Consider the following 287,989-nt stretch of genomic DNA (forward strand, 5'->3'; position numbering starts at 1 on the left):
TAAATCATTCTTTAAAATAGCAAGAATTGTGTTGTGAAGTTGAGCAGTATGGATGAACGTCTCGTGACATTTTGCTCAAGTACGTTTTCAAGAATAGTTAAAATGAGAAACTGTTCATGAGTGTATAACTGGTCGTATTCCCCCACCCTCCACTCCTTTCTTAATCCATTTGGAAATATTGTTCTATTAAGTAACAAATGGCAGGAAACTTTGGAAAGAGACAAACAGACATACGTACAGACCGACCTAGGCAGGCTTCACCGTGAATACGTAAAGTAACATTAATAGTTTCAAAGACATTTACAAGAAAGAGGATAAAATATAGCCAATATAAAATTGTAATAGAAAAGGACAAAACTGAACTATTTATAGTAAATATACGTACCAATTACTAGTGCCAACAGAGAGGCAAAACAAAGCACTACCGCATGCATGGCTATGTTGACTGCAGTATAAAACAACTGTCACATACATCGTGAGACATGTGATCAATTATAAATGCCTTGTCTCCATGTATGTAAGATATATGACTCAGATCTACCAAACAATTGTAAAATGCCATCATTTATACTTGTCAAGAGGTGTATCCCAAACATGTTGAGGAACATTTCAGTATGTACTGCTGCCGCTTAGAAATACTAAAATGCTCGGTGGACTTTGGAGATTATTGGCTATTGCTTAATTAATTAATTAATTAAGTAAGTAAGTAAGTAAGTAAGTAAGTTAGTAAGTAAGTAAGTAAGTAAGAAGGAAGAATTCCAAGAACAATAATTACAGCTACTACTACTACTACTACTACTACTATTGTTATTACTATTATTATTATCATTATTATTGTGGTTGTTGTTATAGTTTTTACTTTTGTTGTTCTTTTTTAGCAATCACTTCAAAAGTATATAATAATGCCGATACAACTTGTACCATTTCCCGTGCTTTGGATACTGCTAACAATAAATTCATGTAATAGTAATTCTACTGCTGTTACCAATGCAACCACTGTTGATTCTTCTGTCACTACTACTGCCACTACTGCTAACAGTACTATTTTTTGTCATGTATTTAATTATCTATACGAATCTATCCACAATGATATAACCACATTGACGTTATGTCGACCAGAACTCGTTGACGGTTTTGTCCAATTTGAAAACAATTCTCTCTCTCTCTCTCTCTCTCTCTCTTTCTCTCTCTCATATCAGTAAATATATTTCGTGCAGTAGATATTAGGTTCATTGAATTTTAATTCATACATCTGATTAGCCAAACTTATCTATTTCTTTTTCTCTTTTCTACTTACAGCTGTGACAACAAAAGTTGATTTATCGCAATCAAGTACTGCACTGCGTAATTGTAATATAACAACACTGACAGCGGGGCTAACAGTGGTACCCACAGCGTACAAGTGATGTTGTTTGTTGTGAAATGTACTCGCAACTCGGGTCGAGTCAAATTAAGTAATCTTTATTCAAATTCGGTACATATGCTTTACACTTAAAACACAAGCTCTTTGAACTTTTACTACCGAACATTTAAAACAATTAATAATTTAAATAACATTTGGTACTAACCTGTAAAACAGAATATGCAACAGAGGTAAGGAATACTTTGTTACAATGTCACTTGTCTAATTTTGGACCCAATTTTTCATTTGATTCTTATTTCGATTGTTTTAGAAAAATTACCTAAAGCGGTGTTTAAAATTATTTTTCGACTAAAATTGTACTATTTTTTTTACCCCGAAAATCGCCAACGTTTAATTCTATTTACCAAAATACCGAGTAGGAATTTTTTTATTTTCAAACTCACTAATTTTATATGCATACCATTAAACATATTTGATAATGTCACAACCCCTCGACAGTATATGAACTAATACGACAGAAAGGTGGGCATTTAAATTTTGAATGACTCAAAAGCCTCCAGGCAGCAACGCCGACAGCTTAAATACATAAACAACTCAAGGTAAAATATATAACAATTTAATCAATATTAACAATAAATAAAACCATTCAAGCAATTTCTGGATAGAAATCGTACACTTGCACTCCACTCATAAATTAATACATTAATTGACATGGTAACAAATGTTTCTGTTTATTCCGTCACTTGAGAATTAACGTACTAATGTGAGAGAGTCTCCTTTCAATGAGTAGCCGCTTGTACTCATCTGTATTCGTTCTTAATCTAGTCTCCCTTCTTTTCCCTCCTGCTCTCTTTCTATGCCTCTCCTTGTACTATTCTTCTTCTCCTACACCCTTCCTGTGCTATTCCTTGTACTCCTTCCTTGCGAATCCCTTCTGTACTATTCTCTTCTTCTTCATTCCCTCCATTGAGAGTTAAGCGGTCCTACTAAACACCACAAAGTCAGACAAAGTGATGCAAAGTTGGAAAAAGTCAGACAAATTCATACAAAGTCCGACAAAGTTTATTTCCATATAATGAAACTGCATTCTGATTGATCAGTACCATTACGATATGATCCAGCATTTAATCCTACAAAGCAACAACAAAGACAAACAACAATAATATAACGTAATTTTAATATCCTAGACATATCTAAAAGTGAAGAACTGAGATGTTGCTAATGGACCTAGAATCTATTATAAAATTTAGGGGCATGACAGAAGATGGTATACGAAGACAGGATATATCTGAATCAGACCGACGCAATAGAGGATGGTGGAAACAACATAGTCATGATCAATATAACCAGTTAACAATATCAGGCGAAGAAATAGGATAAACTAGTTTTCTTTCCACGAGTTAGCAGCAGACTGTTAGCCAGAAGAATATAGCGATTAAATGAAATTATTAGGTCATATATAATTTAGGTGGCAATTATTAGAGACCTTGATATAGAAAAACACAGTGGAAATGTTTCAATATTTAATTTTAGGAGAACAAGGTACTCAAGCAGAAGAAAACATTAAAATTTCAACAATATATTTCAGATTCAGTAGTTATACTAAACGACGCAGTTGGTGGAGATGGTTTATTTTTTATGTAGATTATGGGGATGAAAATGGACAGCATGAGGTTATGAAAATAATTTCTTAAAGTCGTCAGATTCATTAATTGGGGTAAAATCCTGATGTATATACGTATATGGTAGATGTTGACTGACCACTTGTAATAATTCTACAACAGATAGACGTCAAGACTAATAGTAATTAAATCGACAAACCAACAACAAATATGACTGATGAATATACATCATGAAACCAATCAACACTTCGATTCACATATTTAAAGATTAAATAGCTAGTTAATGTATTTGCTAAAACAAATTACTCTCTAATTCTTTTTGTGACCTAGAGCTTAATTGCTGGTCTGCTCTTTCTTTCACATTACTAGCCACAGCCAGGGCGGATACCTACAATAAAAGTTTACAAATTTTCTAATGCCGATAATATCCTATTAAAATGAAATGCAGTGGATGTGTAAATTTAAGAGAACTTTGAGGGAACCTTTCTTGTGGCTGAGATTTATTGAGGGAACCTTTCTTGTGGCTGGGATTTATCTTTTGGATTCTGCCGCAGATGAACAAAGATGGTTACTGTGTCATGTGAAAGGATCAGGCAGTGTATTTTAGGATGGTATGGCGAAGGGTGCCAGCTCATCACTGCAATTCCCTTTGGGCCCTATTATTTTCTTGCTACAAAGCGAGTATCGACGTTAAAAGGATGAAAGTCTATATCAAATTGGACCCCGTTCGTCAGCCCAACCTGCCAGCGTAAACAACGTGGAACAAATGTCATAATCACGTATTTATTTAACCTGCAATAACAGCTGGAGTCATTTCCGACTTTCCCCACCGTAGGATATCGTATTCCATCAGTTTAGCTTTATATTTACTGGAAGCTCCTGCACTGATGAAAGGCAGAATGACCCGCTTTCATTCGTATGGCTCAAATAACAGCCTTGCCGTTTCCAAAAAGTAAATCAGCGGATGGTACATTATCAAATGTACACAAAATGGACGAATCGAAGATTTTGTAGAATAAATAATTTAATGATGAGAAAACGATAATACACCTTACACCCATTCTTTCATCGTTTGATGTTATAACTAATTTGGTGGGATGTGATAACAAGAGAACCAAGATAGCCTCATGGCGCTTGCTTACATAACGTGAAAGTTGATACCACCCAAAGATAAGTTGTATGGTGTAGCATATTTTCTGTTCGTTGTTATGTACAAATAGAATATCTATTACGCATTCTTCCATATTCCTCTATTAAATAGTGTGCCCCACCCACCCCGTGCTCGCTTTCTTACTCGTGTCGAACCGGGAATGATCTTCGGATACAACTGGTCCGAATAATTACATCACAAGACCACAAGACGGTCGCCTTCACGATCAATCAATGACCAAAGAGATCTATATTACTGGCCAGAACGTCGCAAAGTCTTGTCCATGTTTGGATATCTCTAATTTGATTGATTCCATCCATGTCGAGAATTCCAAAATGTACAAAAGTTATATCTATAGAGGTTCGTTAATCCATTCTCTTGCGTTTGCATAACTGAGGGCCTAAACAAAGATATCGCATGACCACAAGCAAGGCGCCAAAAGGCCATTCATTGTTTATGGTCACTGCATCGCCAGATTTACCTCAGTTTGCTCCATATATATCCGCCTCACAATAGCCTCACAATAGAAGTAGTCGGATTATCTCATTTTGCTTTTAAAAATAACATGCTAATTTTGTTTACTTTTTTACTTTCCAACATGTACAGAATAGATCTTTTAATGCCTCAGAAAACCGTTTACTTAACGGGACATAAATGATAAAATTTACAGCCGAGTTTAACAATTCAAAGAATGTCACAACATCGCTCAATGCCAGGTTATTTTCCATAGTATTTGTAATTTGGGGCAATGCGCATGGCGATAATATGAATTGTTCCTGGCAGAAGAATGATGAAATACGCCATACATACGACAATGACGAGGTAGAAAATCTTCACCTCTAAAACACTTATTCTCGTTTCATTCTCATGCAAGACGTGACTCACTGAGAGTGATCTTTATCCCCAGAGTTGCTTCTTTAGCCGACATATATTGCTATATCCGACGCTGGTAAGATTGCCATCGTTAAATACCGAAATAAAACAGGTAATATCCACGCAAAGTACACACTGTCGAGGAAATGTCTGTTTTCGATATTAAAGTCCGAAAATACCAATACGGTCATGTTTGTCCCTGTTCTTATATCTTGCAGGTAATTTACCTCGAATAGCCATGGGTGCGTTAAAGACATAAGTTGCTACTGTAATGTCGATCAAAGTACTTATCATTATTCGATTTGTGTCCCAAGTCTTGACTTTTAGAAGAAACGTTACAGCTCAATGTATCTCCAATGTGATAATAAACGTAAAACAACTTGACAGCAAATTTCATGCAGTAAATTGTATCGAACGATACAGTTCCAAACTAATACCCTATTCTGTAGTCAAATGGTATGAAGATACGCTCTGATTTCTGTACAAATGTAGTCCCAATAAAAGACCAGAGCTAGGGCAACGAGGCAAAGGATGGTCGTCGTCTTGATTTAGGACCTATAAACAACAAGAAGACTCGTTATATTTCAAGTGGTTACGGACAAAACTATGATTGGAATTGCAACACTTTAAATGAAGTATTCCATTTTTGTGATGTTTCTGCTGAAATAATGTTTTCTGGATTATCCCATGGCAGGAAAAGTGGTTTTGTGGACAGAACTGTTTCTTTACTCTCAACCCTGTTGGGGTTGTTACTTTCCATGTTTACAGAATAGAAATTTCCCTCCAACTGTAAAAGAATAAATGAGTACGTACCATTTCGTCCACATTAACCTGATTCGGAATCCCTCTTCTGATGGCAAAATATTTGCTTTGTAGGAAGAGGCCAATTTAAAGACAGGTGATTTTCTAATTGATACCCAAAACTGCAAACATGTTCACTAAAAATATTGATGATGTCACCGCCCAGTATATCCACTTAGCAGCCAGAAGGCTAAAGCGTATTAGCATCCACCTTGTAATACGATAAATAAAATGAAAAGAAGACAATTTCTAGTGAAAATCAATGAACCTACCACCCATCTGTGCAAGTATAGGCTCTGTCTATGCTCTGTCATCATATCGTGTGTGCGCTGTACACGCTATAAGTTCAATGATGCCGACATGTAGTCTTGGAAAGTTGAGCTATATGGGATGGGCGTGCCTCTGGTCTCAACCCTTCGTTGGTCCCATCAGGAGTTTGGACATAGGTTCGGTACCCTGATCCACAGTAGAATCGCCATTAAGATCAGATAACCCATCAACACTAAACAGTGAGCAATAGTTTTTTTTCCCCATCCCCTGGCTAATTACTATCTTTCGTTATTCTTTGTTTGTTTTTCTGTTAATCAATTTCCTTTTTTTTTTGGTTTGGTTTTGCTATTTATCAACAGAGCAAAAATTACTTCAGTCGGAACGTAATCGGAATTTTCTGTGGCATGCTAGAATCATATATCGGATATAAACAATAACCCCTTGAACTGCACTCAGTATTTTTACTGACGTCACCGGGGCTCGCATCTGAACGCCATCGGTCTTATCGGTTGGGTGCTATAAAACACATCGGTGTAAATGATCGCCATTTTGAAATATTCTTAATAATGTGTGTGTGTGTGTGTGTGTGTGTGTGTGTGTGTGTTATTAACGTAGCTTTAACAATGTTTCAGTCATAGCACTATGATGTCTGCATTGTGGCAGTTCATTGTGATGACTAGCACAGGGGCATCATGCCACAAAAATGTAGCATCATGTCCCACCCAGTCACATTATCCTGACACCAAACCGACCAGTCATAATACCCACCTCATAATGTTGAGCGCCAAGCGAGGCAGCTGCAAATACAGTTTTGTATAAGTCTGGGATTCGTCCGCGACCTCCCGAATTTGGGCGGACGCTCTAACCACCAAGGTCATCGGAGAGGTCTTTCTCTTAATAATAATAATAATAATAATAATAATGATGTGGACATACCGGTAGTGCTGTGTCTAATCTTTAGAAGCTCTAAACGCTTTACAAATTTAGATAACATGTGCAAGACATATACAAGCCAAACATTACAAAAGAAAAACACCATTAAATTATAAAAAAAGCAAAATGAAGATGTTAGGTTTGCTTGGGTGTGATGCATTAGTTGGGTTCTGTTTATCATATGGATGTTTCTCCTGAATGTATTTGATAACTCTCAGTCTGTGAAAATTGCCCTGAAATTTGCATAGGACTAGAGTTTCTATTCAGTAAATGGAATATAAGAAAAAGGAGCAACTTACTGGTCCAAAACCTATGTTTTATTTAAGTTCTTGTCATACCACATATGTTCTAACTTGTTAAAAGCTTTATCTTATTTGTTTCAAAATGAATTCAGTAATTAATAATGGTTAGTGTACATCAGTTGCTTATGATAGATGTTAAATTGGTATGTTTAATTTGATATTTTCTTATTTGTTTCAAAATGAATTCAGTAATTAATAATGGCAAGTGTACATCAGTTGCTTATGATAGATGTTAAATTGGTATGTTAAACTTGATATTTTCTTTCTGTTCATGCATGTGTAATTTGTTATAATTCTACGGTCTTGAACTAAGTAACAGAAAGAAGAAAAACATGTTTAGTCGGTAAATTCAGCAAATAATTTGTTTCTCATGAATATATTCCGAAAATTAGAATGAACTTACAATGTCCGGAATCAATTCCCATAAATCCCAAAAGTTCTATCACAAGTCAAAAAGAATGGAATGTTCCGAAAGAATTCAAGTTGTGTTCAGAATGACTTCCAGTCTTGAATGTTCTATTGTGACAATAGCCTTGAATGAGCTGATATGCCAACAGTCACAATGATATCCTCCAGAATATCCTTGAATGAATTTCCAAGAATCCAAAAACAGTGATTTAGTCCAAAATGTCAATTAGCACTTTGTAATACCAATTAATAATTTTTAAATAATGATTCCTGTCAAAATATATCTGAACACAGCTACCAATGATTCTAGAAACTGCATTTCAAGTAGGAATGAATAATATTGTTTACTTCATAACCTTATACAGTAGGAAAAAATTGCCATTAAATTAGTAACGAGGTCTCTTTACTTAAACTTTAACAAACACTTTGACAAAAACGAGGTAGCCCATATCATTTCCAAGGAGACAAACCGTTGTCAAGAACTTAAATCCAAGTACCGGTAAATATGTTATTTACAAATGTTCATTGAATACCTATAAGTATAATCTACATTGATTAACAAAGGTTACCTATGTAAAATGTTCTTTACGAACAACCTTTACAATCTACAACCATGGACAAAAACAAAAATTATACACATGCTATAGGTAGAAATAACAATTATAATTTATACTTGAAATACTGATATCTAAGAGAGAGAGAGAGAGAGAGAGAGAGTATCTAACACTCAAGACATTTATAACTGGGCCTTTACTGGGTATAGCATATGAACCCCTGTGTAAAGGAAGCTTACGCCACGCCTATACGAATAAACTCATCGAGTTAAATATTTATTATGCATGCAAATGTATGTTTGTGATATAAAAAGAGTACACCTTTAACAATCATACCCTTGATTGATCAATATATTTGGACTAATAATACCTACATTAAATACTGATTATATGTATCTCTTTCGTCACATCCTTAGTGTTGTTTCGTTGAGAAAGGAGACCGACTACTTTCACCTAATCTATTGTTTTTATTCTTGAATATGTAACGCAGCAACGCCCTAGATGATTTATATCGGAGGTATGCATGTCTTTCATTTTATCAAATTTCATGAGACTTATTACGTAAGATGAGGAAAAAAAATCTGATTTGATATCACGGAACATCCAGGCTGAGTAATCTCAGTGTGTTGTATAACAACCGTAAGTCAGGGCTCCAAACTATTCTCTCTCTCTCTCTCTCTCTCTCTCTCTCTCTCTCTCTCTCTCTCTCTTTATATATATATATATATATATATATATATATATATATATATATATATATATATATATATATATATATATATATGTATGTATGTATGTATGTGTGTGTGTGTGTGTGTGTGTGTGTGTGTGTGTGTGTGTAAACAGTACAATATGTCAATCTGTCTACGCATCTACATTTGCGGGACGAACGAGACAAATATATTCAATCGTATGTCTATATATTTTTCTGTCTGCCTATTTATGTATTTCTACCTGTACATATGTATGCTTGTAAATCTAGTTGACTTTGGAAGCAAATCTGTATGTAAGCGAAATATGTGTATGCATGTAGATAGATAAGTTGGTTGATAGGCAAATAGGTCTCTTTTCTAATCAAACAACGATGCATTTTCAAAAGAGAATCAACTAATTTGAAGAGCTCTTGTCTAAATATAATGCAATATATTTTTACAGTACGTAAGAGAATTGTATTATGTCAATAGACAATTATGTCAATAGACAATTTGGATGATATTCAGAGAGGAAAATCATACGATAATATTGTAAACATAAATAAGGACAAAATTAAAAGAGTCTGTTACTAAGACTTTCTATCATAGTTCCCAATCCTGGGAGCCGATGTATACCACTAAATTAGCTTTTAATGAGAAGCAATTTTTTTTTTGTTGTTGAGTTTAATTATAGTAGCGTTGGCACAATTGTGCATGTGCCACTCTTTTCTGACTGCACCGCAGCCTGCTAGTTGTTCCTGGGGAAGGGGATGGTGCCACCTCCCCCAGGCTTTGATGGATTCAAGGAACCCTGATAGTTTGGCCTCAAACTGTGGGTCCATAAAGGTCCCTACAGTTGAATGGTTGGCTGTCATTAGTGGGAAGGAGAGCTCGGGAACGGTCATGCTTGCTTTTACATCGCTGGTTTCTTGTTGCATTTGCCTGGTGGTTTTTTTTTTTTTTTTTTCGAGATTTTTTTTTCTTCATCAAAATGTTCTAAAAGTAGGGGGGATGTTCTATGCTGTTTATAGAGGTTCTTAGTAGATATCATGTACGAAGAGAGATTTTCAAGGTTATTTTGGGATTACTAGTCGAGGTGTTTAGGGTGTGTTTCCTACGTCATGTTATTTATAAGTTTTTAGATATTACCTCTTTAAGTTATTTATTAATTGATATTTTTAGAGATTGAATGTTATTTATACTTTATTTAGCAAGAGACCGGAGTCCTAGCCGATTACACGGTTCGTTAAGGACATCTAGGACCGGAATCCTAGCTGATTACTCGGTTCGTTAAGGACATCTAGGACATCCGATTTTGAGGTTTCCTTAGTTTTTTATAGGTGCTTCGTAAGTGAATTATTTATTAATACTTTTATAAAATTGAATGATATGTTATGGTTTTTTATGTGGTGGCTTCTAAATTTATTTAGCTAGTTACTGGGTCTTTTGGTTTTGTGGGGATAGTAATTATATTTTGTTCCTAAGTCCTGCTCAGTCTATGAATTGATTTATATTTTTATATGCTGATTGTTTATTTTTATTAGAGTCCATAAGTAACTCTGGGTATGTGTGTGGTGATCCAATCTCTTTTTGGTTTTTGATAAATATTTTCCGAGCGGGTTGATATTTTGGGCATATATTGAATACGTGGTGTAGGTCTTCGGTGGTTTGGCAGTTAAAGAAGTTAATGGTTGCTGGTTTGGGTCTTATAAACCTTCCAAAACTGCTTGCTAGTTTAGTTTTTCCAGTTATTATCCTGTTTATGGTTTTCTGTTCTAAATAGGTACCCTTAGGTAGCTGTATGTTCCTATCTACGTTTTTTGGGGGGTTTCATGGTGCTTTTTACCTTTTGTGGAGGAGTTCCAAAAATCTTGCCATGTTTGGTCTATATATGTTTGTGCGAAGCTTATTGCTTCTGTAGAGCTATAGTTAAGCTTGATAGAGTTTTGATCTCCTAGTTTGGTTTTTGCAACTTTGTCTGCTGTTTCGTTGCCAGAAATTCCAATGTGCGACGGTATCCACATGAGCTCGACTAATTGATGTGCTGTGGTGATATCGTCGATTAATTGGCATGCTCTGTCGAGGAATTGTTCCCTAGAGTGTGTATTGCGATTTTGGATCGATTTGATAACGCTTAGGGAATCGCTTATAATGACTGCTTTAGGTATTTGGTTGTCTTTGATCCATTGTAGTGATTCAAGTATGGCCCAGAATTCAGTGGTGTAAATGGAGCAATAGTCAGGTAATCTGGATCCCGTTTGTATATTGAATTCATGGATGACTATTGCTGCTGCTGTTCTTGGTGGGTTGTTTGTTTTTGATCCATCGGTATATATTTTAACATAGTCCGGGTATTTTTGGTTGATTTCGTTTACCAGTACAGGTTTTAGTAAGTTTTCTTGTCCTTCTTTATTGCCTAATTTGGTAGCTTCAATGTTAATCCTTGGTGGTTTTTGTAACCATGGTGATTTGTTCTGGTCTGTATCGTTTGTTACCTGTTTTTTTAGTAGAGGTATCTTTTCTCTTAGTTCAATGATTACTTTGCCACTTGGTGTGATAGGTATGAGTTTGGGTTTGAAGACAACTTTACACTTATTTATAGCTATTTTGGTGGGATGGTTGTCTGGGTGGGTATCTAATCGAATGGAGTATCGGAGGAGCAGTTCTTGCCTACGTAATTTTAAGGGTAGTTCTCCTGTTATTGTTTGTAGTTCTTCTAATGATGTTGAGGGGAGTGTTCTTGTGCATAATATCAAGGCTTTTCTCTGGATAGTGTCAAGTTTTTGTAGTACAGGCTGCTTAGCCGAGTTATATGCTTGGCAACCGTAATCCAGTTTTGATCTAATTAGGCTTTTATATATGGTGAGGAGGGTTTCCTGGCTGGATCCCCAGTCAGTCCCTGTGATGTTCCTGAGTAAACTGAGATCTTTGTTCAATTCTGGGTGAGTTGTTCAATGTGCTGTTTCCATGTGAGGTGGTTGTCAAAGAACATTCCTAGGAATTTTACTATTGTTACGTATTTGATTAATTGATTTTGTATAGTGAAGTTTGGATAGACTAGGTTGTTATTTCGTTTGGGGGTGAATATGATTGCCACAGTTTTTTCATGAGATATTTTGAAACCCCATTTGTCCGCCCATCTCCCTATGTTGTCTAGGCTCTGATGGATTTCTTTAACTACTGTGTTATTGGCAGGATTTCCATTCCTCCATATGCCACTATCATCTGCAAATTGTGACAAGTTTATTTTTGTGGAGGCTACACTGAGGTCAAGGTCGTTTACCATTAGGTTAAATAGTAACGGACTTATTACACTGCCTTGCGGTGTTCCATTTTCAAGTGAAAATTCTTCCGAATGGGTGTTGCATACTCTTGTGGTAATTTTCCGGCCTGTGAGGAAATCGCCAATCCAGTTGAACAAGCGTCCAGTTATTCCAAATTGGTTTAATTTGGCCATTAGTCCATTGGTCCATACTAGGTCGAACGCTTTTTCTAGGTCTAAAAAAACCGCTATGAGGTTGCGATCGGTTTTCATATGTGCGTTAAAAGCGAGTTTGATGTCTGTTTCCAATCTGAGAAGTTGGTCAGTGGTGGACCGTTTGTTCCGAAAGCCACATTGATTTATAGAGAGTAGGTTATTGGTTTCTAGGTGGTGTTTTAACCTATTTGCGATTATTGTCTCCATTATTTTGCAAATATTGTTTGTAAGGGAGATGGGTCGGTACGAATTTATGTTGTTGGGATCTTTACCTAGCTTGGGGATTGGTATTACTATGGCCTGTTTCCATTTGGTGGGTAGTTGGACTTTATCCCATATCCTATTAAAGAGTTTGGTTATGGCTATTGTTATATTGATAGGTAGTTTTTTGTAGATAATGTAACCTAACTGATCCTTACCAGGGGATGTTTCGTTTTTGGATCGTAGGGCTATCTTCCATTCATGTACTGTGATGTCGCTATTTAGGTGAGATTCTTTTGTTCCTTGGTCTTGAAACATTTGAGGTTGGGTTCCCTCCATTAGTTTTTTGTGTTCTTGAAAGTTTTTGGTGTGATTATTGTTGCTACTCATGTTCGAAAAATGCCTCGCTAGGAGGTCTGCCTTATCTTTATTTGTTATGGCATTTTTAATTTTTGGGGCTGAGGTAGTTGCTTTCCCTTTTATGGCTTTTATCTTGTCCCATATTTGTTTTGAGTTTGATTTTAGACTCAGTTTAGAGCAAAAGGTTTGCCATAGATTAATTTTAGCAGTTTTTATAGTTTGTTTTAGTGCTTTTTCTTGATAGGCGTTAAGTGACGAATAGTCCTTTCTTGAACATGTCATTAGCTGAATTTGTTGAACAAAATAATCTGCGTATATATTTATGAATTCTATACAATTGCTCATATCACAAGGAATAAGTGGAAGTCGTCGTAAAGAATTTTAATGTTTTCTTTGATTGGCACAAGTCATAATATATTTAACAAATGTCATAGATTCCTTTTCATAAATTAGCACTAATATAAGATTAGATTCTCATTCCAGGTAAATGATATGCTTGTTTGCCGCAAAGTTCGTTTTCATGTAGGGCGCCCATCTATCTCGCACAAACCTGTATTCGCTGTGATATGTGCTTCGTTGTGGAATGAATTAGCAATATACCTTGTGTGTATGCCGTCCCTCAGTCGCGGGCGCAAAAGAAAGGCAGAGAGAGAGAGAGAGAGAGAGACAGACAGAGAGAGAGACAGAGAGAGAGAGAGAGAGAGAGAGAGAGAGGATGGGAGGGACAGATGTTGGTAAGAATGATATATTTTGTATGAAACCGGATACATTTGTATCCTATTCCCAGAATAATTAATCATTAATTTCCTTGGCCATCCATTAGCCTAAAAAGTAATGCAGATTTGATTGACGCAAACTGCAATAAAACTGTTTTCATATGCTGTGTCATTGTTATAAAATTTGAACAAGTTACATGTATTAATATTAACAGCTGCAGTAACAAGAACGCAAGCATATGAAAAAAATGGCTGTTTGAGAGACAGCTGCTAGAAGAATCCAAAATGAATGAGGACAGTAGAAAGAAAACAAATTAGCTGACGGACTGGAGGTGAATAATAATAATAATAATAATAATAATAACCTGCGTATGGCTTCTGAAAATAGCCCGCTGTGTAGTTTATTTCTTACAACTTTGCAATTACCATTATTTGCTTCATCGAACATATACGTTTTGTACTCATCTGCAGCATGGAAATCGTACACACTAAATTGATAGATAAAATCGATATTTAAGTTTATGGAATTTCACGTTAAGCACATGGTCGATGTCAACGACCATATGCTCAGGGCCAGGGCGTGCCACATTGTAACAAGACAACCGGGTGGTATTTCGGATTTACAAGAGAACACGTTTGATGGTGATACAGATACCTTGTTTAATGATAAATGACTTGAATGAGAAAATAATTATGATTAATGCGTGCGTCTATAATATCAAATATTGGATCAATTAACATTATCTGTACGAACTAAGTAATTAAAATACAAATAAACGACTTTACACAGTACAAGGACAAAGGGTGATTGATTCACAGTGATTTCACAACAAATGAACGACGTGTTTTACTCAAATCGTAAAAACTGGTATTCTACTCGTATAGAAAAATGTATTTACTCAAATAGTGAAAATAATCAAAACAAAGGGACAGATGTACAAAATATATATACAGTCCCAAAAACACACTGGGTATCACAAATCCTAAAGATTAGCCCACGGCTAAAAGATTACATGTATGGAGTTAGACACTCCGTCACCAGCACACTTGGCTACCAGTCACACTGACCAATCAAGCCGTTAATATTCCAGGTTGGTCAATCAAGTAATCAGCGCCCACCAATCTCGGTCAGCAACGCCCGATCACCTGTTGCTCGACCAGTAACACTTTCCTCACCTCTACGGCTTCTATGGTTCAGCTTCACGGCTGCTACGGTCAATTCCTATGGTTAGCTCTACAGCTTGTACCACGAATACTCCAATCACTCCGATCATTCTGGTCACTCTGATCAGTCCGACCTCTCCGGTTACTTTAGTCATTCTAACCACTCCGACCACTCCGATCACTCTGGTCAGCTCTACAGCTGAAGATGTGCAAGTCCTTAAAGCAGAGCGCTCACTGACAAGACGTTCCGTAATGTAAAGATTTTGTCTTACGGTGAGGCATTGATACACAGACGATGTTGCAATACATGTCTGTGCGCTGGAAGTATTCTGTTCTTCCCATCGAAAGTACTTCGCATGTGCGGCATAAGATAAATCGTACTCCCTATTTCTAAATTTGTATAGAGTACTCATAAATTACCCTCGGGTATCGTTATACACAAAAATCGAAACCCGAGTACATTATTTAATAACTAAAAGGATAGATACAATTCCGTGACACACAATATATCAGTGGGTTTCGGCTGTGGGCATCCAGTCTGGAGAAGGATGGGCTCCGCCAGGCTGTATCTTGCACTTAACACACCACATGAAGACAACTAATAATTCTTCCATACCGGATCGGTTGCAGCCATGGTCAACAATGACCACGCCTTCCGCTGCACACCAGGACGGAGGTGACAAGTATGCTACCGATGCCACCACTACCAAGATCAGTGGGAGAGACAACATCATCATCGGTATATGAAACATTAGAACACTGAAGGCAGCAGGAAAGTTGAAAAAAAAACTATGAGTTGGAGGGGTACAACTGGAACATTATTGGTCTATGCGAAGTGTGCTAAAAAAAATTGGCGAAATAACGACAGATGAAGGGCATAAGCTCTACTTCAGCGGAAGAGGGGGAAACAAAATCATGGCGTTGGACATCTTGTCCACAAGGGCATTGTAAACAGCATTATGGGTTGCTGCACAGTCTCAAGCAGGTTCATTACCAGCTGCATGAGGGCGACTCCCTTCAACATCACAATCATACAGGCATATGCATCCACATCTAACTATGATGACAACAAACTTGAGATTTTTTACAACCAACTGCAATATGTCATCGACATTGCACCCAAGAAAGACATTCTTTGTACAAATAGACTGGAATGCAAAGGTGGAAGTTGATTCACAGACAAACTGGTAAAGTACACGTGGACCCTTTTGCAATGCAGAAACAAATGAAAGAGGACTCAGGCTCTTGGGGTTTATTGCCTACAACAATCTTGTGCTAGCCAACACATTCGGCCCTCACAAAGCGTCTAGAAGATGGACCTGGCACAGTCCAGATGGACAACATCACAACCAGATTGACTACATCTTGGTGAAAAAACGATTCTGCACAGGACTGAATATCGCCAGAACACGAAGTTTTCAAGGAGCAAATATTGGAAGTGACCATGATTTATTAATGACAACTTTACGCCTTCACCTTAAAATGATCAAAAAACCTAACCAACCAAGAATCATATTTGACCTTGAGAAATTGAAAGATTCAAAAGTCGCCTAGCCTTCCAAGCAATGATAGGTGGTAAATTTGCACCTTTCATAACCCTGGACAGCCAAGACACCGACCTCGAGTCCTTAACAACGACATTCAACACAGCTGTGACTAGCACAGCTAGCGAGATCATTGGCAAATATCGTCGAACAAAGAAACCTTTGGTTCACAACATATGTCATTAAACAATGCGACAAAATAAGAGAACTGAAAAAGGGAAAAAGATATCAGAAAGGAGCTAGAAAACACAGAGAGACAAACATCATGATCAGGATAAGCATGAAAAAGGCAAAAGAATCCTAGATAGTAAGACTATGATGATAATTCGAAGATAGTCTGTGTTGAAATGATAGCAAAATGTCATATCAACTGGTTAAAGATTTCACAACCCATACACAAGAGAAAACTACCACCATCCAAGACAAATCAGGAAAATGCCTCACAAAAGATCAAGAGATCCTCAAGCGATGGACAGAATACTGCTCAGAATTGTACAAATATACCACCTATGGATATCCATCAATAATAAATGGCCCCAGGCAGAAGAAATTGATGATAATCGAATTCATCGTAAAGAAGTAGAAATTGCAGCTAGGTCACTAAATAAAAATAAATCAGCTGGCGTTGACAACATACCAGCAGAGCTCATTCAAGCAGGAGGAGAAACGATAGTCACAGTCCTGACAACAATCTTCAACAAGATATGGCAGGCAGGAGAATGGCTCACACATGGAGTCAATCCTTGGTCATCGTGCTCCCCAAGAAAGGAAACCTATATCTATGTAAAACCTACAGAACCATCAGTCTGATCTGACACTTGAGCAAAGGCATGCTGAAGATAGATCTCAACAGACTAAAGCCTCAAGCTTAAAAAATTATTGATGAAGAGCAGGCAGGCTTCCGAGCACCACAGAACAAATCTTAAAGTTCACACTCCTTTGCGAGAAATACCTTCAGCATCAGCAGAATCTATACCATGTCTTTATAGATTTAAAAAAAGGCCTTGGATAGGGTATGGCATACAGCCTTATGGGCAACTATGAGGAAGTAAAACATCAGCTCAGATCTGGTGCAGGTTGTTGAGCACCTCTATGATAAAGCCACCAGTGCTGTCCTCATCAATGTCAGCAGAGGAAATTGGTTTCGAACAACAGTTGGAGTCAGACAGGGATATATACTGTCACCTACACTCTTCAACATTTACCGGGAAAGGGTCATGGATGATGCCTTGCATGACCACAATGGCACTGTCAGCATCGGAAGAAGAACAATCACCAATATTCGCTTCGCAGATGATATTGATGGTTTAGCAGGGGAGCAAAAAGAACGGACATACTTGGTTGAGCGCATCGACACAACCTCTACAGCATACGGTATGTAGATTAGCGTCGGAACAATCAAACTAAAGAGAAACACACCAACAGCATCGGTGCAGAAATAAAGGTCAGTGGACAAAAGCTGAATATATTCACAAGCTTCAAGTACTTGGGATCAGTTATCACAGATGAGGGCTCCAAACCAGAACTACTTTGCAGGATTTCCCAGACAACATGGAAATATACCAACATTGCTTTTGGTTCAAAATCAGGCTGATGCGCTCGATTGTCTTATCCATCTTTCTGTGTGATTCTGAAACATGGACGCTCACACCATATCAACAAAGAAGGATTCTAACCATCGAAATGAGATGCTACTGCAAGATCTTGGGCATCTCATATATTGACCATGTAACCAACGAAGAAGTCCACAACAGGATCCAAAGATCCATCGGATCATATAAAGACCTCTTGATCACTGTTAAAAAAAAGCGTAAACTGAACTGGTACGATCGTGTCTCATGATCATATGGACTACCAAAAACAATCTTGCAAGGTACAGTGTGAGGGTGAATAAGAAGAATCAGACAGAAAAAGAGGTGGGAAGACAATATTAAGGAGTGGACAGGCATGCGATTTGTATATTCGCAAAAGGGCAGTAGAGAACGGAAAGATGGAGAGAATAGGATTTAAAGTCAACTGTGGTGCCCCAACAACCTCTATGGTTAAGGATTTGATGATGATGATGAATTTCACTTTCATTAATTTTCCATAAACTACTTCTAGTCGGAAAACTTGCGTCCCGTATATTATATATCTATGCAATTGGACTACTCCTTCACTGAACTAATACATAAAGTAATCAAATCATACTGTCACTCAAGTAATATATCAAGTAATCGAATTACTCCGTCACTCAAGTAATATATCAAATAATCTAATCACACTGTCACTCAAGTAATATATCAAGTAATCGAATCACACTGTCACTCAAGTAATATATCAAGTAATCGAATCACACTGTCACTCAAATAATATATCAAATAATCTAATCACACTGTCACTCAAGTAATATATCAAGTAATCGGACCATACCATCACCCAAGTAATATGTCAAGTAACCGGCTCACTCTGTCACTTAAGCCATATAGCAAGAAATAGGATCACTCCTTCACTTACGTCATGTATCAAGTAATTGGATCACACTGTCACTCAAGTAATATATCGAGCAATCGGACCAAACTATCATTTCAGTAATATATTAAGTAATAATCGAATCACATCATCGCTCAAGTAATATATCAAGTAATCGAATCACACTGTCACTCAATTAATATATCAAGCAATCGGACCAAACTATCACTTCAGAAATATATTAAGTAATCGAATAACATCATCGCTCAAGTAATATATCAAGCAACCAAATCACACTGTCACTCAAGTAATGTATCAAGTAATCGGATCACATCATTACTCAAGTAAAATGTATCAGGTAAATGAATCACACTGTCACTCAGGTAATATATAAAGTAACAAAATGACTCTGTCACTCAAATTGTTGTTATTGTTGTTGGGTTTAACGCCATTTTCAGCACACGATTGGCTATACATGGCGGCCAGTATTAATGGTGGAGGAAGAACCCGGAAAACCCCCAGAAAGAACAAAGGACCATTGGGGAGAAGCTACTGGCAAGCTTTCTCACCCACCCATATTGGCTGAATCCGAGACTCGAACCGGCACAGCAGTGATCAGTAACGGAGAGCGCTTAAAACCATTCAGCCACTCTGGGCTCCTTGTCGCTCAAGTAATATATCAAGTAATCGAATCACACTGTCACTCAAGCATTGTATTCCTGTTTATCTTTATACAGCTCTTTACCTTACAGTCTTGGCGTCCGTGGTTCTTAATTATGTCTTCTGTCTGTCTGTATATAAGTTAGTCAATTTGTTTTCTGCATGTCTGTCCACGCAAGCGTCAACATGACGATATTAATTTCCCGTCATTGTGCTTTCTTCTTCCTGTCGGCCTATTCGCCTATTCGAATATTTATCTGCCTCAGGGCCGCGGAGAGGATTTGTGTGCCCTAAGAAAAATTCTCCAGCTGCTCCCTTTCAATTACAACAGAAAATCATCTCTTTTGCGGTGGGCTCCCTGAATGTTGTTGGCCCCAGAATTAATCCTAGTTGCCCTACCCTGTCTGCGGACCTGGTCTACCTTCATACTACTATTAGCTACTAGCACGTGCTTAGCTACTAGCACGTGCGAAACATTTTTTGTTGTTGTTGTTTGTTTTGTTTTCTGTTTTATTTTTCCTGTTTAGCATATTTGATAAAGCGATGTACTGAACGTGGCCATTTACCGCAACTTTATTATATCAATACATCATAACTTTAACTTCTCGAAACACTTCGTCTCCTTCTAACGTTTTGTTACATTAAAAGCTAATTTTACTTGTACCATGTTCTCTTTTTTATATTAATTAATCATTATTGTTTACAAAAGGCTGGAAACACACATCATAAACAGCTTTCCAAAACGCACGGGACAGAAACGGTGACCTTTGGCAGTGAAAGTCTACTTCGGTATGAAAATAAAAGACGGCATCTTGAAATACCGAAGATACCAGGGCCGGATCAGAGGAGGGGTTCCCCCTGCCCTCCCCCCCCCCCCCCCGGCAAAAAAACCAAAAACAAATAAACGTACACACACCAACGTACAGTCACTTTTCACTTGAGATTTGAACATCTTATTCTTGGGCACGTTTATTTGGTACGTGTTTTATGTTTGTTAATTTTTTATTTATTTATTTATTTTATTTTTTTTGGGGGGGGGGAATGTAGTTTTAATAACCTGAGTCATATCTTTACGATGTATGCAGTGTGGCAGTTTATAGTGATGTCTAGTACTGGGGCAAGTACAATTTATATACGTTTTTATTATGACCTGGCGCGACCTCCTGATTCCGAGGGGGTAGCTCTAACCACCTAGGCCACAGGAGCGATCTTTCTTGGGTATTACGAGCACTTTGAGTAAATAAACAGTCGGGTTTTTTTTTTTTTTTTGGTGCCCTTTCTAGGAAAGTCAAGGCCCTTTCGAAAGTTTGGTAAAAAAACCCACCACCCGCCAACACTTGTCCTGGTCCAGACCTGGATTGATTTCGATGTAAAGGCGATCCGAATAACGTAAAAAAATGATGATGTGGTGGGATGGGATAGATTTTTTTCATCAAACGACGGAGAATAATATGTTTATTGGTTATAAGTCGAAATTTAGATACTATGGTTACACCCAGTCATATTAAAGTGTAGATCGACTTTATTTGTTCGTGTCGTCTGCTCAGCTAGTTTGCTAGAACAGACAGTTACCTTTTGTTGTGCTCCTCTTGTGTATATCGTGCTCTTCAAAGTTGGAGATGCATCAAACTGAGCAACCGCAACCTTTTTTGTCAAGCCATAAAAAAAAAAAGAATCGTTCTCCGTGAGTGAGATACTATCCTTGGAAATGATAACTTCATCTACAACGACCTAAATGTAGAATGGGAAAATTTATGTGCAACATTATCGTTACTGTTCATTTTCAAACTGACTCCTTGCTGAATATGATTTACTCTGCGAGACCTTTCTCAATTCTCTTGCACATATTAGCAAAACTCGTTTACACTGTGTAAAACCAGGAACATAAGCAGGTCTTTTGTCTTCTTAAAAGGACGGGAGACACGTCACCTGAAAATATTTGTGGGTTCATGTACCTTTATAAGCAATATACCACAGAATACATGTGTTGCAGCCATTCAACTGAATATATTGTCATAGATTTTCCAACAATTATTACCTAATATTGGTTTATCATAACTCTTGAATTCGTGTGTTTTCTTTTGTTTCCAGCCACCCACCCCAATATATTCTACAATGAATTAATAATATGATCTTTAAAATCACGCGAAACTGAGGTTATCATTTCAATGTCGATATTTTGTGTTCGTTGTATTGCTCTAATACAAATGTGGCTAAGGATTCTTGATTTGTTCCTGTCCCTGCTTACGAAGATTATCCATCTGTCCGTCTGACTATTAACTCATCTGTCTGCCACATACTAGCTCTTCAGCGCGATTACATTGAAACAAACACCTGACTTTGATAAATTTCGTTTGCACGCTTCTGCATAGGCAAATATTTTTATTTCTTTAAGGCGGTCATTACGTTTTTATAAGTTGTCTGCATTTGGATTTCTTTGCTGGACATAGACGTCTTCGGTGACAATCTTGTTAGCCCAATTACGCAACATTACCTAACGTAGAAACTGAAATTTAGGAGAAATATATTTATTCAATGGCGATGACCCAGCCGACTTTTCACATTGAGGTATTTTTTAAATTGTTAAAAGTATTTATTAAAGACTGGTTGTAAGGGTATGCTTGTTATGGACATATATTGTTTTGTGCACATATATTTTACAATCACAAAGCCAAGGTTGTTAATTTTCTGTTTTGTTTTGTTGTATTTTTGTGTGGGGTTGTTATTGCTATTGTTTTAAAAACTGATATTGGAGGATTTCTTGCTGGGTATGTCGAAACGTCATAAGCTCCCAGTGAGTTCTCTTGCAAGTCGATTCTTCCCAGGTGTTGCCTTTGTTAAATTATCTTTTTCATCTTAGAACTATAGTCTTGTTTTACGATTTTGTATTAATTAATAAATGTTTAATAGTAGATTATGATTATGTTGCATTTGCGTTATCGGTATTAGATATTCTTTGCAAATTTGACACATTAAAGAGTCTGTTTTCCTGTATAGTACAATACTAAGATGGAATGTGCTTCGTACCGCTTTACAGGTTTGTGATACCATCTGTGTAAGAATGATTACAAAACGTAAAAACGATTCAAAACCTTTTTCTTAGGGAGATTATCCAGTTACCCTCGAATCGTTCTTCCGTTTTATATGCATACCAACAATGAAAAAAAAATCATTTAATATCATTCAAATGAACTATCTCAAAAACACTCCAGAAATCTCAACTGTCTGTGTAAAAGACCTACTTCAAATTCGAAAAGGATAGTCAACCACTTAATTTCTATTAGTCACCAACACAATAGCAACATAAACTAAAGATAATCTAAACAAAATTACAAGATCATTTCCGACTATAGTTTTTATGGAGTTAATGCCGATTCAATCTACTAAATAACCAGAATCAATACATTCCAAACGACGTCATCAGCAGCCATATTTGTGATGTGCAGACTGACTGACCGTTGAGATTATATGGTGTTTAAAAGCTGGAATAAATTCATTGAATCTTAATATACTGTTACAAAAGATACATACATCAACAGAACGCAAACCAGCTTTCTCCTAGTATCTATAATTATAATTTGTAAGTTGACTTTGCCTCAGTGTGTCTTGTTCACAATGGTCAGTTTTGATGGCCGCATATAAGAGAAACTTCCAGGTTGCCCATCGTTGATGCAAAACGGACAGAACATCGTTTGCTAGTGACCTTATCGGGAAGCATCAATTCTTTGTTATCAATTTCAAGTCTCTGCAGTATGATGCTGAACAGGCAGGCAGATTGCTATAGCCACGAGGTACATTAATTTGTTTGCATGGTGTTTGCACGCCAACCCCTTGAAGTATATCCTTAGACAGCTCCATTCCATTACATTCTCAACGTAAACCCAGGCTGTCCGGCTTGGTAGTTCGTGGTTGTTTTACCCTTGCAGTTGACCGACTTTGTGTTTTTTGTCTACTCCACTATAGCAAGACTGAACTGGGGGTATTGTTTGCTGCACTGTCTTTCATTAGCAGACAATTATTCCATGCCGGGCTATCGTGGTGGCTATGCTCTATATTTGTTCTTTCTATGCTCTATACATGTTCTTTCTATGCTCTATACATGATCATTCTATGCTCTATATATGTTCTTTCTATGCTCTATATATGTTCTTTCTATGCTAAATCTATGCTCTGTCTACGCTAAATCTATATATATATACTCTATCTGTGCTATATATATGCTCTATGCTAAATCAGACAAAAGTCGAACAACTAAGGTTTCTCGTGTCTTATTTTTTTCAGCAGTAACAAATACTGGCTCCTTGAAAAAGATGAGAAAAGTTTGTCTAATAGATATATCTGATTTCTATATTTCTCATTCTGTCTTCCTCGTATGCCACTTCTGACTAAATATCAAGGTTATATCAACCCTGACAATAAAAATTAAATTAACAGCATAATAAAAGTAAATATTGAAAGTCTGAAATGTGAAATTAAATGTAATTTGACTAGACCTACCTGCCTCCGGATCGTACACCCCGAACTGTATGAAACATATACCTCCTTTTCTTCAAGAGACAATGTCGATTCATTTGCATTTATAGAACATGTATGTCTTATTCTCGTTCGCACTTACAATACTGTACCATTTATAGATAATCGATGTTTCTCATACACGGATATGGTAACCGTTTCCTCTTTTCAAGTCTCTGAGTGTGTTCAGAGAAGAGATCCAATGTGATGTCAAAACGATCTGATAACTCGAAAAGAAGAAGGATATTTAGATGGCCATGAAATAGCCACAAGTTAATTTCTGATATTAGTAGCAGCATTTGTAGGTAGAAGAAGTTTTAAAGCAAGTCGCAAAATCCTTATTTGTTTACGTTTCAAGCAGCCCTTTATCAGATAAGACTAGTGGATAAATGCAAAGACATACCAACCGTACCGTGGCCCCTGCAATGCTGGGGAGGGGGAAGGGGATTCAAGAAGGGTAGCCCCAAATCTCAAGTTTTATTACACTGGAGGGTCCATTTCTGAATTTATCCAAGAGGAGCTGGGAGGATGCCTAAATGTCAAGTCACGCCATTGGGTTAGTGAGTTGATTTTTGTGACTGAAGAATTCATTCAGAGTGCCATTTCATAGTTTATTTACCTGCCAAACCATTATATTATGATGAAAGTAATTTCATATGAAACTCATAACTGCTTCTCAGAAGATTACTTTTATTTTTGGACTTAAGTCAGTAAATAGGGAAAAGTACCGTTAAGTCCATCAGTTATAAACAAATACTTTTAATGGTTTTTAACTCACGTCTTAGTCCAGTTGAAACAGCATGTTTATAAGGTCTTGGTTCAATGTATTTTTTGCCTCCAAAATAATCAAATTTCGAATGTTCCCTGAACACATATATACCAATTTCTTTAATTGTACCAACTGCTTAGACATGTCTAATGAACCGTATTTAAACTTCTGGAATCTCTCGAGAATCTGACCAATGGCAATGATAAAAACAACAAGACACTATTTCGGATTAACAAAGTTGGTGCCCCTTTCATTAATTATACACAGACTGATGTATTCCTTGATACGAGTTGGATTGTATCGCTGTTATGTACAGGAAACCTATTAGCATAGATCATTTGGTCAAGGGTTAATAATAATCATAATAATAATAATCACAACAACAATAACAATAATAATGCTGATGCTAATAATAATAATAATAGTAATTATTATTACTATTATTATTATTATTATCATTATTGTTATTATTATTATTATTTCAATTTTGCATTTTCTGAGTTGTAATGGATATTTCTAACATGTGAAAAGGGTCTGGGATATGCTGATTGAATGTTTTCAAAAACAAAAATAGAACCAATACTATAAGCTCACTTTTGTGATACGCACGAGTAAAGTGCACATTATATATTGCTGTTGTACTAATTTACACAAAAGTAGGTTTACTGCCATATCCACAAATACAATAGTTGTAATACTGTCCAATAATTGTCACATTGTTTAGCGATAGGCGTTAATTAAAATCCCCATTTGTAATCCTAAACATCAATGGTCTACGTGTCACTGAAAAAGCACACAGAACTCACCCTTCTTACCATTTTAGGAGAGGTGAAAATGGTTTTGTGACAGATACCTAGTCCAGAGTTCGTGAATTGCCTGCTAGCATGACTGCCAAACATGTCTGACCAGCTTGCATATATGAAAGAAGAAACTTGTTGATTTTCAAGTCGTGTGATTCAAAATCAAGGTCACATCAACAAGGCATTACATACAGTTAAACAGGTTCTGCGTAACGATAAACAGAATGCAAATCAGACTTTCTGTTAGAATTTATATTTGTAATTAAAAGATTGATTCTGCTTGAGAGAGCCTTGTTCAAAATGGTCAATTTTGGTGGTCGCATATAAGAAAAATAGCAAGGTTGCCCATTGTCCAGGTAAAATGAACAGAATATCATCTGTTAGTTACCTAATCTGGAAGAATATACACTATTAAGTTTGCAGCTGTGCTTCAGTGTTGCTATAGATACAGTAAAAGCAAAAGGCAAAGGTGGGCCTAAGACCGCTCATCTGGCTGAAATCTGCCTAATAGCCAAATGCAAAATCAGCTGGCCAAGAAATCTGCCTGATAGCCAAATGCAAAATCTGCTGGCCAAGAAATCTGGCTAACAGCCAAATGCAAAATCAACTGGCAAAGAAATCTGCTTGATAGCCAAATGCAAAATCAGCTGACAAAGAAATCTGCCTAACAGCCAAATACAAAATCATCCGGCAAAGATATCTGGGTCAGTAGGATACTTTGTGTTTAAATTTCTTATATCCTGTTTATTTAAGATGCTATGGAAACAACTCTTATAAGGTTCCTCTAATATCTACACCTTCCTTCATATTTATCGGCATTTTTTGTTAAAATGTTTTAAGCCATATAATAAATGTTTTTGTATTTTCAGTAACAATAGCAACATTATTATTTAACATATTGATCTAAAAGGTGTTTAAGAAAATTTGGTTATATTCTGTCAAATAATTTGCAAGAAGTTATTCAAGAATTTGCTATTTTTTTTAATAGCAACCAAAATTGTATGGCAGGTTGGCATAATTTGTGGAAACTTAAAAGCTCTCAATGCAACAGTGTCTTCTGTACAACCTGGTCAAATTGTACCAAGTTAATTGTTAAAGTAATCATCATATTCTATTTGCATTTTAAAATCATTCCAAGTATTCTTCAATAATAAAATATAAAATCCCAATCTTTGAAATAGAACAAGAAATCACATTTTCATAGTCTTTAATAAATTATCCTGAAAATATATTTCATGTACTTGCTGCTTGCAGCAAGAGCATTTGAATTTGGTCTGTTCATTCACATGTATGTATGTCCGTCCTGGTAAAGTCTATTAGCATATGGATAACCCGATTAATTATTTTTATACCTTAACATAATTTATCCATATTGTAAAAAAGAAATATTGGAACTTTTGCACTTCGACTTTATTGTAGAAAACCTGATTAGATCTTCATGCCATCAGATTTTGCCATTTTTGTTTTTGTTTCACAAAAAAATCCAGAATTTTCAGATGTCAACTTTCTTTTATCTGCAGTGGGGTAAAAGTGTTTTACAAATACAAATATATCGTAAACATTCATTTTATATGAATAACAGGTGATGCTTTTCTAAAAGCTGCAGAAGTGTTTTGTACAATCTCACACAATGTAAGGTGTTAAATCATCGCCAACAAAATGAAAATAAACTGTACCTTATAAGAAATAAAAATGAGGCGGTCCATTTTGAGAAAAAAGGTCTAAAAGAGTTATATTTGACAACAATGCGTGTACTGATAAATAACAAACATTTTTAAAGTAAATAATTAAATTGTGCTTGTCCTAGAATATTCACATGATAATATTAACATTAAGAATTTGCTCTGCTACCTATTGGATCCAGTAATCAAGAAAAGATGAAAAATAATCGTCTTTCCAGTTTATATTCAATATTGTTATGTATATTTGATTTAATTATATCTGATTTAATATATATATTTATTTCAATTTAATTGTTTGTCAGTTTTTAAAAAAAATTATTTTTCATTACATGATATTATAATGCAAATTTATTCACTGGAGATGATAATTTTTTCAGAAAATAGTTTGACCTTGACTGTCAGTTTATAAACACCAGGTGTTGATCTAAATCCTGACCTTGTTTCAGAATTTGTAGCAACCTTTATAAACATAGTTCTATTTTATTTTAAAATGATTCATTGTTTCCAAGGTCATGATGGGACTTTGTCTTTAATATATAAACAATTTTTTATTTTTTTATTTCTAAGAGTAAAAATGATTGGTTTTCGTCAGGGTCACGCTGGATAAACGTGATCTGTTACAAGTACTTGCTTCTATAAACGTCTAGAAGATGATCATGTGACCCTTGTTTATGTTTTAGAAAGCCCATATAACCCATGTTTTGGAGAATTAATCTCAGCAGAAGCTGAGCTGTTAAACTGTTAGTTATATGTTGTGCTGTTTGGAGTTATTTCAAATTGCTTGGTTTGGAGTTATTTCAAATTACATGTACTTGGATTCAAAAAGATTAATTCCATTATGTTTTTTGAAAATACATGTGCTCATGTAATATTGTGGAACAAGGAGTTTTTTTAAAATAAAATTTTATTTATCGAGCAGACCATTCAGTCAGGGTTTGTCCCACCTGAAAATGCCTATCATAATCACTTTGCATTTCGGCCCCTACTTTTTGAATTATTTTTTATACAAGGAAAATAAGTGACAGCGCATCTATGGCCCATGCTTCATTCTCCAGTACTGGTGAGATGAAGGCTGGCAGTTATTCTATCTCATTGAAAACAGATTTATCATCAGGCAGCCTCCAGGTGCACAAATATGCAGAAAAACTGTTGGTGGCTGGATGGTTTTGTGTGAAGGGTCTGACCCATTCTTAACAATGAAATGATTATGACATTTAGTCTGACTAAACTAGTATGCATAGATCTGGTGATTTTATTTGAGGAGATAGGCAACCACTACAAAAATGTCTGACTTCGAGAGGACTACCTTTCCATATATTTGGTTCTTCCCTAAATGAAATGCATTTACTATGGCCCTCATCTCTAGGATGTTAGTATAGAGAGGTAACTCTTGTGATTCCATCCATAACGACCTTGGCAATGTGGAGCACATGAACCTAAAGAAAAGTGGTTAAATTAAATAAGATTCCAAAGAAAAATAAAAACAGTTTTTTTTGTCCAAAGTATGCCACAGAACAAAAGCAACATACTTCATTATTTACAGACTTTATTGTATATTTACAATGTATTTACAACAGCATGTATAAAGGCCTGATGCCTGGGCCTAAGAAAGAACATCAGAATCAGAAACTTATGAAAGTTTCAACTGATGATCACCAACCCTAATTTTTCATAATTCCCTCTGCCGACATCTAAACCAAAAAACTGATTAAGTTTCCCCTGTTAAGAATGAACATTTCTTTGCACCTAATATGTGTTTCTTCTATATTTATTCAAATTAACCAAAGGTCCAAATTATCAATAAGCTGCATTTTTGGTACCACTAAATTTATTTTGCTAAAAACACATACCTTCAAGGAAAGTGTAAAAAGACTTTAACAATGGCCTCAATTCATGGTATGCAATGACATAATGACAGATGTTTGGATGAACATATGCACAGACAATTGTCAAATGGAGCTTCCACAAAGACAGACTCAATCAAAAATGAATTATTTTCCAGGAAATTTGTTCTGAACATATCCTTCTTTGCAGCTGATGAGTGTTCATAGACTTCAGGTTAATCCATTTCATGTTTAAACCTTGCACAATTTTTTCTCACTTTTTAGCCTCCATTTTCTTCCTAACCATTTCCTTCAATTGTGTCAAGATTTTCATCTCTCTCTTTGTCCTCTCCTCGTGGTTAAAATTTGCCAATGCTCTCTTCTCATCGGCACTGTATATCTGGTTTTCTTTACGCAGACGCACAGCTTCCATTCGTCGATGTCTACAGACAAAGGAAAAAAATGACAATTATAAACACACATATTTCTACTCTATATGATTTGGGCATGTCAATTAACACATGCATACCCATGCAGGAAAATATATTTTCAATAACTATAAAACTGACAATAAATCAATGGTGTGACAGTTAACATGCATTACTTAATATGTATCTATGCAGAAAAATACATTTTATATAGTAAACAGAAACACATAATGCATAATATCTATAGTGTGACTGTAAATTTTTGCATCAGTCAAAAAATACATTAAACTAATATTAAACAGAACATTCTCTTAACTAAGTTTCAACTTAATTTTGGTATAAAAAAACCAATGGTATTATGTATAATTCTTCAGAATATGTAACATTTATTAATAAGGTTTTACACATTATAACCTCAAATATCTGCTTAAAATATGGGCTGTTTACTTGTCTCTGATTGTATAATTCTCTAAAGTTTAGAACACTTTTTATTTATAAATTTTTCGTATTTGCAAAATAACTTTATCTTCAAAGTTTTTTTTCTCTAAAAGTTTGAACTGTTGGGTGCAAAACCTAGATTCTGAATGGAGCACAGCTCAAATAACTTGAGTAAGAACATTTTTATCATAAATTGTTTCTTTGGCAATATCATATCACATTAACAATAGGAATTATTTTCAGCTACCTCTTGAATCCAACACTCCAGATGGGAAGTAACCAAGACACCATACACCAACAAGGATGCTTGGCAAGTATGTGTGGAATGACTTAATCATAAAGCAGTCTGGTCAATTTTCTTGGAGAAACATAATTATCCTTTCTCAATTAAAGCTCTACCTGAACAAATTAATGTCATTAGAATGGGTAAGATCAGAACAAATAGCATAAACATCCTACCCTAAACCATGGTTATCCTTCAGAGGCCCTGTGTAAAGGATAACACCACTCTCTTTAAAACAAGAGATAAGCTAGTATAAGAAATTGTGAGGCCTCAAAGGATAAAACCACTCTCTTTAAAACAAGAGATAAGCTAGTTTAAGAAATTGTGAGGCCTCAAAGGATAACACCACTCTCTTTAAAACAAGAGATAAGCTAGTATAAGAAATTGTAAGGCCTCAAAGGATAACACCACCCTCTTTAAAACTAGAGATAAGCTAGTATTAAGAAATTGTGAGGCCTCAAAGAAAAAGTAATGAGAAGCAAGTGGAGTTTTCTTATACTCTCCCCCCCCAAAAAAAAAATATCCAGGCAAATTCAGAGACAGCTATGAATACCCATAATATGGTTATGCTGCTTTTAACTGATTCCAGTAAGATCATTTGGGCAGCTGCCAGCAGATACACCAGAACCAGTTTAATTTCTTGTGATTCTAGATCAATGAAGATAGAAGAGTAGCATGACTGTACATGTCAGCTGAAGGCCAAAACAGTTTTCAATCAAAATGCTGTGCTCAAAAGCAAGTCTTGCTAATCTTATGAGAAGAAGTTTCCAAAGGGCATATCAGCGACATGTGAGAGTATGTTGAATGAATCATCCACGTAAACCAAAAGGCCCTGACTTTGGGAGTTATGCCTCGCCTTCAGATCTTCAGAGAGAGGAAGAGGACTGTATAGCATCACAAAAGTCTTCTGTTGATTTTATGCAGCTTTATGAGAGCATGAACTGGGTCTTAGTGTGTCAACTCTCTCAAAGGGTCTAAAGAAGAGATAGTGGATGAGCAGTATAGTGGATGAGCAGTTTTTGATTACATGAGGAAAGCAGTCTGTTTGCCATAAAATCTGAAGCAGTTTGTGACACAACTGATGGATTTCTTGACAGCCCGTGAGCTGACATAAAGTCCAAACAATAATGTGTAAAACTTGTACATGGTTCCTTATAATGCAAAAGGAAGGAACCTGCAAGAAGCCAGATGTATAGGAATATGAAAGTAGGCATGCCTGGTCATGCCTGTATTGATTGCAAATTTGTTCTTCTTCACATAAAGCCAGACCAACCATGCTGTCCCAATTCTGAACACTGGTGTGACTACTCAGCTGCTGATCCAACTCAAGTTGATAACTGCTTGGTGCTTTGAGATGTCAGTCATGGAACGAGACAATGAAAGTGATGGGGGCTGAATTAATGAAATGAATGAAAACAGTCAGATGGCCTTTAAAACCACTTGGCTCAGACATTAATTTTCAGGAACTATTTTGATTCAATCCTGATAAATGTGAACAAGCCTCATGCCTACAGGCAGATTGTTGGCAGGTTAGTGGAATAGAGTCTATTACCATGATTTGACAGGCTAAGGACAAGAAAAAACAAGGTTTCTTCTTATTTCAGGATAAATTTCTACTAATGCAACTCTTAAGCTAATTTCTGTTCCCTCACTTGTAGCATTGGATCTCACTTGTAGCATTGTACTTAATAAGCTGATCAAGGTTTTTGCCTGCATTCAATATGGGGGAATGTCTTCTTCTGGCATACGTTTCATACTGGTTTATGATATCATGTAGTATGGAAGAAGTGGTATTGTCTATGGTCATATCCTGGCTCCTGTACTAAAGGATAAGCCATGATAATTGGACCTCTGAAGACTGAATTAGTGGAATGGCAACCAATACAGTTTGCGAAGACAGGCTGGCCAGCTAGAATAATGGCTGGGCAGAAATGTCGAAGGGTTCACTGAATGGGCCTTAGCACTGTAGCTGAGGTAGGGCATACATTTAGCATACCTGGAAGTTTCAGATTTACTTTCATGAAGATTTCAGCCCATGAAATTAAAGTAATCTTTCTGAGACTCACTTTCACATGCAATGTTGCAATATACAAGAAATAATAGAAGCATCTGCAATGGCACAAATAGTCAACCTTCTCGAGCTTGTCACAAAAAGATTGATTACTGGTCACCCCCAAAAGTGTGCAAATCCAAAAAAGACCCATTAGTGAAGGGATTTAGTATAAATGGTCTGACCCTTTCTTGACAGGACACTGAGTCTACAAGGAATATGTCCGATTTGTACAGCAATGTTGAGCTGGAAGCACCAACACAGGAATTGCCAAACCAGCAAGCAAAGGTTGGGTGATTTGATTTCCCCTTGCTTTAAGTGACCACCACCAAGTAGTTTGATATGATTTGGACAACTGTCCCTCAGAGTTAATTTTGCCAGAAATGAAACCATTAATTATAGCTTTCATTTCTAAATGGTTGATTTCCATAGACATATCTTCTGGTCCCCTTATGCTGTTGGCAGTCTTGAAGACCTGCAAGAGGTAGACTGCCCAGCAATATATATTGGTGTTCAAACATACAGTAACTTCTGGATGGAGCTTTTCCAGAGGAATTCCTATCATGAGCCAACCATCGTTTCACTGATGACTCAGGAATGACATCTTACCTGCGATTCTGATCTTTTGATCAAGTGGACTGGAAAGGGATTCAACTGAGCTAGCAATTTCATTTGTAAAGGGTGCATGAAAGAGGAGGTAATGGGCAAGGGTTATTACCCTTTGTCATTATGATCTAGTTGGAAAAGAGGTATTTTATATTCTTTTGTTGGGCTGGATTCAAGAGGTAGCCAGCTTATATTCTGAACATTAATGTAATTAGGGAACAGGTTATAAAGAGAAAAGCAAACAAAAATACCAGTGAGAAGAAAAAAACTGAAGTCACCAATGCTTAAAGGTACAACAGCATTACAATATTACACTGTAAAGCAAAATCTGACATTTCAAGATGTAATCAATACACTGTTGACAGTATCACAGTGAAAGATTAAACTGAAGGACATGCAGTATATGGGTAGCCACCTATATTGACATGGAGAAAATAATAATAGCATACTACTATTAAAGTGTGTACACACACACACACACACATACATATATATATATATATATATATAGAGAGAGAGAGAGAGAGAGAGAGAGAGAGAGAGAGAGAGATTTATACAGAAAGTTTGTTTTTATCTTTCCAGATGGTCTGGGTTCAAGCAGCAGCCGAAGTTAATTGCTAATGTTAATCTGATTGCATAATATTGGACTGACAATATGCCCCCAGTTATTAGGAATATACATCAACTGACTGGACTTACAATATACCCACTGTTATTATGAATAAACATCAGCTGACTGGACTGACAATATGCCCACTGTTATTATGAATAAACATCAACTGACTGGACTGACAATATGCCCACTGTTATTATGAATAAACATCAACTGACTGGACTGACAATATGCCCACTGTTATTATGAATAAACATCAACTGACTGGACTTACAATATACCCACTGTTATTATGAATAAACATCAGCTGACTGGACTGACAATATGCCCACTGTTATTATGAATAAACATCAACTGACTGGACTGACAATATGCCCACTGTTATTATGAATAAACAGCAACTGACTGGACTGGCAATATGCCTACTGTTATTATGAATAAACATCAACTGACTAACAGCTGGTGGTATTTAACTGGATTATGGGAATTCTTTAATTAAAGTGAACTCAAAAAGCATCATGGCAGGGATTTTCCAAAACTTTGTCATGGAATATGGGAAAACTGTGTCCAAGCTGCATATGGAGTGTTAAATGAAGGAGAATAAAAAGACTACTTTTGGTCTTTTGTTTGCATTTTAATTTGCACAAATAATAATTTTAATTTTAAAAGACAAGTGTATCCTTTGAACTGGAAATAGTGAAGTTAACATTTTGAAAATCAGATGCAATTTGGATTCAAAATGGGATCCATATTTTGGCCCCCCAAATGGTCCAAGAAAATCCTTGATATATACAGGTTAATGAAATTTTCATACTGTTTCCATGTTGGAAATCTGTATTAAATCAACATACCTGCTACCACTCATGACATATCCAGTTGATTCGTAGTCTGCAATCTCAGATGATGTTAGACCGATCTCACCTCTTCTGGGGATTCTTTTGCCTTCTGCAATATATGCTGCCATAGCAGCACCTTCTCCTGGCAGCAAGGCCTTTCCATAACTGCAAAATACACAAAATCTGTGATAAGCAAAACGACAAGATGGATCAACCAGAGAAAGCAAAGACTGTGTGAAACATATTACTTACCGCCGATTATGACTTCGGAAAGTACCAAATGGAAATCTTAACTATTAGTCAGCCTAGTGCAGAGAGATGATATGTTTAACTTGTATATTGCCTATGTTTTGCAGGAAAGACAAAATAAATTAGCTTTCCTATATATAACAAAATTTCCATGAATAACACATAACATGCCCACCCTCTAGGTAAGCAATGGCAGTGCATTACTGGTCTCAATGACCTTTTTATTTGGTCAAGATGTGCAGTTTTGAACTAAAATGACTATGCAGAAACCAATATTGTTTATTTGCTTGTAATCTTGCTGCTCAATAGTTTCTTATGTGCATATTTCTGGAACTAGTTATATCTGCTGATTCTATACAAAAATATAGTTGTGCTATTCAGAAAACCTAGTGATATGTATGTTTAATTTGTTTTGTGTAATTGACCTTTGTCCTTAATTGAGGTTGGAGTTGGGCCGACCTACTAATGTCATTTTTTTTGTAAACAACATATTTCAATGTTAATTTTTGTCTATGACTGTAGATTATATTTTAAGATAATTATTACTTGTAGATAAACATGTTTACTTGAATTTGAGTTCAGGACATTGGTTCTCCCCTCAGAATTTCCTGGTCTGCTTGATGTTTGCCATGTTCTCTATTAAAATACATGTAACATACCTGACCTTGTTGAGAACTGAAATATTTTTGGAAATGAACTTTTTACCCTCATCCTAGTCATTGTATTGTGTCTTAGGTTTTTATAGTAAGGTTGTTTACATCAGTTATTTGTCCCTACCTTAATATCTGAGGTGGAATCTGTCATTTAGCTGTGTTTAGTTTTAATATTAGAGGATTTATTTATATAAATTTTTCTTTTGAATTACAAAGTGCTCATTAATACTTTCAGACTAAATCACTATTCTGGGATTATTGTGAATTCATTTAAAGACATTATGATACATCAAGACTGTTAGCACATAAACACTATTCTATGGCTACTGGTACATCAGCACATTCAAGATTGGAACTGATTAAAACACAACTGGAATTCATCTGGAATAATGAATTAATTTTGGACTTGTGACAGAACATTTAGAACTATTAGGGATTTAATTCACAATACTATAAGTTATTTTTAAATTATTAATTTTGTCATTTTTATTCTGGGGAGATAAATTATTTTGTTGAATTTTTAAAAAGTTTTGGTTTTTGCACACCAAATTCTAAAATGTTTCTAGGATTTCCTGTTTATCTGAGATTAAAATTCTGAGGTATAGACAATACCTAATTCATAAAAGCACAGAGACAATATTTCCAAGTTACAACTTGCTGCCACCCCCTTTCTATGGAATGATCCTCTACTTACAATCCCCTTAAAAATGTTATCACATAGCATGTAAGACCCAATCACAACTTATCTGCTAAAAGGTAGATCACAAACAGTGTAATTAATGGCAGATAGAAAGCCAATCAAAATGAAAACCCTTAAATAATATTGTCATTAAAGATTTTGGGTTCAAAATGCTAACAAACACATTAGATCACATTAGAATAAACCTGAGATTTTGAACAAAAAAAGTAGCATTGGAGGGGGGCGCTACTTTTTATTGTATATGCTTGTCAGTCATTATTGTGCTGCTATATCTTTTCCTGCCATGACATTTTAATAGTAATACATTACCTGCTGTTATTACACTGCTCTGTGGGAGGCTGATGGCCTAAGAGAAGCTGTCAAGTGAATTGGCCACTGTTGCCAGTAGGATGTTCTGTTGCCGACTGGAGAATAGCTTGATACAAATGGGCGTAAGCATAAATATCCTCATTTTAAAATAATACTGATCAAAGGTAAAATGATGTGGAGTGAGATCACTCTTGATTTTCATGACATCATCAAAAGAGGAATGGTTATAAAAGACAGCAGTAACCCTGACAACAAGGGCTTTGATTTTCATGAAAGAGAGATCAATCTCAAAGAGAGACTGATAAGATCTTAAACAGTCAGAAAAATGAACCTTGTGATGGTGACTTCTGATTGATTGGGAGTATCTTTTAGAGTGAGAAAAACACAGTTACGACTTTCTTTTTCATTGTGATTTAGACAGAATGCTATGGCTCTAACTGACCTTGATCATCCCAAGTATAAATATAACTCAGACTGGGGATTTTAATATAAACAGAGGGCATAAATATGATCCAGACAAGGGATTTTAATATAAATAGGAGGGCATAACTATGATCCACACAAGGGATTTTAATATAAATAGGAGGGCATAAATATGATCCAGACAAGGGATTTTAATATAAATAGGAGGGCATAAATATGATCCAGACAAGGGATTTTAATATAAATAGGAGGGCATAAATATGATCCAGACAAGGGATTTTAATATAAATAGGAGGGCATAAATATGACACAGACTGGGGATTTTAATATAGATAGGAGGGCATAAATATGCATGGCTCCCATGCTTTTCTAAAGATAAATTTCCAGGTCATTTCCAGGGTTTTTCTAGGATGAAATTAACAGCGGGCACAGAAAATTTAAACTTATATTATATCGACTTACACCTGGTAAGTATTGTAATCGTTATGTCTTTAATCCTCTGACTAGACGAAACTACCGCATAGATGAAACCTCACCTGGTACTTGCCATTTGCATTACTAGTCACATAACTTCAAAAATCTCAAATGACAATAACGAAAGTGCAATAGTCACATGATATCAACAAAAACTCTTTAATGTTATTGTACATTTATATTAAATGAAAGTCAGATAGTTTTTGTAAAAACCAGCAATCACGCCAGTCTGATTTATCAAGCAGAGAGCACAAGTCAACGTGACGGTCACATGATAAAACAAAACTCCAGAAGTTGTTCTTGGAATATATAAATATGGAAAATTTTGTATTCTTCATTTTTGTTCTTTTATTACAACCAGTATACAATTATCATTTAAATTTTTAATTTTTTTTTTTCTCTACAACATTTGAAAATGTCGGTAGTTAGATTTGTGTACTCATGCGATTGGCAAAGCAAATAGCAAGTACCCGGTCACAGTTCATCAATGCCGTAGTGTTATCTCATCTTTCAGCAGATTAAAGAAATAATGATTTTAATACTCACAATTTCTGAGAAAATAGTAATTTTCATATCGTTTAAAGTTTGGTAGGCCATCCAGGAAGCAGTTATGCTTTGCCACTACAATATTGGCCTTTTGTGATGCTAGGCTGGTTTTCATACCTTCCATAAAAGGCGTAGATATTGAGCTGACTTTGAAAATAAAAGTCTACTAGACGAATCTAATCCAATGAGCGTTTAGATTGACTCAGCATATATGTTTATTGCAAGCACCCAAATGATCCATACTCCACCTGGATGACAGCTTCTGTGTGGAGAAAAAGATATGAGTCGCTGCATTTTCTGGACCTACATGCGTCTGAAACATGTACTTTCAATTCTGCACCAAAGAGTAGGTGCTAACACAGTAATGAGTGTTCCAAGCTCAAGACTGTTAAAGGACTGAAACTAAATAAAGAAAACAATGTCTCAATTTTTTCCATTTACAAATAGGCTAAGCTCTCAAAGATTCTTTTTCCTACAAAATAACTTTCATTACCAACCAATCCTGACCAGCCAAACCCACATATACTCTATTTTATGTTCACCCATTTCCAGGTTAGTTCCCATTTTCCCATAAAATTAGTACCATGTGTCTTTAAGAGGGCTGCTCTATAACTGATCCTGAGCAGTCTTTATCACCAAAACGGAAAAGTGATGAAAAAACAACAAAAATTATGACTGTAGCTAAAGGGGAACAGATAATGGGATCAATGTATTTCCTAATGCACCAATCACAGAAAAGTCTACACTTGACATCATAAACCTCAGTCAAAAGAGGGTCCTGGCAGACAGATCATCTGACATGAGTCCCTAGTGAAGGTCTAGATTTGGAGGAGTGCTGTGTATAATGGACCCTTTGAGATATGACAGCAGATTCCTCCTCAGCAGTAATTTTCTGGGATCACTGATCAACAGGTTGAGGAGATTCTCGAACCACGATCAATGGGGCCACATGGGAGCTATCTGGATGAGCCATGGCTTTTGAAGTCCTTACTCTGCAAAGAATCTGAGGGATTATTATGAAAGGTGGGAAGGGATAAGTGTACAGTTTGTCCCACTGCAAACTGACATTGCTGACTCCACACACATTCTGGTCAGGCACTGATGAGACAAAGATATATGACTTTCTTCCTGGCCCAATACACAATGTGCTTGCTAAACAGGTGGTATGTGTGTCCCATGCTGCCTTCTTAGGCCAACATTTATCAACACCTAGATACATTATGAAAGACTGAAATGAATATAAGATTTAAAACATTAAACCTGAACAATGTATTAGTTATTATTACCATGACACCTACTAGTGATGTAATCAAAAACCTAAAAATCGATAAAAAGGGTTAAAGATACACAACAATAAAGCAAGGGCTATAGAGAAAATAACACACAAGACAAAGAAAAGAACATGATGGCATCAGAAATGCCAAGATGACTTCAATGATGAAGTGTTCAGCACTCAAGAGATGTGTAGAAATGCATAGTCCAAGAAAATGAGGGATGATATACCAACTGTCAGAAGTGGACTTAAGTATCTGACTGAGATCATGTTGCTTTTTATTTTGAACCTCCATTTACTAATAGCAGGAGGGAATAATAGACAGGTGACTGGCACAAGTAAAATATATAATAACGCAAAAAGTGCATGCAATGTACCTCTACTATCAAAATGGAGAATTCTCTGAATAATCTATTAATGTAACAATGGTCTCCAGAAGTGGGTATAAAGTTAACCTGGTTACACATTATAAGAAAACCAAAATATTCCATTAGGCAGCATGATTGAGATGTTTCGCTGAAGCCCTCCCATTTTAAGTCAAAGAGTTAAGAAATTACCATTAAGTATTTGAAATACTATCTCACAAGACATTGCTACAACAACAAAAATGCTCTTCCTTGCAGCAGTATTGGAGAAAGGCTAAAAATAGTTAAACGAATTCTGCAGACTTCAGCAAATCTGGAAATATTACATGTCTGTGCCAAAAGCGGAATTCATATTTCTTTACCACAATACAGCAAGGGCAGACATGAGTCGGAAAATATTACTGGTCAACAAGGTCGATAAATCTAGAAGCTACTGACCCTATTCACTGACCAGCATAAACATGGCTTTCAGTGGCCTCCCATTAGAGCATCAGGAAAGTGTGTATAAATATGACAGATTAAATATAACATGCAAAATTAAATCTCCATCTTGACTTATGCTGTCATACTGTACTAGTAGACAATGAGTGCAAATCATTCTGTGACAGGAAAAAATATCAAGCTTTTATGCTGACTGGTCAATCCCCTAAATGTACTGGATCACTGACAAATAAAACTGCAACCTCCTCAACTACCAGATAAGCATTCAGTAAGGTAAACAAGGACCTGCAGACTCTCGTAACTGGCATCAATTTATTCTGTGTGGATACTATCGGAATTAAAACATATCTAAGAATGTTCAGATTAGTTCTGGTGTTAAAATTTCTTAAAAATTCTGTTAAGTACTACTGAAAATAATAGACTGGTCTGCCACACTTTCTACTTGAAATGTCAGCTACCTTGGTGATAAAACTGCTGGTGACTGGCTTTCAGACCTGTGACTATATTAACTTCCATACAGAAAAACCCTGAAATTCACCTAGGGCTGGAAAACTACAACTGCAGAGGCAGTCAAGATCACATACACCCTGTGATGCTACATTATGTGTACGTAATGTTAATGATATTCACCAACAATAAACAAGACTTGCATGTTGACAATGGTACTCATTATGTGTACCCAATGTTATTGATATTCATGAACAATAGACATGACTTGCATGATGACTCATTATGTGCTAGATGTACTAAGACCTTCAAATTCTTTAATGCCGTGTTTTAGAAAAATATGTAACAGACAATAAAAAAATCTTTCTTTAATATTTGCTGGCAGGATATAAATACTTAACCATTCTGGATATCAGCTCAACCCCAGCACAGATTTTATCATCTACTGTTTACTCTCTCTCATACAACACACAAAAAGAAAGCATATAAATACTCACTCCAGTTGACTGCTGGTGTTAGCTTTAGGTTCATTCAGCAGTGGTCCCACAATGTCTTCCTCCTCTTTCTCAAGAGGTTCTGAAACAACAAAAGATGTGTTAAGCTCAAAATAAATTAAAATTATAATTATTAATGTGGCAACCATGCCAACTGCTTAGTTCAATGCATGTTAACATTTACAAAATTTGTAAATTGTGTGAATGAACATGAACACAGTACATCTGGTGTTGGTAAATGCACATGTCCATACAGCATATCTGAATCCATTATCAAGTTTTTTCAAAATATTTATATGTAACAGATGAAAAAATATTACAATTTTAAGGATGTTTTAATTAAATGTTCAAATATTGTCAGGAAATGAAATGATATGAACTGAATCCTGTCATAATAATAAGTAGATGACATACAGCAAGTGAAACTGATTTGATAGATGGCACTGCTCACATATTATAGCATGCAGATACATACTGCCTGTCATTAGGTCAGAAGAAGAATATTTTTGCCCATCTGTCATTTGCTAAAATGATAAAATTACACACCTGCCCAAACTTCAAGTTGCCAAAATATTGAGATTTACAGTATTTATTATTACAATATATGTGTCATTTTGAAAAGGCCAAGACTACTTTAACCACGATGCAATACAATCACTGGATTTTTTAAGAACCAGCAAACTTCATACTGATTAACACAAATAATTGGGGGTTTTACATAATACTAATGAGGACTTTGTATAGCGCCTAATCTTTAGAAGCTCTAAACGCTTTACAACATTAGACAACACCTTTAAGATAAAAAACATATAATAATATTATTACAAAAACAAACACCATGCAATTAGAAAAACATTAAAAAATAAAAAACATGCTGAGAATATTTAAGGTAGGAAACATTATTAGGTCTTTAAGTTTGTTCTTGCAGTCAAAATAAGTGAGTTTTGAGAGCCCTCTTGAATGTGATCACTGTGTCTTTGTGTCTAAGTTCAGTGGACAATTCATTCCATGTTGCTGAGCCTTGGCATGCAAAAGAACGCTGTCCATATGACTTTGTTTTCATAGTGGGAATAATGAGTATACGATTGTCAGAAAAGGAGCGTAAGTATCTTACTGGTGTGTACAAATGGGTGAGATCGGATAGGTATGTTGGACTAGAGTCCGACAGTGAAACGTAGCACAGAGAACAAATTTTGTGTTTGATTCTGGATCGAATGGATAGTCAGTGTAGGGTACAGAGCAGTGGGGAGGTGTGTTCTGATCGTGGTACTCTAAGTATGATCCGAGCAGTTGTGTTTTGAACTTTTTGAAGTTTCTGGAGTAGATATTGAGATGAACCATACAGAATTGAGTTACAATAGTCCAGTCTGAAAGTACTAATGAACACACAAGTGTTTTAGTGGCATCAACTGAAAGATATTTGTGAATTGAGCTGATACGTCTCAGCTCAAGATATGCAGCCTTGCATATGTTCATGACATGTTGGTGCAATGTGAGAGTACTGTCCAGAGTAACACCTAGGTTTCGTACTGATTGTGTGAATATAATGTTGGCGCTGCTGATATTTATTGTTTGAGGTAAAGGATATGAATGAGAAAGTTTTGTGTTGTGATCATAAAAGTCTCAGTTTTATCATCATTCATCTGCAGCTTGTTACATGTCATCCATGATTTCACATCAGAAATGCACCTCTCTACACCTTGGATGGTAGCATCAACTTCAGTTGGGTGGCTAGATTTGTATATTTGGGTGTCATCAGTGTACAATTGGTGAGACACTGGATGATGATCTATGATACTTGAGAGCGGCTGAGTGTACAGAATGAAGAGAACAGGTCCAAGAACAGACCCCTGTGGAACACCACAACACAGATCAACTGGGGTGGAGTGTATTCCATTTGCAGATACAATTTGTGTCCACACAACAAAAAGCCATTTCAGTTAATTCAAATACACAATGACATCATGATGGTACAGAATTTTAATTACTTGCAAATCTCATGACATCATGTCAGCCAAAGAAAACTGACCTCACAAGGAAATCATATATATATATATATATATTCTGTTGTGAAATAATGCAATGTGCAATCGCAAATCAGACCTCACAATATGTCCAAAATTGTACAAAGTGTAAACAGCGCAGACCAAGATCAACCAGCAGCATGGATAGCCATTCTACATAAGTGAATACACATTCCATTCCCTTGGCTGATCAGTTAAGAGAGGCTGCCATGCCTGTATGAGAAATCTGCCAGACAAGCTTCAATATTGAGATTAATATAGTATGTGGGCAAAATTGATGACTATATCAAGCTTCACGGGGGGATGGGGGCTCAACAGTTAAGTGAACAAATTTTGCAACGTAAGACAGACACTAAAACTATGTATTTCTAGTAAAATGTTTCTTCAATAATACTTCCCCAATCATAACACCATAGGAAAACTACTACTACCTCGCATATCCAGCCCACCCAGATAACACTTTTAGCTAAAAAGGCTAAAAGTTATCTGCCCACAGGAGGCAGTCAGTCAGAGCGATCTTCCCTTGGCACAGGGATTGGTGGCAAATCGCATGAATATCTCAGTTACCACTGGAGCATACAATATGCTTTCTATGTGATGTAACTGTGGGGAGGCTGGGAGGGTGTATGTGTATTATGACTGGGTAAGTATTATCAAAAAAACATTTAACTAGAAAAAGTTGGTTTCTTCTTTAGATAAGTTTTTTGATCATAATATAGTAGGAAAATAGATAACAGCTGGAGGGAGATACATCTCCTTACCTTGGAGAGGCCATCTCTGATCCACAAAGGTATGCGAGACAGCTTCTAGATAACCTGACTGGAAAAGACTCCATCTGTCTGAGAGCAGTTTGAATAGGGAAAATTTCCTCTCCTGCAATTCCAGTAGAAATCGTGCCACTAGACCAAGGTGAGCCCTTTGGAATGAAAAATCTTTTTCATAAAAGCTGGAGAATGTGGATTCCAATCTCTATCCCATAGCATGGATAATGTCAGAGAACAGTTCCACTTAAGTGTTATGCTTGGAGCAACTGCTGTAACCTCATGAGCCAAAATGTGTAACAAATTCAACTGAGCTGGGGTTGTTTTTCAATATGCAGAGTGAAGGATAACCCACATTATCCAAGAAAATAAGTGTCTATGCTGATATATCTTCCTGTTCTTTTTTGAGAGGAGAGGTGTGATCTCCCTCTGTCCTATTTAGGTACCAGCTTGCATTGGAGCCTGTAGGTAGCCTTGAGCAGTAGTGTCCAGAGTAGACACTGATTTCATAATAAAGGTCTGGTTACCCATGGATGGGAGCCAGTTCTTGGCAATGAAAGTGGGTATTGTCATGAGTGAAACTGACCAAGATTGTCAGAACTGCATGTAGTTCATGTCCAATGATTGGGCATTATTTTGCTGATTGTGCCTGCCATCGCTAATGCAGTGAGGAAGCAGGTCTAATATGAAAGGTTGAGTCAATGATGCCCTTGAAAGCAGTTAAAATGGTGTCTTGTTCAGTCAGGTTAGTACCAACATATGTTCCACTTTAGGCACTGAGCCAACATTTTTGGCCATGCATAATCAAACTTGGAGGGAAGGTCAGATAAGTCTTTGTTTTGTCCTATATTCTCTCTTCCATGATAACAAAAGGTGTCAGCGATCAGTGATCGATACTGTTGGTGCTAACTTTTTCTTTTTGAAGAGCTTGAGGAGAAAGTTGGCTATTTGTGGTATCGAGGCCTGCAGAGTTATAATGTATTCTTGTGTGGAAAATTTGCCATTTGCCTTCATATGCTTTCAGAGTGGAGGGCCTTCTTACTTGAGTAATTCTCTCCATGACTGGTTGTGAGAACTCTTTATTTCAAAGGGCCATTTTTTTATATAATCCAGACATGCTGCTCTCGGTTGGGATGAAACAAGTGCCATCATAGTTGTTTGAGCAGATAAGGGAAAATCTCACATTTCTGGGGAATTTCAGTTGCAAAATTGAGATCATTGATCCACAAATTCTCCCATTTGAGTGGTCCAATCAGGATGAGGTGACATTCTGATTCCCTTGCTTTCTATATCACCTTTGGAATTAGAGATGTTGGAGGACAAGCATATGCATTCAGGTCATTCCAATATATGGATAGTGCATCAACTGCTCAGGCTTTTGGATCCTGGACTGGTGAGACAAAAAGGTTGGGAGTCTGGTATTCCACCTTGTTGCAAATAGGCTTTTCAGAGGTTTGTGTCCAAGGCAAGTTCCAGCCATCTTTATGTTGTTTTCCCTGTATGTCCCTGTGCTGATGCTGTGGTTGCGGGGGAAGGAAATTAGTCTCCCTGATGGTTTGTTTGCAAACAAACTCAATCTGGCCATTAAAAAGGAGATGAGAAGATAAAGGCTGTGATCGCAGCTTTGTCATATTGTGATCTTTAAGGAAGGAAGAGGTAGAGAACACTGCACTGACATGTGAACCTCCTCAAAATTCTTTTCAGTATTTTCATGGACATTTTCAGTATTTCATGTCAGCTTTCAGTATTGACAAGTGTACATCATTAGTATCTAACAAAGATATCAATGCATCTTAATTCTATCATGTAAATTGTCAAGGTGAGGAATGATCCATACAGCAAAAATGATGCAAAATATTTCATATTTACAATATATGAAACAAACATTTATTAATGAACATTGGTAATGAACTTAGTTGCAAAGGTCTTAGAAAACTGTGAAGCGAAATCTGTCATGTCATAATGGAAATAGACCAACTTGGTGGGAAGGATATTGTCCAGTTCATCATATTGGGATGGGGTCGATGTATCTGATGTGTGAGATTTAACTTTTGCTTGTTCTTTCTCTTGCTGTTCAGCAATAGATATCAAGTCAAAGCCTGAAGTGGCAATCAATATCACCAATAACGATGAGTCCTGTGGCAGTGAATGGGGTGCTGGAATTGTCTCTAAATGTTTAGATTTTCAGAGTTTTGTTGCTGATGCACCATTTATTGATTTATATCCCTTATCCACACAAAAATCTGCACTGAGGATACATAAGCATGTATAACCTTATCATGCCTTCATCATTAGCTGTGCACTGCTGCACTTTCCACTTAGGTGCCCCAATCATAGTATTCCACTGATATTCAGTCCATGCTGAACAAAATTCACATGTGTTGATAGCTTCACAGCTGGAACACAGCATACAAGTGGGGTGAATAACAAAAGCATTCTTCAAGCACTTGCAAAGTTTGCATCTCACATTGCGCATGGTCTAATCTGTCTGGCAAATGGAGCAGAACGTATAAATGTGTAGTGCTGCACAACGCAATGTCAGTGCAGAACTACACCTTATAATGTTTACCTGGAAATTATTGCTAGCAGATGGTCTAATGAAAGCTATTGAATCTTCTGTACATTATATCAATTTATAATACGACCAGTAGGAAGGAACAGTTATTGTCTGTACAGGTAAATTCAGTGAGGTTTGGTGCACGGATTCTAAGACTGCATTGGCAAAGAAAACTTACCTGTATGTACCCAGTCATATTAGAGTAGAATTATACAAATGTTAAAGAGTTTTCTATAGCCACTATAGTTGTGCATGCACATACAAATTATAACACTAGTCATAACTATTGTGAAGTTGCATAGGCTACCCATGTAAGTACATTTATACTATAAAGTGTGTGATAATGGTATAGTGTTATAAAGAAGTAAAGACTCCTCCAACTTGTAATTGTAGAACTTCCTACTTCTAAAAATTTTCGATTTTGCGAGATCACTCTTGATGCGAGTGTGCATATCGGCACGAGAAGAAGTAGTAACTGGGATATTCAAGGCATTTGCCATCAATCCCTGTGCCAAGGGAAGATCACTCTGACTGAATGCCACCTAGGTGGGCAGATAATGTTTAGCTTTGTTTTTAAGGATAAAGGATTATCTAGGAGGTCTGAATCTGCGAGATAGTCTTAGTTTTCCTAAGGTATGATTGGGTAACGTATTTAAAGAAGAAAAAGCTTACTTTTCTTTTCAACCCACAATAATTCTTCATCATCATTTTCTTCTGAATCTGATGATTCTTCTGTCTTCTTGGACTTCTTTTGCTTATCTTTCTTTAACTTCTTGCTGGAATTAATAGAACATTAAATCAGAACCCAATGATAAGATGCAAATCTGTGTATCTTTTTCCTGCCATAAATAAAGTAAATGCTTTTTGATGGCCCATTATATTAACAATCAGTTTAACTTCCTGACATTTGTGCGAATCTGAATTAGGTGAATGTAGATATCTAATCGAGCATACTCTGTGTTGCTTTTGCCACCAAAGCCATTTGGCGACTTTTCTAAGGCATGATATCCATCATGAAGACTCATTCTGGTAGTATAAGACTGTGTTGGTTAACAAAATACTAAAATGTTGAAAAAATGTTTATATACAACTCATGTTATATGCTTCAAATGATAAGCACATTTCTGTCTCAATATGAGATTTAAAAAAGTGTGTATATTATGCTAATGATTTTACAATTTTACAGTTTTCATGAAAACTATAAATCCTGTACACTAAAACCTGCCAAGGAAGACTAATCATTATGGAAGGCCACATTTTAATTGCACAGATTAATCAATGTATAAAGTGTTTTGACCTGTAATGAGACCACCTTGCTTGAGAGAGCACCTTTATTGACAGAAATGGTGGTCACTAAAGACAGGTTTTACTATAACATCTTTCCAAGATACATGATAGACTAAGCTTGGCAAATACATAACAAGCTAACTTTAAAAAAAATGTGGACTAATCATGTGTCTGTATGAGATGGATGCCCCTACCAAAGTGATGCAATGACAAGCAAAGTTCTGTGTCACACATGGGCCATAATTCCTAAATTTTGCTTGAAAAGTGTGAAAATCAAACTTGGCCTTGGTCTTCTTCAACAGAAACAGAAAACAATTTTACTCTCAATTCATTCATTTTAAAAATTGTTAAAAATCACACCTGACTTTCTTAATGAAAGCCATATACTAAAACTGATTTCAATCCCTGCTATCTGTTTTAAATTATTAAACAGAAGAAAATGTTAATAAAATCTAATGTGATGTAAAGGGATGGGATGGGGAGGGCTTGGGAACACTATATCCACCATCCACATAAATGATGCAGGTACACAAATAATAACAAGCTTTGCAAATTATTTACAGAAAGGTCTAATCTGTCCTTGTACTATCAGGAGTTATAAGTTATTTGATATCAAATAAAACTCTATAACCATCAATATACATACATTTCAAAGTCAACAGAGCTTGGAGAAACCAAATCAGTATAAAGATTGGCATAACAATGCTGATCCTTCTCTGATTATCTCCCTTTAGAGTAACACCGATTCACAATTTTCAATCCTGCAACAAGTGTGCCTTAAAGGAACTGATGCTCTACTGTCCCAAAAAATTTCCAAGAATTCAAGACAATTCCATTTCTTCTTAACTGCTGAGTGTTAAAGACTGTCTCTGATATTCTTTTAAAATTTGCCACTGACAGTTGCAGCCATATACTGGACATAAGATTAGCACCATTTTCATTCAGGACAAACAAAAACCATTAGAAACGTTTGGTGAAAATCACGTGTTATAATCATCCATTCTGAAGAATTAGTGACAAGATTTTCAAAAAAAATGTAATCGGGTCATATATATGTCAATATAAATGTGCATACAAAATTTCATTTCTCTACTGCATGTGCTTTTTTCTGGAACTGTGCTAGAGAGGATTTTGGCATGATTTTCTAATCAAGTCATCTATAACTGAAAACTAATACAGTCATACAATTTCACTGGTCTACTTAACCTGGCTTTTGCTTTATCATGCTAACAAACAATTCTAACAAGATTATCTACATATGTATACAAATAAGCTAGCCAAATTTCATTTGTCTCCCTTGAATTATTTTTGTGTTGTTGTTGTTGTTGTCGTGGGGCTTAACGCCATTTTTCAGCACACGATAGGCTATACATGGCGGCCAGTATTAATGGTGGAGGAAGAACCTGGGAAAACCCCGGAAAGAACCACCGACCCTCGAGAAGCTACTGGCAAGCTTTCTCACATACCCACATTGGCTGAATCTTAGACTTGAACTGCCGCAGACAGAGATGAGATGGCAGTGATCCATAACGAAGAGCGCTTTAGACCACTCGGCCACTCAGGGCCCCTATTTTTGTGTAATCTTGCTGACAAACTTCCCAGAATGAACTTATATTCATGTATGGATGCAATGGTCAGAGAAGATGCACATGTTACAATAAAGAGGGGTAGCATAAGAGAAACTGGCAATAGCACACAAAGAATAAAGAGGGGTTGCATAAGAGAAACTGGCAATAGCACACAAAGAATAAAGAGGGGTAGCATAAGAGAAACTGGCAATAGCACACAAAGAATAAAGAGGGGTAGCATAAGAGAAACTGGCAATAGCACACAAAGAATAAAGAGGGGTAGCATAAGAGAAACTGGCAACAAGAAAATTTAACATGTAAGAGACGATAAAATGAGAGAGAACTAGGAAACATTTTGAAAACAAAAATATCAAAGCCACAAGGAATCAATGCTCAAAAAACATTTAAAAAGAGATACATAAATATGTAAGTCTAAATACACTAGCAAAAATCTCATACAAAAGACAAGGAAACACAAAACTTCTCTAAATCAATAAACAGGGCAAAGAAAACCAAATAAGAATTGCGTCACTACTCACCTCTTTTTGTGCTTTTTATGCTTCTTTTTTCTTTTCTTGCTCTTCTTTCTCTCCTCTGCATTAAAGAAAATAAAATTCACTATTATAATCTAAAAACCTGACCTAATGAGAGTACCGAATACTTAGTGGTTTGAACTGGTAACAAGTTTTCAGATGGAAACGTGTAACTCCAGAGTTTTCAGATGGAAACATGTAACTCCAGAGTTTTCCGATGGAAACATGTAACTCCAGAGTTTTCAGATGGAAACACGTAACTCCAGAGTTGTTCACAGTCCTTTTTACTATGTAAACACACTTTTCTAAATAATCTTGATAACCTTTTTTCTAAATTTTCTGTTTTTATGTTACTAAAGAATTTATAATAACATTTGATGCATTTATTTGAAACTTTTATTGTGATTTCATTTAAAAGCATCTGCAACTATTGTTCCAAGTATTACCATCAGGGGAAAATATCCCTTAGCGATAATACTATCAAACAATAACTTACTTGTGAGTTGCCTCCCTTTACATTAAATAATCAAAACGAATGGTTAGTGGATCATACATTGTTACTAACTTTAGTAAGGCCAAAATGTTTTCTTTTAACACAATTATTAGTAACACAATCGGTATTTGCTATTTTAAAAAATGAACATAATGCAATGAGCTTGGAGGAATTAAAATTTATCCAAGTCTATAAGCATCAAGAACACTAAAATCAAACATTTAACACAACAAAAAGGAAAGATTATAAACCCCACAGTAAGATTGATATTTTAAATTCCTTTCAGTTGTGTTCCCATCAATACATGGATTCTGCAAACTAAGTGAGATTATTATTCTCAAAGGAAATGTGATTAATTACCAAAAAAATTAGGAGAATGGAAATGAGTTACCAAATAATTTAGTGCAATGTTGATCAAGTTTCAAATAAATTAGGGGAATGGTGATGAATAACCAAACAAAGAAAATTATAATCAAATACCAAATACATCAGTCATTAAAAATATATAATTAAATTCTCAATTGGGTTTCACAGATAACAAAGGAAGATTTGTCCTATAACAATTATAGCTGAGCACCAATGACCAAATAATATCACATCTTAAGACCTGAAACTGCCTTAATTATGTCTAGTGCAAAGTTGCCACATGCTTTTGTTAGACATGTTAAATATAGTGAATGTTGTCCACATATGTAAAACATAATTCATACATATGCAAATCATGCACTACACATGTGCCAACTATCAATGGTGAAAACTTTGCTTTTTACAATATTCAATTTCTTTGGACTTGACATTTTATCTAGGCAATATTTAACATTCAGTATGTGTGACATCTCATGTTTATTATTTGTGGGAATTAATTAAACATATTTTACATTCATTTCCTTGAAAACAAAAAACATAGGGAATATAGCAAGAGGATATCTTTACTTACTTAAATACAAATGTCTAAACATGACAGGAAATGTACAACATGAATGACCCTGATGATGTAATTAATAAAGGGTAAAGTTCAAAATTAAACTGGGACACAGTGCTGTCAATTTGATATACACATTCTAAATATCGGACTTGACCTTTGTCTTCTAAGGCAAAGCTTCAAACCTAACTTGGTTTCAAAGCATGAAGTCTTTCAAAAGTTACTGAGCAGAAATTAAATTGGCAAAGACCTTGATAGGACAAGACATGGTGGGATATAGAGACACTCTGTGCACACTTCACAGATATGGCCGGGATATAGAAACTGGAAGAGAATGATTTTTCTCACCTTCTGATGAGTCTGAATTAGTATCGGAATCAGAGTTGTTGGTATTAATTTCTGACGATGCATCTTCATCTGACCTTCAAAATACAAACAATTACTGATTTGAAAAAATTTTGTTCCATTATTTGTATGTCTTATAAGTGTACATATATTTCCATGATTTGGACTGCTGTTTACATGATATAAATATTCCGACTCATAAACATTTATTTTTAACTTTTAAAAAATCAACTCATTACTTTGCATTCTCAGATATAATAGAACACCATACATCTTTATAAGCCAATCTGATATTGTTTTAACTAACTAAATTAAAATCTCTCATTCCAATCATGCCAAAACAAAGACCACTCTCAAAAAGCAGCCACATTTATGTATTCCCCTTACTATGTCAATGAGTATCCTCTGAAATGACACCACCTCCCAATAAAGGCCAATTTTCCCCCGTTTGATTAATGGTGTAAATTGTGACATAGTACTCTATTTGAATGGACCTACTGCCAGTTGACACTGCAAGAGAACTTTAAAAAATTACATCAATGCAATCTTAATTTAAACAGACCTAATCCCAATTCCAATTTCTGCTTATGAAAATACAGGTATCTTACAGCTAAACAAAGAGACCAATGCCTATTCATTTCATGCTTTCTAACCCTTATGAAAATTAAATACCTATTCCTTTTGTGTTTTCTATGTTTTTTCTTTTTGCTGGCCTTTTTCCTCTTCCTCTTCTTTCTCTCACCTGAAAAATAAATAACATTATAGAGCAATCAAAACTGCTCCTGTCCTGGACATAATCACTATAAAATATTTCTAAGAGCAAATGGTTTTTAAACAGTGACCTAATCTTAAAATCTGTGTTATAGTAAATGTACTCCCTGCCTGAGGAAAAAGAATGCTAAACTAAAAATAGCCTGTATAGATACAAAATGTTTCTGGGACTGAAACAAGATTAAAAAATAATAACTGCAATTCGTCTCAAAAGATATAATGTCAATTTGCACCAGTCTGTGTGTTTACTAAGGGCACACAATGGAATGCCAATTCAAAACTTTCATTAAGGACATCTTTTATCATGTGACATCATTTATTACATCTTGTTAAATAGTGTTATTTACAACTGTCCAATACTGTCTCATATTGAACACAAGCACAGATAAACCTGAAATGCTGGATTAATTTAGCTTTGGGGGCATCTGTACTCCATTTACCTGCTCCAAACATGTTTCTGTCACTTCAAAACATCTCACTTATTACCAAACAGAAGCACAATACAACATTCTGACTTGGCCAGTATATTTCCCTAAACAAGCACAATAAAACAAGAAACAAACTGAATGTACAGTATCATCCTATTATTTAAAAAGACATGAGCTAAAATAACATACCAAAGAGGTGGACTTGTCATCAAGTATGGTCTTATGTTAATTTAGTTAGATGCAGTAAATTTCTTTGTGTTACTGTCAAGAAAACAATACAGTACATGCATGTATAAATGTATGCAAACATAAAGCTATTAAGACTCTACCTTATAAAGGACACCTGCATATCGAAAACAAACACCTTTCCTTTAATATCTATTATACACAACTTCTAATATATACAGTTAAACACTACATAGGCAACTTTTAATATATACAGTTAAACACTACATAGGCAGAGAAATTCACTGTCCTGAAGCTAAAACATTGATGCCAAGGAGCTATTTTTCCCTGCCAAAACCTGGCTTTGCAACCACAAAATACTACGATGAAATGTTAAAAATTAAACCGGAATTTTGTTTCTTTCAGTAAAAAAAATCGCATCACTAAATCATCTCTCTGGGTAAACAGCCTGAATTACCACCATATGTTATCAGTTGAGGGTTATTTTCTATGTGTAAGAAGCTACATTAATTGACTTGTGTTGGAACTCAGCTGATTAAGTAGTCAATAATATCATCTGCTCAGTCTTAAAGAAACAAGACTCAAGAATTTTCATCTTTTGTCAACACACCAACATAAGGTAGTTACCTCACATTGCTGACTCAACATAACCAAATTCCTATGATCTAATTAAATGCGTTTTCATTGGTCTGTTGAAGAAATGGGCACTCATGGCAAAGTACATAACTTTTGTTTCTGTTTGTTAAGACAAACTAAAAGTATAAGGCAAGAATAAAGAGTCAAACAAATCACAACTGTTGTTGCATTCCTATCAGCCTGAAATGCAATCGATAAACAAGAATCCAACAAGGAAGGTTTACATTCTGATAGGTTAGACACACGATTAATGGTGCGGATTTAATAATCACATAAACCATAATGTTATACATTTGAGTAAACTTAAATTATTGATAAGTTTATTGTCATGGGAGGTCAACTGACAGATAGCATTTGACAATCTCAAACAGATTAAATAAGTGTTTATATGCATGAAATTTTTCAACAACAGCAATGTCTGTGAGACAAGCACTATGTGCAATTTGGACTGATTATACAAAAGTTGCTGAATAATTCTGATTACAGTAACACTGGAGGCAAATGCAGTAATTTATTATCTAACCAAAAACATCTGCTTGGCAATCTGATTGGCTCAGCTGGTTGCTAAGAAATGACCATAGGCTTTCAACAAATTTGTTTCTACCCTTGCACTAATTATTTAAACTCATTACCTGGATAATTAACTGCATGAAAAAAATGATCATCACACAGAGAACAAAATCAAATCCTCAAAAGACATTGTATTAGTTCAGATGACTGAAAAGTTCGCAATGGCATACAAACAATCCTGCTGAATCATCAAACTCCAATTACCTAACACCAGTTGTAATTAATGTTGGGTGTTTTAATGTTTTGTTCATCAAAATTTCCAATGTATGGCTAGGCAATTTTGTCTTGGGCAACATGCAGAAAGCATGCCATCTTAATTGTCAGACACACAGAATGTGTCCACTACTGAATGTGTACAAATTTTACTTGTAACAAGCTTCATTAGTTTGTAACTGGAGCCCCGGGTGGACATGTGGTCACCTTTAAAGATCACTGACATATCACCTTTGTCTGTGCAGGCTCGAGTCTCAGGCTCGACCAATGTAGGTATGTGAGAAAGCTTACCAGTAGCTTCCCATAAGTCAGGCACTCAGCATTAAGAGGTTAGTGTTAGGACTGGTCAGCCTGGTGTCAGGATAATGTGACTGGTTGGGACATCATGTTACATATCTGTGGCATGATGCCCGTGTGCTAGACATCATATAAACTGCAACAATACAGACATCGTAGTGATATGACTGAATGCTTTTAAAGGTAAATTAAAAATCCAAATTAAACACGTACACACACCCATGAATCAGTGGCTCTTCCTGCAGTTTTCTGCAGTTCTACCTCCACCAAATATACTGCCTGCCATGTATAGCCTATCATGTGCTGAAAAATGAGTTAAACCCATCGCATCATTTTATAACCACTTGTTACTAAAATCTCACAACCAATCGATAATGCTTCTATTGTAAAGTGGCAGAATCTTGAATTGAAACACAGTTGTAAAGAAAATGCTACGCTCTAGAGTTATTGCATTTCTGGTAATTCATTCATTGGCATATTTTGCTGTTTCTAACCTTCTGAGGAGTCTGTGTCACTCTCCGATTCCGATGACTGGTTTTCTGAAGTGGCACCACCATCATCAGACCTTTAGAAGAATTAAAAACTAGCATGAAATGTTCACATAATATAATGAAAACTGTTAGGAAAATTAGGATACAGTCAATTATTCCCATGAATACAACTGAAAACTAGTGATCTTAAATGAAAATAAAGTGTTCAAGTGCTGAAAAAAGATCATCTGCTTAGTTGTATTGAATGCTATCAACTTTGTGTACTGGGCAAAGCAGGTACTCTTTGAATGGGGAGCAATACTCTCTGTATTGCATTAGTTACATGTAATTATACTAACTCCTCTTTTCATGAATACTGAATAATGATAATTTGCAAAAGCTAGGGTATAAAAGCAACTAAGCACATAAGATAATATTTTTTCACTATAAAGAAACGGCAAATAGTTATAATGTATTGCAATGCATTATGCACAAAGAGTTGGCAGTCACTAAATCTAGTGTTTTATGGAATGGGTGTTTTCTGCAATTGTAATGCATCCACTGACTTACAGTACTATATCATGAACTCATTATGAAACCTGATGCTACTTTTTTACTGTTTGAAATTTTAACACACCTCCCCCAAAACCAACAAACAAAATATCACAGTTGCAGAACAGTTTCACTCAAATGCTGCAATGTTTGTGGTGACTGTACTAACTTAAAGGGCCAATACATGAAGTAAATTCATTGGTATGGGTTTAGTTCGAAATATAGTACAGACAGCTTAATATTTTTCAGGATAAAAGTGTCCAAACTGATATATTGTCCTTACCCTCTTTTGTAGGTAAAATGAAGTGTGATTTCCCTCACTGCAATGGCTCAATATTTCTGAAATACCATTTTAGAGCTTACACTGGATCCCACAGATGACTTTGAGATGAAGTGTCCAAAATTGACAGGAACAATTACCAATATTGATTACCCATGAACAGAAGTCCATTTCTAGCAATAAAAACAGGTGGCTCCATGAGCAATACTGATCCATCTTGTCAGAAATGCATGAAGATGGGTACACCACTAGGATATGTATTGCTGATTTTGCCTGCTGATTACCAAACTAGTGAGTGTGCAGGACTTTGACGATAGGTGAACTAATTAAGCTCCGAAGAGAAGTTCAAATGGTGTCTTGTTCATACAAATGAGTTTCTACATATTTCCAGGCAATGTAGTCAGTACTTGCTACATGTACAGTCTTGTAAATGACTTTTTTACCTATTTCTAGACTATGTAGCCAGTGCTTGCTACATGTACAGTCCTGCAAATGAGTTTCTACCTATTTCTAGACTATGTAGCCAGTGCTTGCTACATGTACAGTAGTAGTGAAGGGGGGCACTTTACGGTCAATGGGAATTAGCATTACAAGACCCCTTGGGCAAGATTACCGTCAAGGGAAAATTAACATGGAGAAAAATCGTGGGTAAGATTACCGTCAAGGGAAATTAACATGGAGAAAGAAAAAATCGTGGGGCACTTTAGCGTCAAAGGAAATTAAACAGGGTGGGCCTTTATAGCGTCAAGGGCTTTCACTAAAGTGGGCCTTTATAGCGTCAAGGGAAATTGAACATGGGATTTTTTTTATATTTTTTTAAAAAAAATTAAAAAATTAAAAAAGGGGTAGGCAATGGAAAGGCTATCTCTTTTCGAGAAATATGACTGGCCCTGAAAAGGGCCTTTGGTTTATGTTAATATGCCCTTAACATAAAGGGCATTTGCGACATCTTCTTGTCCTCAAACTTCGTCTTACAGCAGGGCCATACATCAGAGTCCTCTTGAGGCAACCTTGTCTCTCTATATAGACTCTTCTTATCCACAGGCTGCTGTTGGTCCTGTGGACAACGGTCCACTTGGATCGGACATACATGAGCATGTCCGTCCTGAACATCATTGTTGACACAAGGGTTGAAGATTTAACGTCTGTCCACATGTTGAGGCTCCGAGAATAGGTGAATCAATGCAGTGAACGGCGCTTATTTATAGGGACAGGAAGGATTGAAACGGATTGAGTTCATTCACCAATCCGAACACGCGTTACAGAATTCAGTCAGCCCGCATCCAATCCGAAGAGAGCAGTCTGTGACGTCACGTAGTCAATATAGATTCGCTAGCGCTTGTGTGCAGTCAATCTATGCGACAGTGATTCAACATGACGGAAACTCAGAAAACGATCCATTGGGGTGCACCAGCAGGGGAGACTGCCCAAGGGAACTCGGACTTACTTTCAGAAGAAGTGAATTGGGATTTTGTGGATTTTCTCTCCTCGCAAGAATTTGTTCCGGAACCTTCGTTACCTTCTTCATTACCGCAAGTGGAGAATTTTAGACAGAGACAGAAAGAAGAATTGGAGAAATTTATGCAACGACAAAAGGAAGCGGAACAAGCTTTTCTCCTACAGCAACAGCAACAAGAAGAAGAGGTAAGAAAAAAACAACAGCAGCAACAGCAAGAAGAAGTAGCAGCAAAGAAACAAGAGGGTGAAAATCAAACGGCCACGGTACTGTTGGACATTTTAGCGGAGTTAAGAAGTCTGAAACAAATGTATCAGACTTCTTTATCACGACCGAAGAGAATACGATCTTCCCGAGCTAAACACGTCAACCCTGTGACTAAGCCTACCGTACCACCCTTAGTGATTTCAACCCAATCATCATCAACATTACGCAGTCCAGAAGTAGGCCTTGGCCGTGGCAAAGGCATAAGGCAGTTAAAGTTGATTGCTTAAACTCACCCCTACACCAAAAAAGGCCCTTTTCAGGGCCACCCACATTTCTCGAAAAGAAATACAATTTCAATTTGCCAATAACTCAAAAAAACCCACCCATTTTACCTTATAGTACGTGTCTGTGTATGAGTGCGTGAGTGTAGCTTCTTATTTTAAAATCATAACTCAAAGACACTTACCTTATATCATTCATTTATTCTTTTCTCCATTTTTTTACAATTCAATTCACAATTCACAACACAACACTTTAATTAAAAGTTCATTGACTTCTTCTTTCTCCTTGTTTAGTCTCTCTGTTTTTTGAATTTCTTCACCGTCTTTTCCTCATTTTCTTCCCTTCTTCTTTTCTTCTTCTCCTGTTTCTTTGCCTCTTGTAAATAGAATTGTCTTTTTTCTTCCTCTTCTTCCTCTAAAGAATCCTTCTCTTCTTTCGAAGAATCCCTCTCTTCTTCTGAAGAATCCTTTTTTTCTTCTGACTCCTCTTGTTTCTTTTTTGGGCAATCTGGAGACCAATGTCCTTTTTCTTTACAATAATAACAGGTATCTTGACTTTTGTCTTTTTTAGTCCCTGTTTTTGTTCTTTTTTCACGGTCTGGACACTCTGAAGACCAATGCCCTTTCTTCTGACAGATATAGCAAGTATCTTGACTTTTATCTCTAAAGGAAGGAGAGTAGTCCGTAGGCTGGTCTGAAGAGAATTTTCTAATGACCCCTCGCAAAGCTCTGACGAAACGTTCCATCTGGTTAGTCTCTTCCATCGTTGTGCTCGGCTTGAGAGTGAAATGAATAGTGAAAGGACAAGACACACACCCTTTTATATACGCTGGTCTGCCATGACTATAAAGTAGTTTATGGTGTTTGAACTTGAGTCATTTGACTTTTTGCTTTCAAGATGAAACGATCCCATTCATTCGAGAAGAAAGAAGAAGAAGAAAGAAGTAAGAGGCAGAAACGTGATCTATCGCCTCGTACCAGGGCTGAAATCTTGGCACAAATTCATGCCAGTGATTTTGAAGAGGACATGAGTGAACCAGAATCCGAACCCTCTAAACCAAGTTCACCACCCTTAGTCAACCCTGAAAAGTACTATTCCATTCGAGAGACGGAAAAGCGCTCCTCTAGAAAATTTAGAACCACGGCTTACAAATACACGGTGAAGTTTAAAGATTTCAAGGCTGAAGTGCCGTTAGAGAAAGCAGAAGTGTTCATCACTGGGGTGTGGGATTCTTTGCTCACTTCACTCAAGCAACAATGTCAACCCAAAGAAGACGATCGCTTGAGACTTTCCATACAACACAACGGTTTGAAATCCCCTGTTTGGATCGAGTTTAGCACCCCGGCAGAATTGACTGCTTCCAAAGTCATGGACAAGATTCAACACGTGCAACAATCTAATGACCAGTTTGACATCACCGATGGTAAAGCCACACTGGATATGACCCACGTCTCTCCTCCTCAAGGGACTGGACGCAAAAAGATGTTATTGGTGGACGACCTTCGCAACACCAAAAAGAGTCTCGTCCGAATTCGCAACCCTCATGACCAGATGTGTTTAGCCCGTGCCATCGTGGTGGGACGAACCTATGCCAACAAGAACGACACGGTAGAATGGAAAAGAACCTGGAACACTATTCAACAATCGGACCGAGCCAAACAACGAAACGAAGCAGAACTCCTGTTGCAACAAGCTGGCCTGTCCAAAGACACACCCTGTGGCATTCCTGAGATGCAAAAATTGCAAGATGTCCTAGCTCCACGATACATCTTGAAAGTGCACCCTCAAGAAGTGCGCGGACCTCTATTGTTTCGAGGGCAAGACTTTAAGGACGGAAAATACATTCACGTCTATTATCACGATGACCATTTCGATACGATTACCACTATCACTGGATTCCTGGGATACAGTTATTACTGTGAGAAATGTGACCATGGTTATAACAATCGAGAGCAACACAAGCATTGTGGATCGAAATGCACAGGATGTTTGGCCTCTTCACCCTGTCTGAGCGAAGAACCAGTGCCTTGTTCAACTTGTCTGCGCACGTTTGTCAGCCCTACCTGTTACCAACAACATCTGAAGACGCAAGGTTCACAGAAGAAATGTGCTTGTCAACTGCTGAGATTGTGCTCTACGTGTGAACAAGTCATACGTACCAATAATACCAAGGCACACGTATGTTCAGGAAAGAAAAAATGTCACATTTGTCACCACATCGTGGACTTGGAACACCAATGTTACGTGCAAAAATACCAACCCCCACCAGAGAAAGAGGACGGTCACAAGAAGAAAGGCAATTTCATCTTTTTCGATTTCGAATGCATGCAAGAGACCGGCATTCACATCTCTAATTTCTGCGTGGCTCATCGAGCGTGCAAGAAGTGCATTCAAGAACCTATCTTCAGTCATTGCCCTCATTGCAGCAAGATTCCTGGAGGGCGTGAAAAAATCTTTCGGGGACCGAACACGTTAGCCGATTTTGCCCAATGGGTCTTAGACCCCATCGACAAGACGTGGAGCCAAGAGGACATCGAACGTTACGGAGATTGTCATCGTCATGCCACGGTGATGGCTCACAATTTCTCCGGATACGATGGACAGTTTCTTTTGAGGTACTATACGGAACAAGGCACCGAGCGTCCTAAAGTGACTTTGAACGGAGCCAAAATCATTTTCATGCAAGTGGGACAAGTGCAGTTTAAAGATTCGATGAGCTATTTGGCCATGCCTTTGAGTCGAATGCCTAAAACGTTTGGAATGACAGAAATGGCTAAAGGGTACTTTCCACACTTTTTCAATACGGAAGCCAATCAACACGCCGTTCTACCCCATTTGCCTGAGGCTCACTATTACGACCCCGACAACATGCGTACCGAACAACGAGAAGCTTTCTACGCTTGGTACCAGGCTCACGCCTCGGACCCTTTCGACTTTCAGGAAGAAATGCTAAAGTATTGTCGTTCCGACGTGGACATTTTACGGCGTTGCTGTGGAAAATTTCGAGAACTGTTCATGGAACACGGAGGGGTCGATCCTTTGAAAGAAGCTTGCACCATTGCCAAAGCGTGTTCCTTAGTGTATCGACAACGATTCATGCCTGAAAACACCGTGGCTGTCATCAGCCCTCAAACGACCCACTATGTCAAACGTCAATACTCGGTGAAAGCCCTACGCTGGTTACATTACTTGTGCGACAAGGAAGACAAGTGGATTCAGCATGCCCGCAACGGAGGGGGCGAAAAGACCATCGGAACGTATTCGGTCGATGGCTGGGACTTAGAAAACCCCAAGATCGTGTACGAGTTTAACGGTTGCTTATTTCACGGATGTCCCGTCTGTTACCCTGACCGTGGCACTAAAAATCAGTTTTTACAACGAACCATGGAAGACTTGTACCAGGACACTTGTCAGCGACGCCTAAAGTTAGAACAGCAAGGATACCAAGTGGTGGAAATGTGGGAACACGAGTACGATCACCGTATGAAAACCGATCCCGAGTTTAAACGCCTCGTGGAAAGTTACCAGTTCATGGACCCGCTGAACCCGAGGGATAGTTTGTACGGAGGAAGGACCAATGCCACCTGTTTGCTGTACCAAGCCGACGAAGAGAAAGGAGAAGAAATCAAATACTTGGACGTGTGTTCGCTGTATCCCTACGTGTGCAAATATTGTCGCTTTCCTGTAGGCCACCCGCAATTGCTGACGGAACACATCGACCTGGTCAACATTCGACAATACGAAGGCTTGATCAAGTGTAAAGTTTTGCCTCCCACGAACCTATACCATCCCGTCTTACCTCACCATTGTCAAGGCAAACTGATGTTTCCCTTGTGCCGTACTTGTGCCGAAACGTGCAACCAAGACCAACCTTGTCAGCACACCCAAGAAGAACGGGCCTTGACGGGAACCTGGGTCAGCGTGGAATTGTTCAAAGCTCTGGACATGGGATACCAACTGTTAGAAGTGTACGAAATTTGCCACTTTCCCAAGACACAACAATACCGCAAGGGTGACCCCACGCAGAAAGGCATTTTCGCAGACTACGTGGATGCCTTTTTGAAACTGAAGCAAGAAGCCAGTGGCTATCCTTCCTGGTGTCACACTCCCGAAGACCAAATACAATTCAAAGAGAAATACTACGAACAAGAAGGCATCACTTTAGACCACATCGAGAAAAACGAAGGCAGGCGATCGTTTGCCAAAGTGATGTTAAATTGCTTGTGGGGTAAAATGGCACAACGACCGTGTTTACCCAAGACGGAATATTTGACAGAACCTTCCCGCTACTTCCAGATGATTCACGACAAAACCAAATACATGAAACACGTGGACGTCGTTCGAGAGGATTTGATCTTGGTCAATTACGAAGAAGATCTGGACTTTGTACAAGACGACCCTTTTGGAAATGCCATCATTGCGGCTTACGTGACAGCCCATGCTCGCTTAAAATTGTACGAAGCTTTAGAACTGTTAGAAGAACGCGTCCTGTACTTTGACACGGACAGTTGCATTTACATCCATCACCCGATTCAACATCACCCTAACATCGAAGGAGACCGTTTAGGAGCCTGGACAGACGAGCATCCCGACGACAAGATTCTAAGTTTCGTCAGTGGCGGTCCCAAAAATTACGGCTACGAATACCGGGACAAACAAGGAGAAGTGCACACGACGTGCAAAGTGAAAGGACTGACTCTGAATTATCGTACCAGTCGAGTGGTCAACTTTGGGGTATTGAAAGAAGCCTTGCAATCGGGAGAGGATGGAAACTTTAAAGTGACCACCTATCAACCGAACAAGATTGTACGTTTACCCACTCACCACATCGTCAGTCGACCCTTGGAAAAAGTCTATCAAATCGTGTACCAGAAGCGAGTTCGACTTCCCAATCATTTCACCTTACCGTACGGTCACGTTGGTATTGGTCTGTATATAAAAAGGAACCCTAGGCAAGATCGATAGTTCATCGTGACTACCAAGACCGAGCGAACAAGATGAATACTTTGAAAGAGGCATCGTTCCAGTTTGGGGATTGTAAAAAAGTTGTATCTTCCTCTAGTGTGACTAATATTGGATGGATAAGACCCATGCATTGCGACGGAAAATGTCCGGAAGGAAACTGCGATTGTCCATGTGGTTACCATTGTAATTGCGTAACGGAGTTTGCAGACGAGTGCGATTGTGAGCCTTGCGATGGATACGATGCTGTACCTTGTGACCTGAGCGATGCCGTAAAGCATCATGGGAACTTTGTTCTCACTGCCCCTATCATGGAAAGTGATGCTGTGCGTGTCAAACCTGAGGGATGCGAAAGCGATGCCGCTCGTCCTCTTAGACATTTTACCGGGTTTAAAGGGGAATGTCGACCTTCACGTTTGCCTCCCTACGGATGTCATCCAGCCCTGAGCAAACTCCTACCCATGTCACTCAACCCTCATCGAAACGAACCTGTGAAAGACGAATATTCGTTTCCTGTGCGTTTGTCGGAATACTGCGACTTTGAAAATCGTCTTCAATAGTTCAAAGGAAAATGGCCTAAGTATCTGGGAGGACCGACCCCCGAAGAATTAGCCAGAGCCGGATTTTTCTACTTGGGCGAAGGAGATAAAGTCAGGTGCTTCAGTTGCGATGTGACACTTCACCACTGGGAACCGCAAGATTCGGCCTACGTAGAACATGCTCGATGGTCACCGAATTGTCATTACTTACCCTTAGTGGGACAGAGACATTGAAGTAACTTCTTACCATAATAATCTGTTCATGGATACTTTACACGAGAACATTTGTGCTTTGCCTGTGGAGTTGAGAGAACGCATTTATCGAGAACTGGTCAAAATACAAGTGAAACGTAAAGAACAATTGCATCCGTTACGTCACCGGTGTTTGAACCACTGGTACCTGAAAGCTATACAAGGATTGATTCAATTGAAAGTGTTCCATCGGACAGACATTGATCAACGATCCTCTAGTTTTAAAAAGGATTGGTTTGGTATGGACGATTGCAGTTACATCATTGTAAACGTACTGCATCGAATTCCAGAGGAAGAGTTAACGAATTACCAACATCTTGAACACAATGTCAACTTAGTGAAAGAGGAAACTTCTGAACGAATTGTAATGTGTAGATTAGTGACTCAACGATTTAAATTCGACACTGAAGTGAAACCATGTTTGTGCAAAGAGTACATTTCTTGTGTCAGACCAAAGAGGATTTAGTATGACCTATTCATGGATACTTTGCTAGAGAACATTCGTGCTTTGCCTGTGGAGTTGAGAGAACGCATTTACCGAGAGCTGGTCAAAATACAAGTCAAACGTAAAGAACAATTGCATCCGTTACGTCACCAGATCTTTAACCACTGGTACCTGAATGGTATAAGAGAACTGATTCGTCAGAAATTGTTTCAGTGGTCAGACCTTGTTCAACACTTTGAGTTAGTGAATGATCGAAATGTTCATTATTTTGGTTACTTCGAGATTCACCTACAGCAATACATTGAGGAAGACAAGTTAAAGGATTATCAACATATTTTACGTGGAATCTACTTAGAGGAAGAGGAAACTTCTAAACGAACTCTGAAGTTTCGGTTACAGTATGCAAGATTTAGATTCCCTACTGGAGAACGAAGATCTCTGGCTAGAAAGTACGTGTATTGTTTCCGAAACAAAGAGACTATAAAAACAGGCTGCCATGCCACGACTTATGTCACATGTCATCCAACAGATTCCGTGGAAGGAACTCAATGACCATATTCAAACCGTGGATCATTACCATCGATTATTACAAGAACTGTATCCATTCAATTTGGGACGACAAGTGGTGTGTGTCTTAGTGACTTGTTTTTTGGGATTTCGTTTACCAGCCGATTCTTTGTGGACTCTTTACGATCAGTACTTACCACCTCCATGGCCTTAAATGGTCACGAAAAACTCCTTTTGCTCAAAGCCTTGCGGTTTCATCTGGATACTTCTCGACCTCAACAGGAAAAAAAGATTCGTCAACTTTTAGCTACCCAAGACGTGTATGACGATGTGTGTGTAGCTTGTGACTTACACCCTCATTGGACAGATGTTCGTGACTGGAAAAAGGGGGGTTTTGAGGCTTGGACCCAAGAAGTGGCCCAGTATGCACAAGAGTTGTTCAAGGAAAAAAGTTACTTTTCAACCTGTGTTAGTGACGGTGCCAGAAGAACCCGTCACCGAGAACAACCACTCGCTTCAGGACAGGACTGTCATGGACATTCCTGAAAGGTCATTCCGGGAGGACACTTGTGTGACAATACCTCATGTAGAGACTGTAAGAACATTACACACTGTCCCTAGGACATCTTGGTTACCCAAAACATGTTGTACAGACACTTGTTTATATTCCACTTTGATCGCTTTGCTGTGTTTTATATTCCTGTACATCACTATTTGGGTTGTATGTATTTTTGTCTTTCGTGTTCATATTTGAAACATTCAATAAACGTGTTCTGAAAAAAGTATATAAACTCTTGTCTTGTTTGTTTTTCGTGTCACAAGTGACATTTCTCACACCATGGCTACCTCTGCTGTCTCTGCTCCCTCTTCCTCTACTGTCAAAGTCATCGACGAACACTTAGATCGTGCCAGTTGGGAGGCTTTGTATCTTCGCCATCCCTTTAACATGCTCATTGCTGGACCTAGCGGTTCTGGCAAAACCGAATTCATCAAACGTTTGATCGAACATAAACATCATTTGATCGATTGGCCCCCTCAACGGATCGTGTGGTGTTACAAAGAGTGGCAATCGGCGTACAGCCTCTTGCGAGAAAGTCAAGGCGATTCCATCGTGTTTGTGGAAGGCATTCCTAAAGAAGACGACGGCATCGTCTCTGACTCCCGTCAAACCCATTTGGTCATTTTCGACGACATGTTAGGAGAAGACGAAGAAGAAATTAAATTGTGGTTCACGCGCAAAGGGCATCACCGTAATGCCAGTGTCATTTACATCACCCAAAATTTGTTTCAACAAAGTAAAGCCCATCGCACCATCAGTCTCAATGCGCATTACGTGGTCTTGTTTAAAAGCCCTCGAGATAAATCGCAAGTGCAAGTCTTAGCCAAACAGTTAGGAACGCCTTGGCTGACTCAGGCGTACGACGATGCCACTCAAACACCACACGCCTATTTACTCGTCGATTTGAAACCTACGACCCCCGAGGATTTGCGATTTCGTACCCACTTGTTTCACCACTGGTGCCAAGACGGAGGGCCTGTCCTGTACACGTCTCCGTCCTCGACTTCATTTCACTCCCCATAAAAAAAATCTATAAAAACCTCAGACCCTTTTTCGTCTGTCTCACACAGTGTGAACATGACGTCCCTTCAGTCGCATCTTCCCGTCAAATTGATTCGTGCCTTGTATGGCATCAGTCGAGAAAAAGATCCACAAACACGAGCCCGTGTCTTAGAAGCTAGTCTCAAAGAAGTCTTACGATGGTTCACGGTGACGGCACGTCAATTACTCCAAGGAATCATTCAGATTCCTCATCAAACCCAACGCTTTTTCGATCGAAACAAAGTCGCTTTGGTCCAACTGGCCGATCCCCGCATCGACACTCAAACCAAAAAACAAATCATTTTGAAACCTGGAGGGAGCGGTACTCTAGGAGGGGTCATCATTCGCTCACTCTTAAGATGGGATCCTAATGCCCCCAAAGTTATCCCTAAGACAAAAGTCCAACGAAGCCCCAAGAAGAAAAAGACCAAGTCCCCAAAGAGAAGAACTTCTCCAGTGGCGGGACCCTCCTCTTACCAGACACCACCCCGGAAAAAGAAAAGAAGCCCCCAGAAAAAGAAACAGAGAAAAAGTCCTCAGAAAAAGAAAAGTCCACAGAAGAAAACTAGTCGCAAGAGAGGCACTGCGGCCAGGACGCAGCCTTACACTCGCAAACCACGACCTGCCACAGCGTCTCCGACAGCCTCACGTTTGTCCACTTCTCCGTTGATGTCACCAGGAACTGAAGAGTACTTGGAGACGTTGATTACACCAAGAACTTCTCCGTTGATGACCCCCAAAAGAACTTCCCCAGTGGCAGGACCTTCCAATTTAGCGGCAGTGGCTGCTGCTCACAAAGTACCTTCTCCCAAAATCAAAGTCCATGAAAGATCGGGCATGTTACAAAGTTTACTGGATTTGTCCAAGCAAGAACTGGCTCGATTTAGTCCGTTACGTACCCCTGCACGACGTGTCATGCCTGTCCTCAAACTGATACGACGTAAAGACAATCAATGGCGACGCGTTCCAGTATAAAAAAGGCCTGTGACCGAGTAGGATATCAGTGTTTTTTGGTGCTCCTGAAGACTCAAAGATGTCACCCTCCAGAAAACCCCAAGGAAAGAAAAGGAAAGGACTGCCACCACGTTTAGCCAAACATGGGGACATGTTATCTGTCCTGTCCAAAGCTTCTCCACCCCTACGAAAAAAACTCATTCAAACGGCCTCCAAAGAGGTCATCGATACCGTGTGCGAATGTTGTTTGAACGTTTTGAAAGGCACGATCCCTTTGTCCAAACACCAGAAACAATGCTTAGGCAAACATCGTCACGTTCTTCGCCAAATGGTTCAAAAGAAAATTCCCATTCGTCAAAAAAAGAAGATGTTGGTCCAACGTGGAGGCATTTTACCTCTCTTGTTAGGCCCCATACTGAAAGGAGTCTTGGGAACCATGTTGGGAGGACTGATGGGAGCCAGATAAAAAGGCCTTCGAAAGTCCCAAGATCTCAGAATCGACCGCTGACAACCCCATGGAAGGACGAAAACTAGCTTTAGTGCCTTACAAACGATGGATGGAATACCATCGGTGGCAATAACAACGCACCCCGCATTTACCTCCCAATCCCAATTTGAGCGAGATGTCCCAGTTACAACACGAATTGCAGTCCTTGATGGATCGCCAAGATTTGTCCGAAACAGAAAAATCGCAAAAGTACGGTCAACTCTTGCAACGACTGCAACTCTTTCACCAGAAAGCTTTAGACGAAACAGCTTTACCCACTCTGAAAGATTTTAAGACCTTGATGAAAAGTCCAGCACCATCATCATCATCATTACCACCACCAATACCATCCCCAAGGGTCACCAGAGATGCTACCCCACAAAGACCTGAGGAAGAAGAGATGCACGAAGTGTTTCAAACACCGTCAGCAGCTCCCATTTCGAGTAAGATTGCAGCATCCTTGTTGACCCCGTCCCCCACACCCCAACGAGAAGAAATGAAAGCTTGGGTTAAAAAGATGATGTCCACACCTCCTTCGACAGAAGTGAAAAAGAAAGAAGGGAAACCAGAAGTGAAAAAAGAAAAGAAAACCAAAGCCGTTCCATTGCCACCTCCACCACCACCACTACCTTCGACTTCTACTCCCGTAGCCCATCGGACACGTAAATCCATTTCCAAACCACCCTTTCGACCCACCCAAAGTAGCATCACCGAAGAGTGGGTGACTTATTAACACGCCAACACAAAATAAAAAATGGAAAAAGTCTTAGCCAGCATTTACTACGATCCCTCACATCCTGCAGGTTATGCAGGAGTTCAAAAATTGTATCGTGCTGCCAAAACTCGACTGAAAAGTCTCCGTTTACCTCAAGTGCAACGATGGTTACAAGAACAAGCTACCTACACTTTACACAAACCCATTCGACGCAAGTTTGCCAGAAGTCGCACCTGAGTGGAAGGCATCGATCATCAATGGCAAGCCGATTTAGCCGATGTCTCTCATTTGGCCAGCTACAATCGCGGCTACAAATATTTGTTTTGTGTCATCGACGTCTTTTCCAAATTTGCCTGGGTCGTGCCCTTGACTTCCAAATCGAGCAGCGAGTTAGTGCGAGCCCTGCAACGGGTGTTGAAACAAAGCGGTCGTCGCCCTCTTCGATGGCAAACGGACAAAGGCACCGAATTTCTGAACCAAGCTTTCCAAAAAGAATTAAAGAAACGTGACATTCATTTTTTTACCACCGAGAATCCCGAAACCAAAGCCAGCATCGTGGAACGTTTTCAACATACTCTGAAAGAACGCATGTGGAAATATTTTACGCATCACCACACTCTGAAGTACATCGACATCTTACCGCACCTGGTGCAAGCGTACAACCAATCTTACCATCGAAGCATCGGACGTGCCCCGCAAGACGTGACTCCCGACAACGAAGTGCTGGTGTTCGAGCGCCTGTTCGGTACGTCCCCGACAAGGGCTGTCCCCGAGAAAAGTGGAGTGTTGACCGTAGGAGATTGGGTGCGCATTGGCAAAACCAAACGCACTTTCGACAAAGGTTACTTACCTAACTGGACGACCGAATTGTTTCGCGTCACTGGACGAGTGCATGGCCGTCATCCTGCCGTCTATAAATTGGAAGACATGAACGGAGAAGTGCTCAAAGGAACGTTTTATTTGCCCGAGTTACAACGTGTCACCAAAAAAGAAGACGACGTGTACGACATCGAAAGCATTCTCGAACGCAGAACCCGTAAAGTGGGCAAACGACGTGTCAAAGAAGTCAAAGTACGTTGGAAAGGATATCCACCCAGTTTCGATTCTTAGATCGACGCTTCGCAAGTCATCGACTATAAAAAGAAGAAGTGACCATCATGCCCTTTCACACAGCAGACGCAGCTACGTCGACCACTCCTTCTTCCCCTAGTTCTTCTGTGCAAGATTTACAAAAACAACCCTTGTGGGTGTGGTGTGGAGAACGTGTGCCTAAAACGCAAATCGTCTTTTTCTGCCAAATCTTCGTGGTGTATTGTGTCATCGGGGCAGCCATCGCCAATTTGAGTTTGCAACAAGGAGACAAACAATTGTGGACCATTTTATTGAGCAGTTGCATCGGTTACCTGCTTCCCAATCCCTCCCTGAAATTCTCCTCGAACGGGAACGTTGTGTCCAGTGCCAGTGCCAGTCACCACTCCAACAACAACCAGAACCCCATTTTGGGTGGAGACACGCCTCTGACGTCCAGTAATATCCCCTCGGACAGCCACAGAACTCTAGAATTATGAGTCACGAAAACCAATTTTACTTGACCTTACCCAGTGACAGTTCCATGGAGGTGTTTCCCAATAACACGTTGTGCTGTTACACGGCCAAATTACCTCAAGCCATCCCCTTAGATCACGAAGCCCATTGGGAAGTGGCTTTAGTAGAAATGATTCACCCGACCCAAGTCCTCAATGTCCTTCCCAATCAAAATAAATTTGATGTGGAAGTTCATGACGAGCAAATGCAGCAGTGGATGGATACCCATAGCAAATATGACAAGAAAACCCGTACACCAAATTCAAAGTGGACCACCTATCACTTGTTCATTCCCCCAGGCTATTATTTTAGTGGTCAACATTTGGTCAACACCATAGCCACCAGGTTTAATAGTGTGTTTCTGAAAGCTTTGGAAAGTGTCAAAAAAAGTGTCACCCTGGAGTACCACAAAACAGCTCGTCGCTTCCTGATGAAATTTCCTGAGGGGCCCAAAATCATGTCTTTCTTATTTTGTCATGAATTGTTTGACATGTTGGGCGGTGACATGGAGCTAAGGAAGAAAGTAGAACAAGAAAAAGGTGAATTACCAGTCATTTCTGACAACGATTCTTTTGCCAAGTATTTTCGTACCCTGGTAGAACTGAACCAAGGACTGAATTTGATGTTCGTGTACTCCGATGTGGTGGAGTACAACGTGGTGGGACACACCTCCGTACCGTTACTGCGTGTCATTCCTTTCAAAGTGGATTCTGCCGCAAACGCTGACGTGGAAGGTGGAAACACTTACCACGTCCACCGCGAATTTGTCCATCCTCACTATTTACCTGTCAGCAAGTCGTATTTGGACACAGTCAACATTACTATAAAAGGAGATTTGGGACAAAATATTCCATTCACCAAAGGAAAAGTCACGGTGAAACTCCATTTTCGAAAACGGTTTTCTCACGACTCGTAAGTAAGTCATGTATCCAGTGTACCGAGGGGTTGCTCGACAGCGAGGACACGGTTTAGGAGACATGTTAAAATCGGCCTTTCGTTCGGTGGCCCCAGTGTTGAAACCGATGGTGACACGCGGATTGCACGCTTTGAAAGATGCGGCACTGACGCAAGGCAAAGAATTTCTCCAAAATGTCATCATCGACAAACAAAACCCTAAAGAAGCCTTCATGAGGGCTGGCAAAAATGTCTTGCTGCAAACGGGCAAAGACATTTTGGGCCGACGAGACACACCTATAAATGTTCTGCACGCTACCGAGTCAGGCATTCAGCAAGGACAAGGCAGAAAGAGACGACGAAGAAAACACCCTTTCACCAGACTTCAAGCGAGAAAGGCTAAGAAAAGAAGAACCGTTCGAGACTTAGACGTTTTCGATTATTGAAACACAGAGAAAAAATGATGCACCGAGAGTCTTGCGCTTGTTCCAAGACGGAACTGGATCTGTTTGCCATGCCCCCCACCATGATGACGATGCAAGAATCTCAATGGGTGGAATTTCATCCCGTCTCCTCATTGACAGCCTCAGCTCCCATCGAGTTTGAAATCAAAGGACAGCCCGAAGATTACATCGATCTGAATAGCAGTTACTTGTACTTGAAAGTCAAAGTTCTAGATAAGGATGATGGTGCAGTAGATGACACTGAGAATATAGCTCCCGTCAACAATTTCATGCATTCCTTGTTTAGTGGAGTGGACTTGTACTTGAATAACAAACTGGTCAGCAGCAGCATGGATACTTACCCTTACCGTGCCTACCTGGAAAATCTCTTGACGTACGGAATAGATGCCAAGGATACCCATCTCAATGCTTGTGTGCTGTGGGAACCTGACGAAGCGGGCAAGTTCGACCTTGTAGATGGAACCAATAGCGGCTTTGAGCAAAGAGAACTCAAAATCTTAGATAAGAAGAGTTTAGAACTGATGGATCGTTTGCATTTGGACATGTGGTTGCAAGAGAAATATTTGCTGAACGGAGTCAATGTCCGCTTGAGACTGAATCGTAGCAGTACCGCTTTCCATTTGTTGGCTGAGGATGCTAAGGCTCCTAAAAGCAAAATCGAAGAGGCCAAACTCTACGTACGACGCGTGGAAGTGTTACCCAAAGTAGGTAACGACATCAGTCAAACGTTGAGCAGAACGACCGCCAAGTATCCCATACGACGCGTGGAAGTGAAAACGTTCACCATTCCCGTTGGACATCATTCCATGATCGAAGATCATCTGTTCCAAGGACAGCTACCCAAACGTTTGATCCTTGGTATGGTCTCGAATTCAGCCTTCAACGGAGCCTTCGCTCAAAATCCTTTCAACTTTCAACACTTTAACGTGAAGAAAATCGAAGTCAGTCGCGATGGCAAAACCTTGTGTACCCGACCTTTAGAACCTGACTTTAAAGAGAAGAATTACTTGAGATCGTACTTGTCCCTGTACGAAGCCACCGGACAGTTAGGAACCAACACCAGTCACGGTATTACGTACGAGGATTATGCAGGAGGCTACGCTCTGTGGGCTTTCGATTTCACTCCAGACCAAGGCAGCGACGAGGGACATTTCCACCCTATAAAATCTGGCCAGATTCGTGTGGAACTTCAGTTTGCAGAACCACTGAAAGAGACAGTGAACGTCATCCTGTATGCAGAATTCGATAATACCATAGAAATCAACAGTTTGAGAGAAGTCATCCTAGATTACTAGAAACCATGGAAGACTGTTGTCCCTCTTTACCTAGTGGAGAAACTTTGGAGATGGAATGTGAGGAAAAAGAAGAAGTGATCATGATGAAGTCGAGATGGCCAGAACAAGAAGCCCATTTAGTCTCCTGTTTTGCCAAACACTTGGTTGACAAAATGACGGAATTGATCAAGAAAAATTGTTATGGATGTCAAAACGATCATCCCAGTCAAATTCAACACGATAAATGCCTGATGTTGAGTCAAGAAGAAAAATTGGACGAGTATCTGGACGAAGCTTGGAGTCTCATCTCAAACAAAGACGTGTTGCACCAGTGGTATAAAGACTTGCGTGAACATTCTTGTCCACCATTAACCACTCAAGAGATCCATCGTATCGAAGCTCTCCTAAATCAGAGTGAGGAAACAGAACGAATAACCGTTTATTCGTCAGACATTTTCAAGCAAAAAGTCAGGATCGAATTGACAACTTATTATTACCTGTGAAGAAGAAGAAAAAAACAACACAGAAAACAATGGATACCTGGGAACTTTATTACCTTTTGAACCACAGTTCGTATACAGCTTCTTGGAATCCTGTCGTCTGTGCTAAAGATGAACTCCCTCATCGCAAACCTAAAGACCATCAAGCTTACGTGATCAACACGGACGACAGTCATCTCCCAGGAACCCACTGGGTAGCCGTCTACTTTCCTCAAGAAGGATGTGTGGAATATTTCGATTCGTACGGATTGCCCCCTTTGGAAGACGATATCATTGACTTTATGAGAAGAAATGCTCAAACCACCCGATTCAATAATGTGAAATTACAAGGCACAGATTCCTTGGTGTGTGGACAATATTGTGTGTATTTTCTGCATCATCGCAGCCTGGGCTATTCCTTAGAACATTTAGTGACTCATTTCGATCCTCGTTCTTCTGCTAGAAACGATGTGAAAGTAGATCGATGGTTTTGTGACCATTATGCTTATCTTTTGTCTCAAGCTAGGAAACGTAGTGTCCATCAATGGCCTAATGATTTCCAACAGTGGAAATCACAATTTCATTCACAACGTTGTCAGCCCTGTTCAAAGTAGTTAGTATTTGAAGAAAAAAAAGTTTGTGATTAGAAAAAGGTTGTTAGATGTTATAGTGTTGGATTATTGTTAAAAATGTTAGAAATGTTGTTGTTTAGTGTTAAGTGATTTTTGAATAAAAAATGTTGTGTTTAGAAAAAAATGCCTTTGTCTTTTGTTTAGCTATAAGAATGTTGGATTGATGCTCTTTCATTTCTTACTATCTCTCTCATGAACGTTGCGGCTCGAAAAAACCGTGTGGGGGGATGTTTTCCTTCACGTCCGCGCTTTAACTTTAAGAACCGGTTTGTTCCCAGTCTAACCATCCATTGTCGACTCATCCTCCTAAGAAGATGTGCTCCAAACTAGCTAAGCTCAACGAAGCCTACGTGAATTTGCATAGGGTCAGACACAGTCTGATGCCGAAGCCAGAAGAAATAGAGAATGTGAGAATGTTAAAAATCACTGAAGACCTAATAGAAGAGCTCTTCAGAGAAGAAGTGAACAGGGAAAAAGAAGAATGGACAGAGAAGTACAGACTTCAAAAACAGCAGCAACAACAAGAACAGCAGCAGCAGCAACCTGAACCTGACAGAGGCTTTGTCGATTGCCATATCGACACCAAAGAGTTCTTCTTCTCTTTCCGAAGAAGCAGACCTATTGCCAGAAAGTCTATCCTCAGAGGACATCGCATTCTTAGAAACTAAAAAAAGAATGCCATAGCAAAACAAAAAAACAGCCCTTTTCAGGGCTAACCAATACTCTAGAAAAGAAATAACTATTAATTTGCCAATGTGAGTAGGTAGAGTAGTGTGAAAATAAACACTAACTCTTTTATAAAAAATGTGAGGGTATGTGTTGGTGTGTTTGTGTTTGTAAGAGCTAAAGTAAGTTGGTGAGGATAGTAGATTAAAATAATGTTTTTTGGGTTTTTGAGGTGTATATTTGGAGTTAGATTGGATTGTTTTGCTAATGTGGATAGTCTATTGAAGTGATTTATAAAAAATTTTAAAATAGTAATGGGTAGCATAAAAGAGTAAGTGAGTGTTTCTTTTAGGTCCGCGCGTTGTTGGGTCATGATCTAGGTAAGATGAATTTTATGTTTTTAGGGGGATGTTTTAGTTCACGTCCGCGCTTTCAGTATAAATTGAAACTCGTTCGGCAGTCCAGCTACCCTTGTTGATTGATCAACACCAAAAAATGAACACGAGACTTGAGAAACTGTTGGAGCTTCATGTGCATCTGGAATATGCCAGGCGCATATTAAATGAACTGGCCGCGGAAGCCATTGTCAAGGAGGGAAGAATAAGAGAGGAGGAAAGAAGAAACAAAGAAGAGGAGGAGAGAAGATATAAAGAAGAAGAAGAAGAAAGAAGATATAAAGAGGAAAGAAGAAACAAAGAAGAGGAGGAGGAAAAGGAGAGAAGAAAAAATTTCAAAATCCCAGAGAGCGAAAATTGGGATTCTGAAGCGACATATCCTGCCTCTGCTCTCTCCCCCCAAAAGGTAAAAAGTAACTGGGGGATAAGATGCGTATGTGGCGCCAGGCCTGGAAGGTGCCACCATTAACCAGGTGCCCATGAAGTTCCAAACAAAACAGCCCTTTTCAGGGCTACCCAATACTCTAGAAAAGAAATAACTATCGATTTGCCAATGTGTGTAGGTAGAGTAGTGTGAATATAAACACTAACTCTTTCTTTAAAAAATGTGAGGGTCAGTGTTTGTGTGATTGTGTTTGTGTTTGTAAGTGATAAAGTAGATTATGGGTTTCTTTATTGTTTCTTAGCAAATGGGGAGAGTATAGTTTGGGTTATATTATATGAAATGAAATGAAAAAGTAGGGGATGTTTTCCTTCACGTCCGCGCGTTGTTGGGTCATGATCTAGGTAAGATCAATTTTATGTTTTTTAGGGGGATGTTTTCCATCACGTCCGCACTTTCAGTATAAAACTAACAGTGTTGGCCATTGGAGCTCATTCTACGGAATAAGCAAACAAGAAGATGCCAGCAGCTTCAGCTTTATACAACGATCTTATGGGAAGTTGGTATTGGATGGTAGATGGATTGAGTGTAGCAGAAAGGGTTGAACAGGAATGGAGGTATGAAGTGACAAAAGACTTCGTCACAAGACAAGTAAAGAGCCTGCACTTAGCCGTAAACATCGTGAAAGAAATGATAGAGGATGAGGAGAAGAGAATCAGAGGTTTAATTAACCCACCGTATGTCAAAGTGGGTAAGTTAAAAGAAGCAATAGATCATGTGACAAGTGCAAGGTGCTTTTTAGAAGACGTTGTAGAATGGACAGATTGGTGTTTCGCAAAGTGGGGGTTAGAAAAACTTAAGAAAGCTGAAGAACTAATGAGGAATGTGCTGACCAAAGAGGTCAAGAAGATAAAAGAAAAGTGGTCCAATGAAAGAAAAGACGAAGAAAATAGAAGAAAAAAGGATGAATTCGAAAAACTGAACACAAACTGGATGAAAATCCAAGAGAAGTTCCGGGCCATGGGCCACCCGGACTGGCTGCCGGAAACAGAAAAGAAGAAGAAGAAAGGAATGATGGACAAATTAAGAAGATGTTGGAAAAAGTTAAGAAGATAAAAGAAGAAGAAGAAAAACCCAAAGGTCCTTTTCAGGGCCAGCCATATATCTCGAAAAGAGATAGCCTTTCCATTGCCTACCCTTTTTTTAAAAAATTTTTAAAAAATCCCATGTTCAATTTCCCTTGACGCTATAAAGGCCCACTTTAGTGAAAGCCCTTGACGCTATAAAGGCCCACCCTGTTTAATTTCCTTTGACGCTAAAGTGCCCCACGATTTTTTCTTTCTCCATGTTAATTTCCCTTGACGGTAATCTTACCCACGATTTTTCTCCATGTTAATTTTCCCTTGACGGTAATCTTGCCCAAGTGGTCTTGTAATGCTAATTCCCATTGACCGTAAAGTGCCCCCCTTCACTACTTACAGTCCTGCAAATGAGTTTCTACCTATTTCAAGACTATGTAGCCAGTGCTTGTTACATGTACAGTCCTGTAAATGAGTTTCTACCTATTTCTAGGCAATGTAGCCAGAGCTTGCTACATGTATCTGAAAAACAATGCACAGGGGGATATACTTACTCATCTGTTGGATGATGTGTTGGTGAGGCTCCCCATAATTCTATTGCGCCAACCTCGCTGATTCGCTCTCTTGCATAACGCCTCCTTTAATAAACATCATATATATACAACTGTTACAAATCATATTTCCATTTTTTTTCAAGAAACACATTTCTAACTTTGTGACACATCATGTCAAGATACTATACATGACTGCAAGCAACATGTGAATATACTGCTAAATGATCCTAACACATATATTACACCTATCTAAATGATCCTAACACATATATTACTCCTATCTAAATGATCCTAATACATATTACTCCTATCTAAATGATCCTAACACATATATTACACCTATCTAAATGATCCCAACACATATGTTACTCCTATCTAAATGATTCTAACACATATGTTACTCTTATCGAAATGATCCCAACACATATATTACTCCTATCTAAATGATCCTAACACATATATTACTCCTATCTAAATGATCCTAACACATATATTACTCCTATCTAAATGATCCTAACACATATATTACACCTATCTAAATGATCCTAACGCATATATTACACCTATCTAAATGATCCTAACACATATATTACACCTATCTAAATGATCCTAACACATATATTACACCTATCTAAATGATCCTAACACATATATTACTCCTATCTAAATGATCCCAACCCATTTATTACTCTTACCTAAATGATCCCAACACATATATTACTCTTATCTAAATGATCCTAACACATATATTACTCTTATCTAAATGATCCTAACACATATATTACTCTTATCTAAATGATCCCAACACATATATTACTCTTACCTAAATGATCCCAACACATATATTACTCTTATCTAAATGATCCTAACACATATATTACTCTTATCTAAATGATCCTAACACATATATTACTCTTATCTAAATGATCCCAACCCATTTATTACTCTTATCTAAATGATCCTAACACATATATTAATCTTATCTGAATGATCCTAACTTGTGTATTATGACTAACCTTAATGGTCCTAACTTTGTATTACTATTTATCTCAATGAGCCCAAGTCATATTACTCATATCGCAATGATCTCAACTCAGGTATTACTCATATCGCAATGATCTCAACTCAGGTATTACTCAAATCATAATAACCTCAACTTATGCATTATTCATATCTAAATAATCTCAATTCATGTATTACTCATATCTTAATAATCTCAACTCATGTATTACTCATATCTAAATGATCTCAACTCGTATCTTAATAATCTCAATGTAGTACTGCATATATTATTGATCCTAACTCTTCTCATGTGTCTATGTGTTGAAGTCATAACAACCAAATTAAAAGAAACAAGCAGGGATGGAAAAAAAAGACACTAAACTGTCACCAAAATCATTTGCATTGCAACATTAATATGTTTCAGCTTTATGAAGCAATCTTACTTAAATATTGAAAAAGAAAAACAATCTTCAAACATTAATGGATATGTATACTGGGCATGAAACCAAATTTCCTACACATGAAATATGACCAACAGCATAGAAATAATTGCACTTTCAAAACAAAATTACTACATGTCAAGCCTCTGTTAACTCATACTCTTGTAAAATGTCTTCACAGACATCTCGGAAATGCTTAATTACGCGTATTTGGATGTGGCAAAATTCAAAGACTTGCCAGTCCTGCTTCAGCCACCTGCTTTGTGGGAAAATGTGTTGATCAATTAGCTGGGCTGATATTTACAATGACATAATTCAGTGACTGAAAGACCCCTTGATGTACATATATGATGTCATCATAAGAGTACATCAAAAAGAACATGATGCAATAGCTGGGCAGCAAGCTCAAAGGCTTTGACTCAGAAAGACCCAGAGATCTAAATGTGGTCATTTATCAAAGTACATCAAATAAACAACTTTAGCTTTCAGTATTGTGTTCATTTCTGAATGTATCGGAATAAGTAGTGCACGTGACCTCAGAATCAACACATGTTGAGACTTAGACAAAATGCCATTCGTAAATTTGGATAAGCATTTTGGGGTTAAACAACAAACTTACAAAGATTGTAATGAGATTTAGAAGAGTGCTAGATAGTTCGGACAGGACAGTAGCTAAGTGTAAGAAAGTGTGTGATGCCTAGCTTAGTGTTTGGAATAAGTCATTACTTGGATTGACAAAATTCAGTATCACTCTGATGGATGAACAAGAGCTATTTAAGAGGTACATTGACTGACCATACTCTTTTTTTAAATGCCCCTTGCCGTAGCCCGGTCAGTTCTAGTGTTGAAGCGAAATGTATTCATTAAGACATCTGCAACTAAGCCTAATTTTGATATCAATTACGTTGACAAACAAACTCTTGCCCATTCACAAGCATATGATTTGATAACTGATTGACCATTAACCATTTTCCGAGTAAGGCAACAACTATCAATTTCATGCATGATATCCTTTGATGATAAAACATACAAAGATGTGTTTTAAGATCAGAATCGGTGATCTGGATATATATTAACTGCCTCTTGTACACTATTTCATCATAAAATTTGTTTGAAACTGTAAGTGAACCAGTAGGCCTAACGGGAAATAATGGCAGACTTCACTAAGTCTGGGATGTACTAGTTTATTAGATTGTCTGTTTTCGTAAATCATTGGGCAAATATTGTCAGAAAAATATACAAATCATTTAAAGCAAAGCCAAGGTATTATTTTATTAAAGATTTAACTTTAAAATGCGAGATGAGCTTTAAGGCCTAAGCTGTTTTTTGACTTGACATGTATTTGCGAAAATACGGGGGAAAAACAGCAAATCAGACACTATTTAACCATTGCCTAAAATTACTACAATGATGTAGACAAATAAATAAACCATAAATTTGCAATCCTGTCAATGGACTGTTGTAATGAAGCTATAGTAAAGTGAGTGATTACATTATGAAAACCTCTCCATCTCAAAATAGATGCACTCACATCTGTTTTGATTCTGTAGGAAAGAAAGGACTGCAACTTTTGATGCTGGGACTCCTAATTTTACCAAATTGGGAGTCCTGGACTCATAGTTTTAAAATCCTAGCGAGACCTCTGGTCTTCAGATGAGTTTAAGCATAATACAAGATTTAAAAGTTAACCACAATCCTGGTCAACAGTTTGAAGTATCTGAATCTGTCAACAACACAAAACTAAATTAAAGTTAAATTTTACCTTTCAAAAAATTCTGGAGCCATTCCATTATCTCTTGGTTTGAATTCCCTATGTGAACCATTTTGGTACCTTGAATTTTCTGAGGAAAATGAACCAAATCTTCCTGTATCAGGTGACACTGATCTTTCTCTTGTTGGTGAATTTGAATACCTGCCATTGTGAATTTGCCTGTCTTTTCCATCATGCTTAGATCTTACTTGTGGTGAGGAAGATCTGCTTCTGGATCGTGCTCTCGAGTGATTCTGGTATGACTTTATGTTCTGTTCCTTTGAGAAAGACCTTGACGCTGAAGCACTCATTCTTCCTCTATCAGGACTTGGGCTGCTTGATGATTTGGTCATATTTTTCCACCTGAAATAATTTACTCATTAAAGTCCCTCTGAAAAAAAGAAAAAACAACATGTAACACTGCAAAGCAAATCATAAAATATTCATAATGAGATGAGGTCAAATAATCACATTAGCTTAGCTTTGGCAATATAACAGGAGTTTATCTATGCAATCATTACTGATTCCTGGGCCTGTCTGTACATTCTTTGGGCACTTTCTCTAAGTCATAACATGAATGCCACTGAATTTAATACCTAAACAGTTGTTCCCAACCTTTTATGACTATGGCCTGAAAATAAAATTGTGCCTCACACACTTCCCTTCCAAGTTTTTATAAATTTTACCTCTCAAAAAAATCCTGTAAACCTTCCAGACCCCTCCAGAACATCCTTGCAACCCTGATTTGGGTTGTGACCTGGGGATTGGGAACCAATGACCTAATGGGTGCTGTAGTGGCTCAGTGGATAAGCCATTGCAAATGTAGCCATAAGGCTGCAGGTTCAAGTCCCACCATAAACACTTTTATGTAAGATCATGGCTTTTTTTGTTCATAGGAGATTAAACCTTGAAGTATTCCAAGAGGAATTCATATTTGGTTTGGGTTATTATATTTATTTTTGTATTAATAGCTAAGAAATACAAAATATACATGTAAACTAATTTATTAGTAATGTGTGTGTGTGTGACTTAGATTTTTAACATAGCTTTAACAATTTTTCAGTCATATCGCTACGATGAATGCATCGTGGCAGTTTATAGTCTAGCACTGGGGCATCATAACACAGACATGTAGCATGATGTCCCACCCAGTCACATTATCCTGACACAAGACCAACCAGTCCTAAAACTAACCTCTTAATGCTGAGCGCCATGCAAGGCAGCTGTAAGTATCATTTTTGAAAGTCTTTGGTATGACTCTGCCAGGGATTGAACCCATGACTCCAAGGTGGATGCTCTAACCACTAGGTCACCAGAGCGGTTTCTAAGTAACGGCAACTAATATATGAAATGCCTTAAAATAATGCACAATACATGTGATAACCTGTTATTTCAGGACTAGCTACTCTCAAAATCTATTCAACCTATCAAATCTGCTTCAAGTTATTCAAGAACAAAATTAATGTAGTAAATTCTATAGCAATAATTCTCTGATAAACTTGAACATGGTTTTACATGAAGCATATTCTCTTTAAAGCGAACATTTTTTTCTTACACATAATTTAAAATTGTAAAGAATCTTGGATATTTAGATCCAGTTGTTGGTATGCAACACTGACAGTTTTAGTTCTCAAGCCCTGATACTAAACTGCTATTAGTAAATTACTGCAGTATTTCTCTAAGTAAATACCTTTTATTATAATTTACAGGCATTTTACAAAGTAGTCATATAAATTATATATAAATAATCAAATGATTATCAAATTAGAGTGCTACTTTTTACATTTCTATTTTATGTTTACCTTAGTTTAAGTTAATAATAATAATAATAATAATAATCATAACTTTATTAACACAGTCTAATGGAATTAGTCTGGAACTGGTTTACCTTTTGCCTTCTACTTTTTACATATATTTACTTGAATGCTCATAAAATCTGTAAACACACATCTCTCCCCATCTCTCTCTCGCATCTGCATTTGCTATGGCAAAAGTAAAAGCATATTTCAAGAATGGCAGTTTCGTTTGTTCACACATGGTCAAAAGTAAAGTAAAAACATTCACTATCATCCCGACTGTGTATTATTTTATTATATTTTTACAAACTTTTCTGTTAAAATTTATGTAGCTTGCAAAATTAATTTGTTTATACTTTTAAACCTTTTTCTGTGACTTTGATAATCTAGTTGTCCAGATGATTTACAGGATTTCCCAGTTGGTTACATACCTGCCATATTCCCAAAACTGTGTTTAGGTTTCTTGATAGCTGATTGCTTCCTGAATCACAGGGCGCTTAGATATATTGACTTCCAAAATGAATCACACTTTGCGTTTAATCTATGGAGTAAAAGCTGACTAAAAATGAACTCAGTTGTTCTGCTTTGTGAACTTTACCTATGCAGACTAGCATGATGTGCTTCCCCACAGCAGTCTTCAAGGGACAAAACACATCACTTACATACTGTCAGCCAATTAAGCAGTACGTGAAATGGCAGCTGTTTATACCAGACCATCTTGCCTTATAACAATCAGCTGTATAACCTGTCCTAAAGACTGGACTGTTTACTGCTTATACAAACTACATCCTGGTATGGGCATCTAGTGAGGTGTTTTTTCTTCATTTTTTTCAAGAGTACCGAAAATTATGTTTTGAAACATGACCATGTCATAGCACAAGGTTACAGCAGTAGCCACCAAGATTGCTATAAACAAGATTATTTGCAACTAGTTCTGCTGATTCCACTCATTTTAATTTGAAGTGATCAATAAATATATGATAACCAAACAAAAGCTCCCTTTTCTGACAGTGCCTTGTACTGTTGTAGCCATAAAACTCAACAACACAGGTTTGGATATTATTAAACAGTACGGGTCTGATGAAAATTTGTCAGTATATTTTTGACCCCCATATTTTTTATTTTACCCCCAGTTCTGACACCAAGTTTTTTTTAAAACCCACAAATTTACACCCCTGGGGGACACACTGGTTAATAAAGCGCTCAGGGCTTCTATAGTCGACATCGGAACAAGGCACACATCGTCGTTCCTTAGGCAGTATGACGGGCGACCACAAACATACATATCAAGGTCGATGTCTTACATTCTAGGACTAACGTTGGCACTGTAATGTTCAGACATTTCACTATATACATGTACTATCTATCAAAATGTCTGCTGCACTATGAAATAATTTTGTTATGTCATGTCAGTAAAATAGTTCAAACATGTTTAACACAGGCACTTGATTCTGGGGTAAACTAATGTGTACACTCACTATATAACATATATAGTGAGTACACATTAGTTTACCCCAGAATCAAGTGCCTGTGATGTTTTACGTAGTTTACCCAGAACAACGATGTTAAATAATATTTATTGCATCTTTTTAAAAATATATAAATATAAAAATTATATGATTCATGCGTTTTTGAACACCCTTGATAATTAATTCTTCCCAATGCTTGTAACTAGTGAGTATAATGTCACCTTTCCTAATTATGAATAACATCGAAATTTCATGTAAACACACGAGTTCCCGGAAGTTGATGATATAGCATTGAGACTGGTCTACTAAAAGATAGGTGAGTATAATACTCCATTGCGCGAAAAATACCGGTTATTTTCGTGTAAATGGTCATCGGAGAAAAGAACCGTGCATGTTTCTATTTCACCGATGAAATCATTTTGTGCAGTAACTCATTTTACATTTAATGTATATTTTTATTATAAAGGGTTAAAAATATGTACTTTTCGTTGAACAGGTCCTTTTCGCGCAAAGGACCAAGTACATATTTACTCACAGTATCATTTAATATTTATATTTTGCAAATGAACTTATAGTAGTAGCAAATATTGCATAGCATTTAATATACCTTTCTTAATAAAAGAGTGTTAAAAATTGGTACTTTTTGAGAAAGAATGTCGTCTGTGAAAATGACCTAGCACGTTTTAACTAACAGTTTCAATCAACATTTCTATTTCATGAATGAAATTAATTTGTGTATTTATTATTTCTTTAAATCTTTGCTCGAAATTGATGATGTGCTCAATTTCTTTCAAATGAATATTTATAAATATTGAAAACTGTGTGCCTGGGGGTGAAAGGAAAGACAGCTCCAAGTACTCTAATTTTCAAGCTAAAAAAAACCTAGTTAAAAACAATCGTTATCAAGAAATGTATTGAAATAAAAGCATTTCTTTTCACATACAAAAAAAATTACTTAAGCTAAGTATCCAATGGAGACAAATCATTGCAACTGCTCCTCAGTTAAGGCCAATACACAGCTAAGCATAGTTATAGAGGAAGCCCTTTCTACTATGAACCCTAGGTGTTACTCTGGACAGTACTCTCACCTTGCACCAACATGTCATGAACATATGCAAGGCTGTATATCTTGAGCTGAGACGCATCAGCTCCATTCGCAAATATCTTTCAGTTGATGCCACTAAAACACTTGTGTGTTCATTAGTACTTTCAAGACTGGACTATTGTAACTCAATTCTGTATGGTTCATCTCAATATCTGCTCCAGAAACTTCAAAAAGTTCAAAACACAGCTGCTCAAAACATACTTAGAGTACCATGATCAGAGCACACCTTCCCACTGCTCTGTACCCTACACTGGATGTCCATTTGATCCAGAATCAAACACAAAATTTGTTTTCTGCGCTATGTTTCACTGTCGGACTCTAGTCCAACATACCTATCCAACCTTACCCATGTGTACACACCAGCAAGATACTTACGCTTCTCTTCTGACAATCATATACTCATTATACCCACTTAAAAAACAAAGTCATATGGACAGCGTTCTTTTGCATACCAGGGCCCAGAAACGTGGAATGAATTGCCCACTGAACTTAGACACAACAACACAGTGATCAAATTCAAGAAGGCTCTCAAAACTCACTTATTTTGAATGCAAGAACAAACGTAAAGACCTAATAATGTTTCCTGCCTGAAATATTCTCAGCATGTTTTTTATTTTTAATGTTTTTCTAATTTCATAGTGTTTGTTTTTGTAATAATATTATATGTTATTTTATCTTATAGGTGTTGTCTAATGTTGTAAAGCGCTTAGAACTTCTAAAGATTAGGCTCTATACAAAGTCCTCATTATTATTATTATTATTACTATTATATTCAACATAATTGCATGTATGATATTGTAGGAATAATTTTTGTTAAACATTTAAATATAATTTATATACTTTAGCCATTCGCCACCCACACATCTTAAAATTGTATCTATTTCATATGTATAGTGATGTCTAGCACTAGGGCATCATGCAGCAGACATGTAGCATGATGTCCCACCCAGTCACATTATCCTGACACCAGGCCGACCAGTCCTAACACTAACCTCTTAATGCTGAGTGCCAAGTGAGCCAGATGTTAGTACCATTTTTGTAAGTCTTTGGTATGACTCGGCCAGGGATCGAACCCGCGACATCTCGCATCTGAGGTGGACACTTTTCCCAAGGTGTTTTTCACTGGTTATACTGGTCATTTAAAAAGGACATCTTATATCTTTGACATTGTTAAAAGGACTTTAGTGTAATTGATTCATGTGAGTAATTTGAGTTGTGGATTATACAGCTAATTCCTTACTTCATACACCACTATCAAGACACCACTTGCTCCACTTGGTCATTTTTACTTCCTTGACTTCAACGATAAATGGGAACAACACCCACACACCCCAAAACAAGCAACAAATCAACCAACCAACCAAAAAAAAATCGATACATTTTTTATATTTTTTTCCTAATTCATTTATTTCATTTATTGCACTTTCTTTTCTGGTTAGTTTCATTTTCCCTGTTTTAATAACTATTAATTTATAACTATTCAGGCTATTTTTCGAGCACATTGGAACACTCATTTTGGTTAGTTGTGTGCCTAGCTGATGTACAATTTCCACAAATACATTACCCAAAGAAATTTCAGCCACAGTGCATGAAAGTAACATTATGGCATGATAACAGTCTACCCAATGTGCATATTGCAATTACAAACAATTTTATACTTAGTCTGGATCTCTGTTTTTTATGCTCACTGCTTTGCTCTCCAGTATCGTGTACCTATAGCGGAGTGCAACACAGGGACCATGCGAAGCACTGTTCCAGATACCGCAATAAGCTAATAGTTTATTCGAGTTTTAATGTTTTGAACCAGTCTAAAGTTGTTCTTGAAATTCTATTTCTCGAATAAAATTTAGTAATTCAAATACTAAATAAGATATTTCCTTTAAAGGTAAATATTACATTCTATCTTTGTTGTTCTTGTGGAGAATTTTTTGATCTCGTTGATACGAAAGTTTCGTAGTTGCCGTAGCAATGTTTAAAAAATGGCTGCCGATGTACCCGGAGTAAAATTTGACACTGGACAAACATTATTTGACTATTCTGCAAACTGCTTCCCAGTTCGAAGTTTTATAACAAAAGGAGAAGATGGTTTGTTTAAAAAACTATAATAAGATCCATGATATCTATAACAAGATCTTTTTTTTTATCCGATGTACTTGGGATCTTTATGGTATAACCTATTTTCGTATATTTACCTTCTACTCAGTTTGTCATTTTATGTGTGCAGGGTGACGAGGATCGCAGATTAGATAGGGAAGATAGAATTTAATATGATATCGATCATTATAATTAGTAGAATTATCCCTTTTAATGACCAAAAGTGAACAGGTGTTAGGTCACCAAAATATCGACGATTATAGTTTTTGCATTAATCCCCGTTTGTTTGTAAACACCCCCAACCGATTTCAATAACGAAGATTTTTAGAGTGATAAAAATGCATGGAACTTTGTCAGTTCATTCATTGATTGATTTATAATTTCTAACCTAACTGTGACCTGAGTGGCCCAAACTCTGGCATCCTTTGCATGTTTCATGTTTCACAAAGATTCCTTACTAACATGGTACCATATTGCATACATTATGGGCAAGTCTATGTTCCTCAGACAACAGAATGATGTTTATGCTATTCTGTAAATTACCATGACGTTGAGAGTTGAAAGTTATATCCCTTTGTACACTTGTACATATAAATTACAATGTCTTGTTAAAACCATGTGAATGGCAAATTTGTGCTTGTCATTCTTTTTCCTTGCTTGATTAGAAATTGTAAATGTTGGAAGCAGACGATGTAGTGTTTTCCTTATATGAACATACATGTGTAGTCGTGCGACACCCTTCACTGAAAATAGACTCGTCCAGGATCTGGAAATGAGTAGCCAGCATGGTCATCTTTTACACTGAAAATTTCTGTTTGGTATGAATGAACAGATGGTAATGGTGTTTGGGCCTTCCTGTTCGTAATCAGGTTTGAAATTATAAATCAGTCAATGAACTAAGTTGTGTGCATTTTATCTCAATTACGCTTTTGTTTTTCACACTGGTTGGGGGTACAAACAAATGGTATGGTACATTCAGAATATATTATTCATCCAGCTCCTTGTTCAGTAATGTTTGGTCAAGATTGCTATAATACTGGCATACTAGAAGTTCTGATAAGTAACTAGTCCCAAAAAGTTGAGGATGTTGACCCTGATAGGTAGGGGTGAAATGATACACCTGTGCTGCGTATCAATACTATTCATGTTACATAGCCTGTGATATGATACATATTGATGCACCTGATGGACTTTCCATCTTTTATAGGTGGGTGGTGCCTCTTTATGTATAGGGACACACTGGTTGTATTTCCAGTATGCAGATTACAGATATAGATATAGTTGTCACATATTTATATGCAATTCTCATCGATGACAAGAAAACAAAAATACTTTCAAACAGAATACCTGTTGGTTGTCATTGAGTTTTATTCAGCATTTTAGACTATTTAATTGTGGCTCCATATAACTCACTTTAGCCACAACACACTTTGTTTTACATTGCATTTCTAACTTAAACTTGGAAGATATAATTATACATGTACTTTGATAAACATCAGCTGTTTGACATCTGCCTTCTTGCTGATCCTGTGATAATTTTATTTATTCCATCAGCACCTTCATTCACTGGTTAAATATCTCTGAATTAAAAGAGAAATTCCAAATTTGTTCCCCATGTACAATTTAAGGAGAGAAGCTTCCAGGATTTTATCTTAAGGTGGATTTCACCCATTGTCAACAAAGGAAGGGGAGAGTAGAAAAGAATGAGGAGGATGAAACAGTCATGGTTCAATATTTACCTTACAATTCAATACTCCACTTTTTTAGAGCTCTACTGAATCAAAATCTTTAAAAGATGATACCTCTTTTTGTACAAGTATTAATCTTTTCATTATTTCTGAGTACATTAAGTTCCTTTATGAATATTTTTCTGTGCTTCCTTCTGACAGGGAATATTCCTAGCTAGCTTTGTCAGCTTGAAAATGTTGTGAAACTGATCTTTGTGCCTGTTATTTAAAGTTTTCCAGAGCTCACATATATTATTATATGGATAAATCTGCTCCAAAATAGGAGTTTTCACTAACACAGACTTACTCCTTGAATCAGTAGTTTGCTGACCTCCTATGCCAGATTTGTTATCTGTTCCATGATGCTGTATTAAGGTTTTTAGTCAGTCAATGTGTATTCTGCATGTATAGAAGGAGGTATTCAAACAAATACCTTCTTAATTCCACTTTGTTCATCCTTATTTATTCAGTTTATCTTAACCCTGATATGGATATATGGTTTTGTAGCATATGATCCACAGAGATAAACTGATTGATAAAAAAGATGAAGATTGCATTTTACTTTAAAATTGTCTGTTCAGTTAGATCCAGTATTCTGCCCTTTCGAAACACCAATGAAAGGGAGATTGATCGTCATGCCCTCTATTTTTGGTTCATCAAACATGTACATCTGACTCTATTAAGCACCATTTTTCGGGCTAAAAATCACTCACTGGTATCTCCATTAACAAATTTCCCAGCTCCAATAATCCAACATTTACCAGCTCCAAGATACTTCATAACTTTGATAATTATTGTTATCATCATGATCATCAGCCAGTATTTGGTGAACAAGAACGTGATGAACAATGCCGGGAATCAGACATTTTGGGTTTTTCAGGTGGAATGTATTGTATACACGCATCTGTAAAACTTCCTTTATGGAGGGTTCAAACTATGCCATAATGCTTATTCCAGGACATAATGTGCCAATAAAATTTAGTTTAACAACCATTTTTGGCATGCATGAAGACTCAGATGCATACCCAAAAAAGCAGATGTCATGACAAGAATGGTTAAATAAAAATGGCTTGCATTGTTGAGCATATTTTTATTCGCAGGACATTCAACTAATTTGTGGGAGTATTCGCGCATAACCATTCTCCAAGTGTGTGATTTTGTACATATTTTGCATGATTCATGTAAGCGCACACCCTGACAGTATCTCTGTTAATTTTATTTTGTATATAAATGACATTAGTGCGAAGTTTCTCTGTTGCTTTGCTAGTACTTACTGTCTGTCATGCAGGGAATAAGTCACACTGATTGCTGATTGGTAGTTAATATTTAACCTTGACCAGAACAAACAGTAACCACCAATAAAGTTTGAACTAACATATTTCACCAAGTGATACACCGGTGGTGTAGCTTTCAAATTGACCGAAGTTGACAAGATCAAATTCAATGTAGGAACTTCATGTAAATTTGGTTATTATTAACGATGAGTAAAGTACTTCATTATATTCATTATGCACATGGAAAATGTTTGGAATGTATCCTTTATGCTGAACATGCTGCAGGGTTATGATAATTGAATTGGGGTTGGGGCAGATTACAAACCATGCAACTTTGTTTGAATTTGCAGACGGTAAGTGAGTATTCTCAATAGTCTCTTTTGTTTTTACTATTAAAAATGAGTGCCTAGGAATGCAAATGCTGTTTCAGATGAATTATGTATTTAAAGAATAAAAAGGCGAACTAATAATAATCATTCATTACTGCTGAAGATTAAAATAACTTATGTACGGTAAGTATCATTTTGTATCGATTCTCCTTCCCTTGTATCGATATGTGTATTGTTCCAGCAAAAGTATTGATGCATTAATATATTGATGAATCGTTTCACCCCTAGTATTAGGGTCACTGTATTACTGCCATAATAATGATTGATATGTGTCTATATTCTGACTGCATCTGGAGAAGGAGACAATATTTTCACAAATATCTCAAACAGTTGGCAGCCCATGTTAACATTGTTGCACAGCTAAGAGTATAACTGTCATTCATACTACACTGTTGCACCCAGGCTGTTTGATCCCCCACCCCCCATTTTTCGAGTAATTACTACAATAACAGAATTTTAAAGTTGGAAAAGTTGCATAAAAGAAATAAAATGCTCACATATTTATTCTAATGGTGTGTATAAATTATAGTAAATTCAGATAGTGCTGTCTTTTGCATTATGCCATACTACAGTCACCTTTTTGTGTGTTACTATGATTCAGCACAGCTTTAATTTAGAATTGGAGTCACTGGAAATGAGTCAATGTGCATGTATGTTGTTCTGCATGGAGAGGTATTAAAATTTATACTGCATCAATGTGATATCAGTAGTTGCTTGTACTTATCAATTTTCAAGTGTTATAATTTGTTCAATGAAGCAGATTTTCAATTTTTTTTTATGGAGAAAGATATAAATCTCTCCCCAATAGCTTCTGCAGTACCTGGTGCAAATGCTCAGGACGAATTATCTGGTGGGCTGCTGCTGAAGTAGGCAAGCATGACAGATGCTGCTGAGATAATGTTCATATTACTGAGGAAAATGGCAATGATTGCCCATGCAAAAAAACAAGTATGTGTCAAGGTTTCAATTAGCATGGACCAGAACATTTTGATGTTTGAAATGGAACAAAAATGGTGGTATGACAGGCATTCAGGGAGGGTTGCATAAATGTCTTGGCATCCGTCCGTCTACGGGAGACGATGGCGTAGCTCCATAGTAAGCTTTTGTCTATCCTTCTTTCTAGCTGTCTTTTCAGCTTGTTTTATTCTTCTCTCTTCCTCTGCATTTTGAACTCCCTGCCTGACAGCTAGGCGCCAGCTGGAACGGTTGTTTGCACAGCTCTCCCAGTCACTGACATTGATGTTTGCTGTCTTCATATCCTTCTTGCAAACATCTTTGTAGCGCAGATGTGGTTGTCCAGTTGGTCGTGCACCTTCTGCTAACTCCCCATATAACAGGTCCTTGGGAATGCGACCTGGGTCCATTCTTTTGACATGGCCAAGCCAGCGAAGGCGCCTCTCGCTGAGAATGGAGAACATGCTGTTCATGTTGGCACGTTCTAGAACCTCTGTGTTGGGTACTTTGTCCTGCCACTGGATGTGCAGAATGCGCCACAGACATCTCAGGTGGAAGCTGTTGAGTTTCCTCTCGTGTCTTGCATAGGTGGTCCATGTTTCGCTGCTGTAGAGAAGTGAGCTGAGTACGCAGGCTTGGTAGACACGCAGTTTGGTCTTCTCTGTGAGGTTGGGCTTGTTCCAGACTTTCTGGTTAAGTCTGGCCATCACTGCTGCTGCCTTGGCAATCCTGCCGTTCACCTCAGAATCAATGGAGAGTGAGCTGGAGATGTTAGATCCAAGGTATGTGAAGTTCTCGACAACTTCCAAGTTGTACCCATTGATGGTGACAGAGGGAGGGGAGTCTGCGTCCTGCACCATGACGTTCATTTTCTTCAAACTGATGGTCAGTCCAAATTCCTTACAAGCATGGGAGAGGCGGCATACCAGCTGCTGCAGTCCATTCCGTTTGTGATGTCAAGGCTGCATCGTCGGCGAAGAGCAATTCACAGATGAGTACCTCTGTGACTTTAGTCTTAGCACGGAGTCGGGCAATGTTGAACAGCTTGCCATCAGCCCTGGTATGGATGTACACTCCCTCGCTGTAGTCCTTGAATGTGTACTGGAGAAGCATGGAGAAGAAGATGGCAAAGAGCGTCGGCGCAAGGACACAGCCTTGTTTGACCCCGCTGATGACTGGGAATGCTTCAGATGTTGCGCCATTGAAGCACACTGTGCTGTGCATGTTCTCGTGGAACGACATGATGACAGCAAGCAGATGTGGGGGGCAGCCAATCTTCTGCAGGAGTCTGAAGAGTCCACTCCGACTAACCAGGTCAAACGCCTTCGTCAGGTCTATGAAGGCAATGTAGAGGGGCATCTGCTGCTCGCGACACTTCTCCTGCAGCTGACGTAGTGAGAAGATTATGTCTACAGTTGACCTGCCGGCTCGAAATCCACACTGGGACTCTGGGTAGATGCGGGAGGCTAGGATTTGCAAGCCCACCAAGGCAACATGGGCGAAAGCCTTTCCAACGATGCTGAGGAGGTAGATGCCCTGATAGTTGTTGCAGTCGCTATGGTCTCCTTTGTTTTTCTACAAAGTGACGATGTTGGAGTCACGCATGTCCTGTGGGATGTATCCCTGTTCCCAGCAAAGGCAGAGGAGTGTGTGTAGGGGCTGGAGCAGTGCTGGTTTTCCGCTCTTGAGGACTTCAGGCGGAATGCCGTCGCTTCCAGGAGCCTTCCCACAGGCAAGGCAATCGATGGCTTTTCTGAGCTCTTCCAGGGTGGGCTGTGTGTCTAGCTCCTCCATGACAGGCAGGTCTGGAATGGCGTCCAGGGCAGTTCCAGTGACATTGGTTTGGGTTCCATATAGCTCGAGATAGTGCTCAACCCATCGCTGCAGTTGTTTCCCCTGGTCTGTGATGACTTCGCCTGTCTTGGACTTGAGGGGAGCGGTCTTGTAGCTGTTGGGGCCTGTCGCCTTTTTGATACCCTCATACATTCCTCTTGTATCCCCGGTGTCAGCAGCTGTCTGTATACTGTTGCAAAGGTTCAGCCAGAAGGTGTTGGCACAGCAGCAGGCAGTCTTCTGGGCATTGTTCCTTGCAATCCTGAGGGCTTGTAGTGTTCTGGGGCTAGGTGCAGCCTCGTATGCCAGGAGGGCTTTCCTCTTTGCCTCAGTCACTGGCTCCATCTCCTCCCAGTTTGCCTCATACCAGTCGACATTCTTTCACTCCCTCTGCCTGTAAGCTGTGATGGCTGAATTGTACACAGCGTCACGGATATGGGACCACTTGGAGTCAATGGTGTCATCAGGTGTCACTTTGGTGAGGGCTTCCTTCAGTTTGCTGATGAACTGCTGTGTTTTCTCTGGGTTGCTTGCACAGCAGGTGTTGATGCGTGGGTGACCTTTCTTCTTGGCGTGGTGCAGCTTCTTGGGTAATATTCACACCTTGCTGGCCACGAGGGAATGGTCCATGTCACAATCAGCACTGTGGTAGCTGCGGGTGAGGAGGACACTGGCCAATTCTGCACGCCTGGTGATGACGAGGTCTAGCTGGTGCCAGTGGCGTGAACGTGGGTGTCTCCATGACACCTGGTGGATCTCCTTGCATTTGAAGAAAGTGTTGGTCACACATAGGCTGTGGGAGCAGCACATCTCCAGCAGTCACTGACCATTCTCGTTGATCTTGCCCCTTCCGTAAAAGCCGAGACAGGTGGACCAGGCCTCATGGTCAGCTCCCACTCTAGCATTGAAGTCTCCTAGTAAGTAAAAGCTTTCATTGTTGGGGATGCTGGATATTGCCTGATCCAGAGCCTCATAAAACTTGTCTTTCTCCTCGTAGGTGGAGCAGAGGGTTGGGGCATACACGCTGAAGATGTTGACCGGGCCTAAGGATGTTGACAGCTGGAGGGCAAGGATTCTCTCAGTACCTGATGATGGAGGTTCAATGAAGGCGATTAGTGTGTTCTTTATGGCAAAGCCTACACCATGCTGCCTTGGTTCATCCGAGGGCTTCCCCTGCCAAAAGAACATGTAATTGGCTTCCCTGATGGTGCCACTGTCAGCCAGTCAGGTCTCCTGGAGGCAGGCAATGTCACTGTTCAGTCGGGAGAGTTCTCTGTCAATGATGGCAGTCTTCCGTGCATCGTTGATCTGCTGTAGGTCAGCGGTCAATCCAGGACACATGGTCCTGATGTTCCAGGTTGCAAAACGAAGAGTTGGAGTCTTCTTATTTCTTCTTTTAGTCTTTCCTGGTGCGGAGTTTTGTGGCTCACTTGTCGAGATGGTTCTCTAAGCTCCACGCACCCAGTGAAGCAGGCAGGCCATGGCGGGCAGCACCTTACTGACTGGGGGCTGCCCAGCTTAAGGCGGGCGGTAGCTGTCGAGTGAGACCTGGTGATCTCTCCCACCATCAGAAGTAACCCCTGGCGCCAAGCTCTATGCCAATCGAGTTTTGACTTAGAACCGGTAAACTGCTACTTCTCGTGTTGTGCCAACCCTGTACGACGACGCTGGAGTGTCCTCTCCAGTGGAGCTATGAAGCCTGGGCAGGGTGGTACGGAGAATCAGTTGTTGTCCATGCAGCAGATCCCCCCTCTCCATGCAGCTGGTGTGCCCAAGGGAATGATGAATGCCGATACAGCTTCGCACCAACAGCATCGCAGGAATTGCCGGAATGACATTGAAGTCAACGTCAGACTGCCATAGGGACTCCATCTCCAGATTTTCTGTCGGGGTTTACTCCCTTAGCCTTTCCCATGAGTGGGTATAGCCACAAGGCAGCAGAGGTTTGGAATCGGAGTTTTCCTTCTCCTAGATGAGCTACCATCCAAGGTTTACGAGTCCCATCTACCCGAAGCAACTGGTTTTAAGGTGCCAGTGGGCCGCCTTCACCCCTTCTCCTGTTAGTAGAAAACATGGTTTGCCGGGCTTCAAATCTAAGCCACTCGTGAAGGCCAGGAGCTGGATTTTAGTTGACAGAGGCAGTCAGAGACGCAAGCCATATGGGGCATTTTTTGGAGGATTGGGGCGCTTGTCTCCCACTCCCACCCCGGGCAATGTCAACCTTAGACCACTGCATAAATGTAAGGAATTAAATTACATTACTGTACTGGACAAGAAGAAAAAAGGAAACTATTTAATTAGTACCCTCATTAAATGATAAGTTAGGAAAATAGTAGCAATTTGATATGTAAGCCCCCCCCCCCCACTTCCACCTCCCACCCCATTAAAATGATACTTCTTCCTGTGAGGGAGGTGGAAGGGACAGGTCACCCTTTCCTGGGAGTTACTCAGTACTTTTGCTGATGCCATTTTCCATATCAGTGTAAATCAAGGCACAATCAAATGACTGCATTGTTTGAATTTTGTTGACATTTAAGTTATTTGAAGAGCAGTGGTAGCTGCCAACTAACAGTTCATTTTTTTTATATGAGATTAACATGTCTGATAAAATTTGACTGATTATGCAACATATTTGTTTGGTCAAAGAAAATGCAGCCCAATCAAATCATATATGGCATATATGTTCTATCATCACTCATAAGCAATTGAAATGGCAGTCAAAAATGCAAAACTTGATGCTGCCTGGATTTACTTCCGTAAGCAAAAGGCATTGGAATAAAGATGTTCCAAATAAAGCTGTATGACAGTACCCATATGTGTTGCCAATTATGTGAGATATTCTTGAAAATTTGTCCTTGAGTTACCCTGTCAATGTGGTCAGAACTGAGATACATGTCATTGATTGTTATGGCAGTAAGATTTTGATATACCATCAAACATATAAGGGTTGACATCTTACATCGATTAATTAGCAACTGGTTCTCTACATGGTTCTTGAGCAGCATACAGTTTGAAATTTGTATTATATGTTGTTTCTTTTATTTGTTGCTTTCATAGTTTAAAGAACATCAGTCAACATCAATTTGCAAATGAATTTTATTATAAAAGCAGAACTGAATTGCAGTGAATCCGTTTGGTTTACATTACCTGCAGAGAAAAGCATGTACTGAGTTTGTGCATGTGCATTAAATGGCCGGTAAGGAGAAATGACCATTGGCCATTTTTTTGTTACATGTACAGTTCTATCATGGACAGCTAGGTACATATAACCATCTAAGGATTAAATGAGCAATAACTTTTGTGTTCAAATTGCATTTATTCCATTGTTGATGTAACAATATTTTGAGATCCAACTAGTTTTGAATATTTGGAGAACCATTGGTATAATTTGTCATGTCATTTCTGGATCATTTGAAGATCTTGAAATGATAATCACAATCTATAAGGAAATGCACTTAGTGAAATAAGACCAATCACTCAGATGAATTTAAGAATGGGTGACAAAAACTGGTTTAGCAGGGTGAGAACATGCAATTAGGCTCTGTCTTGTAATTACCTATATGGAAGGCTATTCATGAAAGAACAATCTTGGTGGTAGTTTCTAGGAGAGGAACAAGTAAACTAATTTTAAAATGAGGCATTTAAAATTTTCTTAAAACTGATGTTGAAAAATACCAGTTTGTTGGTCAAACTGATTGTTGAGGATAAAGAGATAAAAAGGAAAATAAGAAAGAATAAAAGGAAAAAAAAGTAAACGAAAATAAATAATGCACTTAAAAATGATAAAATCTTTTGGATGAATGAAAACTTTGCATCAACATCCACCTGAGTACATTTATCTATTAGACTAGTTTGACCGTCACCAAAATCACAGATATTTATAGCCTTCAATATACTCTTGTCACACAAGTAAACAAATATACTTGATTTCTTTCAGCTGGAGCATGGCTTGTGGCTCAGAGAGCAGAACAAAGGCGTAGATTCAGAGCTGTGCTGTGTACACAACCCAAAACTTATGACCAGATAAAAGAGGAAAGGCGGCGAGCAGAAAAGGAGGGTACAAACATAAGTGCACAGGATTTTTATGCAGAGGAGGAAGAAAAGCATGCAGAAGCTCTTCAGCTTGATGGATTTTTCCTGGTAATTGTAAAGCAAATTGTATTTATTGTTGGAGAATAAATGCAACAAATGATACACTAGCTCAAAGCTTCCCCTGACTATGTAACAACAATCAATAAAACATGCCAAACATGGGAAACCTTAAGATGTTGACATAATGCAGATTTTACATAAATGTAAGATTGTGTTACATTTGTATGGTGTGACATAGAAAAGGTATATAAAATGTATCTTGTAACTAGGTTTTTAATGTAACAGTTAAGAACAAAGGATTGTAGTAGTTCAAGAAATATAAACATACCTTGTGTTTAAGAAGATACAATCCATCACTGTTAAAATAGGAACAAAACAAGTTGTTAATTAACTAAAAGAGATAAGCACATTATTTCTGTTAATGTAAAAACATAAAAACAAACAAAGATGAATATGTAACAATGCAACTAAAACACATAAGATAGGGTAGTGTTTAATATCACTTTCCTGCATTTTATGAAATATAAATATTAATTTAATACATTTGTCTGTCTGTATTGATATGACTATTATCATTTTTCAATGTATCATTATTATTTTCAAAACTTGTATTGATCAGTAATTGAGCAAATGAGTGATACAAGTCTTGTCACACCCTTCATGTAAGGAAATATATGACACAGTAGAAGAAGATGAAAAAATAATAGTAATAATGATAATAAAAATTGCTGCTACTACTATTATTGTTATTTTAATATTGTCGTGATGATGTTGATGACCATACTAATACTATTGTGATGATGTTGATGACCATAAAAATACTGTCAACCTGATGTTGATGACCATACTAATACTGTCGTGATGATGTTGATGACCATAATAATACTGTTGTGATGATGTTGATGACCATAATAATACTGTCGTGATGATGTTGATGACCATAATAATACTGTTATGATGATGTTGATGACCATAATAATACTGTCGTGATGATGTTGATGACCATAATAATACTGTCGTGATGATGTTGATGACCATAATAATACTGTCGTGATGATGTTGATGACCATAATAATACTGTTATGATGATGTTGATGACCATAATAATACTGTCGTGATGATGTTGATGACCATAATAATACTGTTGTGATGATGTTGATGACCATAACAATAATGTTGTGATGATATTGATGACCATAATAATAATGTCATGATGATGTTGATGACCATAATCATCATTATCTTCATCATAATTAAATGAAAAAATGTTTTAATAGATGCGACATTGCTGTGTGGAAGACCCGTCAGACCTGTGCTCAATCAACATCATGGGGAAAGAGATCAGTGAATACAAAGAGGAAGACTTGGCTCTCTTCGACAATGTGGCTTATGTAAATGCTTCTGAGAACTTCCTACCACTCGGTACGATATTTGATTGTATGCAAAGTATCATTATTTCATTAGTTGTATCAAAGACTTACAAAAATGGTACTAACAGCTGCCTCACTAGGTGCTCATCAATAAGAGGTTAGTGTTAGGACTGGTCATCCTGGCGTCAGGATAATGTGACTGGGTGGGGCATGATGCTATATGTCTGCTGCAAGATGCCTCAGTGCTAGATATCACTATAAGCTGCCACATTGCAGACATCGTAGCAATATGACTGAAAAATTGTTAAAGTAACATTAAATATCCAGAGCACACACACATTTTTCTCCTATGATAGTGAACTGTAAAAGCTCATTTATGTATGGCAGATTTCAGCATATCCCCTGATTATCATCAATCAATCACCTTTATGTGATGCTGTAAAATACAGTATCTCCTGTTTGTGACAATTATGTAGATCACATCTCCCTCTCATTTACCACCTACGCTAACCTTTTAAGTATCAGTCAAGCATCTATTAATATTCAAATTTATGACTGATTATGTATCAGTTTAAATGGTTTTCCTGTCTGAAATCATGAGCTTTGGTTATATCTAGATGCCCTTTTTTTAAAAACCATGTTCTTTGGGCTATACATTCTTATTACATCTTGCAGATTTAGTGAATTTATTATATTGAGAAAAGAGACATTAGCAAATATTGTTTTAAAATAATATTTGGTTACTTTATAGCAAAATAAACAATATATTGTGCTTGAATTGTATATTTGGACTTTTCTTGAAAATGCTGTGTTCTCTACAAATGAAGTGTTGATTTGAAACGATCCTTATTTTCATTTGAAAATATTTTGTTTGTTGCATGCTTAATTTAGCATTCCCTCATAATAAAGACTCACATTATGGTGGTGTCCCTCTTATAGCATGCATATGGTAATGGATTCCATTAAATTGGTCAAATTTAGTTTTATCATTGCTAGTTAAATTGTTTCACTTAATTCTTAGCTCATGGTAATAAGTTGTTTTGTGATTTCACATCATTATTTTCAATGTTTTCATTCTAGTGTGCTGTTAGGACTTGAGTGAACATCCCTGTTTTTACGGCTCCTATACTGGTAACTCAGGTAACTTTGAATGACTCTTGATAACCGTACTATGAATAGGGATGACTCTATATGACCTATGATTATTTCCTGTTGTATAATTTTACAGGGGCCTTCCGAGGGTTTCCAATTCTAAGAGAGCTGGAGATGTCTTTAAATGGAATGAGAAACATACATTTTAGCTTGGGAGATTTCCCTCAACTGGAGGTAAGTAATAGCCCTTATCAGAAAATGTGGAATAACATGATTTGAGAAATCCGATGCTTATGAATCCAGTCAACCCAAAATGGGCAAAAATTCTTCTCATTGTTAAATTATGATCAGGCAACTCATAAAATATTATTATAAAAAGATCAGGTTAAAATCATAATGGGATTTTATATTTTTTTTCTCCATAGACCAAGATTTAATTATTTAATTGTCATTTTCAATATATTTATTAGGGTGTCCAAAATATCTCCACATAATTCCCTGGTTGATTGTTGGAATGATTTCTATCAGTAAGAAGCCATACTAATCCACATATGTTAGTTACTCATTACCTAATTAAATACTACTAAATAGTACCTTGAGATAGATCCTTTAAGAAAAAGAGCAGCAAATCTTGTGTCAACACATCAAAATATGGCAGTATTAATTTCATTTGGACTTGACACACTAAATGCCTTAGTAGTATGCTTTTCCATTGGCCAGTAGAAAACACGGTCTGTTAAAATGCGTGGCACTTTCTAATGGGAGTAATGATGGTGAGTTACAAGTAATGCATACTTTTCAGGACAAACGTTAATGAGTAATTTTGACTACTGCAATCTGGAGCCATTGCAGTAATTTACCAGGTAACCAGACAAATCTGCAAGGTAAATGTTTCTTAAAGTTGGTTGCCCAGAGACAAATTTGGATTTTATATGCCATCATCACAGGCTACACAAATTTGGATTTTATATGCCATCATCACAGGCTACACAAATTTGGATTTTATATGCCATCATCACAGGCTACACAAATTTGGATTTTATATGCCATCATCACAGGCTACACTAATATGGATTTTATATGCCATCATCACAGGCTACACATACTGGCTCATATGTACAGTATAAAAGCAGCCCGTGTGTAAAATAATGTCCATATTAAATATCTTGGTGTGTAGAGAGTTGGTGAGGAAATATTTGTCATTAAAATGAATGGCAGAAAAACTACAGAAGTTGAAAAATATTCCAGATAACTGATCCATAATTAAAGTGTAGATTGAATGAAGTGTAGAAATTTTATTTATCTATCCATTATAGAGGTACAGTTTATTGTTAAGTGTGCTTGATTGAATTTTATATTTTCATAATGCATTAGTTGCTATTTTGAAAGCTAGCTTGTTTATTTTGGTCTAAATTATATACTTGAGTTTATTGAATTTGGTGAAAAGGACACAATGTGACTCATATGCAGTATTATTCAAGATAAATTTAATTTTTAATGAATACTCATGTACAGTAGTCCACCTCATATAGGGTCATGTATTCTGCAGCAGGAAAGTGGCCTTACAAGAGTGGTGGTCTTTCTTGAGAGGGTCACACATATAAAGTTGTCAGTACCAAGAGATTATCATAAAAGGGGTGAGCCAGTTGGCAAGTTGGTCATTTAAAAGGTGCCTCCTGTATTATCATGTATTTATTTTATTCTACAGGTACTAGATTTGTCCTACAACAACTTATCACAAGAGGACATACTCACCTTAGGGATGCTGTCCAATCTTAAAGTTCTACATCTGACAGGGAACAACTTCAAAACACTTCCACAAAATATGGCTGTTCCACGCTTTGATCCTGTCTGGTAAATTGAAACTTAATTTTTATGCTAGATGTTGGTCTGAGGTTGTCCTGTTGATTTAGGCAACTTTCGTATACTGTACAAAGAAAATCACTGATCAGAGGGTCTATTTAACAATGCTTATATTTGGGATTCATGTTGATTTACAAGAAAAATTGCACCCTAAGATCAGACACGTGTGGAATTGCATATTTTATATTCAAACCCCAACTCTGTTTATTTTGTTATTCCCATGTGCATCCCTTTTTATCTCTACTAATAATATACCTGAAGAGCTTACGGGACGGCCTATCAGCTGTCGATCCATCCATTAGAATATGGGATGGCTTATCAGCTGTCCATCCATCCATTAGAATATGGGATAGCATATCAGCTGTCCATCCATCCATTACAATATGGGATGGCATATCAGCTGTCCATCCATCCATTAGAATATGGGATGGCCTATCAGCTGTCCATCCATCCATTAGAATATGGGATGGTCTATCAGCTGTCCATCCATCCATTAGAATATGGGATGGCCTATCAGCTGTCCATCCATCCATTAGAATATGGGATGGCCTATCAGCTGTCCATCCATCCATTAGAATATGTTTGTTATCACAATTGTACTAAGCTACTTGGAGGATTGTCACGAAACTCTGTACACACACTGTCATTCCATGATCTAAATAAAAATGCTGCTGCTCGGATGTCCAAAATAGCAGTGGTAGTTGCCATCCTGAAAATCTTGTTATGGCTGTTATTAATATCAGCATGGGTATTTCACTGAAAGACTTTCTATGATGTCTAGTTAGTCCTAAATGAATATGGCAGCTGTCTTGAAAATCTTGTTATTACTACTTTATATTGAATGGAGACAAAAGACTTCTTATAATGTCTAGTTAGTCCTAAATAAATATGGCAGCTGTCTTGAAAATCTTGTTATTACTACACTATATTGAATGGAGAGACATATCAACAAAAGTCTTCTTATGGTGTCTAGTTGTTTGTAATTGAAATGGTGGTGATCTAACTTCCAATATGGCTTCTTGTTACTGCTACTCCTTCTAGATGGATGGTCATTTAAAAAATGTGGTCTTCACCCAAAAACATCTCATGACATCTAGTTGGAGTTGGATCTAAATGAAATTGGTCCTATCTGACATCTGATATAGCTACTATAGATGTCAAAATTTTGGGATATTTCAACCGGGTACTCATTGATCCTAATGATCGGTTACCTAAGTAGCTACAGAGGGAACTTGTGTTAAATGTAAACCTGAACTGTTTTGTTGTTAGTTCACACATGCCAACCCCCAAGAGATGTATAGGCATAATTATTACCTACAATATGTGGCAAAAAATGTGGAATCTGAGATTAAAAGGAATAATCTGTAAATTACATGCTATAATTACAGAGAACTGTATGAAAAAAATACCTTTAATTTTGCTACTTATCTGGATCTGCAGTTAAAATTTTTGTGACAAATCGGCTAAATCCATATTGTAGTTATTACAAGAGTATAGACACAAAAGAAATTGATAAATTATTTATGCACAACACTCACTTTAACTACATCTGGTCTACATGTCTGCAGTAACGTTTGCAAAAGAGTCATAGAATCCACAAATGATGACTGTTGTATCATCCTCAGCCTGCCATGGTTTGTATCCTAAATGATGGTGCAGATGCAACATGATTTTAAGTTTAATAAAATCCCTCTCCTCTAAAATTTCAGTCATATAATATCCGTCAGTCACATGAATAAAGCCCATTTATTACAATATCTGGGACCATTTTTCTCAATTTTGACTGTTCTGCTATGTATGCAGTATGAAAAATAGAATTAATCTATGACAAGTTCATTTCACATTCGAAAAACGGGACTGTTTTCTTGGAACTGTTTCAGGTGAAATTTATGAAAAAATTACCATATTTGCACATGTGGCAAATTTGTTGATTTTTTAAAAAATGTTATTAAATAACAAAGATTTTTTTCCCCCTTATATTTAAATATTTAAGTGAAACATTTCATTCTCTGTACGGTTGTCCATTTCATTTATTTTTTGTAGCATGCTATAAAACGTGTTGCCTTTGCTGTGACACAAATATCTGTCTTGGGTTTCCCACTAAAAATTAAAGATCCAGCAAACAAACATTTGAACAACAGCCATGACTTGAACTGCTAACACTTGCTCCAGGGCCACAAACTTGCAAAAATGGCATTAGTTAAACCAGACATTTATATTTTGTTTTCTTTTATTTGAATTGTAGTACATATTTAAATTTTATTTCATTGAATATTTCTTACTCAGTACTTAATGTCACTGTCAATGAAAGCTATTGACCCAGTTAATGTCATCAGGGTCTCAAAATAAGCTAGTTTAAGTCACAAGAAAATGGCGCACAAACCAAGGAAGGGCATGATGTTAGGATAGTTTGGGTCGAAATATCAGTGTTACTATCAATGGACAGGTACCTGAATACCCGGATACCCATTGGCATCTTTAATAGCTAGCATGGCTGCTATCTTGAAAATCTTGTTATCATTACTTCTTCTGAATGGGTGATCATATTCACAAAGGGTTTTCATCAAAAGACTTCTGATAATTGTCTAGGTGGTCCCAAATGAAAATGGTTTTCATCTACATCCAATATGGCTGCCTCAGGGCTAAGTTAAAGGACTTGTTATTACTAAAAACAAGTATCAGAGATGGGTTCAAGATTCAGCAGTTAAAAGGAAGAAATGGTTTTATCTTGAATTCCTGGAAATTCTTTCTGGATAATTGAGCATATGTGTCTTTGGGGGACTCTCATTTCAGACATAAATTTTGTTATCTCCCTTTTCATCGAGTAGTCTTACTGATTCAGATTTTAAAATGTGGCCAAAGTTGGAATGGAAATTCTTTATAGGCAATTACAAATCTCCTAATGTTTTGTCAATATTTTGGGGGAAAATATCCATGAAGTGAGGAACTCATCTTCCACAAGTATCACAGAACTGATAGTTGATTTAGAATAGATTGTATGATAATAGATGAGTGACAACATTTGATGTAGGCATCAAAATTAGGACTGCAGAGGTGAAATGTGAGTGCACTGCTACTATGTCATCCAAGTCTATTTCAGATAGGTGTGACACCAACTTTCCAAAATGTCCTTAAATATTTGAATTCTCAATGCATGTCCCAACTAAACAAGTCTTTGACAGTGATTGTACTTATGGATGCTTTTTCCATGCATCAGTGGCCTTGACCTCATTATATCTCCTGAGAGAATTGTCTTTGTGCATGGTGCATGCATACATGCATGCATGTTTGTATGTGAGTGTTTGTATCTAAATAGTGAAACACAAGCCAAGATTCATGCCTTCATCAGGTTAGAGACTTGCAGAGTCTCTGGCACAGAAATTGAATTCTGGACCAAATTTGCAAACCTCATTTACTCGTAAAAAGATGGTAATTTATATAATTATATTTTTGACATTCTAAATACAGTGAAACCAGTTTTAGCAGATCATCAGTGGTGTTCAAGGACAGATGATCCATTAAGGCTTCTGTAGTCCTGTATCTGTTAAAAGAGATGGTATTTAGTACAGGTTTGACTGTAACAGATTTCTCAATCTGAATTAAAAGCTTAAGGTATTATTTTCTATGATTTTACCTTACTGGGAACCTTATGAGATCTAGTTTTTTAAATCAGTTTTAATGTCAGAATCGATATTTTTTGTACTGATACCTTGCAATTTTAAATACAGGAGATTCACATATTTTATGTACATGACTCTGTAAAAAAATAATACAAAGAATGATGAGTAATCATTTTAAGGAATGATGAGTAATCGTTTGAAGGAATGAGGAGTAATCATTTTAAGAAATGAGGAGTGATCATTTCAAGAAATGATGAATTATCATTTATGAGTATACTAATCATTTTAAGGAATGAGGAGAAATAATTGTAAGGAATGATGAATAATCGTTTTAAGGAATGATGAGTAATCAATTTAAGGAATGATGACTAATTTTAAGGAATGTTGAGTAATCATTTCAAGAAATGATGAGTAATCATTTTAAGGGATGATGAGTAATCATTTTAAGGAAATATGAGAAATCATTTTAAATTTTTTTAATATTTTTATGCTGGTTTGCATGGCACTCTTAGTACATTATTGGCTATGTCATGGTAAGGAAGTAGAAACTAAGCACCTCTCTCAGGATGGCCTTGGCAGGTATTAAACCCATGATCCTTGTATTATGAGTCTGATATTGTACCACCTGAGCTACTGCACCTCCCCATGTAAGAAAAAATGTAATAGTTTATAAATCAATGGGGAAATAAATTATAATCGATCCATTAGTTGTTTGGTGTAAAGACCAGTTTTAACTATATTGGTTAATTGTTACACCACTGATGGCAGCTCAATGGTGCTAACACTTAATAATTTATTACATAATTTCTTTTTCCTGTCTAGAAGGCAGGTTATATTTGTAGATGTGCTAAATTCATTCTGTCAAATACTCAATCTTTCAGGAAAGCAGTAGTTCCATATGCCAACTTAGAGATTTTGATGTTAGATGATAACAAACTTTCAGATGTCTCTGTGTTTGCCACGCTGGCCACCATGCCAAAGTGAGTACAAAAAAGTTAAACAAAAGCAATAAAAACCGTTATAAATGTAGACCCTCTGTATGTTATATATACCCATGTCAAATCTGTGGAGTGTTAGCCACATCTATCTGTCACATTATATAACATCATATCACATTATATCACATCATGTCTGTTGCCATATCTGTGGAGTGGAAATAGAGTTTGATCCATTAGCAGGACTTGATGGAGTGAAAATTATTTTGGTTTGAAGCAAAAATAATAGGTATCATCAATGACATATCCAGAGAAATGTTTTGGCTTGGTATACGTATATATATCCACAAGGCCATAGGGTAGAGACATGTTTTTATATGGCTTAAAAATATATATATATATATTCAAGGCTGTAAGGCAGAGACATATTCTTAATATGGCATTTGAATGTGGAAGGGTGTGTTCTTACCTCACATCAGATTTTTTCCCCAATCAGATGAAAAATGCAATAAAACCTGCATAAGAGTGTCACATTTATTTCACCTAAATGTGTTTGTACAATGTTGAAAATATTCACGCATATTACATCTTGTTCAGTAATCTTTCAGTTAACAAAATAATATAAATTTATTTTAATCAATACTAAATTGAACATGTGTACACTGATTAGTTTCAACCTGGATGCACAGTGTAGAAAATATTATGATTATTAAGGAAATATATGTTTAACATCCATAACCAATTCCATACCAAAGATCCATAACAAATTCCATGCCAAATATTACTGGTTAAATATGTATGCATCTTGGTATTAATGCTTTTACTAACAACAAAGAATACAAGACTTTCACTCTATCAATTACATACTTCATACACTCAATGAAACATATTGTTTTGTCCATGAAAATGACATTATTTAATAAGAAAGGTATTTGTTAATCATGTCCTTTATGAACAGGTGTACTTTACTTTGAGAAGTCTACTCAAACAGGTTGACATAAAAATTTTATAAAACGATTTTAGATATTAGTACTGTTCTTGTTTGATATTGTGCAGAAATCTAAGTTACACTTTTAGTAGTTTGTTCAAATTAGAAATTCCTTTTTTCAGCTTAAAGCATCTAAACCTTGAGAAAAATGAGATTTATCTTATCCCCATGTTGCAATCCCTGGAGGGTCGAATGTTCACAAATGAGGATGAAAGAGAAAAACGAAGATTGCGAAGATCGGCCAAAAATTCAGCAAGAAAATCAGCAAGGAAAGAAAAGAATAATGTCAGTGTTACTGAAAAGCAACAAGATACACCAGATGGATCAAAGAGTGATGGAAAGAAAGAGAACACTCCAATTGCCCCTCCAACATCAAAAGCTACAGAAAAGCCAGAACCATCATTTGAGGGTAAAGGTATTCAAAACAAAACAAAAATGGAGTTTGCTGTTGCTTTTCCCCCTGCCCCGCCCCCCCCCCCATCTATAAAAATCAACTTATTTTTATGTGTGTGGGGTATTTTTATCTTTTTAACTGAGAACATTGTATTCACATAAAGATTTTGTAAATACAGTAAATCTGGATTAGTACTAACTTGGATACAGTATGTTTAGTTCAACCAGGTTTGTATGAATAATGATATAATGAATTTAATATTAGTAAATGCAATAAAACTGGGTTAATGTGAGCAAGGATACAATGGCTTGTGTGTTTAATGTCATTTTTCATCACATGATGGGCTATAAATGGTTGCCAGTATATAACTTGGAGGAAGAACCCAGGAAAACCATGGAAAGATCAAATGACACAAGGAAAGCTGCTGGAATGCTTTCTCACTTACCCATGTTGGCAGAGTCCGAGACTCAAACCCACGTGGACAGAGGTGAGGAGTCAGTAATCCGTAAATCTGAGTGCCTTAGACAACTTGGTCTCCCAACAGCAACAAATTTGTGAAAACTAAAAACTGTAAAACTGGGACTGATTTGATAAGGTTACAATGAATGTGCAATAAAAAAGCAATGAAACTGGGTTAGCACTAACAAGGTTACAGTAAATTTAAAATAATAAAAACAGGAAACCTGGGTAGTACTTACAAGGTTGCAATGAATTTACAATAGTAAAAACATTAAAACCCAGACTTTTATTTGCTTGCCGTCTGTATCATAACTAATGTAAACAGGCATTGCTCTTTGCAGGGTAAATAGTATACACAGCAATGACTTGCTTTAATAATACTTTTTGTAACCCATGCTAGTGAAGATATTGTCATTTGCACTCACTGTAAATGTATTTCAAATAATAATTTTCATTTGTAAGATACTGTCACATAGTTAACCTGGATATAATTCAGTCTTGGTTATTTTGCACCTAACACCATGTCATGTGTGATTGGCAGGTGCCTCAAGAACTCGGTTGATATTTCCTTCTCACTCTTGTTTCTGATTTTTTAAAATCCAGTTGTCAGTCTGATAACATATGCAAGCTTTGGAGTACAACGAAACATGATTCATTTCTCTATATTCAGGTCAATGAGCAATGCCAGTGTGTTATCTGACATAAGCGATACACACTGCAGTATTGGATGTATAAACAAACTATAAAGATTTTGTGGATATATTTTTTATTGAATAAATTGTTCATGATGAACAAAGAGGAATATATGATAACAAAATAAAGTTAGTTTCTTTCATTTTATTATCAAATAAGCATTTTGTTTATGTTATTGCAAGATGGGAGGGGCAGAACGCAAAATTCAACACAAATTTATTTTGTTTCTTAAATCTTGGGACACATAACCTAGGTGAAAAGAAGTTTCACCATAAGTTCTGAGACAGGAAAAAAATTAATTATTTTATTGTGTGCCCCTATATAAGGCAAATATGGTACAAGAATAAAAACATTTAAACTGGGTCTGACTCAGTATGAACAAGGTTACAATGAATTTACAAGTAAAACATGTCATAAAACTGGATTGGAACAAAGTAATAGTGAACTTACAATTAATAAATTTAGTTAAGCTGGATTAGTACAATTAGGTAAGCAGGAATTGTACAATTAGTTAAGCTGGATTAGTACAAACAAGGATACAGTGAATTTAGAATTAGTATTTACAGTAAAACTGGTTTTATTAGTAGCAATGATGATATGAATTTTTAATTAGTAAATACAGTAAAATTTGTTTATAGTATGAATAAGGGTAAATTGAATTTGTGATTAGTAAATGCTTTAAAATGTGTTTGTAATAAGAAAGAGAATACACTAATGTTTTAATTAGTAAACAGGTAAATACTGTAAAATGTATTTATAGAAAGAAAAAGGATACAATGAATTTTTAATTAGTAAACAGGTAAATACTGTAAAATGTGTTTATAGTATGAATAAGGATATATTAAATGTTTAATAGGTAGGTACATCAGAACATGGATACAATACAATTTTAATTTTTTTATATTGAGTTAGTATGAACATGTGTACAACAAATTTACAATTACAATACAGTGAAAAGCTTAATATAAGGATCAGTGCAACAGATTTACAGCTTGTAGAACTGGTAGTTTCAAATACTGTATGTATCATGACATAGTTCCCATTACTGTGTGTATAAGAACTTGTTCCCAGTGCTGTATATATCATGATACATAGTTCCAAATAATTTATGTATTATGACATACATTTAACATTACTATATGTATAAGAAGAGATTGTTCCCAATACTGTATTATATCATGATACATGGTTCCAAATACTATATGTATCATTACACATAGTTCCAGACTACATGTATCATGAAACAGTTGCCAGTACTAAATGTATCATGATATAGTTTCAAATAATACATGTATCAGGATACAGAGTTCCCAATTCCACATGTATCATAATACATACTTCTCAGTACTATATGCATCATGATACATATTTCCTCTGTGCTATATATATATGATGATTCATATTTTTGTGTTAATTACTATATAGATAACTCATGATCCAGACTTTTTTTTATCACACTTTATTTGTCTTAGTATATGATTTCCAACAATTAGGACAATATACAGAATTTTTTTAGTATCAAAACTGGACATGGTGTAACGTTTAATACCTGAAAATGCCCACCAAATCCCATTCAGCAAAATCTTTCACTTCATATAATGTGGTTTTCATACTGGATCTTGCATATCTTGGTATGAATCAGGGTGGGGCGGGTGAGATTAAATTATATATCTTCATTACAGTTGACAGCTCTAGCCCAGGCATAATTCCTAATCAGCCAACAGAAATCCCCATGTGTGCAATTTCTTACTGACCTTTATCCAAAAAAAATAAATGAATATTCACTTAGTATTCCAAAAGTGTTTCATATATTAATTTTTATTTTATTTAAAAAAAGTTAAATTACAGGAGACGTTTTCGTGCATTCATACAATAAAACTGTCTTTTATGTTTTCTTTCTTCTGTAGTTGATATAATCCAGGAGGACCTCTTTATGGGAAATCTAGATGAATTATCAGTACAGATGAATGACACCAAAATTAATAACTCAACACTTGACAAAGACCCATCTAAGGGAAGTAAGGATGCACATGAGAGCAAGAATATATTACCCTTCCCAGAGTTACGGCACATTAATCTTGCATACAACAAGGTATTCCAGATTAACACATGTTATATTTGTGTGGGTATTAAGTGTTTCATACCTGCCTTTAGCAAACATATAATAATGTTTATGTTTCTTCATCCATCCATCTGTTCCCTGTTTCATTAACTGCTCAGGTGGCCTAGTGGTTAGAGCATCCACCATTGAGGTTCGAATCCCAGCCAAGTCATACCAATGACTTTTAAAAAGTGATACTAACAGATGCTCAGCTTTAAGAGGTTAGTGTTAGGACTGGTCAGCCTGGTGTCAGGATAGCTGACTGGGTGGGACATCATGCTACATGTCTGCGGCATGATGCCCCAGTGCTAGACATCACTATAGACTGCCACACTGTAGACATTATAGTTATATCACTGAAAATTGTTAAAGCTGCATTAAAAATCCAGATCACACACACCCTGTTTCATTTTAACACAATAACTGGATGTGCATTTCATCAAATGACATTTGTGCATCTGTGTAAACTGCTTGCATTTGATGTAGAGATCAAACCTTGATTGTGGGGTTGAAAGGTAAAAGGTCAGGGTCACTGTGACTGAAAGAAGAACTATGGTTTATGGTAGCATTTAGTTCTACATGAGACCTGTTGATTTGGGGGTCAAAAGATAAATAATCATGGTCATTGTGGCTAAAAAACAAATGGGTTTGGCACAGTAATTTATGTTTTTGGGTAAGTTCCTTATCCAAACTTTCTTGATAACTTTCAAGAATACAATGGTTACTATGCAATAAGTTTGGTTCAAGGTTGCATGCCTTGATGAAAATTCAAAGTCACTGATGACCCTCCTGTATACGTTTATGTAAACATTAAAAAGATGCCATCAAGAATGCATACCAGTGAACCCCAAACAACAAAAGCAGGCTTAAAGTATTAACCTTTATGATTTGTTTTCACATGAATCATGCAGATTGTAAGTGACTGAACTTTCATGACCTATAACTATTCAATATTCTGTCACCCATACAGGTGTTTAAGTAGTGATTTTAACTATTAAATATCACAAAATTATTATCATGTCTGAAAATGATGGAGAAATCAGGCATTGATTGGTGTCAATTGAAAATCGAAATTAAGTGACAATCAAAATTAAGGTACAGCTTTCTCTTACTGAAAAACAAACCTGCCATCAGACAAATTAATATCTGAAGGCAGAAGTGAATAAACAAAGCAGCTAAAACCCTTGCAAGTAAAATCATAATCATTAAAATGTTGTTTAATGATGTTATGCTCTGAAGCCCGTTGGAGTTTTCTGTCACATTGTTATAGTACTTCCTCCTCATCAATGAGTTTGCTGCATCAATTTGCACAAGAAATGTGTTAAACAAAATAACATTATCTTTATCTCCACATTAGGACTTTCCTAAATTTTTCAAGATACTGAATTTTGAAACATGTACAATCTAAATTTGTAAACATAGTTGCTGTCGAAAAGTTATGGTAAAACTTTGGATTTTTTGTATCATTGTAATAATTGCATTAATACTGAATGGAGAAACAAGTCCATGCCAAATCGAAGGTGTTTGCCTTAAATAATATATAATAGAAAGAAAATCTATGGACTTTTTAGCAGATATAGGAATTATTTCACAAGTCATGTAGAAGCATTTCATATTATCATGAATAATAATGCAAAATGTTTCCACTACATGCTTTAAATATTTCCTTTTGTCTGCTCTCAAAATGTCTATATCCTCCGTGTATCTTGTTTCAGTGATATTACTCTTTGATGTGCTTAGTAGCCTTTGACCAGGGCTCCCATTGGCAGTAGCATATTAGAAGGAAAGTGATCCCTTAGTGACCCCTTAGCTTTCAAATCTATGAGTCTCATTCAGCTCTTTTTGAGTCAATGCCTGTGGTAGATACTACATCAGAATAATATAGTACCTTATTTCTTGGGGTACTAAAACAAGCATGAGTGCCAACAATGTAGACAAAGATCTGCAGCACATAATGTATCATGATTGATCTAAGTGTTTCACTTATAATCATCTGAATAAAGTAAAAAATAGGGCATGTCCTGATCTGCAAATGAATTATGTACCAGTGTATGTGTGTGCCATTCATAGGTAAAACTGCAATGTTGTTCAAAATTTGAAAATGTGTACACAGTATGCAATAACAGTACTTATGCAATTTAATTCACAATGATTTGAAACTCGACCCTTCCCATGATCCGTGTATTAGGCTTTCTCTCAACAGCTATTTATATATAAGCCATTAGCAATATGCATGCTGTACCTCAGTCAGTCTCTTAATTTCCTGTACATTTTTACTTCTTATTATGACAGAATTCCATATTTAAGACATGGAGACTTTGTTGACTGTATCTTTCAATTTAGGTACAACATCCTTTGGATCGTTGTGATATTGTTTTGTAATGCTTCATGTGTTCTCATCATGAAAAAGCTGAAATTGCTTTTATAGGATTTACTTTATTCAATATTTTCATGTCTTTGACTAGATTGAGGATGAAGATGCACTTCTGGCAGTGGCAGCATGGCCAATGTTGGTGGAGCTGGTGATTCATAACAATCCACTGACAACAGAAAATAGTGGTGACCCACCACTACTAAAGCGTTTCCTTGGAGACAGGCTAGGGATAAAGTTAGCAAGGTGTGTGATCTCTTACAAGACTTCAAACCAAAATTACATAATGTCACAGTGCACTTATCCTGTATGTATTTGCTTTTGTGTCAAGTTCAACTGCAAGCAACATAGACCCTAATCTACAATTGCATGATGTTTCAGCAGAACTGTGGCTATTCTGCCTCTTTTACTGATTACTCCAAATGAACTATGTAAAGCCAGATCTACCAATAAAATATGCAGTTGTAAATCTGGGTCTGTGCTGTTTGCAGTTTAACTTAACTTGTAGGTGAGTATATACTGTACTCTTGCTTCTTTGTTTGTTTTAGCTTCATCTATTTTCCATTGCAGTTTTATTATGTATGCATTTGTTGACTTCTGAGTGAGTGAAACCCTCTCTTTTTCACGGGAAAACTATTGCTATCATGATTAGTATATATACACAGTAGTATTCTTTCCAGTCAATAAAGAGGATTCTACATGATTTTTCTAGTGATAAGTATTGTTCTTTCTGCACCATGTGACTTTGATGAATCAAAGTACTGAGAATACTGATGGCTTGGAGAGTTAAATCAAGGTACGGAGAATACTGATGGCTAGGAGGGTTAAATCAAGGTACTGAGAATACTGGTGGCATGCAGGATTAAATCAAGGTGCTGAGAATACTAATGGCTTGAAGGGTTAAATCAAGGTACTGAGAATACTGGTGCCATGGAAGGTTAAATCAAGGTATTGAGAATACTGATGGCTTGGAGGGTTAAATCAAAATACTGAGAATACTGATGGCTTGGAGGGTTAATTCAAAATACTGAGAATACTAATGGCTTGGAGGGTTCACTCAAAGTACTGAAAATACTGATGGCTTGGAGGGTTAAATCAAAGTACTGAGAATACTGATGACTTGGAGGGTTAAATCAAAATACTGAGAATACTGATGGCTTGGAGGGTTAAATCAAAGTAATGAGAATAATGATGGATTGGAGGGTTAAATCAAAGTATGGAGAATACTGATGGCTTGGTACTGAGAATACTGATGGCTTGGAGGTCTAAATCAAGGTACTGAGAATACTGATGGCTTGCAGGGTTAAAACAAAGTACTGAGAATACTAATGGCTTTCAGGGCTGACTCAAGGTATTGAGAATACTGATGGCTTGTAGAGCTGAATCAAAGTACTGAAAATACTGATGGCTTGGAGGATTAAATCAAAATAATGAGAATACTGATGGCTTGGAGGGTTGAAGTGATACTAATTTACAAAAGATCAGATGGAAGAACAAAACTCCATAGATATTGCTTTCATGGTCTATTTTAATCTCATAAGCATTCTGCTATATATAATCTTTATAATATTTGTATACTTTTTCTTTTCTTTAAATATCACATGAGAATTTATATTAACATTTGAAATAAGTTTTGAGATATTATTTTTATGTTATCTTCAAAAGCAGTCTAGACTATAGTTTCATTCATTAGCATTAGTGGTACAATATCCAGGGGAGATAGCTTTTATCAGACTAATCATTTACATGTGTTTGAGTTGCTTTGCTTGGCATATAATTGAAACATGAAGCCAGTTGATCTATACTTTGTAATTAATTTTAGTAACACCATAAAAGTTTCTTACATATTCTATATTTGGTAATAGAGAAGGGACACCTTTCTTAAGAATTGATGAATTGAAATCCCTTCAAGTGAAAAATGAATTACAGCAAATTTAATACTTAAGACAAATAAAATGTACTCATTAATAGTGCTCATTTTTACTGTCTTTTACTAACAATCTTTGTTTTGCAGGAAGAAAGAGCCTGAAGTTAATAAACATCATTTACGTGTACAAAAGAAGAAATCAAGACATGTAAGCAAAACAAATTATAGAATCATCATGACCATTTTTATGTTCATGTTATATCATATATAATTTTGATGTAGGGAAGGTTTAGGAGATTTCTGATCTTCAGGTGGCTTTATTTATTTGCTATTTATTTGGTTAATTCAAGAATGTTAAGTACAATACATTGGGTCCTTATTGTAAGAGAAATTTGGCATGTTCAAATTTTGGACATCTTTTTTCTCCATCTGCCAATAAAGTCATACTAAACTTTACAGATGGAAATACCTGATACATTGTACAAAAAAACAAACCCATGTATGCAGACTTTGGTACATGATGTGATCATTAATCAGTTCCATCAGCTGCAAGCCAAACAAATCTGTTGTATATTAAACATTGGTTGTTTATTTATTTATTACATTGTGCAAAATAAGTATTATCTGGTCTAACAGTGTACAAGTTTAATAATCTACATATTTTGCTACTTTTTTATATAATCATATAAAGCTGGCTGACAGGGGAAACAATTTACAATTACCCGATTTTATTTTTGTTTCTTGACAGATTTATGGAAACCAATTCACATATGAATTGTAAATCACATATAGCTTTCCTAGTTATTCATACATTTGTTTTGTCAAGAAATACTTAAAATGTGTGCAGGGCAGAAGGCACATCAACTCATTATCTGTACTCTTAGTAGAAAAGTTTTAAATTATTTTTATGGTGACATAATGGTTCATTTAATTTTTTTACACTTTTAGTTACTGCAATGTATTCTTTCATCCAGTATCACTTCTCTCATTAGGTGGACCCAGTAGTGCCAAAAATTCCTAAATTGAGTGTTGATCAATTATTAATGCTGGAAGGCCCACCATCAAGGACATCCTCTGCCCAAAGAGAAGCAACCAGCAGTAAAACTGTTATTGTAAACAATCTTGACATTCACAGCAAGCCCCTCCCACCTATCTCACCATCCTCTGGTCAGCCAGAGCGGAAGGAAATGGAATCAGAGCAGCCATCCCGTGCACCACGCCCTGGTGAGCAACCCACTGATCCCTTCTTTATGACTCAGGTTAGTTTGTTGTCATGTTACATTTTTTATTTTGTAAAAAAAAAATGATGCGGAATAAAGATGGATGCTCAGCCCTTATCAGTAAATATTTTTTGTCCAAGTTCTCTTATAGCACTGATTTTGAAATTTAAGTTATATATGTGTTTCACAAGACTTTAGTGCCTTTCAGAATAAGTCTTTTGAAGAGCTATAATCCACAACAACTCATAAACACATTTATTATTTAAAAAGCAGACCAAAATCTTAATGAATTCATCTCATTTACGTAGCTTTAGGAAGCATGTGCTGAGTTTCCTCGAGTACAACATCAACTGATAGGGGGAATAATAAAGGACACTAATTTCACTACATGTACATATGGACTGCTGATTAAATGTATGCATTTAAGAATTAAATAAGTGATAAATTGTGTGTAACAAATGCATGTATTCCATCGATGGTGTTAGCATAACAGAATTTTTATATGCACCATTTTTTCAAAATATTTGGGCAGCCACTGATGTAAGTTGTGATCTCATATTGACATGATGATCTCTTCTTAGACAGTTAAGATTGAGAACATAAGAGGAAATGCACTTGCTCAGATAGTACAGTTGTTCAAATAGATAGATTACAGTGCCATAAAAGTGGATAACGAAGACCGATTCCATAGATGAGGAATTTTTTTCTCCAATTTAAGCTACTTTTAGAAATGGCATAATTATATATTTATAGTAAACTGTTTTTGTCAAAGTTTGTTTTGAATTACATGGTAGACTTCATATTTTTTTGATGTTGTGAAATATTAGGATATTTTATTTAAAGATAAATAATGTATTAATTTTTATGAGAAATGATAGGATGCCAGTAAATTTCATAGTAAAGATATTGTCTTGTAATTGTAATGCAGGTGGTGTAGAAACTGGTAATAATGATAACATTGACGACATTGTTGAGACCAAAGATGATGATGATGATGATAATTATGATGATGATGACTAAGATTATATCAATAAGAAGAATAATTATGGCATCATGATGATAATGAATTTAATATATACTTGTTATATAGTATCACATTATGCAAAATAGTTAAAAAACTAAAAAAAAATTAAAATCCAGAATTATAATTAACATGCTTGTGATTTCATTGAAAACAAAACTCATGTAATTATATCTCGGATAATGATGCTAATTATTAAAGCAAAAATGATGATGATGATGATGATGATGATGATGATGATGACATCAGTGATGAGGAACTGATGATGGTGGTTGTGATGATGATGATGATGATGATAGCTGTCAAATGCTGCTGAAGATGTGTGCTATAAAATACAATGTGTGGTGTAAATTAGTTAAGATTTTTTTACCAGTAGACCACTTTGATGATTTAGATTGGATATTTAAATAATTTCAATTTTATTGTCAGGTAGAGGATCAGGAATCACAAGAAGAACAGAAGAGATCAGAAAAGGGCAAGAAAAAGACAGAACTAGAGAAGAATCTAGAAAAGAAGGTTGATGATCGATACAAGGGATATGAAATTTTATTAGATGTAGAGGATGATCCATCCTATCAACCACCCAAAGGTAACAGCCTGCCAGAACCTGAGCACAGTTTTACAGTGGGTTATAGAGAGAGTATGGCTGATTAACAGTGTGTTTTGATCATATCGATCAGTTATCTTAAAGATATTTCAGTCTTGAATCTAATTTCAGTAAGATGAGAGTATACAAGGATCATTTTAAAGACTTGTGCAGTTACTGTATAGCTTGGCATAGGAAAAGATAATTATTCTTTTTCTTCTTGCTTCAAAACTTAGAACTGATCAAAAATCATTTAAGTATTTGTCCCTAAGCTTTAGAAAATAAGAAACATGACCCTCACCCTCCTCCCACAGCCTAGTGCTATACCAAAATATGGAGATAAAGTATATGCCAACATATAAGTCTAATCCAGCTACATACTGCATAGACCCACAACTGCCATTGAATAATGTGCCAGCAGATCAGTGTGTATTCTATTTGTTCTACTGATTATCCTAATAACACACAGACACAGCTTTGCTGGCATAATGGCAGATCTAGGTCTATGCAGTTTGCAGTTGGACTTAAAAGTGAGGACATATTGCAATCTTTACTCATAATGTCTAAAGCACCTTTTTAATTTCTTGTTGAAGTAGAATCACATCTGGACTAAAATAGCTTTGTAGTCATCTTTGTAAACAACTCCCTCGATAACTCACACCCATATAACTCCTGAAACCATTTATATACCTCTCTATTGATAACTCGCACACATTGGGGTCCAAAAACATAGACCACAATATAAGCAAGGGCATGAGTTATCGAGGGACCTCAATAACAATATGAAATGATGCTATCCTTACTGAACGTTGAGAATACTACTGAGGGGAGGAGCAAACTTGTCTGTTTAATGGCTGAATACACCTTTTTAAATCACATTGGAAATAATTGTCAGTAGAGTGCTTTTTCAAATGAAGTTATTGGTTTTTATGTAAAAATTACCTTTATTTTAAAGTTGCTCAACCAGCGAGAGATCGTTAACATTATTCCAACTGATTTCAACAATCTTTCATGTGTACATGAAAGCCTTGTGTATTACATCACTGCTTTATGTTGCTGTTGATTAGTCTGGTTCTCTGATCTGCATGCTCACTGCTTTGCTCTCTACTATCATGGTTGAATGCAATGCAAGTAGCATCTTATTCAGGGAACCAGACTAGTTACTGATTCAAAATCACCATCATACAAGTTTTTTTTATATAAAAACAATGGAACATTAATTTATGAAACAGGCATCAATGTCAAAAGTAATTTTTTTTATTGCTGGCATGATTTCATTGCATGTAATAGTGAAACTTCATCTAAATTGTGAGAAAGCCTACAAAATCATAAACTAACTTCTCATTAATAAAACTTATCTGTTTTATGTCATCAAGTATTCCTTTTGCTTGGTTGTCTTTCTATTATTGATCACATTTCTGGTAGTTTAATTATATTACGTTCACCTAAAATGTAACTTCATTCAGTTGATCATTTGAAATGAGTTGACCTGACACTTGACCTGGGCCACTAGCTCTTACACAGGTTAGATTTGATTGCCTTTTAACTTTTCATTTATTCAGCCCCCTTTATTTGACACAAAACACATAATTAACGTGGTAATACAAGCAGGTCAGCTTTTAAATCATTGCAACAATACAAAAAAATACTTGGGCAAATTGGGTATCAAAACACTGTTAGCACTTAATTAGGTTCTCACAGAAATGCTGGTAAACGTTGCTGTTATGGTAGATTTACATATTTTACATTTGAATTCAACTGGGCACATTGTATTTATGATCATTACACTTAAACCAAACTAAAGATAGAATAGATGAATTTCTCTTGATTAAAAAACCCAGCTGATTTAATTGGTATTTAGTTATAAAATTGCTGCCTAAGTAGGTGTTTGTGACATTTACATTTCGCTGCATACTGTTAGTTATGGTATACCAAGAATGTTGTTTGGAAAGAAACTGTAAAAAAAAATCATGTCTTATTAAAAGTTGATAATTTCATAATGTTGATTCATATGTCAAGTTCATATCGACCATTTTCAACCATAAAACAAGCAATTTATTTTTAGTTAGCAATTTTATCACAATTTTCTACATTTTCAACAAATATGGGTCAATTTTTAGGGTACTTTCTAGTATATAAAAAAAATTGGATCATGACTGAACCTGCATTATAAGTAGGGACATGAGTTATCAAGGGAGTGGTATAATATGGGATCAAGCATAGATAGCATTTTTTTTCTAGAAAAGGCCAAATGAATTTTGTATCTTATTTGATCAACATGAAGAAAATTGCAATCACGTTTGGCAAATGAAATGTTATAGCTTCGTTTTAATGTAAAAATGGTGGTTAGTGACTGGAAATTTATATCAATATTATTAAATTTGCAACTTTTAATAAGTTGTTTATTTCATTACATTTTCATTTCCAAAAAGTCTCAGTGTGCTATAAACATCAATGTTCAGTGAAAATTTTGATAATTGAAAAAGTTGGTTATGCTTACTGATGGCAACACTTTAAGAAATAAATGCCAGTTAAATAAGTTTTGTGAAGTGAAAGTTCTGTTATAGTTTAATCTTTTAGTTCACTTTCCATGTAATCATCATAGATGCCCCCTTGTTTTAAAATGTGAAGTGTCAGTCTGTTTGTGCAAATGTTTCTGTAAGAACCTAAGTAAGTGCAGACTGTATTTTAGTCACTGACTTTTAGAAGTGTTTCTTGTATTGTTGCAATCAATTAAAAGTAAATCTGATTTGTATGATCATGTAATTACATCTGATCAAATAAAGGAAGTGGAATGAAAAAAAAGAAGCTTAATGGCATGCAAATCCGACCTTTGTTTCACAGATATGATTCATTATGGAGAAGTGAGTTCCAAAGTTTGTTTTGAACTTAAAATTCATGAATTGTCACTCCGACATTTGTTCAAGGATGAGCTGAAAATTGTATTGCTATTAAAACAAAAAAAAATTAAAGTTTTAATGTTGAGGGTTGTTGTTTCATAAAATAAATTTCCCTGTTTTGGAAAAAAGTAATCTTTTTTTGTCACAAAGGTACTTGAATATATCCACATTCAGATGCATAGAGCAGTGACATTATACAATATGTGATGGTGTTGAATTCTCTGGGACTAATGGTTTTAACAATCTATCAGAGGATGGTTATCATTAAAATAAGGGTAATTTATACCAAAAAATGAACAGGTTCATTGTTTTTATTGATAATTATTCCCAATGTGATTATAGAATGAGTATTCAACCTTGAAACTGCCTGTGTACCCCCCCGCCCCCACTCACACCCCCCCCCGCAATTCTTACTGTTCATCTCCAGCTAGGATGGTGTCCCCATAATTTTTCAGAGGTCTATTGGCAACATGCATCCTTGCTATGTTTTTGGATCCAATGGTGTGCAAGTTAGTGTTGGATCAAAGTTGTCACATCAGATATTTACTCAGCTATCATACTGAGCTTTTGAGCCAAAACCTTGCATTTATCAACCAACATAATTAGGGATTAGGAGCAATAATGGATTAATTATCAAGTCAAGCTAATTGAACAACAAATGAAAAAGCTCATAACAGTTTAAAATGCCCTAAAATATTCATCATGAAAAAAATAAAAAATGAACTGAAATGTTCCAAAAATTGCAGTAAATTTAAAAGTTATCTAAAAGAAAATATTTGGATGTCCCAGCTTTTACATTATATATACATTACATATACATTATATACAGTATATTATCCAAGACAGATACGGTGTTATGATATTGGTGATAAGCCTCATAGCACACCAGTGCTTACAATTATGGATAGGTAAAACCATTCAGATTGTACTGGTAAATTGATAGATAGGTACGACCATTATGATTGTACTAGTAAAATGATAGATAGGTATGACCATTATGATTGTACTGGTAAAATGATAGATAGGTATGACCATTATGATTGTACTGGTAAAATGATAGATGGGTACAAACATTCAGATTGTACTGGTAAAATGATAGATAGGTACAACCATTCTGATTGTACTGGTAAAATGATAGATAGGTACAAACATTCTGATTGTACTGGTAAAATGATAAGTACGACCATTCTGATTGTACTGGTAAAATGATAGATAGGTACGACCATTATGATTGTACTGGTAAATTGATAGATAGGTACGACCATTCTGATTGTACTGGTAAAATGATAGATAGGTACAACCATTCTGATTGTTCTGGTAAAATAATAGATAGGTACAACCATTCTGATTGTACTGGGGCCCCGAGTGGCCGAGTGGTCTAAAGCGCTCACCGTTCCGGATCACTGCCATCTCACCTCTGTCTGTGTGGGTTCAAGTCTCGGATTCGGCTAATGTGGGTATGTGAGAAAGCTTGCCAGTAGCTTCTCGTGGGTTGGTGGTTCTTCCCTGGGTTTTCCAGGGTTCTTCCTCCACCAGTTATACTGGCCACCATGTATAGTCTATCTTGTGCTGAAAAATGTCGTTAAACCCTAGAACAACAAATAATCTGATTGTACTGGTAAAATGATAGGTACAAACATTCAGATTGTACTGGTAAAATGATAGATAGGTACAAACATTCAGATTGTGCTGGTAAAATAATAGATAGGTACAAATATTCAGATTGTACTGGTAAAATGATAGATAGGTACAACCATTCTGATGGTACTGGTAAAGTGATAGATAGGTACTGTGTTTTTTTTTATTTTTAACATAGCTTTAAAAGTTTTTCAGTCATATCGCTACAATATTTGCAGTGTGACAGTTCATAGTTATGTCTAGCACTGGGGCATCATGCCACAGACATGTGGCATCATGTCCCACCCAGTCACATTATCCTTACACCAGGCCAACCATTCCTAACACTAACCTCTTAATGCTGAGTGCCAAGCGAGGCAGCTGCTAGTACTATTTTCTATAAGTCTTTGGTATGACTCGGCTGGGGTAATAATATTATGATAGTATGGGTAAAGTGTACAATAGGTACAACCATTCTAATGGCATTGATAACATCATCAGCACTCTTTAAATGCGTTTAGTTCCATTTCAGGGACATTGTCACATATACTGTTAGAAAACGTTACGAAATGTACAGTGAATTTATCTTCAGGTGTATTGCCCAAGCACACCTATTCTACCCATCATGCATTCTGTTTAAAGTAGGTCACAAAAACTCTGTCTCTTAAAGATGTCAAAATATGATCAGTCTATTTGATAGAAGTATTAGTTTCACGTTATCCGAAACCTTGGGTAATAGTATGGGGTGATGTACACTCCTTAATAATTTCCTTATGGTCAATATAAAATAACTTTGCCATGGCTTAGTGACTATGCTAGTTGTTAACATCATTTAAGATCATACACAATGCAACTTTATGATAAGGATTTCATGGAATTCTTTTGGGGGTTTTAAGAAATAATGGAACAGGATATTTTGCTACATGATTTTTTTTCTTTTTTAGACTATGTTATATCAATAAGTAATATGGGCTGTGTGGCATATTAAATACCAAATACATATATTTTCAGACATGCAGGGTAACATCAAGGTTTTGAAGTATGCCCTTGCACACGAGTTGGTATATAGGGACCCAGCTGTACAGTTAGACCGCATCAGCAAACCTGTAGAGCCATACAGGAAGGTAATTGAACATTTCAGTTCAGTATTTATCTGTGCTTTGATAATTTTACTCTTTTCATATGTGTATTGTCTGTTGATACTAATACTGAATCAATATACAGGTTATCTGTTCAGTAATTTGATCAAATTCATCCATACATTTATTGATAACAAAGTCTTGATATTTGGTATTGCTAGGGACCACTGCATGAGACGTGGCAAAGGAGATAGTGTAATCTCAGATACAACAAGAATTGCAGAGACTGTCATTGGTTTTGACACACTTAAGTACTTACTTTGACTCTCCCAGAAATCAGCTCTATCCATATTGGTACCCTTCATTTAATTCAAACACAAATTCTTTTACTAAAGTATGGGAATAAAATGTCGGTTTGTTATCATATACTCTTCTAAACATACTTACGAGAAGGCAATATGTTTTGATGCACCGCCCATGAATCTACTTCTACCCACTACACTGTGGCACATGGGATCAGTGACAATACTAAATGGCATCACATGGGATCACTTCCAATAGGAATTTGTATCACATAGGATCAGTGGTGATAGTAAATTGCATAACAACATCAGTATCACAAAATAACAAGAAGACAATATGATATTCCTTAAAATGTTCTTAGTCTTGTATCATAAATTAGATTTTCAGAAGGTTTTCTTTTCAATGATATAAAGAAATACAATTTGGGAGAATCAGTGTGATTTTACACTTTTTGGAGTTGCAAGTCCAAAAAACTATACTTTAGAAACTGCTGTTTAATATGGGTACAATGTGGAAATGCTCATCATATATTTTGTGAATGTACGGTAACTACAAATCCTACTGTGACAGTCATTCATTAGATGCAAATGATCAGAAGAAATAAAGCCGTCAAAGGATACAGATCTTAATGTCTGTTACCATCTAAGCACTATCTACAAAAAAAGAAAAGTAAATAGGTGAAGATAAATAAAAGAAAGCAAAATATGAAGAGTCAGTTCATTATGGGACAGATTGTAGAATACAATGCTGTTTATATAGAATTGCAAATATTCCATCAATAAAAAAATTAAAAGATTCAGTAGCATATACCTGTGGGAAAAGGCCAAACAAACCTTTATACACAGGTGACCTTTGAATGCAGCTTCACCATTCAAATTTGGTACTTGAAAAAATACCAGGTACTGATTATTATTTTTATTTTGATTGTTATTATTATTAGTAGTAGTAGTAGTAGTAGTAGTAGTAAATGTATTACTGTTGTTATTGTTTCAGGTAACTGGCACACTTTCCCTTTCCAAGAATTAACCATACAATCTATAGTTCATACATTTTGGTAGAAGTGGGTTTCATTCACAGATTTCTTAATGTTTTCCCTCTGTCCTTTCTTTGCATAGAGAAGTTTTGCTTATATGTATGGTAAGGAGGTAGTTATTCCAGCTGTTTGCATGTATATTGCAGCTTGATTTGGCTGTCTCCACAGTAACAGACCAATGCTAATATAGAACATGTCAATCCAATGAATGACAAGTCACCATTGGGATACCTTTTAAGTTGAAACACTGTACAATTTTAATTATGTATTTACTATCAGTTGTGCACATATTTTATTCTCAGTTTTTTCAGAATCTGAAATAGAATTTCCTGACAATTTTGAACTAGCCAAATATTTTTTATGAAATAGTGACTGTAGTGTGGTCCATTGTCTATTACGGGATTATAAATAGTGACCTGGGACCCTGAGTGGCCGAGTGGTCTAAAGCGCTTTCCGTTTATGGATCACTGCCATCTCACCTCTTTCTACGTGGGTTTGAGTCTCAGATTTGGCCAATGTGGGTATGTGAGAAAGCTTGCCAGTAGCTTCTCAAGGGTTGTTGGTTCTTTCTGAGGATTTCTCGGGTTCTTCCTCCACTATTAATACTGGCTGCCATGTATAGTCTATCGTGTGCTGAAAAATGGTATTAAACCCTACAACAACAATAAATAGTGACCAAATGATTAAATCTACATTTTCATCTCAGACTTGGATGGATATTTGATGACAGTCTGGCATGTACATTTGTCACTTTGTTTTACTGACACCACAATGCATTTTGCATTAGAGTTATGCAGACTTTCCTTGCTTTTGTAATACTTTGTCTGTTAGGGGCATTTTTCTCTTATACACTCCAACTATCTAACAGAAATGAACAGTGTTCAGCTGATAGTCTGCATTATAAAAGAGTATGTGTACATAAAATGAGCTTACAACCATCCTGTCTCCCAAACTAATGAACACTGATGGAAATTGTTAAATATGTTAAATTTGAGAAAGTAGAGCAAATTCAGGGTAAAATTAGCTGCCTGTTTATTGTTTCTGATGAATACATTTAGTACTGTCATCAGTGTACACATCCCCCTCACCTCCTCATCCCTAAAACAGAGGCAGGGCTATAATGTTAAGAATGAGTATTTGAGTACTACATGGCTTGTCTTTACCTATACAGTGCCTTTCTTGAGAAAACAAATGCTTCCTTATGTCATCTGTATGCTTGAGTGATCATTAAAAACAGTAAGAAATCACTGTTGGTTAGAAAACACCTGGCCATTGACTATTGAAAGGAAGCTACCTTTTAATACATTACTTTTATACAGAAAATTTCATGGGGGAGGGGGCAAATGGAAATCACCACCATGACCAGGTTATCGCTATACCATTAGGGCAGTATTTACTGTGCTGTGGTTTGAAATGTTTCCAGGAAAACAGAAAATTTTAGAATATTAAATTAATCATGAGAAATATGGCAAAAGAAAATTGTATTGTAGTTATGTATAAGTAGTAATAATAAAGACTTACCACTGAATAATGATGACAGCACAATGTAAATTAAATATGGCAGTAACTTTTCTAAAAGTGCTACTGGACACTTTGAGCCATATCGTATATCACATACTCATTAGTCCCATACAAACTAGGGATTACTTTCTGAAACAAAAAAATTAGTAAAATGGTCTTTTTCATGGTGCACATCTTTATCTTTGTTTCACTTCTTTTTTCAATGATAGCCTGAGTCACAATTTTTTATATTTACATAGATTGTGATTGACAGGTTTAAATAGATGTAGTCATGATGTTATTGAAAGATTATTATCTTGAGACTGCATTAAAAAAATACAGGATAATGTAAGGTTTGCTTGACTCCTCTATGGAGAGATTTTTAACAGATATTAATGTACTGTAAATTTGCATATTCTTGGGTGTCCAGTGTGATTGTGCAAAATATTACATTTCCCTTTGTACTCAATTTAAATTCATTGCTTGGGAATGAATTGCTTTTATCTCTAAGGCTGTCCTATTTTATGTATAGTTAAAAAAATTGTTTGTAGCAACTACAACATATTAAATTTGGTACTCTTAAAATAACAGTAAATTGATGTTACTGTGAGAACGCATATCTAGTAATAAATTTACTTTCAGACGGAAGTAGACTTTGGCCCACCTCGGAAAACCAGGCAAGTGAAAATTGCAGAAGCACTAGAGGCAACTAGGGCAAGGTTAACTACTGAGGAGGCAAGTCTAGCGGATGTGTTGGCAGAACAGAAAACAAAGTACAAGGGGAGATTCAATGATGCAGAAAACCTGCTGCATGAGGTGAACAGCTTATTTTGTGTCATAGGAAATATAAGGCAAAACTTCTGTATTGTAGATTTATATTCTGTGAGAGCAGCAAAATTGGCAAGGTCTGGCATCAAAATAATAAAATAACAATTTATGAAAAGTATTTCATATATCCATGCACACACACAATTATTTAATGACAACACATACCATATATGGTATATGTTTCTTTTGTAATCAAACCCTTTACTCATTTTTCATGAAAAATCATCATTTATGATTAAATGATATTGTCACAAACAAGAAATATCATTAAATTATACAAGGAGCAATTCTGGACTATCTCAGTATTAACCATATACAGTAATACCTCGAACATTCACGAGGTTAGGTTCCAGAACCAGTCGCAGATCAGGAGGAATCGCAAATGTTTGGTACGAGTCACTAAAAATGCTAATAAATGCTTATTTCTAGGGTTTAAACCCTAAATATGACCCAAATCATGCTCCCAAAGCACTTTAATTTCATTTAAAAGTTAGCTTAATACATTACCCTTAAAAAGAGAAATAAATGGTTGACGTAAAAATAGAGTACAGTATCGCCTAATGGGTATTTGCCACACTAGCGCATTTACAGTACGGTACATGTATACTAATATTACCCCTATACTAATTCATTGGCTGCCATTTTCTTTTGCACTCACAGTAAGGTAAAACCAAGTAACGAATGGGACTGTAAACTTAATGACTGACGTTTTCTTTGTCATTGTCGGGAAGGTAAACTAGGTAAACTTCATATGTCACAGAAGTCATATAACGAAGGTATAATTCAATAAAATAAAGAAAACATGTACGTAGAGGGTACCAATGAAAATTTCGCGAATCCAGAAACGCGAATGCACGAGGTATTACTGTACTGTAAGAGAAAGAAAGAGGGAAGAAGAGTAGAAGTGTGAGATACATGGGATATATATATATATATATATATATATATATATATATATATATATATAGATCAATACATATAGTTTCCAGCATCAGCAACAAGATGACATAAACTAGTTGAAACATACTAAAGTTAAAAGGTTTAATTCCTGTGGAAACAGCCATGTAAAATTACACAAAAATAACTGTTTTTCTTCTTTATTTGATTGTCTCGTCTATATTTTGTATTTGCCTGTGAAAAAGACTCATTAAAGAGTCAAAAGCCGTCAGGCTAGTTAGATACTAGTATCACACTGTTTGTTGTCAGTTTATTGCATATATATATATATATATATATATATATATATATATATATATATATATATATACACACATATACACACACACACACAGAAGAGTCCCATTAGTCCAGACTCCAGTAATCTGGACACCTTGCTTTCCAGACATATTTCATGGGGAATGGAATCACTTAACATTAATTTGCTCCATTAGTCCAGAAATTGATGTTTTGGATCTGGAAATCAAAATTGGGTACCAAAGTGTAAAATTACTTTATAACTTGCCTTGATAATCCAGAAATAATTTGTTAAAAAATAAAAAGTATTTAAGAATCATATATGAAAATACAGTGTCAGATAACTCAGATTTGCCTATGCAGATTTGGTGGTGTGTCAATTTATCAATCTCTGATTGGTCAAATTCTAGTGACATGTTAAAATTATAAATTGATCACGTAGTCATGCATGTGGAAAAACTTCAAATCATGACCATTTTGTAACCAGCAGTTGCACAAACAATGTCCATTTTTGCTGCTCACTGAGGGGAGTGTTAATAAATAAACATACTGGGATCAAATCATCACTTTTTTGACATATGATTAATAAATTGTGTGTGTCATTAAGTCCCTTTGTTGTTTACAATTTCTAAGTAACAATAACAATTTATTGAGGGCTCTACAAATAAAATGTATTCATTTAAGCTTTGGACAGTATAGGACTTATTTCAGAATCAAAGGCGATAGACTCATTAGCAGATATAGCAATCATAAAATGCAACTTATAATAAGTAGAGATACCCGCCAGCATAAAAAAGATTCCAGTAATTGTTTAAACTTCAACTTATGTATATGTTATATTAACTGAAAGAAACACGAGTCAGTAGATATATTCATTAATTTATTTAAACCATTATTGAATATACACGTACACCAAGCAAATATATATACATGTATATGATATGATGACTTTGTAAAATAAAATGTGCATGATTCATTTATCCGGAACACTCGTTAAGCCAGACATATTCACTGGGAACACGGGTGTCCAGATTAACGAGATTCCACATTGTATATAAAAAGAGAGAGAGAGAGAAGTAAGGAATTCTGGCAGAACAGGCCTGAAGTATAGCTATATTGAGTCTTTCAGTTGTCTTTATTAATAATACAATGGTTCACTGAATTATACCCAAGATAAATGACACAAATGTTATATGTCTCAGAACAAAAAGAAAAATTAATAAGTAAAAATGAACAATGTATTCAACATATTATTGACAGTGTCAGTATACATTTTTGTTTTATTTATACTTATTCATGGGACAATGTATTTAAAACATTCTTAATTAAACCTATTTATCCATTAGTGGTGATCAGATATGTTGAATTTGCAAAGGTTTTAGTCATTAGCATTGTTTATTTTTTTTCAAATTTAGTTAATTTAGATGCAGTTTTTGTTACCTGTTAAAGCAACTTTGTCAAGGTGCTTTATGGAAGTTGTTGATACTTGCTGTACAGTTGATGTAGAAATGTTTTTCCTTTTTTTTAATATCTTGATTTTATTTTGTTTTACAGATTCAAAGACGATACAACACAGTACGAGTCAATTCCATGAAGGAGGCCAAAGAGGCCAAAAGGCTGATTCAAGGAGCCATCCAAGACATATCTAAAACAAAAAGCTCTGTTAGGCAGGGAAAAAGGGTTCAGATTGATGTTTAAAATTGGTGATATGCATAGGGCGATGATATTTAAAACCAAGGAAGGCAGTTTTAAAAAAAAAACGTCAGGGTACTTTAATTTCATAGAGTTCATATTAAAAAGATAAGAAAATTCTAAATTGCATCTATCGGTGAGTACCCCACAATAAAAGTGCCTTCCCTGGGTCCCCCATATGTTTTACTGGAACAGCCCTAAATAAAATCCTTTTGACAGTTTATGGTCTTTAAGCTCAAATTTCCAAGCCATAGAATTACACGTTTATTCATGAAACCACTGATCATGTAAACTCATTTTAGGGGTACTTACTCTTATACCATTCCCATGAAACTATGATTTTCACTCGAGTCTGTGTTATTTAGATGCTTTCAGTCATCTAACATTCTAGACTGTGATACAAATTAATATTTTCAACCAATATGAATATCTATTGACAGTATTTGCAATTTCTGTACATAAGTTTGTAAATAAAATTACATTTTGTTGATGAAATTATTTTCTTTTAATTTTCTTCCATGGCTCTGCTTAATTTGGTCAACTGTTTAAGCACATTTTCTATTCATTCATTGTGATAAAAATATTACAGCAATTTTCTTTAAGATAAATCTGCACTCAGAAAGACCATGTTTCTTCATAATGTCTTCATCACCGAACATGTTACAGTCACAACAACCTTATCCCCCAAAAATTCTGTTTGTTGGGATTGTTTGTTCAAAATTGAATGTCCCCTAAACTTGTAGGCTTTCTGTCACATTTGGTCAGATTCATTTGGGTGGTTTTTGAGAAGTCATTTAATTTTTTTGTCTTGCTTAGTAAGTGATAGCTATATTAGATCTGCATCATTTATACACACATGAAAGCCTTCTCATTAGAATGCTCTCTTCCAAAATTTTAATGGCTGTAAAAAGGGCAGAAATTGAAATATTGTCTCATAAGAGGAAGAAAATAAAGAAATTGAATTATATTAGTGATGACCATCTCATGATGCAAGAACAGAAAATGTCATTACTGTAAAGTGGTATCTCAGAAATTGACAATTATGCAGAAAATATTTTAAAATTTGAGCTAATGTGACCTAGTTTACATGTTGTACAGAACTTGACAGAACACACTGCAGACAAAAGTTGCCAAGAAATGGTCCTAAAAGCAGTTTTATTGTTGAAAGAAAAAGAAAAAGTTATTATGGAAGAGTTCTGATCAGATATATTTAGACATCAAGTTTGAGGACTTTTCAGGGATTAACCAAGCTCTCTACAGTGATTATAAACAAACCTGTCTAATTCATATTCATAAATGAGCAGGATATCTGCCAAAACAGCCTCTATTTGATACAGATATATCCATAGTGACCTACATAGCCCCTATTTGATACATAGATATATCCATAGTGACCTACGTAGCCCCTATTTGATACATAGCTATATCCAGTGACCTACATAGCCTGTACAACAAAAAAATAATATCAGACACATTCAGGTGACATACCCAGCTGATGGAAAGGAACTTTCAAATTATGGACAGGAATACTGTGACCTTGTTAAAATGCATGTTAGTGATACCTCAACACTATTCAGTAATATTAAATATAGTATTGTAGGAAATTATTCAAAATTAGATTTTGATATATCAGTGTCACGGGAAGTTAAGTTGTTGTTGTTATGAGCCAAATGATATATTTCAGCACATTATAACTAGACGAGAAAGAAACCAGGAAAACCACATAAGAATCGGTGATCCACAGGAAGCTACTGGCAGTGTTTTCTTGCATAAATGCCAAGCCTGAGGCTCAAACCAATATGGAGAGATAAGATGTCAGTGATCGGTAAAGACTAGTTTCATTAGAACGCTTGGCCACCTGGGGCCCAAGTAAGTTAAGTTGTGAGTGCGATGATTGCATCTCTTCTTGTAATATGCATGCATTCTGGGCATGTTTTTCAGTATATGTTGATACTTACTTAACTTAAAATAGCTGTCATGGTGCTTTTATATTCTAATTCCCTATTTTCCAAGGTAAGTTCTGCATTTTATATCTTTCAGTGAAATACCCCTGCTGATAATTTTATTGATGGCCAATATAAAGACTTTATTGGATTTCCAAAAGGAACTATTTTTAAGATCGAATATATCTCAAGTTAATAATCTGTGCCTAACTCATTTAGGAAGAAGAGTGCTAACAAACTTGTGCTGACAAGAGGACAGATGATGGATGACAGACCAATGCATTAGTTTTATTGTCTTTAACCAGTATAATTAAAAATGGAACTGATATTCTACTTCACAAATTTCCTGTAATCCAAGCTCAGACCATTACTTCTGTCCATTCTTTTTAACTGTCTAGTGTTGAAACTATCTCTGATATTCTTGAGACCTACGTCATAACAAATGTTTTTTTTATAAAAATTACATGTCAGTGTTCACATGTTCACGAGATACATAAGTGCAAGACAAAAATCTTTATCATGGCCTTCATCTGGGAACCCAATATCTAGGATAGCAGATCAAAGAACTTGTCTTGTACAAGATATTCAGACATGCTAAGTTTGGCTAAATATATGAGTAATATTTTTGGGAATAAAAATTATTTTAGTGGCATCATTCATGTTATTTATGATTCATCCACAAATCGAGTTTCATAAAAATACATTTATACTTTCTTGTGTTATCAAGCTCACAAGCAAGTACAGATAAAAAACGTTGAGTCAAGACCTTTGACTTTAAACTCGATGTCATAGTGCTGACAATCAACCAGTTAATTCGAAACCAACTAAACTACAGAGTCTGTGAAGTACAAAAAATGACCTCTGACTTGACTGCAAGGTCAATTAGGTCTGAATTTCCAAATGTCTTCACAAAAGTGCGGATATGTTGGCAGTCAGATCTGCATTATCTTTTTTGAGAAGCATGTAAAATACTGTGTGTAGTGCTTTAGTGAAAAGCCCAATTAGGAATAGTAATGATAACACACCTGTGCTAATTGATGGATGACAGTCAGACAATAGACAACAGGCCATCAGCTCCTGTGATCACTCACAAGAAGTCTGAGTGTTAAATACTGAAGGACTGGTCATAGAGAGAAAAAACAAAAGCTGGAAATTAACTTGAAGAATACAAAAGCAGCACTGTACAAATTCTTTATTGTTTACGATAGGTTTCAAATTTATGTAACTGACAATCCATTTAAAATATATAAAAAATTATAAAAAAAAGAAAACGATGCAAATTTGGCTTATTAATTTTGCTGCCTTTAGGGAGAAGGAGTTGAATCTTTCCATCAAGAGTTGCAACATAAATTCACTCTTATCTCAGTTAGGCAATTATCTCTATTAACAGAAGAAAATCTGTGCAAAACACACACACACACAGATACACACATACATGCAAAAACCCAGAACAAACAAAGCATAAACTACTTTAAATTACTTACAAAAAGTAACCTGAAAACTGGAGCGAAAATCCAAGTCTTTTCTACTATTCTGTATTCCTTGCATTTGCTTAATGTCACAAGCTGCTAAAACTTTTATATAAAAATTCACCATATCCCAATGTGTTTATGTGTTTGGAAAGAAACAATGTATACAGCCAAAAGTGTTTAGCTTCAATTTTTAATACAGAATTTTCATGAAATTTTCTGCATGGACTACAATGTGCAAATTGTTTTGTTACAACATTTGTTTTAACTGAATTACCATAGCTAACTTCATCCTTAATGAGTGTGTGTGCATGTGTTTTGGATTTTTAACATAGCTTTAAAAAATTTCAGTCATATTGCTAAGATATCTGCAGCGTGAGAGTGTATAGTGATGTCTAGCACTGGGGCATCATGACGCAGACATGTAGCATCATGTCCCACTCAGTCACATTATCCTGATATTAGACCAATCAGTCCTAAGACTAACCTCTTAATGCTTAGCACTTAGCGAGGCAGCTGTTTATACCATTTTTATACATCTCTGGTATGACTTGGCCAGGGTTTGAACGCATGACCTCCCGAATTTGAGGTGGATGTTCTAACCACTAGGCCACCAGAGCGGTTCATCCTTAATGAAGATGTGATGACACACAAACTAATCTTTGTTATATAGATGTCTTATTAAATATATCAAAATGTGAGAATGAAGCTCCAGTTTCCATAAGTAATTAACACACGCTGATTCCTCACTAAATCAGCTTACATTTACTACATTTGGCAGTGCAAGTGGGTAAGATTTCAAAATTATTTCATAAACCATTGAAAATATTTATTAACACACTATCAATATGGCCCATTTTCACATGAAAATCCTACATCTGTTTTCAAATTTGTATTACTGGTAAATAAGTAATTGCAAAGCAATCATATACTGCTTACAAGATTCAGTGATGCATGTAATATCCAATATAAGACCAATATGGCCTGATAAATCAAAATCCAAGCTGTGATTTATGCAAACAGGGATAAAAACGTAGTCCCCATTAAAATGTCTTTATCACAATATTTCACTGTGTTGACCCATGATGGGGCATTGGAGGTAAAGAATAGCTTTTCGTCAACATAAGATGTCTTGGTTTTTGTTCTGTGAGAAGTTTCTCAAGTTCTTCTAGTCTGCTCTGTACATGGGCTTTCCTGTGGTAGGCCATCAATAAGTCCTTCTGTGCAGCATAACAGGATCCTTCATGGGGCTGTCCTACAATTATGATTATTAATTGTTAACAGAGATATTGTAACTGAGTTGACTTTATTGACAATATTTATAGCCCAATAATACATGGATATCTATTTCTGAGATATCAATACAAATTCCTACTACTTTAAACACATTTGTTCCAAAATAAAACTATATGTAATAAAGAAATACATATTTAATTAAATAATAAAGTTTAGTAAAAGCTTTTTCCAACCTTACAATGACTTTCAACAGGAAATGTTTTGCACTGGGAGAAACTGGTACATGAGCTAATGCCTGTTATTATATGGGATTGATAGGTAACATTTATCACCTTTCAAGAACTGATGGCTTCTATTAAATACTTGTTCAACTTATGTAACAGATTCCTTTCTTGACATGAAGTTCTTGTTATTTGGTTCTCTTTCTTTTTCTTTCATTTTGTTCTCTAAAATATTCTCAATATTTTATTTTTCGGTGCCAAAATGTAAATATGTTTTGTTCTATGTGCCACACTTTATGTGTGTATCTCTCTAATTTATGTTCTTATTGTCACATAAAGAAGGCTCTGCTTTGGATCAAAACATAGGGAGATTTTGATTATTCTCCTGATCTATTTGTCAACTTTTATTATTATATATACATATAATATAAAAATAGTTCTTTATAGATTTCAAAACCTGAAGTGAATTGCCCAGAGAGGCTAAAATTTAACATCTAATTCTCATCACAAGGCTAAAAAAATGATCTTCACATAAAGAGGATATATCTGTAGCTTCTTGGGTATACATTTTCGTTGATTTTATTCCTGCCCCAAACCACAATAAATATTCGCCACATGTGATGCAGAAGTGCACAACCATTTTCTAACTGAAACAATTCTGGTGAGTAAAAAAGCTATTTGATAAGTCAATTACTGTAATCTGGTAATAAAAAATTAGATTTCATATGTTTGTTTTCATTTTATATTGTTTCAATGCTCATGTATACAGAATAATGTGGCTGTCATTTCCACTTACTGCCTTAACTCAATATGTTATGAGATCAGTAGAGAGAATTAGAAAAAACAAAACAATTCAAGCATTAATATTACTAAAAACAAAAGAAATAAAATGATACAAGTATAAGAAAATAAAATTTAATACTTATTCAAAAATCAATCTTTAATTTAAGTGCAAGTGTTGTCAAAAAATTAAAATCCTCATGAAAGTGCATCTCATTTTATCCATGCAGTTTTAATCCAAAATGAACAAAAACTTAGAAGAATGTAAAATACAAGTACTATTGTTTGAGTACAACTACCAGTGATCCTCTGTGCCTATAAAGCATTTGATATTTTGAAAGACATTTTTATCCATGAATCCAATTCTTACAGAAAAAAATATGTACAGCCATTTATCAGAACCCTCATAAGAGAAAAGGCATAAATTAAACAATTACAAAATGGCTATAAGTATAAGAAAATGGTGATTAGATCTTTTTTCTTGGAGAGCAGGAATTTTCATGATTTTCCCAAAGATTCCAGGAAAATGAAGGAGTCATCTCCTTTATGATATCTATGCACAACTAACTTATTACATGTATTTTTTAAAATTAATGATCCGATTTCTCCAAGCATCATAACCACTCTATGTTCTGACTGATATGTCTTCTATGTTTCCTACCTGTTGACACCTGTGTTAAATAATTAATCTGCTTCATCAATCCCTGCTCCAGACTTTCCAAGGTTTTGATGAAATTGGTTGTTTGAGTTTCTACAGCCTTCATCTGTGGTTTCTCTTTAGCAAGTTCTTCTAATGCTTTTCCTGAAATTTGCAAGAAAATCATTACCCTCTTTAATTTTTTAGCATTCTTTATCCACTCAAATTTAAAAAAAAATTTTCTCCATAATCCCAATACTTGTTCCCTACTGCAATGCATGCAAATATTCATTTGCTTTTTATATAAAACAATTTTTGTATATAACACTTTGGGGCATAACTTGTGTCAGATCATTTGATGTGATTTGTTATCTCTGTGCAACTTTACATTTTTCCTTGCTGCAGTTTGGAATAAAGAAAAAGACAACAACTGAAAGTAAAGAATAATCAATGAAATTACCATAAGCATTATTCAAATGATAAACACATATTTATGCCTTGATTATTCAACATATGTACATAATTTTTGATAGAAATAAGTACTCAACTTTAGGAACCCAGTCTTAAATGAACTATACAGTTGTCCATGATTTTCAAATGGGAGAAAACAGCAATGACACTATCATTGTCATTATCACTTACATTGTCACTATCATTATTATGACCACTATAAAAACTTGCACAGATGTTAAGGTATAAAAAAGGCCCAATTAAAAAGGCAATAAGCTTGCACAGTGTTCCCAAAACAGCTTTAAGCTAATGTGATGGTGAAGTGGACACTGACACTATTGAATTGGGACCATTTCCACTGAGCAGTTGTTGTTGTTGTTGTTGTTGTAGGGTTTACCATCATTTTTCAGCACACGATAGGCTATACATGATGGCCAGTAGTAATGGTGGAGGAAGAACCCGGGAAACCCCCAGAAAGAACCACTGACCCACGAGAAGCTACTGGCAAGCTTTCTCACATACCCACATTCGCCGAATATGAGACTTGAACCCACGCAGACAGAGGTGAGATGGCAGTGAGCCATAATGGAGAGTGCTTTAGACCACTCGGGGTCCCCTCCACTAACCAAAGATTGCTTTCTATCTTACAATAACAATGCAGTAGGTTCTCATGCTGTGAGTTCATGCAGATAAGCTGCCGGTTTCCTCCTCAAAAAAGAGAGTGTGTTGATCAACAAATCAAAAAAACCCATTAAGAAATGCAAAGTCTTAATGGCTACAGTTCGTGAAAAGCCTGTAACAGAGGATAGCATTGTGCTGGAAGTAATAAGACATTTTGAAAAGCAATCATCATAGAAGCAAAGAAAAATGGAAAACAAAAAACACATAAGGCACACAAACTAACGAGGCTGAGAACGGAAGTAATCATTATTTGAACTAATATGGCGGATGATCTAAACGAAAATATTGGATAAGAAAGGTAAACGAGATTTTACAATTTTTTCTACAATGATGTGCGATACATTCGGTATTAAATAAGAGGACTACTCAATTTATTTCATTAGATGCAAGTAATATGTTCAAATTGTTAATATTAGGCTAAAAGAGCGCCGGGTGTGAATCACACCTGGTTTGCACCATTGACTCATATATGCTCATGTTAGTACCCCCGAGATAGGAGTAGGGGTACTAATATTAGGCATGCGGAGAACTCACCCTGGGAAAACTTGCCCCAATGTATCTGGAGAAGTCGCCCCAGAGTGGTTGGAGAAGTCACCCCAAAACTTGTCACCCAGATAACCTTTTTATAACAGAATAAAATCATCTTTTACGTGATTCATATTTAGATTTTTATATAGACCTGATCATAAAAGAGATATTAACTGGTAATCATAAAAAGCAATATAACAGTAATATTTCTAAGAACGAAATTAAGTCTTTATATAATCTAATGAATTAAGACAGTATAGTGATTAAAAAGGATGATATGTCAAACACTAGTATTATTATGAATCAAGATGATTATGTTAAAGAAGGTGAACATCAATTAAATGATGAAAAATACTACAAACATATTATCGAAGACCCATCAATAGAAATTAAATAACAAAAATTCAACATGCATTAATGAGATCGCTAAAAATAATAATTCCATATGTCAAGAATTTGACACTTTTCCTCTTAACATATGTACACATCAATTCTACATATTACCCAAAACTCACAAAAATCCTGACCATAATTTACCTTTAAATTTTCCAGGTTGTAATTCATATACTGAAAACCTATCCAAATTTATTGATAGTGTTTTACAACCTTTAATGAAATCACTTCCTCCATACATTAAAGATACAACTACTTTCATTAAAAAGTTGAACTTCGATGTATTTCTTCGTTCTGTTGTTTTCATCCAAATATTTTTCTTGGTCGAAGTTTCGTTGTTATTTTTAGTTGGTCTCTCTGGGAAATCAACACTTTTATACTGTTATCATACACAAATAGTAATTAATCTCTGTATGTCTGTCTGTTTCTTTGCTATAAAAATAAATAAAAAACACATTTCCATCCTCCCAATCTAGCAATCAATCATTCAATGTCATGATTTGGTATTATGTATAAATATATCAAAACGTTTTTTGGTAAAGTAAAATAAAACAAAATATGCTTACAAAGTTAAACATTTAAAATTCTACCACCTGAAGATCTCAATCTAGAATATACACACAAAAAATATTAAAAGTTTGATAATTTTTGTTTACAATGTTTAAGTTTCAAACTGTGAAAGAAAAAAAGTCAGTTTCCCAAATCTTGCACTGATACAGGTCTTATAAATTATTAACTGTGCTGTTTTGCACTTTTACAGAGAATGAAGACTTCCACCGTATGTCTACATGGTTGATTTAAAAGGGCAAAGGAGAAAAATAGCCCTTGAGCATCAAGAGCAAGATGTCATCACCTTCAAGTTTTTTGATCCAGCTCCATCAGCTTAAAAGTAAATTTCCAGTCACTTCTGATCAAATTAAAGAACTTTTTGAAAAGATTTGCTCAGCCTCATGTCAAGATGATTTTAGGCATACAAATTTGCAGAAGGAGATACATCATGCGCTGACAGCTGCTGCAGAAGCAAATTTAGATCAATTTCTGAATCAGATGTTTTGTTGTTTCTTAAAATTTTCCTGCAGTATTTGTTTTATTGAGATTTTGATATTATGCAAAGCTGACTGGGGATTTTCCAAACAGACATGACATTTTGATATTGAATTTGTTATATAACATGAATTTTTATATTTCAATAAAATTTTGTTATTGGTTGTGCAGATTTTACTTTTTTGTGTGGTTGTATGTTGACGTCATGTAAGTTCTGCCCAGGGGGTAGGGAGATGTTTGTTTTAAATTCTTTTAAATCCACGGAATATAGAATCATTAGATAGATTACAGCAATCTGAACACAATACACCTTAAATTTAAAAAATTGATAAATAAATGGCCAAGATATTGAATTTTTAATATTTGCGGCTGTATTTGCCGCTGACCAGTTTAGTGAAGATCGTTAATTTGGGGGTCTGCTACATTGTTATTTCCGATAATTGAGTTCCCAAAAACATTGAGCAATGTCTCTGTATAGAATGTAAGAGATCTGGAAAGTTCCAGGCTTAAACTGCAGTTAGTTTCGATAATATCAACTACTTAATTTGGCCATTTATGCAATTTGACAAATTTGAAGAAAATCTCTGCATTTTATGAAGAATATTTTTACCCATAACTTTTGAACCAGACAAGGTAGACATGTAATCTTTGTTTTGTTCTTTTAGTTTTATAAAGATCTATCGATTGGATATAAAATTCACACAGAATTTCTAAGTTGAAATTTTGGCTGCCAGTACATAGTTGAAGTCTATTCAACAGCTATTTGATAATTTCAATCCCGGTATCATTAGATTTAATATAACTATATACCAACATTCCGTATGCAGATGGTCTTGAAGCGTGTACATATTTTCTTGATAACAATCCTAATAATAGCACACTTTCTAGTGAAGATATTTGTAAAATAATAAAACTTATCTCGGAAAATAATTATTTTAAATTTAATAATACAAATAATGGGTACGTCAATGGGTATTAATATGGCTCCTTCATACTCTTCCCTTTCAAGGGTAAATAAGAAAAGGATTTTCTTAAAAACGAAAAGTTTAATCCATCTCTTTGGTTCAGATTTTTAGATGACATATTTATGATCTGGAAGCATTCAAATGAAGAACTGAAAAAATGTACTGATCGCCTAAATTATTTTCACCTGACGATTAAATTTACTTATACTGCATCTAGTATGCATGTTTCATTTTTAGATGTAAATGTATTAAAAAAATACTGATAACACTATCTCTACAAATATTCATATCAAGGAAACTAATATCCACCAATATGTGGAATATTTTTCATGTCATCCCATGTCATGTAAAAACTGTATATTAACTTATAGCCAGTCCCAAAAGATACAGATGCATTATTAAAAATGAATGTCAATTACAAAATTCGTTTAATAAATTACAAACATATTTACAAAACAGAAATTATCCTACACATGGAAATGTTGAAAAATTGCAAATTTTATAGATTAAATAAATTATTAAGCTGAAGAAAAACAACAATAAATAAAGCGTTAATAATCACGTTGCGACCTCTAAGAATTACTATATATGATCTTTGGGGCGACTTCTCCAGGCGAAATGGACCGATTTCTCCGATCACCATGGGGCGACTTCTCCAAAACACCTGGGATGAGTTCTCCCAGGGCGAGTTCCCCATGGGGCGAGTTCTCCGCTATTCCTAATATTAGTACTATAGAAGTACTCAAAAACGCCTGATAGCATTTATTATAAGAACTTCACCGCGAGTTCAACTTGAAAGTACTTTAAATTAACATATGATTTCTCTGTATATGGACACAGTGGCTATCCATTCAAAACTGATAAACGAAATGCAGAAACTATATTTTAGAAAAATAATTGTGATCAGAGTCCGTACATTTCTGTTTTCATCTCTAAATGTTAGTGTTACAGACGCATACCAACTGATATAAGAATTTTGTTAATCCATTAAGTAAAATACAACAAAAAACCTGCACACTGTATCGTGTTAATTATCTCTTTTTCTATGTTTTCTAATTGTTGCAGGCGTTCTACTGGTCCCGAAGTCGCCATCTTGATGATCTTTGTCTTTGCGTATAAGGGGTCGACTCAAAGAAATTTTTATAACTAATGTAAAAAAGAAAATGTTTGTGCCTTACTTAATTCTTTTTATCTAATATATATTGTAGTGTTAAATAGTACAATGGACATTAAAAATATTAGCTTAGCTATTGGATTATAGGCGAAAATGTAATTAATTTCTATTATATGTTGAGATAACATCAGCTGAAACGGAAATGACGTGTGACAATAGGCAAGTGACAGGCACGCGCAGTTAGATCAAGAAAACCATCGTGACAGCTTTGAATTCTGCTCCTCGGAAGCATCAGTGAAGTTTAATTCAATTAAAAATGTTGCGGATAGTCTCTCGATTTCATTCTGTACTGAAGTCAGCGGCGGTTGGAAGATCGTTATATCCGTCATGGTAACTATAATATTAACGTTCAGTCAATTTATCCGCCCATTTAGGATTGAGCTTTAACATGTCGAACGTTATTGTTTGTGACCTCTTACTGTCCCTAATGATTACTGCTGTACGTGTAAGTATAGGCTGAATTTAACCCTTTATTAACTTTATTTTCATTTATTCAAACAGTAATTATATGTTGTGTTTAATTTCTGTTTTAGAAAGATTCATTATATATTTAGAAGATTTGCTCAGGAATATGTGGTTGTGTTTAGAAATATTCATTCGTTCATGTATATGCACCTTTACTCAAAACAGGCAAAGGTCACTCACCCCAGCTTTAGTAACTCTTCATCTGCTTTGAAATTCTATCTCTGCCCAACATTTTTGAACTTGTAATTCAATCTGCCCAGTTTAAATGTGTGTGCAAGTCAGAATTTTAAGAAATAGACAAAAGTTTAAGAAGAAGATGATACTAAGAGGTTATCTCTTAATTTTCATATGTATTACTGCACGCTACTTATTCTCAATTACTTTAATTATATTTTGCAGACATACAATAGCTTTCAGATTCTGCACATTTGTTTTAACAGAGCAATTTTCATTTAATTAGTAAATAGACAAATTACTGTGACATTTGTTAATTTTTTGTTGTTGTCAAGTTTTATAGTTTTGCAGAATAACCTGTATATTGGGACTTAAAGTTTAGGATTGCGCATTGTCTCCCATTGTTTCCACAGAGGAATATTGTTCATTGTGTCTTTTCATTCATGATTTGTTCAACCATGAAATTCACAGCCAAGGGGCTGATCTAAAACTTGAGCCAGATGTCCTGGACTGTACAATTTAAAAGCCTGACAAGTAAAATTTTCCAGGACAAGTGTTTGTTTTTTTTTAAATTATCTTTTTATTATCATACCTTTATCTGGCCATTCATTAAATGCATTGATCCATCCAGTGATATGGTAGTACATGTAATGATAACTTTCACATGTGTTGGAGTAGAATGTTATCACAGTCAAAACACTTCAAAAGTTATCAGGTATGATTAATTTGCAGTGTTTTTAATGACCTTGTTATATTGTGTTTACTAAATATATATTCTTTTAAGTGGATCACCTTATATTTCAATCCATTGGGTCAATACAACGAAATTAATAAATGGCACATTATTAACATAAACATCACTTTCTTTTATGAACTAATTATATAATAGTAAATGAGTAATGAGTCTTTATTTTAGTTGATTAAGCAGAGGATTGACTTCAACATGCATCTCAATAATTGCACTAAAGAAACAGTCTGTGCTTGCACTTAAAAGATACATTGTATGATATTATCACTTTTGCAGAAGTAGTTGTCATATGAGGTCATCATTTCGGACCACTCCAGTGGTCTAGTGGTTAGAGCATCCTACTCGGATGCAGGAGGTCATGGGTTTTAACCCCAGCTGAGTCATACCAAAGACTTATAAAATGGTACTTACAGCTGCTTCGCTAGGTGCTTAGCATTAAAATGTTAGTGTTAGGACTGGTTGACCTGGTGTCAGGATAATATGTCTGGGTGGGACTTCATGCTACATGTCTGTGCTAGACATGACTAGAAACTGCAGAACTGTAGACATCATAGCAATATGACAAATTATTGAAAAGCTATGTTAAAAATCCAAATCACACACACACACACACACACACACACAGAGGACATCTTTACTAATTTATGCATGGCCCTGAGTGGTTTAAAGCACTCACCGTTACAGATCACTGCTGTCTCACCTCTGTTTGAGTGGATTCAAGTCTCTGGCTCTGTGAATGTGGATATGTGAGAATGCTTGCCAGTAGCTTTTCAAGGGTTGTTGTTTTTTCCGGCTTCTTCCTCCACCATTGATACTGGACGCCATGTATGGCCTTGCTTGTGCTGAAAAATGGCGTTAAACCCTACAACAACAACAACAACTAATATTTGCAAATGAGATCTCATAAGAAAGATCCAGAGAAGGAAAATTCATGTGAAAGTGGACAGATAAAACATATGGGTGCCAGTGTGTCTGAGGAAACTATTCCTTCAAAAAAACATAAGTCAGAATCAAAAAGTATCATATGTGTCACAGAATAAGAGACAAGCAATATTCAGTCCCATTGGGTTGATAATTGTCCATGACTTAAATTCATCCTCTCCGAAGGAAATTAGGAATGATGTTTACAGTTCTTGCAAACAATATTTCAAACTGGCACAGGTCAGTGATTTGTCAATGGAACTGAAAAAATTGAGAATTTAATAGTGCAAGTCTTGAGACAAGTTTTGGACCTCATTAAGGCTGTACACTAACAGGACATTTACATGATTACAAATGATTACAACCCAAAAATCACTAATTCTTTTCTTAATAATTGTAAGAATAATAAAAACTTCCATAAAAAAAAAAAACATGAATGTTGACTGTTACAATAAGGAATGGGTGGTCAGTAAAATTGTCAGTAAAGATTGTCATCGAGTAAAATTGTTTGTTTTTCAGTTACCAAGTGTGTGATATCTGCCCAGAGCAAAAGAGATAAAAAGCAAATAATAAACAATCATAATCAATCCCCTGTTTCCAAAAAAAACATATAATTATAGTCATCAGTTACTTATGGACTCTAATAAAAATAAACAATCAGTATATAAAAATATAAATAAATTCATAGACTCAGCAGGACTTAGGAACAAAATATAATTACTATACCCACAAAACCAAAAGACCCAGTTGTTGTTGTAGGGTTTAACACAATTTTTCAGCACACGATAGGCTATACATGGCGGCCAGTATTAATGGTGGAGGAAGAACATGGAAAAACACGGAAAGAACCACCGACCCACGAGAAGCTACTGGCAAGCTTTCTCACATACCCACATTGGCCGAATTGGAGACTCGAACCCATGCAGACAGAGGTGAGATGGCAATGATCCATAACGGAGAGTGCATTAGACCACTCTGCCACTCAGGGCCCCAAAATACCCAGTAACTAACTAAATAAATTTAGAAGCCCCCACATAAAAACCCATAACATATTCAGTTTTATAGAAAAAATATTAATAAATCACTTATGAAGCACCTATCAAAAACTAAGGAAACTGCAAAATCGGATGTCCTAGATGTCCTTAACGAACCAAGTAATCAGCTAGGACTTCGGTCCTAGATGTCCTTAACAAACCATATAATCGGCTAGGACTCCGGTCTCTTGCTAAATAAACTATAAATGACATTCAATCTCACCCTAAACACTTCGACTAGTAATACGATAATAACCTTGAAAATCTTTCTTCATGCATGATTTCTACTAACAGCCTCTATAAACAGCATGGAACACACACACACCTTTTTTAGAACAGTTTGACCACAAAAAAACAACCCCCAGGCAAATGCAAAAAGATTGAGGCTAAACTATCAGGGTTATTTGAACCCATAAAAGCCATGGGGAGGAAGCACCATTCCCTTCCCCAGGAACAACTAGCAGGCTGTGGTGCAGTCAGAAAAAATTGGCACATGCACAATTGTGCGCATGCCACTATTATTAAACTCAACAACAACAACCAAACAATCCATAATTGTAATCGAGTAACTCTGCTTTGATTCACTGACTTAACTCAAAACACCTGGAGATCATTACACAATGTAATTCTCGTCAGTGACTCTTAAAGGTTATTAAAATATGTATGCAAACTTTAATACTTTCATTTTAAAGAATTTGAAATTGTATAGGCAGACATTAGATAATCGGTTAAATGACTGACTTTTGGAGGGCCTGAGTAGGTAGACATGAGTCAATAGATCAAATGATAGACTTTCAGGAGACATTAATCAAATAGATCCAATGATAGTTTTTTTTATAGATATTTCCAAATTCTAGGATCCTTGGGTCCACAGTTTTAAAGTTGCAAGCATGGACTCTTCATAGGGTGTAAGTTTACTTGCAGTCATTGTGGTCATATATCTTTTGACTGATCAGAGTAGTTTTATACGTCATTTCAAATAACAGTGTTAAGGAATAATTTTGTTTGTGTGGTCTTGAAGAGAGAAGAGTTAAAGTGAAAAATTAAAATGTAAAATGTAAACTGGGGTTCTGAAGTTGATTAAGAATTGATGACATGTTCAGAATTGTCATATCGGCTCTTAAAAAAATGAGAACCAGGACTCGAAAGTACCAGATAACCAGGAACATTATTTTTTTATAGCCCCAGAACTTGTCATTAAGGTTCTTACCAGAGTTGCCATGAGCTGCAGAACAAAAAGCAAATGATAGTATAACAATAATGTGTTGATATGACCAGGCAAAAAACATTATGTGTGTTTCCTATTGCACTGGTATTAAAATTAGGTTGTAGGTATTATTTTCCATATATATAATTTACAATGTGCTTCAAGTACTGGACAAAACTGGCTCAGTTAAATGTGCAAATCAATTTCAGAATTTGTTTATCCTTGGTGGAAAAAGTACTAGGATTTGCCAATGAAAAACAAGGATGGTTGGCCCACTGGAAACATTTTGTTTTGCCTCAGAATGCTTACTTATCTATAGAGATATTCACATATTCCCATTTTCATTGTTCACTTCAATAAATGTATTTATTTTATCAAATTGCAGGACAAGCAGTGGCACCGTCATATCTAATTCTCAAAGAAGATGTGCTAGCTCTGAAGCCAAGGTCTGAATAACATACAGAGTTACATATTTTTTACCATTTGAATTTTATGTTTTTTTTTTTCTCTTCTCATTTTAAACTGTTTTTGTCTTTTTTGTATGATGTACCATATATGTGTATGCATCAGGTCCATGTGCAAACAGATCCTTATCTGCCAATGCATTATATATTGGCTTGCCAATGTCTGTTTTGTTCGCTTTAACGATTACTCCTACGGAACTGCACAGACTGAGGTCTAGATGCACATCATGAAACAGCAGATTTGAGTCTGTGAGGCTTACAGTTGGCTCTGAATAATACACAAGTATATACAGTACTTTTACTGTGCCCCCACTTCATGGGAAACATCAAGATGTCTTGTGTTATAAGTGAAGGAGCCTTAAAATGAGGGATATCCCAACATGGCTGTGTACAAATAATGCATAGAAGTACAGTATTTTACTGCATTAAAACTGGATTTAATTAGCCAAGAAGTGCAAGTTAAATTACATTGCAATGATGATTAGAATTCAGATAATTTAGTGGGATTCATGCTGACATTTGCCTTATTAGTGGAGTAGTTGTATGGTGAGGGATCACTACTTCATACATTACAGATTTATTATCTTTTTACAAAATGCATGTGCCCAAGGAAAAGATTGTATTATAGGGAAGTAATGATTAAAAATTTTAAGATCAAAAGCAGAAAAGTAAAAAGTATTGCTTATTTTACTTAAGACTCAACACAACACCAATGCAAAAACCATCACAATCAGTAAATCTCTCATCCTCATTTGACTACCTGGGTTATTAGGTACATTGTTAGTAGGGAATATACATATTTTAAAAGTTAAATGAAAGTGATGAGAACTCCTTAATAAAACAAAATTCTACTAGTCTGGAAGATGACCATATCCACAATCTGTTCTCTGAGAAAATACTTTTTTTTTTAATTACATAAACATGTAGAATTAATGGAATCTTCATATATACAGAATTATTCACATTTACTTTTTCTTTATTTCTTTTCAGGAATCAAGTTCATTTTGTATGAATATATTTAGAGGTCAGATCAAAGTAGACCAAGTTTTTCCATTTCCAGAAGGTAATTATGTGGGATTTCAAAGTCATTTTTTTATTTCAGCATAATGTATATTGAACAGCTATCATCTGCATGTCACTGGCCAATGTTTGCTGATTAAAAATACCAATGTTCTTACCTTGCTACTAAATTTATATTTCACAAGCTAATGAAAAACAATTCATATTCTTTACTGTACATATTTCATATTTTGTAGGTGGAAGAATAATAAAGTATGTAAACATAAATATTCATTTAATTCACAGTTGCCTAAGGAGATTGCAGTTTTTTAAGCCATTTCTAATTCATAATGTTTTACTATGTTTTCATTTTTTTATTTATTTATGATAACCAAAATGTTTGTATATATAGGGTTTAACAGCATATATGCAGCCTACAGGACGTATTGTGCGAAATGTATGTGCAAAATATTTGTCTAAAATCAATATTTTGACCAATGTATGTGTGTGTTTTGGATTTTTAACATCGCGCTATAAAAAAAGTCATATTACTATGATGTCTAAAGTGTGGCAGTTTATAGTGATGTCTAGCACTTGTGTGTCATGCTGAAGACATGTAGCATGCTGTCCCACCCAGTCATATTATCCTGACAGCATGCTGACCAGTTGTAACACTAATCTCTTAATGCTGAGCACCAAGTGATGCAGCAGCTTGACGTACCATTTTCATAAGTCTTCGGTATGACTCAACCAGGATTCGAATCCGTGCCCTCCCCCATCCTAGGCAGATGCTCTAGCCACTAGATCACCAGAGCAGTTATATTTTGACCAATTGCAAAACACTCCTACTCTGACATTTATAGTTATGAATGTAACACTTGTTTTTGTATTTCACTTTTGAGCTGTAAAATCTAATTACCTTGAACTCCTTTTTCAAAGTTAGCACAGCATGGCAAGTCAATTTCTATGACTTGCGTCAAACCTTCTTGAGTGTAAGTTATAATTGTTCCCTAATCTGGCGGCTTCATACTTCCACCAACAAAGGTATGAAGTGCCTGTAAGGAATGATCCATTATGTACTTTTGTGCATCCTGTCAGGCATCAAACAATATTTCCACTTGAAATTGTCAGGATATGTGTAACATTAAATAGCACTGTGGCTTTCTTTCAAGTAAATGTAATGGCACAGTATTAATTTTATATATTTTAAAGGTCCTTTTGAATGTTTATGGCAGTAGATAGTCTTGCTGGAAATAAATTTAATTTCTTATGGATAATTTGCCAGAAAGACTTGAACATCTCTTGTAGACTTACCATTCTCAGTGCTAGGAAAAGATGGTAACTAGACAGGAAATGACATGTCATCCAATCCTTTTTTGTTGGATATTGTCATCCAAATTATGGGTGAAATTACCTCTCTATAGAAAAGATGGGTTGAACAATTGGGATGTTGGGTTTCTTACTTGGGCTTTTATGTATAATTTACTCTTACTTTAATGGACAAACAAGAGCTATATGTGTCAGTTTTGTAAAGAACTTATAAAATTATACTCAGTGGCAACCACTGGCTCTACTCATATGGAAATTTAGTCACATCAGGTATGCCTAATATGCTTTTGGTAGGGGACTGAACTTTTGCTGGTGGGACTCCTGTTTTTCCCAGAATGGGAGTCATGGAATCCTAGTTTTAAAATCATAGTGAGACCTCTGGGATTGATAAATTATTTTTTATAATTTCAGTGATGACTCCCGAGCAGAAACAAACACTTCAAATGCTGCTTGATCCAACAGCAAAATTCTTTGAGGTGTGTAAACTTTAGAGACTTACAGACATTAATTTTAAAATTATTTTTTCATTAAAATCAGTCTTGTGGTTCAGTTTACCATATTAAAGTTGATTGGTGATGACCAATTTAAATTTTATTTGGACTGTGATACATTCAGAATAAATTCAAATTAAGATGTTGATATTCTATTGTTGTAATTTTTCCTTGAAATTAACGTGAGGTTAAAGTCTTGAAATTTAGTTTTGAAGTACTATTCATAACTTTTGTACAAACTATGGGTAACTTTGTCACCAATCAGTTGGTTCTGTGTTAATGATGGATTCATTCAAAGGAATTTATTGGATTGTAGTGTTTACACTGTAATACATTGCCTGCTTCAACAAAAATATTGAATATATCTTAGACTCAAAGTATGCAGGATCTATGAAATTTCATTTTCTACTTTCATGTTCAATAAAACATTGATGAGTCAAACATGAATTACTTAAAAGCCTGTTATCTCTACAGTGACCTGATTTGTCCTGGCTTAAAACATGCTCATGCCTGCATCCTCAAGCAGTTGAAAAATATTGAAAAACTGAAGTGCGACTGTTTGCCTCACTGTACCAAGAGTTTTTGAAGCTGTACAGTTCTTCAGTTCAGTGTCTATTAAAACAAATACACAGACAATACAGCGATATAAAATGTTCATTTTTTCATACAGGAGCAGAATGATGCCCTGAAGAATGATAGCCTTGAAAAAGTAGATGAGCCTACCATGCAAGGGTTGAAAGAGTTGGGAGCCTTTGGCCTTCAGGTTTCCATAGACCATGGTATGTTTATGTAAAGTCCACAAGGTTTGGGGTACTGCTGAAAAAGCATACACATGGGTCAAAAGTTGTTAGTTCAGGAAGCCTCACAGTGTAGTCAACACTGACATACTCCTTTACATCTTTCATCCACTTGGGTTGATGTCTTTGGGAGTTTTTGGTTTATAAGTTCTGAATAGCTTAATTCAGAATGAGATAATTTCAAACTTTATCAACTTAGTGAAACACAGTTGATGTCAGCCACAGTTTGTAGATATTTAGTTGAAAACCTTTCATGTACATTATGATATAGGCCTTTCGCAGATCTTGGAGGCAAGTCAGTAAACTTGCAGTGTCTTAATAACTGTTTAAAACTACATTTACATATACAATACTTGACTTGCTTGAATTTACATGAGTTTTCATAATTTATAAGCCTCTCTTACACATGGTACATCTGTGTGTTTTAAATTTTCTAAACTCTAATAGGATCAGGTACACAAATAAAGATTGGAGCTAACAAAATATGAGTGACTTCCATGAGCCTGGCCTTGAGCATTATATGTCAAGTGGGGACATTGCGGAGTCAGCTGACTGGCATGCCTAGTCTGCCTTCTCTAGTTTTCATTTGCATGACATGACCTTGCTAAGGGGAGAAGTGAATCTCATTGGGTTATTGGTAGCTGCAAAGACAGTGGCTACATCCCATAAACCAAAGCACAACATTTAATCCAGACATGAATTTGCTACTTTTGCTGGATTGGCCTGGGAAGCATTTGATGGTGAGAGACAGTAATCAAGTACATGATCCCACAGGTGTATAAACAAATTGCCTCATATGCTAAACTATAACTAGGAGAATTTCATCCTTTTAGTAGAACAATCATGCTCCTTCTGGGTGACACAGGTAGAGTTAGGGTGCTTATCATTTCCTCTTCCTCCTACTTATTCTCCTAATCTAATGCGATCTGGTAATGTATTTGATGGAGAAAGCAAATTTTTTTGTCAGTTATGTTTCTCTTTTAATACTTACCTGATCACATTACCAATAATCCCTCCCGTCCTTCCCTGCAAAATGCTGAAGTAAAAGCTTCCATTTGTTTGTATAATAGATAGATAGAAAAACGCTTGTCCTTGGGGCTTGTTTGAAGGTACCAAAGAAAGCTTATGTAATTTGATCAGGTAAGTATTATTGGAGAAACATGATTTATTAAAAGAATTTCTTTTCCCTTGGTAACCTCCATTTGGTCGTAGTTGGATCAAGCCTATAATTGAAGTACAAGTAATTGTATTCTGCAAATCGATTCCTGAACCAGTCTCAGCAGTTTGATTATTTTACAGATTAAAGCAATAATCGCTATATTTGGAGTTTTGTGTACAGCATGCATATGATTTGGATCTTTTTTGATGCAAGTTTGCTAGCTGAACCATATTCAAACAAAACATAGCTCCAAGCTATTGGGGGCAGTGGTGGAATGTCCATTCCCCCATTTCACTATAATTTTACAGGAAAATACTATTGAACCAGAGTATTTTCCTGAAGGTGTCATGATGATGAGGCTGTCAACAGCCATAGGATGCAGCTTCTAAGATAAATCTGTATTGCCTATTTCCCTGCCTTTCATAGCATTGGATTCAGTGGGCATAAATTGATATTATTCATATTTATTACTTCTTTTCATGTACCTAATGATACATAATTGTCTAGTAATTGTGTCATTATTTACCACCTAATGAATATCTCTAAAATATAAGGATTGTATGATATATGTACAACACAATAATTTACAGATGTTGTCATCATGTTGTTACACAATGGTTGGCCCACACCATATTAGTATTATCATCATAGTCACTCCAGCACTTCTCACTTTTCCTAAATACACTGAGAAAGTGAAGTTGAATGATGTAAGGTTAGCTCTATGCAAATTTTTTCTCTTCTGATAGGAACAAATTTTGTAGGAATTCATCAGAAAGAAATTAGAAAAGTTTTCTGTTTTTACTAAGATTAATGCTCTGCATGAGAATTTTTTTTTTTTTTTCTAGGTGGACTCGGGCTGAGCAACACCCAGTATGCCAGGCTAGTGGAAATTGTTGGTGCTCATGACCTTGGTGTTGGGATCACGTTGGGTGCTCACCAGGTCAGTTAGATGGGTTGTAATTTAATTCTTTTCTGTTCTCAGTTTGAATTTTGATGACAGTCATTGTAGTTACTTACTTGTACTAATATATTCTGTTCACTCTTTCCTTTTGATGCTTTAATGATTTTTTTAAAGTTAGGTGAATCCTCTACACTGTTACAAAATCTTTCAAGCAGGGTTTCATCCCTGTTTATGGATTGAACTGCTCAGAATCAGAGTTTATGATAAATTGCAAGTGGGGTAAGAGTTTATGATAAATTGCAAGTGGGGTAAGAGTTTATAATAAATTGCATTTGGGGTAACTGAGTACATTATCCTTCAGAAGTACTGGTAATACAGTGGGTGAAAACAATTATGAAATTATTGAATCATCTCCATGGGGGCAAATATTTGTTTAATATTTTAATAATTTAAAATAGGATTTCCTTTCATAGCTTCTGTTAAAAAAGAGTAGATAAGTGTACCATGGTTAAGCAGGCTAGTGTAAGCTGTTCCATGTGTCCTTAAGAGAACTTAATTGATAAATTGCAATGAAAGATTTATTGTCTGCAATGACAGATTCATTGTCAGTAATATGTGATAAAAATTTTTTAAAAAAATCCAAAAATTCTGTGCAACTAGTTTTGCATTTAATCTATGCTTCTTCAGGCACGAAATGTTTTGAAAGTAATGGATCACGTCTTTTATTTTAAAACAACAAGAGAATGAATAATCATCGCTTTCATATAAAAATTATAGAGATCCTCAGTTTTCCTCTAATATTTTAACACCAGTAATAACTCTCTACTCGATTTTTCTTTCATGCCAATAGATATTGTACATGGTGACATTAATAGACTCATAAAAGAAACTTATTGGATTCATAAGTTAGATACTTTGTATCCTAATGCACTTAATGCCAATGCACTATATAAAATTGTATAATTTAAACTGATATATTGTATATCCTGTATAACAGTATAATTATATGTATGACTGTTTGTCTCTATTTTATTTTATTATTTTATTGTCAGTAATAGGAATTTATGTTATCAAATTCTTGTAGTGTGGAAATCGATTCCTTTATTTTTGTTCGTCTTCTAGTCCATTGGATTTAAGGGTATCCTGCTGTTTGGGACACCTGAGCAGAAAGCCAAGTATCTGCCACGTTTGGCGGCTGGAGAGGACATGGCAGCCTACTGTTTGACAGAACCTGCTAGTGGATCTGATGCTAGTGTAAGTCCTTTCACAAACAATGCCATTAAGTTTAAACATTCAAAGCTATATGTGGTTTGCTCTCATTTGGTTTTCTCCAGGTCTATGGAAGTTTTCCACTGCATCCTGAATCATGGTTATTCAGTTTTGTCAGATTGATTGGGGCATCAGTGTCAGTGGGACGGAGTTTTTCTTGGCACTTTTTAATGACAGCTGGTTTCTGATCTTGTTAGTACAAAATATTGAGTTATTTAAAAAGTGTACAGGAGTCAGTATTTTCAAGACACAACTGTCTGTCAGAGTTTGAGTTTTATTTGATTTAAAAATATATATTTTCTGTATTCGTCATTTTAGAGAACTTTCGTATGGTTTGGTGTAAGGTAGCACCGAACAGGCCTGTGTGACTAGCCTTGGGTTCAGTTTTCTGTTCTTGAGACATTCCTACGTTATCTGTTTCCCCCTCATTCTTTACAACCATGTCAAGAGCATGTTGTCTGGACTTCTTTTGCTGCTGAATTAATAGGAAAACACATGCAGTTTGAAAATTAAAAAAATCATTCCTCAGTATATGTTTCAAAGTGCATCCAATCCATAGCACAGTAACAGTTTAATCTGTATAAAATGGACCCTGAAGGGACCACAGCTTTTCCCCCTACATTTAAATGTGTTCTTATATACAGGCTGAATATTAAATGATTGAAGAACGTGCATTTTAATTCTCTGTCAATTTCAGTCAATCCGCACAAGAGCAGTCCTGTCTCAAGATGGAACACACTACATTCTTAATGGCAGCAAAATCTGGATCAGTAATGGAGGGTTAGCTGAAATTTTCACTGTTTTTGCTCAGGTAAGGAATGTTTCAATATCTTCAAGATATATTCAGGATTACATAATTACATTTTTGCAACCAAAATAATTATGATTTAGGTACATAAGGTCATGTACATTTTCTATATGCCAGGACCCAGACTAGTGGGCAAAAAGCAACTATAATTGCTCTTTGGCTGAAGAAACAATTAGAAATGCTTTTTGGCTCAGTAGTCCCCTTTTCTTTCCCTAAGAGCGATTGTCACTGCTCATTGATTTGGAGATGACTTCCAGAGAAAAGAATTACTTTTATTTGTACCCTTGTACTGCATACCAGTATTTTCATTGATCACAAAATCCAGGTTTGTGCTGTACTTTAAGTTTTAATGCATGAGTGAACATTCCTTAGGGTCATAGTATGCAACACATTTGAGATCAGTCACATGGTAAGATAGGATTAAATTGAGAAGATTACCACAGACCCTATTTATTGTTTTATTCCTCAAAGGGAGCACTGAGTGGTTTAAAGTGATCACCATTAGGGATCACTGCCATCTCACCTCTGTCTGCATGGGTTTGAGGCACAGGCTCGGCCAATGTGGGTACCTGAAAAATTTTGACAGTAGCTTCTTGTGGGTTGGTTGTTCTTTCCGGGGTTTTCCTGAGTTTTTCCGCCACCAGTTATACTGGCCGCTGTGTATAGCCTATCTTGTGCTGAAAATGGCGTTAAACCCTATAACAACAACAACAATATTCATCAAAGACAAAGTGTTGAAATATCTGTCGAAATGCTAAGATATGGCAATTTTATTTTCTAATTAGAATGAACAATATATAAACAGGTTCCAGCATTATGTATAACATAAACTATCCAGTGACAAGCTATCAAATAAACAAATAAACAATACTTTTGTCAAGGAGGTGTGAATTATTTTAACTGCGTCATAGTATCCGTTTGAATATTGCTTTGAGTACAGTTCACAAATACAAGGGAGATAACTTGTTCATGATACATTGTAAAATAAATGTGCAGTACTGTTATCTATAGTTTTAAAAAATTGGTTAATAATTCTGCTGTTTATGCAACATAATTTTTTCTCTTAACCACTTTTAGGGTCGTATTCATTGTCATCTTTAATCAATAAATATACATTTGCATATATTAATTTTTAACTTATATTTTTGTTCTCAACACATCTGCATCTAACTCTCTCTGTACATGCCAACCATTACGCTTTTGGCGTAATCATTACGCTTTTTTCACTAAATTACACTTTACTCGTAAAAATATATGGATTGTGCTTTTTCAGTATATGCACCTTCCAAAAAGAATCAGTTGTTTGTTTTCTCGTTTTTATTAACATCCCATTAATCCCACAGACCGTATTTTAGAAAAGACGGCTTCTACGTAACTACAGTATATGAGTACGTTTGTCAGTGCACTTTCCTAACAGTATTATGTTCTATTTATAGCAACTATCCTATTACCCAGAAACATGCTGGTTCTACATTCAAACTTTCGAACTCGTATTCTATTTATAGCAGCTGTATGGCTTAGTGAGGAGAGAACAGACTGGTTTTCTAATTTTTAATCTTTACTCGCAGATTCTATTTTTCTAATTTATATTTAGTACAGAACCAGTCTATATGTATTTGGTACTAAAAAGTATAATTTAGTTTAGTTGATGCATGTATGAGAACAAAATTATCTATTTTCAAATAATTTCACAGATTGATTCGAAAAAGACCCAAAAATAAACGAAACATAAAATAACAATCTTCCAAAGATGAGGACATGAGGGCAGCATCACGTGACGTCTATTGCAGGATGCGTGGAAATAATTTTACTATTTGGCACTAAAAGTCTTCAGATGTATTCTAGTCGATGTTTGTGTTAGAGCACATTTATTTTTTCAAAGAATTTCACAGGTGGATCAGAAAAAGACAACAAAATAAAAATGAATCCTTCAAAGATGAATACATGAATGGCATAATACAGCATTCCATTCTTGGACACAGGGCCTTGTATCGTTGCTTAAAATTGACCTGTCATACATGTACTATATAGTACATGTATGACAGGTCAGTTTTAAGCAACAAAACGAGTCCCTGTATTGTAGGGCAGCATCATGCTCATTGCAGTCTGTGCAGAAATGATTTTAATATTGTTAATATTGGGCATAGTGGTAAATTTTATGTGGAGAAACACTAGAAAACAAAGAAACACATCGAATTAGCTTGTCTTACGAACTCCAATACTAACGTAACTTACTTATCTACAGCAGAGCTAAAGTCCGGACATGAATGTTATAAATGCAGAGATGTTATTTACCGAGTTCTTAATAGAAAGATAATGAAGATCTTGCTATTGGTGCAGAAGCAAGAGAATTCATATAACACAATTCTACTCAAGCCGTGACGGTGTTTTATAATAATGTTGGAGATTATTATGCTACAGCCTTTGATTACATGGTCCAGAAATGCTTCAGTTTCTGATGTAGATGAGAGACAGTCAAAAAAGCTTCAAAAGTGTTAGATTCTTTGTCAAGAGATGTCCCTTTCTATTACCATCCTTGTCTACCTTGGATCATCTGGAAGGAGAATTCATGAAGTATAAAGTTGGGATTCCACCTGACAATATACTTAGTGCAGATAGAGTTGATGTGCAGTGGCACCTTAGTTCCCAGCTAAAAGACACAATCAATGGAAGATGTAAATTTCCTCTTCTTTGTCAGGTTATGAAAGGAATATTGGTTCTTTACCATTATAATGCTGACTGTGAGAGATTGTTCAGTATTGTTAACAAAAATAAAAGTTTAGATCCAGGCTCAGTAACCCAGTACTTTGTGCTCTACTGGTGTGCAAAACATTCATGGTCTCAGCTGGTACAAAGAGTTTTAAAATGCAACAGGAAAATATATTGCTTTCGAAAGCTAAAAGTGATACATATGAAAACATGAAGCAGTAAAGGATGTTAAAAGACAAGAGGGGCAAATAACTCATTATTTATTGAATTTTTAGTATGTTGTATGTGGATTCCTCTTTTTCTGCTTGGATTCCTCTTTTTGTCCACTTGGATTACACTTTTTCCTCGTCAGGGGTTGGCATGTATGTCTCTCACTTCTCTCGTTTTATCTGAAGAAAGAAGTCACTTCTCACATTTTGATGACCCTAGTTTGAGCCTTGTATGCTAAATTTAGTTATTTGTAAATCCTGCACATCTAAGTCAGAAAATGGAAACTGATTGAACTAACATTTACAGCAACATAATTATTTGGTATGCCTTTGCCAATGAGCGAACTGCAAAATTTGTCAGTTGTAAAGATGCCAAATTAACTGAAATTGGCAGAATTTAATTATGTTTATATATTTTATGATTTATAGCATTCTTCTAACTTTATATTTTCAGACACCATATAAAGATGAAAAATCAGGTGAAACAATGGACAAGATCACAGCCTTTATTGTGGAAAGAAAATTTGGAGGGGTGTCAAAGTAAGTTGACATTTTTGTCAGTACACAAGGGCCTAGATACAGTTAGGAGAGGTGTCAAATTAAGTTGAAGTCTATGTCAGATACACAAAGGACTATACATTAGAACCTGTCTTCAGAGACCACCCCTTCTGTCAAAAAATATTGGTCTCTCAAGACAGTGTATCTCTCATAACAGGTTATAACATTATACAATCAATAAATCTGTGCATGGAGATTCTCCTCTCTCAAAACAGGTTGTTTTTCATACTAGTGGTCTCTCAAGACAGGTTTTACTGTATACAGTTAGGAGAGGTGTCAGAGTAAGTTGAGGTCTATGCCAGATACACAAGGGCTTACATACGGTTAGGAGAGGTGTCAAAGTAAGTTGTCTATGCCAGATGCTCAGATAGACAATATACTAACAGTAGTTGATGTGGCAATTTTATTTTTGATATATTTACAACAGGGATGGGGGCCCCGAGTGGCCGAGTGGTCTAAAGCGCTCTTCGTTACGGATCACTGCCATCTCACCTCTGTCTGCGGCGGTTCGAGTCTAAGATTCAGCCAATGTGGGTATGTGAGAAAGCTTGCCAGTAGCTTCTCATGGGTCGGTGGTTCTTTCTGGGGTTTTCTCTGGTTCTTCCTCCACCATTAATACTGGCCGCCATGTATAGCCTATCATGTGCTGCAAAATGGCGTTAAACCCCACAACAACAACTACAACAGGGATGAAATCTTTCTGGTTTTATAATGCAGACAGGTTGGGGGAGGTTGTTACAAATTTAATGGACTTTTCACCCCATGGTTTTTTAAAACTCTGAATATTTTTCTTAGCTATACTTCGAATGGGAAAGAAAGTAACAAAACAGCAAGTCACTATATACTGGAAGTTAACCTTGCACATGTGAATTTTTCATTATTTCTTTGTGCATTTTGTTGCACCATATCTTTTGAAATAGTTTCATGGCTTCTATGGAATTAAAATTCATTGAAAGAGGAAAATTTATGGACATATTTTAATTTGACCAGTCAGTAAAAAAAAAATCTTCAACTTGCGGATGTATGGAAAATTTCATTTTTTTTTGTTTTAGGAGTGGTGGTTCCATCCCATTTACAATCAATTTATAGCATATGTGCATTGAACTCTAAACGAATTGTAGAAATTAGGTGAGGACATTTGATATTGCTCACCCGTTTAGGAAGAATTCAATTTGATTATTAAACAGTACTTCCCAATCCCTAAGATTTAGATCCAGCAAATTTCTGCATATATCCAGTTCTGGGCATGATCAAGAACTTTAACATTGAACTAGCTGACAATATCAACAGAACCAATATCACATTTTACACTGAAAACAGAAAGGAAAATAATACTTTATAACAAAATAGATCAGAATGTTCAGTTTTTCAAACTTTTATTCCCTTTAGGGAAATTGAGACAAATGTACAGATCCATGTATAACACTTTCATTATTATAGTGAAAAATACATGTTATTGCTTGCATAAACAGGTTTGTGGGAAATGAGATGTAACAGAACTCTAGATAACAATGTAATAGATTGGATGTTTAAATCTTTGGAATGAAACTAAATTTGAATTGAGTTTATATTAGGGTCATTGTCTGTTGTGCATCATCCTTCATTTGTGCACACTTCTTGCTTAAAACTTCTCAAAAACTGCTTGACCAGTTCACGTATGATTTTAAAAGGAGTATCCTGCATCACGGCCTTTATGACATGTTCATTAGATTCCAATGTGCACCTCTGTCTGCATGGGTTCGATTCTTGGGCTTGACCAATGTGGGCATATGAGAAAGCTTTCCAGCAGTTTCTCGTGGGTAGGTGGTTCTTACTGGGGTTTTCCTAGTTCTTACTCCACCACTTATACTGGCTGTCATGTATAGCCTATCTTGTGCTGAAAAATGGTGTTAAACATTACAACATCATCCAATGTGGCCATTGTTACTAAACATAGAAGAAAGATAAAAAAATTCTAAACAACCTCTTGAAAACCATGCAGCATAATTTGACCAAATTGGACAGAAATCAGTCTGGAGCAAAGGTCATTCATGTTTGCTTGAATGATGCCCACCAATCATTAGATTTGGTCATTGTTGCTAAAAAAAAAGACCTTGAAATCGCTTCTGTGCTATAGCTCAATAGAATTTGGATCAAATTTGACAAAAAGCATCCCAACATATTTGGCAGGGGTACTGACTGTCATGTATAGCTGAAATGGCCATAAAACCCAAACAACTGAGAACTGAACAACAAATCTTTAAAAACTTCTTTAAAAACCCACCTTATTGAATTTGACTAAATTTGATAGACATCATCCTAGTTTGAAGGCCTTTCAAGTTGATATAGATAACACAGATTGTCACTGAATATGGCTGCTGTTGCTAAAATAAATAAACAAGTACACAGCTTCATATAAAAAAACTGCTCAGAAAGCATCTTGTCAGAGAGGCTTTTCAGTTTGGGGAAATTTATGCTTATGTGCCATCTTGTATGGATGAAGATAAAATAACTACAGAAACTTAGCAACAATTGTTTTCTTAGCATGTGCAATCAAAATTAGTATAAGAATTTTCAACAGGAAGCATCTTGGCCAAGAGCTCTTGCATTTGGCTGTTAGGCAGTTGTCAGCCAGGTGAATGATCTCAGGCACACTTTGGCCTCTTCTTCGAAATATAATGGGGTATTTTGTGAATACTGCAAAGCAGGTGTTACTACAGTTATTATATGAAATCTATTCTGAATATGGTTATCATTTTTGATTTCTTTGCGGTAATTATTTTTTTCTGAAATAATTTCTTTCCTCAACAAAAAGGTAAATAACTTTAGGATCCAAACCTGTTCTATTCATAACAATTTAGTTTTTTGAACATATGATGAAAATAAGTATAAAAAATTATCAGATACAAAGAATACTTACATGAAAATTGAAATAATTGCTGTTATGATGTATTTTGCAGTGGTCCTCCAGAGAAAAAGATGGGTATTAAGTGTTCAAACACAGCAGAAGTGTACTTTGAGGATGTGAAAGTCCCACTGGAGAATGTGTTGGGAGGTGAGTTAAGTATAAGAAACAATAAACAATGCTTTGGGGCCCCGAGTCACAGAGCGGTCTAAAGTGCTCTCCGTTATGGATCACTGCCATCTCACCTCTGTCTGCGTGGGTTCGAGTCTAGCATTCAGCCAATGTGGGTATTTGAGAAAGCTTGCCACTAGCTTCTCGTGGGTCAGTGGTTCCTCCTGAGGTTTTCCTGGTTCTTCCTCCACCATTATTACTGGCCGCCATATATAGCCTATTGTGTGCTGAAAAATGGCGTTAAACCCAACAACAACAACAAACAATTCTTTTTATTAAAAAAATCTTGTTATTGCAGTCAGTCTGCAGTAAGGATCCCTATACCCATTCTCTTTTCATGAATATACTGAAAATAACCTTCTTTTAATTGCTTGTTAAATTTGGTTAAAAGCAGATGATTCTTGAGGATATCTTTATATGACATATTTTGTTTTGTGTCCATCATTACATTTTGTGTCATCTTTCGCATATGAAGAAATGTGGGATGGTGGGACATAGGCTGAAATTTAGGATTGTTTTGTTTGCAGACAATTTGTCTTTATATTCATACAATTTCACTTCTAGACGTCCCGTTTGAAACAGTCATTATTAGACATAACACTTGCCATTACTGGAGGTAAAGAATGTTTAATATTATTGCTTATTGTTTATGATGAATTTTCAGCAAACATTGCCTTCCTTTTTTAATCCTTCTCATATTTGCTGAAAGACTTCTCCAAATTTATGCTTCACAGGTGTTGGCAATGGATTTAAGGTGGCCATGAACATTCTAAACAACGGGCGGTTTGGGATGGCTGCAGCACTCTCCGGAACAATGCGATACTGCATAAGCAAAGCTGTGAGTTTCCTCTTGAAAATTTTCAGTGCTAAATATTTTAGGAGTGTTTTTATGTTACATATTAAACGTCACTTGGTCACATTATGAATCATTTACTCATTGATTATCAAGAAAAACCTAGCGCATGGTTGACTTTCTCTTTTGCCAGTCTGTCTTTTAGTGATTATGACTGCCAGAAATGGTTCAATAAATATCTGGCCTTACCTGTCTCAGTTCATGCACATCTGGAAAACAAATTATTCTGTAATAAATGTTATCGTTTTGAATGTAAACACAGAAGGACAGTCTACACTGATACTAATTCTATTATTTTTTTGCAACAGGTATTTATTGTTATTCTGGAAGAGTGCCAGAGTGTATTTGATGATTGTTTTTTCTTACATTTTTGAGAACAGCTAGCAAATATTATTGAGATCTTGTTGAATGACAATATATAAATGATTTCTGATGCATGATGATGAGGTGGTATTTTTTGCTACTGTTTTTCTTGAGCCATATTTTCATTAATAGAACATTACAAATCTAGTTGAATAAAGCTGTATTATGTGTGTGAAATATATGATCTTGATGTCAAACAAAATTTGTGTGTAACATTGGAGATAATATGTAAATGTTTTAGATGATTTATTAAACAACATTTTTTTCATGAAATGATAAATATAATGTTACAGTAATTGCACTTTTATATACATGTTTGATGTTTGTGCAATGAATCAAACAAATTTTAAAGTTAATCCCATTGGTGCCTGCCAGGCTTATACTTTATGCAATTATTGTCAGATAAATGCTCATTTATGATTCTGTTTTTGTTAAATGTATACCAAATAAATAATAATTTCACATTGGCAGGTTGATCATGCAGCCAACAGAACACAGTTTGGTCGGAAGATCGACTCCTATGGAGCAATACAAGAGAAAATTGCAAGAATGGTGCTTAGGTTGTATGTAACAGAGGTTAGTATATGTTGGCTGTTCTTGAATATGTTGCTTGTTATGATAAGCTGCTCTAATATTTCCCTACTTGTCTCCAAAAATGTATGTACTATTCCTGCTTTTTCAATTTTTTACAGTATATGATAATAATTGTTCTCTTTTCTAACTGTATGATGAGAGGCTTATTTTGGTCTCACATTATTTTCCTTAATATTTTTGGACAAAAGGAAAGATGGGTCTTTAAGAAGGTAGCGGAAACCTGAACTGAAGCAACAGCTAGTATGTGTGTAATAGCATTGTTTTGTTCAAATATACAAAGATGATTCAAGTTATCGTTGTATTTTTTCCATCGATTTACATTAATTGCATACTATTTTTCTGTATAGAGGATTCCTAATTCTCCCTCCTTTCTTGGTACTTTTTTTAATAAAAGAAAAGTAGCCATTTATTTGTTACTACATTTTTTCGGAATGGAGTTGCTGAAAAGACTGAAGATTTATTTGCTTTGTAGTTTTCTATTTGCACAGAATTTTACAGGTGGCAGAAATTATTAACATTAATAGATGGGGATTAAAGTCTCAGACATAATGAGGAAATACTAATATTTAAGATATTATTGTAGAAACTTTTGCATATTTCGCACTCTTGACCACAATTCTAACATGGCGAGGATTTGATTTGCACTTGTAATTATGTGAATCTAGAATGTTTAGTCATTAGCACTATTAGATGGACTGTCAGTGGGTTTCAACCATAATGCTAGCTGTTGGTCAAGGAAAACAGCTGTCCAGCCTGTTTAAAATCAGATCTCCATAGTCCTGTATAGAGATCTAATGGACAATGATAAGAAGATATGTATTGGTGACCAGTTGGGTCACCATTCAAATCACAGCTTCCAAATTTCTGAAGGCGACAAATATCATTCGGAACATGTCCTTATAATAACTCTTCCTAACATCTCAGGACTTTGACAGAGGAGACAATACTTACCTTATGTCAGTTATAACAGTTTTGCTGCTAACTGTACCTGTTTTACTCTTGCTTAATATACAATATGCCTTATGGCAGTATGGCATGTGAAATGCCCTTAATTAAGGCAAAATTACAAATTATATCACATAGAAGTAAAATCGGCTTAAGTTTAAAATTTAGGTGAAATAAATTTATAGCAGAATGCGTTTCTTTAAATTCATTTATAATAAAATTATGGACAAAGATGACAAAGCAGATTTTTATGCTTTGATATACTGGTGTTAGAAGACTGCAACTTTTTGCCCTATGACCTCCATGAAACTAATTTATTCCATCCCATTCAAACAAACATTTACTGGTGACATCTCACGAATGATTGGTGAGTTTCATGTTCCTGTACTGTAGTGTAGCATTGATTGCTATGGTAAGAAATGCATTGTGCTCACTTTTCACTACCTTGTGGCATTTGGGGTGGTGGTTTCGGGGATGGGGGTGAGCTTGTGTGAGATTTTGGTATTAATGAATGCTTTTCTGTAGAAGAATCCATAACATGCCTGTGATTTTTCAATATATTAAATATTTAGAACCTAGTTTCACTTTTTGCACTTTATATATAAATATTACTCACATCTGTGTGATTCCTTCAGCTGCAGAGTGGGTGGCCTTATAAGAGGGGGGACCACTGTTTTGGGAATGGAAAGTTATTTGAACAATACCTAAGGTAAACTATACAAGGTCTTTTAAAGAAAATAAGCAGTATAGCCTGTGAAAAAATCCTTGAAATGTTTTTAATCTTTAAAAAAATTAAACCCTATGCAAGGTATAAAACTGTGAGAAGAATTGTGGTATTTTGTTTTCAGTTTTTGTATGCAGCTTTAACCATTTTCTATAGAAACCTTATTTGTTCTTTCAGTCAATGGCCTACATGATCTCAGGCAATATGGACCAGGGATCAACAGAGTTCCAGATTGAGGCAGCTATCAGCAAGGTTTATGCTTCAGTAAGTTTAGTACAATAAAGGGACATTTCCTTGTTTTTAAATTGTAATAACTTGCATGTTTAAAATATTGGTGTTTAATTGAACAATTTATCATATTTTGCCAATTATATCATTTCATTTTATAAGGAATATGTTTTAAAAATTTGTTGTCATTGTTGTAAAAATAAATGAAGTTAAAACATGTACAAGTTTTTCCATGTGCATTATGGAATAAATTCCAAGACAATGTCAATTGTGCAATGCAATTCAATGTGAAAGTTTGGTTTCAAACTGTTTCAATGTTTCGATACAGGAATCTGCCTGGTTTTGTGCAGATGAAGCCATCCAAATTCTTGGAGGAATGGGATTCATGAGGGTCAGTATTTTTTTTTACTTATTATAGCTATTCGCTATTTACTGACTTATATATTCATGTTTTTTGGTTTTTTTTCTATATTTGCATCTTAATGTCATAGCTCCTAGCCCCAACTTAACTGTCTCACTGTTTTTTTCTTCCTATCTGTTTCATTCATATGGAGTGAAACCTTTCCTAAAAGGATACACATGTATGCAAAGGATATACCTGTATATATAGGATATACATGTACACAAAGGGTTTACCTGTATACATAGGATATATAAGTTTACAAAGGATATGTCATTTGAAGACATTATTAGGAATCCCAGATCAGAATGTCTTCATGTTTTGCTCCATACAATGCATACCTGCCTAATGTTGATCAAAACTACTGATTCCATATATTGTCACATCACAAGGACATGAAAGTGAAGGTGTAAACTTGCCTAAAGACTGTTCAGATGCATGTTTTCACCACTTTCCCTGTGTGCATATTAAAACCTAAACTGATTTATTTCATTGAAGATTCCCTTTAATATAATGGTGAATCAGGTTGTGGCATTAAATTAACTATTCTTGGGGAAATAACTTCAAATTTATATGCTATTGTAAATAAATTTAGAAGAAAAAAAAACTTCCTAAGATTTTGCTGTATCAAAGATACTTAACTAGAATGGACAAATTATTCTGTCCCTTGGTCCTACATCTCTCTTTCTGTCTCCCTTTTTAATATTGACCCTTTTATCTTTCAGGAGACTGGGCTTGAACGTGTTCTGAGAGATTTAAGAATTTTCCGTATTTTTGAAGGAACAAATGATATACTGCGACTTTTTGTTGCCCTGACTGGAATTCAAGTAAGTGTATCTATAATGATTTTCTTAGACTGCAGTAGGACATAGATGCTTGTTTTAGTTCATTCTGTAAGTTATACCTGCATTTTTCTGCAATAATGTTGTTAATATATTAATGTCCGAGTAATAAGTAAGAAGTACATCAATTAGATTGGTTGCCATTTCTTTTTTTATAGTAAAAACATGTACATGAGTGGAGATTAATGCTGCTAAAATATCATTTCATAGTCTATATATGGTTTACATGGCTGCCAGCTTTGCTGTGTCAGACTGAATGTTCAGTTCTCATTCATAATAATGAAAAACCTGGTTTCCAGTCAAAGGCTATGTATGGAACCAGTCTTTGAGGAAAGACACTTAACAAATGGACTATAGTTTGATAAAATGAATGAGAAGTATTTACTAGCACATGATATCTAATTATAAGGTAAAGTTATACCAAGGTAATAAAGTAGTACTAAAAATAAATATGTGATTTATTACAGTAATTATTACAGTCATTTTTGTTTAATGTTTACATGGAATTATAGGTACTAATATTAATCATTTTTCTTGTCATTCCTAGGTAGCATTCTGATCTGCAGACTTAAATTTCATTGAAAAATGCAAAGATTAATTAAAGTTTTGAATGGATTGATAGTGTTTTAAACATTTGAAATTACAGACAGTATACATACATTTGTAACTTTCACCATGATTATTAGTAAAATTGCTCATTAGGATCAATGATTAAGGATAAAACAGCATGCATTCAGAAACTATTTTAGTCATATTGTAATGAAATAAAGCAAAATTGTGTGTACACATTCATGTTTACTGTGAAATCAGGCAGACTTTTTGTATATTGAGTACTTTATTAATTTTAGATTCATTTGGATGGAATTAATTTTAGATTTATTTGAATTTATTTCATTTTTGCCCCAAATAGCCACTGACCTATTGAAAATCTTTGCTAAGAAAATGTGTAGGTTAGTCTTATTATTGGATAGTGTTTTTTTATTGCAGTATGCAGGAAATTACCTGAAGCAGCTACAAAAGGCCATGAAAAATCCTGCGGCCAACTTGGGAATCTTGTTGGGAGCAGGATCAGAGAGGGCCAAAAGGTTTTAGTTTATCTAGTACTTTTGTCTGTCATTTCACCTGTCTTAGCAGGCAGCAAGATCCTTGTATCACATTTGTATATATATATATAATTATTCTAATGCAGTCTTGTTTGCTAGGTCGCAATGATTTCTGAGATTGTCAGCATTAGAAGATTTGGATCATTAGTAGACATCAAGCGCCGAGTCATGATCAGGATTTTCTGATGCAGACAATAAAATGGAATCTAGAAATCAAGATCAAATTACTATGATAATGATATTTTTGGTATATATCTAATTTTCAGATAATATAATCTCTATGATTTAATTGATAAACAAAATAAATTACCTAATGTTTTCACCTGTTTAATATGAAATTTATCTTAAGTTATGAATGGAATTACAGATTGATTGGCTGATTAGTGCAGGATTATCACAGTTTGTGAATGAAACGTGTGAAACAACAGTTACTCCTTTTCACTAAAATTGTTCTAAGCAAAAAGAATATTTAGATATATGTTGGTGGCAGACCTATATAATTGATTAACAGTTATTATGCAATTGTCAGATTTTACATTTATAGCCAAATGACTTTGAAAGTGTCTCTCCAAGGCCACAGTAAATGTGGTTAGAGGCTTTGACGTTTCTTGGCATGGAAATGATGGCATTTGTTTTTACACTACTAGATTGGCTAGGTTGTTGGAAATTCATGATACAGATTTTTTTACAATGACAGTTACTCATTTCATTTTGTATATCAACTGAGTCTGTGGCATAATTATTTATGCTTTTATAGTAACATTGTAACTGGGAAAATGTAGTTTGAGCCTCAAATCAGATCACTTTTCTATAGTTTTCAGAAAGCTTTGTTCATACATTATAATGAAAACTTGACATTTTACTATACCCCTGTTTAGTGGAAATTTTATGGAGCCATATTAGCTCTCAGTTTGAATGAGACTATCAAGGAAAAGACTTCTGTGTTCAACCACAAATGTGTTGGGTCACATCTTGTCAGTACATCTGGTTCAGTTGTGAATTTATTTCAGTTTCTCTACCATTGTTGTGGAGAATTTGTAGGCACTGAGTGCATTTCAGGTTTATCAAATTTTATGTTAAACTTTGTGAATCTCATATAACGTGCATCAACGTAATGTTGGCATGTGAGACACAATGTTCTTTTATGAACAGGCAATATGAGACACTATCTTCTTACATGATTGTGTGGGGTAATGTAAAATTTTCTTAAATAAAATAAGAATAATTTGGACTTAGTACAGCTCCTTATCTTTAGAAGCTCTAAGCAGTTTATAATATTAGATAACACATAAAAACATGCAACACGGTTACAAAAACAAACACCTTGAAATTACAGAACAAAAACATACAAACAGTAATTAAGATAGTAAACATTATCAAGTCTTTAAGTCTGTTCTTGCAGTTGAAATTGGTGAGTTTTAAGAACACTCTTGAATGAGATCACATCATCTTTGTGTTTTAAAATCAATGGGCAGTTCATTACAAGTAGCTTAGCTTTCGTATGAAAAGAATGTTGTTATAATAGTGGGAACAATGAGAATGTGAATGTCAGAAGAGGCTCATAAGTTTCTAGTTGGGGTGCACACATGGGTGAGGTCAGATAGGTATATTGGACTGGAACAAGTCTGTGAAATGTAGCATAGTGTATAGATTTTGTGTTTGATTCTGGATCAAATGGGTAGTCAGTGGAGGTTACAGAGCTGGGGGGTGGGGTTGCTCAGTTCTTATTACTCCAAGGATAATTTGAGCAGCTGTATTTTTAACTTATTGAAGTTTCTATAGTAGATACTAAGACAAAACAGACAGAAATGAATTACACTAGTCCAGTCGTGAAATATACTAAGGAATATAGAAAAGAAAAATGGAGCTGATGCATCTCAGTTCCAGATATGCAGCCTTGCATATGTTCATGACATGTTGATGTGATGAGAGAATATTGTGAAAAGTGATACATAGGTTTGATACTGACTGTGGATTTAATGTTGGTATAGTTGTTATATATCGTCCATGACTACACATTGCAAATGCATCTTATTTACACCTTGGATGGTAGCCTTAAGTTCGGCAGATAGATTTGTATATTTGAGTGCCATCAGCGTACAATTGACAAGACACCGCATGTCAATCTATGACACTTGAGAGATGCTGAGTGTATGGATTGAAGAGAACGGGATCAAGAACAGAGCCCTGTGGAACACCAAGACATACATGATCTGGCTGGAATGTTTTCCGTTTATAGACACAGTTTGGCTGAATGTACGATTTTGTCATCAGAGTGGCAGAGTTTGCAAGTTATAAATGAATTAGACAGTTTACAAGGCGAAGTTACATGGTCAAGTTATGAGTGTATGGTAACTTGGCCTGGACAGTGGATGCTTAAGACTTTAGTGTCCTAATTCTTATAGCAACTATACAAGAAGACTTGTATTTTTAGATTGTAATTGCTGAAAATTATTTATGAGGATTATTTATCAAGTAAAAATAATGATTATGCATCAGTTTATTGAGTGCAAAGATTTGCTGGGGCACTTAATAATGCCTTTAAACCTTCAAGTTCAAAGTCATTTGTTGTTCTCCTGCCAATGCTTTTACACAGCAAACCTTGTATGTTCCCTTTATTCTGTGAAAGCAGTGCAGTCGTAAACAGTTTCAGCAGTAAATGCAATAAACAAACCGTTACACATTTATGCTCACCATCATTATTACCCCATTTATCTTTCACCTTCCTTTCTACATCCATTCTTCTTTCTTCCATTTTATTTTTTTTAGCCAAGAAATATATTTAAAGTAGTTCCTTTTGTGTCCATTCTGACATCAATAGGTCCACTGATATATTTTTTGTCATTCTTTCTGAATATTGTATATGCTATGGTTCGGAGTAATATTTCTTGCAGGTTAAAGTAAGTACATGATGTACCAGAGATAATCAAGTAGCAAAATAGCAACACTTTCTTGTGTCAAAATATATTTTAAAAAAGATACGATTTATTTATAGTCAGCGAGATTTAAAACAACAAATCAACATAAGCTCTAATGGGATTTCTACTGACATGAACCAGTTTTCCACAAAATTGAATAAGAAACACTTGAGATAACTCTTGATACTTGTATAGTGGTATATTAAAGTTCATTATATTAACAATTTAACATTTAGTGCAGAAGCAGTAATATGAAGTTGCCTTTGATATTTCCCATCGCAATAGATTTGTAACAGGAAAAACAATTTTCACATATTTGCTCTAAAATCAGTGAAATAAACTGATGCTTCACTATAAACATATAGAAAACAAACACATGAGAGCCCACCAGTACTTTTAATACAAACAAAATTAAGTGTGTACAGAAAATAAACACAAGTTGGCCCTCCAGTATCTGTAGTGCAAAATTAATTATGTACAGAAAATAATCACATATCAGCCCTCCTGTACTTTTATTTCAACATTTTGTACAGAAAATAAGCTCACAGTGGTGCTCCAGTATTTTTATAAAAGTATTAAGTGTTCAGATGTATGCTAAAGGAAAATTAAACTTTAAGATCTATACTTTGCTCTTCTGTTTCCTATCTAGGTGATTGGTACAATAACAAATCTGTTTACCTCATTCTGATTCTGCCTTCTTGCTATTATACATTTATATTTAGTTAACCTTATTTATATAGTCCCCTGTTAAGTTTGATTGCATAGAGAAAACATAAGTGCATAACTGAACAAAATAAATGTATATTCTTACTATCCAGTTTCAACTGTATAGGACAAATAGCATTTGCAGAGTTGGTAACATGAGCACATGTATTTTTACAGAGCCATGGGAATAAAATCAGGGAAGTCTATGGTACCATATGTACACTCCAGTTTAAAGGATTCAGCAGAACTGGTAAGTTTAGATGTCTTGAGATATAATTTTTCTGGTGTGGTTTGATGTTAATATTTTGGGGGTGGGGGCATTATAAACTTCACAAAATTAAGCACAAATGAAACTTCAGTCCAGCCTATTAAAAAGAGAACAAATTAATTTTGTCCACTTTCCCTGTATAAATCTTTTTCTTCTGTTTAAATATGAAATTTCTGACTGCAGAGAATCTCATTCACATTCTGCTATCGACTGCTCCAATGGCCTAAATGATTACAGCGTCAGCCTCAGATGTGAGAGTTTGTGGGTTCATACCCCGGCTGAGTCATACCACATACTTATAAAAATTGTACTAGAGGTTGCCTGTCTTGACCCTCAGCATTAAGAAGTGTTAGGAATGGTCAGTTTGATGTCAGAATAATGTGACTGGAAATGGTGCTACATGTCTGCAGCATGATGCCCCAGTGCTAGTCATTACTATGAAGTGCCACACTGCAGACATTATAGAGATATGTCTGAAATATTTATTAAAGCTATGTTAAAAATCCAAATCACACACATGTTCTGTTATTATTCTAATTCTCATATCATTTTCAAGTAATGGGTTTGTTATTTTTAATGGCTTGCAACCACAAAATGTTGCCTTGGTTATATTATAAATTATAAACATTTGTCCAGAATAAAGATTTTTATGAATGAAAAAAGAAATAACACTGCACAAAGTTTGTTTTTTCTTTCACCACTTATTATACATTGGTTTAATTTTGGTCATAGAGTTTATGGCATGATTTCATGTTATAACAAGGAAGATTATATTTGATTGTTGTTCTATGTAGAAATAATTAATTTATATTACTTAAAATAATACAATTTGATATTGATATAATAAAGTTTAAAATTCATAATCAACCATAGATGGCTATACCTGATTTTCCTTAATAGGCTTCTGTGGCAATTGGGAGCTTTGGCGCAGTTATTGAAGATGTTCTTATCAAGGATGGCAAAAAGATTATTGGTAAGTAATTAAATTGCTAATACCAGTTTTACTGCTTGATCAGACAATGCAACTTTTTATCACGAACATGTAGACTTCACATAATATTATGATATCTAATTGGTAAGCAGTTGAAATTAGCCAGTCAAATGGCAGACATACATCATTATGATATCTAATTGGTCAGCAATTGACAGTAGCCAATCAAACCGCAGAACGCTTAAATGATTCTGAGCTGGAGTATGAGAATACTTTTGTGTCTCTTAAGAGAGACTCATAATCCATCATGTCCACTTGTGATGGTTAGGTAAATCCGAATATTCAGTATTTATGGGCTCATGTAATCATTATCTTTTTCTGTGGTCTAGAACAGAATATGCTGAACTAAGAACCATTTAAACTTTTTGTTTATCTAAGCTTCATGGATGATACCTTTATGATCTGGACCAGAACTGAAATTAAACAGAGTCTGTTAATATTGATGCAACAGATAAAACAAACTGTTATTAGTCTGCAAAATGTAAAATTCCAAGGAAAATATTTTGGGCCCTTAGTAGCATGGTATTTCTAGGGAACCATATTATTTGATCTGTACTGTTAACCTACAGGTCCATATAGTAAATTATTGCATATTTAATGTCTGTTCTAAAGAGTCTGAATTTGAGAAATACACATTTGTGGTATCAGTTAATTAGGCATAGCAATGTTTAATTGGAGTTCAACACAGATAAAGGTTGACAGCATCAAAGTCAGTAAGACATAGGGTCAGGCTAATTAGAGTCTAATTAATTACAGAATGTCTTTGATATACATCATTTATTTTATGCTTCTACCCATATGTTCAGTTGGTGTAGAGCCTTCAATTAATTAATAGGTTTGTCTATACTGGTGTTGAGAATATTTTGTCTTTGTTTCTACACACTTACACAGCAGGGCCCCAAGTGGCCGAGTGGTCTAAAGTGCTGTCCGTTACGGATCACTGCCATCTCACCTCTATCTGCTAGGTTCGAGTCTTGGATTCGGCTAATGTGGGTATGTGAGAAAGCTTGCCAGTAGCTTCTCGTGGGTCGGTGGTTCTTTTAGGGGTTTTCTGGGTTCTTCCTCCACCATTAATACTGGCTGCCATGTATAGCCTATAGTGTGCTGAAAAATGGCGTTAAACCCTACAACAACAACAACTTACGCAGCACACATTTAACCTCATCCAATTTGATGAGAAGATGTTATTTTCAAACAATGACTGAAGCTTTAACTAAAGTGAGACCTAGAAACTGTTCAGGCATGCTCAATTCTAAATCTGAGAGTGTGATGGCATCTGTTCTGTTTGTCTTTATACAAGACAAAGCTTTTTATTTTTGTTCCCCTTTTTCAGATCCAATCTCTTTGGCCAGTTGCTAGCCTTACTTTGCCAGACATTTTCCAAAATCCACCCATTTTGGATTCAGAATGTACTTTAAATTAATAACTGCTCATTTTTCTTGTAAACATTCTGGTTTTATTGGTAAATAGTTCACAATTCAAGTGCTGAATTGTGAAACAATCACTTGTACCCTCTGCATGAAAATAGATAAATCATTAATCTTTAGAAGCAATTTTACTGGCCTCAAATACTTCCCCAAATAAAGAGGTCATTGAACAATATGTAATGCCATTTATTTACTCCTCAGCCACACATGTAGTAAGTAATATGTTGGTAGGGCTAAAATGGAATTTCAAGTCAGAATTGAAGAACTCCTTAGGGATATCATTAAGAAGGATGCACAAGCAGGGTTGCATGTAGGATGAATGTTCATGAAAATTGCCCCAAATTCAGAACACTAAAATTTTCTGTAATAATCCCTGTCATCAGACCAGAACACCTGCATCTCAATCATCCGTTGACCCTTTGTTAAATTTCTGATAAATGCATGGAAGGCTGCATCACACTGCTGCCACAGATGTAAAACACACCCTACATCTTACTTACTGGTTTATTCAACATCCAGTAACTGGAATAGACCAAACGACGGCCAATTTCTTTTTAAAAATATATCCAGATAAAACATTTTGCAGAAATTTCACAGGAAATAGATTACCTTCGAAGCACCAATTGTTATGAAAACATTCTCAGCAGAAGGAAATAAAGATCAGTTTCAGTCATGCAATACAATTATTTGATGATGCCACCACAATAAGAAATTGGCATTTGTTTTGTTCTTCAGAGCTGTCCTTAAGTGGAGACTTTAATTGCGCATGCACCCTTCATCAAATAAAGCTGACTATAATCTTCAATAAAAACAAAGAACTTTTCTTCAAAAGAAGTCAGTACTAAACTTAAATAAAAGTAATGGAATCTGATAGATTTTTACATTTTCCTATGTGACTCAATCATGTTTACTGTGCTGTGAAAGTTTCCTTTTTGCAGGGAAAAAGTTTGTGGTTACGAACGCTACCAACAGTGGCTAAAAATGCAAATTAACTTTTACTGACTTGGGACTTACTGAAAAAATAAATATGATTTGTCATTCATTATGTGATTGTTCAATGTTTTTCTACTGAATTCAGACCAATATGACCTGTGACAAAATTACTGAATATTATAAATCTGTGAGTGAACATGTTTTTGATTGAATCACTTGTATTGTGGATTCAATGTACACTGTATATGATGAGATTCGTGGGTGAGTACATGGTATTGATACTCTTTTCATGTCATACATTAGACATGTATATATAAATAGTATTCACATATTTGTACCAATTTGTGGTTCTCTAATTAAAGTAAACTATTATAAAAGCCTTCTCTGTTTTCACTACAGGTATATTTCTCATTTAATATGCATCCATTTCAGATGGTATCTGTGCTAATGAAGCGCATATTTTACTGCCCGCATTTATTACCTCCTCGCTGCAAATTTTTTGGGGTATATGCATCATTTTCTTAAGCTAACTGACCTGGCTGCTTATAACATGGTTCGGTCTATAACACGGTCAGGTTATATGGCTCCCAACTACCGTGTTATAGCAGGGTCACACTATACATAGAGAAGATTTATATTACATATTGGTAATATTTTGTCTTGGTTACATTAGACACCAAAGAAATGAATGCAGAGTTATTTACTGTAGCCAGATGTAATTTTTATTGATTGAATCTTCCTTTCATTCCATTTATATATCAATGAAATTTTTTTTCTTCTTATGCCATTATTTTTTTTAAATATTGCTGCATTACATTTGTAAGTTTTATTCCATCCTTATCTATTTCAGATCAGCAGTTTGTCTTAAATCGTATTGCTGAATCAGCTATGGATATCTATGGAATGGTTGCTGTGCTTTCTCGAGCAACCAGATCACTCACTCAGGAGGCACCCACTGCCAAGCATGAACTCATGCTCTGTCAAGTCTTCTGTGAAGAGGTATGATATGAGTTGTCTCCCTTGCCAGTTGTAACTAGATACATAACCAAGAAACTCGTTGACTGCCTATCACATACTCATTATCATCCAAATGCCCTGGCATCTATCATCCATTCAGTTGCTTACCAACCATAGAAAGTCTTATGATTTATGGCTCTAAGCTAGATAAAAGAAAGGAGCAAAATCCAACAAGTTTTGTTAAATTCATCAAATAATTTATTTTCCTTTGATACAAAGTGACATTTAAAATGAACTTTCAATATTGTGAATTTAATCCCAAATAATCCTAAAAGTTCTATCACCAGCCCAAAAGTGTAGATTTAATGATTTTGTGGATAATCAGTCCATTCATGATCTGTTTTCCAGTTAGTTAAAGCTGTTTGCAATTTCCACTGTTTTATATATTCAGTATTGGTTCTTTGTGAGTTTGAAAATTGCAAGCTCTCTGGAATTCAGTTTTACCATAAAATCCTTTGAATGATTTGTTTTAGAGGGGAGAGGGTTCATCCTAAACCTAGACCATAGTTGAAGCCAGCTTGGAACTATCTTAGGTTGTTATTTGATCCTTAGTGTTTAAAAACAAAATGTAGAATCTCTTCTAACCCAAATCATGATCAGATATGCACATTTGCAAACCCCATTGCCGAGATATCCATCTCTTTACTGAATTTGCCAGTGTGTCATATTTCTTTCCAAAGTTTGCAGTCAATCCTCTCTGATTATATATATATATATATATATATATATATATATATATATATATATATATATATATATATATATATATATATATATATAAAAATAAACATATCTTTGAAAATGCATTGGAACCTTCATTATGACCAAATTTACAAAATTTTCAAAACCTGAGTAACTTTCATTTAGTTTCTTTTCCAGAATGGAATTATTTACATACAGAATCCAGGATTTGTATCTAAAACTTTGTTTAAAATATCACCTCTGTTTCATGTATTCCTTTTCAATACAGATATATTTATTCTTCAAAGATTAACCTGGTGTGAATATGTACAGAATTATTATAATATGTCATGTATATACAGCATATAATTACCCGCAATATTTCTTCAATTTTTTCCGTCAAAAATTTCATTGATCCATTTATTTTAATGAGTTGCCAATGCGAGTTACAATGCTGTCTCAAATTGTAAGTTTAAAAACAATGTAATTAACTATGACAATTTTTAATTTAATGTATTTTGAAATCATGGTGTCTGTGAAATCAGCTTTATCCTTGTTACTTTGCTTCCTGGTTGCTTCCATAATTTCAGATATGTTCTCATAAGTCAGGTCCAGCTGCAAACTATATAGGCTTTAATCCCATAATGCACCAGAAGATCTGGGTCTGTGCAGTTTGTTAAGAGTAATCATTAGAATAAAAAAACAGACCCAGATCTTCCTGTGCATTATGTAATGACAGATCAGGGTTTGTATTGTTTGCAATTGGTTTCAGCATATATGGTACTCTTAATGTTTCTTGCTGTAACTAATATATCTGTATTTAATTGTCCAGGCTTCAGGAAGAATAAAAGCGAATCTTCACAATGCTACGTCATCTCAGTCCAACAAGTTGTTTAGCCAGCTTTCGCAAATTTCCACAGAAGTTGTTCAAAATGGTGGACCCTTGCAACAACACCCACTCGGATTTTGATGAACATGGAAATTAGGAATTTTCTTTGAGATACATATTTTAAATGTAACGTTTCAGTCACTCTTTATTTTGTTTTGTTTATGAACACTACATTTGTATAAAGCGATATTTATTTTGTTATCGTCATCAAGGAAATCTCATGTATGTTATGAAATCATGTTTTCTTGGCTATCAAATTTGAATAAACAAGTAGTTTTATATCAGATAATGTATTTCAAATAACAGCATACATCATGTGAAATTTAAACCAAAAATCTAAATAAATTTAATTAATATATATATTGGCATTGGAACACTTCCTAATTTTAAAGTGTTTTTATTCTGCGCAATTTTAAAATTTAGCACCATATTTCAATTAGTATTTAAAAGAATTTTAATGAAAATATTGCATCTGCTTAATTATTAATGGTGGATTCTTCAGAGTTTCAATCTTCTAGATTCTGTGATAAATAAAGAAGGAAAATTATGGTAGATCCTGGTATTGACATTGGTTAAGAAACTTCATGAAATTTTAATTTTCATCACAAAACTTAAATTTATATCAAAAGCGTTTTCATGAAAATTCTGTGTTTGATTCAGTATCAATGGTAGATTTGTCTGAATTTCATTTTTTCAAAATTCTGTGATCAGCAAGTGAAGAAGGAAATTTAAGTTAGATCCTGGTGATATTTGTTGAGGATATTTTAATTTTAGTTCAAAAATGATCATATTATTAAAATGCTAAAATTTTATTTTATTTTTTATTGTATGCCAGACAAATTTCCTTTCCTGTCAGATATTTGTATTACATTAAATAATCTTGTACAATTTGAATATGATTTAGAAAGTTCATTATCAAATGTCTGACATTTGGTAATTTATATCAAGGTTTTTGCTAAATGTTTTTAATTTGCCAAGCAAGTGTCAGTGAATCTTTGATCTTGATATCATTTTTTCTTTAGCAGTACTATTTAAAGTACTCATCAGTTTAAGTAAGCTTGTGTTAAACTTGATCAAGGCTGATATACAGCCATCATTTTTCTGATATCTAACAGAAGAACTTTTTGTATTACATAATATTTATTCAGACCTTAATGGAGATTTTAATGTAGCACAGTTAAGTAGTAGCAAACAATTGATTATTCAGCAAATGCCACCAGTCTGCCCTCAGCAAGAAGTCAGATGTGGTATATTTAAATGTGAATTGATAACCTGCCAATCTTGTCATGGGCTGTAGGTGATCATTAAATGCTTCATTAATTAGCAAATGCCAGCTGTCTGTCTCCAGCCAGCAGTCGATCACTATATTTTCAGATTCTGAGAGACCATTGACCAATCATACCATGGGTTGTGGATAATCATAATGTGATTGCACCTGGAGTGCATAGTTTGTTTTGTCTTGTGAGTTCTTTTTTAGACTCCTAGCTGTTTATCATAAATCTGTGATTTCATTATTTTCATGGTTCACCAATTTTTATGGACTTTGTAATACAAACTTTGAAATTAAAGACCAGGAATAATTTTTAGTGGAAACAGTGGCATACCTCTTCTCCAGGCAATGAATTTATGTGCCTGTAAATAAAACGTGTCCTTTTTGCAAAGCCACAGAAAGGATTTAATTGAATAATGGTACATATTATTAACACTTAAACTCCTTCAATTTATGTAAAGCTGTTAGTATGAATGTAAAATATGTTTGATTGCATGATATACTTTTAAAATAACTTTTGATTTAATTTTAGACATTAATGTTAAGAAGGATGCCTGGTGATTGTTCAGCTAATCATGAAATGTAGGGCGTTTATAAATTCAGAGGAATAAATTAATGATCTGGCACCAGTTAGATTGAAATTCTCTACATTTTTCCCAAACTTGAAAGTTGACATAATCATCTGTATGATTCATTATATAGCACTGGGATATTGGTCAGTTATAGAGACAGTTAAAAGGAATCATGATTAACCCTTTAACTTTTTAAATCTTACTGATTGAAGTCTTTTTATTCTTGATAAAAGAATTGAGAAATCCTCAAATTGAATCCTCAGCTTTATGGAAAGCCTCATTAGTTTTCTTGGAAAGGTGACTAGACTTTTCTTTAAACCAAGTCAGAATATTGCAAGCAGATCAATATTGATACTTATTTCCCATGATCTTTCTAAAATTCAGTATTGCAGACAAATAAGTAAAAGAGACATTCCATAATATGAATTCAGGGATAAATTTGGAGGATTTTAGCAAACTAAGGCAATAAAACATCTGTTGCTTGGATTTACATGAGTAAGAGAATGGTTCTTCTGACAACAATGTTTAAGATTTAAGCTGTATTTATGAGAGTTTGTTATCCAATTAATGGGGACTTTTGCATATTGTATGTTCTACCTTTACTAATTTTGTTAATATATTTAGTTAAATCTTATGCTAAGGCTATTTGATCAAGTTTATACCTTGTACATCTTAATCATACATTTAATGAATTTAATTGTTATCTATGTATATATTTACACTGGTTACAGTAAAAATTGGTTTGTAAAAAGTGATAATCTTAAGTATACACTAGATGTGTTGAGCACTTTTTCTTTTCACACAACCTGTTTTCATTTTTGAGATCCAAGAAAAAAACCCAAGAAATTAAACAACTGATTGCAAGTTATTTATTTCTTCATCAGGAAAATGTAGGGAAATTAGGTGGATGATTTTTAAAGGTAATATTTGAATCAGATTTATATATGGCATTGTAATTGTGATAAGGTGGTTTTTATTTACCAAAAAATTGGTGACTGCACAAGTGTTCTTTATAACATGCGATCATATTTGCTTTTCATTTAGTGACATAATTATGACCCAGCTCAATGAGTTGGTAAAGCCCTATGTTAGCCTCATTATGGATCATTTATTTCAACCAAATTAGAAATGCAGCTTTATAAAATGATCCCATGACATCATTTACAGGTGTTATGGTCCATGATTTTTAGCCCTCCAGCCTTAAGTTTCTGCAGCTTTACTTTTCCATAGTTTTTGAATTTCATCCAGATTTGGCATGTAGCTGAAACCTTGAACTAAATTTATTTTGAGTGTTCCACAATATCAGAAGAGTTACTCCCATGATTACTTGTTCATATGACTAATTTAGGGTTGTTAAATTTGAAATGAATTTAGTATGCTTCTGTATATTTATGAGACCCTGGATGAGTTATATTGCCAGTATTCCACATCATTATTTATGGCCCCTAAAGGCAGTATTCCACGTCATTATTTATGGCCCCTTAAGGCAGTATTCCACATCATTATTTATGGCCCCTTAATTCAGATTAACATTAGTTTTGTTGCTTAGTATATATCTCTGTTTAAGGTCCCGGTGAACAACCAGTAGTAAACAGGGCCCATCGTGATGTACCCATAACTAGTAGTTCAGGTTTTGTATGTGATCTCTTTATGGATGTAGAATATCAATTGGATTTTCTTTTCTTCATGTTTATCAGGTCATTTATGATGCTGATTGTATATTTAGCTTGTCATATGCTGTTATAGAATTTTTCAACGTTAGTATCATTTACATAATTATCTGTAAAAATGCATTCTCTTTTATTTGGCAAACATTTTTGATACCAACTGTGTTAGCATGTGCTAATAATAGAATGTCTTGAGTTAATAATACTTGTGGGTTTTTTCTTTCTTCATTAGAGTATATTATATGTTATCTTATTGTTTGTGGTCAAGAAAGAATAAATTTTGATTGGATTAAAATGCAAGTTAAGCTTATGGATTGATGATATCTGTCTGACAGTCCATCTATTTGTCCATCTATCTGGCATCACTACTGTGGTTGGGGTTTGCATTGAGATCCTTTTCTAAGACACCTTTGTTTGTAGAGCGACATGACTTTGGAATAGAAATGTTTCATGAGGAGTACTTATGCCATTGTGATGAAAACTAGGTCACTGGAACTAATACTTAATGGTACAAAATTTGGCAATACCACCATCCACGGTCATCTTGTTCCATTATTTAAAGTTAGCAATAAATTATGGAAGATTGAAACAGACATTTGATGCATGGGTCATAAATGCAGTACTCATTTTTTAACCATAAACCATTATTGATTTTTCTTTTGACTTTGCTAAAATAAATCTATTACCTCATCATTCTGTTTATCTAGTCAAAATTAGGTCACAGTGATGACCATAAAACATGTTGGTATTTGCAATTTTGCAGACACTTTGGATATAAAGCTTTAAAGCTACATCCATGATCTTGTTGTTTACTACATTTTATAAAGTTTGCTTTTGTAACATGGGGATAAATGTTAGCTTTCTTTTTTAATTAAGAAAAATAGCTAGAACAGCAAAATGGATTCTTTGTCTTTTAATGTTTTAATACATTTTGTCTGGTAAGTCTTATATGTAGGTATAGTGTTAAGTTATGCAAATATGTGATTAGAGTCATGAATCTGTTTATAAAGTTTGATATTTGTTTTATCAAGCTTGCAAGTTGTCTTTTTCATTTTCTTCATAAAATTGCTGTACAACCTATACGTCTTTCACCAAACATCCTGGTCCTAGCAAAGAAAACAAGCTAAAGAATCACCAATACCCAATGGAACTGAGATGAGATCTATAGCTGCAGGCATTCCTTCTACCAAGTCCTTTAAAGTTTTCTGGTCCCAGATTTTCCCTTCTTTCACTAAAATTAGCACCAAATAATTGAAAATATGTAACATCCATTTTCAGCTTGCTGCTTACACCATATGCATCTTTTTTCTTCATGAAACATCTAAGCTAAGTTTTATTCTTGTTACCCAGTTCAAAACAAATTAATTTGGGCTTTTAACATATGTCAATTTAGAGTTGTTGCCCATGATAAATTTTGGTAAATGAAAATTACTGGTAAAGGTACAATTTGAATACCTAGATGAATTGAATGAATGTAGATTTTTTGCTGATAACATAACAAGCAGATAATACTCTTGGAATTACAATTTTGATCAACTTTTAGAGTCTGAAAGTTATAAAGGGATTGATAAAAAAAGTTACAAAATGAAAATTGTGTGGCCATCTTTAAAATATTGTCACTACTATTTCTGAATGGTAGATTTGTTGACACTGGGTTTTCACTAAGAGGACTTACCATGATATCTAGTTGTTCCTACTGAAAATTTGCCACTTGGACATCCAATATAACTGCCACAGTTGTAAGTCTGATATTATTGTTAGTACTACTCATCCTGAACAGTTGTAAGTCTGATATTATTGTTAGTACTACTCATCCTGAACAGTTAATGGAACTGAGATGAGGTCCATAACTGCAGGCATTATGACATCTTGAAATTCTTGTTATCAATATTGTACTTTAAGGGATGGGATATGGATATGGGGTTTTCAGTGAAACACATCTTACTTTATAAAGCAGGTCCTAAATGAAAATGATGCCCATGTGATTTTGTGCACAAAAACACTTTTGCTCACTTTAACACTTCTAGTAATATATAATTGGTTTTGAATAAAAATTGTGCAGATTTCACCTACAAGCACCAACATATACATGCTTATGTGAGAAAGTTAAAAAAAAAACACAAATTTAATTGAATTTGGGATCAAGCCCACCGTTATTGTTAGCATTTTTCTATCTTATTGAGGTTGTGAACTTGAATGTACATATTACAAGAGTGTAACAAATGAAAGCTTACCTGTACAAAGCTTTTAGTTGTCTCCATTAGTAGTTGTAAGCATTGATCATTACGCAGAAACTAAAATCAGACTCGATTGATCCTGACAGTCCATAAAAGCAACACAAGAATTTTTTTAAAAATGTGATATCATAGTAATGATACTATAATGAGTTTATCCAAACCTAAGTATACATTCAAGATAAGTTCTGCTTATATGTTTGGCCTTTAAGCTTTATACGGAACAGCAAAATCACTAAATTGCAGGTGATAAATACATTTTCACAACGTTTTACAAATTTCGAACACTGCTTGAAGTATGCAGTAAATGTTTCTATCAGTTTTTATCTGCTTAATATACATAAATAAAATGACTTACAAATATTTGAAAAGTACATCATAATGTAAAGAGTATTTTCATTGTTTTATGGAAGTTTTGTTTCCATTTGTAAAAAAAAATTAAATGATGGTAATAGGCTGCATTGGTCATGCAAAGGATTGTTTACAAATATTTTTTGGGTGGTGGTGGTATATTGGCATATCTTGGATGCCTTTTAAAATTCACTTAAAAATTGTATGCTGAGAGTATTTAAACATTCCTATTGGACAAGATGTATGACTTTAGTTACAGTTCTTACCTCCTCCCCATTTACATAATGAAAAAAAGACAACTTCAGCATCATTTATTTTCCAGTGGATAATAAATTCCTATGAGAGATTTATTCTTGTCATCTCAGTATTTGTCCACTAGTATTTTTCATCACTAAAAATACCCAGGTATACATGTTGTGTGTGTTTGTCCCTCTACTCTGAAGGCTTACGAGGGAAAGTGGCTTGGTTTCAGGGACTGGTGCCACGGCAATAACACCGCTCCTCTGAGTGCCTCAATCACTCAAGTGGCTGATTTGTTTCTCTCTGAATCTTCGAGGAGAAATATTTGGCCCCAATTACTATCAAAGGCTACCGCTGCATAGTATCAAATACGTTCTATCATCATGTTAGACGTGTTATCCGACATGATTAAGATCTATTGGATCTTTTATCCAATTTTGATCTAAATCAGACAGTATCCTTTACTTTTGTTCCAAATGGAAGCTGTCGTGGGTTTTAACATGGCTAAATTCATATAAATTGTAACCTTTAGCCACACGTCGTTGAATCTATTATCATACAAAACACGTTTCCTGATAGTTTTTGATTCAACATGCAGGAGTTAACGTTCCCTTTCCGTTGACCCGATGTATCTTCGGTTCAGATCGATAGTTAGGTGGTCCTCTTGACACAATCAGGCTTTGTAGCCCAAAATATGTTATTGTCTTTCAGCAATCAGAGAGTTGTCATTCGCTCAGAATCTTACACGTACAGGTCGAAAGCAGCGCACATGCATGAACCTCCTCGCACACACAAACACTATCTGAAGAGCACAGATACACGTAGTGGAATGTGCGAGCACCTCTTTGATTTGGTGAAAGCCAGGAAACAGGATATCACCACTCAAGCCATTGCTTCATGGCTGAAATGGGGTATACGCTCGGCGTATTCGGAGGTCTCTTAAGATTAAAGTCGCCTTATGAATATTACCGCTCATGAGATAAGAGCGATCTGTGCAAGCCTCGTGTTCGAACGCATCGTTTCGATTTGTGATACAGTTGTTCTGTTGGCTGGCATGCAGAGTCAATGCAGTTAATATCTCAGATATTTGGCTTCACAGAGGCAAACTTTGAATCTGATAGTTTCGATGGAGGCAGCCCAGATGAACACCAGACCCAAATAAAGCAATCAACACAGCCAATCAGCTTCGCTGGATTCACGAGTGAAATTGTTGAAGGTAAGAAGATCTAAATAGTTATCTAATTAAGCATAGGCAGGGGTTGCAAATCAAGAGACCCATGGCTATATTGCTTATGTAATTAGGAGAACTGCTTATCGTTATCATGGGGAATCCAGCCATCATTCCGTAGATAGATACCCAGGGTAGAAATCGGATGCTCAGCATTCCCTCCTCCTATTATCTATTATCCTAATGCAATGAGTCAGTGGAACGCATTTGAAAGAGAACCAGATTTTTAAGTAAATTGTGTTTCTCCGAGAATACTTACCCAATCACATTGCTTGAAAACCTAATAGGTAATATGCAATAGTTATTGCCTTTTGTATATATGGTATGGATATAAAAATATGATTTTCATCTATTTGCATGGCTGGACTCATGAGGTAGCAGGCTTATATCCCTTACAGTAGTGTGATTGGGCACGTATTCTCGTTTCGTGGCAAAATAATACAAATTATTATTTATTTTAGAAAACAATTGTATTTGGAACAAATTTATTTTGAATGTTAAAATTATACATATATTTATAATTATAAGTGTGTACCATTAAGTTCCCTGAGTTTCCTTGAAGATAGTAAACACTGGCACACAACATATTTAGGAGGGTTGGAATAAGAGGTGCCAGAGGTTGCAGCATGCAAAACCATCGCGTAAGTTTTCCTTCTTCCACTAAAATGAATTATAACATTAGGTTAGAGAGTTTATTTGTGATATATCTGTAAAATATTTTACATTTATTACTAAACATATATATTTTCCGTTTAAGCAAAACAGAAATACACACAGGAGGAAACCAACTAATTAAAAAGAATTATGTTGAGTACCTTTTCAAAATAAACCATTTAAAAGTATTTGTCTATATTTAGTTAAAGCAGCGATGTCTGAAGGTGAAATTGCATCATTTATACAAATGGGAAAGGTCCTCAAGTCCTGATACTTTCTGTCATGTTTGGTTGAAATTTGGCCAGATAAATGGAGAAGACGAAAATAGAAATTACCGAGGGATTATGTACACTGGACACAGAACCATACCATATACTCACTTGGTCTTATGGCGAGTCACAACTATTCTGAAACTGAAGTTATTAATTATTTAAAAAGCATTGCAGAACAAACAAAACAAAATCCTAATCATTAATTGTCCAAAGTACATTTTATTGAAGATGTAAAATTAAATCCTGCTAAAATGTTAAAAAGTATTTCATGCAAAATATTTTCCAATCGTTGCTGTGAATTGTTTAGAACTAATATGGATTAAACTTTTGTAAGACAGCAAAGTTAAAAACTAGATAAATTAAATACACATTGAACAATTTAATAAACGTGACAGTTTTATGGACGATACAAATTGAGGAAACTGTATATATCAGTTTATTATCAGATCCAATTATTTGTCTACACAAAAAGATTTATACCATGGTATTTAAACCTAGCAAAACCCACGAGCGTGTGTATTAAACAAGAGTACATCAAAGGGATTGATGCCCTACCGGCCTAAAAGTATTTTCAGGAATTCAAGAGAAGACCATTTGGTCCTATTGACTGTCAAGTGGTGAAACTGTATCGTATATTCTTTAGTGATAAGATTTCCAAATCAGCTGCTGTGGTGGACACATTTGATGTCAGGTTTCGGACCAAGTAGACTCATTAGAAGTCTTATGGTGAAAATTCCATGTCAATACCGTCATCAATTAATGCCATTAGTGACAGCAAGATTTTCAAGACAATCGCCTTGACTTTTATATATGTTGTACGATTGGCACCGTGTTCATTTAGGAGAACATGTTATCATAAGATGTTTATTGGTGAAACCCCCATGTCAAAACCATCCATATATTCAGAATGTCCACTATGGTGACAATATTTGGGGTCTGTTTGCATTATTTTCTTTTAATACCAACTAGACAACGTAATAATAATTTCGAAGAAACATTCCTGCCAAATAAATTTAAACTTTACATCAGGAGAAGTAGATATTCAAAGGCGGCTCCAAACCTAAGAACAGAAAATGTAACCCGGTAAGTCCTCCTGATAAATAAGCATATGGAAGAGATCCCCGGGAAAGGTCTAACTTGATTACTACACCATTTCTACTTTTAATTCTTAAAGAAAACACCATCTTACACTTACAGTTACAGTAGAATTGTCAAGGACTCAAAATCAACTAAATGATAGCTTTCTGCCTTTACGTAAACATGATCTCCCAATCACTCAACAATAGGAAGTTGGGAAACCAGCTATTGACCAATATTCTCATCAAACATACAGAGCTGCACCGAGCTTTGTGCTTCTCAGAATATAGTATAGTGTTGGTTACCCAGCCATGTCGGTATTAAAGGCAACGAAAAAAAAAAAAAAGATAACACAGACCTCGCTTCTAATATAAACTTATCTGTACCACCATCTGATTTTAAAATACCATCCACTGATTTTAAACCCGGTGTCAAATATCTTAGTGTCCGAAAACATAGAACGATTATGTCGTTAGCAAGCTCCATGTGATCAAACCAACCGTAGGCAAATGTCCTCCTTCCTACAAAACCAGCCAAAGGGACAAATGAGTCATTGTAATAATTATAAGTGGTCATACTTACATAACCCACCCATACATAGTAAAGATTATAACCCCATCTGAGTGCATGTTTTTGGTAATGAACCATTCACACTGAAGAAATTTATAATAGATTGTTTCGATCTCCAAGCTAAACACGATTGTCTGTCAAGGGCCTTTTTGATACGATAAATGTGTCTTGTGTTTAAAATTTCTTGAAGGAAGTTACACGTATTCAAAAATATAGCTAGTTGGAAATCTTATTTCCTTTGAGTATTTTTAACCAACATTTGTAACGTTAATCACCCTAATTTATATATTATTCTCTAGTTGTCCTTTATTTACACAATTTATATCCCCGTTGATAGGGAACATGAATATATTTTCACCATATCATCGTTGTCTGTACTTTAATCGCTGGTTGTTAATAAACCTTTTGATACATACTTTTTATCATTTTAACCTTTTTTGTGGAGCTATATAGCCTTATCCTGCTGATGAGCCGTACAATTTCACAATCAATCAATCAATCGGTCAATCGATCGATCGATCAATCAATCAATCAATCAATCAATCAAGCAGTTACGAGAAGTAGTAATAACAAGATTTTCAAGCCGGCCACCATACTGGCTTTGTCGTAAGTCAGATCAGCGCCATTTTAATTTGTGACCAACGTGATATTATAAGAATAATTCTGGCGTAAAAATAATTTTTGTACTGTTTCTTAAGAAGGAGTAACAATCACAAAATTTTCAAGATGTCTGTCATAGTGTCCAGCTATACATTATAAGAAGTATTTGAGTGATATGACCAAACGTATAGGAGAAGTAGCGATACTAAGATTTTCAAGACTGGCATTGTTTCAGCTATATTAGATATCACATTGGCAAAAAATTCATTTAGGATTTTTTTTTTAAAACTGGACATCATTAAGTTTTTTTCTGACAAACCCGTGTAAATATGACTTTTCGTGCATAGAATTGAATTGGCAAGCATTGACCATGCATGCTTATTTATTTGCTTGTTTGTTTGTTTATTGATTAATTTATTTTATTTATTTATTTGACTTGACCACAACTACCATGTGGATTGGTCTCATATAGGAAGAAAATGCATTTTGCATAAACACCCTATCCTTGGAATGTTGCCAACTATAAAACTTTATCTGCTAATTCATATTATTAGTTTCGTACTTTTAATTAAGACTTTTCATATCAACAACTCTCCTTTTCTACATATTCATGTAAAATGTCCATTAATCTGTAGAAGAAACAAAATGTAGAATAAACTCACACATATTAAAACACATAAATCCCAGACCTCGAGTATTAGTATTTTATTTCTGCAACACAATTTAACATGAAAACATAATTGTCCACCTGGCTAGAAAGTCATTTAACCTTGAAGTTTGTACATCACATCAAATTGTTTCAAGTTATCGTCCATATTACATTTTATTGCTTTTTTTCCAAACACTACTTAACATACTAAAATACATTATTTTATTATTCTTCCATCTCCTCACCCTCACCACTGCAGCAAAATATTTCCTTCCAAAGAGTTGGGGCTTTTGTCTTCATATCTTCATATACTGATGTCATAGACACACCCTGCTCTATAAGACATGTGGGATGGATTCCATTCTTTGTTTCTTGTCTGCATTTGTCATCATAGTACCATTCTGGATACCCACGCAGCAGCATCAGAACAACATAAGCTTCACCATTATATGGGCAAATCCAAAACCCTGGAGCACCTGAGGCACCTTTGTTTAATGAGCAGTGTAGCAGAATTCGCCGTGGATCATCAATACCAGAAAAACCATCCACTTTAGCACATTCGAGACTCCATTTCCTGGCATCATTTATCGTCTGTGGTACAAGTGGAACGCATTGGTATTTATCTGTCTTTTTTACGTCGGCATTTGGATGACCAATTAAGTAGCCACTACACCCATCAATGGGCAATTGAGCAAATGTGGTCAAATGTGGGGGGTACATCTTATTGGGGTCTTTTTTGAGCTTTAGAATAGCTGTATCCAGAACGTCATTCATATACAGTATCAAGGGCTCAAAGTGAAACCTGTGATTCTCATCACTTATTTGGCCATTCCTCTCATAGGAGAACTCTATAAATACATTTTTGCTACTCAGCTGATGATTTGGGGAGATCTGCTTCTGCTGTCGTAGTAGAACTGGAGCTGAAAAAGTTATAACACCTTATTATCAAGGTATCAAACATTACTGACTTAATTCTACGAAGTACGTCTATTTCAAGTCATACTCTCGACTTGAGAGTATTCCATAAACATAATGCTGTATTTAGCATCTGGAATCTGATGATTTGTGAGATAAAATCAAATCTAACCCATTTCCCCAAAATTACTGATCATGACGAACTGTAAATATCATTTTTGAATGGAAGAAAGTCGAATTGTGTTTGTAAAATATATATCCCCTACTGCAGATCAAACACCGAGAATCCAAAGGAATAATAAAGACATGAATAATAAAGTTTCAAACGTCTATAATGGCATGAAAATCCAATTATGTCATATACTGTTTTAATTCCCTACTTCAGATTATATGCATACATCGTGAAAACAAGTGTTTTGTGAAAAGATTATGCAGGTAGAAAAAAGAGTGTAATAACTGGAAAATGGTAACAATGGCTTACAAATTCAGGTCATCTACCTATAAATGTACATAAGAGTACCAAGGTTCCCTTGCTTGCCTCAAATGGTTTGCTTAATCGTATGGACAAGTTCTATATAACTGTACAAGTATAAAAGAAGTAAATAAATGCGCAAACAAGAGTACAATGAATGGTACTACAGTGCTCTATATTGGCACTAGTAGGGTGTGGCTGGTTCTGGTGTGTATTGATTAACTAATATCAGTGAGCTTTACTTTTGGACCAGGTAAGGTATATAGTCTTGAAATAATCTTAATGTAAACAAACCACCTTTACATCTAAACAAATATTGGTTTCTATCATATCTTTGTGCAAAATCCATTTTTCGTTTATCTAAAATGACACTGGTTTTTGTCATTTCGACCCTAAAATATACACGTCGCTTTCTAAGCCGAAAACCTGCCACAAACCATGGTAAAGGTAAATGCTTTTGCCATTTACAGTTACGGTTAGCTTCACATAAGCATCATTAGACTTCTTTATTACTGACTGCGCAAGCCATATACACATTTTTATGATGATATTTTGTTTAAAACTAATTTTTGCGCAGAAATCGCTTTTAGATTTGAGCAACAGCGGCCTTAATCTTTGACATGTGGACCTTAATGCAACATGCTTCTTCCTTACACCAAGTACAATCCATCGTTCAAATGTAGCCCAATCTGTGGTGACGAGCTGAAGGTGTTGATTATGCAGAAACCATTTTTCTCTTCCCAGTGACAGTGAACGTGGCATTTCACCCTTATATTCCAACATCGTAGGATGATTAATAGTAAGTTTGGATTGTTGTTACTAGGTCAAGGCCGTCTACCCCCACCATGACTTTGTCCTCACATCACAAGATCACACATGCGAAACCACGCATGAAAGCTACCGTGAGGCGTCTATGCCAGAGAAATGTCATGTGATGTAAAAGACTTTAATCTAGATCAGTAACCAAAGAAAATCGCTATTATCGTAGTAGAATCATGAATCACTCGATTATGAAATCTTATGAGTGATTAGTTTGGTTCCAAATCCTGAATCCTAAATGCACTGGCTTGCATGCAAATATTTATTTAATTTTTAATGCCTGTAAATCAGCGTCGTTAATGCTCCTGTTCTGTATCTGTGCTCGGAGTCGAAGGTGCTTTTTCATTTCCGCCAAAACGGTGTCGAACTCACCCATTCTAATCGGTTTATCCTCAACAGCCATAGAGTACAGTTTGCTGATTGTATTGAGGATGCCTTGTGTCGCCACGAGAAGTTCGAATGCAGCTGTCGTGAAATTATTTTACCAGCACAGCCAACCACACTGGATGCTAACAATATATTTCCATTAACAACTCTGATATGTGTACCTATGATAGTTGTGGTCAGAATTCCAGTCACATCAAGGTCAACAGTGGTTGCGTAGGTGATTCCACAAAAAACACATGCAACCATACGCACGGCTCTTGATGATTTCACGTTTCCACTGTTGTCCCGCTTTAATTATGTATTTCACATAAATTAGGTGAAATTGACGGGCTTTCAGAGTTCTTCTATTAGTAACAAGATCGCGAAGTATAATTGCAAGACAGGCTGGCGGTTTTCAGGTGCAACAGGCGTACGCGCTTAGAGCCAATTATTATTGGTTACTGGTATATAGAAAATACAATTTCCGGGAATATTTAAATTTTCAACGCTTGTCGTGATTTTCGGGGTCTGGCAGAGCGTTCAGACGAAACCATACTGATAACGCAATGGAATAAAATAGTTATCGTCTTCGCCCAAATATCGTTACATGGACAAATGGATATTTGTTTAGCAACATTCAAGACTTATCTCTTCTTGGTTAAGTCAGTGTTGGTGCAACATAATAAACAGGGAATGCAAGTGAGGTTAATTTATTAGTCCGTAAACCACGCTTCATAGTATAGACAATGGGTGGAAGTCTGCACACTCGACATGCACACTCAGATACAAGAGCCACGTTCAAAGTATAAATGATGGGGATTCTGTTTCCCTATATATACAAAGTGCATACAATGAGAAAACAGAGTGCCTCTATTTCTCATGATGCATGTTTTCACTACAACCGGGGAACGTATTGAATTAGTGTTATTTTATAAACAGTTTTAGACCTTGTCCATCCATATCCTATATACAGACACATCTACAACTATAGGCTGTGCACTGCCTTGTTAAGAATGACATTCGGTAGCGCATTTAAAGACTAATTTGTTCCATCTCTTAATAATACAAGAATTTAAATTACTGTCATAGTTCCACAGAGATTTCAATATACAGTTCTTACTATTAAATATTCTTGTCATCATTTGAAATACATTTTCTCATTACTTCATCAAAACTGAATAAATTACAATTTACAAAAATGTTGGAGGCACAGTTCTATCTTGGAAGGCATAATCGAAAAAGAAGACTATTATTATAACCAATAACTAGTTTTATTTTCATGCATTCACTAACATTTGTCCACAGAGGAGCACAATACATTGTGCAACAATAAGATCTGAATACTCTAATTTTGATATTCATTCAACAATTCTTAAATTTACCTCGAAGCGTTTGTTAGAGTACACAAAAATCTGTAGTGTCTCATTATATCTTCATTATCTGACCGATTGGATTTCAAAATATGACACACATGCGTATAACTGTTGACATACGTAAGAACATTGCCATTAAGATGTATAGGGGAAGAGATGGTAATTTGAAAGAAGTTGACTGAAAGACCATGCATCCTTAATGAATTTTGTGTATTATAGATGATATTATAGATATCATTCTCTAATGCGTGTTGTTCACATATCTGTAATAATTTCCTTAAACATGCGATTGATGGACTTACCAACGATATATCATCAGAAAAAAACTAAAATAGTTAAGAAACATCATATTTGGTGGTAGATCTAACCCCACGTGACACTGACCCAGCTTACGATTTAACACGTCTATGTATATATTAAATAATAAAGGGGAAAGAACACCAATCTTCCTAAAACCATTGGTTATATGGAAAGCACTGGATATTACACTTCCACAGCGCACATAATACAACTGTTTGCCATACGAGTTACTACAGTATGATCTATGCAGACAGGTATTTGAATATCAAGCACCTTTTTAAAGAGTTTCCATTGATTTACCCTATCAAATTCTCTACTAGCGTCTAAAAAGCATGCAAACACGGGGCTGCCATGTTCTATATAATAGCTTACAGTTTCTTTAAAGGCATATATGCATAAATCTGTTGAATGTTGCTTTTTGAAAACCAAACTAGTCATCTTTTTAGTATGATGCATTCAAATATTTTGACATAATAGTCGTAAGAGCTATTGGTCTAAAGTTACTTTTGCCCGCCAATTTACCAATTTTGCTTTTCAGTAGCGGTATAATTGTAATTTTGTACATCGTCTGGAAACAATATTTGTATAAACTTTACAATAAAGTTATATATATATATATATATATATATATATATATATATATATATATATATATATATATATATATATATATATATATATATATATATACGTACGACTATACGACTATATCTATATATATTTATACATATACATAGTAGTACTTCATGTATTGGGGGCCTAGTGGTCTAAAGTTCCCGCTTTACCAACCACTGCCATCTCAACTCTGCTCGCGTGGTTTCATCCTCAGACTCGTGGTTATGTGAGATTACCAGTAGATTCCTGTGGGTCAGTGGTTCCTAATGAGGTTTTCCCAGCTTCTTCCTCCACGTGGTGTACTGGTCCCCACGTGTAACCTAGCATGCGCTGAGAAACAGCGTTGAAAAAAAGCTCATGTGTGTGTAATTGTTCTTTGTTCGCTTTGTTTCCCTCGAAACAGGAATCCTTAGATCTCGAAAACACTTGGTCAATTCATCAGAAGTGTTGCACCGTTTTTTTTTTTCTTCTCGTTTGTTTCCTTTCTAATTAATCCTTGACAGAAAACGCTCTTTGAAAGAAACGGTGCATTTTGAATGATGAATATATATAATATTTCATGTTTTCCGTATCTATTGTTTAGAACAAAAACCTATGATGTCATGGCAATTCTTCCATCGAAAGATAGGCAGCTTGTATGATACTAAAGAGAGTCAATCGTTTGCAAGTTTTATTTGCTTCTCAGTACTTTAATATACTCACCTCCTTTAAGAATCTGATCAACGACATGTTTTGCTGTCATGATATAGCCAGGCCCAACATGAAATCCTGTGCCACATGCACTGGGAGATCTGATTAAACCTACTGACGCGGCCAGTTGTACAACCTTTTTAAGAACAGACACATTCTCAGTCTGATCAACTTCAGCTTTCATATCCCCTGCATGTCCTTGCAGTTTCTGAAGAGGCAAGTATAGCATATCTTGGACCTTCTCCTTAGGCGACCATGGGGTTTCTTTGTTCATCCTAAGGTTCTTGTCACTCATTGTTGTTGACGCTGAAGCAAAATAGAACTGTAATTAAAAGTATAGCATCATATTGTTGCATTTATAGGATGCTGATATCCTCAAAACTTATATATTAATACATCATTGTTTGAAGATAAAAGATATTTGGCTCATTTAGATTTGAATTGCTCTACAAGTTTAAGACCAGATAAGCTATGCTATGATGCTGCACTCATTACCAGCTGTTCATTGTTGCCACTAACTATTTGGAGGAAATTCATGAACATAAAACATAGTTGCAACCAAAGGTTCAGCTGCACCGAAATGAAACTCGTGCCGAAAAAATGCCAAGTTGAAACTATTGTCGTTAGTTATCTTAAATGGATTGTTGTAATGACTTTGTGTTTTCTCTCAAATGCTTACTATGACACATAGTTTATCAAACACTACACATAATGACTATTTGAATTCCAGCGTAGGTCACCTATTTGACATTGCCCCCTCTTTCTAATGGATGGTCTTATCGACTGTATCTGGTACATGTCTTCATATCGCCACTGTCAATCATCCGTCAATTGGTGGTTGTTTGTTGACGCTACTACCTAGAGAATACTTGACGGAATATCATGAAAAATATTCGTCAAGAGATGAAGTTGATCCCGATTGAAAAACATCACACGTGGCTACATCATTGACAATCTCTTTATTGTACGTCACATAAAAAAGGACAAGGACAACATAGGACACATTGATAATAAAAATAGACCTAATAAACAAACTGTTGAGCCTAAAAAGGAGAGATATTACTACACTCTAAACAGAGACGGCAACATCACAACGAGAATAATTTGGGAAACAACCATCCCATATGTTTTGTTTGCTAACAAGTTATCAATGAACAAACAATTGATTCGACACATAATCTCTGAAAATTATACATTACCAAAAGATGGACCTGTCCTTGGTGGTGACAGTTGAGAACGTATACTCTCGTCCATCGTCTTCGTACGTGCCTTAAATATGGCTACAACAACCTTTGCAACAGATTTCCAATCAGTAATGCCTACAACTTCACCATGTAAAATGTGGTGCAATATTTACCTTTTTCATTACTTGTTCCATGCAATACAATCTGTGTAGATTACAACAGATGGAGTTTTAGAAAAAATGTGGAATATTGCTTAGTGATGTCTTCTTCCTTTGTAAAACAGTTATCAAATACAGAAAGTGTCATATAATAACACATCTTTTGGAAATATTTATTTCCAAAATGACCAACACTAGCCTTCTTTCATTTCATTAATTATGCTCGGAAATGTAATGAATGATGCATTGTTAATTCTATGATTGCAGCATAGAAAACAATTCTTAATGCAAAATGGAGATAAATACACAGAATGGACACTTAAATGATATGGATATGAAGAAACTGGAATGTTTTGACCTGATTCTGCATTATCATATGCAGTATCCTTCATTTCTGTTCGCTTCGCAGAAGAGACTACACAATTTCTTAAAACATCCCTTTTCCCTTTTTCGTCCTTCTCAAAGTTCTTTGATGATGTCAGTTTACCACTTTTGTTCATGACTATATTCTTCTTTTGTGTGTTAGATAAGGTCAGACTATCTGCAACAGGCCTCCTACCACCACTGTCTAGATCTTCATCATCTAAAAAGTGACGAGATTGTTACCTACACTACTAATTGTTTCATGTAACGGAAGTTGTCTGGATTACTTCGAATGGAGCTATAAAAATGTGATAGAACATATCTTAAAGAATCCATCTCCATGTGCGAAACTTCCTAATAAGGAAGATAAACCTGCCACAATAAATTAAGTTTGAGAAATATGCAATAATCAAATGATCTAAATGTGGTTTCTTTCTTTCTCTTTACTTGTATTATATGTGGAAATACAATGAATAATGCATTCCTACCACCAAGTCATCGTAAAAGAAAAAGAAATCAGCAATACAGAATGAAATTTAAAACAACCCACAATGGACTGCTAAAGGAAATGATAATGAATAGGCCAAAACGTTAGTATCTGATTGTTCACTATCATTTGAATGATTCCTCATTTCGGGTCGCTTTGCATATGCGGCTACAAAACTCTTTACAACATCGGATATCCCTTTTAACTCCTTAGCGTTCTTTGGTAGTTACATTTTAGAACTTTTATTCTCGTCCATCGTCTTCTTTGTGCCTAACATATGACCACAACACCCTTTGCAGCAGATTTCTAATACCTTCTGTCTAGAAAGCCACCGTCAAAAAAGTGGTGCAATATTTACCATTTTTATTGTTCAATTCAATGCAATCTGTTTAGAATATCCTTAGTGATGTGCTTCTCCATTGCTAAACATTTATCAAGTACGCAAAGTGTGACTCGAGAATCATCTTTGGGAAATATGTATTAAAATACTGACCAAAATTAGTCTTCTTTCGTTTCCTTAATTATGTGTGAAATGTAATGAATGATGCATAGCTCACTCTCTGATGACAGCACAGAAGAGAATTCTTAATTCAAAATGGAGATAAATACACAGAATGGACACTTAAACGATATGGATATGAAGAAACTGGAATGTTTTGACCTGATTCTGCATTATCATATGCAGTATCCTTCATTTCTTTTCGCTTCGCAGAAGAGGCTACATAATTTCTTTCAACATCCCTTTTCCCTTTTTCGTCCATTTCAGAGTTCTTTGATGGTGTCAGTTTACCGCTTTTGTTCCTGACCATATTCGTCTTTTGTGTATTAGATAAGGTCAGACTATCTGCAACAGGCTTCCTACCACCACTGTCTAGATCTTCATCATCTGAAAAATGACGAGATTGTTATCTAAACTATTAATTGTTTCATGTAACGGAGGTTCTCTGGATTATTTCGAAGGGAGGTATGAAAATGTGATAGAACATATATATAGAATCCATCTCCATGTGCAAAATTTCCTAACAAGGAAGATAAACATGACACAATAAATTATATTTGAGAAATATGCATTAATCAAATGATCTAAATGTGGTTTCTGTCTTTTTCGTTACTTATATTATAGGTGGAAATACAATGAATGATGCATTCCTATCACGTAGTCAACGTAAAAGAAAAAGAAATCAGCAATACAGAATGAGATTTTAAATTAATCCATAATGAAAGCTAAAGGAAATGATAATGAATAGGCCAAAACGTTATTATCTGATTATCCACTATCAGTTGAGTGATCTCTCCTTTCTGGTAGCTTTACAGATGCGGCTACAAAACATTTAACAACATCGGGTATCCCTTTTACCTACTTGTCAGGGTTCTTTGGTGGTGACAGTTTAGAACTTATATTCTTGTCGACCATCTTCTTCTGTGAATTAAATATGCCTACAAAACCCATTGCAACAAATTGCTAATCATTAGTGAATGTAACTTCACCATCTAAAATGTGATGGAATATGTATCTGTTTTATCAATTTTTGCAGGTAATGCAGTCTAATCAGATCACAACGGATGGAGTTCAGAAAAGTGTAGAACATTGCTTTATGATGTCTTCATCCTATGTAAAACACAGAAATTGTCATATAAAAATTCATCTTTTGGAAATATTTCTTTCCAAAATGACCAACACTAGTCTTCTTTCATTTACTTAATTATGTCAGGAAATGTAATGACTGATGCATTTGCTAACTCTAAGATTGCAGCATAGAAAGTAATTCTTAATACTAAATGGAGACAAATACAAAGAATAGACACTTAAATGATATGGATATGAAGAAACTGGAATGTTTTGACCTGATTCTGTACTATCGTATGCAATATCCTTCATTTCTGTTTGCTTCGCAGAAGAGGCTTCATAACTGCTTACAACATCCCTTCTTCCATTTTCGTCCTTTGCAGTGTTCTTTGATGATGTCAGTTTACCACTTTTGTTCCTGACCATCGTCTTCTTTTGTGTATTAGATAAGGTCAGACTATCCACAACAGGCCTCCTACCACCACTGTCTAGATCTTTATCATCTGAAAAGTAACCAGATTGTTACCTACACTATTAATTGTTCCATGTAACGGAGGCTGTCTGGATTACTTCGAATGGAAGAATGAAAAGGTGATAGAATATATCTTTAAGAATCATTTTCCATGTGCGAAAATAGTTAAGAAATAAGATAAACCTGCTACATTAAATTATGTTTGAAAAATATGCATTAACAAAATGATGAAGATGTTGTCTTCATTCTTTTTCTTTACTAGCAGTATGTGTGGAAATACAATAAATGATGCATTGCTATCAACAAGGCATCGTGAAAGAAAAAGAAATCCGTAATACAGAATGAGATGTAAAACAACCATAATGGACTGCTAAAGGAAATAATAATGAATAGGCCGAAACATTATTATCTGATTCTCTATCATTTGAATGATTTCTCCTTTCTGGTTGCTTTGCAGATGCAGCTACAAAACTGTTTACAAGATTGGCTATCCCTTTTGGCTATTTGTCAGGTGTGTTTTGGTGGTGACAGTTTAGAATGTATATTCTCGTCGAACATCTTCTTGTGTGAATTACATATGCCTACAAAACCCTTTGCAAAAAATTGCGAACCATTAGGGATTGGAACTTCACCATCTAAAATGTGATGTAATATGTACCTATTTCATCAATTGTTCCATGTAATGCAGTCTGTTTAGATTACAACGGATGGAGTTGTAGAAAAGTGTAGAGCATTGCTTAGTGATGTCATTTTCCTTTGGAAAACAATTTTTAAGTACGGAACTTGTGACTCAAGAAATCAACTTTGGGAAATATTTACTAAAAGGCTGACCAAAATAAGCCTTCTTTCATTCCCTTAATTATATATGGAGAAGTAATGAATGACGCATTGCTAACTCTATGAAGGCAGCATAGAAAAGAATTCTTAATACAAATCGAGATAAATACACAGAATGGACACTTAAATGATATAGATATGAGGCGACTGAAATGTTTTGACCTGATTATGTATAATCATCTGTAGTATCCTTCACTTGTGTTCGCTTAGCAGAAAAGATTACATAATTGTTTACAACATGCTTGTTCCAAGTTGCGTCTTTTTCAGAGGTCTTTGATGATATCAGTTTAGCACTTTTGTTCCTGTCCATCGCCGTCTTTTGTGTATTAGATAAGGTCAGACCTTTTCAAACAGGTTTCCTACCACCACTTTCTAGATCTTCATGATCTGACCCGTGACGAGTTGGTTATATACATTTTTAATTGTTTCATGTAACGGAGGCTGTCTGGATTACTTCGAATGAAAGTATGAACATGTGATAGAACAATTCTTTAAGAATCTCTTTCCAAGTGCAAAACAACTGAACAAAGAAGGAAAGCCTGCCTCAATAAAGGCATTTTGTGACATATTCATTACCCAAATGACCAAAATATGGTCTTCATTCCTTTCCTTAATTATGTGTGGAAATACAATGATTGATGTATTGCTGTTACCAAGGCATCATACAAGACAAAAACAGATCTGCAATACAGAATGAGACAAATAAACATAATGGACTGCTAAAGGAAATGATAATGAATAGGCCAAAACGTTATTATCTGATTCTCTACCATCATTTGAATGATTTCTCCTTTCTGGGAGCTTAGCAGATGCGGCTACAAAACATTTAACAACATCGGGTATCCCCTTTAGCTACTTGTCAGGGTTCTTTAGTGGTGACATATTAGAACTTATATTTTCGTCGATCATCTTCTTCTGTGAATTTAATATGCCTAAAAAGCCCTTTGCAATACACTGCCAATCATTAGTGAATGTAACTTCACCATCTAAAATGTGATCGAATATCTATTTATTTTATCAATTTTTCCATGCAATGCAGTCTAATTGGATTACAACGGATGGAGGTTTAGAAAAGTGTGGAAGATTGCTTTGTGATGTCTTCTTCCTTTGCAAAATAGTTATCAAGTACAGAAAGTATGATATAAGAATTCATCTTTTGGAGATATTTCTTTCCAAAATGACCGACACTAGACTTCTTTCATTTTCTTAACTATGTCAGGAACTGTAATGAATGATGCATTTGCTAACTCGATGATTGCAGCATAGAAAGGAATTCTTAATACTAAATGGAGACAAATGCAAAGAAAAGACACTTAAATGATATGGATATGAAGAAACTGGAATGTTTTGACCTGATTCTGTACTATCATATGCAGTATCCTTCATTTCTGTTCGCTTCGCAGAAGAGGCTACACAATTTCTTTCAACATCCCTTTTCTCTTTTTCGTCCTTTTCAGAGTTCTTTGATGATGTCAGTTTACCACTTTTATTTCTGACCATATTCGTCTTTTGTGTACTAGAAAAGGTCAGACTATCTGCAACAGGCTTCCTATCACCACTGTCTTGATCTTCATCATCTGAAAAGTGACGAGATTGTTATCTACACTATTAATTGTTTCATATAACAGAGGTGGCCTGGATTACTTCGAATGGAGGTATGAAAATGTAATAGAACATATCTTAAAGAATCCGTCTCCATGTGCGAAACATCCTAACAAGGACGAAAAACCTGACACAGTAAATTATGTATGAGAAATATGCATTAATCAAATGATCTAAATGTGGTTTCTGTCTTTTTCTTTACTTGTATTATATGTGGAGATACAATGAATGATGCATTCCTATCACCATGTCATCGTAAAAGAAACAGAAATCGGCAATACAAAATGAGAGTTTACAAAAACATCATGGACTGCTATAGGAAATGGTCTACCATCATTTGAATGATTTCTCCTTTCTGGGAGCTTAGCAGATGCGTCTACAAAACATTTCACAACATCGGGTATCCCCTTTAGCTACTTGTCAGGGTTCTTTAGTGGTGACATTTTAGAACTTATATTCTCGTCGATCATCTTCTTCTGTGAATTTAATATGCCTAAAAAGCCCTTTGCAATACACTGCCAATCATTAGTGAATTTATCTTCACCATCTAAAATGTGATGGAATATCTATTTATTTTATCAATTTTTCCATGCAATGCAGTCTAATTGGATTACAACGGATGGAGGTTTAGAAAAGTGTGAAGATTGCTTTGTAATGTCTTCTTCCTTTGCAAAATAGTTATCAAGTACAGAAAGTATGATATAAGAATTCTTCTTTTGGAGATATTTCTTTCCAAAATGACCAACACTAGTCTTCTTTCATTTTCGTAATTATGTCAGGAACTGTAATGAATAATGCATTTGCTAACTCGATGATTGCAGCATAGAAAGGAATTCTTAATACTAAATGGAGACAAATACAAAGAAAAGACACTTAAATGATATGGATATGAAGAAACTGGAATGTTTTGACCTGATTCTGTACTATCATATGCACTATCCTTTATTTCTCTTCGCTTCGCAGAGGAGGCTACATAATTTCTTTCAACATTCCTTTTCCCTTTTTCGTCCTTTTCAGAGTTCTTTGATGATGTCAGTTTACCACTTTTGTTTCTGACCATATTCGTCTTTTGTGTATTAGAAAAGGTCAGACTATCTGCAACAGGCTTCCTACCACCACTGTCTAGATCTTCATCACCTGAAAAGTGACGAGATTGTTATCTACACTATTAATTGTTTCATATAACAGAGGTGGCCTGGATTACTTCGAATGGAGGTATGAAAATGTAATAGAACATATCTTAAAGAATCCGTCTCCATGTGCGAAACATCCTAACAAGGAAGATAAACCTGACACAATAAATTATGTTTGAGAAATATGCATTAATCAAATGATCTAAATGTGGTTTCTGTCTTTTTCTTTACTTGTATTGTATGTGGAGATACAATGAATGATGCATTCCTATCACCATGTCATCGTAAAAGAAACAGAAATCGGCAATACAAAATGAGAGTTTACAAAAACATCATGGACTGCTATAGGAAATGATAATGAATAGGCCAAAACGTTATTATCTGATTCTCTACCATCATTTGAATGATTTCTCCTTTCTGGGAGCTTAGCAGATGCGGCTACAAAACATTTAACAACATCGGGTATCCCCTTTAGCTACTTGTCAGGGTTCTTTAGTGGTGACATTTTAGAACTTATATTTTCGTCGATCATCTTCTTCTGTGAATTTAATATGCCTAAAAAGCCCTTTGCAATACACTGCCAATCATTAGTGAATGTAACTTCACCATCTAAAATGTGATCGAATATCTATTTATTTTATCAATTTTTCCATGCAATGCAGTCTAATTGGATTACAACGGATGGAGGTTTAGAAAAGTGTGGAAGATTGCTTTGTGATGTCTTCTTCCTTTGCAAAATAGTTATCAAGTACAGAAAGTATGATATAAGAATTCATCTTTTGGAGATATTTCTTTCCAAAATGACCGACACTAGACTTCTTTCATTTTCTTAACTATGTCAGGAACTGTAATGAATGATGCATTTGCTAACTCGATGATTGCAGCATAGAAAGGAATTCTTAATACTAAATGGAGACAAATGCAAAGAAAAGACACTTAAATGATATGGATATGAAGAAACTGGAATGTTTTGACCTGATTCTGTACTATCATATGCAGTATCCTTCATTTCTGTTCGCTTCGCAGAAGAGGCTACACAATTTCTTTCAACATCCCTTTTCCCTTTTTCGTCCTTTTCAGAGTTCTTTGATGATGTCAGTTTACCACTTTTATTTCTGACCATATTCGTCTTTTGTGTATTAGAAAAGGTCAGACTATCTGCAACAGGCTTCCTATCACCACTGTCTTGATCTTCATCATCTGAAAAGTGACGAGATTGTTATCTACACTATTAATTGTTTCATATAACAGAGGTGGCCTGGATTACTTCGAATGGAGGTATGAAAATGTAATAGAACATATCTTAAAGAATCCGTCTCCATGTGCGAAACATCCTAACAAGGACGAAAAACCTGACACAGTAAATTATATATGAGAAATATGCATTAATCAAATGATCTAAATGTGGTTTCTGTCTTTTTCTTTACTTGTATTATATGTGGAGATACAATGAATGATGCATTCCTATCACCATGTCATCGTAAAAGAAACAGAAATCGGCAATACAAAATGAGAGTTTACAAAAACATCATGGACTGCTATAGGAAATGGTCTACCATCATTTGAATGATTTCTCCTTTCTGGGAGCTTAGCAGATGCGTCTACAAAACATTTAACAACATCGGGTATCCCCTTTAGCTACTTGTCAGGGTTCTTTAGTGGTGACATTTTAGAACTTATATTCCCGTCGATCATCTTCTTCTGTGAATTTAATATGCCTAAAAAGCCCTTTGCAATACACTGCCAATCATTAGTGAATGTAACTTCACCATCTAAAATGTGATCGAATATCTATTTATTTTATCAATTTTTCCATGCAATGCAGTCTAATTGGATTACAACGGATGGAGGTTTAGAAAAGTGTGGAAGATTGCTTTGTGATGTCTTCTTCCTTTGCAAAATAGTTATCAAGTACAGAAAGTATGATATAAGAATTCATCTTTTGGAGATATTTCTTTCCAAAATGACCGACACTAGACTTCTTTCATTTTCTTAACTATGTCAGGAACTGTAATGAATGATGCATTTGCTAACTCGATGATTGCAGCATAGAAAGGAATTCTTAATACTAAATGGAGACAAATGCAAAGAAAAGACACTTAAATGATATGGATATGAAGAAACTGGAATGTTTTGACCTGATTCTGTACTATCATATGCAGTATCCTTCATTTCTGTTCGCTTCGCAGAAGAGGCTACACAATTTCTTTCAACATCCCTTTTCTCTTTTTCGTCCTTTTCAGAGTTCTTTGATGATGTCAGTTTACCACTTTTATTTCTGACCATATTCGTCTTTTGTGTACTAGAAAAGGTCAGACTATCTGCAACAGGCTTCCTATCACCACTGTCTTGATCTTCATCATCTGAAAAGTGACGAGATTGTTATCTACACTATTAATTGTTTCATATAACAGAGGTGGCCTGGATTACTTCGAATGGAGGTATGAAAATGTAATAGAACATATCTTAAAGAATCCGTCTCCATGTGCGAAACATCCTAACAAGGACGAAAAACCTGACACAGTAAATTATGTATGAGAAATATGCATTAATCAAATGATCTAAATGTGGTTTCTGTCTTTTTCTTTACTTGTATTATATGTGGAGATACAATGAATGATGCATTCCTATCACCATGTCATCGTAAAAGAAACAGAAATCGGCAATACAAAATGAGAGTTTACAAAAACATCATGGACTGCTATAGGAAATGGTCTACCATCATTTGAATGATTTCTCCTTTCTGGGAGCTTAGCAGATGCGTCTACAAAACATTTAACAACATCGGGTATCCCCTTTAGCTACTTGTCAGGGTTCTTTAGTGGTGACATTTTAGAACTTATATTCTCGTCGATCATCTTCTTCTGTGAATTTAATATGCCTAAAAAGCCCTTTGCAATACACTGCCAATCATTAGTGAATGTAACTTCACCATCTAAAATGTGATCGAATATCTATTTATTTTATCAATTTTTCCATGCAATGCAGTCTAATTGGATTACAACGGATAGAGGTTTAGAAAAGTGTGGAAGAATGCTTTGTTATGTCTTCTTCCTTTGCAAAATAGTTATCAAGTACAGAAAGTATGATATAAGAATTCATCTTTTGGAGATATTTCTTTCCAAAATGACCGACACTAGACTTCTTTCATTTTCTTAATTATGTCAGGAACTGTAATGAATGATGCATTTGCTAACTCGATGATTGCAGCATAGAAAGGAATTCTTAATACTAAATGGAGACAAATACAAAGAAAAACACTTAAATGATATGGATATGAAGAAACTGGAATGTTTTGACCTGATTCTGTACTATCATATGCAGTATCCTTCATTTCTGTTCGCTTCGCAGAAGAGGCTACATAATTTCTTTCAACATCCCTTTTCCCTTTTTCGTCCTTTTCAGAGTTCTTTGATGATGTCAGTTTACCACTTTTATTTCTGACCATATTCGTCTTTTGTGTATTAGAAAAGGTCAGACTATCTGCAACAGGCTTCCTATCACCACTGTCTTGATCTTCATCATCTGAAAAGTGACGAGATTGTTATATACACTATTAATTGTTTCATATAACAGAGGTGGCCTGGATTACTTCGAATGGAGGTATGAAAATGTAATAGAACATATCTTAAAGAATCCGTCTCCATGTGCGAAATATCCTAACAGGGAAGATAAACCTGACACAATAAATTATGTATGAGAAATATGCATTAATCAAATGATCTAAATGTGGTTTCTGTCTTTTTCTTTGCTTGTATTGTATGTGGAGATACAATGAATGATGCATTCCTATCACCATGTCATCGTAAAAGAAACAGAAATCGGCAATACAAAAATGAGAGTTTAAAAAAACATAATGGACTGCTATAGGAAATGATCTACCATCATTTGAATGATTTCTCCTTTCTGGTAGCTTAGCAGATGCGTCTACAAAACATTTAACAACATCGGGTATCCCCTTTAGCTACTTGTCAGGGTTCTTTAGTGGTGACATTTTAGAACTTATATTCCCGTCGATCATCTTCTTCTGTGAATTTAATATGCCTAAAAAGCCCTTTGCAATACACTGCCAATCATTAGTGAATGTAACTTCACCATCTAAAATGTGATCGAATATCTATTTATTTTATCAATTTTTTCCATGCAATGCAGTCTAATTAGATTACAACGGATGGAGGTTTAGAAACGTGTGGAAGATTGCTTTATGATCTCTTCTTCCTTTGCAAAATAGTTATCAAGTACAGAAAGTATGATATAAGAATTCATCTTTTGGAGATATTTCTTTCCAAAATGACCGACACTAGTCTTCTTTCATTTTCTTAATTATGTCAGGAACTGTAATGAATGATGCATTTGCTAACTCTATGATTGCAGCATAGAAAGGAATTCTTAATACGAAATAGAGACAAATGCAAAGAATAGACACTTAAATGATATGGATATGAAGAAACTGGAATGTTTTGACCTGATTCTGTACTATCATATGCAGTATCCTTCATTTCTGTTCGCTTCGCAGTAGAGGCTACATAATTGAGTGCAACATCCCTTTTTCCATTTTCGTCCTTTGCAGAGTTCTTTGCTGATGTCAACTTACCTCTTTTGTTCCTGACCATCGTCTTCTTTTGTGTATTAGATAAGGTCAGACTATCTGCAACAGGCTTCCTACCACCACTCTGTAGATCTTCATCATCTGAAAAGTAACGAGACTGTTACCTACACTTCATATTGCATCATTCAATGTGTTGCCTAAGAAGCAATCTCTGTCCAAACCCAGTCCTAGATTTATCCATAGATCCAGTCAAAGATGTGTTTAGTCATTTCTGCTTTAAGTTGAGATCCGTTCCCTTTATAACTCAATTATCCTACACCATTCTCGAGTCAAGAGTCCTATATAATGACCCAGTACCGTATCTTTAAAACTATAGCTAATCATCAATTTTAAGCATCATTTTCGTTCTCAGTGATCCAGAATTGGTACAGTTTGACTACACTTATTTCCGATGCATTTTGGATGTAGACCAGTGTTCTCAGATTTCTTCCCTCTACTTATTGTAGGTTTCTACACTGGATATAAATCTGGCAATTAGGATCTTTGAAGTTGATCTACATTACATATAAAGCATACGGCTTTTCTTTGTGGAAGTAATCTTTATGCACATTGCACCATGGTATGAAGAAATACAGTACAAAAGAGAGGATGCAGGTGTCATGTATCTTAATCGATATGCCGAAAGTGATTTCAAAACTCTCCACACCACTGAGGATAGAGATGTTAAAGTCAATTGGAGCACCCTATAGTTATGACGGGATTCATTCACTCATTCATCTCCATTTACTGCATTATCTGTGTAGCTTACGAAGAGACTTGGCATTAACGTTTCTGGGTTATTCTTCTATAGAGAGAAATTAGTTTGCCATTGCACTCATCCGCTTCATCCAATTTTTGAAAATCCGCCCTTATAACAATTATGTCATGTTCTTTTTTGGACTTCTGTTCAAGAGGGTTCGTTTCATTCAAGTAAGTCATTTTTATAGAACGAAATCCCAGGGTGTATACTGACTGAATAAGGCAATGTTGATTGTCAGGTTACTTAAGTTGGATTAAAAACTTTGTGGGTTACAAAGCAGCAGTAACTAGTCACACTGATTGGAAAATGTCAATTGATGGTCGACTACTAACGTTTGACTCCATCTATTGTGGGTCTCAAAGTGCCAGTAACTAATCATTATGTACAGATGGGAAGAACATTCATATGAATGTCATTAGCAAAAGAAACACCAGTATATTCTCAGTTTTAAATTCAACTCTACAAATTTTCCTCACTTTGCAAAGAGAGAGAGAGAGAGAGAGAGAGTGTTATATATTATGTGAAATGATCTAAGTCCTCTGCTAGTACCACTTAAATATTGTATATTGTTCCATGCATTTTATCGATTATTCAGATCAATTTCTGAGGCTGGAATCTTGTACGTGATACCATCCATGACTGGTATATAAAATGTATCTAGTCCGTTTTCAAGTATACTACCGTTTCCAATAAAGTCGGTTGGGGAAGATAAATCAGAAAGTAATTAACGTTCCACACTTGATAAAGTGACATATAAACTGCATTAATGTGATTAAAAAGATTTACCAATCCTACCCGCCTATACGAAAACTATTTGTAAACTAGACACTCAAACAAACATACATTGCGACAAAATGACAGATAGGTAGAACAGATTACAATGATACAGCGTATCATCAAGCATACTTGAAAAGACATACACTGTACACATTTTTCTTATGTAGTTGTTTATTGAGCTAAGAGGTTTCTCTGGTCGAGGATGATGTGAACTAAACATCATTGCTCTTGCGCAAATGTCTGAGATACAAGGACCAGTGTCTTCGCTTAATCTGTACAATTATGGGGAGTTTGCAAACTATATTTGGTCACCATTGGAATGAATTGAAACTCAAAACACAATAGTTTTAATCTTTGTCACTCCTGTTCTGCAATTGATAGTACACAAAAAGTTTATCGTTAAAAATTGAACAAGAGGTAAATGCCTTAGTTGCAATGTTCCTGCACTTTTCTCCTTTGGTCAAAACAAAGATCACTTCAGTTATTACCGAAAGTATAATAAAATTAATCTTACCGCAAAATCTTAAATTCCACCCTTCTTCATTAGCGCGACAGTAACGCTGTTCGTAGGGCGTCGGACAAAGTGTTGCTGGTTAAATATTCGCCCAGGACAGCCGGGATAGGGCTTTCGCAGTCTGTAATAGGGAATAGCATATGTGTTCCAATTATATCGGCATAATAGAGTGAATAATGTATTAAATGTGCCGCTAAATCAACAAAACTCAAAAATTGTTTGCATGTTCTATATTGGCTATAGATGTTGTTCTGCCCGATTATGCTGGGTAGGTAGGGGGAAATATGTTGGATAATACTGGGTAAGTAGGAGGAAGCAGACAGACCCGTGAACGCTAAATAATACTAGTCTAAGTGCTTTCTGGTCTTAATAGCCCCTTTCCTATGGCCTATAGTGAACACAAAAGAAACAACACGCAAAGAACACAGAAATAAGAAAGGAAAATTCACAATTTTAACGATATTTGTCAGATAGACCATGACATAATAGATCAACGGGCGGATAGAAAGACTGACAGACGCACAGACATCAAGATTATCGCTCTATCTTCAATATCTTCCTTCTTCTTTTGTTTCTCTTTGTTCGTACCTACTGTGAAAAGGTTGCCTTTATGGCGAATACTAGGTTCACCGATTATAGATACGTGACAAAAAAATACACTCATAAGATCTCGTTCTCTCGAAATAGGAGAAACAATCTGCAACAGATTAGTTACATATTCCATGTATTAGTCACTTATTAATGAAACTTACCATAATTCGCATTTTCGTAAATATCTTTAACAGGTTTTGACGACAAGGAAGGTTTCTACGATGTAACTAAATTTAGATGTGTGTTTTTCCCAGGGGAACTAACCCTCGAAAATCTGAAGGTAGACGCAAACCATTTAATTTCGTAAAACGGAATGTTTCTTTTTATGTTGTGCAGTCACCAAATAATTATAAATATAAAATTCATTAATAAATTAAAAATAATAATAATAATAATAATAATAATAATGATAATAATAATAATAATAATAATAATAATAATAAGAAGAAGAAGAAGAAGAATTGTGAGAGGAGTATATGCGGGGTAGAAGAAGGGGTGGGAGTGGTAATAATTGCAATCTAAATACATATTATTATTATCATTATTATTATTATTATTATTATTATTATTATTATTTGTTGTTGTTGTTGTTTGTTGAGGGAATCTATATGCAGGTTTTTCTGGGATTGGTTATGCAAAGTTAGCTCGGTTAAGCATATACATAAATGGCATCTATTTTAACTCATTTTTTTTCTTCTTTTGTCCACCCTTTTCTAGCAATCGCACTTTATGTAAGTGAGAGAGATTTACCTCAATAACCATTAAATCCTAAGAGGATTTGGCTGGATATAGACGCGCTGATTAATACGGACCCGGACAAACCGTCTCTGTAATATGAAATTGATCATGCAATTGAACATTTTGTACATAGCTTCCCAGATATTTAGGAGAAAAGACAACGATAAATGGTACACGATTGTACGGCGGTTACAGTGTTTGTGACTTTTAAGTTATGTGCATACATACTGGCCAAATATAAAACTCAGCAGTAAGAGGGGGTGATCAGCAAAAACGTCGGACAGAGAGGGTGAATAAAATGACGTAAACAATACATAGAGCCGTTTGATTTACCAACGTATGGTAACATAAATTATATGTGACACATCCTGATAATTTTTATGTGATATAAAATGTTACTTTTTTGGTTGAGTTTTTAGTCACAATGTGACCATATCATATAGCAAGAGCGTGACAATGTCGTAATTATATCCAAGGCTCCATTTCGGTGACCAATTGTTGTAAGAAAAAAAAGTTTTACTGGTTGTTGTTAGTCATTTCTGAGGCTTCGTTGACATTTTTCAGTGAATCCGACAAGGTATATTTTGTGGTACTGGTTTTACCACATTGTGGCCAAAATAAATGGTGGCCGACCAAATAATTAGCAAAAGGAGATGCCTGCGTCCAGGTAAACGACTTTGAATATTTATTAAATCTTGGGTAATTGTTATATATTTCTTCTTCCATTGTGCACGAACAAAATTTTAGAGATTCAGAAGGCTGTTCAGAACGAATTTTAGTTTGTTAATTTGTAATCTAGCATACACACTCCGATGTGAACTTCGGATGCTTTATGTAACAAGATAACCGGGTGGGATTTCGGATTTACAACAGAACACTTTTGATGGTGACACAAATACAATGTTTAATGATAAATGACTTGAATGAGAGAATAATTATGATTAATGCGTGCGTATATACTATCCAAGTATTGGATAAAGTAACATAATCTACACAAATTAAATAATACAAATACAATTAAATTACTTTACACGGTACAAGCACAAGGGGTGAATGATTCACAGTGATTTCACAACGAAAAGAACGATATGTTTTACTCAAATAGTAAAACCTTTTATTTTACTCGTATAGTAAATGTATTCACTCAAATAGTGAAAAATGACCAAAACAAAGAGACAGATGTACAAAATATATTTACAGTCAAAAACACACTGGGTATTACAAACCCCAAAGGTTAGCCCACGACTAAAAGATTACATGTATGGAGTAACACACTCCGTCACCAGCACACTTGCCTACCAGTCACACTGGTCAATCATGCAGTCAGTATTCCAGGTTGGTCAATCAAGCAATCAGCGCCCACCAATCTCGGTCGACAACGCCTGATCACCTGCTACTCGACCAGCAACACCTTACCCAGCCCTACGGCTTCTATGATTCAGCTTCACAGCTGCTACGGTCCATACATATGGTTAGCTCTACAGCTTGTACCACGACGACTCCGATCTCTCCGATAACTTTGATCGCTCTGATTACTCTGGTAACCACTCCGATCACTCTGGTCAACTGAAAATAATCTAGCGCCGTGCACTATGCATGACACGGGCATAAACGATAAAACGTAATGACGTTATATACGGTAAGCTATACAAATTACATTATCGGCACAATAATTACAAAATCATACACAAGATCAGAAGTGAACCTAACCGGGTCCGACAAGAATCCTTCGGTACTAAGCGTTTCTTAAAAATGCGACTTTATATACTAAAATAAATCTCTTGCTCAGTCACAAATAAGAATAGAAAATATTTGCATATAACTACATAAGCCGAAGCTACATAGAAACTATATAAAAAAATAAAAGGTGGTAGTACAATAGTTATAACCTATACACAAGAAATTAATAAATATCTCAAATACCTCTACAGCTGAAGATGTGCAAGTCCTTAAAGGTTTTTGGTGTAGTCCCTCTCAGATTTACATCATAGAGTAGACCCCCTAGTGTTTAAAATTAACGGGTTTTATGTTTTTTTGTGGTTTTCCCCATATGTCTTTTATTGTATAGTTATTTTTATAAATTTCGAGTTTATTAAATTTTGTTCCAGGGTTTATACACCTCCCTAACTAGTGTATAGCTACTCCTTGACCTTGGCTGGTCTTAAAGTTATTTACATAAGTCATCCATGTCAGGGATCAATATTGTTCGGTGATTGCTATGTGATTTGTGCTACATTGTTCTGTATATTATGTCCTGTATTTCTGTTCGGACTGGCTTGTAAAGATCAAATGTGCTTTGAGTTATTATTTAAATATATTACATTTAATTTTTTGGAAGCAGTTTAGTGTAAGTAGAGGGGTATTAAGTATATGTGTTACATATAATTGATTTAATTTATATTTGATTTAATTTTCGTTTGCTTTGATTTGATTGTTTGTGGGTTTTGGAATCTTTTTATTATCTTAACATGTCAATGTAATGTAATTTTGTTAACTAGAAATTTGATATTTTTCTGAAAATTCAGTTTGACCCGAGTTTTTCCTTACATACCTAATAAGAGAAACACTTGTTTCTAAATTTGACATATTTCCTGGCCTTGATTGAGGGTAAAGTAAATAACTTTTTTCTGGAGTAAAATGATTGGTTCTTTTCAAGGACATACAGGAGCTATGTGACTTTTACATGTCAACATGATCACGTCATCCTCTATTTCGCAATTAGGCATTTCCGAAATCGCAAAATACTTAGTATTAATAGTCATGTTGAGAGAGGAGATCAAGTATGGGCTTTTAAACACTTGATATCAAGTTGTTTTCTTCTGTTGTGACCAGCATTGAAGTATTGAAGATTTTGAGTTTTTGAGTTATATGTTAATTGTTCTTCCGATTACTTGGATTCTAAAAGATTAATTCGTTTCTCTGGAAATATTATTGTATTCATACAACATTCTTGAACAAGGACATTTCTTGAAAATTTTATTTGAATGTCCAAAACCGGAGGATAAATTATTGTGTTTGACAAGGAACTGTAGACGTCAACACAGTACAGGCTACAACATAGGTCATCGCCTTCCATCTTGGATTCTTTGTCGGGACTCGAACTTGGAATCATTAGAACATTTCAGTATTAGGACTTCAAAAATTTTATTCATCGATTATTCTTGTATTATTTAGGATTTGATTCTGGAAACCGTAAGTTCACGTATTTGTCATTTTTACAGTATTTTTCCAGGAAAATACATTTTTTTTATATTTTTGAAAGCTTGTTGCTTTCACTCCTTGTGTTACTGTTTATTGGAGCCTAAACACGTAACAATATGTTTTTGTGTTGTAGAGAGAGAAGTAAGGAAATACTTAACTGAATTCATTTTATGGTCACCTGGGACTGCATAGCGCACGCGTTCAACTTAGAGTTGATTAGTTAATGCACGTGCAGCACTTGCGTCATTTCTAGTATTATAGTATATTTATTGTACACATACTTTTATATTGTTAGTTTTTATATCGAGTTGTATGCCTCGATTAGTTAGTTCTACATCTTGTAATCCGTTACTGAATCATAGCCCGGTGCATAAAGAGTCATTTCGATAGTAGTATACCTTCACATATATTTCCTTAGAAATATGAAACGTCCTTTACCTTTTATCCTGAATTCTAGTCCATGTTCATTCCGAGTCGTTTGCCGTTTCGATATTTATATCGAGTTGTATTCATAAATAAATTGTAATACACTTTTTAAATATTATGATTCATTCTACGTTCCGTTCAAGGTTAAGTAGTGTATATCGCAAGAATAATCGCGAGATGTTAATCAATCGCGAGAATGGTCGCAAGACTCCACCCCACAAGAATGAATATCAGAATAATAATTCATGTATCCGTTGTCTTGAATCCTAGTCCGTGTTCATTCCAAGTTGTAATCATTTTAGTGTTGTGTTAATTATATTTCCATCGTCTTATATCATAGTCCATGTTCGTTATGATTCGTTTCCTTTATAAATATTTCCTGTATCCGATGTATTGAATCCTAGTTCATGTCCGTTCAGAGTCGTTTCTTTGGTAGTACACTGTTTAATATGCTCCCACTTGTTTGCTTAGGCAGCCTTGTACCGTGTTGTACTGAACAAAATGTACAAGTCCTTGCATTTTATTGGTGTTTAAATACTGTAGATATTGTATCAATTTCAATAAATTTGGACTTTATTACATTTTGTTCCAGGGTTTGTATACCTCCCGAACTAGTGTTTAGATACTCTTGGACCTTGTCTGATCTTAGAGTTTTGTTTAAAGAAGTGATCCGTGCCAGGGATCAGTGTTGTCCGGTGTTTGCGATGTGTTTTGTGCTAAGTTGTTTTATATGTTAACCCTTGAATTTTATATGGACTGGCTGGTATAAATCAAATTTTGTGAGTTGTTATTTAATTATGCAAGATTTAAGTTTTGTAGCAGCAGTTTAATGTTAAGTAAAAGAAGGAAGTAAATGTAGTTTTTTGGTGCAAAAGAGGGAAAAGGAAATATTTTGACGCACGAGTTCAAATTATGATCGCTTAGTTACAAATTATTCTAGTCTGGCGATTGGTAGTAAATCTGGTGAAATCATATGGTAACACTGGAGTAACTCAAGTAATTAGAATAAATGAGTAAGCCGAATATAAATTCAGGAATCTTTACAAATTAGCAAGTTACTTTCTGTTAATACCATTAGATAGATCCGAAACAATATAATAATGAATGTAATACATAAGAAGCACTGGAATTACTTAGCACATGAGTTCAAATTAGGGTTGCTTAGTTAAAGCACGAGCAGCGGACTCGCTATGCATCATCGAGCTAGTTAGCACTGGTCATGCTAGTTCACGTGCTGCGGATTTATTGTCAATATAGCTAACTGAGTAGATGTAGGTATTGGTTCAGAAAATTCGAGTTATGGCAATTGATAGTAAATCTGGTGAAATCATGTAATAAATAACAAGCATACAATTTTGTGCGGTGTTTGTATGTTTGCAAATAGTTTAGAAGTGTTACAGTATAATATAGAGAATAGTTAAGAGTTAAGGAAGCTGTTAAACATGGCTCTTCATTCATTCCTTAGAAGAAGGAATGTCCTTTCCTGATGTAGACTATCTGTTCTTGTGGAATGTTCATTAATCGATATCCTTTGTCTTTCCAAGTTGTGACCGCTCCGGTGGCCTAGTTGTTAGAGCGTCCGCCTCGGATGCGAGAGGTCGTGGGTTCAATCCACGGTCGAGTCATACCAAAGACGAACAAAAATGGTACTAACAGCTCCTTCGCTTGGCGCTCAGCATTAAGAGGTTAGTGTTAGGACTGGTCGGCCTGGTGTCAGGATAATGTAACTGGGTGTCTGCGACATGACGTCCCAGTGCTAGACATCAGTATAAACTGCCACTCTGCAGACATCGTAGCGATATGACTGAAACATTGTTAAAGTTACGTTAAAAATCCAAATCATGCACACACACACTTTCAAAGTTTAATACTTTGGTATACATTCTATTGTATTGTTACCTTGGTCACGAGTTCTATACCTCGACTTGTATGCAGTCCTGTTATATAAACCTTCATATGTATTTCATTGAGAATATGAAACTTTATCCGTTGTCCTTATTCCGTTTCCGTTTCAATATTGTAATATATTATATAAAATTCCATCTCCTTCCCACCCCGTTGACAGCATTCCTCCTACTCGATTGAAATAGGGGCTATCCGAATCGGCGACTACAACATAAGTAAACATGACCCTCTGTTAGTCTGGCTATTTCACGGGGATGATTCTGTATATGAATCAACATTTGATCAGTTTATGTTGCCATCTAGAGCTATTTATCGGAATGAATCACTCCATCAAAATATGAAACATATTTGAATAAAATTTTGACATAGACAACGATGAATTAATCAAAAAATATTTTTGGGCGGCGTCAATTTCTTGTGCATAACACAACAAACAAATTCGTGGTGACCAACACCAAAATAATTTATCGATGATGCATCACAATTTTGTGTCATGGCGATCTTCGCAACACAAAATATGATTCCTCTGACATGATTTCTGTCGATAATTTCGCTGCTTATCCGGCGGCTTTTCTTGGACCTGGCGATTTTCATCGTTAATTTGAATTATTCGGGCACCCAACACACGAAATGATAAGAGTTCCAATAAACGGGACACTACCAAATATCGATCTTACTGGATATGCCTCGATCGAATCATTCAAGGGTTCAGCTAGCATTCATCCGGTCATACGAATTTAGTTTGGTAGACACTTCAATAAACCAGATACCGATGTCAATCTCAACGACTGCTGCGCTAAATAAGATTGCGCTCCAATAGTGTTATCATGATATATTTTAGACGCTAAGTTTTTAACGTCATTAACTGTAACCTCTGCCATAATTTCGTACAAATAACAAAGCAAGTCTGGCTACCACAAGATGACAAAGAAATATGCAGAAAATTATTGGTAAATTAACTCAATGTTCATCACTTCGTTGTGCAAGATCAATTATAGATCCAGCAGAATTAGATCTTGTCATCAAGAACACAGCGGCAAAAGGTATATTGGTGTAACGGAGAAATGCAACACCACGAGATGGAATAATTATTGGCACGATCATTAACGACTGCGACGGTAATTCTCCTCAATTTACTCATTTGTGATCAATGCTGTCCTCCTCATCAATAAACTTATTATCGATGATTCATATATTTCCCAATGACGCCGTTAGAGTCGCAAGGGATTCTTTTTATATTAGTCGCTGTGAAATGGACCTTCTTGAGGCCAGTTTTCAAAGAAGAAACCAGCAGTGTCAAATGGGGTTCTTGGCGAATAAAACGTGAGCAAATACGTAGATATTCGGAGTCGGCTGACCTTAAACCACCAGATAGTTATTACTATAATGTCATTTTATCAGAACTATCATCATCACCGCCAACAAACCGTCCAATCACGAGACATATCACGGTCAGTCGCAATGGTCAAGATGATTCTGGAAAAACAGCACCTGCGATAAAATTATTTAAAAATTCTAACATGTTTGTGTTGACGCCAACTCACTGGGTTGCCAGAGAGATGAGACAAGGTGGTGTCATGCATTTACGTATCATAGTTCCTTTACATGGCGAGGTGATGCATGGACCCCCGAACGAATGGGTGAGAAATATATCCCGAGAATAATTATTTGTGTTGAGATTTGTACAGTATTCAAAGATGTTTTTAAAAAGTTACTTGATTGGTTATTAAGAAAATCTACTGCAATTATCATATGTGGCGATCATGGACAGCCTCCGACGTTTACAGGTGAATCACCATACGAATGGTTGATCAACTATATTAGCCACTATGAAGAAGTTTTGTTCGACCATCGATCACATGATGAACAACTACGACAACTGAAATCATAATTTCAGAAACTCCAATGTCAGATTTCTGCAACTTATAGAGGCCCTAATGATCTAATAGTTGTATCCAGGAAAAAGGTCTGTGATTCACTTCAGCGTAAATTATTTGACCTTTACAAGGAAACTTTTCCTGACCAGATAGTTCAGTTATGTTATCGACCAACATATACATCCAGACAAAATATACTTGTTGATATTTCAGGAACGGAGACAAAACAAAAACTCGTTCTTAATGATATCGTCGCGGTACCAGTAGAGGCTGTACAAAAGGATGTTGTCGTTAAACCAATCGCGCTGGACTCTGGGATATGCAGTAACAATTCATTCGTCTCAGGGATTAACAATGTCAGATACCAATATCTGTATTGTCGATAATAGCATCGAGTGGTCAAATTTAGTTTATCTCGCTGTGTCTAGAGCATAAAAATATCGCACTTACACAGGACTGTCTACGTATTGGAGATGCCAACAGCGTCACAAAAACAACAACATTGTCACCAGGAATTATTAACGCAGTGAAGAAAATAAATTGACACATTATGTGAGAAATGACTAAACAAAAATCATGCCAGTTTGATGTGGATGTGGAATCTGTCATGACGATGCAACAACGACAAAATACTTATTGCGCCTGCTACAACGTAATAATGATGCGAAAATATTTTCCTAATGACGTAAGACAGAATATATAGACGTGTCGGCCACACGAGCACAAATGTCTTTCTGATATGTTTTTAATGTAACAGACGTAGAGAGCGTGTCCAATCTGGTGGTAACTGAGTGTTTTCAGAAATTATTTGTAGTTGTTCACGGACAAATCCACGTTGAGGAGCTGTTTAATCTAGTCTATATATGGGTGGCTGCACAGTTATCTTATACCGCTGGCAATTTTATGTGTTGTAACACTCCACACGGGATAAATTTGCACTTTCTGCACCACTCTCAAGTTCAACGGGTTCATATAAATACCTCACTGTTACTTTACTACCCAGCAATGGTTGTTATAGCTGATTTTGCTTCAAGTGTGACCAATAAGATTATGCTACATTTGTAACCAATGAGATTAAGCTACATTTGTGACCAATGAGATTAAGCAACATTTGTGACCAATGCGATTATGGTACATTTGTGACCAATAAGATTATGCTATATTTGTGACCAATGAGATTAAGCTACATTTGTGACCAATGAGATTAAGCTACAGTTGTGACCAATGAGATTAAACTACATTTGTGACCAGTGAGATTATGCTATATTTGTGACCAATAAGATTATGCTACATATATGACCAATGAGATTATGTTACATTTGTGACCAATGAGATTATGTTACATTTGTGCAAAATCTACAAGATGGGAAGGGTGTAGGAAACGCAATATGAATGATGTTATTTACTGTGAGTATTTATTGACATTCAAGACATATTTATTCAGTTTCAACTAAAGTCAATAAATCCTGACATCTTACAATGTCTTTACTTATACATACGCTAGACATTAAACAATACGTCTTGTCTTGTCTACAGATATGTATACAATATAAGCTGGCGAATACATCATGTGAGATCTACATATATACATTACATATCAAGACATTGCGTCAGGTTTACAAAATATACATTACACATCGGCCAAGACTTCATATCGTGTTTACATTACACTACATATTGGCCAATATGGCTTTTGCAAACAATAACCTATTATTCTTTTCTGTGATGACTGTTTAGTGGATTACCTGAATTGTACCTTTCGTATGGTTCTTATATATTGGTGAAAACATGAATCGGAAACATTCAAAATATTCCTACATCGGATGTATAATATTCGCTATAAAGAGATATACATTATTGTCAAAGTAACGATTAATAACGATGAGCTATAATTGTAATATAACATTATGTAGTTAATGTTCATATTTGGTGATTTGGTGTACCGTGGAACTGTTCAAGAGGAGAGGCATGCACAATTTTTTCATCAACTTTCCGACTGACATGCTATTTCAAACTTTCGTAATTCGGATTAACAGCCAAGCTTTAATGCCACGATACATTAGAGTCAACCTTCACTTACCAAGTAGAAAATCAATTTTTGATTATTTTGCAGAAGTCAACCTTAAATTTGTAACGATCTTGAGAGAATCATATGTCCAAAACTGTCTTCGTTTTCTCTGAGTCGTGATCAGTACAGATAATTCTTGCTGTAATACAGAAATATCATTACAAAGACATTGAAACATGATTTAGTGAGTAATGTAGGTTCACCGTCTTTAATAAATAACATATACACATGATTCATTATAATTTCGTCAAGATCACACAAGGTTACGATTATTATATGAATATATTAATGCATTAGTGCTCGTTCCGTGTATTTATTCTGCAGTTATATTTGTTTTGAGATCACTGATTCCCTTTTAATCAATGTTCTCTACATGTACCCTGACGTTTTGATGTAATCCAGACAGACAACCTAAATCTTCAAAAGTCCAGTTCGTGTGTTGATTTTTAACAGTTACATTCTCAAATGGGATTAGTACAACTGAATTATCTATACAACGGCTACATAAAGGACTACCTATATATTTTATTTTTTATTGTGGCTGAAATTTTATGTAGGTAATTTTAAGGTTCAAAAGCAGGTTTTACTGAAATTACTGAATTGAAGAGGTTACCACAGTAAATGGTGTTGTTGACATTCATAAAAAAGCCTGTGAGTGTACTGGCTATTCCTAAATTGTTGCTATTATTATTATTATTATTAATTGGTATCATAACATGTATAGAATTTGTTATTCAAACCACCATTTTGTTTTAAACACTCCTCTTTGAGAAAACACATATTTAACGGTAACTGTATATTCAATAATTATTGTAGTAATTATCAAGCGAATATTGCTGTTTCGTGTGCTTGTAAGATACTAAAAATAAAAACAATTGTCTCAAAAATTATCCCTTTAGTCACAAAACATTACACTGGCATGTGCTTGTTTTATTCCCCCATTGACAACACAGCCGTCTTTAGATTTTTAATGTAAGATTTATGAACGCTGTTGAAATTATCTTGGTTATAAATTAGCTTTCAATATATACTCTGTATAAACAATCCGAGTATTTTGTCTTGGTTAAGCACAATCGTATTGATATACGCTACGTTCTCGTATCTCTATAGAATTGAATTATCTTATCTCTAATTTATAAAGCATGTGATTGACTTTGCCGGTTGTTTATATCATTTTATTTACGTTTTGTCAGTTCATTGTAGATGCAACAAGTGTCTTCGTCACTTAGTCTACGCGCATACTTTTCTCTAATATAACCTTTAAAAGGTTTTCTTGTTATCATGCAACAGTGAAACGTTATCATCGTTATCATTTATATGAGATGGTACTTACAAGTTACTGCATTTGTATGGAAAAATATGAACGAGTTTTCACGATGGAAATACTTCACGATCTTGGGAAGTACAGGAAGCACATCTGATTTCGGCAGCGAGGGAGCTGAGTGTTGACACCTGCAAGCGTGTTTCTGTTTTGTAACGTGAGTGCAATATATATATATATATATATATATATATATATATATATATATATATATATATATATATATATATATATATATATATATATATATATATATATATATATATATATATATATATATATGTATATATATGTATATATATGTATATATATATATATATATATATATATATATATATATATATATATATATATATATATATATATATATATATATATATATATATAACTCGACTTGGTCATCACCAGGCGCTCTGCCCTTAACAGCATCCTCTCCACCAGAACATGCCACAGTGCAGACTGCGAATCCGACCATGCTCTCGTGAGCAGCCGAGTGCGACTACAGCCACACACACTACACCGCTCAAAACCAAAAGGACGCCCTCGCATAAACACTGCGCAGATGTCAGTCCCCGCTAAGGTGGAGGAGTATGTGTCCGCCCTGGACAATGCTCTCCAGGCCCTGCCTGAACACGATGCTACAGCCAAGTGGAACGCCATGACGGGTGCCATATACAGTACAGTTATGTCCACGTTTGGCAAGAAGGAACGACCCAGCCAGGACTGGTTCAACGCACACCTATCAAGGATGGAACCACAAATCGAGGAGAAACGAAAAGCCTTCAGAGCTAACAAAAACTGCCCTAATGAACGGACGCTTGCTGATCTCAGAAGTGCCCGACGCATCGCTAGACAGTAAGCGAACGAGTACTGGCAACAACTATGTGAAGGGATCCAGCGCAGTGCCGAGTCCGGAAACATCCAAGGTATGTACAGTGGCATCAAGAAGGCTCCAGGCCATACAGTGAAAGGGGTTGCTCCCCTGAAATCTCGGATGGGAGAGAAGATCACAGACCGTGGGCAACAGATGGCCAGATCGGTGGAGCACTACTCAGAGCTATACTCCCGAGAAATGTCAGTCACCGATGCAGCCCTCAGCCGCATAAAGAATCTGCCCACCATGGAGGAGCTCGACAAAGTGCCAGCCTTAGAGGAGCTCAGCAAAGTAATCGACTCCCTCCCAAACGACGTCCCGCCCGAATCTGTCAAACGTGGGAAACCAACATTGCCTAAACCACTGCATGAGCTACTTTGCCTCTGCTGGGAGGAAGGAGTAGTCCCCCAAGACATGCGCGATGCCACAATTGTGACCCTTTACAAAAACAAGGGCGACCGCAGCGACTGTAATAATTACAGACGGATCTCGCTCCTGAGCATTGTAGGTAAAGTGTACGCCCGCATTATACAAACAGGCTGCAGTTGCTGGCGGACCGTGTGTACCCAGAATCCCAGTGCGGTTTCAGAGTAGGCAGATTGACGACAGACATTACCTTCTCCCTACGACAACTCCAAGAGAAGAGCAGAGAGCAAGGTCAACCACTCTACATGATGTTCATCGACCTCACCAAGGCCTTTGACTTGGTCAGCAGGAAGAGCCTTTTTGAACTTCTCAGTAAGATCGGTTGTCCCATAAAACTCCACAGCATGATAATCTCTTTGCATGCATATATGAAGGGAACAGTCCGATATGATGGATCCTCCTCAACCTCCTTCCCAATTAACAGCGGCGTGAAGCAGGGCCGTGTGCTGGCACCAACCATTTTAGGGATCTTCTTCTCGCTGCTCCTGTCCTACGACTTCGACTCGTCCACGGATGGTATATATTTACAAACCAGGTCCAACGGGAGGCTGTTCAACCTGGCACGACTGCGCTGAAAGACCAAAGTGAGAGCTGTGCTCATCAGGGAGATGCTTTTTGCAGTTGACGCTGCTCTTGTGACTGACACAGAGGAAGCCCTCCAGAGACTGGGAGACCGTTTTGCTGATGCCTGCATGCAGTTTGGTCTCACTATCAGCTTGGAAAAAACAAATGTCAGCGTGCAAGATACTACCATTGCCCCTTCCATTAAAATCAACGGTGTCACCCTGGAAGCAGTCAACAACTTTACCTACCTGGGGTCAACCATCAGAAACACTCTCTCGCTTGATATGGAGCTGGACAGAAGGCTTGGAAAGGCAAACACCATCATGGCACGACTAACGAAGAGTGTGTGGGAAAACAACACGCTGACAGAGCACACCAAGGTCCAAGTCTACCAAGAATGCGTTCTCAGCACCCTTCTATATGGAAGTGAGACCTGGAGTACCTACATGAGGCAAGAGCGCCGGCTCAGCTCCTTCCATATACGGTGCCTAAAACGCATCCTGAAAATCACCTGGCAAGACCGTGTTCCACACAACGAGATCCTGCAGCGTGCAAGTACCCTCAGCATGTACTCTCTGCTGAGCAAACGCCGCCTTCGATGGCTGGGACACGTCCGACGCATGGAGGATGGAAGGCTGCCAAAGGACATCCTATATGGACAGCTGGCCACTGGCATGAGGAGAGTCGGCCACCCCTCACTCCGTTTCAAGGATGTATGCAAGAGGGACATGAAGGCATGCGACATTTCACCCGATGGCTGGGAAGTGCTGGCCGAGGACCGAGGCACCTGGAGACTGACGGTAAACAAGGGCATATCAGTCGCTGATGCGAGGAGAGGCCAGTTGGCGGCGGAGAAACGTGAGAGAAAGAACGCGGCAGCAACCACAGTAACTCAGACTTCCCAGTATGTCTGCACCAACTGCAATAGGGACTGTCACTCACGTATAGGCCTGCACAGCCACAGCAGACGATGCCAACACCCCAGAGACAGATAACATCCCAAGGGCGCTATTCGCATGGTCTCTCGAGACTGAGTCGCCAATTATGATGATGATTATATATATATATATATATATATATATATATATATATATATATATATATATATATATATATATATATATATATATATATATATGTATGTATGTATGTATGCATATATATATATATATATATATATATATATATATATATATATATATGTTATATATATATATGTATATATATATATGTATATATGTATGTATATATATATATATATATATATATATATATATATATATATATATATATATATATATATATATATGTGTGTGTGTGTGTGTGTGTGTGTGTGTATATATGTATGGAGTACATTCCTTACACATATAACAATTTGTTTATTATATGTATAGGCCTAAATGAATTTTTTTTTAATACAAATTAAACTTCTTCATATCTGAAGAAAATCTTTTTATGAACATTATCTCACCAGTGATTTAGTTACCTACAAACGGTTAGCTGTCTACTGTCAAACATTAGTTGTCTACTATCCAACACCCCGTTATCGATAATCCAACGTGCCGTTTTGTGACGAATACCCCGCACATGACGCAATATGATTATATTGTATAGTTTTCTCTCATATTTATGTCTCTATTACACTTTTGGTTTCATACGGTTTTTACGATTTGAGAGATTATATACAAACATATTAAATCGAAATCAAATTTTGATATATTGTATTTTTGTTCGGGTTACTTTAAACCAATATTTATATTTGTAAAGGTTATAAAATGTAACGTTAGCAAAAGACACCTAGAGGAATTTATCATGAGTTCCATTGCATGCATAATCATTTATTCTCACTATTTTGTGCTTAATGGCAGGCTTTCTTTAATACAGACCAGTAAACCTCTGTAAGAATTTCCATTAATACGTTTGGTCTAAATTTGTCAATACTCAAAATTAAGTAATTTAATTTTACCAAATATAAAAAAGGGTACCATAAATAGTTCATGACTAAACGTTCTAGATATCGTATCTTAACTTTGACCTTTATTTAAAAATGTCTGAACTTTCAATCACCAAGGAGAGATTGAGGGCATGTCTTGCTAAAGGGCAGGGCTGTTTTGATTTGGTTTCTTACTTTAGTAAAGTCAAATTGGACAGGTCGTCGCGTCATTTTATTCAGAATAAGCAATCCGAACCACCCGCTGGTATTCTAGTGCACCGCTAATTCTCATCATTTGTACCAATTTGTATCACACTTGTTACGAAACGCAAAAGAGTGAACGGCTGCGATCAGTTTATAGAAATTAATATGACTGTGACGGGTTTCACACACTGGTATCGGCTGTGTGTGCCTCGGAACCCGACATTGCTACCTTTACACAACTGGCGATATTTGAAAGTGTTCTTTAAAACACGAATTATAATAACCTACTTGGTGAACATACCTTGCTTCAAAGTAAGCTTACGAGTGTAACAATCGTTTTTGTATAATCTTATTGCGCTGATGGTAATAATTTATTTTACAGACGTTCAGTATTTCAGTTACAAATCCAGACTAACATACATGAACAACACTCAATTCAATATGTTGACTACCTGTTAAGGGTACTGATTGAAACGTCGTAATAACATTACGATATGCAGCAACAGAGGGCCATTATTTATTTGTCAAAAGTGTTTACCACGAATGTATGCACTACTTAATATTTACAGCTTTTACAATTTCTGAGTTAAAGTAATTTATTGTACTAACGTTCTGATGTAGTACACTGCTTAAGAGGCCTTATTTATGGTACTAGAGATACATTTCGATTTATATTTCTCTGACATATGTTTATCAATCACATTGTCTGCTGAGAGTGTACTATACTAATGCAAGTTGCGACTGTACCCGTTCAAGAGTAATGGTGACCTAATTTACAGTAATTAATAGTAATAACGTTATGACACTATGGCTTTATTAATAATAACTTCACATTAATCTAACGATATATATATAAAGAAGTTATTGGTTTTTAAATTTTGGCTATATCTGGCAGGCGCTACATATTTAAAACCATCTTGCAGATGTTTCTCTGACAGTCTTTGTTGATGTTGCATTTTAAAAGGTGTGTATCTGTGAGGGTTTCAATGGTTGGGGTGGATTTCTCCCGACGGTTAAATGATTTAATATACAAAAAAAGTCAAATTCAACGAATTAAACTTTAAGAACAATTTAATAGTCAAATGATTCAAATTGCCCAAGTACTCTCCTATTGCATCACTTGATTAATAGTGAGAGATAGATTTCCACCTGTCCTTGTATTATACCTATATGTGTATTTTTCTCTCCTATTCCTCCCAATGCCTTCTCCTCTTCCTCCCGACTTTCTCCATAATTCCTGCTCCTCCTCGATTTATCTATACTCCTTCTCCTCCTTCTCTAATTTCTCCTCTTCGACTCCTTTTCTTCCTCCGCCACCTTCTATGCACCTTTTCTCCACCGACTAGAATGTGATCAACTTCGACTGCTCTGCTAGCCTCACTTCAGTCTCCACCTCTCTTCTTGGAGACCCGGGTCTCAACTGAACGGGACGTTCTATCCCATAAAAAACTTCCTGTGAAAACACAAGGACGGTACAATATTATTCCTTAGCCCGCTCATCTCACACTACACCCAGCCTATCATCCGATTAGGGCTATAAAATTTCTTCGGTCACGCATTCATTCATATTGAAATAAACAACGTCGTAATAAAAGCACGGTATCAATTACATTTTTATACATACATTAATAAAGTACGTCATATCAGTATATAGACCTTTTTCTGTTGCTATTTTTAGCTTGCTAAACATATTCCATAACCGCGTTCGATACAATCATGCGCATTTGAAGTAGGGCAACTCGAGTGACCTACACGTCTTTTATGAATATAGAATTTGCCATTAGAGGTCGCCGCAGATAGTAGCAAACATTAATATGCCAGCTCATTGTTGTTGTGTTGGTTGTAACAGCTGACAACAAAAACGATGTAAGATAAAGTTTTTCAGGATTCCAAAGGAGGAATTGTTAAGGAATAAGTAGATTGCTGCCATCCGCAGAGAAAACTGGCTGCCCACTGATCACACCAGGATATGCAGTAAACATTTCATTAAAGGTAATATATATATATATATATATATATATATATATATATATATATATATATATATATATATATATATATATATATATATATATATGAAAGATTTGCGTACCAATTAAGATATTTATGTGAAAACATCGCATGTCTCTGCCAATTAATTTATTTTCTTTTTTCTCCATCTTTTAACGATTGTTTAAACATTTGAGCTGAAGGCGTCAGGATGAGCGTGCGCTTTAGGGACTAGTGGTTTCTTGTGTTTATTTATTAGAAACGTTCGGCTCATTATATGTTGTACTAAACATTTCATAGAAAAGACCGTCAATGTTAAAGCCCCGGCCACTAACCTACGCGGGGCCCCGAGTGGCCTAAAGCGCTCACCGTTACGGATCACTGCCATCTCACCTCTGTCTGCGTCGGTTCGAGTCTCGGATTCGGCTAATGAGGTTATGTGAGAAAGCTTGCCAGTGGATTCTCGTGGGTCGGTGGTTCTTTCCGGGTTTTTTTCCGGGTTCTACCTCCACCATTAATACTGGCCGTCATGTATAGCTTATCTTGTGCTAAAAATGGTGTTAAAACCAACAACAACAACAACTAACCTACTCTAATTATAAGAGACACAAAAGAGTGAAGGTGCTTGTTGACATTTAGTTCCACTGGAGCAGTGGTATTCTTCTCAACATGCTGGAGCGGACGAGTCTCAGACCGAGATATAAGTCTTAAATCGGGGCTGATGGAGAAGCTGCCTCCTGGGGACACTGTCCTTGCGGATCGTGGATTCACGATGGTGGAATAATTTTCTTTCAGTGGAGCAAAGTTGATGGTTCCAGCTTTCAAAAAAAAAGGAAAGAAGAAAACAACCATCGGCAAAAGAGATGGAGGAATCCAGGTTTATGTCGCGTTCCATAATACATATTGAACGTGTTATAGGAACACTGCCATTGACAGAAGCCAAAAGACCTTGCCGTAATGCGGAGACAACATGTGATCAATAATTGGTGATATTGTCAACATGAAAGACCCACTATTGTAAGTAGCTTGTTTCTAGGACCACCCACCAATATTTCTCTTAAGCATTTTAATTACAATGGTTTCTTTTATATCTCTGGTTTGATGGTATTCATTGTATTTTCTATGGAAATGATATATTTATGTTGCGAATATTACTTTTTGTATACATTTAACTTAGAAAGAATGTTTTTGCTCTGCATTGTATTTTGGATGCCTAAGACGTTAGAAGCTCTAAACATTATTCTCAAAGCAAACTAACACAGTTGTAACATATTATATGTGTGTTTTATTGAACATGCGTTTTTGTGATTTTTATAAGACCGGGTGTGTTGAAACTAGTCATGTTCAGCTATATTTACCCCTACATTAGACGACAGTGCAATAAATTAACATTTGTTTTTGCTCATATGTGTGTAAATAGTAACTATTTTCTTAAAATTTCATCCTGTGAGATGATGCATAAGTATGTTCTCTATTATGAACAACATTGCTGTAATATTTCAAATTATAAAGTCTTGAAGCTTGCTACAATTCTGTCACAATCAACATTATGTAGAATACATCCTTGTGCAATCATCCTTTTGGTTGTCTTGGAATCTTTACATTTGAAGCACACCCATTTTTCCTTAGGTGCCAATTTTAGTCCTACGCGTTGAACATGATACCACTCTGTAAGACAGCCCTTGTTTATCACATGTTATCATATCATCATGTTCCTCACAAAACCTAAAAAAAAGTATGTTGTTTGAATATCATGCGATTCCATTTCTGACTTGAGTTTTTGTGTCAAATGTTCAGGAAGAACGGTGTTGAGGAAATATTGTCGCAAAGTTTGTTCCATTTTCAGGAAAAAAATCCGAATCAGCTCGAACACGCTTAATATGCAACCCACAGGTTGTCCAACACACAAAGTCACAATAGACTAATTTAGTAAGAGCCATTTGCCCTTGGATCTGAATGTAATATTTGTGTGAGGGTTTCAATGATTGGGGGCTCATTTCGTAACTTTTGGAATGTTTTTCCAAGAAAAATGAAGGGTCCTCAACACTACAGGGATCATTCTCTCTGCGGGAGTGAGGTCATTTCATATCGACAACTTCTTTACAGCAACAGTCATATGTAAAAACAGCATGATGAGATGCAGCCAGGAAACGGATTTTCCTCAAGTAAAAATAGATCACTGCATATCAATTCAAAATGTTCATGCTGTCCCATCATCTCACGTTTGTACTTCTTGAGATCATCTTCTTCATGTTTAATTCCCCACCGAGTTGCAGATGTATATGTTGCTGGGTTATACTGTATTTTTTTCTTTACTAATGAAGTGCTTGATTGCTGCTCACAATTAGTACGTACGATTTCATGAAAGTTTGATGCAGTTAACCTCCCTTTCCGATATTCAAACCAGAGGGAGTATTTGCTTTGTAGCCGAAACGTTTTACCAATTTGTCTGCCTGTGCTAAAGTAAATGTAGACAGGCAAGTACTTCTTTGCACTATGTAATTAGTTCCTCTTGCGAGAATGCAGAATTCTCTTCACTGTACAGTTTACTAAGAACTGTGGAAGGGTTGGCCCACACAACTAAAGCTGAGGTTTTGGGTTAGTAATACTAAATATCACAGCATTTGGATTTGTTTTTCTCAGCTTTTGAAGAAAACTTGACGTATCATCAAACTTGGTTGGTTCCACATTCTGCACAGTTGTTTGCATTTTCTTGTGGAATTTGTCACATCTGGGCTTCTGGAATGATATTTCTTTCAAGGTGGCCGCATAAACCTGCAAACAAATATAAATAAAATGTGTTAGAATGGATTTAATGTTATTTTTATTACGTCAAGTGCTCAAAAATTTGAAAAGATACTTTATAAAAAATATCCTACCAAATATGTTTACTGGTTACTTTAACTTAAACATGTTATATGAAAAGCACCAATTATACTTACATATATTATACAAGACAGTTGTTCCCTAATATGTATACCTTTGTGAAAAGTTTTGATTCAACTCATGTGGAATGGAAGTACAGGAAACTTTGTTGAACCCCAGTCTGTAGCAGGCTTCAACCTTAAACAGCAGTGCCGCAACATGTGAATATACCTCTCCTAAACTGAAGAAAGGAATAGAAACACGTAGCTCTTATTAATAAAATGATATATGTATTTGAGTTCACCTTTTTATTATCAAGTTCTGTTATTTTAACAACAAATGCATATATATCATTTCGTGTTTCCGCATGATGACTCTCCCCTTAACTCTCTCCTATCTGCATCGTAATTATTAGTATGATAATAAGCAAGCAAAGTAGCAGCTAACAATTAACACAATAATATGCATATAAAACCACACACCAAACAATCAGATTTCTCTGAAAGACAGTCTTGCCTATGATTTAATCAAATTAAATGGGAATAAAAGTGAATCACAAAAACTGCATATAATTCCTTGGGGAGATTGTAAGCAATTTCTCTCTCTCTCTCTCTCTCTCTCTCTCTCTCTCTCTCACACACACACACACACACACACACACACTCTCTCTCTCTCTCTCTCTCTGGTCTTATTTTGCTAACTGATTGAATAAACATGGAGATTAATGGTAATTTAACTTGTTAGTTCTTAGTAAAGCAACCCAGACCTCGTGGGGCTTATCAGAGATGGTTTGGGATCTGTTTACGTTGGCCTTGATGATGCACCCATCCACTGTAAAACTGATTATATGCTTCCAGCGATTTATAAGCCTTCAAGTTTTCACGAGTATATAGTCCAGGAGAGTAATTAAATACACGTAATTCTGGCCACCTGGTAACATCATAAACCCACCCATCTCCTTTCAGCAATGGATCGTCCAACTTTGTAAGTCCTATGTGATGCAGTTTGTGCTCGTATCTACTTTCCTCTGTATTATGAAGGTTACTGAAATATTCACTCATGATTTGCGAACACACTATTTCTGTAAACGGTGTACAGATGTCAAACCTTTACGTCTTTGTCAGGAACTTTCTATGAGAACATTCACACTGTTAATGACGACCGCATAAAAGTTGACTAAGTTGATTGCACATGCGTTAAATATTGGCGCGAAAAAAACCGGATTCGACTTCCGGGAAAGGTCTATATTCCCAATCCCATTATACTAAGCAATATCACAACAATCAGGCTCATTTCTTTATATATTGCAACTCATGCAAAGTACACAAATATTCAAATATCAATGCTTTGATATATTTATACATCCATAGTAACTAATCTTACATACTTCAACCATTTTCCAAATTCACAATTCAAGCATGCGTAAATTCTAACATAGCGCATGAATAAATGAACTAGTTTACTACAAAGTAACCAAATAGCGAATTACAAAATTAATTCTGACCACAAACTAAAAATCTATATAATTCTTTACGTAAGGTTCAAGCCCATTTCACAAATACGCATGTAAATGAAACACTACAAAGGTAATTATACATACTAAAGGATGCATATAATTAAGTATACATACTAAACATAATTACAATTACGATGCCGTAATATTCGGCCAAAAATAGAGCAAATAACTGACTGACCTTTTCGAAGCTTTGTCTTTCCTTAGAATTTGTTTCAATGTTTAACCGCCAAATTACGAGTGGCTTTCTCGGAGTAATCCGACTTGCTCAGCAATCTTCCCAGGAGAACTACCGACCTTTTGCTTGCGCGTTATGAAGTTAAAATTTGGATCTAAATTGTACTCACACCCTCCATCTCAATTCCGATTGGATATTGCTTTAAACCGATCCATTACAACTCAGCGGACAATGTCCTTCTAGCTGTCTGTCCACGTGGGGACGGATGAGAACACGTCCCCTTCGCCCCGTAGGATTTGTCAGATCTCTGAACAAACCTTAACCTTTAGGTATGGTACGGCAACCCTTTCTCCAGTTGGCACGATCTATCGCCTGTGTCGATTCAAGATTCCGCTCTCTGACGTGTTACGGTAACCGTGCGTAAGAGATTAAATCTAGCCCGCAAATGTTTACACATCAAACACATGGCCACGGTAATATTTTCAAAACAGGTAGATTATAGTTATACCTGACCTTATGGCTGGGGCTTAGCAAACGCTACAGTATCTTAGAGGGTTTTGTGATCAAAAATATTTTCAATCGTGTGGCTGGTAGAATATGGTCTTTGAGAAAATTATAAGAGACTAATTAGGTGGTTGGCTTTGATGTTTTTGAAAATAATTGTAAAACAGGAGCATGAGTGGTTTATTGTTTATTTTGCTTTTGTTTTCAATGCAAAATAAAGGATAGTACGGTGGGTGGCTTCGCCTTTGGAAAATAGTTTTTAAAGGAGAGATAGTCTATGATTTGTCACCAATTTATTCAGGATAGAATAATGAATGGCCTCAAATTGTAAAAGTAAATTTAAAGAAAAAGAAAAAGATATAGGCTCGTGGATAGGGATTAAAAAAGTAAACGATATGGAAAGGATTGTTGTTTCAGGATTCAATAATGTTGATGGTTTGGATAAATATGAGAATCTAAATATTTATGGTTCTGGGTTTGTAAAATTAAGACTATGGATAAGCGGCTTGAAATTTTCAGTCAAGTCGCTGGGTGGCTTGGGGTTTCAGAGCAGCAAACCTTTTATAAAAAGCGTTTTGGTGGCCCTTAAAATATATATTCTCTCTCTCCCTCTCCCCCCCCCCCCCCGTCATTCTTTGATCACACATCTTCTTTAAGAGAAGACAAATTTCCTGCGAAACTGCATCATAATCCCCAAACGCATTTTGCGTAGCAGGCCCTTCATTTTAGAATCTCATTTTATATTTTGCAAATGAACATTAGTAATAATCAGCATTTTATAGTTTGCATTTAGTCACTTAATGTTTTTCCCATTTTTTCTAACTTAGGTCATTTTGTACACACACAATATTGATGCTAAACTATTATTCCAAATCGAAATGTTCATCGAAAATGGGATAAAGAAATTTTTAATAAATGGCCGAAGAGGGTTTATTAGGTCATTTAGTCGTTACCAGAATTTCTTTGTATCTAAATTGTTTAATCAATTTTTAGAGAAAATCATTTAAAGACACTATACATTTATCTGAGCATGTGTTTCAAAGTTTCTCTCTGATTTTTGTAAAGGCAGTTTTTATAAAACATATATGCAGATTAAAATGTTAATCAAAAGCACCCTCGCAAACATGTAAAATAGGTCGACTATTTTTGAGGATCTAGACCTGATAAAACAGTGTATTGATCGTGTACTTTAAAGTACGTACATGCCCCAGTGACGCAGATTATAATCCATTCAGACAAGACTACGTTGATGCAAGTCTTGACTAGTCGAATGAGGCTTATTGACGTGCATGTAGAAAATGTATAACATGCGTAAACAAAGTTGTTACAATTTTAAAGAAAGTGCAGTTTAGCCTGTTGTTAGTTGTTGCGGCTCCAGTGCTTGAAAAAGCAACTCGTTTAGAAAGCATCTGAACTACATATAGGGTGCCTCGGAATAAGGTGACTGAAGGACGCACACTAAAGGAAAAGGTCTTCCATTATCAAAGGCATGAAGGGTGCCTCCGAATATGGTGATTGAAGGACGCACAATAAAGGAAAAAGGTCTTCCATTATCAAAGGAATACGGGAAACTAGCCCCATCATCCCGAATTGAACAACACCTGGAACGCATTGGGCAGCAAACGTGGTAACGCCCTAACATCTTTTGTATTTTCACTCGTACTGGTTAGCATCGCCGCGTGAAGTATTTGGCTGTAGAACGCGGGGCGACACACGACAATGCTGCTCTTGCAAAGTAGGTCCCATACACGAACATCTTGTTGCTAAAGCGTTGCGTGCACTCGAGTGTTCACCAACCCGGTTGATTTATACTACTTGTGTCATTTATAATGGAAAATTCGATCAAATGCGTACCAAGGCACAGTTCTGTTTGTTTAAAGTTTACCAAACAAAGTAAGGTAGACCAAGGTATTTGTAAGTAACAAGTCAATGTCTTGATCTGAGATAATCAATAAATAAACTATGTATAACCTACCAACAAAACAAAAAGCAGGTATACCTAAACTAAAGAATACGTTTTTATGCAAATACTAGTCAAGTATACATTTGATGTTATAATAATTATGAATGGTTAATAATTCTCCATTATAAATTCAGACTTTTTTTTTGTTGTTGACCCAGCCAGTATGTTGCTTTCAGTACAAGGACGTGACCATGACTTCTTATAAATAAGTTCTAATAGTTTTCTATTTTGTTGCGTATTATTTAAGCTATAGCAATCAGGAATAACGTGTCCTCTCTTATGAATTTAATCTCTCTTCCTTAAATCAACAGGTTTCATCTTTACAACAAGTCCATAAAGTTTATTCTAAGTCTATTGTGCAGAAGAAGAAAAAAAAATGTTATTTTGGTGTGTTTTGGTTTTGGTTTCTTGCTAAACTAGCCGTGCTAAGTTTTTCAATTACGTACTATATGCACGCGAAGCAGGCAAAACATCAACATAATGTCCTATTAGTTTAATTTTGCATAGAGTTTCAAATGTATATATACTAATAAGTGTCAAAGAAGATATTAATGTTTCATTTTTTTTGGAATTTTTTTTTCACATAATATTTCATTTGCGTCCTCTGTGGAACTTTCAAAACGTACACATTTTATTCGTTTTACAATACATTGATAATGCAAACGTTGAACGTGTATACAAGGGTTAAGATTTAAATTACAGCACTGTATGCAAAGAAGATGGCAGTACTATATAACACGTTTCCCCTTATTTGACCTATATTTTGACATCATCTCCGCTCGCGACACCAATTGTAAAGTTTATGCCTAATAATTGGCCACACTCGTGGATAAAATATAAACAAGCCAAGAATCTTCCTTTCTTACTAAGGAAATAAATTATTGATATTTATCCAACTGACAATTGTACTGCGCGTAACATAACATAATGTCATAGATACTTATTAAGTTTCATTCGAATTCAATGGCTCTAAAACGTATATAACGTCACCATATTTAAAATTTTCATTCACATTTGATATTCAAATCATTTGCATTCCATTGATAAAGTAATCTGAAAATAATTTTTGAATCGTAAGTTTACGAAATGGTACCACTATACATCTCTCTCTCTCTGATTTACCGATACTTCCCAGATTTTTTAAATATATATCTGAAACACTGAAGGTAGATCTTTCGGCTACAAATGAATGCTCGTATGAAAATTTTGGGATAAAGGCTTGACGAAGGAAGTGCTTTGTTTCATCTTATTATTCCGCTCTCTTGATATTCTCGTTAAATAACACATGTACACTGGTGTATATTAGTTTGAGTTCACATCAAATAATGATTTATATGTTATTTATTTTGAAAAAAAAGAGAAATCTCCTATGTTATAGTAAAGTTATATAAATTTCACACATTTTTACAAGTAGATTATGGATTGACTTCCTTCATTGCCAGCGTTAACATACATCAGTGTTACTTCTTGAAATGTTATATGTACCTTATGAAAATGCACCGCTGCAAAATATTTAGTGCATTTTGTAATGTCACCATTATCGCTGCATCCCTTTACTCCAACACACTGTACTCATTTTCTTGTGCAGAAACGTCAAACTAATATGCACCAGTAAGCATTGATAGCTCCATGGAAATCGCAAGAGAACAGGATAATAAAAGAAATTATTTTGTTGAGATCTCATTCTTGCTGAACGGGAAATGTGTTTCAAAATTGAATCGACACTGTGGTGTGATTAAATATACATTTTGTTCGTAAGCAGAAAGCATGCGCCTAATGGTTTGATACAACCAGGATCAGTTTGACTGACAGAAATTTGATGCACTCTTTGTTGACACCTAACTTCAGAACCAAAAGAAAGCTACTTATACATTTTTATTGTTACATAATACGATTATGCAGCTCCAGAGATTCCGATTATGCGATTAATGAAATCGTTGTTGCATTTGGTGACGCTGACCCTAACAAATCTTCCACGCACATTATTGCCTCCACTATTTATCATTATGTTGAAAGAAAACAGCCATCACGTAACTATCACCGTTAGTTGTTTGTTTGTTTGTTTGTTTTAAGTCTGCTTTGCTTTACTTCGACCTCCAGTAATACTTTTCTGGGCCAGTCAATTGTATTATTCACCTGAGGATAGGAAGTAGTGATAAGTCAAGTCTATAACTGTAGCATAGCATAGCATGCCATTGAAAGATGAGAACGTCGTTCACATAAAACATCCGCGTATTTTCAAAGTAGCACCATTAATATACGTGTGATAATTATGCTCGATATGATAGTACCAGAAATGCATTTTTGGGATCACAAACTCTAAAACTTACAGAATCACAAATCGTAACCCTAACATTGACGGACGGACAAGATTAATGTGTGGTGAGGCAGAAAAAGACAAGTAAAGCTATTCACGTATGCTTAAAAGAGCGGAGTTCCAAATATGCATGAAGAATCTATCCCATTTGTCTTTCTTTGGTGTAAGCTTAACATGCACACATTTCCGAAATATGCTGTAAAACTTAATTAGTAACTAAAACAGCTATAGAGGCTGAAAAGCAATTCCTGTGACGTCACACTTTCGTATTAATTGAAAATTAATTTTTTCACGAATTCACAAACCATGCATTTTCATTTTTGATTTAATCGCAGGACTGGACATACACGCACGTCCCTCACAGTAGAGAAGATTAAATATAAAAGTTTAAATATACTTGTACACGATGACTTGCTTTCCCAGAGAAACCACTGAGTTAAAACGAATAACCGAAGGTTCGAAAAAAAACCTCGTTTTTCTGAATAATATTACTTACTTATACTTGAATTGAAGTTGTTTTCGCCAACAACGCATGTACTTAATTGATCGTGTGTGGGGAATTGAAGCCACACCCAACACGCATTTGTGCATACAAAGAATACGTTTCAGTTTTATCTGGTTCGGGAATATTAAGCCCCATGGGACACAGCTTTTCAGGTGAGAGACAATTGAACCCCACACACACATACTCATCTTAATACGGTCTGTATCGGTAGGGATTAATACCTGACTCAAGACGACACCCCGGTTCCGTATAAGTTACAATCTTAATTTGAGTCATGCATAAGTTTGGTTATACATTTTCTTACTCAATTAAATTTAATTTCGTGTACAAAGTGTACTTTGGCTGCCTAAAATAGCCAAAATGATAGAGTCTAAGTGACCTATTAAATTTCCGAGTTAGGTGTTTCTAGTTGATAATTAAGGACGATGAGCTAAAGGATCACGTCATGTTACATGGAATTATCGATTGAGGCTATCAAGCCATAGGTGATAGCCATTAAATAACACAGGCAAAATTGGTTAGACCTTAAAAGGGCTGAGGTGAACTATCGTCAGGGAACATGAGTCCTTGTATTTATCCAGGTGGTACGAACTTCTTTCTGGTGCGTCCAACGGTTTTGTTTGGAGGGATTAGGTCGGCTACCACTAAATCTTCCCACCCAACTATTGCAGTCTCTATTTTATGGACTCTAATTAGCTCGTTGGATAGTATGATGATCAACTGCATCGGCATCATGTTGTACCTTCCTCCTAGCGAATATAGATTTTCACTAGCTTTGATCAAATTTTTCCGATTTTCTTCTCCGAGCTTCCCTTCAAAGTATTCGCAATTTCAGCAAGTGTGTAGGTCTTCTGTATTTTTATGAGAGTGTTTACCATCTTCGAGGACAAAATCCATATCCTTATCCTAGATCTGGTCATAAAATTAGATTAGTGCTCTTTTTCAACTGCTGCAAGGCCTCTGGTTGCCATTTTTTGACGGAAGACGTGGTTGTTGTCGCCCACGTTACTCTCATAGTTGAGGTTATAAGTGATGACGCTGTTGCAGTCTTTAGTTTCTGTTGTTTCTTGTACTGATCACGCAGTTGTTGATTGTGGTGTCTTTGTTGTTCTTGTGGTTGTTGGTGATGGTAGTGATTCAACGGTTTTCAACAGCATTCTCGTTTGTTATCTGAAATCCATGTAATTTCAGGCGTCATATCAAACATTATTGTTGTTATTATTGAAGTTGCTGCTGAGGTACACACTGATAATGCTGAAGGCTGTTTCTCCTGTTCTTGTTTATTAAGTGCCTCTGTATGTTCCTGACTATTCTAATGCAAAATTTGTATTGGAACAGAGCGTGTTCCGCATCAATTTGTACAAGAAGCAAACACGGCGAGTCGTAAACTATGTAATGATGACTTAGTCTATTAAGGATCAAGTTCAAATCTGCCAAATCACTTGCAGTAAAAACACGTGGTAATCATAATGTTAAATTTCTGTTCAGTCACAGGCGCGCTTGAAATAATTGCGGGTAATACGACAAGTCGATAGAGAGCATGACATAGAACATTAATCATGATCAAAGTCACAAGCCTTTGTTTATCAAAGCATCCACATTTGATTTACCACATTTATCCATATCTCGGTGCGATTTTGATTGTCAATAAATCACTTCCAAGATAAGCTTGCATGTGGATATGGCCTGGATTAAACTCAACAAGCATTAACGAGTTACTGGGTCCTTAGTTATAATTTTACAAAATTAACCAAGACCTCCCCACCTTCCACAAATCTCATTTAATTAGATTAAGATTAACATGTTTTCATTATCGTCAGTGCGATTTAGCGGGGTACGGAATCAATAATTACAATCGAAGGCAAATATCAAAAAGGACTGATTGAATAACAGTGTTCACATGTAGGAATAAATTCAATGAAAATTTGAATAAGAAATGATAGTATTCGCTTCATCTTTATGTGTTATAACCACATTTGCTTCAAGTGTAACCTAAAGTATTTTACAAGACGGACTCCCATATCCATAGTTTGTTTCTTTTTAACTTGAACAGTACTGACCATAGCTTATATTGAAGTGGAGAGCTTAAAACTAAATAAGGTTATATCAACTTGGATAACGTGATTAGCACGTGACTGTTAGGTATTTAAGATCAGCGACTGAGCAACGCGCACAGAGCCAGAATAGGGCCAATGGATATGAACTTCTTGTTGTACTAGGGATTCTGATATATTTAAAGCAGGTTGAGTGTGAATGGAAGTTTACTAGTTGAATTTCTTGTAAGCAATGAATTGCTTTATAGAAGTAATTTAATTGTTTTGCAAACAAATTAACAATTTTGTAAATTCAAGGACACCACATATAGCAGAGAAGGATATGCAGATATAATTTGACCTGAAAATCTATTATATTCTGTTCTATTTTTCTTCTTCTTCCTCTTCTTCTTCTTCTTCTTCTTCTTCTTCTTCTAGTTCTTTTTCTGCTTCTTCTTCTTCTTCTTTGTGTCTCGTTTATGTTTCAAAGTCTTTCACCATTACTTTATGTTTCTTCCAGTTTCGCCAATTGATCGCAACTTAAGTAAGTATACCTTAAGTTATAAAATACATGCAAATGCTCAACATTGAAACATATTTAAAACTGCTAAATATTTTTAAATATATAACAATAATAAAACTGAAATGTAAAAGCATATAAAATGCCAAATATTCAACAGTTTTTATGATAATACTCAACATTTAAAAGAAACGTACAATATAATTCACAATATTTTAAATGCATTTAAAAATGCATACTAATACTAAACATTTAAAAGTTTATAATAATACCCAATAATAACATGTGACAAGTAAACACAGATAATATTACTCCACATTTAAATGAATATAATAATGCTCAATATTAAAAAGTATACAACATTTAGAAACAAAATCATGTTGTTCGTCTAAGTACTTTGCAGCGAAGGCAATTTTCGGTTACAATTGTTATGTTTATGAGCCTGGATGCGCAAATCCATTTAGGAGATCTGGAACGGCTTCGTGATCTTGGCACTGTTACAAGTGGAAGGCCAAAGCTTAGTATGTAAAGGCAAACGGTATGTTGTCATTCTTCAATGAATTAAACACACACACACACACACACACACACACACACACACACACACACACACCGCTGAGTAAAACGTTGGATATACATTCACCAATTATCCGGAATATCCGCTCGCACGAACTACTCCCCGTGTCCCTGAAAGATTAGCTTATTACATTGTGAATATGTGTGTACGAATGAAACTAATTTGACCATCACGAAGTCATGACACAGAGTAGCATAAATCAAAAAGAAAGAAATGATCAGAAAGAAAGAACTGAATGTAAAACCATACAATCATAATTACAATGGTGTTATGAAAAAGAAAATGAGTATTTTTTTAAATGCAAACAATGGAAGTTTAGTTAAGAGAAAGAGAGAGGAACATACAGAGTGAGAAAGTCATAATTATTATTTAATTCCATTCCATTCCATAACATCATTGATTTGCTTTACTTAATAGCACCGAAGTATTTGTTTCTCATTTTGAGATCGTTATTTTGATTAGTAATATAGTATAACGTGATCAAACCGTCATGAAACGACCGGGTACAACCAGACCGAAAGAAATAAAGTAAGGTTCGTTATCTGTCAAATAGATTAGAAAATAAGATATCAAAATGTGACTTTATTTTGCAGTTTATTTTGTAGTTGTTGCCAGAGGTTGTGATACAGTACATCGAACTACATATACATATGTAGAAGAATCATATGGTTATAATAACACAACTAGGACATATTGTATTTTTAATGAAGATCTCTGTAATTACGCTATACCAGTGGGGAGTTCGATCATCTTAATTTCTGCCTTGGTTGTTGTCTACATTGCCCTTCAATAGTGACGACATAATTTAACTGTAAATGCTGCTTTTTGTCCAGTTTATGATCAATTTTATGTATTTGCCATATCGACATATATCTCAGTTCGTATTTTTGTTTACATAACATACTAAATGTAGTTCAAAACCGAAGTTTAAAACCGGTCTGTTGCTATCATTGAGGAAGATGTCATATGACTTATTATTGGTCCAGTAGGTTGGATTTGGATATTTAGCTGTAACAAGCAAAGAAAACTTAGGCTGCTCAGTCCAGTTCCAAAGTCTACTGACAAGTGGTCGGATAGGAATTAATCTTCAACTGACAATTACTTAACAAGTGATATTATTACGTGTAACAGCCGACCAATTCACCACAATAGCATGTTTTCTATACGAAAGCTACATTTGGGCTGAAAGAAAGGTGCACCCCGTTCCGCTTTATAATGATTTGAAACACTTTTGCTTGGTCATAACATTTTCATTCAATTTGTCTTCCCTTCCCGTTATACGTAATTTATTTGAAGTAATAAATGCTTTACACAAAATATAACGTGTAGCTATCGTACTACATAATTTTATTTAAACCGTCTGCCAGCAAATTACATGAAACTAGCATATTAAAGAGTTCTTATCACAGGAAACGTATTTTTCAAGTGAAACTTTTCACAAGCTCTTCTATATATAACAACAAAGGCTAAATACATTTTTAAGGAAAATTAATTGTGCTCAATCCTCCTGTGTTTATATACTGTCTGCACAGTACCATTCACGCACGCAAGCGCATGGAAGTCCATGTGAAATGAATGATTTGCCTTGCTGAAATCAATGTTTCTCCCTTGGTAATTTCAAAAGAATGAGTATCTCTGTTTACTGTCCATGTCAATTTTCGTTTCGTTTCTTTTTTTATGTTTTAATCCCTAGCAATCATTACAGATTCGTCCATGCTGAAAACAACATACTCCCATGGGTATGTACAACGCCTGGCTATTCTCAATGGAGTTTACTATCTAAATCAGTATTTTGTCGTTGTTAAACCGGAACTGTCAGAGACTCCAATGCGTATATCTATATAGATATTGGTGTCCAACTTAATGGATACGTATATCTATATAGATATTGGTGTCCAACTTAATGGGTAACTTCCATTCGTTCGATAGCAATTTAACTTTTTGTTTGAGAACCAGATTCAAGAACAATAGAAAAACTGCCTAAAATGTAGGTTACATGCAGATGGCGCTGTTTGTTGTAAATATTGGGAAAATGTCAAAACAACAACTTTCAAATCCTGTTTTTTCTCCTACAGGAAAGGTTCGTTTCCACCACAAACTTTTAAAATGGGGATACTACGCCTACATTAGTAATTGTGATTTTCTACTCTGTCTTTGTGTTATCTGGTATCAGTTGTATATTGTATAACGTCTGATATGGCCGAGGAAATAACAATTTCTAGGTAACAATTTTTCTTTGCTGTATTATTAGATAATTTCATTAACCTTAATTATCGCCTACATTTAAAAATAATTTAACAATTTATCTATCAGTGTTGGCATACACGAAGACCCAAACAAATTACTAAAGTGTAAATTAAATCTTATCATGCTGGCATTAAAATACAATTTTAATCACTTCCGGATCTTGATTTGAATATCACGTTTAATATGGACATCGTTCCTGAATATTTGTTACCCAAACTGAAAATGATCGAATAGAAAAAACATTCATCCAAGCAATTAAACTCGTAAAATACCTGTACGCACAACTTGAAAACCAAATCTGGGCATTTTTGTTGCCGTCTTATGTAACAAGAAGGGGAAGATATTTTCTGCCCAAAATAATGTTTGTTGTAATAACTATTGTGAACTGTATGAATTTGATCAACAACAGGTAAGTAAGATGTATTTCCATGCTTATACATGGCCTTTTGACATGGGTATGTAAGGATTTTAAATATCTGAACCCGCGATCGATTAAACAAACTAACGTAGACAAAACTTTGGGGTGAAAGAAAATTTAATCAACAAATAGGTAAATGTGCCTCTGAAGAAATCTTAGCTGGTTATTTATCAACCAGCTTCTATATATTCCAAACGTTCACTACATTACTTCATAGGATTATTTTTGTTTTAAATATTGCCTCCCTGGTGCTGTATTTACTGTAATGGTGTTTAAGAAAGAAAAATAAAACCACATGCTAATACAATGGCATCAAACTTAAAGGTATTGACACATATTATCTTATAAAGAATTCTTTCCTCATATATTATAATTTTCTTAATAATAATAATAATAATAATAATAATAATAAATGGTAGTAGTGGTGATTTTGTAGTACAATAGGCTTTGTTAAACACTCTAGCACATAGCATGCTTTGTAAAACCATCTAATACATAGCCCTCTAATACAACTATTTAAAGCCCAATAACATAAGCATATTTTGTGAAACGCGTCAATCAGAACTACATTAACAATTATAGGTACACCAATCAGGGTAGCTGCTGAAACCATATCAATAGTAGCCGGTGTGACTAGAGGTGTTGGTAAAATAATCTCATCACGGCTGCATTAGCAAATGCGTGTCTATTGAAAACTTCCTGCCGCGGAGCAAAGCAATCCCAATACAAAGACGAGTATTTTCAGGAACCTGTCCACTTTAACAAATCGATCAGCAGCCGCAGATGGATATGATAAGAACAAAAAACCTATTCATTCTTGCATTTCGTTATATCTGATGAAATGTTTTATAAATTAAATGTTTCTGAAATGATTCTACATTTGACAGAAAGTCAGAACTATGTCACACAACGCCATAGTATCATATATACCATAATCTGTTCCAAGGTAGAGATAAATTCTCGTGCGAACATGATTACTGAAAAATTGATATCGTAAAGTCGTTCTTATGAGAGAACCTAATGTATAACTAAGTTACTTGATGTACTTGAATGCGTAATGTATATCACTTTATTTACACCTAAAAGTGTAATGCATTATAACGCTCAGTTACAATGAGTCGTCAGATTCTATGGAGTTGTGTATCCCGGATACTGAAACCAGAGTAGACGTTGATTAGAGGAACGATAGTTGATAATTCATAATGAGGGACCAAAGATCCTGGATCAGCGGGTATACAGCAATGTGAGGTTCGATTGGAATCATTGGGCAGACATAAGAATTGTGTTTACATGCTAGTTGCCATGAAAATCGAGTATTAAGAAAATATCAAACAAGATATGCCCATTTTCAACGTTTCCATGTAGTACCCGTCGATATTGTCTATCCCTAAACTATTTACTAACTTTAAAATGATGTTATCTGTGCTGAATCTTGTTCTGTTATAATGGTACATAAATCAAGGTTTGAAATTCTAACAAAAATAACTAGAAATAAACCCGAATAACACATGATCTTCAAAATCTACCTTACAGGTCAAGATGAAAGATATTTTAAGTTCCGTTGGAAAAAAATAAAATAGTCAATGATAACGTCAAAGCCTGTTTGCGTATGCGACACTGGTTACCGTAGTATTGTTGGCTGATATGATCGACTATCGGGTCCCTCTAGATGTTACTGAGGTCTCTTAGTCCCCGAAATTGGTGATATTCATGCCCTTGTTTCTGGGGATTAAAGATGATCTTTCACAATATGTTTCCTTAATTTCGCGGCAATAAACATACACACACATACTGTCTAAGATAACAGTTAAGCATCTGAACAATTCAAAGCGTGGTTGAGTTATAAAGATCTATTTTATTTTTTCAGGTTGAGTTACTTTTCTAAGTCCTAAACGTATCTATACATGTCAAGTCTAAAACCGTCTATTGTGAGAATACGTACTCATTGATTACATTAGTCATATTTCCTTGTTCAGGAAGCAATGTCATCTCGTACTAAGGTAAGTGAGTACGGCAACCCGTTCTCATCCTGATAAAGTTTCCCGCACAAGACCATAAAACAAGAAATAAGCACTACCTTTAAGCATTTATTCTATATTTAATTTTGCACGAAATTGCAATAATTTACAATGTTAATGTTGTACCTCAAAAATAAAAATGAATCATTATTTTGTGGAACGGTCGAACACATTTCACATATCAATATATATATCACTAGATGTTGAAATGGCACGCGATATGTTGCTCCAGCGTGATTTATATAAAATTCTTTTTCAAATAAGTAATTGAAAGCAATTCTTTTACTTGCTCGTTTTCTAAAACTTGACATATTGATGGGATTAGAGGAATGTATGAAACGTTGTTAAAGCATTTGTATCAGAATAAATATGATGACATTGCCACAAAATATGTAATTCAGTTTCTCATTCCATTGAGCCAGAAATGTTAGAGAGTAGTTATAGATACTACCTTACTAAAATACTATTTCAAGTATTGCATACTTAAATTTGGCCCCAGATTCCTGAAAAATTGTAAGCAAAAGTCTAACTCAGGTTCAAAATCACAAAACCTATACATATTATGTTTTTTATTAAAAAGAAGCTAGAACTTTCACCATCTTATAAACGTCGATTCCTTTATTAGACTTACATTTCGATTATGATTATTTCATACACGTAAAATATCTGTTTGAGTTTTTGAACTTATTCTTTAGGTTTTTTTTTAGCAAGTTTCTATAGTACGTGGACTAGTCTTCTTTGTTTCTATATAGCCATTATCTTATCTGAAAACTACAAGCCACTTTTATTTAGTTTTAATGTGGAACATTTCAAGGACTCGAAGTCTGATCGATAAATAAAATGACAAATAAAAAAATAAAATGAAACAAGTACTTGCATCCTAAAACTATAGTTTTATGAAGCCCAGGTGGCCATACTTGAAATGCAATAATATGAGACAGTCAAAAAATTTATAAGTTTGTACTTGAGAACCCCAATAGGGAATCTTTATCAGTTTAGATATATATATATATATATATATATATATATATATATATATATATATATATATATATATATATATACGTTTAAACCTCCGTTGTTATGTACATAGTGTAAGATATTACCAATATCCCACCACACACATATAGTATGGTGTCGACGCGAGTAAAACAATTGTTGACTGTGTGACAAAGCTTTACAAGATGTCCAGGAAAAACATCTAAGTGTTCATTTTCGACAGCATGATTACACACCTTTAAACCTAAAACAATTACAAAAAGAGGTGTTAAATGGCACATATTACCTTTGTTTATTGCTAATTAAACATGATAAATAGGGCAAAGAGAATCATTCAGTGATGGATTGTGCTTATATGATAAGAGAGACATGAATTTCGCTTCTGATTATGTCATGTTGCTTTTTCAGGACTGTTGAAATGCTGAGATTCCAAAATTTATAGAACATATTATTATAAAAGAGTACCGAGTACACATAAGCCATACGTAAGTTCAAAAACGCAAAGGACTCATTAGCGCTGTAATGCAGATTTAGCTGTTATATTGTTGTCACAGTTTTAACACATTATTGACTATGTCGTACCGACGATTTGGGATGTAAATACCTTCCTCAAGTACACATTGAGGCTCCTATAGCGGGTTACTGTTCTAAACGTGTTGTTAAAATCAGACAACTTCGAATTTATTTATATTGTTATTTATTTGTGTCACCTTCTAAAGATTAGTAAAATAAACAATGAAAAGTTCTTTCTCAAATTCGAACCCAGTTCTACCAAGTGGCAGTATGACTCTTTTACAAAGTTTAGGTTCAACGAATATATTGATTTAAAAAAATTAGGGGTATCCTTGCAATCACGTTTACCTGCTAATCTCGTTACGAATAAATCTGAAGAAACACATAAGGCAGACAAATCACTATGCTAATTCACAAGAGTTCAAAAGGTGATGCAGGTAGTCTAAGGAGACCTCTTGAAAACGTTTGCGTAGCAGTTTCCGTATGCTATAATCATCTGTGGTGAAGGTAAGAGTAGGAGAGAGAGAAAAAAGCAAAGGTACGAAAACTACGTAGTGAGTAAGGAAACAGATGTATTCCCTTGGATTCCTGACTACCGTTCTCGCATCTACCCTTTGACATAGTTAACCCATATGTGACCGTTGCATTTCACTTATTTTTGCACGCACATGACCTAGTCATGGGGCATAGAGACTCTTACGGATGTCAGTGTCCACAAAGGTTTCCAAAAGGGCCAAACCCAACATTTCGTACTACAAGATCATGTTTTGTCATAAATGTAGCACCGATCCATACGAACTGCAAGATCATCACAATGACTGAATTACAGGAGCAGCTATTATGCTTTTGATCGATAATCGGGCTTTTTGCGTGTTTGTAGCAATCAATACTGTTTATCACCAAAACTGCGGTTTTAGTATTATCGTGCATTTCTTTTGCTATCTCTTTGTCTTCTTTTTTGTTTTAGAGTATAATATACGATTTTTATGGCAAAGTGTGATGATAATATTGTAATAATTGCAAGTTTGAAGTGTTTGTATGACATGTTTTCCATATTGCCTATTTTTCCCATGTCACTGGATTGTAACAACGTCATAGACACATCATAGCTCAACAACAGTAGAGATTCTCGTACCAGGTTTTTAAGACTATTAAGGCCATTTATTATAAAGTATAAATCTACCTTATTGATATCAGTTGGCTTTCCACATGGCAATATCTGAGAGCATTCCATATCTGATATGGTGATGGTGTTTATTTGTAAGTTGATCCCTTTGTAATTACTTTTTTATATTCTTCCTCCAATATTTTTTTTCATTTTGTTCTATCTTTTATAACATTGGTCCCTCTTCCTCATATTGGTTTGTTTTGTGCACGAAATTTTTGTAGCTATTTCCCACACTGATCTAACCAGGATTTTTTCAATGGTGCATCTTTCACTTGTTGTTCTTTATCTGTGCCTTGTTATATTTCCTCTAATGATTGATTTGTTCCTTGCCCTGAGTATGTTAAACTTATCCGTCTCGTTACGGTGTTGCCTTTACATGTCATATTTTTCACTTTTGCTGAAAGATGTCACGTTGGGAAATATTTAGGTACGATGACTAGCAAATTGCAAGGAAATGTAACTAGTAGTTGCAAAATATTTCTAACCTTCATTAAATCTTATTAAAGAGAAACTATTCCCTAAGCCTTAAATAGTGTCTAAGTTGAGTTAGATAAAACGCTGAATAGGAAAACCAACTGAAGAACCCTGAATCCAATATTACATTCAGCAAATGTTGAACAAGTTGCGCAGCGCATCTCTCAGAGAAAGAGAGCACAAAAGATCAATTTCTTTTGGCTCACATCATTAGATTTGTTAATGTTTGTACAAAGGTATGTTGTTACTAAAATTGATAGAGAAAAAGGTAATGTCACCATTTAGATTCTTTCTTTGGAATAAACGTTTACTTTTTGTACTTAATAATGTATCATCAATGTCGTATAAGGTTGTTGTCAGATAAAAGTTTGCGTTAGATAAATCGGATATGGTTTACTGGTTCTTAAGTGACCGTTTTCGTCTGCAACCATTCACAATTTGTGAAACTTTCTATGCCTTGATGAAAGATTGAACTCTATTGCATGTACTCCTGCATGTTTACACTAAGATTTCTTTCTTGCATTGCTTTAAACGCGTACTGCTATGCCGCAGTTTGAGAAATTGCAATATTGATGATACAGATCGCTTTGGACAAATAATGTTTTTAAATGCACGCACATTATCTATCCCTATTTCTTATTGGGACGAAGCGTTGAATTTCAGTCGGGTTAATGCAACAATTGCTAATTAGCAAATTGAAGATTGATTGGTTTAGTAATTTTCTATTCTTTGTTGTATTGGTGAATTAGGTATGAATTCTAGTTCAACAATTTATTTTTATCAATTTAGTTAAAGAGATTTGAATATATTTAACCCTTATTTATAGACCTACAAGATGCATTTTAAGCTTTGTAATCTATGACGTTTTAGCCAACAATATGTAGCATAATTGTTGAAAAAACGAACGTCTACTGCTTTGCTTTGATCTTATTAGTTTACATTTTTTGCAGTTCAAGGAACATTTTTTTATTTTCTCTTTTCTTCTCCAGTGCTAAAAATCTCTTATTCAGTCACTATCGTCTCCGGCTCTATGGCGGATTCAGCAGACCTTGTAACTCTTTGTAAATACTGAGATCATGATGATAAAACAAATTAGACCATACACAGTAACCCTTATATGATCACGTTTTGTTATAAGTATATGTGCGGGAAGACACTCCCAATCAATATTCTATGATGCCTAATCTATCAGTTTGTATATTCTCGATTTAAACTTAAACTATTACCTGCATCATTGATTATGTTGTCTGTGTAGGTACAATTGCAAATATTGTACTGATTGTCCTATTGGTAATAGTTAAAATGAAATATATATATATATATATATATATATATATTATAGAAAACTGTGCATTGCATCTACAATAACGGACATATGCCTATTGATGACACAAGTAAATTACTCACACATGTCTAATCTGATTACCTGCTATTAAACATGAATCTCTTATGTGGACACCTCTTTAAATACTCATCAATATGATGACATTTAGAGTGGAGCCATTTATATATTTGCAAAAGATTTCAAAAAGATTTCATATTAGTTTCTCTATCTCTTTGTACGTGAGCAGTTATTTATATTAGTTATTTTAGTGTGTCTTTTTAATACGTCATTGGGTTGTCATTGAACTTACTAGTCATTTGAAGTGTTATACTGACTTTTTAATGTCACATTCAAAGACGAGTGTGCTAGACATTTGTATAACTTTGTTTTAGTGTTATTCTCCGTACATGAATATTTTGGTATAGAATATTGCTTATCGTCCTTTTTGCAGTGGAAAGTTTGTAATTTGGATTTTTCTAAACAAAACGTGTTATCTTGTATCCCTACACTAATGGGCTGGCGTAAAACATTGGACTCAGTACAATTATTAATATACTTACTCCTTAAATAGAATTCCGGACATTTTATTTTGTATGCACTTTTATTATATCAAATACAATTGATCTTCCTGATCATTGAGGCAAAATAATAGATTTGAACCATGGTGCTCAACATTTATCTTAACCAACGTTGACAGAGGACTATATGTTATCACGATCTTGTACATATAACAATATGCCATCAACATCTGGCAAGCCTGAATAATATCAATATTTGCAAAATCATGTCAGCTTTTATATATTGCAAATGTCATACTCAGAACTAATACACAGATCTATCTACGGTATCCTCATTCGATTATGTTAAAGTCTTATCTTCCCATATGAAGCACACGTTCCATTTTTTGATGTTTTCAGTGTCTTCTTTTCCAGTAAAAACATGTACCTTGCCAGTAACACCGAATTTAAAGTTTGCTTCATTATGGCCATATGTGATTCTGTTTCACATTGACGTATTTTTTAAGGTATTCTTGATAGATTTTAATTATGAACTCTGTGCAGAATATATGTGTTATATTAATGACAGTTTAATCATATTTGCTTTGTAACCAGGAAACGTTACATATCTGCCTTAAGACAACTGAATTGACATGGCTGTGTGTACTGTTATAAAATTTAATGCAAAATAGATCACAATGATCTACCTTTCTTGCTGAAGTTATTTTGCTATCATAATGCTCCAACACACCTGACACATCTTGTTTAAGTAAGTTGTAAAATAATTCCGTCCGGTATCGGTATACACCGGGGGGATTATAACCGGGTAACGTCTTGGAGTTTACCCTGTATGGTCGATTGTAGCAACATACAGTCTAAGACAGAATTCATTTTCGGGACATTCACCACGCTACGATTTAGTGCTGTTGGTGAGTGGACCAAGAACAACTAGCAGAGCATTTGTGACAGTCATTCTTGTTGATAGAAAAGTATGAGCAATGTTTATTTTAGTGAGCAGAGGTGATTAATCGTAAGCTGTTTTACACTCGCATGGTGTCCGTACGCGTAAGTGATGATTCAATCGGAAAAGCCCATTACTCTGTGTCAAACTTTAACAAACGTACGTAAGTGCAAAGAGACACATTTATGCGGTGTTTTAGGGACAGAGTCAGGTATAATGCATGTGTGAATATGCGTCGCTCACGCAAATATTCCACAAAATATCATATTTGGGATTCATGGCGACAAAAATCGGGCTATCACCTTTGTCTTTGCAATATTTTACTGCTCTGCTGTTCTATCCAAGATTGAATACTTTTTGGGGACCCTTCGTTTGTCTTCGGTGCATATTCCTCATTGAACTTGCCAATAAATCTTTCGTATGTGTTACTCAATAGCAAATGATATGTTGGTTAATCACTAGTGTCAAATTCGTTTGCATGTCAGATGCCAGAACGGCAGAGACATCGTCCGTTTTGATATGCATAAGAAGAAAATCGGTGTCTGTGTAAATTTTTTGATCTTGTCATAAGAAAATTTTGCACATGATCGGCTTCAAGAGTCCAGCACAAACGTGCCATCATAAATTGGATTTTCCGTCTTCACCTTGACTTTCTTGCTGTGAACAATAGTGTGTCAGCCGTCAAAGATGTTACGAGAGTGAAAAGCCCTAATGGCACTCATAGGATTTAAGGCGGACTCGAGAGCCCATTCAAAAATTCATTATCATCATGTAACACTTTTTTATCAACCGCGGCGGACCATACTTTGTAGTAGGTATGGAATTAATCTTCAATCCATCCTTGTCTGATTAAATAGCTAATTCATCCTTGTCTAATTGAATAGCTAATGTACATAAGTCCGGAGTTAACTGAACCTTGTAGCGTTGAAGCGATTCCTGCATGTAAATTCCAGAAGAGGTTTCTAGTGTGGTGGCCTGGTGCATACCGCTTCAGAATGACAGCATAATAGTATTAATAATCACTTTGACCCTCTTGCAAGGGAGATATTGGCTGCAATGCGTCAGCAGTTGTGTTCATCATAGACTATAAGTCGAATGACCCAAACTTCCACTTGGCTGTTGGAGGAATTTTGATATTTAATCGTGTTGTTGTTGCACACACACTATCATTGCCAGACGTTGTTTGTCCATAAGTCCTAATAATGCAAATATTTAAGCTTTTCTTTCTACATTTTGCTAAATATCTTCGAGGTCCTCTTGTGTTTCCACAAAAATATGCTCTATATTTGGTGGATCTTCACTGGCACGAACACTAATTATTGCAAGCAGATCCACATGGGCGGCAAACATCCTGATACCATTGAATTGTATACATAGGTTCAATGAAAGATGTCGAGAGAGATAAGAGATAGAATTTGGTTGATCTTGCACATTATCATATAAATATTTTCAATGTTATTTCGAACAAGTCTGAACAATTTGACCTCGTTGCTGTTAAAAAATAATTCATAAGTCGATGAACTAGTCATATATCATCTGAAAGTTATTTTAAAAAGAATGCAATATCTTTTGAGTCTCTTTGACAAATCTGTATGACTCATTTAAACCTAAAAGCGATTTGACCTGTTCTTCAACGTAAAGGACACTCCATTGCTAGAGTAATGTGATCCTAGAATTTGACATATATATATATATATATATATATATATATATATATATATATATATATATATATATATATATAATCCAATAAACGAACTAATGTTCAACATTTAAAAGTATATAATAATATATAATATTAAGCGTTTATCATAATACTTAAATCCTAACAGTATAAGTAATACTCAAAATATACAATACTGCTCAGTAATAAAAATTATACGATAATACACATTAAACGTGTGCAATATTACTCCACATTTAAACTTATATAATAATACTTAAATTTAAAAATGATATCTTTATACGACATTTATAAATTTGTTATTTACCCAATTACTTTCCAGCAAGTGCAATATATTGTGACAACTGTTATGTTTATGAGGATCAATGTACAGATTCCATTGGGTTCTCTTGAATTTGAACAATTGGAACAGTGTCGATATCTAGAACAGTTAGGACATCTAGATTTATGACAGTTCCGTGCTCTCTGTCTCGCTACAATGTAAGGACAACTATCTGAATTTAAATGCATACGTTTTGTAGACATTCTTCAATCTGTTATACACGCAGACTCGCACACTAATACACACACACACACACACACACACACAAACACAAACACGATCACTTGAGTAAAACTGGATACTCGTGCATTGATCTTGGTACTCATTTTCTTCCAAGTGCTTCTAGAATGTCTGAACATTATGGTCGACTTTCTTCTTCTATGTTTTTAAAGGTTATTCCGTGCATTTCTCTTCGTCTATGTGACACGAGGAAGTTGCTTTCCGTGGTTGTTTTATGTTTTTGAAACTATTTTCAAACACAGGCATTTCCAAGAAATTTTCATACTATGCCTCGAAATGTGTAAAATGTATACTCATTGTTTCAACTCTTATTAATTAATGTTCTATAAAAAAATTGAAATTGTCAGATATTGTCTGCATTCAATATTACCTTGAAAGATTCAAAATTGTTGCATGTAATAGTTTAATCACGAGTGCACCGCATGAAATGCACTCGAATAGCCGTGCGAGCAGTTACCTTTGTACATGCCATTGCCAGATAATTATGGATAGACTGCTGCATGTATAATGACAGACAAATAAACTAAAACCCTTCATTACATCCACTATTGGAGCTGGTATATAAGAGTTTTCAAATTAAAGTAACCGGAAGAAAGATAATAAAGGTCGAACTGGAAGGAATTAAATGACTCGCCTGTTCACATGAATGATATTGATATGTTTGTTTTTCTACTTTTGAATGACACAAAAAAGAAATACACTACATGTATAGAAATGGATTTAGCTATGTCCAGGAAAATGCTTACACAAACCTGTGTATGTGCAGTAGTTCCATGTTTATAACAAAAAGAAGTTTACTTTTGGGGCCTTAAACACTGATCATTCTTTAATTTCTTCTAAATCTAAAGTAATTGCATTGAAGCAAAGAGTGCTTTAATTTATTGCATTTGTTTTATCTTTCAAAGACGTTAAATAGTTAAGTTAAGTAATACAGGTTATCATAAGTATTTAATATGAAGAAAGTCAGAACAGGCAAATACAAGAATTTTAATTGTAATTTTCTCCTCATTTTCTATTATAAAGTATTTGAATCGTTAAGTAATTCAAATGATTCTTTGTTTTTTTCTGGATTACGGTGCATCGCCACATCAGGCCCACTTGGTTATGCTAGATTCACTTATCATTTGACGTATCTGGTAGAAGATAGTGTGCAAAGTGTCACGATATTTAACAAACGATTTGACTCGTTCAGTCATGGCAAGTAAACAAACCCGATCTTAATTCATACATTAGTGTTATTGTACTCAAACGTATGTTGATAGTGTCACATGATTTGGGTTTTATCTGTTCTTTAATTTTGGGCTTAATGTCTTTCTTTACACAAGAGATTGTTTCATCTTATCTATACTCAGAATGCTAATTATAGGGTATTACAAATATGTAGTAGTTATTTTAAGTACCTGTAAAATCTTTAGACGATGAAAAGAAAGTGTGTAAAACGGTATCAACCTTCTATGTCTAATTGTATCTACAACAATATGTGATATTTGGAGAAAGTTTAAACACAATCTGTAAGGTCATGCAGTTGGCGCATATAAGAGTTCAAGTTTGTACATGAGACTGGATAAAAGCCTAATCACAGAAAAATATAGCATCATATTTACTAATTGCTCCTTACTGAGAAGCAATTTGCGAAACTCTTTATCTTTGAATATAATCGATTCTGTATAAGATTTTAAATAATGTGACAAATGATGGATTCATCATGCGAGTATTCAGTTGAACAATTATTTGCATTGTAGATCACAATACACAAATGTAATTGTAAAGGATAAGTCCAATGCAAAGTTGAATAGCTATTATGAATCATTTATCGACATAGAGACAATTTGCTGAACTAAACTATAAAAAATGGCTATGTGACAGAAATATTTCTTGACGTAAGACATTCTCTTAAATATTTGATGGAGTTAATAAGAATAAATGTATACTTTCTTTACTTAAATATGGTTTACACATCGATGTTTTACTTCCAAAGGTGTTTATGATGAGGAGAAAAAGTTATACTTTATCAGCGTTTTGATATTGAAATGTATTTTCATACAAGTGAAATGCAGTGAAGAACCTAACGAAAAGAAGCGATATTTTAGAATTGAAATAACGGAAATTCCATATTAGAAGTCATGAGGATGTAAACCCATTGATGAGTCATGTTTTAGTTAAGAGTCGTGTGAATGAATGATGTAGGTCAAGACAAGCTATTAACAGCTTTCACTTCATAACGTTATTTTGGTAAGCATGCGATTCGTGATATTACAAAGACGAAAGCAGAAAGAAGGGGTCAATAATATAAAATAACAATAATTGAATATAATGAAACACTAATGTTTAAGTAAACTAGACAAAGAAGCAAAGAACAAGAAAGGGTGTATGTGATTGTTTGTCTTTAAGGAAGAGTAGTAAAGCTGCAGTTGGCAGGTTTGATTTTCTCATTTGGATTCAATTTTGTAGGAGTTTTCGGCTGTAAAATTCAATTGATTTCCATTGGTTCACCAGGGGTTTAACTTAATATTTAGCAGCTGTCAAAACGTGATATTAGTTGATAACAAAGGGGAAAATATACAAAGGTCTTTACGACATTTGGTAATTGGTAATTTTGTAGGGCTTTAAGTTTCTACAACTAATTATTTTGGCAACAGTGCATGTATGTTGCAAAGCTGCTTTAAATTTCAAACGTCTTGATAATGGAACGGAATCAAAAACTTTTAATTCAACAGTTTATGGCAACCATCGCCTTGCCTGCATGCCTAAACTCCCGTACTCCGTTTGCTGAGACCGCATACCCAAATAAGAACATGGACAGAGGAATTCGTGCCTAGCAGACATAATTATACGGAAACCCAGGAACTATCTTCTAAGTAGAGTCACCCAGTATTCTATATTTTTATCCAGAAGATTCCAAACATACACCAACAGGGCAACCTAGAAATTATTCATATGGAAATACATTGCTACTCGAGAATCCTTTGATATATATATATATATATATATATATATATATATATATATATATATATATATATATATATATATATATATATATATATATATAAGTTGATACGTAACTGACAAATATTCACCAAAGAAAATATTCTAGAATGTATAATAATATTATTCCGCCATTTATAATTTGACCTCAAAGTATTATGCATCCTCCTGTAGAATATAGGGATAGCACTTTCCGCTCTGACGTAATGTTTGAATTTAATATTGTTCAAATCAGGTTATGCACTACCTGTGTTGTACCTTTTTATCACCCAGTCAACGAATCAATATTGATTACAGCAAATACCTGAGATAACCTTGATTCGGTGAAGCCATTTCATATAGACGGAGGAAAAATGATTACACTGTTAGACTTTACAAACAATTGTTGTCTGTATGATTCATTGAGGTGGATATAAAGCGATTAGGTAAGAGTTGTGTTTAATACATTCTGGTCTAAACGTTGTGTGGCATACTCTCTCTCTCTCTCCCTCTCTCTCGCTCGCTCGTTCTCGCTCTCGCTCTCTCTCGCTCTCTCTCTCTCTCTGTCTCATATTACCAGTTTCGAGCATGATACAACATTCGGTGTGTAAATACATGTAAAGGAGATGCATTGAACGTTGTATGTATAAAAGTCATACGCTAGTGGGCTTGGCGATGTACAATAGTCCTATGTGTCCCTGACATCTCGTACTAGGCAAGTAATCAAGGCCTAGTACAAGAGTCATAGTAGTCAGCATGTTTGACTTCCTGCAGAACAGGTGCGAGTTCGAATCCTGACACTATATCAGCTGGTGTTTGCCAGCATGGTGTGTCTTTGAGTCAAGCACTTTACTTCAATTGTCACTTTACCTTAACTGCCACGGCACTAAACAACCTGCTGAAGTTCCTGTTCTGTATAACACTCTTCCAAACACTAACACCAAGATAAAATCCCCGCACCAGTTAATTCTCATATTGCGTATGGAAACGAGTCAAAATATGCAGATTCAATTTAAATATGATGTCCCGAAATACCCCAATTAGCTGTTTTCTCATTCCAATAAATTAATTTATAAAGCACAAGTAGCAATGGCGGTGCTCTGTTTTTGTATAGATAAAAGCCACAAAGCATGGGTAATAAGATTATAATTAGTTAATGTATTCATATTTGGTATCAAAATAGCCCCGTTATATAAGGATATTAGTACTTTATATTTGGTTGTTTATTAAAAGACTTCGTACAATGGTTTGGCAATGGTAAGGATTGAATGCACGAAAGACGAATGATGTTCTGAGAAAGTACTTTTAATCTGAAAAATAAAATGCAGAGTTGGTTATTCTCATGTTTACTTTCCTTTCCAAAGAGTACATGCATTCTAGATATTGTTTTATACAAATATCATTTTATTGTGGAAAGTAAACATATTCCCTTCAAAAAGAATACATGAACTGTTTCATTATACTGTACACTTTTCTTATAGCCACAATAGATAATGTAAAGAAACTGCAAAAAGGATTTGTGTTTTAGACGAGCTGTGTACCCACATCAAGTGTCCTTTGCCCCTGTTTGCCTACTCACCATGTATTGTTATTACCTATGATATTGATTTATGTCTCTTAGTTTCCCAGTAGATAATACGTTCAACGAAGAGAATCTTAGCAATAGGATCTTCACTCCTTTAGATAAATTTCATCTACTGTCAAGTACAGTAGCTGTTACCATATAATATCTTACAACCTCTACTTGACTATATTTAATGGCACTAAATGTATATCATTAGGGCAAACCTGTCAATGTAAATTTGGGTATTATGTCCTTATATTTCACCGTTTAGTCCCTGCTAGCCTAATATGCAATGTTTATCAAAAGGACATGATGATTCCAATGAAACGGTTAACTAAAGAGGTCCATTACAGCTTTAAGGAATCAGGGACCAATATGTTCACATGCGTGCACAAAGAGGTATGGTTACTCTCTGATAAATTATATTTAAGTAAGTTATCATTTCAGTGTTATGGTTCCTGACTTTGTTTCTAGGTTATCCTTTCATTGAAGCAGCATAATAGTATTAATTATAGATTTTATAATTATACTTATTTACATGACATACTACAAAGAAACTGAATGTTGTAATCATCGTTTTAATATGAATGAAAATGAGCATAATAAAAGTACGCTTCGATCTGGTGATTCATTGTTTTTACACGTGCTATTGAATTGAATTCTCATGTTTTTTGAGACACAGTTGGTTTAGGACGTAGAAGAGAATGTAGCTTTCAGAGGGTTTGTATGAGTGTCCGATTTTCGTTGATCAAAACTACTTTACAGAGAATTACTGAAATTAATTATAATAATACCAAGGTTATCGCATAACCCTCTTTTCGATTAATCAGTACCCACAACTTAGATTGACAGGTGTTATGAGTAAAGAAATCAAACATGAATCTACTGACCTTTTTCACATGCCGGATAATGTGTTGTGATTTCATTAGGATTAAATTATTACTAAATTACTTCAAACAGTGATGTGTACTAGAATAATCGCGTTCCGATACAAATATAAACAGTTATTACCTAAAAGCAAATTTAGCCAGGACCGGACTTATAGTTCCTGCAATATTCCATCTGCATTCATTCAACTAAATAGAAAACGAACATATTTCCATTACATCTAGCACTATACGAGTATCTGGACCTATTGAACCACAGTAATCATCTTCATTTCTGAGCTTTTTTATGGAAATATATTTGTACAGATGTCTTGTTGCAAAAGTAATGCTTAATTTGCTTTGATAAATTCACACGTTTTTTTTTCTGGCATATAGACATCATTGCATTGATTTAAATGGCAATAGAAAATGGATAATATAATTTGTGCTCAGTTCTACCGGTTGTCTCATCATCACGTTATAACTGTGAAAACATTATTACTTATCACCAAAGCTGATGTTGTGAAGTCACTATATTATTTAGGTATGTAGTCAGTGATTTAAGGTAATAGGTCAATGGTTGTGGTGGCTATTTTAGATTATATTACATTCGATGAGTTTGTGCTAAGCAAGGTAAAAGTATGATCAAGAATATGTAATTGATATCAGTTTAAGTTCACATTACTTGTATGGAGCATACCGTTTCACATTTCCGGAAATTCTATTTGAGATACAGTCTGCAAATTAGTATTAATTTTAGATTTCTTTTATAATTAACTTATCGGTATCAAAATGATTTTTTTTCAGGTGAGGAGTCGACCATGTCGATGGCTGGAAATCGATGTATTTCCTCGCCGACTGATGTAAAACATAAATTCCATGTCACATTTGATCCCCAAACAGGGACCTTTATTGTAAGTTTGGATATATTTACAAAATACTCATTCAGCTACTAAATGACCTTAAATTGCTTATAATAAACATAGTTTTCTTGTTCTTATGTACATTAGGAAAATTATACATAACTTCTTTGTTCGAAAACCTAGTTAATTCCGATTTTATGTTTAAACTATTATTGTGTCGTAATGTGGTTGGCAAATATTTGGCGTTTTGAAAATTAACTCTAGAGATTACTTCATATTATATATACATTTATCACACACAGACTGGCGCTATCCAGGAATTCTTGTTGATCTCTGCGTATCGCTATTTTTAGATGTATACAATTTTGGAAACTTGTGATATTAACCACACATTCATATTCTGATTGAAAACCTTAATCTTTCATCGCATATTTTCCTGGTTCAGCTGCAACGAGATTTTGGTTATGTTTTTGTTGCTTTTTCTTTAAAAGAAAGCAAATAAACTAACGATTGTTTGTTCGTTCCGATTGCACCGTTTCCCAGCAGTACACGATAGTACCTTGTTAGTTGTTAAGATGGTGATATTTCAACTCAAATGAATTTCTTAGAAATCATCAAGCTAAATAAAAGAATTAAGACTTGGAGGGGGAAAGCGGAATTAGTGATAATGCTCCAACCATTGTATCAAGTTTCTGAATTCGCAAAATAGCTCGTATTTTTTATCTTTTGATCAAACTTTTTTACCATGGTAGTCACGTTTACGGTAACACCTAGTCTAACAAATGGAAATTAGTATTCGCACCCTATAGGTGTTCTAGAAGCGAAATGTACATATATTGATGTGTGGCATTTAACGAATAAATTAAACATTTCCAATTTAAACCGGACAAGCTATGCTTACGTGCATTTGGAATACGTAATGTAAATTCCACATTAAAGAAATTAAAATTTATCCATTAGGACCACACAGCATATTTTTATTTTACAGGGTCTGCCAGAGGCATGGTTCAATCGGTTGATTTCCGATAATTCCCTGTCCATCAGGAATGATCTGGATGTTAACAAGTCTTCAGGTACGTAGAATAAGGCATCAATGTCAAATTTCTTTCAAATGTGAAACCGGATAAATGTAACCAATCTTAATTATAGTAAGTTTTTAAACACATATTGACTAAACATTAGGTCACCGCCCGCGTCTGAGGGGATGGGTGGATAGGTAGTGGAAAATGTTTGGACAATTCAGTATAGACAATGAGTCACCGCCCATATTCAATATGAAGGGTGGATAGGAATGGAACTGGGATGGAAAAGGGATAATATAATAAATAGCTTTTCGGCTTGCCATACGTCATAATAGGGTGCAACTACTAAAACTTATAAGGGCTATGTTCCGATCCTCTTGTAATCTCCTTGTGTTGTATGATAACATTAGGATGATCAGTCTAGAGTCTTTGACTTCGATTTCTAAATTTGCAGAGATAAAACCTTCCAGATACATGCAAGATACTGCACTTCCGGAGATCCCATATATTATGGAAGAAACCAGTATGGTGATGAATTACGGGAAATGAAGTCTCAATATATTTTAGATGCATGCTGAAATGAAATTGTTTGCCCATATAGACAGACATATCTACCTTTGGACCTGGTTATTATTTTCATATGATGAGACAAAATGTGTTAAAGGTTATGGAACCAATGCGTTTCCTAGCGTTTGGAGTAAGTACTGTGTGGGATGAAAGGAAACAACTACAAGAACAAAACCCACACAATGCATTGTCTAGAAGACACAAAACGTACTATAATAAACTTCAATAAGAATGTACTACATTTAACAAAGATTGATGATAACATGCAGAAACTTTCATATTTCAAGGGAGAAACGACATTGCAATGAAGATAGCAACTCTAACTAGTGAGTGCAAAATATAAGTATAAATTGAACGAAAACAAATCGGACAATGAATTAATATAGAACGCGTTTCACGCCTCCTAATATATAACTAATTAAAGAAAATTATTGTCAGAGAATTTTCTCGCACGGACATTTCTAAGTACAGTTAATGCTGGAAAAGTAATTGTTTTGCAAACGAGACATATATATGAAACATGCAATAACAATAATAATAATAAGAAGAAGAAGAATATAAAACAGGATGATGTTATTGAAGCACAAATGTTAAAGTTATACGAACAATAAGTGTGACTGTTTTGTGCTCCATTAACGAAAAAGGGTGCAGTTGGCTTTACATCCAAAAAGAATACAGAGACTGATCCTATTCAAAAAGTCCAGTGATTATGATCGCCTTAATGTATAGCAATTGGTCACGGCTGGTCTCTAATAGGAAATTCAAAAGTCCCCTTGGGAGCGTATTTTACTGGTACACATATTCTAATCGCTTTGCACAATTTTAAATACCATCAGAAAGTTAAAATTTAACAACCTTACAGTCCATTGTCGCATCGCCTATTCTTAACTCTGATATATGTGGTAAGAGTCTTCTTCGATAACTTAAGCTTAACATGTATTTGAAATAAATGTTGTAACACCGACAGAAAAAAAGAATGTTTTATTCTTATGTCGTGTATTATACAAACTGCATCAAAAGAAAATTTGTCCCTACAACTATATTTCCTGTCCAGTAGATGGAAACATTTAGCGGAACATGAAGTAAATAAATACCTAAGTATCAATGTAAGACATATACGTGATCAAAACCTACTGAGAGAATATCGTTACAAATCGCACGCAGGCTGTTGAATGTTAATCCCGCTCAATAGGTTGTATACCCGCTCTTCTACTGTAATTTGCACGAGCTTTCACTAATTATGTGGTCAAAAGGTCCGGTTCCAGTACAGGATGCAGATTTTGTCAGCATGCAAGGTTTATGTGTATGTCATTTACGGCTGAAAACTGACATGTCCCAAATTCGTAATTTTGAATATTCAGTGGTGCTCACATGACCTATTTTTTTCTCACTGTAGGCAGAAAGAATCCAAAAGCACCAAAACTACAAATTTCTTCTCCGTTCAGTGTGAGGCACATCTTCCATCTTAGACCGGATTCTGCAATAGGGGAGCTTACTGTAAGTCTGGAACTATTATAACCTGTAGCACTGATGTTTCAATGTGATATCATTTCAGTAGAAATCATAGTTCCTTGTGGAACGAACGCGTTGTAGTCCTTTCTGTTTGAAGAGTCTCTCTTTATGTATCCACATCCAGGTAAACACCTTACTAATATAATGAGAAAACAACTTTATTAAGCAGTTATCTTGTTCAGAGGGAACATTAGCCTTTAATCTGTATAGGAAATCCGAATGATTTGAGGCATTAAACACTGATGTTTTCTGCTGATGTATTTTACTTGTCCGATGATAATTTAGGAGCAAAGCTCTAATACCCATGTAGCGGATATAAGTAGCCGGTATTCCCAATCATTTGTCTGCCAGTCTTTGTGTAACTAACGTAAATAAGAATGTCATATGTTGTGAGAAAATAGTACGAAATTTGTAATTTATTGTTTATCACTTTCTGTATATATGTATATATATATATATATATATATATATATATATATATATATATATATATATATATATATATATATATATATATATATAACGAGAGAGAGAGAGAGAGAGAGAGACAAACATGCAGAAACCACATTGATTTATATTTCCATCGAGGAGACAGACTCGTGGTTTGACTAATACTGTAATTCCGTATTTGATTAGTCTAGCCAGGTCTCGCTGATTGCAATAACATAAGCGTTGTCCAACGTATTTGCTAGTCGACAGTGTTATGGTAAATTCTTTGACCGTTAAAGTGAGAAATGAGATACCTCCAAGCAAATTAGGGAAGATGTGTGGATCCAAATTAGCTTTGAACAGTAAATTAAAGATTGGAAATTTAACATTGTTAAGAAAAAATAATATGTAATTGTATGTTTTACTTTTTGCGATAAGAAAGGATGATTTGTGAGGTACTTTTGGGCACGGCAAAGTATTCAAAACTCACATATATATTCTACCCACTCATTCTTACAGGGTACAAATATGCCATGGAAGAATCTATTTAACAGTTCAATTATTCCTTTCACCCACCTGAGTGAACACGGAGATACTGTGTTAGGTGCATTGCGTGGCCACGATGTATTAGTGGAAAGAGAATATAACGCCCAGATTCCCACAAATATCAGATTTCCAGGTACACATGTGCTGTAGTGTTTTTTTCATTTGGAGCTCCTCCTTTTCTTGAATTAGTTCATGTAACTGGCTTGATGCTTTGTCAATACAATAATTTTAGAGTCCATCTTTTTCTTTAGAAGAATAACATGAAACAACAATATCGATATATTTGACATATTGCTATTGAGATGTATATTCTATCTTCAAAATTGCAGAAATATTATGGTCCACGTTTTCCTTCTTATAACCACGCTTTCTATACTTTTCCTACCAATTTCGACTGATTCTATGTCTACACTGAACTAAGTTCCTTAATATAAACTAAATAAGTGATTTTACTAGCACGTTTAGATCACCTCTAAAGATCACACAATCACTGTTGAAGGCAATTATACAGTTTTTGATTTGTTAGTAAATACTGTGAATATTATTGGCGAGATCGTTAATGTACAATTTAGCGTTGTTATTTAATTACTGTACTACCACTCTGGTCACTAGTGGTTATATGTATGGTGAATTCATAATTATTATTTAGTGAAAAGCGACTCGACTCAGCTTAGTTGAATAAAGTTAGAAACACTTAAATTACAAAATTCTCTATAATATTCTTTAACTAAAACATTAATTTGGAATTATAGAGAATGTAGTCAAGTACATCTTTGGATTATATTATTGTGATACACCAAAAGAGTGTTAACAAATCGCAACATTCCAGTCCATTGAGATTAGCACATTCGAGACTACATACATAGTAGCACCATCAATATTGTAATTTATTTTCAACACCACTTTAATTCAAATTGAACATCATACATTTAAACATGTGATAGAACTTTTAGGATAATTTGGGATTTATTTCACAATACTTAAAATTATTTGTATATTTTCACGTTTGTATTCTAGGCAAATAAATTATTTGTTAAATGTTACAAAAGGTGTTGGATTTCACTCTTTTCTGTTACTTAGTTTAAGACAATAGAGTCGTAACGCTAGCAAAAAAAGAGGGAATCAAGCACTAGGCATACAAAGGAAGCATGTAGTTACCAAGAAATAAAATTGTACTACGATTCTCTCACAGTTTAATATAGTAGGCATTCTCTCATCCAATATTGTAATGATCGTGTTCTTGTCATATTGTACGCACATTTGATCAAGATATGAGTAGAATGTTCATGAAATGTCGCATATTCTACGCCAGCTACAACAAATTATCATTTGCATATAAATTACATATGCATACACACCATATACAGTCTAGACATAGTAATACTTACTTAATTTATGTGGTTGTATTTTGTTTCTGCTTGCCTTTTATGCAGTTTGTTACAATTAAATATCACATAAATCCGAAGCATTTATCGTTAACACATTTATATGACTGTACCAGCGATACTGGTCTGTTTCGTCCTGCTGCAATCCAACTCTGAATATTTTTTTAGTGAAACCACTTTTTGAACACAGCTTAACTTGAGCAGTAATTTTAACCAGTTAAACAAAGACAGTTTTTATTATCTCTAGTACATTGCGTTATTTGTAGTACATTGCGTTATCTGTAGTGCATTGCGCTTTTCAGTACCATTTATGGTCCCATCTAGAAGTTGTCACTTGAAGACTACCGTTCCGAACAGACTTGAGCACCAGTTGATCACGTCCGGATCTGCAGCTGGGAACATGAGATCAGATACTGATCATACTGAGGCAGTGTACATCCACAAGCAGCTGGCAGTTTTAGCTGAATCTGTTGGCATTATAATATCTCCTACTGTATGTGGTACTGGATTTCGTGTTGGTGTCAATTATGTAATGACTGCGAAGCATGTTGTGGATCAAATTATAAAAGAAAGTAAGTTTTTGTGGAGTAACATGCATCCATTGCTATAAAACGGTAGGCCTAAACATTATATTTAATGACACTAACTTTACATATCTATAACAAATAGTAGCCTCTACCTCTAAAGGAAATCTGCCGGCAGTTCATACATACAAATACAAATCTGTTTGTAAACTTTATTGGTCACTTTGATGCAAGCTGATTGTAAATATTGTGCTTGCGATTCATATATATATATATATATATATATATATATATATATATATATATATATATATATATATACGTTTTGAAAAGCCAATGATCAGTGACCAAGTGATTTGCCCTGCCTATTACTTTACTTTACATCTTGAGCACTTGTACATCTCGAGCACTCAGAAACTTACACTCAATCACTAGCGTGTCCAGACAGATGTCGGATTCAACGGACTGTGTAACTCTTGGTGAATACCATGGAGGTTAAACCTTCTCTAATAACCTTTAAAAGAGTACATTAACCTTATTTGCCAGAAGACATTCACAATTAATAGTCAATGCTGCTTAATATATATTATACTTATATCCCAATTTATACATAAATAATATATATTATACTTATATCCCAATTTATACTTAAATTATTACATTTACCACCTGTATTACAGGTTATGCACATTTACAAATATTTGTGTGCCATTAACCTGGACATTCTTCTCCAGCAACTTCGCAGATAATAGAAGATTCTTCAGCTTCAAAACCTGTATCAGAAGATAACGAAACTTGAGCATAGGTCCCCTCGTCGTTAGTAGATATTATACGATACGTCTCGACTCAGTCTTGCAGGCTTCGACTGAAGATGTTTTACACTAACTGTCCTTCTATTCTCCTTAGAGCACCCGTCGGGTTGATTACATAATAAAAATGAAAAATCTACTTTCAAAATCACTTCCAAAGACTAGCAAGACTACTAACATTCTGGACTGCTTATATTATTAGTTACGAGGCACAAGCAGCTATTTATTTTCGCAAAGACGCATTCCCTCCTACTTCAGTCGGTGCCTATTTAAAGACCACACTCCAGTTTTCCATTTAAATAACAACATAACAACATTGAAATCTAGTTCGAAATATTTCATAGGTGGCTGGATGATGTACATGGGAAGGTAACCGTCGCTGTGTCCAAGAACTCCACAATGATGACATATTCCAAACGGAAGGTGGAACCAAGTCATAGAACCTTCTGCGTTCTTGTTTTGCATTTTCTAAAGTTGTATCTTCAACGACCAATTGGTCATATTCATAAATTCATTAGCGGACTCTTTGTCTAGGACGTAGCAACAAATACAAATGCAATGGATTCCTCATCCCTCGGTGTTCTCTCAAATATGTATCCAATGGTAGAACTATTTATGACAACGTGGAATCCGAAATTCCCAACCTTTGTCTCATCATTTCTGCATCTAAAGCCTGGGTCGTAGGCTCTTCCGATTGCATACGTTTACCCTACAATCCATTTGATTCTGAAGGAGATACTGAAAGATAGAGAATCGGAGTGTCACCTCATCGTTATTGCTCCTCTTAAACTGGAAAAATCGTGGATCAACGACTTAGTCACTCTCGTAACATAAATCTCAATGAAACTCGAGTTATTCTATCATCGGATAAAGAAAATGACTGCATGCGTTTTATCCCAACACAGACGTGCTGAACCTCCATGTCTGGATCATATTAAGAACATATTCAGGAATAAACAATTCTTATAAATAGTGGTGGAATAATCACTGAAGCGAGATCACCATCCTCTTTCAAATCTTATGAAAGCAAATGGACAATCGTAACGCAATAGTGTGTACAATAACACATTATACCATTCTGGCATCAATATCTCAAATAGTTTCCTACTACGTCTCTTGAATAAGAAAGCATTGGTACCAATCACAATTAATGAATACCGTTCCAGAATCACTGATACACTGTGTCATCAGGGAAGAGAGAACATTAGACAAAACAAAAATCTCTCCGATTTGTTTCCAAGTTTTATTACATATCTCCAATAGCGTTGGCTCTTTGCCCATAGTAGAATCTATCGTGGTTACTCCGCTGACTGCTTAAGGGACCATTTGAACCGCATCCAACAGCCTTATTGGTTTGTTTCCTCACTCCATTTGCAAACGACAGGCAGAATGAAAGAAATATATTTGTTAGTGAACCCGGCTAAGATGAGTCAGTAGTATCCATTACGCTGCAATAAACAAGCTTCTTTTCCTGGAGAATCAGACTTTTGTAATGCAATGCCTTTTTGCTCTGAATACTTCATCTCAAGGTCGTCTACATGACTCCGTGCGAGCGTTGAGGTAGTGCTTAAAAAGGACCAAGGCGATGTTTCGAGGACGATCTTGCCTTCTCTAACCCACACAGAGGGAAAGGACGAATTATATTTTCTCTTTTACACTTTACTCTCGGCTCACACGTTAGGGCAGCCGCCTCAAATATAGCATCTGAGTGAAAATGTTCTTTGTTAACTTTCGTGCCTTCTCTAGCGTTAATGTTTTATTTATATCAACCTTCAAGGGCTCAGCTCAATTTTACGGCATATATAGCCGTGGCGCGACAGGTTACCATGCAGGGTCGTTCGACAGCTTGATAAGCACTCGGCTTCACGACTTATGCTTGAGTTACGAAGGGGAAAGATTCTCTCTTTCGAAGCCGCTCCCCGACAGATGAAGTCTGTTCAACAGTCGGGTTCTCAAAAAGCAGTCTCACATACATAGGGGATTGCATATAGTCTCTCATGGATAGAGAGATAAACCGCCATCTTTACCTAGTCACCTAAGATATTAATATCAGGTAAAGTATTAGAAGAAGAAACTTACATCTTCCCAGACGATCCACAATCACATCCAAATATAAATCGACCCTTCCTTCTACCTAACTACCACCTAGGTATACAGATAATATTTAGCCTTTAAGCTAAAATGTTTTAGCCTGTGATGGCTGGATTAAAAGGGTATGCGTATTTCAGCTAAGGTAACATAATCGGGTAAGTATTATTGCAGAAACCTATTATGGTAGACACATTACAGCTTGCAAAGGAACTTTGAGCAATGGAATGGAGAAGATCTTGCAAACATAAAATAGATAGCAAGTCTGGATCCTTTAAATCTTCACGACTCCATGTCTACAATTGTATCTTGTACATGTCATAATCAGAACTAATAAACATATCTCGAGACATATTTTCATTTCTTTGCCTTTAAATATAACCTCTCCTTATAATGCACATATTCACGTTTTGATGGCTTAAATGTACAAACATGTCCCTTGTCAGTAAATCAAAAATTAAATATTGCTTTAAAAATGTCATTATATACCATACTGAGGGAAACCATTTCAGTCGTTCGTGACAGATTTCGTTCACGAACTCTTAAAACCATATATGTTATAATATGTTATAACATGAACGTGGATCGTAATTCCTTCTGAAAAAAAAAATATTTTATGCGGGGCATGCACGACATAAGTATCAATTTTACGAAGGCATTGATGTTATTGTTATTAGCTGAGGCATCATGGTTACGTTTCGGAATTGACCTTAATTTTACTGTCACTGTTGTGTGTACAGCTATGAAAACTTAATTGGTGTTTTCATCATATAAGGTACTGCTCGTCAAAGGCAAAAGGAAGTTAATGTTGTCTGGTGTTTACATTAATTTTCGGCATTAAGCCCATTTGTTTCTGCCAATGTTAACTGTGTAGTTAAAACATTTAAAGAAGGATTCATGTTGAGGAATTGTATTCCCTACAGGCGAAGATGGTCTCAGTGACCTCCATCCATTGTTAAGTTACTTTGCATGTCTGTTTGTTGTGCCATGGGTGAGCAAGCGAGAAAAATGGCGTTAAACCCCACAACAACAACAAATCAGTAGTATATTTACTTATTGTTAAGAACGATTGTTCTTCCGTTAGAGCTGCACCTCCCTCCTTGTAGACCTCTTCTGGGGTTGAGCCGGCGCCAGGAGCTTTGCCGCTAGAGAGCAGACGTATCGTTTTCTGGGTCTGAAACGGGGTTGGTTGGTCAACAAATGATTCGTTGACTGGCACTTAGGGCAAACGTTCAATGGCTTCATCACTGATGGATGTTGGTATGTTCAGGACGCAGCTGAGGTGTTTATCCCACCTTTCAAAAATCTTCTCTTTGTAAGTGATCATATTGTAACCATCCTCACCGAGGAGTGGTGATGATTCTGATAACGAAAGGCCCTTTCAGCACGTTGCAGACGTTCTTTCGATCATGATTTTGGATTACATCAGCTTTGTTACTCAGCCAAAAGTCCTGAATTTGCCGCATATTGTGTTTAACAATCATACGGATGGTATTGACGTCATCGCATCTTTCTTTGCGGGTAGAATTTTGGATTATGTAGGTACGCTTTATGAAAGCGATGCTTTGCAGCCCACAATCTGCTTGATATAACATTCTAATACAAACCGGTCCTTGTGCTTTCTGGAGGTTAGCCCTGTGATCTATGTAGAGGTGTTATAAACCAGTTCTCTAAGGTCGCCCAGTCTGACTCCACATTCTCAGTGTCTCGATGGGTGCATTGAAGACCCAAAATGCTAACACATTACTGTTTTAAGTTGGCGTTCTTGAGCCGTTTTTCTTTTAATATATTCTTGCCTTGCGGGCGTATCGGGTTTTGGATAAGGTAGCTTAATTTGGAGGATACAAGGTGGTAGGCAGTACAACATTTTACGCGCCACATGGACTTAGTCACCCGTACATATTGTCTGTCCCTCCTACTGACAAACATGTAGTCGATGAGATGCCAGTGTTTAGATCGGCGATGCACCCATGACGTACAGCTGCAGGTTAATAGGCGGCAGAGGGTGTTGGTGATGAGTAGTTCATGCCCTGTGCAGGTCTGAAGCAACTGAAAACCACTGTTGTGCCATACTTTCCAATGACCCCTTTTTGTGAAATGTTTTCAGAGCCTACTCTCGTGCTGAGATCACCAACGTAGATGAGCTTGTCATATTTGGGGTTATAAAAGTACGTAGTTCTTTATAGAATTTGTCGTTTACTTCTTCCGGGTTGGTCATGTTGGAGCTTAGGCACTGATAATCGCGACATGCCTTCTTTCATCAGTTGCTAGAGTTCATGTGGCAGAAATAGACGATCCCACAGTAATTCAACGACAGTTCTACTATACACCTTTATAAGAGCAAAGGAAATCATAATCACAATCGACTCACATCACACCTTGATCAAGGACTACTACCAGAGTGCCAGTGCTGATTCCAGAAGTTAGCGCGAGACCATCGAGATGTCGTTTTCTGCTAGGCGCTTTCAAGAGAAATGCCATTAGGATACTGTTGACCATTTCTCCACCAATATCAAGCTGACCAAGTTTTTCGACACTGTTTAGTAGAGAGGGTCCGTGGAACATCATGACCATGGAAATTTATCACTATAGTACTGCTAGAGTTCTGGACAATGGTAAAACGTCTAAGCCCTTCTGTGTCTCGAAAGAAGTGAAGCAAGGCTGTGCACTAGCGACAGTTTCATGTTCTCCGCCGTGCTCACTGATGCCTTGAACTATGGTGAGGTGGAGTCGGTATCAGAGACCAAACTAATGGCATATTTTTCAGCCTCAGGAGGGAAGTTTCAATCAAAAGCCAAGGTCACAACAGACAGTTTCAGAGATTTAATGTTTTCTGATTACTGGTCCCTAAACGCTGACACTTAAGCTATCATGCGAAACATAGTTGATAATTTCTCTGCATGCTTACACAAGATTTGGCTTTACCGTCAACATAAAGAAGATTGAAATAATGTATTAGCCATCCCCATGGAAACCGTATGTTGAGCCGAACATCACAACTAACGTCAATAATCTGAGCGCGGTGCGCGGTGAGCGAAGTAAATGCCATGATTGCAAAGGCCATCACAGCCTTCGGCAGAGTGCACGCGACTGTCTGAAACAGAACAAGCATTAGTCTACATACAAAGCTGAATGTGTACAAGATGATAATATGCTAGTATACCCCTTCGAGACCTGGACAGTGTACCAGCGCCATGCATAAGATGCTGTACCACTTCCACACAACTTGAGTCAGCCATACACTGGATGACTAAAGTGTTTCTCCTCCTTTAAACAGACGAACATATATAAAATACACTGTGAAAGCGTCCAATCAGGTATGAAGCTTTTATGACTCTGCGATAAAAAGGGTGTAGGTTCGAATGCTGCCATCATTGTTGCCTGACGTGGCTGCTGTGGTCTTCGCCCGGCAAACTATTCTAGCCTATTTGCCTCAGCAAGATAAACTATTCATGTGCAGATGTACCGTGAAACATGCATAAAATAGAAGTATCCAGTGGCGTCGGAACTAATGAATATTAATAATGCTGCAAAATATCAGCAAAGTCTATGTGAAGACTTTATATTATAATTACTATCAGCTATTTAATGTTTGTTAAATACTATTAATAGTTTTATGAAAATTTTCGGGTATAATTTATTTCATTATACTAATATTACCTACCTTTACAGTGCTAGGATAGATGGAACCTCAAATTTCTTCATGATAGTACATAACGCAATACGATTTTTCACATTACTTTCAATACTACTCATCATTAATGCTAAATGTTGTCCTAAACGTCATTATAGCATGTGCTAATACATAATAATATAATAATATTATTCAATAATATAGAAATCTCTATCAAAGACCGAAAATTACGTTAATGCAGACAGAAGTATTAGTTTTTACATTACCATAGACAATTTTCTAGAAAATCGTGGTATTTTCCAATTTATTAAATAACCTGATGCCTAAATTATCTTGCTTTTAATAATACTGCTGATGTCAGATTAATGTATTGGTAATGTTGGAATTAATCTTATTTCACTATTAAATATTCAAGCAAAATTTTCAATTCCAACATGACCAATAGTACTGGTATATGAAGTTGTACGTCTATCATTAATCTTGCTCCTAACAATCCTAGAAATTAGCAAAGCTCCAAACCAATATCCAAATAACAATAATAATAATAATAATAATAATAATAATAATAATAATAATAATAATTTCCCTTTTAGCACCAGTAGTATTGACACAAAGAACCCAGCACTCTGAAGAACTTCGTTTGAGAAATACAGATGTATACATCGATTTTGCACACGAACGGAATGGTCAGCATGGTGATGGGAACCACAGGTTCAATTTTGAACCTGATATAATATACGCAAATGATTCTCTTGATACTGTCGTTCTAAAGCTCAAACCAGATGCCAAGATGTACCCTCCACCCTTTATAAATTTTTCACCTTTATCAGAGAAGACTCACCAAGGCTACCTCATTGGTCATCCAAGAGCAGATATCAAAAGGACGGATAGGTTCAAACGTGTTACGCTGACACCCCATCATATAAATGCTGCCAAAATATGGAGCTTGAATCAAGCTGGTGTCGATGGCTTTTTTGGTATTGATGATCCAGGGCGTGTTCTCTTACACTGCTCATTTGGAAAAGGTGCATCAGGAGCTCCAGGGTTTTGGATATGTCCAAATGATGGTCAAGCTTATGTTGTGATGATGCTAGTACGTGGTTTTCCGGACTGGTACTACGATGACAAACATCCAGCGGCAACAAAAGTAGGAGTCCCGTCAAATCATCTCGTAGAGCAAGGTGTACCTATGGAATCAATCTACAAAGATATGAAGGACAATTCTTATCATCTTTGGCAGGAAATATTTTGCTTCGTTTAAATATTTCTTGCGCAGAAAATAAAGAGATGAAAATTATAACTCTCAGAATCCCAACGTAGCGTACACAAAACTGTTCTCTTATTTATTCTAATCGAACAAGATAACTTTCCAGCTAGGTCCAACTTTGGTCACCTCTTCAGCTTGTACAAAAATGGAAGAACATATGATTGAATTGGGAGCTTCTTTCTGTTAACGTATACAAATATGTTCATTTTTATGTTCAAATCTAATATGAGGAATAAGTTCATATCCGAGCTACCTTAAATAGGTTAATGCCTGCTTTCTCTCCCACATTTGCAGTATTGCTGTTGTCATATTATTCATTAGTTGGGATTATGTCAGATTGAGATTGTCATGTCCTTAGAAGTTGTTTTCTCACCAGAGTTTGGTGAAACCTTGTATTTGTTCTTGTATGATCTTGTTGAGTTTAATAATCAATAATGAAATGATCTTGAACCTGTTTGTCCACGACTGTCTCTACATTTTGCATGGATATTTATAAATATTTTGGATTGAATTTGATATAGCAGCAACTAACAAAACACCTCAAAAAAACTAATTTTAAAACAGTGACATTGTATCTGATCGGATAAATTGTCATGCCTAAAGTTTACCAATTATTTGCAGAGAGACCTATATTTTTAAAATGTTATCAAGTACTATTATGAGTGACTTACAAGTCCATGACTGAGAGTAGTCGGAGTGTAACGTAACTCTTGCAATATCGTATTCTTTGTGTAAATCAAATGTGAAGTGATAGAATAGCTTTAAATGTATTTTACAGTCGACCTTCTATCCAACTAGTTCAAAGACCTAAACCCATGTGATAAAGAAACATTTATATCTAGCTAATTGAATAAAACGGTTTGTTGCCTGCACAAATATTTGCTATGCAATTGATGATTGATAGCAGTAGTGGGATTAATTGGTCGAGTTTGTCACTTAAGGCGAATGGTATAGAAACTAATATGTTATATGTAATCTCTTGAATGGACTATTTTATAAACAGCATACTGACCTTCTTAAATTAATTTCGCAATAGTTCGAAGACTTAAATAAGATGGTATCTCTAATAATATATGTATATTTAGAAGGTGGACAATAATAAAGGAGAATATGATTTTAGAAATTGTGAAAATTACATATGATTAAATTAGTGCAGTCTATTTACAGAGAATATGCACGGTTAAAGTTCTCAGAATGCTCTGTTTCTTTTCTCTAACAAAAACATGTTAAAACTGTGAATGGTTTACCAAGATATGAAAGAGAACATTTAGTGAAATTATACAAGCGTTTGCAGTAAGGAAAGCTATTGCAGCATGCCGTTTGTAAACAAAAATGTTGTGGATTATTAAAAAACAAAGTTAATGGCAAACATATGCAAGCTTGTTGTGATCTTGAAGTAATGTTAATTCTTTTAGACAAAAAGGACAATAATGTAATTAAGCGTTTTAATTTGTGTCATCAAGAACACATTCAAGTCTGTCATGTACGAAGGTTCTTTGTTTTATCCAAACGCAAACTGTTGGATAGCAAGGCATGTTTAGTTTGTAATGTTAATAACCTTTCCACCTGCTTTCCCTACAATTTCGTAATCAAAAGTCATTAAAAGGTTATTTCTTTTGTTCTGATTTAACTTTCAGTATCTCTCCTTTTGCAGCTACAGGTGTTACGTTGTTTTCCTCTAACATATTTTTTTAAAATTTAGTTTCTACCATTTTAGCAAAGACAAATCAAAACCTTGCTTTCTTTCACGGAACCTTTTTGACGGAATTGTATTTCTATGCCATCACACAAACATATATTCCCTAATGCCTAAATTTGTTGCATTAGTGGCTATCTTATTTGATCTTTATTTCATAAACCTAAGAAAGTTATAAAAACTAAATACAAACTAAGTGACACTAAATACAAACTAAGTTAAATGAATTGCCTTCAAATTTGATCATTCGATCTGCAAGGTTATATAAGTATAGGCACAAAATACAAACTTGGTTAAATTAGCTGCCTTCTGATTTGATCCTTAGATCCTCATGGTTATAACTGACTAACAATGAATACTAACACGGTTGCATTAGGTGCTTTCTTGTTTCATCTAATACGTTCATCTGAAACAATGAATTAGGTCTAAAGTAAGCACTAATAAGTGTTTCTAACAATTTTTCTACTTTATTACCATAATATATCGCAATTACTTACCATTGTTAAATTCTGGATAGATAATTGTAACGTAGTCAAAGACGTAGTTTTCTACGGTTTCTCTCAAATATACCACAAACAATGTTTTCTCGCAAAATGTTTAACACCATAAAATATCATGCCATGATGTTAATTTAAATTCATAGCTATTTATATATTCGATACAAAATGTTGTGTTATTCTGAAAAGCTCCACAAGAGTGTCTTGTTGTTTTAACCTATAGGTAATGCAGCTATGCACCCCATATCGATAGTTTTGATGTTAAATATTCTTAAATACCTACCGAAATCATCCATGAAAAATATCGGATCTACAATGAACGGACGATGTGTGTTTTGATCTCGGTGTTTTATATTAGCGAAATTGTAAATTAACTTAAATAACCCAATGCCACTGCAAATGTTTGTTTTATATTTGCCTCAAAGATTTAGCTCATTTTATAGTAGCAATATGTAATATCAAACATAGTGGTTGTGTTTAATTCCGTTAGCAATTTAAGAGAAACTAATATTAACTTATTTCAGGTCATAATTTCTTAATTGTATTACCTTTATTCATTTCTCAAAGCTTAAATACAGTTTCAAATGGACTCATTTATTATTTTTCTACTTTTGGTTTTGCAGTTATCTGAACTGATTATATTACATTTAACGCATTGTTCACCTCAAAATTCATGTTTCTTTCTCGTAAAAATATTGTTATTACACTCTTTGTTGTCATTTACTTTATTTAAAACAATATTCATATAACCTGATTGTTGCCCATATTCATCTGCGCATTTGTAGATATGCCTCTGTTTCGTTTTCATTAGATGGATAGCTTGTTGGTACTACTTTATAACTATTCCCGTACAAACTATTATCATGTGTACTTCTCAGATCGATCTATATAAATGTGTAGTCTGTCCATTTTCTGATTTTGTACTGCATCAAATAAACAATTTTGCTACTTACTCTGTTGCCTGAATTTATCATTTTAAGGAGAAAACATATTATGTAATTCTTCTGAATTAATCATTATCGTTTATATCGCTGTGTCTAAAACCGTTTGTTGTTCATTTCTTCTGTCTCCTTTATACAGTATCAAAGCTACTTTTCAGTTAATTTTCAGTAAGTCAAGAAGAAAAAAAAACATTGTCAAAGCCATCTTAGTTGCTACATTAATAATTATCTCGCTATGATTGTCACAAAAAGACAGTTTCAACGACTCTAAAGTAATCATATCATACTGCAAGGGTCACCAACTTCTACCATTCCAAATGGCTTTCTAATGCAATGGTCGATGTTGAGAAAACAACCCAACACTAAATGAATGACAATACTATATTATTATCTCCGAGTCAAATGGATTTACAAATTTATTTTTGTTATTCTACAAACAGCAATTGTACAAGAATTATATGCGTTAGCAGCTAATGTTCGAACTTTTGAACTTTTTACTCATGGCAACATGTTCAAGCCTCTGAGTTTTAACTGGCGTAGTAAAAATAAATGCTGTAGTATGCTAATATAAAGAAACAAGAAATAAAAGCAACCTGCCACTAAAATGAATGGTTATGCCTTTTACGAATAACCACTGAGTTTTAGCATTCACTTTCGCCTTAAATCAAATCATAAGGAAATCAATCTATTGGTACAATAATGACGTATAATTTTCCAACCTTGCATTGTTAATTCGCTTTTCAGCTATTTGCAGTATGATAAATGCAGTGATGCCTTGGGTTATAATGTCAAACACTATGGCATTTGTTTACCATATTGTAAACTGGTACCAACCCTTCCCCTTACAACCATCCTCACCCTACCAGATGGCTACGATTTCTTACCAATTGTTATGAAATACATCGGACCTAATATCTGACACAGAATCTAACTTAGTAGTGTTCATTGTTGACTGTCCTTCCATAGAGTTTGTAAAGTACTGAATGTGCATATATTTACTGCATGTTACAGTCGATATTGTGCGACGTTTGTTAATAATCAAGTGGAATTTTCAGTTATGAAATTCATTGATTTTCTGACTTTATGCTCCAAAACTGTATCACTGATATATGTTCTTTCGCGCTCGCTGCATTATGTTATCTTGTTTAAGTAACAGTTGTTGTTTTTTATATTTGAATACTTGTAGGTCGTTTATCTTTCCATTTCTCGTCGTTCTTTTATTTCAAGTAAACAATGAAGACAAAATAAACGAAGTGCAAACGTTTAAGTTGGCAAGGAGATACGGAATGTTGTGCTTTCTTGCACAAAGTGTTCGACCACTATTGTTATTGGTATATGTGTACATATTTACATTGATACTTCCGATATTTGGACATTACTGTAATTTCTTTTTTAAAATGGCAGCGTTATAGCGTTATGTGTCATAATCAAAGAAGACAAACATAAATCGTGTTTCTTTTGCACAAAGTTTTCTTTTAGTGTGCTTTGTGTTACATATAAACACTTTTTGGGTCGATATTTCCGATTATATTTCCTGGTTGTACTTGTTAATTCAGATCTGTCCAATTTTATAAAATTAAAAGCTCATTTATTTGCTTTGAAATATTTTAATATTGAAAAGATTAATTTTCCTGCCTTGTGTAAAGGATAAATTAACAGCATCTTTTTTTCTCGTTTTGTAAATTTATTTGTTCAGGAATCTTGAATTTTTGTCTGTCTTAATGTAACTAACTGTGCGCCGGTGTTTATGATATTTATAAGTGGCTACTCACGGTTGCATTGAAGTTGTGCACCAGATATCACCATTAACTGTAATTTGCAGAGCTTGCAACATGCATATGCACGACGCACCGTCATTGCGTGGACTTCTGAAGACTCAATGAAATATTTTAAGCAACCTGCAATGCTTAATTCTCTGAGATGGACAACATATAGCGTTTACTTCACAAACTTGTTAACATCTACTTAATGCTATTTTTAAAGGGATACAATAGTTACAAAGAATTTTCTATTAAGTCAATCACTTTACCTAATTGTTCTGAGTTAGGTACAAATGTATTAAATTCTGCTACTAATAATAATAATGACTAACTATAGTTGAAATACTTGAGCCTCGATATAAGAAAATATCATTTTCTCTCTTCTCTGTTCCAGCTTTGTTCATTCGTATGTTAATATAAAAAATGAAATGAATACAATTTAGTGAAATATAAACCAATATATAGAACCAATGAATTAAACAAGAGCAAAACGAATATACATGAATTTATATATAAGATTATGCAGGATAATTTTCAGAGAAAGAAATTTTTCTCTAAAACTGATTTGATTAAATTTTCAAGTGGAATTTAAATAATAACGTCCTCTTGTCATTTCTTTTTTTTTCTTTCCATCGTTGACCTTTTTATTGATATTAACTTATCATGAAATTACGTTGAAACGATTTAAAAATGGAGTAGCCTTGACCCAAATTTGATACATGGAAAATTCAACCGTTATCAACCAGAGGTTTCAGTAAAGTGCAACCATAACCAGCAACTCGCCTTCTAAAACATCAGAAAAAATTGCCTGCTTCAGTTTATCATTCACTTATTTTATAGTCAACAAACTTACTTTACTAGTGTTCTCCAGTTTGAAATTGTACAATACATCATAATGGCACTCACAAGATACTATTCATTTTTCAAAAATAATAATTTGCAAATGTTCGTTTAAATTTATTATTAGTATTTTACCTACATTTTGGGTTCAAAGGTTATTAAATTTATAATTTGTAATTCATGTTTGGTTAATATTCCTTACGCTTTAAATATTTCCATTCATTATCATTGTTTTCTTCGATTTCCTTTACAGTCTAACCCCACCCTCATTCACAATGCACATAACATTATGATGAACATTTTCTTCAAGGCTGACAAGCTGTCTCATCCGCTCTGTTTGAGCATGGCCTAGAATCCTAATATGACCACTAGACATAGAAAAGTCAGCCGCTGCAACCACTAGGTGCGAATATCTGTCTTAAATATTATGATATTTTCAAATGCAGATGCAGTAGTGATAAGACGCATCTGTAATAAAGATAATTGAACCCATCGGTTAAATGAGTGTATGCAACATCCTCAATCAAATGGATTTAAACTATAGATTCATATAATTATTTGTGCATGAAGTCAAATTTAGGTCACTGTGATCCGCTATTGTTACAGACTAAGCGTACGTATGCAGATGAATGCATTCCTCAAGTTACATTATAAAACGCTCAGAGCAATGGAGATAAATGCCAAAAGTCAACATTGACACCCAACGCAATCAACAAAAAATTATAATATCTTGATTATATCTTCCTGGCCAGGCTGGCCATCAGGCATTAAGTATAATGCGTGTATTAGAATAAAGTCTTTAACTACAAAATTAAGTGAATGATAAAAAAAATCTAGAATCATTCCAAATCGAGATAAGAAAGAAATACCAATTTCATTCAGGCTGAATTTCGACATTACCCAGTTATAGCAGTATTCATCCAAATACACGTTCATACAGACGTCCCCTCCTCCCCTTCTTATCAATTCGATTAATAATAATAAAACGTATCACCGAAAAACAATGTAAATGGGCTATTTTTTTGAAAAACCAAACTAACCACTTTGTATTTAGTCAATTTACAAACATGTAAAGTTATACATACCAAGATCGTAATTTTAGAACTAATGTCTTACTTTCGGGTAGAATGCATGCCACACTACTTGAATAATTTTGGACACATTCTAAGGGTATTCATAAATTGAATATATTTTTTTTAATATCTTGTGCAGCAAAGCAATATAAATTACAAATGAGTCAGTTTTTAAGCAGATAACAATCACAATAATAATAATAATAAAAATAATAATAATAATAATAATAATAATAATAATGATAATAATAATAATAATAATAAGAAGAAGAAGAAGAAGAAGAAGAAGAAGATAGGTTGTAAGCTACCTAATCCGTAACAATATTAACCTGCAAATACCATTACAAGTCGAAGAAAATTGCATAACATTTCCTTTGCATAAACTGCATTTATTAAATTTGAAATAGGACAACGATACACAACAACAAAAAATATGCAATCATTGCTTTACGTTATGAACATGTTGAGCTCTAATTTATGGAATGGAATCCTCTGATTGTATGTTTTAGGGAGGACAGTTTCAGATTTTATATCCATATAGGGTACCGGTACTGAACTACCGTAATTGCCTGACAAACATGTTGGTAACTAAGTAGTTGTGACAGCAGGATTACATACGAAATTGACACAATAAAGAAAATACTGCGACCATGAAAACTATGTGTTTGCTTGCTCAGGAATATCAACATGTCAGTCTGTGTACAAACTAATCACCTGCCATGTCACTGACTGACGTAAGGCTTGCAGCGATGATTTTACCAATACATATTTTCTTCTGTGTATAGATCCATCGATCCATCGATGAATATAAGAAGTAAAATTATAAAAATAGCTTTGACGTAATGTAATCTACAATTTGTATTGCTTTACGATATTTTTAAAATATGTAACACAAGCAAGCATTACAATATGCACTGATTCTTTTCAACGTTTAATTGCTACATAAGCCCATAAATTTCGTTCAGAAAAAAAAAAGGTTATTTTCAATGTTATCCAAGTGAATTGAGAAAAAATTCAAATATTTATACACTTAAAGATTAAAAAAACTGTTACATTTCTTTAAAAATTGCTTGCAAGATTTGCTAAATTATAATTCGTAGTCAAGGAAAAACATTGCAAATAAAAGCTCCCCAGTGCCCTTGATTCGTAGCACCTAAAGTAGATTTACGATGCACTTTTAAGATCCTGCTTGATGTTGTTCCTTAGAGCAAGCTACAAAACTAGACATTCGTATTGTTCAGTCTCATTTTTCCATGATGAAAGCACATGGGTCAAATATTAATTTGCAATACATTTATTGTAACAGATGGCATTTTTCTAGTCTTTATGGTAATCGATGCAATTGTGTCAAACACTACTCTATGACCTATAATATCACCACACTACGCACAATATTATTATTAGCATGTACATTTTTCAGATAGGAATACAAAAGTTACAGTCAAGACCAATATGGGTCGCTTGAACTATCAGCGGTTTACACACAATATGTGTATAAGTAGCCTACGTGTGACCTACTGACGATTTCGATGGACTCATATGCAAGTGTGACATGATACGTTTTAAAGATGATATTAAGTTACGGGAGATAATATTTAATAGGTTTTACCGATTCTTAAAGAAATGTTCGGCTTCATTTGATATGTAACTGCTTGTGGCCTTCTAAGGTCGCTGCTATTGATGTTTATACGCGTTGAGCATCTGCATGACAGTAGAGCGAAATGAGGTACGAAACTACGGTTCAGCAATGGATTTTGGATAAATTGTCAATCAAATATTTACCCCGTACGTTAATTTCACCAAATATCTCTAGTTGTGAATAAATAAACTTATGAAATAGATTTTTAGTCTCGAGATGGGTAAGGGTTTTCCAACATTTTTTAACTTCTTCAACATCTTACACATTTCCAACAGTCTTACAACTTTCATCGGTTTTCCAACTAAATTTCAGATATGCGGTATTTAAGGCCCGGGAAAGTTATAATCGGGGGTCAGCAACCCGGTGCTCTAGCGAGACAACAATGCGTCTGAAATAGAAAATCCTTGGGTATGTACAGCAGCTTGTAACAGTTGATTCTGCAATTTATTTCGTATTTAGCTTGGAATTAATTTCATCGCATCAACAATTTTACTAGTAACAACTTTCAAAATACAGTTGCTAAAAATATAATTACAGTACTTAAATGTAGAACTTCAATTTCTTATATTATTCTAACGTTAGTGATTTCTTTACTTCTAAATAGCATCCAGGATACATTTGTATGAGTAATATATATATATATATATATATATATATATATATATATATATATATATATATATATATATATATATACCTGTCCTCGGAGACGATTAGTTTGCAACTTCCAGTTGTATAAAGGTAAAATAGTTCGCCATGACGTCGGGATCCATTGCAGTTATTCCGCTTAGTTTGGGTGATCATTGATTATGTTTAACCACCACGTATCGCCTCTTTCTTATTAGTTTGTGCTTAGTCCTTTAATGACACGCTTTCACCATTATAAAGTGTGTGGTCATTGGATGAAAATAATTATCTACTTATATCACACCTTTTCCATTTTATTAGAGGCTATGTGGCCATTGAACGTATATATTTCTCTTCAAATATTACACTTTATTAGACTGAGACTCTAAGTCCGATGAACTTATGTGCACTCGTCGCGAATACATAATATTCCTCCAGATAAAACAACAAATTTCAAGTAGCAATTTTTTTTTTCTTTTTTTTTTTTTTTTTTTAGGACGCAGTCAGGGGAAACAACTCTTTTTGCATTATGAACTCTTACGGGACAAGCTGTCTCCCTTGAGAACTGGCGTTTCTACTAACTCTAGCTTATTTTATCTGCATTAATTACGAGTGATAAAGTCGTCTTCTACCCAATATTACCCAAGAGTGTTTCTTACACGAATAAAGATTCCTCTCAATATTACCCTCCCCCCCAAATCGACCTTAAAGTAAAACACCCAAATGTCCCACCAAAGTCAATGTACACGCCTCCACAAACATGAAGTAGTTACGTTCATCAAGGAGATTGCATATTATTCGATTTATTACTATATATTTTATTTTAAGTTTACATATGGGATAAATGTGTATAGCATGCATACAAAGGCCTGACTCCATGATACAATTAATCTAGTGTATTACATATGGTGTTATAACAAATAAAGTGTCAGTAGTAGTGTATGGAGTTGTTCTGTACAAAGGTGTCAGAGAAATAAAGTATCATACGGTCAATACCGTCACAATATGTTTCTCGAAAGCGACACTCTGCTCTATAGGCATCGATCTTTACCATTAGGAACCTGACAGTTAAGTGAGTTATATATATTGTATGAATTTGTATTTTTTTTTTTAAATACAAAATAAACTGTCGCACTTTCACTCAGGCATAATTTTTGGCGTTATGAGGTACATGTTCCGCATTTTTCAGAACTTCATCAAGCTCATTTTGTAATATTTTGGGACTATCTGTCACATGTCGCTCTTCAAAAGTCTATACAGATTATTCTAAAGATATAAAATAAATTCTTTTAATTATAAAGTAAATATTGAGGACGACGTCTTGGATGATATATAAGATTCATTTAGAAATTCTCCAAATACGTTAAAATATTATTTTAGCGATGTATTACATTTTATCATTCACTTTCTTTAAATGTTTTTATAAGGAATAGTTGCACACAAATTCAAACCTAATTTCACTCTCTAAAAGATCATTTTAGGTGACAATGAAATATTTAATATTTTCGGGTGAAAATACTTGCAGAGTAATTGGTTTATGTACAAAAAGAAGACATGAAAAACAAAATAGCCACAATTCCAAACTTTAAAAATATAACAACAGTCTTTAGTGCATGCAGATGTACAAACTTCTTCAAGCTGACAGTATTTACTTCCAAACTAATTCGGCTTGCATTGTTATATATAGAGGATATCTGCGTTTGAGTAAATATTTATAGGTTACTGTCTTTGTATGGGAAAATATGAACGAGTTTATCGAATGGAATACTGCAAGACCTTGGGAGTGCAATATATCCATCCAACAAAACGAGTTCATATTTTCCCATACAAATGCAGTAACCTTTTTATTATATGCTCATTTTCTTATTCTATCTAAGGCTTACTTATATAAACAAAATACATTACAAGAAACAAAGTAACTGAATGTATGCCGTATTCCAAACTAAATACACAAGCGCAGATTCATCATTACACAACACCAACATTATTAATGCGCACATAATTCCGCCCAGATAAATTTGAACTTAGTCGCGCGCTAGACATACGTTTGGAAAGAAAATGGCGTTTTGGTCTACTTAAAATTGAAATTTGGAGTCATATTTTGCATGAATGCGGATTACAACTTTTCCATTTGATCTGGAATGAATACATTTTGGTATTTTTGTCGATTCTACGAAATTTCTTGATTATGGATTGGATTCAATTGTGCAAATTGTACATAAAATACATCGGATTGAAGCAGCCAGGGAGAAGCGTGTTGACAATTGCAAGTGTGTTTGTTCTGTCATTGACTATTTGAAATTATAATGTTGGAAAAATATGAAGTCTTTCAATTGCAATTATCAAAAAGACGATATTAAATTTAATGTTTATTTTAAAATGTTGAATGCAGTAAGGATGATGTAATTGCAATTGGAATATAGTGGAAATTACAGTACTATTTCGAAATGTGTAATCAAGCATGAGAACTCATGACATGGCTCATGTAATTCGGATTTCCAGAACTAAGAAAGTACATTTTGAGGGAATTCAGGATGTAAAACTGTAAGTATATTTTTGCCATTCTTATTACCAGCTAAAGGAGACAGTTTATGCCTTGTAACTTGCATGTTATTTGTAGGTACACAGCAATGTTATGAAATCTGTCGTCTATCGCCAAAATCCGAAACATTGAATCAAAAAAGTTAACACAGAATGCAGGAAAGCGGCTGGTATGTCCCAGTCCACGAAACATCTGCTTTAGTTCATTCAGAAACAAATATAATCAACCAAAACGTAAAGCGTCTGCTACACGAGTGTACATTATTTTGTTTACAAAGTAGTTCCTAATACACTAGGCGAGGCGAGTGGCCGAGTGGTCTTAAACGCTCTCCGTTACGCATCACTACCATCTCACCCTGTCTGTGCTGGTTCGAGTCTCGGATTCAGCCAATGTTGGTATGTGATAAAGCTTGCCAGTAGCTTCTCGTGGGTCGGTGGTTCTTTCCGGGGTTTTCCCGGGATCTTCCTCCACCATTAATACTGGCCGCCATGTACAGCCTATCGTGTGCTAAAAATGGCGTTAAATCCCACAACAACAACAATACACTATTGGGCACATGTGTCCCGCACGTGAGTGCAATATGAAGGTGTGCAATATCGTAAAATACTGAACGATTCTGACAATGTAAAGTTAACGGAGAAAAATAATGAGCATATACTAATAGGAAATATTGCACGAGTGAAGTGGAACTATTGTATTGTCACATATGTAGACGTAGATTTTCCCTTCATCGTATATTTCAAGGCGAGAACCTTTGATTTGCATGGATTTGTTTATTTCTCCATTCTGTATCAATGTGACTAATGACAGCATTACAACATCAAAGAAAAAAGTTCCAAGTTTTACAATAATGTTAGGACAGCAAACTTTTCCAAATTTAGATTGTACATATAACGTTTCAAAATGTGTTTTCGTCAAATTAATGCAAGTTTTAGTTCGAAAATAAAGGGCTTTTATATTCACTAATACATTTCTGACTCATATGGATCATGTGAACATTGCGAACAGCATTACTGGCGTAGGAACACTCTAGCAAAGTGACAAAACTCTCCAACATGATTCAGATCGCTATACTATTAATCTTCATATTTAAATGACTGAATTTGCTTTTGAGGATTTTGCCTGTTAATTGTGTTTATTGCTCCATCCCGGCGTGAATTATGTTTTGGAAGCATTTCGGTATATTTTTGTAAGACACGCTGTACCTTAGTTTCGATTATTACTTAATTTCAATTTGCAATCACGCTAATTAATGTCTGATTTATCAATCGTTTACAGACATGAATATGACTGCGATGACAGTTAAAATCGATACCTAGACAATTTTATTGTTATCTGTAATTAGATGTTTTTCTTTAAAATGTGTATCATTTGTCGTATGTTTGACATGCATGCTATTGTATTGTATGGGTGACAGAATATCGAAGAGTAATATGCCATGTAAGTTCAGTCAATGACAATTTACATGTTTCATGTCAAATACTAATTATAAAAATAATACCTGGAGCGTGTTGTTGTTGTTTGGGGTTTATTTTAATGAATTGTTGACGGCACCTTTTCATTGATGCTAGAGGGTTAAACATGTTGACACGTTTTAAAATGCATTCATTTTCATGGGAGAGGGGAATGAGGAGAGAGAGAAGAATAAGGAAAAACAAAATAGGCATAAAAATGGAAATACGGGTCTAAGGGCAGACATAAAAAAAATATTTCCAAAATGTCGGCATATCGGCATAACAGTGCGATGTTTATTAGGTTGCTGCTTTTCTCTGGGATGTAGCTGTTAAGAAACTTCGCGCAGATTACAAATTGATGGAATTTAGAAGAAAAAGGTTCTTATCCAACAATAATTATCGGTTGTTTATGCAGGCGTTCATGCTAACATCCAACATACACGGTGCAAAACACACAAACATTTCCTGAATACCCGCTTTAAAACCTACACAGGGATTTTCCGAATCTCCAGGAGTATGGAACTTCGATAGCGGTATTCTTCATAGACCTGATGATAATATTCTACGGTCATCCCTGGTATCCCATGAACTTGCATCAGATCACCTCTGCATTATATGCCATCTTGACGTATCAGTCCCTAACTCTCCACCTTTACTTGCTACCAAGAGAAACCTCCGTATGATAAATAGAACCAAACTAATGCATGACATCCAAGCTAACCTAACAACTTGCTTACCTCCTACAGCAGAGCAACTTGATATCTGCCTGCATTCATTGCTTGACAAACATGCCCCAGCTACCAAGTGCAGAGTATCAATTCAAAAGTGTTCTCCATGGTATAGCAGTGTTAAGGACCAGCTTCGCACTGCTAAAAGAGGATGCCGTCAAGCTGAGAGGCTTTGGCTTTCCACCAGATTCACTGTTCATAAGCAAATATATGATAACCGCTAGGAACAATGTCACAAACATAGTCCATGCAACGAAATCAGCCCACTACACTACTAAGATCATGGAAAGATCCAGCTGCAAAGAGCTCTTCGAGATTACTAACAAGCTAACTTCCAACTACTTGTTCTATCCAGACCTGTTTACAACTTTCTTCCGTGACAAAGTACAAATCATTAGAGATAATCTTGACAACACAATTTCAGTTGACTCGTCGTCACCATACAGTTGGGATATAGAATTTCAGTGACAACCATTTGCAGCATTTGAACCTGTCTCTATGGATTTAGTACGTACAATCGTGATGAAGAGTGTACCAAAGTCATGTGAACTTGATCCAGTTTCAACATCACTGCTGCTTGAGTGCTTAGATCCAGTATTGCCTTCACTAACTGATGTTATTAATACCTCTCATCCGGTGAATTCCCATCATTTTTCAAAACTGCCATTGTAAAGCCTCTGCTGAACAAACCAACACTCGACCATAACGATTTAAAGAACTACCGCCTAGTTTCTAATTTCCCATTAATATCAAAAATCTTAGAAAAGGTTTTTATATCCCAGTTTGTATCTCATCTGAATTCAAACAGTACTTTTTTAGCAACGTGCAGTCTGCATATCGCCCTTGCCACAGTACTGAAACTACTCTTCCAGAAGTAGTTAATAACATTCTCTCTGCTTTGGATAGCGGAAAGATTACAGTTCTCACCGTCCTTGATTTTTCTGCAGCATTTGACACACAAGACCATAATATCTTACTTCACCGTCTCCAGCATGTATTTGGCATTCATGATATAGCTTTACTGTGCTTCAAGTCCTACCTGGTCAACAGGACACAATTTGTGTCTGCAAATGGAATACAGTTCAGCCCAGTTAATCTATGTTGTGGTGTTTCACATGGGTCTGTTCTTGGATCTGTTCTCTGCATTATATACTCAGCCGCTCTCAAGTGTCATAGATCATCATCCAGTGTCTCACCATTTGTACGCTGATGGCACCCAAATATACAAATCTAGCCACCCAACTGAAGTTGATTCTACTATCCAAGGTGTAGAGAGGTGCATTACTGATGTGAAATCATGGATGACATGTAACAAGCTGCAGATGAATGATGATAAAACTGAGGCCATTCTGATCACAACACAAAGACTTTCTCAATCACATTCTTTATCCAAAAAAATAAATATCAGCAACATCAACATTAAATTCACACAATCAGTACGAAACCTAGGTGTTACTCTGGACAGTACTCTCACATTGCACCAACATGTCATGAACATATGCAAGGCTGCATATCTTGAGCTGAGACGCATCAGCTCCATTAGCAAATATATTTCAGTTGATGCCACTAAAACACTTGTGTGTTCATTAATACTTTCAAGACTGGACTATTGTAAATCAATTATGTCTGGTTCATCTCAATTTCTACTCCAGAGACTTCCAAAAGTTCAAAACACAGCTGCTAGGATCATACTTAGAGTACCACGATCAGAGCACACATACCCGCTGCTCTGTGCCATACACTGGCTATCCATTCGATCCAGAATCAAATACATAATTTGTTCTCTGTGCTACGTTTCACTGACGGACTCCAGTCCAACAAACATATCCGACCTCACCCATGTGTACACACTAGCAAGACACTTACGCTCCTCTTCTGACACTCGTAAACTCATTATTCCCACTATGAAAACGAAGTCATATGGACAACGTTCGTTTGCATACCAGGGCCCAGCAACGTAACTTTTTTTAAAATCATATAATCATTTTGCTTCTCAGACAAAGGCTGAATAATTAAAAAAATAACACTACAAGTAAGAAAGTAATTGAATTTATGCTAAATTCCAAAGTAAATACACAACTATAGTTCAGCTCAGCGACCATTGAACCAACATTCGTATCAAAACTAAATCTCGTTTTGGTCATCTTAAAACTGACATTTAGAGTAATATCGTGGATGAATGTTGAGCCTTGAAAAAAATTTTGCAGTTGGTCTGGATCTCAGGGAATGTTGATCTCTAATGATTTAACTAAGTTCTGCTTTTATTGTTGTGACAGACTGGATTTTCTAGCTGGGCCAGTTCCGTACGATGTATATGTGACGCGCGATTGGCCTTGATGCAGCTGCACATGTATTTTGGTTCGGTCCTTGATTGTTTGGAATCATAAGGGGGAGACAATATGAATTCTTTTAATTTGCATTCTCTAAAAGATGCAAGCAGTAAATATTGTTTGCTATGGAGAATCAAATTTATTAAGTTTTTTGAGTGAAGCAAATTCTCATATTGATTGTGATTTCTGTTGGAAATGTATTCTAAATTACAGCATTTCGTGATAGGGATCGACTTTTGGAATCCAGATAATTCTGATTAACAGAAATAACTATGAAAAGGTACATTTTGAGAAAACCCAAGATGCTAAAATGCGTGTATATATATTGCTATTGTAATTTACAGCTAAAGATGACATTTTTATGCCCTGTCACTTGCATGATCTTTGTTGGAGGGACCCGAGATATTTACATGACCTGTATGACTTGCATCGCTATTATAATTCCAAACATTTTTCCACACAAAAAAAACCGGGAAAATTGCAAAGCGACTACCCATTTCGCTAGCGGAAAGAAGGATTCTACACGTCTTGACTTATTGCTTTTTTGTTGGTTTTTCTTGCCCAAACGCTCCTTCTTCGGTTGTTTTGTTTTTCTTGTTTGTGAATTTAGCGTTCAGGAATCATCAGGATCAGGACTGACTTGTAAAATGGGATGTATCTGAGGAAGACGGGATAACC

The 287,989-nt window shown here is 35.5% G+C and overlaps 7 protein-coding genes across 13 annotated transcripts in view; 3 read left to right on the forward strand and 4 right to left on the reverse strand.

Annotated features, from left to right (window-relative positions):
• The window catches only part of LOC149799377 (uncharacterized), a 15,233-nt gene extending 14,711 nt beyond the window's left edge, over positions 1-522 (reverse strand). Inside the window, exon 1 of the mRNA XM_089958710.1 lies at positions 386-522. Within this exon, the coding sequence (XP_089814836.1) occupies positions 386-434 (49 nt within the window). The 5' untranslated portion in view covers positions 435-522. The remainder of the gene's footprint in view (positions 1-385) is intronic.
• A 28,312-nt stretch (positions 523-28,834) lies between these two features.
• Positions 28,835-83,222, reverse strand: LOC149799378 (uncharacterized). The gene is made up of 11 exons (XM_089958711.1): positions 83,137-83,222; positions 79,663-80,041; positions 76,459-76,542; positions 54,842-54,912; positions 51,919-51,988; positions 51,250-51,323; positions 49,493-49,547; positions 46,771-46,874; positions 40,760-40,838; positions 34,398-34,547; positions 28,835-29,571 (listed from the first exon to the last, which is right to left on the reverse strand). The coding sequence occupies exons 2-11, from the start codon at positions 80,001-80,003 to the stop codon at positions 29,403-29,405; spliced, it is 1,197 nt and encodes a 398-aa protein (XP_089814837.1). The 5' UTR covers positions 80,004-80,041; positions 83,137-83,222; the 3' UTR covers positions 28,835-29,402.
• A 2,761-nt stretch (positions 83,223-85,983) lies between these two features.
• Positions 85,984-129,604, forward strand: LOC149799379 (X-ray radiation resistance-associated protein 1-like). Of its 2 annotated transcripts, none has more exons than XM_089958712.1 (15): positions 85,984-86,105; positions 96,229-96,431; positions 97,661-97,805; positions 98,982-99,079; positions 100,554-100,699; positions 105,210-105,308; positions 106,374-106,666; positions 109,705-109,889; positions 112,364-112,515; positions 114,284-114,344; positions 115,129-115,395; positions 116,807-116,966; positions 122,492-122,604; positions 126,038-126,211; positions 128,972-129,604. In XM_089958712.1, the coding sequence occupies exons 1-15, from the start codon at positions 86,000-86,002 to the stop codon at positions 129,113-129,115; spliced, it is 2,346 nt and encodes a 781-aa protein (XP_089814838.1). In that variant the 5' UTR covers positions 85,984-85,999; the 3' UTR covers positions 129,116-129,604. The 2 variants fall into 2 exon arrangements, with proteins under 2 accessions (XP_089814838.1, XP_089814839.1); XM_089958713.1 differs by having other exon boundaries at positions 106,374-106,660.
• A 2,625-nt stretch (positions 129,605-132,229) lies between these two features.
• Positions 132,230-140,724, reverse strand: LOC149799380 (mediator of RNA polymerase II transcription subunit 11-like). 2 transcript variants are annotated; one of them, XM_089958715.1, is made up of 3 exons: positions 140,467-140,724; positions 135,420-135,560; positions 132,230-133,776 (listed from the first exon to the last, which is right to left on the reverse strand). In XM_089958715.1, exons 1-3 carry the CDS (start codon positions 140,546-140,548, stop codon positions 133,589-133,591), a joined length of 411 nt encoding a protein of 136 aa, XP_089814841.1. In that variant the 5' UTR covers positions 140,549-140,724; the 3' UTR covers positions 132,230-133,588. The 2 variants fall into 2 exon arrangements, with proteins under 2 accessions (XP_089814841.1, XP_089814840.1); XM_089958714.1 differs by lacking the exon at positions 140,467-140,724 and adding an exon at positions 137,061-139,152.
• A 98-nt stretch (positions 140,725-140,822) lies between these two features.
• Positions 140,823-182,252, forward strand: LOC149799381 (very long-chain specific acyl-CoA dehydrogenase, mitochondrial-like). The gene is made up of 20 exons (XM_089958723.1): positions 140,823-140,960; positions 145,565-145,625; positions 146,634-146,706; positions 148,383-148,447; positions 149,133-149,241; positions 151,264-151,358; positions 152,442-152,573; positions 153,286-153,399; positions 156,769-156,854; positions 159,812-159,906; positions 160,662-160,765; positions 161,615-161,719; positions 163,584-163,670; positions 163,963-164,025; positions 164,760-164,861; positions 165,864-165,961; positions 169,780-169,852; positions 170,771-170,843; positions 174,072-174,220; positions 175,752-182,252. Exons 1-20 carry the CDS (start codon positions 140,887-140,889, stop codon positions 175,887-175,889), a joined length of 1,896 nt encoding a protein of 631 aa, XP_089814849.1. The 5' UTR covers positions 140,823-140,886; the 3' UTR covers positions 175,890-182,252.
• Positions 182,253-187,233: 4,981 nt separating this feature from the next.
• On the reverse strand, positions 187,234-208,019 carry LOC149799382 (uncharacterized). Of its 3 annotated transcripts, XM_089958717.1 has the most exons (13): positions 207,937-208,019; positions 207,185-207,305; positions 205,140-205,235; positions 203,846-204,070; positions 202,684-202,908; positions 201,521-201,745; positions 200,325-200,549; positions 199,163-199,387; positions 196,780-197,004; positions 195,596-195,820; positions 194,443-194,667; positions 192,755-193,048; positions 187,234-188,112 (listed from the first exon to the last, which is right to left on the reverse strand). In XM_089958717.1, exons 3-13 carry the CDS (start codon positions 205,156-205,158, stop codon positions 187,418-187,420), a joined length of 2,808 nt encoding a protein of 935 aa, XP_089814843.1. In that variant the 5' UTR covers positions 205,159-205,235; positions 207,185-207,305; positions 207,937-208,019; the 3' UTR covers positions 187,234-187,417. The 3 variants fall into 3 exon arrangements, with proteins under 3 accessions (XP_089814843.1, XP_089814842.1, XP_089814844.1); XM_089958716.1 differs by lacking the exons at positions 205,140-205,235; positions 207,185-207,305; positions 207,937-208,019 and adding an exon at positions 205,011-205,060; XM_089958718.1 differs by lacking the exons at positions 194,443-194,667; positions 205,140-205,235; positions 207,185-207,305; positions 207,937-208,019 and adding an exon at positions 205,011-205,060.
• A 16,365-nt stretch (positions 208,020-224,384) lies between these two features.
• On the forward strand, positions 224,385-274,329 carry LOC149799383 (serine protease FAM111A-like). Of its 3 annotated transcripts, XM_089958721.1 has the most exons (8): positions 224,385-225,304; positions 237,700-237,723; positions 257,346-257,452; positions 258,390-258,474; positions 260,387-260,487; positions 261,451-261,610; positions 263,165-263,434; positions 270,511-274,329. In XM_089958721.1, exons 3-8 carry the CDS (start codon positions 257,360-257,362, stop codon positions 271,176-271,178), a joined length of 1,377 nt encoding a protein of 458 aa, XP_089814847.1. In that variant the 5' UTR covers positions 224,385-225,304; positions 237,700-237,723; positions 257,346-257,359; the 3' UTR covers positions 271,179-274,329. The 3 variants fall into 3 exon arrangements, with proteins under 3 accessions (XP_089814847.1, XP_089814848.1, XP_089814846.1); XM_089958722.1 differs by lacking the exon at positions 237,700-237,723; XM_089958720.1 differs by lacking the exons at positions 224,385-225,304; positions 237,700-237,723 and adding an exon at positions 254,401-254,554.
• The last annotated feature ends 13,660 nt before the right edge of the window (positions 274,330-287,989 follow it).

The sequence above is a fragment of the Sinohyriopsis cumingii genome, chromosome 5 (genome assembly GCF_028554795.1).
Source record: "Sinohyriopsis cumingii isolate HCF-2022 chromosome 5, ASM2855479v2, whole genome shotgun sequence".
Lineage (NCBI taxonomy): Eukaryota > Metazoa > Mollusca > Bivalvia > Unionida > Unionidae > Sinohyriopsis > Sinohyriopsis cumingii.

Excerpts from the sequence above, each read along its gene's own strand:
- LOC149799383 (XM_089958721.1), top strand. The coding sequence starts at position 257,360 with ATGTCGATGGCTGGAAATCGATGTATTTCCTCGCCGACTGATGTAAAA. Across the intron at positions 261,611-263,164 it reads CACAAATATCAGATTTCCAG|TACCATTTATGGTCCCATCT; the intron begins GTACACATGTGC and ends TGCGCTTTTCAG. Across the intron at positions 263,435-270,510 it reads GGATCAAATTATAAAAGAAA|CACCAGTAGTATTGACACAA; the intron begins GTAAGTTTTTGT and ends TTTCCCTTTTAG.
- LOC149799380 (XM_089958714.1), bottom strand. The coding sequence starts at position 137,169 with ATGATTTTATTCTGTTATAAAAAGGTTATCTGGGTGACAAGTTTTGGG. Across the intron at positions 135,561-137,060 it reads TTGGGGCAAGTTTTCCCAGG|GAAAAGCATTAGAAGAACTT; the intron begins GTGAGTTCTCCG and ends TGCAAATTTCAG. Across the intron at positions 133,777-135,419 it reads TTTAACACAGGTGTCAACAG|GACAGCCCCATGAAGGATCC; the intron begins GTAGGAAACATA and ends TCATAATTGTAG.
- LOC149799381 (XM_089958723.1), top strand. The coding sequence starts at position 140,887 with ATGTTGCGGATAGTCTCTCGATTTCATTCTGTACTGAAGTCAGCGGCG. Across the intron at positions 149,242-151,263 it reads TCAGGTTTCCATAGACCATG|GTGGACTCGGGCTGAGCAAC; the intron begins GTATGTTTATGT and ends TTTTTTTTCTAG. Across the intron at positions 170,844-174,071 it reads GGATGGCAAAAAGATTATTG|ATCAGCAGTTTGTCTTAAAT; the intron begins GTAAGTAATTAA and ends TATCTATTTCAG.
- LOC149799382 (XM_089958716.1), bottom strand. The coding sequence starts at position 205,044 with ATGAAGGATACTGCATATGATAGTACAGAATCAG. Across the intron at positions 199,388-200,324 it reads ATATGATAGTACAGAATCAG|ATGATGAAGATCAAGACAGT; the intron begins GTCAAAACATTC and ends GTCACTTTTCAG. Across the intron at positions 188,113-192,754 it reads TGATCAGATTCTTAAAGGAG|CTCCAGTTCTACTACGACAG; the intron begins GTGAGTATATTA and ends TAACTTTTTCAG.
- LOC149799379 (XM_089958712.1), top strand. The coding sequence starts at position 86,000 with ATGGCTGCCGATGTACCCGGAGTAAAATTTGACACTGGACAAACATTA. Across the intron at positions 97,806-98,981 it reads TGAGAACTTCCTACCACTCG|GGGCCTTCCGAGGGTTTCCA; the intron begins GTACGATATTTG and ends ATAATTTTACAG. Across the intron at positions 99,080-100,553 it reads GAGATTTCCCTCAACTGGAG|GTACTAGATTTGTCCTACAA; the intron begins GTAAGTAATAGC and ends TTTATTCTACAG.
- LOC149799378 (XM_089958711.1), bottom strand. The coding sequence starts at position 80,003 with ATGACCAAATCATCAAGCAGCCCAAGTCCTGATAGAGGAAGAATGAGT. Across the intron at positions 51,324-51,918 it reads AGAAAACACAAAAGGAATAG|GTCAGATGAAGATGCATCGT; the intron begins GTATTTAATTTT and ends TGTATTTTGAAG. Across the intron at positions 29,572-34,397 it reads TATGTCATGAGTGGTAGCAG|ACATCGACGAATGGAAGCTG; the intron begins GTATGTTGATTT and ends CTTTGTCTGTAG.